Source organism: Sceloporus occidentalis, unplaced genomic scaffold (assembly GCF_023333645.1).
Source record: "Sceloporus occidentalis isolate IW3139 unplaced genomic scaffold, rSceOcc1.0.p SCAF_1, whole genome shotgun sequence".
NCBI lineage: Eukaryota > Metazoa > Chordata > Lepidosauria > Squamata > Phrynosomatidae > Sceloporus > Sceloporus occidentalis.
Genome location: NW_028316981.1, coordinates 282,150,562 through 282,400,361, shown reverse-complemented (window position 1 = coordinate 282,400,361; position 249,800 = coordinate 282,150,562). Strand labels below are relative to the sequence as shown.

At 40.5% G+C, this 249,800-nt stretch overlaps 7 protein-coding genes and 1 pseudogene across 13 annotated transcripts; 4 read left to right on the top strand and 4 right to left on the bottom strand.

Moving 5' to 3' along the window:
* Positions 1-11,488: 11,488 nt before the first annotated feature.
* On the bottom strand, positions 11,489-18,509 carry LOC149323991 (uncharacterized; annotated as a pseudogene).
* A 14,416-nt stretch (positions 18,510-32,925) lies between these two features.
* On the bottom strand, positions 32,926-66,512 carry CENPK (centromere protein K). Its single transcript, XM_089495147.1, has 10 exons — positions 66,343-66,512; positions 61,692-61,829; positions 60,275-60,331; positions 55,119-55,191; positions 49,508-49,554; positions 44,186-44,268; positions 43,981-44,079; positions 43,414-43,546; positions 37,352-37,405; positions 32,926-33,195 (listed from the first exon to the last, which is right to left on the bottom strand). Exons 1-10 carry the CDS (start codon positions 66,343-66,345, stop codon positions 33,037-33,039), a joined length of 846 nt encoding a protein of 281 aa, XP_089351273.1. The 5' UTR covers positions 66,346-66,512; the 3' UTR covers positions 32,926-33,036.
* On the top strand, positions 66,501-81,706 carry LOC149323989 (peptidylprolyl isomerase domain and WD repeat-containing protein 1). Of its 2 annotated transcripts, none has more exons than XM_089495135.1 (11): positions 66,501-66,592; positions 69,648-69,750; positions 70,449-70,549; positions 70,726-70,846; positions 71,350-71,797; positions 73,331-73,521; positions 75,012-75,201; positions 76,247-76,428; positions 78,443-78,524; positions 80,178-80,360; positions 81,408-81,706. In XM_089495135.1, exons 1-11 carry the CDS (start codon positions 66,517-66,519, stop codon positions 81,549-81,551), a joined length of 1,821 nt encoding a protein of 606 aa, XP_089351261.1. In that variant the 5' UTR covers positions 66,501-66,516; the 3' UTR covers positions 81,552-81,706. The 2 variants fall into 2 exon arrangements, with proteins under 2 accessions (XP_089351261.1, XP_089351256.1); XM_089495130.1 differs by having other exon boundaries at positions 66,508-66,772.
* Positions 81,707-82,922: 1,216 nt separating this feature from the next.
* TRIM23 (tripartite motif containing 23) lies at positions 82,923-121,933 on the bottom strand. Its single transcript, XM_089495119.1, has 11 exons — positions 121,698-121,933; positions 118,798-118,960; positions 110,445-110,566; positions 106,607-106,885; positions 105,196-105,378; positions 98,923-99,138; positions 97,802-97,936; positions 94,491-94,620; positions 94,291-94,401; positions 93,089-93,213; positions 82,923-91,798 (listed from the first exon to the last, which is right to left on the bottom strand). Exons 1-11 carry the CDS (start codon positions 121,791-121,793, stop codon positions 91,619-91,621), a joined length of 1,740 nt encoding a protein of 579 aa, XP_089351245.1. The 5' UTR covers positions 121,794-121,933; the 3' UTR covers positions 82,923-91,618.
* Positions 121,934-122,432: 499 nt separating this feature from the next.
* SHLD3 (shieldin complex subunit 3) lies at positions 122,433-129,268 on the top strand. The gene is made up of 2 exons (XM_089495109.1): positions 122,433-122,519; positions 127,923-129,268. The coding sequence occupies exon 2, from the start codon at positions 128,047-128,049 to the stop codon at positions 128,797-128,799; it is 753 nt and encodes a 250-aa protein (XP_089351235.1). The 5' UTR covers positions 122,433-122,519; positions 127,923-128,046; the 3' UTR covers positions 128,800-129,268.
* Positions 122,434-157,650, top strand: LOC149323986 (trafficking protein particle complex subunit 13). Of its 4 annotated transcripts, none has more exons than XM_089495074.1 (13): positions 122,434-122,519; positions 137,696-137,764; positions 138,732-138,831; positions 140,376-140,460; positions 141,420-141,547; positions 141,713-141,785; positions 145,075-145,119; positions 146,651-146,668; positions 150,406-150,539; positions 152,234-152,432; positions 154,485-154,585; positions 155,877-156,024; positions 156,177-157,650. In XM_089495074.1, the coding sequence occupies exons 1-13, from the start codon at positions 122,474-122,476 to the stop codon at positions 156,279-156,281; spliced, it is 1,251 nt and encodes a 416-aa protein (XP_089351200.1). In that variant the 5' UTR covers positions 122,434-122,473; the 3' UTR covers positions 156,282-157,650. The 4 variants fall into 4 exon arrangements, with proteins under 4 accessions (XP_089351200.1, XP_089351192.1, XP_089351216.1 ...); XM_089495066.1 differs by having other exon boundaries at positions 155,874-156,024; XM_089495090.1 differs by lacking the exon at positions 146,651-146,668.
* On the bottom strand, positions 157,618-187,578 carry SGTB (small glutamine rich tetratricopeptide repeat co-chaperone beta). Its single transcript, XM_089495099.1, has 11 exons — positions 187,380-187,578; positions 180,723-180,844; positions 176,378-176,481; positions 175,042-175,111; positions 170,185-170,284; positions 169,756-169,860; positions 164,115-164,253; positions 163,965-164,027; positions 163,212-163,249; positions 162,388-162,471; positions 157,618-160,057 (listed from the first exon to the last, which is right to left on the bottom strand). The coding sequence occupies exons 2-11, from the start codon at positions 180,820-180,822 to the stop codon at positions 159,946-159,948; spliced, it is 915 nt and encodes a 304-aa protein (XP_089351225.1). The 5' UTR covers positions 180,823-180,844; positions 187,380-187,578; the 3' UTR covers positions 157,618-159,945.
* A 179-nt stretch (positions 187,579-187,757) lies between these two features.
* NLN (neurolysin) lies at positions 187,758-234,755 on the top strand. Of its 3 annotated transcripts, none has more exons than XR_016277755.1 (13): positions 187,758-187,847; positions 198,713-198,969; positions 205,237-205,385; positions 210,108-210,215; positions 214,240-214,342; positions 215,823-215,983; positions 222,337-222,472; positions 224,311-224,677; positions 227,015-227,216; positions 228,232-228,418; positions 229,547-229,675; positions 229,850-229,928; positions 231,045-231,132. XR_016277755.1 is itself a non-coding variant. In XM_089495046.1 (13 exons), exons 1-13 carry the CDS (start codon positions 187,807-187,809, stop codon positions 234,444-234,446), a joined length of 2,109 nt encoding a protein of 702 aa, XP_089351172.1. In that variant the 5' UTR covers positions 187,758-187,806; the 3' UTR covers positions 234,447-234,755. The 3 variants fall into 3 exon arrangements, 1 of the variants encoding a protein (XP_089351172.1); XR_016277756.1 differs by having other exon boundaries at positions 229,850-229,924; positions 231,045-231,130; XM_089495046.1 differs by lacking the exon at positions 229,850-229,928 and adding an exon at positions 234,315-234,755 and having other exon boundaries at positions 231,045-231,181.
* Positions 234,756-249,800: the final 15,045 nt, after the last annotated feature.

Genomic DNA, 249,800 nt, shown 5'->3' with positions numbered 1-249,800 from the left:
CTGGGAATTGAATCTTGGTCTCCAGAGTTGTAGTCCAACACTCAAATCACTTGCTACACTGGTGCTCATAATAGCTGTATTTTATTATGTACTGAACCGTATAGATGATGAACATATCTTTAATACAATGCCTTGTTGGCTTGCAATATCCTTCTAGAACTCTGAGCAAGACAAATGCTTTACTAGCAACAAACTCTGCACTGAAATTACAGTTAGATTATTTCTTTCATTTGTCCATCATGCTGAACAGAAGGGCAAAACACCTTCCAACGTTTGCACTGTGTCCTCAAGCACCCCATTGTTCTAGACTCTGGAGCAGCAGAAAACAAGCTAGCTCCATCTTCACTTTGACATCCCTTCAAATATTTAAACATGACATCCCTTCAAATGTTTAAACCCCTCTTAACCTTCTTTTCATCAGGCTAAACATCCCTAAGCTGCTCCTCATAGGGCATGGATTCCAGAGCTTTCACTATTTTGGCAACCCTCCTTTGGACACACTCCAGCTTTTTGAACGGTGGTGTCCAGAACTGGACACAGTATTCCAGGTGAGGTCTGACCAAAGCAGAGTAAACTGGCACTGTTATTTCCTTCATATGGTTTATTTGCAGCCATATCACATATAGCTGTATTTTATTGTGAACTTTATTGTAAAAAAAGTAACTTTTACACCTTGTGGAGGTGATTTGGCAGTACATGTTGCTATATTTGTGGTGATGTAAAAATAAAAAATGCAAGAATGGGAGAGCATCCATTTGAATCCTGATATGAAAGCGAGACCTTTCAAAATGTTACGAGGTGATATTTATTCTTTTTCAAAAAAACCTTTCTAAATAGTGGTCTTTTTAAATCACCATCATCAACATCCTCTCATCAGGTCTTTAAATATATTTATTTCATACCTGTTGTTTGTTGTTGTTGTTGTTGTTGTTGTGTGCCTTCAAATCATTTCCAGCTTATGGTAACCCTAAGGCAGACCTGCACAACCTGAAAGTAGATAGGGGCCAAAATTAAAATAGGCTAAACTTCTTCGAGCTGCAGATAGGTTTTAATTAAATATTAATTAATTATTAATTAATAATTATTAATAACAAATATTATTAATATTAATTCCATCATGTCTTCTTCTGCCTGGTTCTCTCCTCAGGAGAAAGCCAAGTGGGGAGGAGCCTTGCCCATCCTTCTCCTCCACCACCCAGACTTCTCCTTGGGAGAAAGCCAAGTGACAGAGGAGGCTTGAGGGCCAAGTGTTTGATCTTCCTCCTCCATCATCCAGACTTCTCAGGAGAAAGCCAGGCAGAGGACGAACCTTGCAGGGCAAGCAAATAATAATAATAATAATTATTATTATTATTATTATTATTATTATTATTATTTATATGCCACCCAATCACTGGGAATCCAGGTGGCTTACAACAGAGGGGATAATAGACGGTTCCCTGCCCTCAGGCTTACAATCTAAAAAGAAATGACACAAAAGGAGAAGGGAATGGTAGTGGGAAAGGGGATCAGGTCCAGCATTCTTCTCTCCCTCTGAGGCCTGGACCAAGGCAGATGGACTGGAGGGAGGGCTCTTCTTCTTAATCGAGGCCGGGCCTGATGGCGTTGGGCCTGTCCTTTCACTCCCTCCCAGGCCAGAAGATGACAGTTGGAAGGAGGGAGGGGAGGGCTCTTCCTCTTCAGGCCCAAAGGCATTTGCCTGTCCTCCTTCTCCACCTGTCCTTCTCAAAAGAAAGCTGAGCAGCAGAAAAGATTTGCAGGGCAAGCATTTAACCTTCCTACTAATTCTCCACATGGCCCTCTCCAAAGGAGAAAAGCCAAGCAGTGAAGGAGCCTTGAAGTTGTTCTACATCTTCGTGGGCCACAGAAAATGCTTAGGCCACATATTGTGCAGGCCTGCCCTAAGGGAAGGAAAATAATGTTGTGTCAGCTTAATAAGTGATAAATATATTATGGCATAAAACATTCCTGAGAGCCAGCATGGTGTAGTGGTTTGAGTGTTGGACTACACTTTTGAAGACCAGGGTTCAATTCCCCACTCAGCCATGGAGACCCATTGGGTGATTTTGAACAAGTCACAGATTCTTAGCTCCCCAAAAAAACCAGGCCATAAGGAGGAAATGAAAGCACACAACAACAAAACAATCCTAGATTAGAATCCACTTGGCTTAAGTTTATAGTTCAAACAACTTCTCACACACGTTCAAAAACTATGGGTGGGATGCTCCTGGAGCCAGCTGCCTTCTCAGTGTGTGAATGGTGGAGGTGGAAGGCTACATCACCACACCATTCAGATATTGAGAATGGGCCCTATGCACTGATGTACACACCTAGAGCTACCACCACACTGGGAAGTCCTGGAACAAGAAGATTTCCTCCCTCAGTCAAAGATAATGTACACCGGCTTTTAAGGCTGATACCCTGATATGTTCTTGTGAATGAACCAGGCTTCTGTGATCACACTTGCTTCCAAACATGTCTTTGTCTCATATTCACATGTTCAATTGTGACTTTTGGAAAAGGTAATATGTGAAGTAAGCCAGTGATTCAATGTCTGTCTATTTTTGGCAGTGCCATTATCTGCCTGCCCAGGATGTCTGCATGACGAGATCTTGTCTCAGACGCACTGAGAATAAATAGCAGTTGATGGCTCGGCCCGCTCTTTCTGCGCACTCAAATTAATCCCAAACACTCCGGGTCAAATACATTATTTTCAAATGGAGATGAGAAAGGCTGTATTTAATTGGGAGCTGCTTTTGTTGGTTCACACAGTAACATCCAAAAGCCATAAAACAGTGATACCTTTATTGTCTCAATAAAGATAGCATTGTTTTGTGGGATTTTTAAAAGATGTTATTGTACAGTAGACACTTGGAATATGCTCAAGTCCCATCAAATATAATGACATAGGCCGTTATCATATGTGGGATATGTGCCCCCATCCCGAAGAAAATGCCAAACAGGACCAATTCAAAAATAAGCCAAGTTACGTGATTAATTATCACAAGTGAAGACCGAAATTGTGGTCATTCCCAAGGCAAAGCAGAGTGAGCGCAAAATAAATTATCACAACAGCACATACCATGCGGATTCTCCAATTCGAACTGGGATCCTTGCGCATACCCAGTGGGGCTCTGAACACATCATGAACTTTAACACTTCCAGGGTGAAGAAGGGAGCCGCTTCCCCTGTTTCCTGTGTCCTGTTTTGCGTGAACGCAGGCTCCACGTGAAATATAGATGTGGGCATATATATATATATATATATATATATGGGCGCAAGCAATTGGTCTACGCACATTATTAGTGCACTTTATACATGTATATCTGCACATATAGATGGATGCACCTATGCATATGCAGTGCACCCGCATCATATGCTGAAAGCCGCGCAGGGACAAGGGGCGGAGTGGCCCATAGGGAACAATGGAGCATGTGCCCATGGCGCACACGCTGCCACGCCACCACATACACAAGCCCCATTCATTTAAATGGGGCTCAAGCATAGGCGGAATTTGCTATATGCGGGAGAGTCCAAAATGGATCCCCCGCATAAAGAAAGGACGCACTGTATATATATTTATATACATATATAGGTGTATCCATCTATATGCACAGATGTGTCACCAGGAAAAGCATCAGCAGGTATGCCACTATATGCTCCAAGCACATGTAGTTGTAAATAGAATGTGTGTGCTTAAGCAACTCACGGCGCATATATGTGTACAACAATGTATATACAGTACATATGCACACTTATATAAATATATACATATATACACATTACTTCCCCCATGGGCGTGCCATGGGCATGGGCATGCATATGTGTATATATCCGTGTACATATATCTATCTATCTCTCTCTATATATACACACACATATATAAATGTATATATGTGTATGTATATACATATATATGTATGCGTACATATACATATTTATATCTGTATATGCATGTATATGTACAAGTATGTATATGCATATGTACACAGATATATATATGTGCGTGTGTGCGCACATGCATATATCACTCCTTCATATATATATCACAAACATGACATGTGTTGGCAAAATAAGACACCTCCCTTCCCATCACATTGGCTGGGCAACACACCCGGGGAGATCAGAATATGACTACCCAAAGGAAACCCCGATTTGCACACATATACACACATATATGCGCCGGAAGAAAGGACGCATATATATGTATATGACAGTTACTAAGTTTATATATATATATATTGTGTGTGTGTGTGTGTATATATATATGTATAATTTTAATATATATATATAAAATTTAAGACAGATGACCTCACACACACACACACAACAGTTACTAAGTTTATATTGATAGATAGATAGAATTTAAGACAAATGACCTCTCTCTCTCTCTCTCACACACACACACACAGATATGTTTGTGTGTGCCTATATATATATCTCCACATACATACATACACACACACACCCCTCTCAGATATGGATATTAGCAGCCTTCCTATGAGGGAGAGAGTTTTAGAAGGCGGGAAATCTGCCCCTTGAAATTTCACCTCACAGCATTGCCATGGTCAATGTGTCAAAAGAAAGGGGAGTAAGGGGAGCCTCTTTGATGGCACATAGTAGGCTCAAGTCTACAAAAGCTCTGGCTACCAACTTCTCTCTCTCAGGGAGTCTTCAAGGTGCTACAAAATTCCCTTTGCATAGCCTTTTTCCCCCAAAGGAACAAACCACAGTCTTATTGACGTCTTTGGACTCAACTGGGTCAGAAAAGCGGAGTTGGTGACCTCTGTCTTCCTCCAGAGTCCACATCTTGGTAGCACATTAAAAAAATAAATCCAGCAAACATGCCAAACAATGATACTTTTCTCTTTGTGGTGCATAAAGCATAAGGCCCAATCTGTTTGGAAGCCTCTGAAATGGCCCGCAAGGATAAGAAGAGGCAAGGAGGATCTCTTATTTACAATATAACAACAACAACAATAATAAAGTGTTCCCAAAGGGAAGTGGAGGGATTCTGGAAGAGGGAAAAAAATTTGCATCCCAACCCTAGCTGGAATTGCCTGTTCCACAGGCGCCATCCTGTGGTAAAATGGGAATCGGAGGGATTGGAGAAGGTTGCCTCTTCTGTCTGTGGAGCTTGTTGCTCTTTTTAAACTTGTCTCTCCCTAAAATGGAGATGGTTCTTCTGGCCAAGTTCCCTATGCCTCATGCTTTTTTCTTTAGGTTGTAGATATAGGTATATGTTGTTGTGTGACTTCAAATCTTTCCTGACTTATGGCGACCATAAAGGGAACCTATATCAGAGTGTTATCTTGGCCTGATTCTTCGGGGGGGGGGAGGGGTTGCCACTGACATCCTCTGAGGCTGAGAGTGTGACTTGGCCAAAGTCACCCAGTGGGTTTACATGATTGAGCTGGGATTTGAAACCAGGTCCAGGAGAATATAATTAAAGGTGTCTGTGTGTGTGTGTGTGTGTGTGTGTGTGTGTGTGTGTGTGTGTGTTTTGTGCCTTCAAGTCATTCCTGACTGAAGGTGACCTAATCATGGGGTTTTCTTGGCAACTTTCTTCAGAGGGGGTTTGCCATGGCCATCTCTGAGGCTGAGAGAGTGTGACTTGGCCGAGGTCACCCAGTGGGTTTCATGGCAGAGCAGTAATTTGAACCCTGGTCTTCAGAGACCCAGTCCAATCTTCAAAAATCTATAGAATTGGTTGCTGCAGGAATGATGCGGCTCCCAAAAGGAGCTCCATTTCGGAGCTCCTTCCTGTGCCGCACCCAGGCCACCATAAGCATTTGGATGTGGCGTGTGCGTATTGTAATGATGGCAGCCCCCGTGTAGATGGGAGGCCGCCATGATGACGCCGCCGCCACATATTAGATGCTCCGCCCCCAGACAATCCTAGTATGTGGGCAGGCCGGCACAAAGCGCCGGTCTGGATCAGTCTCATATTTCCTTGCAACAGAAACAGGACATCGGGATGGCGAAAACAGGATGGGGTTTATGTCATGTTCTGTTATTTGTGGTAAAGTAAATAAAAAGTAATAAAACAAAAAGTTTTATTACATTAACGTACTAAGCTAATAATTCTTCTTCAGTGATAGAACTCATACAAAAATTGAGGTAGATGTGGGGGAGGGAGATGGTATTTAACAATGCTGGTACCATGAATATTTCTCTGATGAAATAATCTTACATAGCAGAGTCATAGGACTTTATCAAAGGGGGGAAATCAGTGAGAAAATCAGGGGTTTAAACTGTCATTATCCCATGAAAGTCACGCAATCTCACTGAAGATTTTCACACGACATCGCAATTCAAGAGGATTTATCCTGGAAATAACTAGGTAATAACCAGCAACAAATTATTCACAGGGAAATCCCATGAATGAAGTAGACGATAAGTTGAACATGAGTCAACAGTGCGATGCGGCAGCTAAAAAGGCCAATGCAATTTTAGGCTGCATCAATAAAAGTATAGTGTCTAGATCAAGAGAAGTAATTGTGCCATTGTATTCTGCTCTGGTCAGGCCCCACCTGGAATATTGTGTCCAGTTCTGGGCACCACAATTCAAAAAGGACATTGAGAAACTGGAGCGTGTCCAAAGGAGGGTGACTAAAATGGTGAAAGGTCTGGAAACCTTGCCGTATGAGGAACGACTCAGGGAGCTGGGGATGTTTAGCCTGGAGAAGAGAAGGTTAAGAGGTGATATGATAGCCCTGTTTAAATATGTGAAAGGATGTCATATTGAGGAGGGAGCAAACTTGTTTTCTGCTGTTCCAGAGAACAGGACCCGGAACAATGGATGAAAGCTCCAGGAAAAGAAATTCCACCTCAACATTAGGAAGAACTTCGTGACAGTAAGGGCTGTTCGACAGTGGAACAAACTCCCTCGAAGTGTAGTGGATTCTCCTTCCTTGGAGGTCTTTAAACAGAGGCTGGATGGCCATCTGTTGGGGATGCTTTGATTTGGATTTCCTGCATGGCAGGGGGTTGGACTGGATGGCCCTTGCTGTCTCTTCCAACTCTACGATTCTATGATTCTATGATTCTATGAATGATCTTTTGCTGGTTATCACCTGGTTATTCCCAAGATAAATCCTCTTTAATCGCGATGTCTGTGAAAATCTTCCTGCGATCATGCAACTTTCCCCGGGATAATGACAGTTTAAACCCCCAATTTCCCACAACCCGATTTCCCCTCCCCCCATGTGACAAAGTCCTTTGCCCAATGGTCAAACCACTACACCATGCTGTCTTAGAGGCAAATAGGGATCACACTGATAGAATTCAAGATATAGCCATATTAGTCTGTAGAATCAGTATACACTATAGAGAGATCTTGTCCAAATGCATCTGAGGAAGTAGCCTTTAGTCTTTGAAAGCTTATCCTGCCAACTTCTTTCTTTTGTTAGTCTCAAAGGTGCTACAAGATTTTTCTACACAAGGATCACACTGTGACATATGATGGATAATGGTGCGCATCAAGGAATTCCAAAAAAAGTCTGCATCTGCTTCACAGCAAAGTTTTTGCACAGACCATGAAAAGCTATGGAATGCTCTCAAAGAAATGAGAGTGTCAATACATCTGATTGTCCTGTTGTGTAATCTCTACCCCTATGCAAAATGCAGAAGCAGGAGGAGGGAAGATAGGAGGAAGGGATCTCAGTAATCCAAGATATGCAGACAACACAATACTGCTAGCAGAAATCAGCAAAGACCTGGAAGAATTACCAAAGATGGTCAAGGAGGAAAGTGCCAAGGTAGGCTTAACACCCAACATTAACAATACAAAAACGATGACCATGAAAGATCTAGAAGAATTCATCAGAGATAATGAGAAAATTGAAATAGTCAATGCTGCGCCACAGTGATGCTGCCCGCCATCTGGTCAGGTGGGTGGTGTGACATTGCTTTGGGGGTGGAGTCAAAGTGTGTGGCATGCAGTTGCCATGTCCCCACTCCACCCCAACGCTGGCCCTTTTGGCCAGTCTATACAGCCTGTCAATTGAGACGGTCATACTTTGACCACATCATGAGAAGGCATGGAGTACTAGAAAAGACAATGATGCTAGGAAAGTTAGAGAGAAGTAGAAAGAGAGGGACACCACATGCCAGATGGAAGGACTCAGTCAGAGAGGCCATGGGCCTGAACCTGCAGGACCTGGGCAGAGCAGTGGAGGACAGGAGACTTGGAGAAGTCTCATCCACAGGGTTGCCATGAGTCAAGATCCACTCAAGAGCAGTTAACAACAATATAAATATGTACACACACACAATCTCTGCAAGAGAGCAGCAATATAAATATGTACACACACACAATCTCTGCAAGATTGTAGGTCAGTGACTGTATTTCCAACCCTTTCCAACCAATTTTTGCTCTGGGTTTCTGCAAAACTTTTGAAAAGTTCCTTTTTTTACTACAACTCCCAGAATTCTTCAGGCAGTGTGACAACTGGCCTCCCCACTGGGGGATTCTGGGAGCTGTTGTCAGAAAGTATCTTTTTTGGTGTTTATATGGATAGCTTACACATGCTGTAATGGAGAATAAACAAACTTGGTGAAGGGTTACTATTTTCATTTTGTGTCCTGCTTCCTACTCATGATAGACATATTGCAGCTTTCAACAAAGATGTTGTTTATGCACATCTCCCCCCATTCGGAGTCATTTTTGAAAAAAACCAAAGAAACAACACTTGTATGCTGAAACAAATAAATGGGTCCTAGAACAAATCAAGCCTGAACATCAAGTCTCAAGCCTAGAAGCCAAGCTGACTAAAATGAGATTGTTGAACTTTGGACATGCCATGAGAAGGCATGACACATTAGAGAAGACAATGATGCTTGGCAAAGTAGAAGGTAGTAGGAAAAGAGAAAGACCACATTATAGGTGGATAGATTCAAACAAGCCAGGGCTCCGAATCTGCAAGACCTGAGCAGGGCTGTTCATAACAGTGTGACTTGGAAGTCTCTCATTCATAAGACTGCCTTAAATTGAAGTTGAGTTGAAAGCAGTTAACAACAAATGTTGAGCTATGAGGCACAAATCCCTTTTGTTTTGGATTAATCAATCTGTGGTCTATATTACTAACTAGTGCTATGTTCAATATCAGAGTGGACTCCTCATCCCAGAAATGTGAATGCATCAAGAGAGCAGTAGTTGCACAGTCAGCCACCCCCTTATATCAAGTTGGACCACTGGTACTTTGACTTTGACAGCTCTTTCAGCCTTACTAGGTCTATGGAAAGTCACCATGCATATGTTTAACATTGTTATAAGATGCCTTTTTAGAGAATGGAATACATTCCATTAAAATGCAAGACAATACAAGTTTTTAAATATTTTTTTTAAATCATCAAAATATTACAAAAAGCAGCAACATACAATCTCTAGCAATGTGATATAAATGCTAACTGTGGCCTAAGTGTGGGAGTGATAAAGAATCTGCAGTAAGGACATAGATAATTAAGTATTAAAGCACATACTTTATGTATATCCAGGTCTAAACCCTGGCGTTGTGAGATAAAACTACAGTGGGACCTTGCCATCCATGGGCTTGCCATCAATGGATTTGAGCATCCATGGACGGCAAGCCCCGTTGTCCCAAATGGCGGTATGTATATGCATGTGGCCATGCTAGCAGCCATGCGCACATCGTGCTGCCATTAGGGAAAATAGGACTTGAGATCCTGCATTTTTTCGTATCCATGTGGCATGATCCACTCACCCTCTAAGCCACCATGCTGGGAGTAGTAGCCTAAAACAGTAATTTTCCCAACCACAATACAGGGCTGGATGGACCAATGATCAGATTTACTGTAAGAGAACTTCCTGTATGTCAACTTATACATATTTTTTTTATCCACAAAGGGGGAAGAGTCTTTTTAAAAATAACCTGGATGTCTCAAGGAGAATAAACCTTTGTCAACAGTGGACAGAACCAAGGCAAGCTTATATGTACCTTCAGCAGATGAGATCCAATACAACCCTACCCTGAATAATTCCCAAAATATGAGGAATGGGATATTCAAAGGGGTGAAAAACCTCAAACTGTCCAGTGAGAACTCAACATGCTCAGTAGGTAGAGAATGCAGACAGACTTCATTTGAGCTTACCATATTTCCAAGTCAGTCTGCATAGGAAGGATCACACCTTTATAAAGATAAATGGATAAAACTTTTTAACATTCTGGTACTGTGGGATATAAACTGGATTCAGCTGCTGCTGCTGCTGCTTCTGCTATCGCCATTAAGTGATTAAATATGTCAATAGACAAGTAAGTGAAGAAGGAAAAAAAGATCAAATTCAACCATATCTTTTTTCAGCTTTATGAAAAGTTAATGTTGTGGTTCCAACTGACTTGCACAGGTATCTGCTAGCAGCTCAGTATTTTAATATAAAATAGCTGGAAGACAGCTTGAAAGATTGTTTTTCAAGGTGCCAGATGACTGGTTGGGGTGCAGAAGGGAAAATGCACTCAATTTTCTATGTAGCCATGCTTTATAGCGTAAGAAATTCTGGGCTGACTACAGCTACAAACACTTTCCTTGCTGGGGAAAAATGCTCTTCTCTCATGAACGAAACATCCTTCTTTCTAAAAGATTAATACTGCACATTGCGGCAGAAACTATGCTAGCCATAAACATGATTGTGTTGTTTCAAGACTGTACTTAACATTTCTTTGGTGATTATGAAAAGGCATGTGGAAAGAGGGAAGGTATGATTAGCATTGTAGAGACTACTAGAGTTTGTCCATTCATCTGCACTCCTCACATAAATAATGCAACTGTATCACTTTCTGGGTTCTATGGGGCTAACTACAATTGAATATTGCAAATACAATCATAGTTTAAGTCATGATATATTTTTGGCATCAGTACAACAAATTATATATTAAATTTAACACATATATACTGCCCCAAGAAGTGTCAGTGAAGGGTTTGATTGCAGGACTCTTCCATCTGTGATGCTCAGTAGTTTAGATACAACCTTAAAGCCTAGATAAAAAGTACAAAATGGATGAAAATGCAATATACTGTAGAAGTTTTCTTATAAAAAATTTACCCCTTTTTGTTCCCTTCTAAATACATAACTGAAACTACCTCTACCTTATTAAAACCACCAAACCCTCCACTTCTTAGCCCTGGCAGTCAGTGGAGTCACTAGGGTTGGTGCCACCTCAGTGTGATAACTCATGCTGCCATCCCGAGGCCTGGAGTCACCAGGCCAATGGTCCCTCAGGAATAGATTGAGCTGCTATGAAACAGAAAGGCTTCAGTCTATTTGCCACTCATGAACTGGGCATCCAAATGGACTGTTCATATCCTGAGTTATTCTGGTTTATTATTATTATTATTATTATTACTAATAATTGCATTTCTATGCCATTGTTCTCCCAGAAAGGGACCCAGGGCAGGTAACAGATAAAAACTCACCTTGTTTGTAAGTCCCAAAAGGGTCCCATTTAGTGATGGGAAGGCCTCCAGGAGTTCACCATGGCATGTCAATAGCATCCCAGTTGGCCTCCTTGCCACATGCAGGTAGGTGGACTGGGTCCTTCCCACGACCATCAGTCTCTGAAGAGGCACAGTGGGACACTCCACATTGAAAGGCAGACACCTCTCCCTCTGAGGTGTCACCCAGTGAAGTCCACACACCCTGCACCCCTCTACTAACACTTTTGCCAGCAACTGTACTTCATCTCCAAATCCAGCTCTTCCTCCCTTTCTGAACTCAAGTAATAAATATAGTCCCTTCCATAGGGTTTCCTTTAGCTATTGGGGCAAATCAATAATTCATATGGTTATATGATGTATAAAAACATGTTATAGTGGAAGCCCGGTAGGTTTTGTGTATTATATATCTTCATGCCAAATGGAGTAAAAATGTAATTCAAGTATGCATGTTTATTTTTGTGCACACATAACATCACATTTGCTGTCATAAACCTAATCTCCATCACATCTCAGGCTTTGCAACAGTTTAACTAAAGGGGGAAATTAACCCAAAGGACACACTTGCTGTGAAAGGAGAGGCTGTGAGGTTTCTAAGAGAATATTACTGCAAGGCCTGTACATGCTGTAGTGGACTGGATTTCCATTCCACAAAGTGGTAACATGGACTGTAGATTACATATGTCCCCCTAGTTTTTGCAAACCTCACCAATGCCCCCCTTTGAAAAATGTAAAAATGTCATGCTGTTAGTAGTCTAACCCCCCTCCCAAAAAGGCCTAGTTTCTTTCATATTTAATCTTCTGGAACACGAGTGGGAAGTGTGTCCTGTGGGCAACATACAGTACTCAATTCTTTTTGCTGCCCCAAGGAACCCAACCCAGAGACCCACAAAGCCCCAGATCTTTTTTTTAAAATTGCAATGCCCAAAGATAGAAGCAGGATTGTAACTGTAATTGCCAGATCCTACCACACAACCTTGTGGCTAGGCAGTAGGTATCCCGTAGTCAGTCCATGCTTCTGCTGCTGCTTTTAATGAATGGGAAAATCCTGTGAATAGTTGTCAGTAATGCAGTTAACCCCTTATTGAAGTATGTGCCATGGGTCATTCCAAGGTACTTCAGAGAACAAAGGTGTTTGGTTGCTTGGCCATTGTAAACAAAGGCTTTGCATTGTCTTGTTGAGGCAAAGTGGTCTGACAACAATGGGGGGAGAAGGTAGATGAGTTAAGTTAATCACTGGCTCATCCTAAAATAAAGATTTTACTCTTGGAGTTGATGGTTTTCCCTTTAGCAACTCCCAAACCTCTCTGTGGGGAATTTCCAAAGTATTGCTTCTCAGGGGTCTTGTGAGGCTGACTCATCTGCCTACCTGACCCACAGCTTTTAGGATTATGGCTGCTGGCCTGCCAGGTCACTTTGAGGTCATGAAGGAACTCCACACACACACTCCAAAATTTATTAAAATCCATATGTGGTAACACACTGCACACACACACCCTTCCCAATAAAAGCAAGACTTTTTACTGTTGAGGAGGCAATCATTTCATCTTGGGCAGGAGAAAGGGAATTTAAATTGATTTCACTACAATGAAGGATAGACTACTTACTTAATCTCGGATAGCTGATGAGTATACAGAACAGTAGTGCAATAAGATGCACTGGTAGCCTCTTATCAATTCACAATTGTTTTGTAATGTGAAAAGAATAGTTGCAAACTGAGGGGTACAAAATGGGGTGTGTGCCACCATTCAAGCCATTTTCGTGGTGTGTGTGTGTTCAGAACAGATCCCCTAGAAAAATTGAGGGGGGGAGGCTTCATGGGATAATCTCTTTAATATTCCCAGCAGAGAAATAAACTCCCCCAAGTGACCAAAAACAAAGGAAAATCCAATTTGGGTGTGATTTCTGGTAACTTCCAGGTCACCCATAACACTAACCTACACTTTGCTCATCTTTGATCTATTGGAAAATGAAGGGATCTGTAACTCTCAGGGTGTTTAGCTCCCATTTGCCCTGGAGAGCATGGCCAATTGTTAGGAAAGATAACATTGCCTTTCACAGTTCTCTGTTCCCCAGTTCCTTCCTCAGATAGATATGTGGGCTATAATGTGCAGTTTTGCCTCCCACAAATAGCAAGCCATAAAATGTCTGGATTTTTTCAGCTTGATATTAAAAGTAGGAACTTTTTTTTCCAGCCATTTGGACTACTGTCTGGTGTGTCCTCATTCTTACCAAACATCTACTACTGTACCTTTTTGGGGAACACCCATCCTAGGCCTTATTTTATATGGAGATGATAAATCATGACATGAGTTTATCCCTGCATTAAATGTGCACTCTCATTTCCCTGTTTTTGTTTTTAAATCAGCATTATGACAGAGAAGCAAACTTTGTTTCTTCATCTTTCTGACAACCAAATACCTAAGCAGACACCTGAAACCTCTGTGGGCATTTAAAAAAAGGAAGTTGTGGACTCAACTGAAGAATGATTACACCCCCTTAAGGCAGTATTTAAGATATTTGATATGGGGGGCTGGTAATCCTCCCCACAAAGGAACTGGTGGCATATTTGTGTCCATCGGTTACACTTGTTTCTTTTATTCCTTGGTTTTACGGAGACTAATAGCAGATGGCTCAGGGACAGGCACTAGTCTACAGACCAACATTTTGAGCGCCTTAGTGTCTCTAGGGTCTAATCTGCACTGCAAAAATAAAGACACGACTTCAGTTGCCATGTCTCAATGATATGGAATCCAGGGATTTGTAATTTGTTGTGGGATCAGAACTCTCTGACAGAGAAGACTAAATATCTCCCAAAACTACAAATCCCAGAATTCCTTAAAATTGAGCCATGGCAGTTAAAGCAGTATCAAGCAGCATTATGTCAGCAGTACAGATTAGACCAAAGCCATAGTTTTGAGCCTCTTGCATGTCTAACAAATAGACCATCTTGAAAGTACAATCCTGACATACAAAGATTTTCGACTATCAATCCTCTCTCCATCTACTATGTTAATATAACTGTAAAGGGTCATATTTGACAAAGATTGTTCACATTTTCATAGAAGCATGAAATCTGGCTGAAATGCATCGTTTTTCAAGCTGATCAAAACAGGATATCAGGCCAACTTACATTTGACCTTATTTGGGCAATGGCTAGAATTCAAATAATTTCTTATGGATATTGCCAAAAGTGGAAGTGAGAAATAAAATGAGTAATACTTGTGTAACATCATCTTGTCCTCTTCTTGAGTAACACAACGTCTACATTCTTGTGCTAATCACATTTCTTTTCCATAATGTCTGAATGGTTCACATTATATCTGATTATAACTGAATATCAGTTGACATTTCAGGAATTGTAAAGAGATGGCAACTAGTAACTGCACAATATTTACATGTTTTGGTAATGACTGGTCTATTATTGGAGCATATCAGCATGTGATACCAACACAGATCATGCTGCCTATATAGCACAAAGAATGAAGACTACCCAAACATCTTCTGTTTCAAAACAAATTTTAAAATAAATGGGCCATGCTTCCCTTTTAGTACAATAGCATTCAAAAGAACTTGATCTTGTGCAAATTCTCTGTCATAACTACAGAAAACATTTATGCTGATAATTTCTAACGTACATCATAATTGTTAAGTATTTTTTTATTTAGAAGCACATTCCACTGAAAATGGTGGGTTGAAATGAAATTTAGTCATGCTTGGCATATATCTATTGAAGTCAATGGGTTTAGTCCTACATAGTTTACATCATAGGTAGGAAATTGTAGCCACTGGCTACAAGCAAACCCAGTCTTATTTTCAGGGATGGCCTAGTGACACACACACCCAGCTCTCAAACTCCACAAAACTGTTCAACATAAAAACATGATGGTTTGGGTAGATGTCCCCTTCCCCCTTAGTCATTTTTCAATCCAAATCAGAAGTGACATCACATCATTTCTGGGGCAGTTGAGACATGTGCCTGCAGTCCATTGGAGAAATGGAGGACCAAAAACTGGCCCTTGCCCCGGAGCAGGTGCATTCAGCCTGTTTTCTTGCTTGGCTCCTCCTGCTAAAAGAAGCCTCCAGATGAGCCACAAACAGACAACTCAGCATGGCATCTGAGCTGGGAGTTCTGCCTTGCCTCTCTCAGACAAATGATGGCTCCCTAACCAGGGTTTAAGTGGATGGATATTAACTAGTGGGAAGAGGCAAGTAGGAGTGAATGAGGTCCATAAAACAGCACATAGCTCACAGGATAAACCAGAACCAAACCATTGCCTAACAATACCTTTCATGTTGTTATTGCTTTATTAGAAGAGACCCAGTTTAGGTGTGTGTCTGTGTTATGCATCTTCAAGTCGTTTCCAGTTTATGGCAACTCTAAGGTGAACCTATCGTGGGGTTTTCTTGACAAATTTCTTCAAAGGGGATTTTCCATGGCCATCCCCTAAAGCAGAGAGACTGTGGCTTGCCCAAGGTCACCCAGAAGTTTCATGCTGAGAATTGAACCTGGTCTCCAGAGTCATAGTCGAACACTCAAAGCACTATACCATGCTGGCTTGTGCCAATTTAGGTATGAAGCACTAATGTGTAAAATGATGGTCCATGCCATCATATTTCCAATTTCCATGTATGGTTGTGAAAGCTGGGCAGTGAAGAAAGCTGATAGGAAGAAAATCAACTCATTTGCAACATGGTGTGGTAGAATTATGTTTTGATCCCATGTCAGAATAAAGGTGGGATATATATATAAATCCCGCTCTTTTCCCAGGACTGGGACTCAGAGCGGCTTCACAGCAATTAAAAAACAAACAAACAAAAAGTACAATTAAAACATTTTAAAAATAAATAGATAAATGACATGCATTAAACAGAATGATTAAACTAGTCCAACATTCCTGTCTGTTCTTGTAGTGATTCCTTAAATGCCTGTTTGAACAGGTAGGTCTTCACCTGCCGTCAGAAAGCCATCAAGGAGGGAGCCGTTCTTATCTCCCTGGGCAGGGAGTTCCAGAGTCTAGGGGCAGCCGCTGAGAAGGCCCTCTCTCGTGTCCCCACCAAACATGTTTGTGAAGGTGTTGGGATGGAGAGAAGGGCTTCTCCAGAGGATCTCAGAGTCCAGGCAGGTTCATACCAGGAGAAATGGTCTGCCAAATAATGTGGACCTGAGCCATGTAGGGCTTTGTAGGATATAACCAGTACCTTGAATTGTACCCAGGAATGAACTGGCAGCCAATGAAGCTGTTTCAACAGGGGAGTTGTATGGGCTCTGTAATCGGCGCCTGTTAACAGCCTGGCAGCAGCTCTTTGAACCAGTTGAATTTTCCAAACACTTTTCAAAGGCAGTCCTATGTAGAGCTCATTACAGTAGTCCAAACGGGATGTAACCAAGGCATGTAGCACCGTGGCCAGATCTGGCTTCTCAAGGAACGGGTGCAGTTGGCGCACAGGTTTTAAATGTGCGAAAGCAGTTCTGGTCACAGCAGAGACCTGGGCCTCCAAGTTTAAAGCTGAGTCCAAGATTACCCCCAAACTGCGAACCTGTGTCTTCAGGGGGAGTGTGACCCCATCTAACACAGGCTGGATCCCTATTCCCTGATCTGCCTTCCGACTGACCAGGAGCACCTCTGTCTTGTCTGGATTAAGTTTCAACTTGTTTGCCCTCATCCAGTCCATTACTGAAGACAGGCACTGGTTTAGAACCAGGACTGCCTCCTTGGATTGAGGTGGGAAGGAGTAGTAGAGTTGAGTGTCATCTGCATATTGATGACATGGCACCCCAAAACTCCGGACAACCTCTCCCAGCGGTTTCATGTATATGTTAAACATCATAGGGGACAACACAGAACCTTGAGGGACCCACAGGTCAATGGCCAGGGGGTCAAACAGGAGTCCCCCAGTACCACCTTCTGAGTTCACCCCTCCAGGAAGGAACGGAGCCACTGTAGAACAGTACCTCCAAGCCCCATCCCAGAGAGGCGGTCTAGAAGGATACCATGATCGATGGTATCAAAAGCTGCTGTGAGGTCCAGAAGAACCAACAGGGACACACTCCCTCTGTCCAGTTCCCTGCGTAGGTCATCCACCAAGGCGATCAAGGCTGTCTCTGTTCCATAGCCAGGTCTGAAACCCGATTGAAATGCATCTAGATAATCCGTTTCATCCAGAAACCCCTGGAGTTGGGAAGCCACCACATGTTCCAGAACCTTGCCCAGAAATGGTAGGTTAGACACTGGCTGATAGTTATTCATTATTGTGGGATCCAATTATGACTTTTTTAACAGAGGCCTCACAACAGCCTCCTTTAGGCAGGATGGAATTCTGCCTTGTTGTAGGGAGGCACTGATTACTTCATATACCCACTCAGTCAGTCCCCCTCTGGCCTGTTTAATAAGCCAAGAAGGACAAGGGTCCAAAACACATGTGGTGGCTCTTATCTTTCCAAGGATTCTGTCCACATCATCAGGCTGCACAAGTTGAAAAGTATCCATTAACACTGGACTGGTAGGAGCCAAGGTAACATCCACTGACATTGTATTAATTGTAGCATCCAATTTGGACCGAATCTGAGTGATTTTATCTGCAAAATGCTGAGCAAATTCTTCACAGCGAGCCTTTGAGTGGTCTGCATTTTCTACTTGAGGGTGAGTGTGTAAAAGACCCTTGACCACTCGGAACAGCTCTGCTGACCGGCTCCTTGCAGATGCAATGCTGGTAGCAAAAAATAATTTCTTTGCTGCCCGCATTGCCAAAGAGTAGGCTTTCAAATAGGATCTAGCCCGTATTCGATCAGATTCACTCCGAGTCTTTCGCCTACGTCGCTCTAGTCTCCTTCTCATTCACTTCATCAACATCAAATCCCTAGAGAACCAGGGGACTGGTTTGGCTCCACTTCGTGAGAGGGGATGCTCAGGAGCAATTGTGTCCACCGTTCTGGCCATTTCCCCATTCCAAAGGCTGGCTAGGGCTTCAACAGAATCGCCTGCCAAGGTGACAGGAAACTCCCCAAGAGCCCTCAGGAATCCATCTGGATCCATCAGCCTCCTGGGGCGGACCATCCTAATCGGTCCCCTACCCCTGCAGAGGTTCTGAGTCCCAGTAAGTCTAAACCTGAACAGATAATGATCTGTCCATGATAATGGAATTGTGGAGAGTTGTAAAATATTACAACTGAAGTCCTATTAATCTTCCATTTATACTTTACAATTTCAAAACTACCTTTCCTTGAAGAGGAAGGATCCAGCAGTTAGGATACACAGGTAGACGTTATTCACCCCCCACTTTGGCGCTGCCCATACGTACAACCTACTTCTTAAGGCTATATACCATTTACTGTATTGCATGTGAATTCCCAAGCATACAATTTGTCATAAACCACTAACTTCCAGCCCATTGCCAAGAAAAGTCTTCCTTTTCTAGCAGACAAGGCTTCAATTAAATTGGCAGTTCTACAATTCCTGCAGAACAGAACTATCCTGGGACAGTTTGGCCTGGGAGAATAAGGCAATTTCTCAGGTTACAGATGTGCAGATGGCTGAGGACAGGTCATCATCTAACAGGATGGAATGGAATCTCCTGTTCCCCTGTAAAAAGAAGAAAATATATATATATATATATATATATATATATATATATATATATATAGCAGCTGCTGCTTATTTGAAAAGCTAGCATTCATGACAGGTATGAAACTGTCTCAGGACTGCAGAATCCAGTTAATGAGAATAAGGTAGCTCACGGGAAGGAAAAATAATCCCCACAATGTAATTGAATTTCATTTTTTCTTTAATTGTCCAATAATAATACTTGGCCATTGTCAATACCACCTTGGATATTATAGGTATTTTCAAGCATTATCTTACTTTAAAGAATCCTTTGTTAATCTGCCCCCCCCCCCCCCCCCCGGTATGCTGGATTAAAACTACCATAAACTCAATTACCATACTGGCTGGGGAAGATAAGAACTGTAGTTCAGCACATGCTTCAGGCAGCAAAATATTTCAGTCCAGCCCTGCTTGGGACAGTAGGGTGGCGTGGCTCTCTGGCAGTGCTTAGAAATGTTAAGTTTGTGCATTTTGGTGGGAGGGAGGGGACAAGACCCAAATTCCTCAGCCAATATGGCCTTTGGGAATCGTAGCCCAAAATAGTATTGCTGGGACTTGGAGTCCATATGGGAACTGCCTTCCTAAAGTAATTTTTCTAAGCTCTTCAAGCAGCAGGCAAGGGGTAATGTGCTGGCACCTGGGAGAAATTCCACACTTAAACTTGGTGATAGGATCAGATTGCTTATCCAGAGGTGTAGTGAACCATATTTCAGTGTGAAGTGGAATGGCATCACTCAGGTTAAGAGGTAAAATTTTAGCCTCATTTATTCAGGGTGTGAGTGTTTCTCCTGATGCCAGAATAATAATAATAATAATAATAATAATAATAATAATAATAATAGTTTAATAATTCCACAGTTTCAATTCCTATGCTCAGACTTGTTACAAAAGCACAAGTGGAGAGGTATTATGGTTTCCTTCCAGGGTGATTGCAGCCAAGAAATAAGAAGACTAAGAATGAGAAGGGCAGCAATGAAAGGAGTAGATAAGATCCTAAAGAGTACAATCAAACAACTGAGCACCAAGCCATAGTATTCCTCATCACCACGTACTGATGTAAGAACTGGATAGTAAAAAAGGTGGATCTATATATTCTCAGTCCTGCCTTCTATGAGTTATTAAAGATTATCTGACCCACCTGGCTCCCTCTCATGTTCCTGAATTCTGTGCTGGATGTGGAATGAATCTGTTGACTCTAGATACCATTTGACTGATTTGGATATTGCTGAACTCTATTCCTGGGCCTAAAGCTTGTGAATGAACTTTGTTTGGGACTTAACACTTGTGTTTACTAAGTAAAGTAAGGGCTGAATTGTAAGCTGCTCTGTTACTGCTTGCTTATTAGCTGCTGGCATCTGCTATCAGCTGTGTAGTAATCATCTGTGTTAGTGACAATTTTTGACTTATGGTGACTCTAAGACAAACCTATCATTGGGGTTTTCTTGGCAAGATTTGTTCTGATGGGGATTGCCTTGCCATTCTCTGAGGTTGAGAAAGTGTGACTTGCCCAAGGGCACCCTGTGGGTTTGTATGACTGAGCAGGGATTCAGACCCCGGTCTCCACAGATGTAGTATTATATTTCTTCAAAATATTTATGAGAACAATTATATTTCTTCAAAATATTTATGAGAACAAGATAACTGTTTCTTAAAAAATAACATGATAAAAAGTATAAAGTATGTAAGATTTTTATTTTTATGGTGCAGCTGATGTGGTGAGGTGATTCAGATAAGGTTTATCATAGTTTACAGATAAGGTTTTCTTCTTCCTTTTCCATGTAAGGTTTGTATCCTCTCCATGTGTATTCGTTTTGTTTTTGAATCATGGTCTCCAAAGTCATAACCGAACACACAACCCACTAAATGCAGGTGTAAGCTGTTTGTTGCTGGGCTTAAAAATGACCATGTTGTGTGGGAGATTCTGGGAGTTTTAACCCCCCCCCCCCAAAAAAAAAAGAAAAACAAGAAAAGAAAAGCAACTTTATGAAGACTAGGTCTATTCCCAGTTTTATATATCTTTCCTCTCCTACCATGGGTAGAGTGAAATATAAGTAATAGCAGTTCATTGTGAAACATTTAGACCTGGGACTACCTCACTGCATATTTTGTTTATGCATCAAGAAGAAAAATGTGCATGACTAATTTGAAATAAAAAAGATGACAATATTAAAATACAAAAGTATAGTTTTGTTTTGTTTTACAATACCAATGCCTCCTTTAATTTTATTTGACAACAAAAAAATAAGTCTGAAGAGAGCTGCAGACTTTTCCAAAAAAGATGAAAAAGCCATTATTTGATGTATGAACACTGGAAGAAGATATTTTACCTCAAAGGACTGCTAAGAATTGTTATGGGTTTATATTTAGCCAAAAATATTTCAAAACTCCAACCTCTTAAATGCCTCTTGAGTTATTTTGGTTTAAGATTAATGCGAAAATATGCATCTCTTTCAAAAGCAGTCATTCAGAGGATCATTAGGGTACCTGACCAAAACCCTCTATATTTACACAAGATTCTATAATAAACTAAGAATTATGATGTTGCATAATGTTCAAATGCAGCCATCTAGAACTTGTAATACACTAGTTTCAAGGGTAGATGCCATACGGATTGTATTTTTCTAGATGCATTATGTGGACACTTAAATATTCTCTTAGAGGCTGAACAGGCCACCCCTTTCAGCACCGGATGAGGGCCACGGCAACTACATGCCACATCCAGAATCTGGCCTTTCTATGGCACAAAAAGGAGTTTCAAAAAGCAGCTCCTTTTTGGGTCGCAGAAAAGGTGTTCCTTTGGCACTGCGTCATCTGGACATAGTGCCAGAGGAGCGCCATGATGCTGCCCACCATGTGGTAGGGTGTGCAGCAACATGCGGGCATGGGGGCAGACTTGGGGCATGCATCATGCAGACGCCATGCTCCCACTTTGGCTTGATGCTGGTCTGTTGAGGCTCTTAGTCAAGAGAGAAGGACCAAAAAATGAAGTGTAACTAAAGTAAAAGCTATTAAACAGTGGAACACAGTCCTTCGGACTGTGGTGGTATCTCCTTTGGAGTTTTTTAAACAGAGGCTGGATGACCATCAGTCAGGAGTGCCCTAGGAGGCTAGGACAGTCTCCACTATCAGCAGCAATCTATCTTTAATTAGTTTGGGTAACACTCTGCTTGAGTATGTGAGAGGGTGGGCAACAGGATTTGCAGGATCCAGCACCAGCTATATTGGTAATAACTGATAGAGACCCCAGGCACGTGAACTTTTATCCAAACAACCAACACACAGGTCTGACTAAATAGGGGAGTGAAATGAAATAATTAAACTCCTGTTTTGAAGAGGGGTCCAATTACTGATCCTGAAGGAAGAATCCATGAAAAGCCAGACAGCAGAAAAACTCAAGCCATGAGCTTGAGTGAGCAGCTTTGGGAGATGGGTGGAACACACAAAAGAACTCAGACCGAAGCCTGAGGACAACAGTCACTGTGTAAGCAGGAGCAAGTTGACTGCAGCAACTGTTGCAAAAAAGTTTTGTTTTGGGTGATATTTATGCTCTTAATCTATAAGAGCTCCGTGGGAAACCAAAAGTTTCATCATCTCTGACAGAACCTGAGAGTGGCGGATTACAGACCGCCCATTTGGGGTGGGCTGTACCCGCCCCTTTCCCCGGAGTATCGGGGCCTCAGCAGCCAGAGCTGATTTTGGTTTTGTTTGATCTGGCAGAACTCATCCTTGGACTGTCGGTTTCTGTAAGCTTCCTCCTCCGCACATCTTTCCACGTGACTGCAGTTTGTGCCATTCATACATCCTGTGTCCAGCACATATGTGTGTCATTGTGTACCATATCCTTTCATGCTGGTGATTTAATATTGTATCAAACTGTATCTGGATTGATATGTGTATTGGGCTATTTGGAGCAATATGGGGAGGGGTGTGTGAATTGAATAGCCTTTGTTGTCTGTTCCAGTTTTATTCTTCCATAAAGTGCAGAAACATTGGCCTGTTACAGACTGCCAAAATAAAGCTGCTTCGGGTCTCTTTGGAGGTATGCTATTTAAATGATGCATGGGCCCTAAGAGTCCGGAGGTCGCGCCAAAGCCACACTCCATTCCTAAGCACAGGAGTGCAGCTTTGGTGCAGCTTTCGGATTCTTAGGACCCATGCATCATTTAAACAGCATACCTCCAAAGAGACCCGAAGCAGCTTTATTTTGGCAGTCTGTAACAGGCCATTGTCAACCAAACTATAGTTTAGTTTTAGGTGTCTTTCAGTCAATAGAGGATCCACTCAGCATGAATATGGCACATATTTGACTATAGGTACCTGAGCAGAGCATAGAAAATTTATTTTTGGACAACAACTGCTGGCTGGGGTATTCAGGAAGCTATAATCCAAAGAAAGTAATTTTACCAAGTTATCTGAGACCTTGCTTTCTGGCCTGGTGATAGAAACTGTATTATGGCTGGCACTATGATCACAGACTTTGCAATGGTGCCATCCACGTTGGGAACACTTTTCCCAATGAAGGACAAATGGTTTCTCTTCTGCAGGTTTTTAAGAGAAACCTGGGATACATGTATGTATGTTTATAGTCCCTCCACATTTGTGGCTTTGACTTTTGTGCATTTGATTATTCACAGATTTTATTAATATGTTCTCTTTAGGAATATCTAGGTCCTGCAGGGAAACTCTATGGTCAACTTTAATCAAATGTTGCACCGAAGATGTTGACCACAGAGTTGCACTGGAGGACCTAGAGATTCTTAGAGAGGTGTTCTCTCAGGTAAAAACAGTTTTTTTGGTGGTTTTTCCACATTAACGGGGTTCCTGTGCCCCTAACCCCAGCAAATGTGGAGGGACAAGTGTATATACCTTGTCTCTTGTATGCATTTGATTTGTACTTTGTATGTAAAAATGGCTGCTAGTGGTTTCTTGGTTTGCTTTTTATGTTCAGTTTTATCAGTGTGCAGTATTTGTTAATTTACACTTATGACAACTGACATTTCAAATCTTTGCTGAAAAATCAAGTGATGGGATAGTAATTAATTAATTAAATGAACAGTATTGTATGTAGTGACCTAGGCAGTCTGAGGATTTAAATTTGGCATCTTTGTGCTTGGGTACATTGGTATTTTGGTGCACTGCCAAAATATTTTGTGTTCCACTATGCCCAAGGTCACCCAGGTTCTAATTCCCCTTCCGCTATGGAAATCACACACAAGTTACACTCTGGGGTGAAACAGATGGGCAGGAAGATCCACAGATGGATCCAATTGTGTCCCCTGGTGCATTTTGCCCTGCACACCCCCTTCCCCCCCCCCCCCCCCCCCGGTGACACCACTGCACTTACTAAGGAAAAAGTCCACACTGAATACCACACAGTAGACAACACAGGACATAATTCAGTTTGCTCTATACACATTGAATTCCAAGTAAATATGTACATTGGATCATGCTGTTACTCATAAATGTACAGACTTGATGAAAGTAACCTCTTCTTTGCTCATACATTGATATTACTGCCCTCTAGATATAGTTGCATATAGAAACGACATTTTTGTGCTCTTGTCCCTTGCTATACTTGGCCTGAGTACAGGCTGAGATACAAACAGGGATCAGGCAGTTGTGGACATGGGTCTTGAATGACAAGTGTGGTCCCCAAAAGTTCCCATTTAGTTTTATAAGGTTAAATTGTGGAAACCACAACGATTTCTGTGAATGAGGACAACTTGCCTTTTGCCTGTTTGTCAATGGCTCTCTCCCAGGGCTGGACTGGCCATCATATTTATTATGTGGTTTTGTCAATGCAAATATTTTAAGCAAATATATCTGGCATAAACTCATGGTGGGGGAGTGCCTAATACACACTAACTAGGCTGTTTAGTTCTTTGCTCCAGGCATGATCAGAATACCATCCACACACACAGTGGCTAACATCCAGCTGGTTACTCCTAACTACAGTAGACCCATTAAATCAACTGTTGAATAGTGAGCCAAAACATAGGTAAAGCACGCTTATTCAGTGGGAGTACTCTAGTAAGGACTAAGAATGTATCCACACTGCAGAAAGAAAACAGTGTGACACCATTTTAACCACCATGACTGTATCCTACAGAATCTAGAGATTTGTAGTTTTATAAGGCATCAGAGCTTGCTGATAGACCAGGCTGAATACCTTACCAAACTATAAATCCCAGGATTCCACAGGATTGAGCCGTGCCTGTAAAAGTGGTGTCACACTGCTTTATTTCTGCAGTGTGGAAGATTTCCAAGTACAGGATTTAGCCCAGAATTGGCAATAGTTAGAAAAATCCACTGCTAAAGGGAGCTTTTCCCCACTAGAAATAGCAGATACATGTGTTGAGATGGGAACAGTGTTTGGTTAAGTTACTTTTCTGGAGTCTCAAATTGGCCATATTGGCTGGGGAATTCTGGTTGCTGCAGTCCAAACAAGTAATTTTCAAAGCTTTAAGTGGAACAATGGAATGCATACTAGCACAGGCAGAACCAGTGGTCTGATGGTGCATGTATAAGGCATTTTCATATGTGAAAGAAACTACCAAAATAAAATCATGCCCTAGTTTCAAATTGGAGCTAAGTTGCTGGCACATTAGTCTCAAAGAGCTGGTGTTTTGTTTTTCTTCTTGGACAGGCTCAACCGACAAGTTTTCCTTTCACAGTCAGAGCATCAGATTACATACACACAAGAGTAATATGATATGTTAATAATACTTATAGTTTAGCTGTGTTATGATATATAGACACACAGAATTTATAAATTTTGCAAAAGCCATACACACACAAAGTAGCTAGTAGAGAAGAAGTAAGGCATAGGTAAAATAAGTGTCCTGGTAGGTATCAATTCCATTTTAATAATGGGGTTGTTTTTCTGAACTTGAATTTCTTGTGGCTTATTTAGAATTTTGGCAATGATGCTGCTGGACGATCATTTCACCAAATGGCGAACAGCTTACCTCCTTGCCAACCAACCAGAATTCCCCTGTGTTTCTTTAGCAAAAGACTGGAGAAACATGAGAAACTGATTGAAGAGGAAACGATTTATTATAAATAGTAAAGGTCTCAAGTTGCCACTCATATTTATCAAGGATCCTGAAACAGCCATCTAGATTAATTTGCATTGAAAGTATGTCTGCAAGGAACAGCTTCCAGCAAGTCATTTAAATGAGTTCTAAATTACAATAGAAATACCACCAAAATTACATTTTTCTTGGCTTACTATAATCCTAAAGCTCATTTGGAAGCACCTGCAAAGAGTACTGGTTGCCAAAAAGAGAAGGCAGGATTCAGTTTCATTTGACATAATAAATTTTGTAAAATCCAGAATTTTAAAACTTTTACAGAACAAAGAACTTTTTGTAACTATGCTGATTATAATTACGGGGAGTTCTGCACTGCTGAGGTGCCTTGGAATGTTCATTGTTTAACCTGGAAACAATTTGAAATAAGGCAGAATGTTGAAGTTGCTTGAGATTATAGAAAGGAGGAGGAGGAAAGATGCAGTGACTTAAAACAGTGACTTTCTATACTGAAAATAAGCACCCAAATCACAAAACAAAGCCTGTAATGATCAGCTACGGAAATAGACAGTTAGGGTCACATAAAAAATGAATGTAGTCCCAATAGACTTGTACTGACCCAAAGGTTCAGTATATAACTTTCTCTTGAAATCATGTTTAGCTGTTACATTAATCCATTCTCTGCTCCTATTGTTAAAGAATGAAGAACTTTTCCCTCTTGAGAAAGGCTAGCAAAGATGTTTTATTTCATGCTCAGTTCTGAATTCAGCTCTGCTGTTTCCACTCACACAAATCAACCCAGACTGTGCTTCCTGCACATGAATGCCCACAGCATGTCTCTGCTACATTCCCAGCCTGCTTTCCATCTGATGGGCTCAGAGCCATGATTCAGCGCCATGAAAGCCCACTGGGGTAGGTTAGCTTCACTGACAGTGAACTGGTCAAAGCTGCCTGGTGAACTTCATAGGAAAGACAAGAGCAATAAGTCAGGATTCAAATTTGCTATCCAAATTGGTTTGTTCCTAAATAGATTGAGACTGAGAATTTAATACATTTAGGAAAAAGAAAGGACTAAAACATCTTGTTTAAATAACCAGATTCTGGTAAAAATTCACTTTTCCCCTTGACAGCTTGGGCTTCCTCAACGTATAGCCAGGTGTTTACAGCAGTCTGCAAGAAAGAAAAAGGACTTTGTATTGGTGGAAGGAGCTGTTCCTTAAGAACCAGCTGTGTTAGAGTGTATATTTTTAATATTTTTCACTGCGAGACTTTTATCACGTACGTGTGATGCAGGAAAGCACAGCTTCAACATAAGACATAATGGGGGGAAAATGAAAAATACACAAAAAGTGTTTGGTGAACTCAATCACATTTTCTATGCTGAAGTTAAACTACTGACTTCTTTAAGATTAAACAGGTTCAGGTTTTGATCCTACATTACAGCTAAAATGAGTGTATGTTTACTTGCATTTGGATAAGCTAATAATTTTACTTTGCATCCAAATGCAGAAAACTGTAGTTTGTTCCCAGCTTAGTAAGCCCAGATCCAACTGTGGTTGAAATCATGTTTAACAGATACTCTGTGGTTTGAGCAAACTATCGTTTGTTGGATTGCACACAATCAGTAGATTTAGATTCAGAATTATATTTGGTTATGTGGAATTTGGAGGGGAGGGAAATCTTATCAGCTTCATGCAATGTCAAAACTATGCCATATAATCAAGGAGCTGCTTTGAACTGTAGTACAAAAACAGTGCTTCTATACAGCTTGAGACAGCTGTTTAGCAACTAACCAACCTGCCTGAGGAGGTGGCAGGTTCACCTTTGGGTAGATATTCAAGCAGAGGTTAGACGGTCTACCAGGGATGCTGTACTGCAAAGCCTGCATAGAGCAGAAAGCTGGACCAGATTAACTCCAACATTCCATTTAACCTTATGTTGCTCAAATGGTATCTTCATTTTTAAAATCTGGTCTACTAATAATTTTCTCTTATGCACAGAGGAAAATGGATCTTCTCCATGCTAGTACTGACAAACCATGGTTAGCTGTTACATTTGAAATGAATCAATACATGTCTTGTGCTTTATAAGACTCCACTTTAGTGTGCAAAGTGAAGTCCCATTCAAGATATTGATAAAATGTTAATATATTGCCACTTTCACATCCTTTGAACAGCATGTCTTTTGTTATTATTGACCTGTTTCTTTTATTAAGCTTCCCTGAGCAGAAACTGAGGAATCTTGAGCTCTTCCCATAGTTAAGTAGAACTAACCATTTGTAAGCCAATTGTCTAAAACTTATGTCTACATGAACTTTTGTCTACAACTTAAATCTAGGAAAGTTCATGCTGCTAACTTTGGTCTTTCAGTTAGTCTCAAAAGTGCTACAAGGTCTCTCTACATACTGATTCTACAGATTAACCTGGCTATATCTTTGATAAAAAATTAAATTAGATTACTATAAGTTATTATGAGCCAACATAACATAGTGGTTTGTGTTGAACTATGACTCTGGAGACCAGGGTTTGATTCCCAGCTCAGCCATGATACCCACTGGGTGACTTTGGGCAGGTCACAGGCTCTCAGCCCTCAGGGGAAGGCAATGGCAAACCTCTTCTGAACTAATCTTGTCAAGAAAACAACTTGAAGGCACACAACAACAAGTAGTATTATATAAATCTTAGAACAAGTTAAAGAGTTAGATAACATAGGGTAAAAGAACCATAGTCAGGTGTGATGGAAGCCATTATTTCCGTTTTTGTTCTTTTTGGTTTTGGCAGGTGGTGGTCCCCCCCCCCCCCAGTCCTTTTGGGTTCTTCCTATGTTTTTAGATATAGGGGAAATGTTTATCTGAATGTCTGCCCTATTATGTTACATTGGTTTTTTTAAAAAAATAAAAATTTATAACCCAATCTGCAATCCAGTTTTTCAAATTCTAATTTGATTCAAATTCAAATGTTCTGATTGCACCAATATGAATTAGTAATTTGGATTCTTGTGCTTTCCAAGAGTATATACAGTGGGCCTTTGTTTTATGTGGGGGATCTATTCCAGACTCCCCCGCGTAAAGCAAAAAGCGCGTATGTTCGAGCCCCATTGGATATAATGGGGCTTGTGCTCGCCACACGGCCGTGCACACACACCGTGGGTGCACACACCATTCTCCCATTTCCTTGGCGGCTTCAGCATAAGCTGAAAGCCGCCTATAACGAGCCTGCATATGGCATGGGCTCACTGTAGTCACTATATAGTCCTGTTGACTGAGATTGGGGGAAATTATTCTTTCCAAAAATTATGAAGTCACTTCTTGTTATAAAAGAAACAATTTTCCTGGGCACAAAATGGCCTGGGGACTGAAAATATTGCCTGCATAGTCTCTTGTAAGCAAGGAGAGGCATCCGGGGCCAAAATTGTTTTGTAAAAAAATTGTTGTTTTTGTTTGTTTGTTTTTTGAGGCAATGGTAGACCTCCATGTTCCCCTTGGGATCAATGAGCTTTCAAATCCTGACAGTTGTCCACTCTTTCCGCAAGATTTTTGACAAGGTTTCCAAGATTCCCCCAGACAAATCGATGATACTGTTAGATGGATTTGCAATTGACTTACAGGTTGAACCCAAATATTGTTCATCAATCATTACCTGTAAATCAGGACAGATGTGATAACTGAGTGTCACAAAGTTATGTCCTATGTCAAATTTTGTTCAACATCTTTATAAGTGACTTGGATGATGGAACAGAAGGTATGCTCATCAAATGACAATAAATGTGGAGGACTAGCTAGTACTTCAGAAGATAGGAACATGATTCAAGACAACGCGATTTGGAGAGCTGGACTAGAATAAACAAAATTAACAGGAATGAATGTAAGGTAATATATTTAGACAGAAAAATCAGATGCACAATAACTGGCTTGACAGTGGTAAGATGAACAATAACTGGCTTGACAGTGGTACGTGTAAAAAGGGGCAATGTGTCCTGGTACACCACAAGCTAAACATGAGTCAACAGTGTGATGCAGCTGGAAAAAAACACCAATGCAATTCTAGGCTAAAGAGAATAGTGTCCAGATCAAAGAAGATAATGTTTTTGTTAACTGCCCTCAAGGTGACCCCAATTCACTGTGACCCTGTGGATGAGACAGCTCCAAGATGCCGTTCTTCACTGCTCTGCTTAGGTCCTGAAAACTCAGACCCATGACCTCTCTGAGTCTATCCATCTAGCATGAGGTCTTCCTTGTTTCTACTGCCCTCTGTCTTTCCTAGCATTGTCTTTTCTAATGTGGTATCATAATGTGGCCAGCCTGTTTTGACACCTTGGCTTCCAGGGAGATTTTAGACTTCATCCATTCATGAAGTCATTTGTCTTTTTGGCTGTTTGCGGTATCCTCAGCACTCTTCTCCAACAGTACAATGCAAATGAATTGATTTTCTTATCTACTTTCTTTACTGTCCAGCTTTCAAATCCATACATAGTGATGGGGAATACAATGGCTTAAAGCTCCTGATTTTAGTGCTCAGTTGTATGCTTTTTCTCTTTTGTATCTTGTCTAGTTCTTTCATCATTGCCCTTCTCATACTTAGTCGTCTTTGGATTTCTTGACAGCAGTCTCCATTCTGAACAATGTTTGTTCCAAGGTACAGGAACTCTTTAACTATTACGATTTCCTCATTGTCTAGACTGAATGTATGTAGATTTTCCATGGTCATTTTTGTTTTTGAAGTAATAGTACCACTCTAGTCTGCTGTGGTTGTATCTCACCTGGAATACTGTTTCTAGTTGCGGGTGCCACAGGTTAAGGACTGACAAGCTGGAATATGTTCAAAGGAGGGAAACAAGATGATAGAAGATCTAGAAACCTAATTTTGTGGGGAATGGTTGAGAGACATGCGTATGTTTAGCCTTGAAAGAAGAAGATTCAAAAGTGATTAAGCTACTAATCTTTAAATACCTGAAGGGCCGTCATGCAGAAAATGGAGTGACCTTGTCTTCATCTGTCTGAGAGGGTAGATCCCAAACAATAGATTCAAATTACAAGGACATGCCAACTAAACATTAGGAAGAACTTCCTGACAGTAAGAACTGTTCAACAGTGGAACAGACTATCTTGGAAAGTGGGAAATTCTGTTAGAAGCTTTTAAACAGACATTAGATTGCATTTCTGCAAGGTCTTTTTTTTACTAGTGGATTCCTCTAGTTGCGATGGGCTGGGATGGATAGTCGTTTCCAACACTATTATTCTATGTACCATTCGTCAGTTATATTGTACTGTAAACACCATCATCCCCCAACCAATATGGCCAACAGTGGTATGATGCAAGTAATTTCTGTTGGGGACAAGAAAAAGTAGCCATTTAGCAGTAACAGCTATTCCTTCAGTTTTATTGTGTCACGGAACATTTTTTACTCTGAACCAAAAAAGGAATATTATGGTTCTAAGAAGAAAGCCAAGCTATGTGTAAGCATTTTTAGTTCTGACAAACACACATTTTTGATAGTGTGTATAATATGACTCTCCATACTCAGTGTCTAAAGTCTGAACTTGGTGGGAGAAAGGCAGGATATAAATTGAATTAATAAATAAATGTGCCATATATTATAGAGTACTGTAAATCTATAATACTAGGAAATTTATCCAGTGTTACCTAGGTAGATATTGATGATTTTGGACATGATTTGAATGAAAAAGTAGTTTGACTGGTGGCACCCACAATTCTTAAAATTTGTTTCACACCATGTTCTATGCAAAAGTCCAAGTTTGCTAGCTGTCTCAACCTTGCATGAAAATGCTGAATTGGAAAAGGTCCAATATCACATTTGATCAAAACTGGCCTATATGTATGCATTTTAAAACAGTGTTTGTTTGGGTGGTAACATCACGACTAGGTCCAAAACCTTATTATGGTCTTTGTTTTAGTCTCATTATATAACACACCAAGCCTAGTGACTCTGTAATCAAATATATGGATGTGTACAGCATATCAGGAAGTCAAACATTTTAAATCATAGGTATGATGAAAAGGGAACTACAGTGTTATTCATCGAAGAATCTGGAATTGGATTGATCTGGAAGCAGTCCAGAAGTTCTCTGATTTTCAAAAATACAGTGTGCCCGCTCCATATGCTGGCACGCCATATATGGCTTCCACAGAAGCCGCACTGTAATGTTGTCTATGGTGCGTGTGGCCGCTGCACGCGCACACTACACCACTGCATGCACGAGCCCCATTCATTCTAATGGGGCTTGAGCATAAGCAGAATTCGCCTACGCGGGGGTGTGGGTCCCAAACGGATCCCCCACGTAAGGCGAGGTTCCACTCTTTTCTATATAGGTGATTTAAGAGGCATACCTATAATAATTGTGTTCCTAACATTTTCAAAGGGGCCCATTTCCAATGATATGGCAATAACAATGCTTACCAGTCAGTAGGTTTAGGAAGGGAAAGGGTCAGAAAGAGGGTAAATGTCCACAACCTTAAATATCTCCCATTTCTCTTGTCTCCGCTTCCCACAAATGTGGGAAGGAGAGACTTTGAAGCAAATCAGTCAATCAATCAATCAATCAATCAATCTGTTATGTTCTCAGCATGCAATCCCAGGAAGAAATACTGTTTGCTTTTATGCTCATGCCATAAAACATCAGACAGTTCAAACATTTGGAAAACAAAAGCCAAATAAATCACAGGTCTAAAATAGTCCTTTAATCTGAGCTGATCTTTTAACAGTCTCAACAGATTTCAGAATAGTTATTAAAAGCAACATTAGAAGCAGTTTTCAAATCTCACGCTAAAATGAGTTCTGCAGTTTTACTTTACAGAAACAATGTCAAGAACCTGCATGAAAGATATAAAACATCAGTAATTAATATTTTCTGAGGAACAAGAAAATGTTTATACCCCTTCTTGTTATTTTATTTTACTGACCAGGTGATGGCTTGGTCTTAATACATCTTGCTAATCATAAAAATTTTCTAGGCGTATTCGGTTAGGATCTTCTGGATGTCTTAATGCAATCCCATATCGCAGAAGTAGTTCAATGTAAGGTGACCAAAATGAAGCATTGATTGTTATATATGGATCATGAGGTACGTTTACATGTTTATTTATAAGATTCTGGAAATGAGAACAAATTCAGATTAGATTTCTCAGCCTGAAATTCTGGTAAATATAATAAAGATTTATCAAAAATTATTAATACAAATAAGAGAAAGTTGGCTTAAAAGAAAGAAAATACAAAAGAACTCATTCTACTTCCCTGTTTTAAAGACAAGAACAACATACACTGGTGCCTCGGGATACGAAATGATCGGGTTACGAAATTTCCGGGTTACAAAAAACTTGGATTGGAAAAAACTGTTTCGGGTTACGAAATATTTTTCGGGTTACGAAATTCATTTCGGCGCGAAATTCAAATGTTGCAAAGTGCAGCTATAGGCTTTCCAGGGCTAACGGAAAGCTAAGGGGGCTGGGTTAGGGGTTAGCTTTGGCGCGAATTTTGAATTTCGTTAGCAGCAGTGATTGGCTTGAGAAATCAAGCTGATCATCTGGATTGGCTAACGAAATTGGGGGGGTGGCCTGGCTTCAGAAACAAAAGCCGGCTTCCATTGATCTGCTCCTTTGTCTGGCCTTGTGGACTGGAGAGGAAGAGTTGCTTCTGCACTCTAACTCTTTATTCCAGTACTGTAGAGGTTTGGACTTTTCCTGGCTTTCTGCCTTTGGACTTGTTCTGGCTTTCTGCCGTTGGACTGTACTGTACACTTCGGATCAAGACCTGCCATCAGGAATTTCTCTACAGGTAGGTGGATGGATTTTTACCTTCTTCTTGTGGGGTGAGACCATGCTTTTTCTGTGGGGTGGTGGTTTGGTTTGCTCATGGCTGTGATGTTTTCAAAGTGTGGTGTGTGAGTTTTAAAAGTTTGGCCATGATTTGATGTGGGCCAGACAGTGTGACCTAGGGGTTGCATTTTCAGATTTTGGGGTTCTGGCCTTTGGGTTAGTGTTCTTGGGTGCTTTGCTCATGGCTGTGATGATTTCAAAGTGTGGTGTGTGAGTTTTGCAAGTTTGGCCATGATTTGATGTGGGCCAGACAGTGTGACCTAGGGGTTGCATTTTCAGATTTTGGGGTTCTGGCCTTTGGGTTAGTGTTCTTGGGTGCTTTGCTCATGGCTGTGATGATTTCAAAGTGTGGTGTGTGAGTTTTGCAAGTTTGGCCATGATTTGATGTGGGCCAGACAGTGTGACCTTGGGGTTGCATTTTCAGATTTTGGGGTTCTGGCCTTTGGGTTAGTGTTCTTGGGTGCTTTGGTCATGGCTGTGATGATTTGAGAGTGTGGGATGTGAGTTTTGCATGTTTGGCCTTGGTCCCATGTGGGCCAGAGAGTGTGACTTTGGGGTTGCATTTTTAGATTTGGGGTTTCTGGCCTTTGAGTTTGGGTTCTTGGGTGCTTTGGTCATGGCTGTGATGATTTGAGAGTGTGGGATGTGAGTTTTGCATGTTTGGCCTTGGTCCCATGTGGGCCAGAGAGTGTGACTTTGGGGTTGCATTTTTAGATTTGGGGTTTCTGGCCTTTGAGTTTGGGTTCTTGGGTGCTTTGGTCATGGCTGTGATGATTTGAGAGTGTGGGATGTGAGTTTTGCATGTTTGGCCTTGGTCCCATGTGGGCCAGAGAGTGTGACTTTGGGGTTGCATTTTTAGATTTGGGGTTTCTGGCCTTTGAGTTTGGGTTCTTGGGTGCTTTGGTCATGGCTGTGATGATTTGAGAGTGTGGGGTGTGAGTTTTGCAAGTTTGGGCCAGAGAGTGTGACCATGGGGGTGGGGGTGGTTTCCAATTGTGGCTTTTGCTCAGTGCCTGTGCCATTTGTCCTTTTTAGGCTTGAGCTATGGCTCCCAAGAAAGCCACAGATAAAAGCGGCGGTGACAAAAAGAAGAGGGCTCCCTTGTCCTTGGAGGACAAGAAGGAAATCATCGCCAAGCATGAGAGGGGCGTGCGCTTGGTGGACATTGCCAAGGAGTATGGAAGAAACCCTTCGACAATTGGCACTGTCCTCAAGCAGAAGGAGGCCATCAGAGCTGTTGTGGCTCCTGCGAAAGGCGTGACTACGATTGCCAAGCAGAGGACACCAAAGCACGAGGAGATGGAGCGCCTGCTGCTCCTCTGGATTAAAGAAAAGGAGCGAGTCGGGGACACTGTGACCACCTCGGTCATCTGTGAGAAGGCCACCACCATTTTTGAAGACCTGGCCAGCAAGGAGGCAGGCGAAGGAACTTCTTCCCAGGAGGAGCCAGCCACCCCGGAATTCAAAGCATCACGTGGCTGGTTTGAAAGGTTCAAAAGGAGGACCGGGATCCACTCTGTCGTCCGTCACGGCGAGGCGTCCAGCGCAGACCACCAGGCCGCCGAAGCATTTGTCATCGAGTTCAAGGCCATGGTGGAGGAGGAAGGCTACGTCCCGCAGCAAGTGTTCAATTGCGACGAGACGGGCCTCTTCTGGAAGAAGATGCCTCGCCGCACCTACATCACCCAGGAGGAGAGGAGATTGCCAGGCCACAAGCCTATGAAGGACCGCTTCACACTTGCGTTGTGTGCGAATGCCAGCGGGGACTGTAAGATCAAGCCCCTGTTGGTGTACCACTCGGAAAATCCAAGGGCCTTCAAGGCACACAACATTCAAAAGGACAGGTTGCCAGTGATGTGGCGTTCCAATGGCCGCGCATGGGTCACACGCCTCCTTTTCGTGGAGTGGATCAACAGTGTCTTCGCCCCGACTGTGAAGCGGTACCTGGAGGAAGAGGATTTGCCCTTGAAGTGCCTCCTCCTCTTGGACAATGCTCCTGCGCACCCGCATGGCCTGGAAAAGGAAATCCTTGATGAGTTCTCCTTCATCAAGGTCCAGTTTCTGCCGCCCAACACGACCTCCCTCTTGCAACCCATGGACCAGCAGGTGATTGCCAACTTCAAGAAGATCTACACCAAGCACCTGTTCAAGCGGTGTTTTGATGTAACGGAGAGCACACAGCTGACCCTGCGAGAGTTCTGGAAGCAGCATTTTGATATCGTCGTGTGCTTGAAGATGGTGGACTTGGCCTGGCAGGAGATCACCAGGCGCAACCTGATTGCTGCGTGGAGGAAGCTGTGGCCTGATGCTTCTTCCTTGGAAGGGTCACAGACCGAGGGTGCTGAGCCAGGTGAAGAAGAAGAGGTGACTGAGATTGTCTCCATCGCAAGGTCCCTGGGACTTGACGTGGACAACGAGGACGTGGAGGAACTCATCGAGGAGCACAGCGAGGACCTGACAACAGAGGACCTGAAGGCCTTGGCGGCCATGCAACACTCGGCCGTGGATGAGGACGTGCTCCATTTTGACAGGGGCCAGGAGGAGGAGGCTGCGGGGGCATTTTTGCCAACGGCAGAAATTAAAGACATTTTGCGGCAATTCCACAATGTGTCTTCTTATGTTGAGAAGCATCATCCTGAGAAGGTGCTCACCAGCCATGCCATTGCCCATTTTGATAATGTCTGCCTTAGCCATTTTAGGAACCTGCTTAAGGCCCGGCAAAAGCAGACATCCTTGGACCAGTTCTTCACAAGAGAGGGAGAACCGTCATCCAAGAAGGGCAAAGGTGCTCAGGACCCTTAAAAAAAACACCAAATTTAAAAAAAAAATGTTGTTAAAATGGTTAACTTTGTTAAAATGGTTAACTTTGTTAATTTGGTTGAATTGGTTAAATTGGTTGAATTGGTTAAATTGGTTGAATTGGTTGAATTGGTTAAATTGGTTAAATTGGTTTGAATTTGGTTTTTTGGCTGCCCCTCTCCTCCTCCTCCTCCTCCTGCCTCACTCTGAGATGCCAGGACCAGCAAAGATAAGTCAAAACCTTTTTTTTCTTTATCCTTTAGAAACTTTAGAATGGACCTGCATGTCATTCTTAAGCTCTTTAGTGCCTCAGGCAACTTTGTATTACATTGTATTGTAGGGTACTTAGCTTAATAGGCCCCTATTGTACCTTTGTTTTCACTTGCAGGTTCAGTCTGAGGTCATAGAACGCATTAGTTATTTTCAATGGAAAATGTGTTTCGGGTTACGAAATTTTCGGGTTGCGAAAGGAATAGCGGAACGAATTAATTTTGTAACCCGAGGTACCAGTGTAATTGTGTTGAGATTTGGGGCAGACCATTCCAAACTACTAATTCTTGGCATATTTGTTTTGTTCCCTATCAATGTCAGCATTGAACTGTAGCAAACACAAACAAATAAAAATTCTCTTTACCTCTAAAATTTCATGTAATGTTATTAGCTGTGCCTGTGGTTCGTCAGATGAATGCTACAGGAAGCAAAAAGACAAGAACATTTAATTTAATACTTAAGACATGCATATTTGCAATGAAAAACAATTTTTAGAGACAGTTGAAAATTCATTCACATTTAGAATTGGGCTTGGAAAAGGTATTTATGTGTGAGTCCTGTAGATATGCAAGAATATGGCTGAGAACACACACTTGTCATATCCACATCATTTAAAGCCATACAACAAGGATAGATGATATTCTTAATCATTACACTCATGGTTCTTGAGTCCTCAAGTCCTAAAGATGGAGACCTCTGCATATATGCCAAGGCTTTCATGGTTTGAGATATTACAAGGGAATATTAGAAAACAAATATACCCCAATCTAGTGTATATGATCTATGCAGATTTTAGCATATAAGCCAGTTTAGGTGCATTCTCAAACACTGGTATTTCATGTGCCATTTCTAAATAGTAAGTTTTTAACAAGAATGGACATGAAAGATAATTTGAAAATGTAAGGCTGCACTGACCTGAGTAAACAGTCAAGTGGACAAACATTCAATGCATTGTTAGGCTCTTTAAAATACATTTGCTCATTTTAAATTGTACTTGCACTTAGCATTCTAAGTTTATGCACAGCTTATGAGCCCATTAGAATATTAAGAACATTCAGAGAGGCCCTTCTCTGTTCCACCAACTACTTAGGTTAGTTTCATTCATCTCCCCGAATACGATTAGATTGCAATCAGTGTTTCTCTGTCCACCCAAATTTCCCCAATTTTGAGCCTATTGTATTTTATTGATTTTAAATTGTGATTATTTAATATTGTAGTTGAGAAGATCTCGGCCTCAGAGGGAGCCATCAGGCAGACCCAGCAACATCTTGGACTGCCTGAAGGAAGAGGCCCCTCCCTCCTCAACTGTCATCTTGGCCTCAGAGGGAGCCATCAGGCAGACCCAGCAACATCTTGGACTGCCTGAAGGAAGAGGCCCCTCCCTCCTCAACTGTCATCTTGGCCTCAGAGGGAGCCATCAGGCAGACCCAGCAACATCTTGGACTGCCTGAAGGAAGAGGCCCCTCCCTCCTCAACTGTCATCTCGGCCTCAGAGGGAGCCATCAGGCAGACCCAGCAACATCTTGGACTGCCTGAAGGAAGAGGCCCCTCCCTCCTCAACTGTCATCTCGGCCTCAGAGGGAGCCATCAGGCAGACCCAGCAACATCTTGGACTGCCTGAAGGAAGAGGCCCCTCCCTCCTCAACTGTCATCTCGGCCTCAGAGGGAGCCTTCAGGCAGACCAGCAACATCAGGGACTGCCTGAAGGAAGAGGCCCCTCCCTCCTCAACTGTCATCTCGGCCTCAGAGGGAGCCATCAGGCAGACCCAGCAACATCTTGGACTGCCTGAAGGAAGAGGCCCCTCCCTCCTCAACTGTCATCTCGGCCTCAGAGGGAGCCATCAGGCAGACCCAGCAACATCAGGGACTGCCTGAAGGAAGAGGCCCCTCCCTCCTCAACTGTCATCTCGGCCTCAGAGGGAGCCATCAGGCAGACCCAGCAACATCAGGGACTGCCTGAAGGAAGAGGCCCCTCCCTCCTCAACTATCATCTCGGCCTCAGAGGGAGCCATCAGGCAGACCCAGCAACATCAGGGACTGCCTGAAGGAAGAGGCCCCTCCCTCCTCAACTGTCATCTCGGCCTCAGAGGGAGCCATCAGGCAGACCCAGCAACATCTTGGACTGCCTGAAGGAAGAGGCCCCTCCCTCCTCAACTGTCATCTCGGCCTCAGAGGGAGCCATCAGGCAGACCCAGCAACATCTTGGACTGCCTGAAGGAAGAGGCCCCTCCCTCCTCAACTGTCATCTCGGCCTCAGAGGGGGCCATCAGGCAGACCCAGCAACATCAGGGACTGCCTGAAGGAAGAGGCCCCTCCCTCCTCAACTGTCATCTCAGCCTCAGAGGGAGCCATCAGGCAGACCCAGCAACATCAGGGACTGCCTGAAGGAAGAGGCCCCTCCCTCCTCAACTGTCATCTCGGCCTCAGAGGGAGCCATCAGGCAGACCCAGCAACATCAGGGACTGCCTGAAGGAAGAGGCCCCTCCCTCCTCAACTGCCATAGGGAGTCACGTGGACGGCAGGGATGGTCTCCGTCTGGCGAGGCTCAGGTCTCGTCTCTCTGGGAATCATAGCATTGCCTGCTGCAGGGCGTCCTGGTAAGCTCTGGGCGTTGCTGGCTTTTCAGATGCTTTTCTGTGTCTGCTGAATAGCCAAGCAATTGCTGTGGCATAGAGACACGCCAAAAAAAAGTACCACAGTGTCACAGAGTCTTCATATAAGGGACAGACACATGTACTCCCTTCTGTCGCATTTGATATCATGAGTACAGCATTTCCGGATTCCATGTTGGAAAGTCTGGTATCCCATCTCACCAAGGTGCTCTTGAGGTGGTAGTAATCTGCCCTACAACATCTTGGACTGCCTGAAGGAAGAGGCCCCTCCCTCCTCAACTGTCATCTCGGCCTCAGAGGGAGCCATCAGGCAGACCAGCAACATCAGGGACTGCCTGAAGGAAGAGGCCCCTCCCTCCTCAACTGTCATCTTGGCCTCAGAGGGAGCCATCAGGCAGACCCAGCAACATCAGGGACTGCCTGAAGGAAGAGGCCCCTCCCTCCTCAACTGTCATCTCGGCCTCAGAGGGAGCCATCAGGCAGACCAGCAACATCAGGGACTGCCTGAAGGAAGAGGCCCCTCCCTCCTCAACTGTCATCTCGGCCTCAGAGGGAGCCATCAGGCAGACCCAGCAACATCTTGGACTGCCTGAAGGAAGAGGCCCCTCCCTCCTCAACTGTCATCTCGGCCTCAGAGGGAGCCATCAGGCAGACCCAGCAACATCAGGGACTGCCTGAAGGAAGAGGCCCCTCCCTCCTCAACTGTCATCTCGGCCTCAGAGGGAGCCATCAGGCAGACCCAGCAACATCAGGGACTGCCTGAAGGAAGAGGCCCCTCCCTCCTCAACTGTCATCTCGGCCTCAGAGGGAGCCATCAGGCAGACCCAGCAACATCTTGGACTGCCTGAAGGAAGAGGCCCCTCCCTCCTCAACTGTCATCTCAGCCTCAGAGGGGGCCATCAGGCAGACCCAGCAACATCAGGGACTGCCTGAAGGAAGAGGCCCCTCCCTCCTCAACTGTCATCTCAGCCTCAGAGGGAGCCATCAGGCAGACCCAGCAACATCAGGGACTGCCTGAAGGAAGAGGCCCCTCCCTCCTCAACTGTCATCTTGGCCTCAGAGGGAGCCATCAGGCAGACCCAGCAACATCAGGGACTGCCTGAAGGAAGAGGCCCCTCCCTCCTCAACTGCCATAGGGAGTCACGTGGACGGCAGGGATGGTCTCCGTCTGGCGAGGCTCAGGTCTCGTCTCTCTGGGAATCATAGCATTGCCTGCTGCAGGGCGTCCTGGTAAGCTCTGGGCGTTGCTGGCTTTTCAGATGCTTTTCTGTGTCTGCTGAATAGCCAAGCAATTGCTGTGGCATAGAGACACGCCAAAAAAAAGTACCACAGTGTCACAGAGTCTTCATATAAGGGACAGACACATGTACTCCCTTCTGTCGCATTTGATATCATGAGTACAGCATTTCCGGATTCCATGTTGGAAAGTCTGGTATCCCATCTCACCAAGGTGCTCTTGAGGTGGTAGTAATCTGCCCTACAACATCTTGGACTGCCTGAAGGAAGAGGCCCCTCCCTCCTCAACTGTCATCTCGGCCTCAGAGGGAGCCATCAGGCAGACCAGCAACATCAGGGACTGCCTGAAGGAAGAGGCCCCTCCCTCCTCAACTGTCATCTTGGCCTCAGAGGGAGCCATCAGGCAGACCCAGCAACATCAGGGACTGCCTGAAGGAAGAGGCCCCTCCCTCCTCAACTGTCATCTCGGCCTCAGAGGGAGCCATCAGGCAGACCAGCAACATCAGGGACTGCCTGAAGGAAGAGGCCCCTCCCTCCTCAACTGTCATCTCGGCCTCAGAGGGAGCCATCAGGCAGACCCAGCAACATCTTGGACTGCCTGAAGGAAGAGGCCCCTCCCTCCTCAACTGTCATCTTGGCCTCAGAGGGAGCCATCAGGCAGACCCAGCAACATCTTGGACTGCCTGAAGGAAGAGGCCCCTCCCTCCTCAACTGTCATCTTGGCCTCAGAGGGAGCCATCAGGCAGACCCAGCAACATCTTGGACTGCCTGAAGGAAGAGGCCCCTCCCTCCTCAACTGTCATCTCGGCCTCAGAGGGAGCCATCAGGCAGACCCAGCAACATCAGGGACTGCCTGAAGGAAGAGGCCCCTCCCTCCTCAACTGTCATCTCGGCCTCAGAGGGAGCCATCAGGCAGACCCAGCAACATCTTGGACTGCCTGAAGGAAGAGGCCCCTCCCTCCTCAACTGTCATCTCGGCCTCAGAGGGAGCCATCAGGCAGACCCAGCAACATCAGGGACTGCCTGAAGGAAGAGGCCCCTCCCTCCTCAACTGTCATCTCGGCCTCAGAGGGAGCCATCAGGCAGACCAGCAACATCTTGGACTGCCTGAAGGAAGAGGCCCCTCCCTCCTCAACTGTCATCTCGGCCTCAGAGGGAGCCATCAGGCAGACCCAGCAACATCAGGGACTGCCTGAAGGAAGAGGCCCCTCCCTCCTCAACTGTCATCTCGGCCTCAGAGGGAGCCATCAGGCAGACCAGCAACATCTTGGACTGCCTGAAAGATGAGACTTCTCCCTCCTTTAACTGTATTTTTATTGTATTAACGATTTTACTGTACACCGCTATGATCATCGCGGAATAGCGGTCTATAAATAAAACATATTATTATTATTATTATTAATTTTTAATTTTACTGTATTTCTAATGTATTTTTACTGTTGTAACTTGCCCAGATTCCTCGTGATTGGGTGGGCTATAAATAAAACAATTATTATTATTATTATTATTATTACTATTACTACTACAAGGGAGAGGGGTTTCTTGGTGGCTGCCCTTGGACTCTGGAACTCTCCCTTATGGGGTCAGGATGGCCCTATCCCTGCTGTCCTTTCAATGGCAGGTAAATACATTTTTGTGTCATCAGGCTTTTTCAAACTACTGAGGGATGGGTCTTTTAATGCTTTGGGATTCAGATGTTAACATTTTTATACAGTTTAATACATTTTATATTTTTAATGTGTAATGTTTTTAACTTGATACATTTTTAAATTGTTTTTTAAACTTCATTTTAATGCTTTTGCATTGTTTTCAATTTGTACTGTTTTAAATTTGTTGTTAGCCACCTTATGTCTCTATATTGGAAGAAAGGGGAGATGATGATGATGATATGATTTTCAAAAGAAAGTATAAATGTACATAGATATTTATATCACCCTCACACAAACTATGGTTTTCTAAGGAAGACTGAACTGCTTAAATGGGCAAAGGTCCAAACAGCAACAATTATTTTCATTGTCAATAGGCATAAAAACAGAAATTGCAAAAAGCTTATCCCAGGCATTTGAAGTTGCAGTTTAACTGTCAACATAGCCTTTATGAATGAGAGAGGAATGTCTCTAGTAATTTTATTAACTATGACCACCAGGAGGCATAGTAGATACTCTATTATCAACTATATCTGAAAACCAAACAGAACTTTAGGGTTACAGGTGCTGCATGAAATGGCTTCCTGTAACAACTGCAAGAAGGCTGAGCATGGGCACCAGTGCTTATAGCCTGTAAAATCTGAGGAAGAGAAATACTGGTAGCACAAAAGATAGAGAAACTGAAAATAAGGAAGTCCAGGACAGGTGGAGAGCTAAACGTTATATGAGACTGAAGCTGGTTTTGGAAATGATGTGTGTGTACAGCAGGACCTCAGACAAGGTGAGTACCTGCTGGGTGCATTCCAGATTAATGAGGGCCAAACCATTTGAACTGCAGTTTCAGTGTGTTTAGAGCATTTTTGCCTGTGCATTTAATTATCATCCAAAGAAAAAGAGTTCTTCATTTAATATGAAAATACAAATGACCATACTCTCTTCTTTTTTGTAGTTCCACCATTCTCAGGGAGAGGGAAGTGTTCTTCAAGGAATTCTCCCAGGGCCTTCAGGATCTCTTCCTTAAAGGCTTTTATTTTCAACATTTTCGTTTTTAGTTCTTGAAATGCTCTAAGATATAAAACAATAAAATATAACTGAGGTGACTTTTCAATTTATTAGCAGCCAAACAATATAGTGATAATGTAATACATTAATGTTAAATTATCTTGCAACTAGTACTGCCAGACCAAGTAGCAAACAAAAGTTAAATTTAATAGTGCAACATTCTTTGTCACATAATTCCCATTGCTCTAGTTTTTCCTTAAGAAAGATGAAAAACAGGATCTAACACTGTCATATCACTGATGGAACTGCTTTTATCAACGGAACTGAAGGAGGACAATTCCTCCCCCCCCCCCCCCCCAGCAACCATGAACCCTTGAAAACTGCTGAGGAAGCCTGGGAAACTCTCTGGAGCAGATTTTTGGGCAGCAGAGGCGAAGAATGTGTTACTAGATGTCTACTACTTCAGTACAGTATTTAGGTCACAATTGTATGAATACCTTTTCTCAGAAAAGTGTACAACTTGATTGCTGACTTCTTCCTTAGTTTGATTGAGACAGGCTATCAGCTGCTGCTGTTCTTCCAACCACTGTTGTTCCCTTTTAGCACATATATGAGGGGGAAAAGAAAAAAACAGCTAATTCCTATTTGTACAGAAATAACTGAATAGTTCCAAGATAATACTGGGTCCAGTATAATATATACCTCAGCAACTCTTGCTTCAGTTTTTTATTCTTTGCCTGGACTGTTGAGAGCACCATTTCAAGATCATAGTCTAATTTCTGCAACTAAAAAGGGGGAAAGTGTTTTATAAGATGCAATTCTTGTGATTATGCTATCAGATTCAATACATTACAGTGCTCAATGTATCTGTTTATTTAAATTTATATTTATGCAACAGTATTGGAGGGTTTAAATATGAGCAAAGGAAAGTAGGTAGCAATCAATGTTTATTTTCCAACAATCAGCAAACCAACAATTTTACTCCTCCAAAGGAAGTAATCCTTTGGTTTAAAGTCAAGTACGTACCAGGTAATGTGTATTCCTACAGTCATGATGAGTGGGCAGTACCTGTGATGTTATTGACTTTTCCTGGGGAAATGTTTCTTTTATTAGAAATGTTAAGGTAACATGGTTAGGTATGTACACTATATCAGTTGTAATAAGGTATGGATCTGTTAGGAGTAGTGAGAGAATGACATATCAGGAACGAATGGTGATTGTCAGAACGTTTCAGGGGATTTTGAAAAGCCTGGCTGTAGTAAAGTTGGTGAGGGGTGATGGGAGAAAAGGAGAGTAGGGTCTAGACTAGGGGATTAGTGCATGGGTTTAGGAGTTGTGTGATGAGGACAGTTAAGGTCTGAGTTAGCTAGAGTTGAATGTGAGAGATGTGAATTAGCTGTATTAATTAATTAATCTGTATATGATGTTCATTTCTGTTTAATAAATTGTTATTTTTGTATTATAGAACTAATTGACTGTGGAAGTTTTAAAGGGTTTTAATTATTTTTGTAATTTGATGGTTATAACCTGTATTTGGTTGTCATGAATAAACTGTTCTTACATTATAACTTTTGCCTCTGTGTATGCTAAATACAAGTGGAGTCTCCCTTATCCAGAATGCTTTGGACCAGACAGTTTGGATTTCTTTCTTTCTTTCCTATTTTTTTTGGGGGGTGGGGGTGGGGGTAGAATACCTGTATTTCCATATACATACATAATGCAATATTTTGAACATGGAACCCAAGTGTAAACACATAATTCATTTATGTTTCATATGCATCTTATATGCATAGCCTGAAAGTAATTTTATACAATATTTGTAATAATTTTCTTCATGAAACAAAGTTTGTGTACACTGAACTATCAGAAAGCAAAGGTATCGCTATCTCAGCCACCCATGAGAAAAATTTTGGCTTTTGGAGTATATCAGATTTTTAAAATTCCGGATAAGGGAGACCCAACTTATATTGGGAAGCTTGAATTAAAACACAATTTCTGTGGCAGAAGCAGTTCTTAAAGAGTTGTGATGTCCAATGGGGATAGAGGGCACCCAGGAGGTCCCCACAATTGGAAGCCGCCAGTGCTGGGACAGGAGGAGGTCCTCACATTGGTGGCAGAGGTTGGAATAAGCAGCGTCAGTAGCTTCATTTATATACCACTTCATACTGCACTAAACAATCTCTAAGCAGCTTACAACTGTAAGCTGCTTGCCCCAGACAAGCTGGGTGCTCATTTCAGCCATTTTGGAAGGATGCCAGGCTGAGTCGATCCTGAGCTTCTGGCTGGGATTGAACTCACAACCTTGTGGTTTGTGAGTGAGTGTTGCAGTACTCATTTCAAACTAGCCTCAGGGCAGGATATGGAGTTGAGACTGCCATGGCTTCCTAAGTCGATGATCTCTGTCTGCACATCGACAGGGGAAGTGTGACCCTGCTGGTGCTCTTGGACATCTCAGCGGCCTTTGATACCATTGACCACGGTATCCTTCTGGAATGCCTGAGGGAGTTAGGTATCGGAGGCACTGTCTTGCAGTGGTTCAGGTACTACCTCTCGGGCAGAGTCCAGATGGTGTCGCTTGGGGACAGTTATTCATCCAAGAGGGAGCTCATATCCCTCAAGGTGCGATACTGTCACCAATGCTATTCAACATTTACATGAAGCCGCTGGGAGAGACCATCTGGAGTCAGGGATCAGTAATGGGCTGGATGAGGGAAAACAAACTCAGGCTGAATCCAGAGAAAACGGAGATACTCGCGATAGGTACCTTAAGTCCAGGGATGGAGATTTGTTAGCCAGTCCTGGACGGGCCACACTTCCCCTAAAGGAGGAAGTTTGCAGTTTGGAAGTACTCCTTGATCTGTCCCTGCAGTTGTCATCTCATATAGATGCGACGGCCAGAAGTACTTGGTATCAGCTTGGTCCCTACCTGGACCGAAAGGACCTTGAAGCAGTGGTACTTGCACTGGTAATCTCTCGTTTAAACTTCTGTAATACGCTCTACTTGGGGCTACCCTTGTACCAAGTCTGGAAGCTACAATTGCTTCAAAATGCAGCAGCCAGATTGGTCAACAGCACATCTAGGTCTGACCATATAACACCAAGATTGAATTCACTTCACTGGCTGCCAATACAAGGTGTTGGTTATCACCTTTAAAGCCCTACATGGCTCGGGCCCGAGTTACTTGAGGGAATACCTCTCCCTACACAATCCGCCCCGCACTCTCAGAAAATCAGGGAAGTATTTACTGGAACACCACAATACTAGGTTAATGACAACTTCCCACAGGGCGTTTGCAGCAGTGATTCCAAAATTATGGAATAGCCTACCGGAAGAGATCCGTTGTATCACTACCTTAGAGGTTTTTAAGAAGGCACTCAAAACAGATCTCTTCCGGCGGGCTTATCCATCAGACTTTATATAAAAAACCTATGACAATATTGCACTCTTGACTATGATCACTGACTACTGATAAATTGATTTTAGAGAACTAATAGGAATTGAAAAATTGAGTATTCATGTTTTATTGCTTGTATTAGTATTTTGTATTATTTGTATTATCTTGTATTATTTTATTGTTGTAATCCTGCCTCGATCTTTGGAGAGGCGGAAAATAGAAATAAACTTTATTATTATTATTGCTGGCATTTAACCACTGCACCACCAGAGCTACCTCACATTTGGTTGCAGTAGAGGTACAGTGCGCCCGTGTAATATGCGGACGCACTATATGCAGCTTTCAGCATATGGTGAAAGCCGCGCAGGAGCATGCGGGGCGGTGTGTCCCATTTAGATTAATAGGGCGCACCACTGCCACATGCACTAGCCCCATTACTTTCAATAGGACTCGAGCATACACACTTTTTTTACGTGCGGGGGTGGTGGTGGTCCAGAACGGATCCCCCACGTAAAAAAAGGGTGCACTGTATAACCAGAACCTCACATTTGATGCTGACAGTACCTAACAGTATGGGTTCTTTAGCTGATATTAGCAGAACACCATATCTGAGACTTTTCATAAATATAACCATCTGTATGATTTTTGTACACAGTGCGTCCTCGCCTTACGCGGGGGATCCGTTCCGGATCCCTCTGCGTAAGGTGAATTCCGCCTATGCTCGAGCCCCATTGGAAACAATGGGGCTCGTGCGCGGTGGTGCGGGGCGCAACGGGCGCGTGCGCCCATTCAATTGAATGGGACGCGCCGCCCCTTCCGCCCCACGCACACGCCGCGGCTTGAGCGCGTATGCTCAAGGCCGCATATGGTGTGCCCGCGTATGGCGCGGGCGCACTGTAATTTATAATTCCAGATTTATGTTTACCTGAAGAACAAAAGCAATGTGTGTATATGCACACATATATTATAAATATTTGAGATTTTCTGCTAAGCTGTCTAGAAAGCAGATATGTCAAACCCAATACGATATCAAATGCATGACAGTTCCTCAAAGCAAGGAACACAGGCTATTATTTTGTTGCAACAAAATATTACCGCAGTAGGCCTGCTCCAATAATCTTTCTAATAGGAAGTGAAAGAAAACTGTTGGAATGTACCAACATCCAGAGAAAACAGAAAGAAGGTATTGTTTTTAATGTAAACCTTTCTAATGTAAATGTGATTTTCTTTATTAGCTATACTATAATTACCACAGGAATCTTCTCAGGTAATGTTGCATAGCATTTCTTTGACCACTACGTTGAAATCCTACCACTAACACATTCTAGGTTTGCTTATTAAGCCCAGATTTGGAAGCATTCAGGAGTAATATATGCAAATGCTATTTTTATAAATTGTTGGAGTTTTCTTATAAACTGCCATCTGATTTATAATACATTCAAGGAAATTATACATGCCTAAACTCCATCAAGCAGAAGGCAATCTGCCAATTAAATATGTACCTACCATGGGGGTTTGATAAAACTCTAGTTTTGCTGCCTACAGCAGCAAAGAGAATTGTCATGCCAATGAACAAAGTTCATAGGTACCGGTCTGACTGCAGATGAATCCAATTTCTTCTGATCCTGTATCAAAAGCGCTTTTACTTCCATAGCCTAACACTTTTACCTAACATCATTTGAGTCCAAAGATTTTTGTTGTAGTCTCATTTTTACTCTAGCACAATGGTAAACAAAGTGCAGCTTGTCCAACCATATTTGGATCCCCTCAGATGTCCACAGTCCCCCTCCCCCAGGTTAGGGGTCAAAATGTTTTTGCCAAAAAATTACCAATAGTGCCCAAAGCCTCTGGGTAGCATTACTGTCCGTTGCTTTACATGGAAGGGGGGACACCTTTTTTTTTTAGGGTGGTATATGCAACCATTTCCAAAAAGGAAGCGCCTATCTGGTGTTTGTTTTTTTTTTTGGCCACATGCTTTGTAGGATGCTACTGGCCATTTGGGGGCAAAAATGTTTTGGAGCCCGAGTTTTTGGGAGGGATGGGGAAGAAAAGAGGAGGCATCACTATTTGGGTCCCATGGGAGACATGTAGTCCCCCTAACCAAACAGCTAGCCATCCCTGCTCTAGCAAGTAGTGTAAACAATGCTTTCCAAAGCATTACACTGCTTCAAATCCTGTGCTTGCTTTGACACTCTATACAGCAGCCATCCACAATTTAGTGTCCTAAATTAGATGTGCTGGACTGCAATTGCCATGACTCCCAGCCAACACATCTGGAGGACATCAGGTTAAGGAAAGGTGATAAGATCAATGCATCAACATTCCTGTTGTTATACTCTAATTGTTTTGTGGACTACAACCAATGTGTCACTAGTTACAGTGAAAGAAGCAGCACTGATCAATTGGTTCCTAGGACAAGGATGCTGAGCTTCCATATGTTGTTGCTGCAGCTCCCATCACTGCTCACAACTGCTTATGCAGGTCTGATCTGCTGAGAGCTGCAGTCCAACATCATCTGCAGAGCTGCACATTTCCCATCCATAGGGAGGCTAGTTGTATATATACATATTTATTCACAAGGCCATCACTTTAAAGTGATTACAACCAGCTCATCATTTAAAAGACATACCTGCTCTCTTCCTAAGGCTACCAGAATTGTTGGATTTGTAGTAATTACTGAAAAACAAAAATGCCAATATATTTTAAAACTAAAAGCAAGTTTCCTTACAACATATGCCAAACATTGGCTGAAGCAATTGCATTTCCTTCTAGTACAGATCATTACAACAGATCTCACTTACCTGTATCTTTATTTTTTCATACCTATGGGTATAAGTTGAGGCTGTCTCATCCAAAATGCTCCAAAATCCAAAATGTTTGGAGTTACAACAGAAATAGTGTGCCATGTACATTTGCAAGACTGGATGAGAGGCTGGAAGGCTCCCTGGAGATCTTCTGTACAGTAATCAGGCCCCTTGTATAAAATAAAATGGTGTAGCATTTGCAGCGTGCAGAGAGAGAAACATCAAGTTTCAGAACCCGTCTTAAAAAAAGCATGAAAAACACAGTGAACTTTTCAATGACTGGGGCAGCAGTGGGAGGAAGGAAGTAGCACCAGAAGCTGAACAGCGACAGGACACAGGTAGCACAGACTTGGCAGCAGCAGTGGTACCCTCTGCTGTGATGGACAACCAGAAATCAAAGTTCCTTTCCACAACTGTCTCTTTCTGCAGCCCACAAATACTCCTCCCATCTCCGGCCCAGTCATTGAAAGGTTCACTGTATTTTTCATGCATTTTTTTTAAAAGCAGGTTTTTGAAATCTTCCTATGTATTTCTCTCTGCAGGCCATAAAAACTGTACAATTTTATTTTATATAAGGAGTAAAAGAGATCTCCGAGGAGCCTTCAAGGCAGAAGCAGGTGACTGGCAAATATTCCAAAGATATCTAAAATACTTCCAACCATTGCAGATAAGGGAGATGCAACCTGTAAATTATTTGAACATACAGTTTGGGTGGGTTTATAAGGCTCTGGCACCTTTTGTCTCTTGAGTGACAAGGAATTCATACTATGTAGTTGCTTTCTGTAACAAGTATGAAAAGCTGCTATGTAAAACACATGACCCTCCTGATCCTAAGGAAATGCAATGTATTTCTTTCCCCCTTGCATAGGGTTGTAGGAAAGGATGGCCAAGAGGGATATCTTCTCCTTCCTCTTGCAATGCAACTTTTGGAAGAAGTACAACACGCTTCAGTCTTGACAATTTCTTCTTGGCATGCATAGTAAAGAAAGCCTCTAGTAATCTAAACCTGGTGATTATCTGCATGGAGATATCTCCTGCTCCTTGGGAATCTGGCAATTGTATTTGTGCTGAATGGGTCTTTGCTGTAGTGGACATCTCTGTGTTTAACTTATTCCTTGCATATTATTCTTCATTTCTAAATGAAGCTAATAATTTTCTGTCATCCAGAGATCTCTCATTATTCTTTCCATTAAAAACTATTTTATTGTAATACTGTTATAAAAATAATGTGGTTTCTGCAGTTTTCCTTGTGTTGTTTGTTAACAGGAATTTTCTTTGTGAGTGTGCCTTACATCTACACGATCGAGATTAGCAAATTCAGGGGCAAAGCAGACTGCTCCCAAGGAGTGGCTTCTTGCCGCCCCTTTGAGTGGTGGATCGGGGCCATGGCAACCGCACTCCACGGTCCTGATCTGGCGTTTTTCTAGCTCAAAAAGAAGCAGCAAAATGCCGCTCCTTTTTGGGATGGAAAAAAATGTCCCTTTCGCCACACCTGCGGCTTCCACATTTCTGCTGTGCCGCAGGAACATTCCAACGCTGACCGCCATCTGGTTGCCAGCTTGGGGGTGGAGTCGGGACATGCGGATTCCACGCCTCCACACCACCCTGAAGCCAGGTTTTTTTTGCCAGTCTGTACTGGCAGTCACACTCCTTTTGGGGGGAAATGTCATGTTGCACAAAGCAATAATCCATCATCATTAATCTTTTGACTTTCCCTTCCTTGAGTTACATTTAGTGGGCATGTGTATTTAGAACACAGAGGAGTTAATTGCTGAACTGCCATTCAACAGTTTGATTGTATTGTATTATATAAATAAAAATGTTTCAATAAAGTGAACTAATACATCTTAAAAGTATATTTGAGCAGTAGACAAACCATGAACAGAATAAACAAGAAAAATAGCATAAAGAATTAACATCATGGGGACAGAACAAGAATTAATACTTCACATCTTGCAAAGAACAACATTCACCAATGGGTGAGATATTAATAAAGATGAGGCATATGAACATATTTGGTGTCTAGGCAGGCAAGATCCTATGGAAAGAGGTGGCCCTTGAAATCATGAGACAAAAGCACTAAGCACTTGTGGAGAGTGTGTATGATTACTTTGTGGAGAAATGGGCTATTTCAAACTTGATTATGAGCATTTTTTGTAAATAATAAAACCAAAGCTTGGGAATTGTAAAGTGAATGCTTTTGAATAGAACTAAGCAAAAACTTCCATACAATTAAACATGATACGGAGTCTTTACTGAGTACATCTACTGTATATATTCATGTGTAAGTCTAGAAATTTAGGTCAAAAAAGTGACCCAAAAACCCTGAGTCGACTTATCCATGGGTCAATGTAAGTATTGTATCTTAACTCTTATTTAAAAGAAGAAACTATGCCCTGAAAGGCAAGAGAATAATCTGTCCTGGAAGCACTGATCCATCCAGCCTTAAGTGTAAGCACAAAGAGCTACTGTATGTCAGCTGGAATTTTGTAAGTTCTTTGACATTGTTTTGCTTTGCTTCATCCTTTGCTATGTGCCCCTAAATTTTACCCTCGACTTATCCACGCGTCTTAGCAAAATCCATTATTTTGGCCCCAAAACTTGCCTTTGACTTATATATGAGGTCGACTTATAGTTGAGTATATACGGTATGTATAAAAACAATTCAGTTCTAAATAATTTAGCAGGCCAATAAATCTACACCAAGAAAGAAAAAGAAGTCTAAAACAACACTGTTTCAGAAAATTAATTAGCAGTAGATGTAATGCCAGTGAAATAGGCAATAAAAAAAAATCAGTCAAAAGCAGAATCTCTAGGCACAGCAAGGATTTTTCAGTGCCTTTATAAAGAAAATCAAGTGTATGCATACTTTATTTTTATGTTATAATTTTTTGTAAGAATATAGCAGTACAAATCATTTGCAAGTAAAGGTTCTCATTTGTTTGACTATATCTAGATCACTCAGCTTTACTGAAATCCCCCCCCCCCCACACACATATATATTTCAATTTCTGAATCTTGGGGAAAATGTTTTATAGATTGAATATCCCTTATCTGAAATGCTTGGGACTAGAAGTGTTTTGGATTTTGTAATATTTGCATATACATAATGGGATTTTTAGGGAGATAGAGTCCATGTTTAAACAGAAAATTCATTTATGTTTCACATGCACCTTATACACATAGCCTAAAGGTAATTTTATTCAGTATTTTAAAATAATTTTGAGCATGAAACAAAGTATATGTACACTGATGCATCAGAAAACAAAGGTGTCACTATCTCAGCCACTTATGAGAAATGTTTTGGATTTTGTAGCATTTTGGACTTTCAGATAAGGGATGCTCAACCTGTGTTCATATACTGTGCAATATTAATATGTATAAGTCGGACATTTTTGTTAGCATATCATTTTGACATACATTTATGGTAGTTAAGTTAAATTCACAGTTAATTTAGAACATAATGTCTTCAAGCTAATTTTCCCAGCAAAAAGTAGGACTCAGGAACTAGGCCTATATTCAAGGTGGATTATATATTGAAAGTTAAGAGAGCCACTATTGGTGACAGGCAAGGGGCTTTGGATATTGTGACGGATTTGAGGGGATATGTATTAATATTTTTTTTTTACCAAAGAACTGAAAACTATTGTTCAACAGGACAATCTAGCTTGCAATTAAAGTGATACAGTTAATGATTACTGTATAACCTGCCACAGAATACGTAGAAGTCCTTATAAAAAAGAGCCTTTCAAATACCATATCACAAATAACTTCTGTTGCCTTTTAGCAAGATGCCCTACAGCTGTTGTCTATTTTTTTTTTTTTTTTTGCTTAAAGGTGTTCAAACACACACAAAAAATAATGAAAAACTGAGAGCAGAAAAAGCAATGTACATAGATTAAAGAAGATACATTAGAGGCTTATCAGAGATAATTACACAGGAAAGCCCAATGCCAAAACCAATATATCCTTTCAGTGAAAACTCCAAAGCCAAAAATAGGCTCACTTGAAAGCAATGATGGAAAAGTGATTACATTTGAGCCTGAATGAAATCACAGATGGAGTCAGCATTCTAACAGAATTAAGGCTATAAGTAGAATATTTTAATATATCAAGAAATCGACACTGGCTCAATCCATGTTAATAGAATATACTAAAATATTCTCTTGAGGGAAAAGCATACAAGTTTCCTCACAGCTTCGCTACAGCATGGACACTTTTGCCAATTCTTCGTGGCCTTTAGTTCAGACAATATTCTAGAGGCAACTGATGTAAAACAATACTTGAACTCTGAAGCAGATTTAGATATAGCCAATATATACATGAGAACATCTGGAAAGCCCATATAGGGTTGCCATAATTGTCCACTAAAACCTGGGACAAAAATGTAGGACAAAATCTAGACCAAACTGTAGGACAACTGCAGGACAAAACTCAGCCCAAAATGTAGGACATTTAAGAAAAACAGAGGACCTTAAATGTCCTACATTTTGGGCTGAGTTTTGTCCTGCAGTTGTCCTACAGTTTGGTCTAGAAGATTTTGTCCTACATTTTGTCCCAGGTTTTAGTGGATAATTATGGCAACCCTACTATGTATCACTCTATGTCCCATGCTCACTGTGTTTCCTTACAGTAGCAGATAATCAACCTGCATGCAATTAAATAGGCATAGGGAGCACTGTCCAAAGACAGTTGCCACACAGAGCTTGGAAAAGTTACTTTTAAGACTACAGATTCCAGAATCCCCTGGCCAACATAGTCATTTGCCATATTATTGGAGATTTCTGGTAACTGTACTTGAAAAAGTTAATATTTCAAAGCTTTATGCATGCATTGTGTGTGTGCCTGAAGTTGCGTGTTGACTGACCTTAAATTTCATATGGTTTTCTTAGGCAAAGAATACTCAGATGTGGTTTTGTATTCATTGGCAGTATCCCATCCAAGTACTAACCAGGACTGACTCTGCTTAGCTTCCAAGATCAGACAAGATCTAGTGCCTTTAGGTATGTAACCAACTGTTACTTGTGGAATCATATTACAACTGAAGTGATAGAGAATGAATATATAAACATGTAACACAAGACTGAAGGAAAGGAAAAAAAGATTTTGTGTCCCATAAAAACCAAGTTTATCACTTCTGAAAGACTTTTCTCTGTAGTAATCTTATTACTTTGGTGTCAAGGAAACCTGGAGCATTTAGAATGAAATTTCAATAGCAAATATACAGAAATAAATTTAGATGACAGAAATTGCTCAAGAAACACAGGAAAGTAGGCCTAGAAATACAGCAAAGTTGAAAGAAGTAAAAGTTGAATGTAATTAATCTACAATGATTATACATTCCACACAAAACCCAAACTTTTCAAATACCTAAGATTTCATAGCATTTTAGTTTAAAGTTTCATTTTAAAAAAATATTCAAATAAAACACCGTACCTTCTGGTTTTCTCTTTTGCCACTGGTTAAACTCTGCTGTTAGAGTCTTCAAACGTTTCATTAACAATGAAAGCTGTCAAACATTCAAAGCATTTAAAAGTTCAATTAAAATGTATTTTGTTACACAGAATATATATGTGTATATTTTAAACTAAACCTGTAAAGAACAGGAATGGAAAGTTTCACAAACATTCCCATCTCTTAATCTTATAAGTTTGTTATATGAACGTGCCTAGACTAATTCAAGGTCTATGTAAACTATCCTTCTAAGGACCATGTATTTATTTGTGTTATCTTTTACTAGACTAAATTTTAGAGTAAAACTGCAACTGGTTCTCCTGTTAATTTCCTGATAAACCATGGCATAATAATAAATAAGGGAAATATAGATGTTGACACAACTAATGGATAGGACTGGATTCTGGAACCTTGGGAGCTGAGATGACTAACATGTCAAATCTTAGAAAATCCAAACAGATTCAGACCAACAGATATAAGACAAAGGACAGGTTGCTTACCTGTAACTGTAGTTCTTCGAGTGGTCATCTGCGAATCCACATAAATGAGTTATTCTGCGCCTGCGCAGCAATTTTGGATCCTTCTGGAATCGCTGAGGGAAACTTTTTGGCGGTAGCTCCACCCACCCTCTATATAGGCTCGGTATCTTCCTGCCCTTCTTCAGTTCAAACAGTCAACCGAAAGAGCAGACCTAGGAAGAAAGTGCAGGACATGACAGAGGGGAGGATGGGCAGGATTTGTGTGGATTCGCAGATGACCACTTGAAGAAGTACAGTTACAGGTAAGCAACCTGTCCTTCTTCTTCGTGGTCTCTGCGAAGCACACAAATGGGTTAGACTGACAAACTGATCCAGACCAGGAGGAGGAAGTGTCCTGGCAATAAAAAACTTTTAACCAGAAAGACAGGGTGAGTGTCAATTATTAACGGCGTCAACTAACCTCGGTGAATGCCGGAGAGGAGAACAGCTCTGCTGAAGGCTGCTTCACGACGGTGTCTGGTGTCAAGCCTGTAATGCTTGATGAAGGTCAGAGGTTGTGACCAAACAGCAGCCTTGCAAATGAGATTCCAGACAGGAAGGCAGAGGATGTAGCTACCGCCCTGGTGCAATGGGCTCAAATTGGAGCAGGGGGAGTCTTCCCAAACAGTTCATAAGGAAGATGGATAGTGGAGGTCACCCATTTAGAGAAACGTTGTGGTATGACTGGGAGTCCCAGTTTGGGATTTGAATTGCAGACAAACAGTCTGGGAGAACGCTGAGAGGACAAAGTCCTGTCGAGGTAGTAGGCCAGAGCCCACCTGACATCGAGGGAATGGAGTTGGCGCTCCGTGTCAGTGGTCGGGTTTGAGGCCAGCATCAGGAGAACAATGTCTTGATTGAGATGAAAGATAAAAACTATCTTAGGCAGAAAAGAAATGTCTGGTCGAAGAATGACCTTGTCTTTGAAGAATTTCAAATAAGGAGAGTCGGCACAGAAAGCACAGATCTCACTGGCTCAGCGTGCTGAGGTCAGGGCGACCAAAAATGCTGTATTCCAGATGAGGAGCCTGAGGTCATAGTAAGCAAGAGGCTCAAACGGAGAGGCAGACAGGACTGCCAAGACAAGTTGGAGATCCCAAGCCGGGGCTGGAGCCACGGAAGGCGGTCTCAAATTTGTGAGGCCTTTGAAAAACTTTTTTACCAGAGAGTCGACAAAGAAGGACGGACAACCTGAAAACTGATAGTGGGCACAGATGGCGGCGAGGTAGCATCTCAGGGAGGAGATGGTGAGGCCAGAGTCTGACAAAGAATTGAGGAAGTCCAAAACAATAGGAATAGTGACTTCTTTGGAAGATAGTTCTTTCTTGGTTAAGAAAGTCAAAAATTTAGCCCACTTGAGAGCATAAGAATGCTGAGTGGACGGCTTGTGAGAATCCAAAATGACCTTCCGGACCAGGACAGAGAGGTCGGTCAGGGCAGAATCCTCCATGCCATGAGCTGGAGCGTGCTGACGTTGGGTGCCGAACTCAACCATTGTGGAGGGTCAGAGGTCAGAACCAGTTGTTGAAGAGGTGAAGAGGAGGAGTGAGCTATGGTTGCCTTGATCAACAAGGGGTGATGAGGATGGCATCCGAGTGGTCCGTCAGGAGTCTGGCTATCACCCTGGCGATCAGCGGAAAGGGAGGAAAGGCATAGAACCTTTTGCCGGACCAGAGGAAGAGGAAGACGTCACCTCAGGACCAAGCGAACAGGATCCTGGAGCAGAACTGGCTGCATTGGAAGCTGAGATGGGAGGCAAAAAGGTCGATGTCCAGTGTTCCCCACAGGGAAAAAAGGTGGTGGACAACATGAGGGCTGAGCTGCCATTCGTGACAAGAGTCCGGAACTCTGTTCAGCTTGACTGCAAGTTTGTTCTCTTCCCCAGAAAGATGGATGGCTTGCAAAGTGATGTTTTTGGGAAAACACCAGTTTCAGATTTTCAGCGTGAGGTCGAGAAGCATGGTAGATCTGTTGCCACTCTGTTTGATGATTTAATACATCACTGTTGTGTTGGTGGTGAGGAGGACCATCTGGTTTCGAAGTGCAGGTTCAAATGAGATCAATGCCTTCCATACTGCCAGCATTTCCAACACATTGATGTGGAGTTGGTGCTCTTTGGGTGACCACCTTCCATGAACGGAGAGGTCGTTGCAGTAGGCTCCCCAGCCGGTGTTGGAAGCGTCCGTGGTGAGCATCACTTGGGGCTGTAACGATACAAAAGGCACGCCTTTGCCAACATTGTGAGGGTCCAGCTACCATCGGAGGGAGTGGGCAACCGGTGTTGGGATGGTGATCCACTTTTGAGGGTGGTTGAAGGCCGAGTTGAAAACGGACAGAAGCCAAGACTGGAAGGGCCGCATGTGAAGTTGGGCTCAGGGGGTGGCATAGGTCGTGGATGCCATGTGGCCGAGAGTGACCTGAGCTGTCCTTGCTCTGATGCATCTGGAGGCGAGGCAACACTGGACGGAAGATCTGAGATTGACGAACCTGCCGTGAGGAAGATAGGCCATCAAGGTTGTGGAATTCAACATGGCGCCTATGAAGCGCACGTGTTGAGCTGAGCAAAGTGTGGATTTGTCCATATTGGCCATCAATCCTAAAGCATAGAGGAGCTTGAAGGCGAATCTGATGTTGGCTAGGAGCATATCTTTGGTTGGGGACACAAATAACCATTCGTCGAGGTACGAGAAGACGATGATTTTTTGTTGGAGGAGGTATGTTGCTCGGAGTCCGGATTCGGATGAGATTTCTTCTCCGAACATGAAGCCTCCTCGTCCTTCTCCTTAGAGGACTTGTGTTTTTTCTTGTCTGATTTGGAAGAGTCCAAGTATTTCTTCCGTTTCAGAGATGACGGCTGGTCTCCTTCCGTTTTTCTGGGGTTGGTGACCTGGGGCCAGGAGCCAAGGGTTTGCCCTCAGCAGCATTAGCTTTGGCAGGGACCCCGGAGGCAGAAGAAGAGGGCTTGCCCTTGGCAGCAGGAGCCTTGGCAGGAACCCCAGATTCAGTGGGAAGGTTAAAGATCTGTGCATATAGCATAGAATGCAGCCGCACCTCCCTATTCTTCCTGGCTTATGGGGTGAAAGCCATGCAATAAGGGCAAATCGTGGTGGTGTGGCCTGCACTCAGGCAAACGAGGCACAAAGAGCGTCTTTCGTGGCTGGGAATTTTCCCTCCACATTCCGTGCACTTTTTAAAAGTGTGCGAAAACATCATAGAGATTTGAAGGAGTAGATGAGAGAATGGTCAAACAAGCCGAGTGTTACCGGTAATCAGAACCCAAAACAAGCCGAATCACTATCCAAGAGATAAGTCAGAGCCAAAAACATGGTCAAAATCGAAAGTGAATGGAAGGAGCGAATTCCAAGCGAGGTTCCTATGCTGCTCATGCGGCGGACAAAAGGAACTGAAGAAGGGTGGGAAGACACCAAGCTTATATAGAGGGTGTGTGGAGCTACCGCCAAAAAGTCTTCCCTAGCGATTCCAGAAGGATTCAAAATTGCTGCACAGGCGGAGAATAACCCATTTGTGTGCTTTGCAGAGACCACAAAGAACTTTAAATGTTCCATAAACTGTAGGGGTTGTTTGGGTACTTGGATGTCCACGTGTCACCATCGTGTGGACAGGGTCGTGGTGAGATGGCGCACAGGCGCCAAAAGTATGGCTGGGCGCATATGGACACCCAGCCCTATGGAGCCCTAAAATCGGCCCCAGGCTGGCGCAAAGTGCCAGTCTATACCAGCCCTTAGTGTGGCAGAAAGATTTTAAAGGTAGGGTGGTAGGCAGGAAGAGATATAATAACATGTGCCATTTAGATCATATTGCACCATGTGTATGGCTATATTGCTAGAAGATACTTCCAAATTTTCATTCAGTAGGTACAGAAGAGTTTCTTACACCAGAAGCTTGGTGAAATTGGTGTCAGGATAGGGAGTGTTAGAAAGAAAAAGAGAAACAGAGCTGAATAGTACCAGCACACATTCAGCTGCTGTGGATCAAGCAAAACAATATGTCACAATGGGTACCATTAAGAATAGATTTGTGTCATTAACATGGATAAAACAGCACAAACCCCACATTATCATCTCAAGCATTTATTAAGTGTAATGGCTACAAGGAGCCCCCCCCCCCCCATGTTCAGAGGAGAATCAATTTCTCTAAGTATCAGGAGATAAGACACTACCTTTCTTGCCTGGATTTTCCAGAAGTATTTGGTAAACCACAGTGGGAAAAAGCATGGTAAAGTAGATTATTTTATTTGATCAAGCAGGACTCTTCTTTTGTTATGTCTACGTATTTTGGAAACATTATACTTATTGAGGTTTTTTTGTTTTTGAAATTTTTGCTTGTCTGCAATGCAGTTCAAAATATGTAGACTTTAAGCCATATGTCGCCAACCTGATTCCCTCCAGACTTGTTAATGTATACCTTATCTAAATACCAGGCAGCATAGTTAGGAAAAGCTGCTTAATGTCCATGTTACACCTTTGGGATTAGGTTTGCTGGACACTGAATACTTAAATGAATGCATATCAAACAGGATTGGAAACCTATTTATCCTGACACCCATTGCACATAAAACATTTTTCACGGATGGTTCTCAGAACAAAATTCTAACCATACCTTGGGATCTGAACCAGGAAGAGCTTCCGATTCTTGAAGTGCTAATTTGTTCTGACACTTAATTAAAAAGAAAAAAAAGACTGATAAAATATACAGACATCCACATTATTCTTATTCTCTCCTTCCTAAGCCCAATCAAGTGATCATTTATTATTCCTTCAGAATTAGAGCATTAAAGGCACATTTAAGTCATAATTAAACTGAAGCTTCTCCTCCACTGAAGAAATAATGCACTTTGATATCATTTAACTGTCATCACTCAAATTCCATAGAACTGAGCCATCAAAGTTAAAGTGGTGTCAAACTGCTTTATTTCTGCAATTTATTTCTGGAACAATCTGAGATTTTCATTTTAATTGAAGAAGTAAATTCTGAATTTTCTTCCATAGAAATAAATACACCCCATGATCACTTAACTTTGGCAGAACTGTTCCATAGTTTTCCTGTTCTTGAAAATATCCCTAACTTTGAGGTATTTGATAACATCTCTAAGTATACATTTAAATCCCTCTTTGTACCCATGCCTAACAACATTCTCTGATATTTTTTCCAATAGCAAATGGGTATGAGTGCGTGTAAACCCACTTAGGCAAGTCATATGTTCTCAGCCACAGGGAAAGGCAATGGCAATTTGGCAAACCACCTCTGAACAAATCTTGCTAAGAAAACCCCCATTATAGAGTTGCCAAAAATCAGAAACGTATAGAGGTGGCGCGGTTGTGATGTCCTCATGGCGGCAGCCGTGTGGAACGGCCGCCGCCATTTTGTGTGTGCAGAGCGCGCACTAGGGTTAGGGGGGTGCGGAAGCACCGCCCCTTTCCAGCCCTAGTGCACGCTCCGCACGCACAAAATGGGCCTTGCTGTTTTAAACCATTAAATCATCTTAAGAGAATCCAAAATTTACTCTGGAGTTTCCAATTTGGCCTGATCCAGTTGTTCAGACAGCAAACAAGGTGCCATCTCCCTGCTCAGCACAAGGAAGGTGATTGTTCCTCTTTGGAGTCACTATTGTTGCTATCTCACTGGCCTTCGACAGGCTGTTGCTTCTGCTGAGGTCAGAAAGAGGTAGAGTAATCCCCTCCTTGTTGATCATATGATGGGCACTCCCTTCTGACCTTTGCAGAAGCGACAGTGACAGCCAGACTCTCTCAGGGAGCTGCTTGTCCAATGAAGCTGCAGTGGTAGCACCAAAGGAGACAGCTGATGTATCTGTCCATCGCCTTGTGTGCACAATGACATGGCATCACACTGGATTCAGCCCATAGACTTCAGTTTATTTTGTTCTCTCAGTTAGTTATTACTAAAGGTGCTACAAAAGTCCTTTTGCATACTGAAATACCTTATGTTAATCTCTGCAGCCAGCTCACTAATCACATCAGTGTACATCAATATTCAACTCTAAAAAGCTGATTTTTACCTCTTCCATTTGTTTCCATATTTCTTCACATTCTTCTAAGAGTTGTTCTTTGGCATCATTGGAACTTAGTAAGGGGCTGGTGATTGTTGGAGACATATCTTGTTCGTACAGAGACATATTCTTTGAAAATATTTCAGCCTGCAAATAAGATTTCTAGTCATTACACTTTTGTAATCCAGCTAGAAATCATCGATAACAAGAGAAAAAGTTGTTTTAAATCAGTGATTCTCAACCTTTGGTCCTCTAGATGTTTTAGATTTCAACCCCAAAGGTCCCAGCCAGGTTGGCTAAAGCTCAGGAATTCTGGGAGTTGAGAACCCAAATATATAGAGGACCACAGGTTGAGAACAAGTGTTTTAAACAAATGAGCCTCAGTTATAGATTGTCACGGGAAACACCCCCAAAAGAATCAAACATACCCTAATCTGGGAACACCAAAGTGTTGCATGCGTAGAAATTATCAGGTATTATCTTTCTTGACAAACATAGAGAGGTCTAAAAATTTATGTTTAAGTTAAAATGTTCAGAAAAAAATTAGAGCCATGGAAAAAACCCAGAAATTATAGTTGGTACCCAGAAAAGATGGTGCATGAACACAAAGATTTTCCAGATGTGCATACAGACAGGCTCTACTTTATTCCTTTGTGTCATGTTTGCCATTTCATTGCATACATCCATTTATTAGCAAATAAAAGCAATGGCATACTATTATACTGTGAAACAATTGTGACAGCTGTGAAAAATAAGCAACCTGTCCTCCTCCTTTGTGGCCTGTAGCTCACACATACTGGTCAATCAAAAGGTTAGTTTGCCAAGGTATGGACATCAGAATCATCAAGAATACAGCCCAGCTCCAGATTACATTCAACGTTCCCATGGTATCTATTCCTCTGTGCCACAAATACAGAAAGCTGACCATGCTGTCATCCAAAACAAATGTAGAGGATGGTACTCCTCAAGTAGTACAGCTATATAGTCCCATAGCCATGAAAAGGTAATTGATGTTGCCACCTATTTGATAAACCATTCTGCAGAATAATAATAATAATAATAATAATAATAATAATAATGTTTATTTATATACCGCTTTTCCAAAGTAGATCAAAGCGGTGTGCAACAGGAAGTACAATACAAAGTAAAAACAAACAAACAAACAAACATAACAGGCCTCTCTCCCCCTCAAGATGGTGGCTGAAGGGAGGGCTTTTCTTCTTCAGGCAGGCAGTTGGAGCTTGCCTGCCTCTCTCCCCTCAAGAACCTGATGACCTTTTGTGGCCTAAGTAGCTTGGAGACCTTCAGAGGAAAAAAATGGTTCAATTGATATAGAAAGCAAGGAATTTTCAGATGTCACAAGACTGAGAATGTCAACTACAGCAGAGAGATTCTACATGAATATTGGTAGAACTATGTCTTCTGTGAGATGAAACTGACGGACATCCTTAGACACGAAGGCAATGTTTGACCTGAGGCCTATTAAGTCCCTATGGAAGACAAGGTGTTGCTGACCATTCTGTAATATACAGAGATCCGTTGCTCAGGTAGCAGATATAATTACTAAAACAATTCATTGTACGGAAACCTTCATAGTATGGAGGTGCAAGTCACATATGGACCCCATCTCAACTACTTGTAATTTAGTTTAGTAACTACCATGAATAAACCCTCCTTTTTCTCCTTCCTTCTCTCTTCTGTCTCCACTGGGATTTCAGATTTATAGACATCTCTTAAGATGAAAGAAAGATATTAAGTTTGGTGGAGTTTTATGCTGAAGCTAACTTCTGAAATTTCTCTTTAAATCAGTGAAGCATTTTCAGATACTTGGGAGACAAGAATTTGGGTTTTTCTCTTTCATTCACATTTTTCTCATGTCATTGTACGAATTCTTATTTCCTAATTCTATCTTTGTGGCTGAATTTCATCAAGAGATACTACTCTTTAGGACAGATAGATATATACAGTAAATTGATTTTTTGATTTATTTGAGTTAATTTTTCCCCTTCCAACTATATGTGCTTGCCTTTTGGATAAGGCTGTGCAGAACTGACCCCAAAATAACTGGGGTATTTGGGATCCAACCAGACTAGGCAATTTCTGAAAGGGCTGCTTTGTCAATTGCTTTTGCTTATTTCTAGAAATTGTTCCTGTGTGTGTGTGTGTGTGTGTGTGGTTTTTTACTTTGGCTGATCCATAAGACATTTGGTTAAGATTGTGCCTGGACAAATTTCCATTTAATCTTTGACAATTTAATAAGTGTTATACCTTAGGCTTTGACTACTGAAGTAGAAAGGCTGGAGGGAGTATCAATCTTATGGTTATTTTGCATTTGTTTCATTGTAATTTCCTTAATACCTGTGCTGCCATAGTTTTAGCATCTGTGCCTAAGACAATACTTTGTATTCTTTTCTTAGATCCAAAACACACTGCAGAAATAATCCAGTCTGAGACCACTTTAGCTGCCCTGGCTCAATGCTAGGGAGTCCTGGGAACTGTAGTTTTGTGAGACACTTGGCCTTCTCTGTTAAAGAGCTCTGGTGCCACAATAAAGTACAGTTCCCAAGATTCCCTAGCACTGAGCCAGGGCAGTTAAAGCGGTCTCAAACTGAATTATTTCTGCAGTGTGTTTTGGGCTATAGTCCAACATTCAAACCACTACGCCATGCTGGCTCCCTTGAGGGTTGCTAGGAACTTAAGTATTTCACAGCTATGACCTTGGGCCAGTCACACTCTCTCAGCCTCACAGGATGGCAATGGCAAACCCCTTCTGAAAAGTCTTACCAAGAAAACCCCATGAAAGAATTGCCATAAATCGGAAACGATTTCAAGAAGGCACTCAACAGTAACAACAATGTTTTAGTAAAGAGGCCATTGCTGTTGTTATCCTGGCGATCATCATTTTTTAAAAAAATACTACTACTTTGCACACTTTGTGCAGAACCAGTACTTTCCTATACTTTCCTATTCCTGATGGGACTGAATGCTGGTGGCAAGAAAACACCACTATTACATAGTCCTAGGTCCAGTCTGCACTGCAGAACTGATGCAGTTTGACACCGTTTTAACCACCACAGCTCAATGCTATGGAATTCTGGGATTTTGTAGTTTCGTGGGGATGTTTAGCCTTCTCCGTCAGAGAGCCCTGGTGCCCCAACACCAAACTACAAATCCCAGGATCCCATAGCATTTAACCGTGGCAGTTAAAGCAGTGCCAAACCGGATTATTTCGGCAGTGGGTCGTAAATGGCTTAGGGAGTGAAGTCGAAGGCAGAAGACGTTATAAACCGCCCTGGGCATAAAATGCTGTTTGTAAACACTGGCAGTTTTTAATCATGAATTTTAAATATGATTTTATATTTAATTATCATTCTACGTATTGCAATATAAATATTGCATAGATCTCTTAATATGTGTATTTTATGCAGCTTAATATCTGTATTTTAAGTAATGATTGTGTTTTAACTCTGTTATAACCTGCCTGGCGCCGTGAGGAGGCGGGTAATAAATAAAATTATTATTAATTATTATTATTATTAACTCTCAGGTCAGAATGCACAAGGAAACCATCGAAATCCACAAACACCTTGAAAACATCAGCAGAAAAGAAGAAACCCTTAAAGTAAGCAGAGTTTGGCTACCAGTCCTGCAAAACACCAAAATCAAGACCTAGCAAAATGCAAATGGGAACCAAACAGGGAGAAGGGGTTTCTTAGAAGATTATGATCACTAATTAAACAGACACTCATCCTCTTTGCATATCCTCCCACCCTGAGGCCTTGCCATTCAACAACAGAGCAATACAGAGTAATGTGGGAATCACTCCTCCCAACACAGTATATATATTAAATATATAATGCTGATCTATCAATCTATCTATTGTGTGCAGTCCCTCCATATTCGCTAGGGTTAGGGGAACAAGCGTGTGTGTGTGTGTGTGTGTGTGTGTGTGTGTATACATATATAGAGGATGCTGTCAAATATATATATATATATATATTTATAGAGTGTATATCTATATCTATCTATATATATATATATATAGAATGCTTATATATATAGAGAGAGTGTGTGTAGTATATATATATAATGTTGGCATATATATATATAGAGAGAGAGAATGCTTATATATATATATGTAGAGAGAGAGTGCGTGCGTATATATATATATATATATATTATAGAATGCTGGCATATATAGAGACACAGAGAAAGAGAAAGTGTGTGTGTGTATATATATATATATATATAGAGAGAGAGAGAGAATGCTGATATATATATATATATATAGAGAGAGAGAGAGAGAGCGTGCATATATATATATATTATAGAATGCTGGCATATATAGAGACAGAGAGAGAGAAAGTGTGTGTGTGTGTGTGTATATATATATATATATAGAGAGAGAGAGAGAGAATGCTGATATATATTTATATACATATATATATATATGTGTGTGTATAGAAAGTGTGTGTGTGTGCATCTATATATATACATACATATATATATATATATATATATATTTGTATGTATTGGCAGATGACCACTCGAAGAAATACTGTTACAGGTAAGCAACCTGTCCATATATATACACAGAGAGAGAGAGAGAGATTAACAATACCAACATACATCTCTATCTATACCTCTTACTCAGTCTTACCATGGTGCCTCTTCTTGCCCCACAAAATGGCCGCCTCCTCCTCCCGCTGCCTTTCAAAGCGGCGGCCTCCGCGTTCTCATTGGCTGCTGGCGAAGAGGGGGCGGGGCAAGCGTAACCCTGACGTCAGCGCCCGCTCAGGCTTCAGAGTGGCGGCCGTCGCGGGGCACGTGACGTATGGAACAAGATGGCGGGCGCGGAATTGGCGCTGTGGCTTCAGAGTGGCCGCCGTCGCGGGGATGTGACGCAAAAGGCAAGATGGCGGGGGTGGAATCGCAGAGGAAGCGGAGGCACCGCGAGGAAGAAGAAGGAGAGGCGAAGGAAGATGGAGCGAAGTCTGAGGGAGAAGGAAGGGAGGAGGAGGAGGAGGAGGAGGAAGAGCGCTGGGTGGGGCCTCTGCCCGGGGAAGCGGTGCGAGTGAAGAGGAGGAAAGGTAAACGGCAGGGAGATGTCAGAGCAAAGAGGGTCTGGTCAGAGTAGGCTATACAGCTGGAGAGAGTCCGCTTCCTCAGATGCATTTGCAGATGATGATGATGATGATGATGATGCAGAGAGACCTTGCGGCCCCTTTGAGGCTGACTGAAAGGAGGAAGTGGGCAGCAGGAGCTTCCTCAGATGCCTTTGGATAGACAGTCACAGTATATGTAGTTATGCAGTGATTGCAATGGGAGGACGCCACGGAAGAAAAGCTACAGACACTCCTGTAAAGTCATTCCATATACTCTGTTTGCAGGCATATTGCTGTATTTTAACGCTCAAAGCACTACGCCACACATAGACACATACACACTGTATAGCAGCGGTTCCCAAAACTGAGCCCTTTAAGAGATTGTGGGCTTCAGCTCCCAGAAGCCTCAGCCATGTTGGCCATTAGTCTGGGATTCTGGGAGCTGAAGTCCAAAGTCCCTTAGAGCACAGTTTGGGGATCACTGCTGTGTGTTTGTGTCCCTATTTGATTTGAGGCTACTTCCTCAGATGCATGGGATAGATGCATGACTGTGCCCCATGCATCTGAGAAAGTAAGTTCAAGTCTACGAAAGCTCATGCTGTCAACTTCTCTCTCTCTCTGTTAGTCTCAAAATGGCTGCAAGATACTTTTGTATACTGATTTTCCAGACTAACACAGCTCTGTATTTGAATTATACTGTCTTTACACTCTGTATTTTATTAGGTATTTGGTTGTATTTTTCTGATGAACTTACTTTCATTAAAATGCCTTGTTGGCTTGCAGTATACTTAAGGAACTCTGAGCAAGACAAATGCTTAAAATTGGACTTTACTAGCAACAGACCCTTGACTGAACCTACATCTAAAGTATTCCTTCCATTTGTCCATTGTGCTAAAACTGAGGGAAAAACCCTTTCAGCATTTGCGTTGTGACCTCAAGCAGCCCATTGCCTGACACATTTGCAGCCCTTTTCCCCTCCAAGAAACAAACACAGACTGAGCTCTGGGGGCAAGTCTTGTCTGCTGCTTGGGGAAAAAGAGCTTTAGAAAGATCCAACCCATCCCGCTATTTGCAGCAAGGACAGGCTGCTAAGTAGACACGTCTCTCAAAGGGGAGCAGCAAATGTGTTACTCCACATGTTTCTTACTCATGTTTAAAATGGAAGACGTTTTGGAATTGCTCCTGGACAGAAGATTGAAATGTAGGACATGTCCTGGAAAATGAGGACGTCTGGTCACCCTGTCCAGGATGTGCAGTTGTCCTTGGGAGACCTACTTTGCTGATTGGGGCTTATTCCCAAGTAAATGGCATTGTTAGTGTGCCATGGATTTAATCCACATTCATTGTGAGTGTCGGGGGGCTATCTGTGTTGCCCAGTTATTTAATTTCATTTCATTTCTATGCCATCTTTCTCCCAGTGAGGGACCCAAGGTGACTCACAGCTACAATTGTGTAAAAACTTTACAATAAGCACACAGCCTGTATAAAAGCCTCCCAGACATGATTATATCTGATGCTTGCTGTGGACATCTCAGTGGTGTCTTAGGACTCCTCTCCCCTTGGTTCCTCCTGCTGGCATGAGGTGGGCTGCTGGCACTACAGAATTAAATCTCTTACGGAATGCTGGGTCTATGGAATTCTGGGGTTTGTAGTTTGTTGTGGCTCCCAAGCTCTCTGTGGCTGCATCTCCACTGCAGAATTCATGCATTTTGAAACTGCTTTAGATGCTATGAATGCTATGGAATTTTCTGAGTATTTAGTCTTCTCTGTCAGAGAGCTCTGGTGCCAAAATAAACAACAAACGCCAGGGGTCCACTGGATGGACCCATGACAGTTAAAGCTGGTGTTAAACTGTATTAATTCTTCAGTCTGGCAGCAACCTGAGAGAGAAAAAGCTAAATATCTCAGAAAGCTACAAATCCAGTGTTCCATAGGATAGAGTAATGGCAGTTAAAAACATGTCAGACTGCCTTAATTCTGCAGTGTAGATGCAGCCATGGTCTATATCAAACTATGGGCCCGAACAGATAGGCCAAAATAAAGCTGCTTTAGGTCTCTTTGGAGGTATGCTCTTTAAATCATGCATGCGTCCTAAAAGATCAGAAGCCATGCTCCAGGCCTAAGGACTAGCGCGCAGCTTTGGTGCAACTTCTTGCCTCTTAAGATGTGTGTGTTGTTTAAACAGCATACCTCCAAAGTGACCCAAAACAGCTTTATTTTGGTCTGTCTGTTCGGGCCTTATATTTCACAATAGTGATAAGAAAATTAACTTATGCCCATGTACACTTATTTAGAAGCAAATCCCATTCAGATCAGTAGAGTTTAATTGTTTGAGTTAGCATGTCAGTTAAATGTGGCAAAACTTTCTGATAAAAACACTGCTAATCTGACATAACTAGGAGCTCATTTCTTGATCTGCCATCTATCTTTGCTGGTGTTCTGGGACAACCTAGCATTCATGATTTGTAACTGTTACACACTAAAACATTCACTAGAATGATGGTCATGTCAAAATTTGATTTATGCCTTCAGCTGTGTATTCCTGGTTTAAACCCAGATTTTCCCCCTTCTGTATTCTTAATGTCCTGTGTAGTTTTATTTGCTTCATTGTTCATACTACACTTTTTGAGATTTGTAAATCTTTGTACTGCAGATTATTACATTTAAATCCCACATTCAGAACTCCAGTTTTGTTTGAAAACAGAAATATGAAGTATGTAGGAATGTTTAAATTGCTGTAAGTGTGTACCAGTATCCTAGGCACTAGTTTGGACAAATATGGTAAACGTTGGTCTGAACTGCTGCCCCTCAAACTTTAGCTTGGTGATTTATATTGTTCTTCTTCTTAATATATTCATAGTTCTTGAATTCGAACATGTCTATCTGGATAATCTTCCCAGTGCTTCAATGTATGAGCGCAGTTATATGCACAGAGATGTCATCACACACGTAGTGTGTACTAAGTAAGTTGTTTGTTTGTTTCTTGTGATAATACATGGAGAGTGCCTCTGAAAAATATATTGCTGTTGTAGGGTGGATTTTTCTTCTTGGCTAAGGCTGTAGCTTATCAGAGTTGTGTTCTACTTCTGAGAGTTGTTCAGAAGTGCCATATAACTGTGTGGACCATTGCACAAAACTCTACAGAGCGCCATGCTCATTAGAGGGATGGGGATAGTTCATGTTATGATACTCTTTGAAGGTATTCCAAGTGAACTTAAAAGTACAGTCAACCCTTGGTATCTATGGAAGATCTGTTCCGGAAATAACAAAATACATGGATGTTCAAGTTCCATTGTCCCCAGTAGCAGCGTGTGCTTCCATCCTTTTTAGAGAGGAGCCATGACCATCAAAATTGTAGATTATTTTCCTTTGGTGTTCCCATAAGACTCTTGGAGGATGCTACGTCCCATAAACATCTGTTATAAGAAGCAGCTAATCACCTCATATTCCCAGTGGTGCCACTACTTCTACTCTGTTTTTTCATTTGTTTGTTTCTCTTACTTCCTAGATCTTGCTTAGAAATCCAAGTAAGCTTCCTCATTATATTCATCCCTGAACTTTGTGCTAAACAGTTATGCTACCTGGAAACTAGTATAACCGATTTAAACTACCATCTTGAAATCTTTACCCATGCTGTTGTTTTTATTTGCTTGTGCTATAGGACTGATTTTGTAATTACAGCCAGCCATGATGGACATGTCAAATTCTGGAAGAAAGTGGAAGAAGGAATTGAATTTGTTAAACATTTTCGTAGTCATTTGAGTAAGTTACTGTGTTTCTACCCTAAACATCTGTATCTCCAGCTTTAATATGTGAGGTAGACCCACCTTAAAGATTTCATGCTCAAATAGCAGTTAATATTTTGTTCAATAATTTTCATGAAGAAATAGAATTTATTTTCTTGAAATAGATCATTTCCTTTGATTTAATCACAACAGGTGTTATTGAGAGCATTGCAGCAAGTGCAGAAGGAGCATTGTGCTGCTCTGTAGGGGATGATAAAGCAATGAAGGTTTTTGATGTGGTGAATTTTGATATGATCAATATGCTCAAACTTGGGTAAGTCACTTTCACTCTTCCTGGGATTTCCAGTTGCTTTAAGATGTTTTTGCATAAGCATTGTTTAGGGAAAAAAATAGAAATGAAATATATTGAATATTGAAATATGATGAAAAAAATCTTATGAAAATAGTGCAACACAACTGCTCCTTACTTTAAAATTGCAATTAACTATTGAAGTTGAATTCCTTGAGAAAAGGCATATTACAGAAGCCACTCTTAACGCTTTAGGGATGAAGAATATATTGCCTTCCAAATATTGTTGGAATCTTAATTCACAACAGCCCCAATCTGCATGGCCAGTCAGGATTAGTGAGAACTATAGGAAATCAGTATCTAGGCAGGCACTAATCTACTAAAGTAACCAACAGATATCAGCTGTGTTTCTATAATCTTTTTCTGTATTTTTCAATTACTACTGGTCTTTTTAATTTATTTAAATGAAGGTTTTGATTTGTAATTCTAAATCATGCTAATCTGATCGTTTTTAAATTAAATTCTAGCTATCACCCAGGCCAGTGTGAGTGGGTATATTGCCCAGGAGATGCTATATCTTCAGTAGCTGCATCTGAAAAAAGTACTGGGAGAATATTTATATACGATGGACGAGGAAACAATCAACCACTCCATGTTTTTGATAAACTCCATACATCTCCTCTTACACAAATACGACTGAACTCTGTCTATAAAGTCATAGTATCATCTGACAAGTCTGGAATGATTGAATACTGGACTGGACCTCCTCATGAATACAAATTTCCTAAAAATGTGAACTGGGAATATAAAACGGATACTGATCTGTATGAATTTGCTAAATGTAAAGCATACCCGACCAGTATGTGTTTCTCTCCTGATGGCAGAAAAATGGCTACTATTGGCTCTGACCGAAAAGTCAGAATTTTCAGATTCTTGACAGGGAAGCTTATGAGGGTCTTCGATGAATCTTTGAGTGTAAGTTTTATTCTGTTTCGCTATTCATTTATTTGCCAGAACTTATCAAACTTTAAAATTGTTTCAGATATGAAATTTTCTGCATACATATATTCAGAAACATTTAAAGTTTTTTTTTTAAAAAAATTACGTGCCTTAAAACAGTGTGCCAGTGATCCTCAATAAAGACTCCGATAAAAAATTTAGATTGTAAGCCTGAGGGCAGGGAACTGTCTAATTAATCATTTGTAAGCTGCTCTGAGAGCCTTTGTGGCTGAAGAGCGGGGTATAAATACTCCAAATAAATAAATAAATAAATAAAATGCCACTGTTAGACTTAACATTCGGGGAAACTTAGGTCCCATCCACACTGCAGAAATAATCCAGTTTGAGACCACCTTAACTGCCTTGGCTCAATGCTAGGGAATTGTGGGAACTGTAGTTTTGTGAGACATTTAGCTTTCGTGAGCCAGGGCAGTTAAAGTGGTATCAAATTGGATTATTTCTGTAGTGTGGATTGGACCTTAGTCTCTAGTCCCAGCAGTTCTTAAACTGTGGTCCGGAGACCCCTGGGAGGCAGCAGTGTCTTCAAGAGGGATCTGAAGGGCGTCAGGGGCTTGCTTGCCTTCCATTGCCACTTTCTCCCACAGTTTGGGCATATATGGAGGCATCAGATACAGTGGAGGGAAGGAGCCCAGGTGGGTGGCCTGGGCAAATGACCAGGAGCAGAGCCCTTTCCCTCCTTCCCTTTGTTGGGCTCACTTGCCCTCCCTGCTTCTTTCTCCTGCGGCTATAGTGCACATGGAGCAAAAGGCACCCCCAGCTGTCCTAAGTCAATGTGCATAGGAAGAACAGTATTAGATGCACTTTAGGCAGACATTTACTCCAGTCAGCCAGGACTAGGTTGGCAACTGTCAGCCATGACTTTTTCTTCAGCAGACCATGGAATGATTTGCCAAAAGAGATCCGACAGCTGAATACACTGTCTGAATTTAAAAGAGTTTTAAAGACCAGTCTCTTCTGGCTGGCTTATCCAGATGATTTTTAAATTGTGAATTTTAAATAATAAATTTAAAACGTGGATTGTTCTAATATGTGTATATCTTATTTGTCCTTTTGTTGTGTATTTTAACTGTTAAATATCTTGTGTTCATTTAACTGTTAAATATCTTGTGTAGCAACAAATAATATTTCAAGGGGGTCCTTGGAAAAGGAAAGGTTAAGAATCATTACTTTGATCTGGGAGTTCAAGTAGACCACAAGTTGAATATGAGTCAACAGTGTGATGCAGCAGCTAACAAGGCCAATGCAATTTTAGGATGCATCAGTAGAAATATAGTGTCTAGATCAAGGGACGTAATAGTGCCGCTCTATTCTGCTCTGGTCAGTCCCCACCTGGAATATTGTGTCCAGTTCTTATCAGAGATGCATCTGAGGAAGTCGACTGAAGTCTACAAAAGCTCATGCTGCCATCATATACTGTGTATTTGATGGCTGATACAAAATCCAATTCAACTTATATACATATTATGGGAAGGTGTCTTGTTTCTGTAGATGTTTACTGAGCTGCAGCAGATGAGACAACAACTTCCAGACATGGAGTTTGGACGCCGTATGGCTGTGGAACGGGAGTTGGAAAAAGTTGATGCTGTACGGTTAATTAACATCATTTTTGATGAAACTGGACACTTTGTACTTTATGGAACAATGCTGGGAATTAAGGTCATCAACGTGGAAACAAACCGGTAAGTATTTTTTACACAGGGCTAGATCCGTTAGTATAGGAACACACATTCACTTGTACAGTGAAAATTAGCCCTCTCCTTCCCTCTGTACCCTTTGAAGCTGTTTTGGGGTGCACATGAGAGCCCGCTGAGAGGAGGCAGTATTTCATATACCCTTAAATTTGAGTATTGTATTATTTATTAAAATATTTCTTACCTACCCTATACCAGAGGATCTCTGGGTGGACTACAGATAAAATTAATTTTAAACAATTTAAATTAAAAATAATGAGACTAAAATAATTGAGTAAAACATATCAACACTTTAATAGTTAAAGCATAAACAGTTTAAAACTTCCAGAGAATTGTGCAAAATCCTTAGACCCCACATTTTAAATTGGGTCAAGAAAAAAGCCAGCAGCAGCACCTAACAGGCCTCCACATGAGGGCTGTCCCACAATTGCTTCACTGTAAAATAGAAGACCCTTTTACAAGTTCTCACAAAGTGTTCAGCTCTCACTGGGGAGACAGAGAGGACAGCACCTCCAGCAGACCTCAATAAGGCAGTTATGAGGAGAGGCACTCCTTCAGCTGCTCATCCATGATAAACTACTGTCACTTCAGCTCAGCCATGGAGTTGATTTGAGATGAACAATTTAGGGCATTAAGATTTTGTTAAACTTGATTTGTACCTTGCTAAGCGATTTAGATCTTTAAAAGTTAAAACCATCACCTGCAATTCAGATCAAAAGCACATTGGCAACCAATGCATTTAAAATCAGAGCCATATGGCTAATTTACATCTTCATTTTGCACTAGATGAAGCTTGTATGTCATCTTCAAGGGCAGCCCCATCTAGAGAAGACTGCAGTCATCTGGTCAGGAAGCTTCCACCGCATGAATTATTATGGCTAACTTTATTCATCATATGCATTTAGCTGGCTGAAGGACCTGGTTGTTAACAGGCCAATATGTTTAAGATGACATGAAATGATTCTCATTTGTTAACTTGATTAGTGACATTTAATCTACTGACAGCATGTATGTCATTATTCTTACTAGTTGAAATAAATATAATTATTTGGCTTTTAAAAATTGTGTCAGTAATTGTTCGACAAAAACATAAGTCTGCTGAAATATTTCAGAGCAGCATACCTCTACATCTGCTGTATTCTTATTACTTACATTATAAATTTTCACCAAATACAGCTGAAGAAGTAGACTTAAATCTATGAAAGCTCATGCTACCAACTTCTTTCTTTCAGTTATTCTCAAAGGTGGTACAAGATCTCTCTACATCCTTGCAAATCTGCTATAAAATTTACCAAGAACACAAATGGAAAGAAAAAAACCCCCGTCTTCATTTAGCCATGTATTTGGGAAGCTCAGCCATGTTATGTGGGGAGCAGCAACCTAACAGAACTACGTGTTTTTGATTCAAGAGTAGCAGATTACACAATGACTTTGAAACTGAATAATGGTAAATGTGCATTTTTGTTTCCTGTGTGCAGATGTGTTAGAATCCTAGGCAAACAGGAGAATATCAGAATTATGCAGCTGGCTCTGTTCCAGGGTGTAGCAAAGAAACATCGTGCTGCAGTTACTGTAGAGATGAAAGCATCTGATAATCCGGTTCTCCAGAATATCCAAGCAGATCCAACTATAATTTGCACTGCATTTAAAAAAAACAGATTTTATATGGTAAGTTTATTCTTTCCAGTTGAATTAGCCATTTTTCCTCCCTAAACAGTTAATATTGGGTCATGGGGTATCCCATCATGTCCCAAGGTCTTTAGAGGTAAAATTAGATCACCATTTCACTTTTCCTTTTGGCTTTTTCTCCAGGTTAAAGTTCCATGACATTTTAAGCCTTTCTTCACAAGAAACTCTGTTCTGGTCATTTTATCTTATCTCCAATTTAACCTAGCATTTTTGAAATGAGGGAACCAGTGTTTTGAATGTGGTTGCCACAAACCCATTTATAGTACCATGATAATTTACTCTTCTATTTTTAGTCTTCCTCCTTATAATTCTTAACATTAAATTTCATTTAAAAACTTGCTGCCATAGCACATTGAAGCATTTTATTATGTTCTCTTTCATAACCTTTTGTTCTGTTAGGATCTTGCCCACAAATGGACACAACCAGTTCATTGTCCAAAAGGGAATATCTTTTTCTAGACTATGGGCAGGACTAAGAACAGTGTACCAGTACTTCTTTGGTTAAAGCAGTTGCAGTTACAAAAGCTGCAAATGCAGAGGAAAACTGCAAAGATAACTCAGGGTTGGTGGGCGAGGGAAATCCTTTAAAAACAAACTCCTGAAAAATTATCCACTTCCAGGGCCATTTGGGGGTTGCACCTGCCCTTCCCTGTAAACACTGAGTAGTTTAAAGAGGTACATTCAGCCCACAGTCCACTTGTTCCACACCCCTAAACAAAAGATATTATATAGATTCAGTCAAGGAAAGCATGTAACTTTCCTTTCGGGAGAGAGAGTTTTGAGAGGCAATATGTAGACTGCCTTCCAATATTTAAAAAGATACTAGAAGGACAGTTGGACAATAGTTAATTGAGAGTTACAAGAATGCAGAAATTTGATTAATTCAGCAACAGAATAAACTGGCTGGGGAGTTTAGCTATGGGACAACACTTCTTGGGATATTTTAGGGTATGATTGCTAGATATGTCTAGTATGGTAAGTTTATTAATAAAAGAAACAAGGGTGCTACTGTCTCCTCCTCCAGTTTACCAAGCGTGAACCAGAAGACACCAAGAGTGCAGATTCTGATAGAGATGTGTTTAATGAGAAGCCATCTAAAGAAGAGGTCATGGCAGCCACCCAAGCAGAAGGGCCCAAAAGGGTATCTGATAGTGCCATTATTCACACAAGCATGGGAGATATTCATGTCAAACTCTTTCCTGTTGAGTATGTATAAGAATTGTTTTCTACTTACTTTAGTTTTGGTAAAGAACTTTCTGTGATTGCTTATTATCTAAAAATAGTTAAATTCAACATAGTTAATGGCTCTATACCTGTTGCATTACTTTATCTCTGCTGTCCTCATATTTGCTCTCTGGTGTAGCCTATACATTGATAGATGGATACATATTGAAGATCAGGGAAGATAATACATCATTGAGGCACACATTTTCCCAGTATGAGATTATCAAAACCTAACTTCAGGTATTTGGGCTGATACCCTGTTCAGTGTTGCAAGCCAGACTTGTGACATTTTAAAATTTTAAATTCATGTTGTCCCCAAAAAACCACCTTAGATGCCAGGCTGCACCACCAATATAGGGATTTCTGAATTGCTGAGGAGCAGGACAGGGAGGGAAAAAACAAAGCATGTTGCAAAACAGCTGTTACAGGGGTCCCTGTGGCATTTCACTCACTACCCCACTCTTCAGTGTCACAGAAATCCTATGTTGGTGGATTCTGAGGTGAGTTTTGGTGGGTCACATCAGGAAATATAGCTACAACTATGGAATTTTAGGAAATATAGCTACAACTATGGGATTTTTATAATTGTAATTGTATTTTTGATCCTGGAGCTTGCCCTAGATTTTTAGAGATCAGTTGGCATCTGCTCCTTCTGCCTCAGAAATTAACAGCATTAATGGGTACTACAGTCAGCCCTCTTCATAGGCGGGCTTGCCTTCCGTGGCTTTGACCTTCCACAGAAGGCAAACCCCATTAGAAGTGCATCCTGTGAGCCATTGTGAGCATGCGCCTCATTATTTCCTATGGGGCTTGAGCATATGCTCATTTTTCCATGTGCGGGGGATCCGTTTGGGAGTCCGGAACGGATCCCTCACATATAGGCAGGGCAGATTGTATACATAGTTGAAGCATGGAATTCATTACTGCAAGCAGTAGTGATGGATCCCAGCTTAGATGGGATTTAAAAGGGGAATGGACAAACTGTTGAATGGACAAAATAAGGTTTTCTTTGGCTGTTAATCATGAGAGCAATATTTTAGCTTCAGCACCAGAGACAGCATGCAGCATGAATACATGATGCTGTCATACTCATGTTTTCCAGTAACTATTGGTAGTATGCCTTTCACCATCAATGGGAAATACAACTGGAAGTTGCTTTCATGCTCATGTCCTGCTTAGTTGTTTTCAATAGACATCTGGTTGATCACTGTGAGAATACTATGCTGGACTACATAGGCCTTGGGTTTAATCCAGAAGAGGAGAAAGGCCAGCCCCCAAGCACTACATACCAGTTTTTCAGTTTCCTGGTTCCTTCCGACTCTAAAACTAAAACAAACAAACAAACAAAAAAATTTCTGGCTTTTTTTGGGTGGGGGGATTGTATAGTGGACCAAAAATGGAAGGGAAAAAAAAAACTACCTGCAAGAGCAGCAGTTTAACTCCACTAAGCCTGCAACACTACCTCTGTGGTGAATTAGGCCTCTGCCAGTGGACATACGGGTTTTGAAGCCCCTGTTCATGGCCAAAAATACACATCTGTCCAGTGGCATGAAAGAGTAAATTTGTAATAGGGACCTTCTAAGATATTTTTATATTAGTTTGGCAATATGAGGCTGGAAAAAAATTCTAAAAATGAGAACAGGCTGGAGGAATGAATTTTCCTTAATTATTAACCTGCTTCTACCTTATACATGCTTTGAGAGTCATTCTTCCATTAGCATTGTCGAGTGGGGTGCATCCCGGACCAGGGACCCTATATATTGGTGATACACCACCATTACTTTCATGTAGCCAAGGCTGGCCCAAAACTGTGACTGGAAATGATGCTATTTCTCTTCCTGTGTGCCAGGAAGATCCAGTGGATGCAAAAAGGGCTGACACCCCCATGCCTATGCCTACCTCTGGTCTAATCTTTCAGATCTTTCATTTTGTTTTTATGCCTTATTCCAAACATGAATGTAATACATTATACTAACATTGAAGGTCTCCATTACAGGTGTCCTAAAACAGTGGAAAATTTCTGTGTACATAGCAGGAACAGTTACTACAATAGTCACACCTTTCACCGCATCATAAAGGTAAATGATGTCTGATAATCTTTTATAGCATTTTAACACTATCTTTTTGCTCAATTTATTTTAGATTATTTTGTCTACATAAATATTGTTGCAATAGCTTTGATTTGTCTGTCTCAGAATGGTTTAGGGCATGATACATAGAGCTGTTTATTCCTATGGAATTTGTGTTTGAGGAAATGTATGCAGTTTTCTCAATGTACTCAGCATATAGAGATGAAACAGTTGCCACCAACAATGTCATCTTAATATCTTATAAGGTCACTGGCTCTTCTGTTTCATTGTCTCCTGTGGCGGGCTGTGTGTTTTATGAGGTGGGCATCTTGGATCTTGAAATTGTTGAGTAGTAGTTTTCAGCACTACAGTGTCTAGGAAAATAGGGACTTCCTGTAACCAAGAGACTCCCACCACCCAGCTCTTAAAGCGGTACGGCCAACTGTGGAAGGATAGGGGGATGCAATACTCCTCCAGGAAACCTTATCCTACCATGGCACCTGATCCTGCAAAAAAAAACAATCCCCCCATGCCATTTAAGGGACAAGGGACATTTTCATTATGTTTTTGAGTCTTTCTAGGCTATAGGCCACACTTTGCTCACACCTTTATTAGAGGATAAGAAAAAGCTTACCAATTCACAGGTAACTTTTCACTTACTTGAAATTAGCTTACCTTTAATGGTAATATATATATAGTTTATACTTTCCTGGACAGGACTTTCTTGCTTTCATCTGAAAATTCAAATGTGTCTGTTTCTATGATGAGAGGTTGTTCTCCTTCTCATTTCAAAGAGGGAGGCTTATTTCACCATCTCTGGGAATCAATGACTCCTGTATCCTAAGCCAGTATCTTTTGGATCAGGGCAACCTCATCTTCGCTAACAAGCAGTTCTTTAATTGTTTTTAGTAGGTATTCAGTAGGTATTCAACACCCTCAATTCAGTTGTGTGAGTTGAGAAAGTGGCTTATCATTCTCTCATAACAAAATCTTTAACATTAACAGAATTCTGCACTAGACTAAAATTATTCATGGCATGGGGAAAGAGGGACTTTTCTCCCATCTTATAATTATAGAATTTGGCATCACAATGACACTGGTGCCAAATTCAGGAGAAACAAAAGAAAGCATTTGTTCATATATTAATGTACAATATTTGCTGCCACAAGAGGTAATAGCTTCAGCTGAGATGGGATGAGGTTCCGTGGTGTGCCTTCAAGTTGTTTCTGACTTGTGACAACCCCAAGGCAAACCTATCATGGGTTTTTCTTGGCAAGATTCTTCAGTAGGGGTTTGCCATTGCCATCCTCTGAGGATAAGACACTGTGACTCGCCCAAGGTTATCCCGTACATTTACTTGGTTGAGCTATAGGAGGAGGTAGTTATACTTAATGGAAGATAAAATTGCCTGTCACTGCATGCTATCATAGCTACATTCTACCTTCAGGTTCAAAGGAGGCATTGCTTCAAAGTGGATATTGCCCAGGAACATTGGGACAAAGGTATTGTCTTCAAAGCCTGCATTTGGGTTTTGTAGGTTGATTTAGTTTCTGTGATAGGCAGGTTGTTGAATTAAATGGACACTTGGTCCAAAGCAGTAGGGCTTTTTTGTTTGTCCTTAAATTGTCTAAAATGTGGAGGTACAATTTCTTTTCAACGCAGGGCTTCATGATTCAGACTGGTGATCCGACTGGTACTGGAATGGGGGGTGAAAGTATTTGGGGAGGAGAATTTGAGGATGAGTTCCACTCAACATTACGACATGACAGGCCCTACACACTCAGTATGGCTAATGCAGGACCAAACACCAATGGCTCACAGTTCTTCATAACAGTCGTACCAACTGTAAGTAACATATCTGTTATGTCAATAGCCATAACTGAAAAGGAATAATCTCTTTATGAACAGCATGGGCAACTCATGGTGTGCGGAGGAGGGTCCTCATCCTGCCTCTTTGAGATGGATTCTCCCTGCCGTACACTGAGCCCAGAGGCTGATGGTGATAAGCAGCAAGGTGTTTTGAAGGAATTGATTGTGAAAACTGGAACCAGAAGTGAATTGGTAACTTGTAAGCTTTCTGGATATTCTTGAATTATAATTCATATCATCCTCACCATCAGCTAAATTCACTAGAAATGATGGTACTGGCTATCCAACAACATATGGAAAACCACAGTGAGAAACGCAAGCATTTCGACATGCTTCTGAAACCTAAGGCAAGATTAGAGGAAAGTTTCACCCATTTTCATTTTGTGCATTTTCCAGGCTGAGACATGCTTGCTGTTGGTGTTCTCTAGTGACAGAGCCCAAGATACTGTGTAAAGCCAGTAGAACAAATAGCTTTGCCAGTGGTTTACAAGATTGCGTATAGTAAGGCAATGGCTAGCCTGGTGGTGGGTCCCTGAAGATCTCTCCTGCTTCTTGTTCATAATATAGACATCAAGTCCTAACTCCTTGGAAACACTTCAGTCAGGAAGCTGCCAGGCTGCAAAGATAGTGTGGGGGAGCATGCATCATCAGATATAAACACAATGATGATGTAGGATCATGTCCATTCTGCATAGTAAGCGTTCTGTCCAAGAGAAATTTCAGTTTAAACCCAAAGCTGGTTTTTCCTAGAAGGCCAAGAACCTTTCCATATACCACCAGTGTTTTGTAGTTGCCTTATTTTTGTATGTTTTTCCCCATTTGGGTTGAAATGCCTCTACTAAGGCTTAGATGGTACAGTATGAAGTTTAAGCTGAAATACACTGGTATTTTTGGTCTTCCCCTCCCTGTCAGAATTTGTGTACATTCCATAGCTTACAATTACATTGCCATTTTTCCAGTACTATACTGTAGAATTTTAATCATGCTTTTATCTTTCTTTTTCGTTTTAACAAAACTGTATAGCCTTGGCTAGACAACAAGCACAGTGTGTTTGGAAGAGTAACTAAAGGGATGGAAGTTGTTCAGAGAATATCAAATGTGAAAGTAAATCCAAAAACTGACAAACCTTATGAAGATGTCAGTATTATTAATATCACAGTGAAATGAAACATGATTTTTAAGAAACACCATGGACTTCAACTACAATCAGTATCTCAGTATTTCTGCTGTAGAAGGTTTCAGAACAACTTTTCTAATCATGATTTGTTTGGACTGTATTTCTAATGTTTTGTATAAAAAATAAAAATTCCCCTCTTTAAAGAGTTTATTTTGTATTTTCCTAAATATGTATATATTTCACATCTATGAAAACTGTTTTAGTAGCATTCCCCTCACAAAAATATCTAGATGTCTTCCAGTAACAGCAGCATATCCAAAACTGAATAGTGAATTATTTCAGTGCGTAATACAGTCCGCCCTTCACTTACGCAAGGGATCTGTTCTGGACCCCTCTGCGTAAGAGAAAATACGCAGATGCTCAAGCCCCATTCAAACAAATGGGGCTTGTGCCCGCAGTGGTGCAGCAGCTTGTGGTGTGCATGCCACAGGAGAGCGCCCCATTCATGTGAATGGGACGCATCGCCCCTTGCGCAGCTTTGAGCATATGCTCAAAGCTGCATATAACGTGGGTGCACTGTATAGAACAGTGTCTTTCTCAAACCAGCTGTTGCGATCACCATGTCCCTTTCTACTTTTCTGTATTGAGTGGTCCAGACACTGCCACCTCCTACTTGACTCTAGAATTGTGTGCCAGAGCCTAAGTACTTTGACACAAGATCCTACCTGATCTTGGAAACTACACAGAGTTAGGCCTGTACTTGGAAGGGACACTACCAGGAGTTGTGAGCAACTATTAAAGGAGAGCAGTGGCAACCCTCTTAATAAATCTTGCCCTTTAATAGAGTTGTCAAGGGCAAAAGCATGTAAGATTTTTGAAAACATGTATTAGAAATTTCATCTCTCCAATCATTGTAACTAATTTCAAAATAGGAATAAATAATTTCAGTTTTAGTTAAATGAGATGCAGACAAATTTAGGGTAGGAGTACAATGATATTTCTTTAGATATGACATCAAAATGTATTTTCTTGACTCTGTATTCTTGTTATGGACTACATATTGTATGGAAAATAGTTGAGAAGGTCACTGGCAGGATCCCAACTTCTACTACCAAATATCGGGGAGAGGGTGGGTCCATTTGACGATAAATGGATGTCACAGGAAAATCTGATGCATTCAAATTATGTTATGCATTCACATTCATCGTGCAAAAAGTAGCGAATATTGTACACTAGAGGGAATATTATGGCATATGTCTGTGATCAGTTTTTAAAATGCTTACATTTTGGCATTAATTTTATACTTTTCATAATAAAGTAATTGTTTAATTCTGTGCATCATAGTTTTATAACACTGACAAGAATGCAATTCAGAAGATATTAATGGGAGCTACTAAAAAGCAAACCCTAATAGGCAATTTGGAAAGAAAAATGTAAGATTAAAGTTGCTAGTTTTACACATTTGATAGATCAATGTAGAACAATTAAATTACACAAATCTATACCATATACAGCCAAGTCAGGAAATTGTATTTACCTTACGTTATTATTTTTTGAAAAACAGATTAGTTTAGTACAAGAAGGGCATTTTCTTCAACAATGAATTTAAATGCCAAGTTCCAGAAGAATGTTAAAAATGACAATAACTTCATCAGAAAAAAGACACACAGAGACTTTGTTAGAGAACTTTTACTGTTAGGAGTCCAAGGCCCTCTTGAATCCACTCTAGCACAACTGTTATATTACATGCTGTTTCTTTTTGTGAACTATTTTACACATAGTGTCTCTCCAGAGCATGCCATCATGGGGCAATAACTACCCTTTCATTCCCAACCCAGAATCATAAAGGAACTCATTACACACTGTTAAAAGCTAGAGTATATTAAGAAATAAAGCTCTACGTATTGTCACATTTAAAGCAATATGTTAATATACCTTTATAGTCACAATTTGCATTTTAAGTTTCACAGTTAAAACTTGACTATGATCCAATTGTTTACAAACAAGTATTTAGTCAAATACAGTCTGCTCTTAAAAACAGTTTATACTAGCTTTTAGAAAATGGAATTTAAACACACTTTTAAAATTGCAACACATCAGTACACTAACATGAATTTAAAGCTCAATGACATATGAAACAAGCTTAAGTTTATAACAGAAATTATTACATACCTGTACAGTACAAACCAGCTGCTAAATAAATCTGGTAAAACCTGGAACCAAAGAGCTGCAATACCTGTTTTCAGAGTCACTTGAATGTAATTAATACTTATGCAGGCAAACCACACTTGTAAAGGACCTTGACTTTTGTCAGTGTTAAGGAATTAACATGTTTTCCAAACAATTTTTCCTAAAATCAACATTTTAAGTGTTTTATAAAGAGCAAAAGGTCCACAGCTGCAAAGCTAGAATAATCAAAGCCACCGAAGAAGTAAAAATTCACATTTGGCTTTCTGAACTGCTGTGTATCAGGTGAGATCATTTAGCGTAACAGCATTAAAAATAAAATGCCAATGTGTAAGTGGCTTCAGTGAGCATAACAGAATGCCTTCAAATTATTTACACACATAACAGTCTTTCCATTTGAAAGCAGAAAATTTTGCAGGGGTAAAAGACCTCTATTTTTCTTAGGAAACTTATGGCCAGACATTGTAACACGATTTCAATTAAGAGACAAAGAATGCAGAAATCTCTTCATCTAGAAGAGATAGAAGAGACCCTGTACAAGCCTTATATCGGATGGGCAGCATTATTTTTGTGCTTACATTTAGCCTTGAAATTTGTCATAGGCGGCTGTATACTGTATTTGTTCTTCATCCCAGAATGCATGTAAGAAAATCAGTATGCAAAGGAACCTTCTAGCATTTTTGAGAACCTACTTCAACCAAAAAGAGCTAGGCTAACTTCTGTCACTCAAAGGGCCTTCTCTACTGCTGCGCCGAAGTTGTGGAACGACCTGCCGGAAGAGATAAGCCATATCTCCACTCTTACAGACTTCAAAAAGGCTCTTAAGACAGATCTCTTCCGCAGGCCTTCCCAACCTAATAAAATCTAGCTTCTTCCCTTTGTGTATGTTTACGAATATGATCTCAGTTTTGTGATGTATGTCTCTTTGCCTGCCAAATTGTTTTTAATTTTAACTTAATGCTCTATAGCATTTTATTGTTTTAAAACGTTGATTGTTTAATTATAGTTTTAATAATGGGGAGGGGTTGGGAAGGGATCAATTAGTATTTTATTGTATTTCTAATGCATTTTTACTTTTGTAACCTGCCTGGATTCCTAGTGATTGGGCGGGCTATAAATAAATCATCATCATCATCATTATTATTACAGAGAGCATTGGTAGCATGAGCTTTTGTACACTTTGGTCTACTTTCTCAGATTCATGTGGCAGTCATGCATCTACTCCATGTATCTGAGGAAGTAGGCTCAAGTCTATGAAAGTTCATGCTACCAACTTCTCTCCGTTAGTTTCAAAGGTGCAAGATCTCTTTTCATACTGATTTTCCAGACTAACTCAGCCATATTTTTGAATTCTACCTGCATGCAAATGGGAAAATAAAATTGGTAATTTTTTTGTATATCGGCTTAGATGGAACATTTCACTAGCTAGACTGGAGAAGTAGATAGTACTATAATCAGATGCAAAATTGCCAGAAAGAAAGCCTCCTTAAATGTGAAGAGTTTAGCTCCAACTAACCATGTATAGGTTTCACTGCATACCTCCAATGTGTGAGACTGTTTACTCAATTCAGCAGTAAGATATGGTACAGGTGTCTTTTTAGAATAAATATTTTATATCTTCAGCACAAATGCATTGTAGGGAAGGGGTAGGAACCAGGAATAGGTTATAAATGGCTACAACCTACAGACTGCAATTTAGTTTGGTGTGTCACAAGGCTAGCATCTAGTAATTAAGCAGCCCGACTGCAACCCAGTCCATATGTTGAGCACCACAGTAAGTAGAAGGGGTTTTGAGGCCCCTCATTTAACCTGAATGTGGGGCAGACATGCCAGCTCCAAAGATGCACTCCAATTTACATGCTATAGTATTGGATCTGTTTGGCTCAATCATCAGGAGAGATGGACCAAAAGTTCACAGCAAATCTAGCAATACATCTTCAGATGAAAGATCTTGTTACAGAAAGTACTGATTGAAACCAAAGACAAGAAATAGGCTATGGCAGTTGTTCAAAAAAGAAGCAAGAAGCAATTCAGATTGCCTTTTCCCTCCCTTCAAAAAGGAAGTGGGTTTATTCAACATCCTTTGCAGTCTCTAAGCACAATGGGGTACCACCCAGTTTTAGATCTCAAGTGCCTAAATGGTTTTGTAAAGTACAACAATTCAAATAAACACTGCAAAGGCAATTTGCAGCAGGATAATTACCTAGCTCCAATAGCTGAGAGGGAAGCTTGTTGCATGTGCCTAAAGTTGCAAACTGGAGAAGATTCTTTTGCACTGCATTTAGGAAAGCACTACCAATTCAAGACACTTTCCTATGGTTTGTATCAGCTTCATGGGTATTTGAAGAACTATTATGGCAAATCTGACATAGAGCTGAGCAATTTCTTTACCTTTAAAATATATTGTTAACATGCAGACCAGATGGAAAGTGGAAAAATGACAGTACACTGTCATTTTGAATACAACTCCTTTGGAATTTCAAGATTAATTTAATTCTCTTGAAGTGGTTAATGCATTTAGGAGCTAACACAGATCTAGAAGAACCTTGGCTGTTTTTTTCTACAGAGGTGAAAGAGAAAATGCTTAATCCTTGACAGCAGGAGCATCTGCAGATGTTACGCATGTAGCTCAGGTTCAACTGATTTCAACAGTACAGTTCTGTGAGTATGTTTTCACATGTGGCTTCAACTGTTTCTGCAACTACACTCTTTAACAATACAGAGCAACCATCTTTAAGATGTACAGTTGGCAAAGGACTTGATGAAATCTTTCCACTGGTGGATCCACAAAGCAAATTTAATGGCAGGAATATCTTTCCTCAAGTCAGATGGGGCAAGTGTTATTCTGACTGATTGGAGGGCTAGTTGTCAATCAACTACAACTAAAGTCAAATGGAGTTCACCAGAAGGAGAGCACCGTATAATTTTTTTAGAACTGAAGTCAGTTCACCTGGCACTCCTATAATTTATCCAACTGATCAGAGGCAAGCACTTTTAAATAAAGATGGACAATACAACTGTCTGTACTTATGTAACCAAGCAAGGGGTTCAGAGATCTCCTGGCTAATCAAAGAAGCATCCAAGCTCTAAAAGTGGTCAAAGAGAAAAATTAATTCCATTTCAATTACTTATCCGATGGGTAAAAACACAAGCCAATTGTTTGGGAGGGAATATGGTGCTCCCAGGAACAAGGAGCCTCGATCAAGATATTCATACAACTTCATGAGGGATTATGTCCTTTTGCAGCAGCCATTTCTGCAACTTGCAAAATCCACAAATTGTCCTGATTTTATTTCGTTAAGAGCACAACTGATTTGCACTGCACATTACAATGTGTAATGTGCTTTGATGACTTCTTTGTCACTGGGTGCCTATATCTTTTCCCATGACTGTCATTATTATCAAGTATTCTGAACAAGGTTATTCTGGTAGAACTGCCAAGAGGGTGTGGTTTTCACAGTTTCTACAATTAGGAACATTGTACGCCATAGGCAGGCTTTCTCTTATATATTTATTGTCTACAGCACTATATAAATAAAGAATAATAATAATAATACCCTCCACTTTGGCTTCCGTTATGAGTAGATCTGCTACATCAAGAGTAACTGTACAGCCAGATCCATTTTGGCAGAGACTTGGTCCCTTGGAAATTGAATTGCTTGATTTGCAGCTAGTGGGCTACTCTTAATAAAATCAGAGATACTCTATTATTGTCAACTCAGAAATTCTATAATTTGATGTGACAAGCCTTTAGGCAATGGTGACAGCTGAATGGGATATAGCTGAGAAGGTGATTATAAATAATTTTGTTCAAGCCAGTTTTCCATCAAGCCTAATACATTTTAGCAGTTGCTCTGCTATGGTGTTACAAGCAGCTGGCCAAACACTATTCACACATCTGCACATTAAAAGATTTCTGAAGAGGGCAACAATGAAGTGTCCACCAACCATGCACAGGTTTCCATCCTGGGATTTGAAATAATTAAATGTGTGATAATTCAGCCTTTTGAACCTTTAAATGAAGCTTCAGTAAAGCCTTTAACATTAAATGCAGTCTTCTTAGTAGTAAAAACACCAGAGAGAAGAATGTCTGAGCTGTCACCTTTGTCCATCAGCAAGAATTCATAGAAAATATTGTTTAGGTTAGACTCTACATTACTTTTCTGTCAACTGTATTAAAGCCATACTTTCAAAAGCCATACATCTTCTGTCCCAGACAAAAATGGCACATGTTCAGTGTGTAATGTGCAGTAAATATATATTTGGAATGCACAAAACCACTTAGGCACGAGTCTTTCGGTCCTAGAACACTGAGTCACTTGACTTCTTATCAGATGTTGTCTTGTTGGATAAAGGCTTGTATTTACATTACAACTGCACACATAAACCTAAACTGCATCAAGTGTGATTTCATTCAACAAGATCACTGGAAACATTAAAGGCTTATGCATATGGGTTCATTAAACAAGGTCAATGGTGATATCAAAGGTTTACGCACTGTGAGTGCTTCTCTGGAAGACATTTGTAGAGCAGTAGCCAGGAGTAACCCAACAATGTTTATCAAGAAAAACAAATACCTATCAACAAAGCCAACATTTGGCAGAAGAATGCTGCAAACCGCTCTCTAAATAATTAAGCTGGCAGTCATGCCCATCTAGAGTTATATGGACTGAGGTATCTCCCACATGATTGTGAATTGCTTCTCTGCGCTGCCCAGAGAATGACGTACTGATAATTATGAAATAGTCCACCCCCCGCAGGACTAGTGGCTGCAGGAAATACAATCTGTTGTGAATTGCTCTGATGCTTGGGTTATTGCCCTTCTATTAGACTGTATTTTATCAACTGGCTAGGCAAGGCTATATAATGAAACTGAAGGAGGAAAAAGGACTTGAGGGTTAAATAATTGAAGATTACATGACTGAGAGGAGCTTTGAGAGAACACTATATTACTAAGAAAGGGAATTTGCTTTCACACACAACTGCAGTCCCTTAAGATAACACTAGTAATAAAGTCTCCCTACTTCATCCCAGTCATTAATCACTGCTGCCTTAAGTACGGACGTATTAACAACACCACAGTAAAATCGGGATTTGGACTCGGGGCTTTTACTCAACCAGATATGCCCTCTTTCTGAAATGAAATATAGAGAAACCCTTCAAAATGCACACAGCCTTAAATACTTCTGCATAATCTCTACATTAGCAGACTCACAGAAAATTATATCACAGTACAACACAGAACTTTCATATCCGCTATCCTAAAATCACTGCAGGTTCAAACATAAATACAAGTGCTAACTAGTGTCTTAAAGGTTAAAAGGAGAAGAGTTTTACCATATGAAAAGAAACCAGAGTATGTTAATTAGGTTAAATATTATCTTGACCTGCAAAAATACAAGGTATTTGAATAGTTAAGACAACACAAAACCACAAAGTTAACAAGAGGAACTGTTACAATCAAGGTACAAAGCTTTCTCCATTAACACACTATCTAACATTAGGAAAAATAAGCAGAATTGTCTGTAGCCTAAAAGAGATACATGCAGTTTGAATCAAAGCTCTTTCAGTATTCAAGCAGGAATAAAAGCAAGCCATGATGACAAGAGAAACTGTGCTTCTGTTACGAGTCTGTGCAAGAAAAATAGTCCAGATTCCCAAGATTTTTACATTATTTTCCATCACAAAGTACTCAAGATAAAGCATGATTAATTTGTTTCGTAAGAGGAAGTGAAAGGCAATGTGCCATCAGATGAGTAGTTGACTGCAAGGCACAGTGTAGGGCATTCAGGCCACTTGATGAGGTGTCAGCCAGGGAAGGGAAAGGCTTCAGAAAATGCATACAATGCACCTTTATCAAAATCATAAAAATTGTAAGTTTAAGAGAATTTCTATTTTTAATTGCAACCACTGTAATTGGTGGAGACTTCCATTAAGACACATTTAAGGTGACTTGGGAAGTTTACTCTTTCAACCATCCACTCTAAACTGGTGGGGATCAGATTGGCTACCATAAAAGCCTGTTACTTACAACACCAGGAGAAACTTAGAATTTAATTTCACTGCCAGTTTTTTTCCTGCAAAGTGTGGGTTTTCTTCTCTTAAGAACATCCAAATGGGAGGTGAAGAACTGGAAAAATTGAAAGTGAATCTTTAGAGGGGTGTGAGTTGATTTTAGCAGTTTCAATGGGAGGATGGGGATTTATGGAATGCCAGGAAAAGCCATTGGAACAGTAGTAGTAAATAGCCTTCAAGAGCTAAAAGGGGAACTCAGTTTCCAAACAGAATTGTTGGGACAAGTGAAAGAAAAGGCAATAAGGCAACAAAGGGCAGAAGCAGCTTGGGATCTCAAATTCATACCCAATAAAGGGAAGAAAACCAATGAGCCAACCTGAGGTGAGCAACAACTTGTATGTCTCCAACATTCAGAAATCATCTTCACTGATCTGCCTTGCTCTTCTGCTTTTTTCTTGACCAAATGCCACCTGCTTCCTGTCACAATGCAACTGTGTTTAATTTAATTTGCTTTCTTTGGTTTAATTTTGTACAAGACCCCTGCTGTCGTACTGCTATCTTCTTGAAAGGTGGAACATGAGGTATGATTTCCACCCCTCTCAACCATAGCCATTGAACCCCTATTATTTCTCTCTACTGCTGCTCCAGCTCCCACAAAAAGGCCTGTGTTCATCATACCACAAATAATACTTGTACAGGAAATGCACTATTTTGTTTTGTTAAGAATTTTTATCATACAGGGTTTCACTGTTAGGCTCAACAAATACTGCTTCTGATAATTATAACATCTTAAGAAGTCCAACAACAAAGGGGGGGGGGATTTTAAGCAACTAAAAATCCAGCACACCAATTATGGTATCATGCTTATAAAAGGTACACAATGTATTTGTTCAGGCATTACAACTGATGATATACCATAACTCCTTTCATAAAGCAGATCAGCCAAAACAAATAATTCACAGCAGCTTCTCTAACTAACACAAAAAGTGTGCATTTTGTTGACACAATATTTAAAAGTAATATCATTCACAGATACTATGCAATTGACATGGTGCAAAAGAATAAGTGAGTCTCTGATAAGTGCAACCATTTTTTCAATATGTAAAACCTAAGAAATCTTTGTAAAAAACATGTAATTAAGTGAAAGCATAAGAGAGCCTCTCAGAAAAGAAATAAAGAGATCATTCCCCAAACCAAAACAAGTGCTGTGATCTGCTCAAGATACATACTTGAGTTTTGTACTTAAAAGAAGCAAAGCTGTAAAACCAGAAGAGAGGCTAGACAGTTCAGTCCTTGCTGTACTTGCTCATCTTTTGACACATGTTGGCAACTGAACAGTAGAAAAGTTTCTCAAACCCGAGAAACACAGTGGAACCCAATATCTGGCTTCCATGTGCAGCAGGGTTCTATTCATGGAAGGCGTTTCCACCCAATTTTCAGGCATCTCCCCTGACCCCCAGCTTCTAGCATTCACATAATCCTCTAATCCACTGTGAAGCATTTTCAGGAAAGGGGCTGCCACAGGAAGGAGGAGAGAGGAAAGAATGCTTTCACAAGTCTACTCCCATGTACCTCAATCTAAATCCACTCTAAAGTGAATGCAACAAATGCAACTCTGAAAAAAGTAGGTCAAATAAATGCCAACTCCTGAAAGCCCTAGTCTTAACAATGGATTAATCTGTTAACTGGGGAACCTTTTATATTTCATTTTTTAGAACAATCAAGGCACCTTTCCTGCAAATCCACTATGTTACCATAATTTATAGGAGTTACACACTCACTTTACTACACTTTAATAACCATTCCAGCAAAACTGTTAGTGTTTTCTGTAGGAAAAACAGATAAGTTCATCTTAGATACTCAGTCACACAAATAAATTAACAGATCTTCAAGTTTAATGCCTCTCAGTAGGGCCTTAAGCCACATCCAGTACACCTGCAGCTACCAGATGTCTTGACAACCAGTCCAGTCCCTCATACAGTCCCATGCCACTTCGGGCATCGCAACCTTGAATGTACCAGCTACGACCACAGCAGAGTTTGTGAAGACTTAGCAGTTCTGTGATTTCTTCTACAGAAAGTGCCCCTGCTACATCCTGTAAAGAAAAGTGATATATTCATTAAATATGAAGACATGCAGTAATTTGAGTGTGAATGTATTATATTTGAAGAGTTTAGGTCCAAATGTAGGAGTGGTGCTGGCTAAGAGAAGGAAAGGAACAGAAGACAGTGAACTAGAGACAGACCACAGTTTTATTCAATACAACTTAGAACAGAAAGCAACATTACAGAGGCAAGGATCCTGTTTCCGCCAACAAACATCCTTATCAGACGTGTTCAGACCAATTTAGTTGCTGTTGGAAGGTGGAAAGCAATAGAATCTAACAGCTAGAGCTGTTTCCACAACTGCTCTCAAGTACCCATGGGCATGGCAGCACTATCAGAACTTGAGTTGGGCAAACAATGAATAGGCTATATGCTCACTCCTATCTCACTATGGGCTATCAGCTCACTCCCATCACCTAAGGATCCTGGCTGATGTCCTAGTGGCAAATGCAGGAACAGTTGCCTAAGAAACAAAATCCTGCATGGGAAATTAGCATACAGAGGGACTACTTTGGGAAGGCAAAAACTCATGCATCGGGGAAGCCAAGAGTAGTCCTTTACAGTGCTGTCAGCCAGTAGCTAAAACTGGGCTCATAGCAATGTACAATGCAGCTTAAACATAGCTTGACACCATCAGTAAAGTAAGTTATAAACCTCCAAGTGTTGTTGAACTGTAATTCACATCATTCTTCCTAACTGGTTATGCTAGTGTTGTTGAACTGTAATTCACATCATTCTCCTTACTGGTTATGCTGGCCAGGACTGATAGGTTCTGCAGTCAGATAACATCTGGAAAGCCAAAGGTTGCCCACCCTTATCCAACACAGTTAGGAGGAGGCAGCTGGGAAGCTCAGAAACACAATAAGTGGATTTCTGGAGACATGCCTTATTGTCAGTAAATGGATCAAAGGGGAGAAGTTCTCCTTCTGGTCTGCCTAAACATTTCTTCTCCCTCAGGCTACTTTGTGATTGAACTTAAGCTGATCTAAATAAAAAATCAGCTGCACTAAAGAGTGACAAAACTGTGACTTGCATGTGACATTGTGTCTACCCCTACAGTACATAAGAAGGCTCTCTCAATGGAAATGGGATTCAATCTTTACTGAAATGTGATGGCCAAACCATCAGGGGTAAATAATGTGTACTCTTACTTTTATCAATTGTGAATTAAAAAAAAAATCTGTTCTAAACACAGATTTTGTTTCTCCCCTATTTCACAATAGCAAAATAAAGCAAAACAGGAAGGGGAAAGGGAGAAGAGCAAGAAGGGACCACAATACCTGCTTATTGGCAAAGATCAGCAACAGTGCATCTCGCAACTCTTTCTCTGTTAATAGTTTGGCAAGTTCACTGTGTGCCTCGCTGACTCTGTCTCTGTGGCTGCTATCAATAACAAACACCACGGCTATAGAAAAAGAACACATACAGATATATATTTTGTTCACATTTTCATGTATGTTGAGATAAATTAAAGCATTCTGTTTCATAAGGTGGGGGGGAGAGGGCAGGGAAAAAATGCCTACCCGCTGTTGTCTTAATCAAACGATAACTGGTATTAAATAGCTGAGACCTGCTCAGAATTTACTTACCTTTTATGCACTGGTTATTAATAGTGATTTTATTGTTACTGACTATAGTTACTAGTATTAACTTGTTAGAACTAGTGTGGTATAGTGGTTTGAATGTTAATAAGGACTCTGGGAGACCAGGGTCTGAATCGTGATCAGCCAGTTTGACCAGTTTGCCATGACTTATCCTACGGAATTCTGGGTAATCTTGGGCAAGTCACACTCTCTCAGCCTTAGAGGAGGGAAATGGCAAACTTCCTATGACAGGCCACTGTAATTTGGAGTTAGATGTAAAAACACACCATAACAACTTTTTTTTACAAAATAATAATTGAATCACTTTCTTTGTAAAGGTAAGGATGCATCCACACTGCAGAAATAATGCAATTTGATACCATTTTAACTGCCACAACTGTATCCTACAGAATACTGGGATTTGTAGTCTGATGAGACACCAGTGCTCCCTGACATTCCAGGCTGAATACTTCAAAAACTATGAATCCCAGGATTCCATAGGATAAGTCATAGCAGGCTTTCTCTTCACAGAATAGCAACTCGGGATTCACACCAATGTTTGAAGTGCTATTTAAAATGAAACTTGACTAATCTTAGGATCATAGAATCATAGCTGGAAGAGACCACAGGGGCAAACTGTATAGCTCAGTACAAACTCAAAGAAAAAATCAAACAAACAAAAATAACTTCTCAGCAAGAAAGCGTTAGAAACTTTCCCCTTGAAATTCAATACCCAAGGATTTCCACGGAAAAGATTTAGATGCATATGATACGCTTATGACTGCAAGTTGAACCATAAACCTAGCAAACATTACCAATTTTTACCATAATTTAGCCATAATTAAATGTATATTGTGTTTTTATCAAATTCATTAACTGAAAAAATGTTGTACTCTTACCTTGTGTATTGAGGTAATAATGTTTCCATAAAGGCCTTAGCTTGTGTTTACCACCAACATCCCAAATAGTGAACTTCAGGTTTTTATATTCAACAGTTTCAACATTAAAACCTAAGAAAGGAGCAGGTATTTAATCATACATTTCCAACAAAAAGTTTCTTTACCTGAAATTCACAGTTTCTGCAATTACTGTTACTTGCCTATTGTTGGAATAGGTTGCATAAATTCATCTTGCTTTAGCTTAAACAAAATAGTTGTTTTGCCTGCTCCATCTAATCCAAGAGTTACAACCCGGATCTCCATTTTTGGCCCAATGTGTACCCTGTTATCCTGCAGAAGAGAGGAAAGTTTTTTGTTTTTGTTTTTTAAAGAGAGCCTTGACATTGCATTTGTCTTTCTCCAAAAACATTCTTCAGGTCCAGGTGCTGTAGCAAAGAAAAATATTACTGTGAAGCATTGTGTGTGCGTTTCTTATTTTAAGCTTCATGAACTGGTAAAATAATAAAATGATACATGAAAGAAAGTTGTGCACCACTCTGGATTTGTGTGACTTCAGACTTCAGCTTCCAGAACTGTCAGATGTTAAGGCAGTTTCTACAGTAGTTTCCACTGTATTATATTATGCTATGGTAAGAAGAGTATGTCCTGATGCAGACAGGTATAGCGCTGCCCTGGGGCAGATTTAAGGATTTGGGAGAGCAGAGCATCCCCATGCTCCCGAGCCCTACTGCATTCTCCCAGTGCCATTTTGGTTTGCATACACTGATGACGTGCATTGTGTGCCATGTCCAAATGTCACGGCACACAACGGATGTTACTGCGCCGCTCTAGGGCACTAATGGCACCTTGGCAGCGGCAGAAAAAGGAGCACTGTTTCGCAGCTCCTTTTTCTGAGTGTGTTATTGCTGTGAAGTATAGTCACCATGGCAGTCTCTGTCCACCCCTTTCTCCCTGTCTGTCCAGCCCCTATGTCTGGCAGTCCCTTTTTCATACATAGAAATGTTTGGGCTTTTCAAATTTCTTACACTGCATCTTAATTCTGTGTCCCCTTCATTGTTCTGGATATTTACCAAGATCAAGAATTCCTCAGGTGAAGAAAAACATACACGCACCCCACTTCATCTGGTGGAAAAGTTGCACTGCACTCTTCAATAACCTTAATGGATTAGAAATCTGGGCCGAAACCAATAAAATTAATTTCAACAGGGAGAAACATAGGATACTACAGTTGGGCAGTAAAAAATTAAATGCACAGATATAGGATGGAGGACACCTGGCTTGACAACAGTACATGTGAAAGGAATCTAGGAGTCCTAGTAGACCACAAGTTGAACTTGAGTCAATAGTGTGGTGCAGCAGCTAAAAAAGCCAATGTGATTTTAACAAACACACAGCTTCATTTATATACCGCAGTCTCTAAGCAGTTTACAACTGTATGCTAATTGCCCCCAACAAGCTGGGTACTCATTTTAGCAACCTCAGAAGAATGCAAGCCTGAGTCAAGCTTGAACCCTTTCGCTGGTACTGAACTTTATGGTTTTGAGTGAGTGGCTGCAGTACAGGCATTTAACTACTGTGCCACCAGGGATTTTAGGTTGCATCAATGCAAGTATAGTGTCTAGATCAGGGGAAGTAATAGTGCCACTCTATTCTGCTTTGGTCAGGCCTCACCTGGAATACTGTGAACAGTTCTGGGCAGCACAATTCAAGAAGGATGTGGACAAGCTGGAGCGTGCCCAAATGAAGGGTGACCAAAATGGTGAAAAGTCTGAAAATCATGCCCTATGAGGAGAGACTTAGAGAGCTGGGTTTGATTAACCTGAAGAAGAGATGGTTAAAAGGTGGTATGCTAGCGCTGTTTAAATATTTGAAGGGATGTCATATTGAGGATGGATCAAACTGGTGTTCTGCAGCTCCAGAGAATAGGACCCAGAGCAATGGATTCAAACTACAGGACAAAAATATGCCATGTCAGCATTAGGAAGAACCTCCTGATAGTAAGAGCTGTTTAACAGTGTGATACGGTGCCTTGGAGAGTGATAGAGTTTCCTTCTTTGGAGGTTTTTAAACAGAGGCTGGATGGCAATCTGTCAGGGGTACTTTTAGTATTCCTGTATGTCAGGGGGTTGGACTTGATGGCCCTGTGGTCTCTTTCAACTCTATGATTCTATGACTAGGACACCTTATGCGGGCAGATAGAGCCACTCCATTTGTAGAAGGAAGATCTGGAGTCAATCATCAAACTATTACTGAAGCAACAAATATGTCAACTGTCAAAGCTATGCCTTTCAAATACTGCACGGTATTTCATTAGCAGTTTAACCAAAGATACTTTGGAAACTGTTTTGAATCATGGAGGGTAACAGCCACCATATCTTGTGTTCTATATGGGGACAATTTAGAACAAGCATGGGGAAAGATTCTGGGGTAGACATTTTAGTTTTTCATAGCAAGTCCTCTGTCAGCTACATCGTATCGGAAGGAATGACCATGCCTGCTCACACTGTCAGTCCAGAGAAGTCATTCTTGCCAACTATATGTCCTTTGCAACAGGGCAAGGTGCAGGGTGGGTAAAAGCAGACTCCATGGGGCTGACAGTGTGAAGGTGCATGGTCATAGCTCTAAATTCAGGTGTGGTGTTCACTATGTTTGGTGAAACCGAGTTCCTGGCACAGGTACTGGTTCCAAAGCAGTTGGCACCCAGATTCAGGATAGCACATGCTGTGAAGCTGGTTGCCAATGCAGGTGCCAGATGCAGGCTCATTTCTGTAACCCATTGCAAACCCATTTCCTGCACGCTGTAGGCTTTCCCAAACTGGCAGAATGAGAGCCACTGGTGAGGGTGGAGAGCAAACACCCAAAGAGTGATCAGAAACAAAAGCAGATCTTTCCACACATCTCTAATTTGTGAGCTCAATACCAGCCAGTGGCTCCAGGTGAACTCAGCCTGGCATCCTTCCAAGGTCACTAAAATGAGTACCCAACTTGTTGGGGGCAATTAGCTTACACTTTATAAACCACTTAGTACATGGGTAAGCAGAACAGAAATGTATTTGCTATTGCTATGTTAGGTGGCATGTAGAGGAATCCTTGAACACTGTGGAGCATGCAGCTTGGTCACACATTTGGCAGTTGGCACTCCGGGGACAATTTAAGCACAAGGGCTGAAGGTTCCCCTCTATTACTTTGGAAGGAACAGTAGAAGGAAGAGCTTCTCCCAGCCACATAAATAATGAAACCTAACCTTTTAAAGATGTTAAACCCAATAAATGAATCAGTCTAAAAATCATGTTTGGAAGTTTCAGGTTGCACGTTTTGGCACAGTGAAACCCTTTCAAGTATCATGTCCTATCATGTTGCAAATTGCTTTTGAAACGCCTCAAATTTAAAAACCAGCCTCAAAACAGTGTGCATTATCCAGGGCACAGAGATAGAAAATACATAAAGGTCTTTCCTAACTGGATTTAGGAATTCAAAGTTACAAAGCATTCTAAACATTACAGGACTGTACCTTTGTAAAAGTAACTGGAATACTAGCATCAAGTTGTATGTGGTCTGCAAGCTCTGTAAATTGTTGCTGCTGCTTCTGTAGAGTTTCTAGAAGTCTTGTAATTTCTTGTTTAGCCAATACAACTCTACAGTCATCCTAAAAAAAATATAATTAATGTCACTACACAATATCACTTAGTGTTTTCCTTCTAAAAATCCATCAGAATAGCCGTTTACATTCAGAGACATCTACAACAACGGTTGTAAAATTAAAATGGAGATTTAGCTCAAGCAGAGTTAAAAGACTACAAACAAATTTGACTGTTTAAGAAGACATTAACAGTACAGAAATGCAAGACAAGAATGTATACTGCTAACAACAGCTAAGATAAATCATTACTATACAGTAATTAAGACAGGAAAGCTACTCATTTGTTCTATTCATCTCAAAAAACATATGTGAATTTCTTCTCATTATTTAAAATTGAATTTCACCAATTCACAGTAGCTTCAATAAATAAATTAAGATTAAATAGTAGTTATGATTGCACAATCAATTTTGTTGTTTAGTCTCCCCTCCTCCCAACACAACACTTTTCAGACACGTGGCTTCTAAGCATTTTACTAAAAGAAGAAGCATAGTCTGACAACATTTAGTTCAGACCCAGCTTTTAACTCAGATATCTTGTTACTTCAATGTTTGTTCCTGCCTCAAGTGTCAAGCCTGTCCACTTTTATAATCCACTAAGGGCACAAAACCAATATTGCAAAATCAATAGTACAGAATAACTAGATTACATGGAAACTACAGACTGAATAAGACTGAAATTTCCACAGCTAATCATCATGGTGTAGTGGTTGGAGTGTTGGACTAAGACTCTGAAGACCACAGTTGGAATTCATGGTTGGCCATGGAAATTCAGTGGTTGACCTTGGGCTAATCATATTCTCTCAGCCTCAGAGTAAGGCAAAGGCAAACCACCTCTGAACAAATCTTGCCAAGAAAATCCTGTGATAGGTTCACCTTAGGATTGCTGTAAAACAGAAACAGAAAGGCACACAACAACAGCAACTTAATATTAGCAACATGAAAGCAATAGCCCAAGAAGCATATGAATCTCAACAACATTAAGATTTTCGTACCTGTTGCAAAGTTTTTTCACAGTGAAGACAAGCTGTTGAAACTTGTGACAACAGAATAGTCATATCTTCCTGTTGCTGCCTAAGCCAGATCAATTTTTCTCGTACATGGGCATCAACCACACTAAGTGCCATTTCTTCTTGGCGGCAGAGGGTCTCATGAAGGTCAGAAAAATAGGCTCGGACACATGAACGAGCATTTTCTGCAGTACCTGGGACCTGGATAGTTCGGAAACAAGAAGACAAGCCATTAAGCTGCTACACACCTTTCATCTTCCATGCACTAGACTAGATTCTCACTTTAAGTTCTACTTGGTGGGCAAATATATTTTCTATAGGCTGGGTCAAATATATCAAAAGATAAGTTTTCATTTTTAAAATGCTACCAGCTTGCTTTGTTGAAGAGACATTTGAACGAAAAAGCAGTACATTTTGAACATTGAAACAGAACAAAAATAACCTATTTTCAAATTTCATGGTTTATGTCTCATATGTTGTGCTAACTCCTGATTCTGAATCAATTTAGGACATGCCACACTATATATTGTAGATTCACTTGGACTGCTGGAATAAATCTTAATACTGTGATGTTTCCCTTTAGTATTGATTCTTTTAATAAATGTCTGGCAACTGTTGCACACTTAGGATGTATTCTTCTTTTTCCTGTCTCAAATTACAGAATGAAAAGCAAAGGCTATGCTTATTCTTTAAACATAGCCAACTAATTAACAAATAAAATGCACATATCAATTGGGTTTCTGGTACTTTAGATGCCTCTATGGAAAATCTGTGCCATGCTTGTACAAAACACAAACTGTGCCATGCTTGTACAAAACAAATGCTGATCTCCTTTTCAAACCAGCCAGAAATACCATCTAGAGAAACAGATTTTAAACTGCAAAGTTCTAAAGATTAGCCCTGAGATTTGTTGATGGTGATTGCAAACGCCAATTGAATTGGGAATTGCAATCTCTTAAATCAGCGGTTCCAAACCTGGGGGTCACGACCCCTTCTCGGGGGTCGCCAGGCTGGGAATCCCCCGCCTCCCTCCTCCCCTTGGGTGCCGGTGCAGGCGCACGCATCAGTGGGGAAAAGGGGAAGGGGGCAGGGCTCCCTCCTTTCCCTTTTTTCCTGTGTGTGCCCGCGCTGGCGCGGGCACACACAAGAAAGAAGTCGCAGGGGGTTGCCTCCTCCTCTCTCTTCCTTCCCGCGGGTGCAGCCACCCGCAAGGAGGAAGGGACGGGCGGGCCGCCTCCTCCTCTTCTCCCCGGGGCTGCCAGGCAACCGCGGGGAGAAGGGGACGGAACTGCAAGCCCCAGCGGGCTTTGCAACCGGAAGTCCCGCCCCTTTTCACTCTGCAGCCTCCCTAATTGGTTGGGAGGCCGGGAAGGGGCGGGACTGCCGGCTGCAAAGCCCACTGGGGCTTGTAGGCAGCCGAAAGTCCCGCCCCTTCCCAGCCTCCCAACCAATCAGAGAGGCCACAGGCGGGACTTTCGTCTCCAATGGAGGGTCGCGGCCCAACAAAGGTTGGGAACCGCTGTCTTAAATTGAAATGGCATATCCGTTGGAATCATAGGAATACGAGGAATGAGGACATCTTCACCTTTGAAAGGTCTTGTCAAGATTGTTGCTTCAATGATGTTGCTAATTAATTTTTTTTACTGCAAGTTGCATGCCGTTGCAAAGCTTTGGCTGGTTGATATTGCGCAACATGATAATTGGAATGCTAATTTTCAATTGCAGTACGTGTGGTGGCATCCCTGGCAGATTGAATTCAAAAATTCTGTTGGATAATTAACCGCTTTATCTGCTTCCACAACAGTATCGACGGACATGTATGTGACTGCTTCCCTTCGAATGTTAGACAGAATAATATTGTTTTAATATTTTTACCTGTCACAGGTGTGACATCTATATAATAGTAGGTATATAAAAACATAGTTGGTATATAAAAACATGAGTGTATTCAAATGGAATGTTGTGTCAAAATTTCAAAGCAATCGGTGAAGAACTTTTGAAGATTAAAGATTTTGAACAAACAAACATTTACATTTTTATTTATATAGAAAAACAGGTAGCCATGCCACATTACACTATTTAAGGAGAGAAAATAGAAATCTCATTAAGGCCTTGGGCTTCATGGCTAACGCAACTCTCCATATCACACATGCCTTTTAAACTATCATCTTTCCACTTTCTCCAAACTTAATTCTCTGCTCTTCTTACATCAAATATATCAAAATATAAGTTTTCATTTTTAAAATGTTACCAGCTTGCTTTGTTGTAGAGACACTTGAAAGAAAAAGCAGTACATTTTGAACACTGAAACAGAACAATGTTCTGTTCTGCTCTTCCTACATGTCATCAATGTCTTCTTCCACCGAACAGCTTTGCAAGATGCCCTTTATCACCAAAGAGTTAACAGCAGAGACTTTGACTTTATTCTTTCTTTGCAGAACATCCTGTGCCATTCCAGATATCTATTTACTTATAAGAGGTGGCCTCAAAAAAGCTTTCAATAATTAAGTTAATACTTGACAACGTGGCACATCTGTTGTTGGTATTAGTTGTCAAGCTGGCCTCTTATGGCAGCCTCATGAAGAGCTTAGGTCATCAACTCTGACTTGCAAACTCAGTAATGGGGTCTTTCTTTACTGTCTTCAACTTCAGTCAGCATTATTGTCGTTTCCACTGAGTTATCACCTCACAATAAATCCAAAATATCATAGCTGCTGTACAGTAATCTTGGCTTCTAGAGAGTGCTCAGATTTGATTTGCTCCGGGGCCCATTCACAATGTCTTTTCAACAGTCCATAGTATTTGCAGAACTCTCCTCCAGCACCACATTACAAATGAGTTGATTCTTTCCCTGCCAGCTTTCTTCACTGTCCAACTCTCGCAATCATACTAGAAAAAAGGAACTTTTACGTCATGGACAATTCTGATTTTGGTATTTAACCTTTACACTTGAGAATTTTGTCTAATTCTTTCATAGTGGCCCTTCCAAATTTTAATCTTGTTCTGAATTCTTCATTGCGGTCTCCATTTTGATTTATGACTGAGGTGAAGTACAGAAAATATGTACAGTGGAATCTCGCCTTACACGGGGGATCTGTTCCAGACCCCCCCCCCATGTAAGGCGAATCCTGCCTATGCTCGAGCCCCATTATACTGAATGGGGCTTGTGCATGTGGCGGCTGCCCACGCCATTCAAATGATTATAGCATGGCTTCCGTGTAAACCGGAAGCCACGTATGCCGTGTCCACGTAAGGAGCAGGCATGCTGTACCTATTTTGATGTTGTCATCATGCACACTAAAGTTACATAAATCTTCTGTGTTCATTATTTTTGTTTTCATAATATTCATTGTAGCTCTGCTTTAGTACTTTCTTCTTTAACTTTCATCATTAATACTGTAATTCCAAGTCTTTACTATTTTTTGCAAGTAATAAGATGTCATCTGTACATCTCAAGTTATCCCACCTCCTTCTTCTAATTCTAATCCCACTTTTTTGTATTATAGGTTCTGCATATAAAATAAAGAGACAGGGTGATAAAATACAGCCTTGTCTGACCCCCTTGCCAACAGAAAACCATTCTGATTCTCTATTAGTGATTCCCAAACTTTGGTCCTCCAGGTGATATGATAGCCCTGTTTAAATACTTGAAGGGATGTCATATTGAGGAGGGAGCTAGCTTGTTTTTTGCTGCTCCAGAGAACAGGACCCGGAGCAATGGATGCCAGCTACAGCAAAAGAGATTCCACCTCAACATTAGGAGGAACTTCCTGACAGTAAAGGCTGTTTGAAAGTGAAACACAGTCCCTCAATGGAGTGTGGTGGAGTTTCCTTCCCTGGAGGTCTTTAAACAGAAGCTGGATGGCCATCCGTTAGGTATGCTTTGATTGAGATTTCCTACATGGCAGGAGGCTGGACTGGATGGCCCTTGCGGTCTCTTCCAACTCTATGGTTCTATGTGTTTTGGACTTCCACTCACAAGAGCCTTAGGCACCTTGGCCAATAGTCAGGAATTCTGGGAGCTGAAGTACAAAATACCTGGAAGACCGAAGTTTGGGAACTGCTGCTCTATACTGTGTCCTGACAATGGCCTCTTGTCCAGAGTATACGAGGTTATACATCAGAACAATCAAATGTTGTGGAACACCCACTTATTTTAAAGTGATCCACAGTTTTTCTTTTGAAACTTTTTGTTGAGCTGCATTAGGCAACATATGTTTGCAATATGACCTAACAGCAGCCTCTCATCCTGAGTGTATGTTATTTGTTTGGTATGTTAAATGTTGCAGCAAAACCATTTCTTTTACAGCAAACTACATCTCATGATCTACACAATTAGCTTGTGTCTAATTGGTTCGTTGGACACATTACTTGTATTTGTTCTCTACTCTTTCCCAGTAGGTGTTTGAGTGTTTTATTTCCAAGCCAGAGGTTCATCTTCCAGCAATATGTCTTTCTACATTGTGGACTATTTTATCATCACAAAATTTTTGAGGTAAAAGAAGTGGTTTACCATTGCCACTTTCTTTGAAGTATTAAAAAAAGTTATCTGAAGTGCCACTGCAACTGTCTCAGGCCCCATTCTCACTGGCTTATAACGCAGACCAAGAATTGAATTATGGGTGCATCGTTCCCATTTGAGCGTGCATTCGATCCTCATTGCACCGATTTCGTTCCCACTAGAATTCGGATCTGATCCCCATGTATTCGATTTTTTCCTTGGAAAACTCGAATCAGTGGTGGATAAACCAGTTTTAAAAGGGTCCACATTTTTAGAGGTTTTTCCTGCGCCTCCTGAGTCCAATTAGGGGCAAATGAATGGGAACGGCAAGGGTGTCTGATTCGGGAACTTGGGGATGGGAGGAGCAGTGCTCAAGGGGCTGGCCTGGGGGTGTCACCCGCTTATTCTCTTTCCTGCATTACCAGCACCATTTTCTCCCGTTCACATAGCCTATCCCCCGGTGGGAAGCAGGGTAAGGCGATCGCATGTGTAGACAATTTTTTTTTAAATTAAGCTTTCGATCACTTAGGCGCTCTGTTGGGTGTCCAAAGATAGCAAATTGCTACATTGACCTCCAAATACAGTAAACACATTATGCCCCACCCCGCAACCTCCACATGCATAGATCGACTTGTGAGGAGACCCATTGAACACCATTTTTAACTATTACAGTGGACCCTTGTTATACGCTGGGGTTTGGTTCCAAGATCCCCCGTGTATAACAAAATCTGTGTATACTCAAGCCCCATTAAATATAATGACATAGCAAAATGGTGTCCCTTATAAAAAATGGAAAACCAAGGTAAATTTATACTTTTTTGGAACATTTTCAAACTGTGTATGCTTGAATCCGTGTATAAAAAATCAGTGTATAAGAAGGGCCGACTGTATTTTTTCTTTTTTTTTACATCACTGCTCGATCGCCCTCTCAAACAGCCCAGGGAGCAATGGGGGAGGCAAAGGAACTTGGGGGGGATGGAGGCTCCCTTTTCTCTTTGCCAGAGGGAGTCTGGGAAAACACAGGAGAGCCGAGGAGGCAAAGGAACTTGGGGGGATGGAGGCTCCCTTTTCCCTTTCCCAGAGGAAGTCTGGGAAGACACAGGAGAGCTGGGGAGGCAAAGGAACTTGGGGGGATAGAGGCTCCCTTTTCCTTTTCCCAGAGGGGAAAAGAGCCTAAGCGATTGATTGGCTGTGACATCAAGCGCTTAGGCGCTTGATTGACAGCTGCTTGGGGGGAAAAAGGTTCCAGAAGGGCAATGGGAATGGGGAGCAAAAAAGTCCGCTTCAAATTACAATGGAGAAAATTTCAATGGAAATGAGAAGATGGGTCATAAAAAACTGAGTCCATTTGCCCCCTTTCATAATGGGAACGAGGGAGCACATTCGAATACAACTCGGGGAAAAAATCCGAGTCAGAATAGCAGCAATATAAGCTGCTTTTTTTGCCCAGTGGGAATGGGGTCTCAGAGATCCTGCACCAGTGTTACCTGATCATATTCACACACATACCGCCTGCTGCCCAGTAGCTCTTTGCATCAGTTCATTTGATTCCTCAGCAAAATCCTCCCTAACTTGGGATACACTCAGTGGCAATACTAATGTTAAGTATAGCCCTTTACCTCACAGGAGCATGCAATCTCACCACAATAGAAAGGTTGTACCAAGGTAGTGCCATAATACTGCTTTAAATGGTGAAAAATGTACTGCAATTACAATAAAGAGTATTTACAGAATGAGAAAAATACAAGATTGCTTACATGTTCAGTATGGGCCATTCCAACACCATCTTCAATTATCTGTTCTCCTCCTTCTATTTGTTGAACTATTCCAACTAATTTCCGGGAGTAATCTGAGATTTCTTCTGTGAAAGTTCTTATACAATGAGCCATGTCTAAAATGGAAGCACGGATCTGGTTTGCCTCTGGTTCCAAAACACTGTGCTAAAAGAAAAGCATTTAAAAATTTGTGTGAAATCCTTTCCTGTAGTTCTTGTCATTTGTACCTCTCTGCCTGGACACATTTATGAGACAGAAAAGAGTTACATTTTGGTACAAAGAGTTACCCTCTAGACTGAATATAGTGCTCCTGCTGCACCAGAAAAAGCCCTCGCGCACCCTGGAAGAAGTAATGGGGCGCGCGCCCTGCGGTACAATCTCCATTACTTCCAATGGGGCTCCAGCATAAACAATATTTCCCTTATGCGGGGTGTGTGTGTGTCTGGAATGGATCCTCGCATAAGGGAAAGGCCCACTGTGCTTAGTGTGGAAGGGCAGGATATAAATATAAGTAATGAATCTACTTTTTTAAATATTTACTATGAGAAATTACACAGGCTCACTGATTTTTTACAGATATTTGAAAAAAAATAATTCAGACATATTTATTGAATGGTTTCTTCTGAAACGTTAGATTTTTTTAAAAAAGAAAAAGAACGTTTGTATACTATTACAAACCAAACTCCAAATTCAGGAGTAGCAGTCCTATCATGAGATTGTAAGAAAATGGCAATGCCCTGGTAGGTCATACAGCTAAAGGCTTAAACCCAGTCATTAATCCCAACTAAAGTAAACTCACTGAATCAGTGGAAACTTGGTAGATCAACAATCATATAAATTCCATTGATTCAACAAGTTTATTCTAGATGGGGTCAACAACTGCATTTAGTCCAAGAGTGAGAATCCTGCATTCCTCCAGAAGGTACTGAACTGCAGCTCACAACAGCCCTAGTCAGCATACTGAACGGTGAGGATCTTTTAGAGTCTACATCTGGAAGGTCATATACTTTCCAACACTGATTTTAGCCAGTAATATTATTAAAGTAGTAATCTAAAGCACTGCTACTCAAAATGGTGGTCTGTGGATTGATGCTGATCTGTAAGCTGTTGGCTGACAGTCTCTAGCAGGTTTCCATGAAATAATGAAAAAGCTGTAGACAATGGGCACAAATATGATACTGTTTTTTGGCACATTGGGAAAACACCTTGTCACCATTCAGCACCATGCAGCTTAAGAAGCCTGATAATGAAGAGCAGGAAAAATAACAAAATATGTACAGTCAAGTAAATACTAAAATTAGTACAGAAGAAAGATATTCATTCCCTTTCAGATAGCTGTGAATTAGCACTGAGCACGAATGAAAAAAAAAAAAAAAGAACATAGAAAACCTACTTTATGACCCTGGTGCTTTCCATATTCTTTGCAGACACAACACATAAGGGGACTGGCTTGACAACCTTCTTCCAAGCACACAAATTCAATGGCATGCACCTGGTGCTGAGGGCACATTGTTTTCTCGTGAGGTTTATCAGCCAGTGGCACACGTCTGTGTTTTGCTAGTGTCTTTGTAGAATGCGTAAGCTGGGAACACTCTGCACATAGGTGAGTGGCACAAACAGTGCAGTATACAGAAGCAAGATGAGTGTCATCTTCATCACAGCGGATGATACACTAAAAGAAAAGGAAAACAAGTGCAGTTTTTAATCCAATAAATTTATAGCCTGCTCTTCAATTACATATCCTCACAATACAAATGATAAAATGTATGGACCACAAGACTATATAAATATTTAAATGCAACGCTGCTGAGTTGCTTTCCTCATAAGACGCCATTCTGAACAAAAACGTTTTAAAGTATCTTCCCTGAATACGTAAGGGGAAAAGATACAGGAAGAAAGTTCTGTCAATGAAGGGCCACAAGAATGTCTTTCCACTTGTACTGTCTAATCTAACTGTTCTAATCTAAATGAATATGACCTAAGATTTAGGTCTCAGGTGTACTGGTAGAATCCTACAGATAATGGTGGGACTGTAAGAAACCTGATTCTGGGTCATTTAAGGCAGTAAAGGTAATAACCAGCATTTCCCAGCAGAGAAGGAGCCGAGCATCCTAACACTGGGTTATTTTTGGGTCAACCTGGAAGAAGGAGCAAGATTGTTTTCTGTTGCTCCACAGACTAGACATGGAGCAAAGGATTCAAAGTACAGGAAAAGAGATTCCCCCTTAACACTAGGAAGAACTTCCTGACAGTAAGAACTGTTCGTCAGTGGAATATGCTGCATATGAGTATGGTAGAGTCTCTTTCTTTGGAGGTTTTTAAGCAGAGGCTGGATGGCTGTTTGTTGGAAATGCTTTGATGGTGTGATCCTGTATGGAAGAATGGGGTTGGAGGTTGGACTGGATGGGCCTTGTGGTATTATTATTATTATTATTATTATTATTATTATTATTATTATCTTCCAACTCCATGATTCTATAAATTAGTGATCAAATTAAATGGTTGAAAAGAAGTGTCACATTTTGAACTGCCATCCCTCATCACCTTTGGACACATCCATCAATGAACTTCTGAGCTCCTCTTTGAGGAAGCCCAACATAATTGTTATTACTGTTAACCAGTTAAGAGGGAGCAGTTATTCTAGCTAAATACATTAGTTTCGCATAGGGCTGAACCTTGTATATCTCTTTAGCCGATAAAAGGCATTCTTTGATGTTGCCATCACCATTCACTCTTCATTTTCTATTTAACCAGTGCACTATTTTTAGATCACCCTTCATTATATCAGACAATGCTCTGTTGGTGCAGGGTTTAAGTGTGCCGTGCCAAAGGAGTACCTAAAAGCCACTGCTGCCATGGCTAGGGTACTCTTTCCACTTCTTTTTGCGCTGCAGAAAGGCCAGATCGGGACCGCAGTATGCGGTTGTTGCGGCCCTGATACGGAGCTTCCAGTGTTTTATTTTCCTCCTGCTGAACTCCTGAACGGGTTCTCTGTATTTTCTATTCATCTTTCCCTCCATCTTTGTAAATCAACATACCTCCTGAAAGTGTGTGTTCATGTACAAATTGCATCATTAAAGAAAGCCTCTGGTTCTGCTTGTCTTATTGCTTCTGAGTACTGGTTATATGTTGAGTCTCCCTTTTCTGTAATTCCAAAATCCAAAATTGTCCATATGAGCAGCTGAGATAGTGGCCTGTTACAGACTGCCAAAATAAAGCTGATTCGGGTCTCTTTAGAGGTATGCTATTTAAATGATGCATGCACCCTAAGAATCCGGAAGGTGCACCAAAGCTGCACTCCAGTGCTTAGGAATGGAGTGTGGCTTTGGCTCGACCTCGGGACTCTTAGGACCCATGCATCATTTAAATAGCATACCTCCAAAGAGACCCGAAGCAGCTTTATTTTGGCAGTCTGTAACAGGCCAGTGACACCTTTGCTTTCTGGTGGTTTAATGCACACAGATGTTATTCCATGCACGAACATATTAAAAATACTGTTTATGAAATTGCCTTCAAGCTATGTGTGTAAGGTGTATATGAACCATAAACGAATGTTATGTTTACACTTGGGTCTCAAATCCAAGGTATCTCATTATGTATATTCAAATATTCCAAACTCCAAAATCCAAACCACTTCTAGTCCCAAGTAATTTGGATAAGGTAGACTCAACCTGTATTAGTTTATGGCTTGGGATTCTAAGAAGCCTCCTGGTTCAGATCAAATTGAAGGAGTGGTAACAGTCTACCTTATACGACTATTGTTTAATCCACTCTTTCAGCTATACTGCAAGGCGATGGCCCTTGACAAAAACAAAAGCTTCCAAAATGTCTCAAATATTGACTCTCATACAAACCATGCCAACAATCAAATCAAAAGGGTATCAGAACATTGGTCCTCATGGCCAGACTCTCTGGCCTAGAAATGGCCACAGGTAGAAAACCAGCTAGAATATTAAAAAGCATATCAAGTGTCAAAGAGGCCATTTAGGATTCTAGTGACAGAGATGGAATACTAATTCATTTTGATAATAAAGTAGAATTCCTATATATTACAAACAAGATAAATTATCAATATAAACACACAATATAACACCACATTTGAAATTCCACTGTATAGACTTGAAAATCATCAGAGAATACTTTAAACCAAACTTCACTAAGCATTCAATCCTTCACTAAACATTAACTGATTTTAGCAATGGTTGTGAAATATTACTTTTTCTATAGATCAAGATCTCAATGCTATCCCAACTTATGAAATATAAATGCTGCAGGTACCAGCTCTAAAACACTAGCACACATATCCTATTAGACTGTTCTTAATTTAACATCAAACTTTATGTCCAGAAATACGAAGGAAAACTCCGCTTTCTGAACTATTTCCACTTCACACTGAAGGCAGAAGATCATATGTCTGATAGCTTCCTTATACTGTAAGTTCCCTAGCCATGCAAAGTGAGTATATCATAAGGGTCAGTTCTAATATAATCTTCCTAATGTTCAATTCTATTTTAAGTGTACAACAAATACCTGAATGCTCTCATTGTCCTATTCCCCACCACCACTCCCTTCTCCTTTTGTGTCGTGTCTTCTTAGATTGTAAGCCTGAGGGCAGGGAACCGTCTGACTAAAAAATTTATGTACAGCGCTGTGTAAATTTACAGCGCTTTATAAATAAAGGTTAATAATAATAATAATAATTGTTGTGATGTTCCTACAATCTGGAGTCCTGAAAACTCTGTATTACTTGGTATTTCTGAACTTGTTTTCTGCTGCAATAGATTATGCTGATCCATTAACACCGCAAAAACTGCGTTAACGGTGACATACTTGAATTAAATCAAACATTTATATAAGGCTGGGAACAGGTGGGCCAAAAGAAGCGGCTTCTGGCCCTTCTGGAGGCGTGGTGTTCAAATACTGCATGTCTCCAACATGGCCTGAAGCTGCAATCTGGACCTTTGGACTGGAGTAAAAAGGAGCTGGGATAATCCGGAGCCTGGTGGAGCAGTTTGGGGCCTGTGGCAACGGCCCACTTTCAGAGTGGACCATATGTTTGCCGTGGTCCCAATCCGCCTGCAGCAGGAGCAGCCTTAGGCTCGCCCAACTCTCTCAGGCCAAAGGTAACTGAGAAAGTCAATCATATTAAAATACAAACAAAAAGCAAAGCCCAAAGCAAGCCAAAAAACATCAAAACATTTACAACAAAATATTAAGTTAGCTATCACTACCTCTCCAGAGAGGCCGATAGCTTCTTCAGTTGTTCCACACTGACCACCAAGCCCATTTTGCAGTCGCTCTAGAAGTTCCAATAGAGCAAAGTTTTTTTTCAAACCCCACACTCCAGAGTCTCCTGTTTTGGGGAGAAAAGAATGAAGTAACCAATCTTGTCATTTAAAGAAGGGAATTCCAGGCAGTTCCAGATTCATTCGTAATTATTATTTCCCTGAATTTTATAATCATCTGCTACACTATAGCATTTTTTCCTCCTAACCTTGAAGCCTATTAATTATTACTTGCACACTATTTTATTTAAATAATACATTGATACACAATACATTCAGCCCATTCTTGATTTCCATAAATACAATTACTTTGTTCTTTAATTATATCGAAAAATAGTTACATTGATTACAGGCATGGAAATATAGAACAGTGTCTTACACCACTTTAAAAAGTTTCCTTGTATGGACAGTGTGTAAATGTCCGAAGATCTAAATTTTTAAGAACTTTTGCACAACAAAATATACAATCATTGCAGATTTATGTATAAACACAACTATTCTGGAGAGTTTAGTAAAAATCTCATCAGTCAAGGAAGCAAAAGGAGAAAAGGAAAAGGTGCAAAACTATCAAATGATAATTTTAAAATAACAATATAACAGAATAAAACACTTAAATTGCAATAATAATCGCAGTCCACCTGCCCCAACCATGGGCTTGCCGTCCATAGATTTGAGCATCCACAAATGGCAAGCCCCACTGATTTCAATAATAATAATAATAATAATAATAATAAAACTTTATTTATATACTGCTTTTCCAATGATCAATAGCTGCGCACACAGGCCTCCATTGAATACCATGGGCCTTGAGGTTTTGCCATGGGGGGGACAAAATGGAACCCCTACAGATAAGGGCCCACTGTACTACATTAAAAAATTAGGATAAAAAGAATAATAAAGGTAATTCCTGAAACAGAAGCAACAGAATTGACTCTGTATTTTTTAAAAGAATTCCTTCCTTTCACATTACTGTATATGGCAAATTGCTGAAATCAACGGATGTTTTCAAATCAGTTACTTAAGGGCATGGTGTTGACTATTCAGAAGCCATATCCAGAAAGTAGTATACTTATGCATGGAAGCCTGCTTCATCATATACAGGTAGACTTCAGTAAACTAAGTAGATGTGTTCTTGGGCATTACTTCATTTCAGCTGGACTAAGAATGAGGAGGAAAGGGTGTGCTAGAAGACATTTTTTTTTTTTTTGTAAACTGGAGCATCTTTGTCAGAAGCTTTGTTAACTGAGGTATACCTACAGGTTGCCCTTAGGTAGTGTGGCAAATGAGGGTTATTTTTTTTTTTAAAATTTAAATAAATAAATAATGAATGTAAGCATAACTGAAGCTAAGTGACTGGACAAAAGATCCATGAAAGTCCCATTTATGCCTCTCCTCCTATAACTATTACAAGATACCAACAGCACATAACAAAATTATAACATCATGTGTGCAAACATTAAAGACCACTTTTGTCTTAATTCTCTTCAACCATAAAATACTGCTCTCCAGTCTCCCACTCTGTGTGAGAGTCTCTTTGCATGGGCAAAACATGTCCATATCCCGCCCCGCCCCCCGACTCACATTGGCCTGTCTGGACTTTGATCCAGCGGTCTCAGACCAGTCCTGAACCAAAGGGGCTTTAATCAATCCAAAAAGACCAGCAGTTTGCCGTAGAGTTTCTAGGAAACTCTGGTGACAGCTGGCAGACTGGATGGCCTGTGCCAACCTGGGGACTGATCCAAGTCAGAATCAGGGGCAGGAGAGTCTGACCATGAGGACCAAGCCCATGGTATCCTGCCCATTTGTTCAGGCTCTATGTAATATCTGCAACTTTGGGTCAAGCCTTATTCTAAGTCAGCCATGAAAATACTGGCATACTGGGAGACCATATGAGTATCTGTTCTGGTATCACTATTCTGAATCTTCCCCCAATGAAGAATCATTTGTGGGTAAGCACAGAACAGCAGACAGTCTAATTGTATTTTAAACTGGCTGCAATGCTTTGCTCACTCTCCAGGGAGTAAACATCAGAGAATTCAATTAGACTTACTTCCCAGTGGACATATATACGTCTGTATTATATAAATGTATGGTTTCAATATATGTTATTTTTATCCATGGCAAATTACCATATACTTGTCTTTCATTTCACTCTGCTATTCAAAAGTATTCTGCCTGAATTGATAAATAGATTTAAAATAAAATAAACCAAGAAGAGAGCCCAAATGAGCTGTTAAAGCAGTTCCGGTTCCACTGCCTCAAACCTTCCACATTCATTAGCAGAAAACAATCAAGAATATTCTTTATTGAAACAGAAGTTGACAAATATTACAACAGTTGTGTAACACAATAGTTTGTCAAGCTATATTTTAATTATCCAACAAAATCCTGTTTAAGAAAAATAGAAAAGATAATTGTTTTTGATTACATATCTATTAAATATGAACACTGAAACATAGATATTATCCGGTTTTTGTCTTGGGTTATGTTTCTGGTTTTTGTGATGGAAATACAAAGTACAGGTCCTGATTTGTACATCATACTAACCAAGCATGCATGGAAGGACCATGTTTTGTTGTTTCTTTTCATTGCAGTATTAGGGAAAACATTTTTAAAAACATGTTTTTTTATTTAGTTTAAACCAGTTTTTTTGTTTTGGTTTTTGCATTAATGTGTAGGACTATACCAAAATAGAACTAAATAAAGAAAATTAAGAAGCAAAATGCAGTTCAGGTGTTATGGCCACTGGCTTAAATAAAAATTGTCTTTTAAAAAGTTCTTTAAACCATGTTGTTTGGGTTGAACTTTAGTTAATTGAAAGATTAACATTTCTAATTAAAAAGAAGCAATTGATAGTAGTGTAAGAATGAACAACTGCCAATAAACTGTTACACTTAAATGTTTAAATTAAAACAGCTATTGTTGTTCCAGTATAGTAATAATAGCCAGAACTTTAAAAAATAATAATAATCAATTTTAAAAACCAGGAGTGGGTTGAGTTTTTTAAAAGTCATTTGGTTTTGACTTAAACTAACCTAGTTTAAACCAGCCAAACCTGCTTCAGTGCAGGAGGAGCAAAGCTGGAGCACCAATAAAATTTGCTCATTATCTTACTTATTATAATGTGCAAATAATCCCAGTAAGTAATAAGGCCACAGTTTATGTCTAATAAGGTCTTTAGTTCAGTTACAGTAATTGTTTCCAATTACAGCAAGAGTAATCAGATGTCATGAACAAATATGCTGCTCACAAACAACACTATTATATATAAACCAGACCACTATAGCACACTGTGAGACAGCACTATAAAGAGCCTTCTCATAATTTTAGTGCATTTTCTCTTTTTGCCCAAAGTTTCTTAGATCTGAGCCTTTCAAAGTTCAGACCTCTTAGGAGCCATTCATCTCAATCAGACATTATGAAGATATCAGTGAGGCAAAAGATGCTGTCTTTTGGCTGATGTTAGCCATTTTTAACCAGCCATTAAATATATCGCGTTCGCTCCATACGCGGCTTCCTGTTTATGCAGAAGCCGCATTGCCATTAAGTGAATGGTGTGCGCGCCACCGCAAACACAAGCCACGCCGCAGCGAGCATGAGCCCCATTATACTGAATGGAGCTCGAGCTCATGTGGGATTTGCCTTATGCGGGGGGTGGTGGTGTCCAGAACAGATCCCCTGCGTAAGGCAAGGCTCCAGCGTATGTTGCTTCTGTCTAATTTGTATTGCACAATAGATACTGCAAATAAGGGTTATTCTGGCTTCACAATCTGCTTTATTTATTTATTTTCATGTCTATGCCACCTTTCTCCCAAAAAGGGATGCAAGGTGGCTCAAAACCATTTTAAAATTTTACAATAAAATTTTAAAAAAACAATTAAAATAATCTCGCTAAAATAGTTTAAAATTGTGTAAAACACACAAAGGTGTTTTTTTTTAAAAAAAAACAAACTACTAGAACACCCCCCCTGTACAAAAGTCTCCCTGGATACAATTATATATTGTATATATTCAACTATAAGTCCACCTCATGTTTAAGTCAAGGGCAGGTTTTGGGGCCAAAATTCTGGACTATGATATGTCCCATGGATAAGTCTAGGGTAAAACATAGGGGCATGTAACAAAGGATCTAAAGGATGAAGCAAAGGAAAACAATACCAAAGAAATTACAAAATTCCATGAGGTTTAACTATTTATACAACTCAGCACAAAAGTTAGAATCATACAAGCCACTGTATTTCCTATTACCATGATGGATGTGAAATCAGGACAGTTAAGAAAGAAGACAGAAAAAAAATCAACTCATTCAAGATACTGGAGAGGAATGCTGAGGATTCCATGGGCAGCCAAAAAGACAAAGAAATGGGTCCTAGAACAGATCAAGCCAGAAATCTCCTTGAAAGCCAAAATGACAAAACCTAGGCTGGTGTACTTTGGACACATCATGAGAAGACATGAAACACTGGAAAAAGCAATAATGCTAGGAAAAGTGGAGGAAAGTAGAAAGGAAGGAAGGTTGCATGCCAGATGGATGGACTTTATTAAAAGAGGTCATGAGTATGAGTTTACAGGAGCTGTGCATAATAGTGGAGGACAGATGGTCTTGGTGAGGTCTCATCAGCAGGATCACCATGGGTCAAGACCAACATGAAGGCAGTTAAGAACAAAAATAACTGTTTGTGCTCACCCCCTTGATGAGGAGGGAACTACGGCAAATGGTGGCTGTGCAACATGTGAAGGAGGCGACCAGGCAAAGGCAGGGTTAAGGCAATGCTCACATTAGGTTTAGAGAATGATGGGGAGGTGGGGGTGGCAGTGCTTCTAGGACAGATTATGCTCTGGCCTTTCACCAAGGGATGGCTCCTTTTTAAATAAGAGTTAAAGTACAGTACTTACATAGACCTGTGGCTAAGCTGACTCAAGTTTTTGGGGTCAATTTTTTGACCAACATTTCTAGACTTACACAGTATCAAAAGCCTGTTTAATTAAAAATGTCTTTGCCTGATGGCAAAAGGAAAGCAGGGAGGGGGCCAGCATACCCTCCCATGGAAGGGAGCCACTGTGAAGGCTCTCTTTTGTGTCCTCACCAAGTGAGCCTGTGATGGTGGCGGGACCGAGAAAAAGCCTTCCCCTGTAGATTTTAGGACCCTTACAGATTCATATACGGAGATTCAGTCTTTCATATGTTCAACATATGCATATATTTCACAGACCTGGATAAATACTTCAGGGACAGTTAACTTTTCCACATTTTCATATTCTGATGTCTCCAGTATCATATTTCAAAACAAATGTCAATATTGATGAGGCTTCTATGAATTTATTTCAGCAAATGCAGTAGCTGTTTGATATTTATTGTCAGACTACTCACATCAATACATACTTTTATCACAAAGGCCACATCTACAAGAATAGAGGATTTCACAAATATGCCTGTTTCATTAAACTAATGATACTTCCTAAATTTCAAAACATACTGTTTGGCAGCCTCCCTTCAGAAAAGGCATTAAGCATTAATAGTGGCAACTGTGCAGATCAGAAACAAGACAGCATTATACAGTCAACACTAGACTGAATACTAAAGCTATTGATTTCAGCACACCAGGCAGTGATTAAACAAATGTTCCTCTTTGATTCCTTGGTGACTGAGGACATCAGAGCCAGAGCCAGAACAAATGCTTTACTTTCACAGCAGGAAAAAAAAATCAAGTACAGTCCTGCTGGTGAAGAATAAGGACCCAAACTACAAACGTATGGAGGGGGCAATACTGAATGGAGGGTGAAAATTGCAAGCAAATAATATCCATCATCCATCTTGTATCCATCATCCATCTTGTATTCATCTCTGGAACAGCATAGCATTTTGATCCCACTTTCTAAACTTTGTCCCCATGATTTTATGCATCTCTAGTTCGGGGATAAATTAGTAACCCATTTCTGCACACATACCTACACACATTTTTCATCAAAGCCAAATGACCAAGAATCAACAAACATAAAGATTCCCTGCATAATCTCTTGGAGGAGATTCATACATGTTATCCAAGTGTCAATTTTTCAGCCTTGCATGTCTCTTTACAGCTCTGTATGTACATCAGTTTAGGATGCAAAGTAATACATTCTGTGGAGTTAGCCTGCGAAACCAAAACCATTAAAAAAATCATAGTGATGTTTGATACAAAACAAACACTGCAAAACAAACACTGGCCTGGTGTGAATGATCACATAAGCCAAGACATGCAAAATATTTTACCAGCCCCAGTGCCAAGGGATCTGGAAAACCTAGAAAATGTTCTCGTAATTCTTTTTTTCTGCTGAGCTTGCTTATTTATTTATTTATTTATTTATTTATTTATTTATTTATTTATTTCTGATGGGACCTCTGTGATGAGCCCTCCAGGCAGGGATATTCAGAGAGAGACATTCCTTCAAGTATCAAAGTCCCAAACTGTGTAGGGCTTTAAATGTCTATAGCAGCAGCTGAAACCAGAAGCATAATGGTAGCCAGTGAAATACTTTTAAAAACTGATTCTGGTCATCTGCCTAAGCTGTAGCATTTTTCATTGGCAACAGTGAACAATAATGATAGTGAAAGTGGATTTGCCCCAGCAATATTAACTGAAAAGAGTTAATCTCTTGTAGAAGTAGTGCATTCACTGGGTGTGCTAAAATTGGTCTGTCAACAGTTCTCAATGTCTTTCCCTTAAAATGTGAACAAATTATGTAAAGGAAATACATATAAAAATGTCAAGACAATTATACTAATGAAAATAATTCCCACATAAAGCTTTACATCGGTTTTAACATAATATATGAACAACATTATGTGCACTCAATTTCTTCCATCATCAAATAGAAACATACATGAGTTGTTGGGACATAAACATTTTTGTTTATTATTTATCTATTTGGAAAATCAACATCCAATATGCGATCAAAGTTTTATTTAAGGCATTGGAAAAATTTCCCAATTACCAGTGCTCCAGGAAAACACACACATTCCTAGTACACCCAGCATCTTCATGATCAAACCAGAATATCTAATTAAGCATTTTTGTTTTGTTCAAATTAAGACCCTTGATTTTTGTGCACCATGAAGAGAGAAGTGAAGAGGCTGTGCCTGAAGGCACTTGTGCACACTGTAGCTTTAAAAGCTAATATATGACTTTTGAATCTAGGTACTGGGGAAAAAAAGAGGACTCTATACAGAAAATACCTAGTGCATTCATACTGATGATGAAGATCTCTCAAAGATGTTGACAGAAAGGAGTAATAAACAACAAAAGTAGCCAAAGCCTGGTTCAAAACCATGCACTTGGCAGGGCAATACATAAAAGACCACTGAGAAAGTACAGAATGATTACTAAGAATTTCCTCATAAGCACCTACTTTATTTACAAACCTTTTAACTTTTCACTGAAACAAAAGTAATATTTATGCTTTTTTATTGCCTAAAATTTGCTTCATTTATCCAGTATTCAAATTAAGACTGTGAATTTGTGACAATAGGGGCATGTCTTTTTTGTCTTTGTTATTCTCTATAGTTCCAAATACATGACTAGAATTACAGAAAATGTGTTAAAAATCCCCTTCCATCCCATACAACCTCATTTGTTTCACATTTTCTCTTGAAAATATGACTCTGCCACCAGGAATACTGCATTATGATGAACAACAGGCTACATGTTCACCACAGATGTTTTACAAGGCTAGAAACGTATTTTGAAATAGTTTAACATAAACAGTGAACTATGTATGACACACAATCAAAGAGACAAAGCTTTACTGCCTAGTTATGAAGACCAAGGAGAAGAATCCTGTGCTGAACTCAATGCCTTTTAGATCCTCGTTTTACCTTTAATGTCTATCTACCTATACGTTCCAAAATGTTCTTCCAGCCCAAACTTAAACATAATTCACTTGAGGATATTTTCCAATTAATTCAGTGCCACAGAGATCAAATAACCTGCAGTTTTGCAAATGAGGTCTTCCTTCACTAAACCATAAAAATTTCCACAACCTTTGTCACTTTTTAGGACTGCTATTTCTGAATGGCACAATCAGAACGTGTGGGCTACTTGGCAAACAATGTGAGTTTGTTTCCAAAGATTAGTTTGCATCAGTATCATTACCTTGACTTCAATATTCTAATATCATTTGAATAAGTGTATAGATACAATATTTAACGAACTCTAACAGAAATATACAATTATGCCTGCATCTACTAAATTTCAGAATCTTAGTGTCACATTGTTATTGTTACTTCAATGTCAATGTTATTACCATTTCAGTTTTTTACCTAATTCAGTAACCTGCCGATCAAAAGGGCATCGAACTGCTCTACCATGGAGAGGAAGTCGAGTGAGACAGTCATGGCAGACAGTATGGCCACAGAGAAGCAGTCTAGGAACTTTATCTCCTTGCAATGAGAATACATCTTCACAGACTCCACATTCCAGAACCTAAAAGTTACAAAGCAGTATGTTCAGTTTCAACTGAAAAAAAGTCTTCATAATATGTGGCCAAGAAATGCTACTACAAGTAGACTGAGGGTCAAATGAAACCTTTCTTAGGCCAACACTTTTGCTCTAGTCTAACCCTAATCAATGTAACATGTCAAATGCAGACCTAAATCCAATTGCTAGTTCCAGATATATTAGACCCACTGAATCAACTGCTAGATGGTAAATCAATGCTTATGTAAATACCATTCATTCTACTGGATTAACAATTTGAAGCACATCAGACAAAATGTCTCTTTATGGGTTGGTCTAACTTGAGTGTTTTCCAAATAACTATATGATACCATCCTATATGCATGTGTCCAGTAGCATGTTTAATAGGTATGTGGAGAGATCTTGTAGTACCTTTGAGACTAAATGAAACAAAGAAGTGGGCAGCATGAGCTTTTGTAGACTTCAGATCACTTCCTACTTCCAAATGCATCTGAGGAAGTAGACTGGAGCCTAGGAAAGCTTGTGCTGCCAACTTCTTTCTTTCAGTTAGTCTCAAAGGTGCTATAAGACCTCTCTACATACTGATTCTACAGACTAACATGGCTATATGTTTGAATTCTATATTTAATAGGGTTTACTCCCAGGAAACTAGATATATAATTGAAGATTGGGGTGAAAACTCTGAGCAGGTGAAAAAATGCCTTTAGATAAATGACCTGATGACAAGATTTTAAATAAAGAAAAAGAGTGATGCCCTTTGGGGGTATTTAAGATGAACCTTGTTATGTTTTAAACAGACTCAAACTGCACAAGAAAAACATTATCCGGACAGTACTTTGACTGTCTCTGTCCAGGCGTTTTGTGATTCCACTTACTTGTGCCCAGAGCTGCATTGCTACCACATTGTTCTGGAAGCTGTATGACAAGCAGAACTGATGCATCGTTATCCCCGAAAAAGGTCCCCTTAGGTCCAAAACACACTGCAGGAATAATCTCAGTTTGAGACCACTTTAACCTCCCAGGCTCAGTGCTAGTGAATTCTGGGAACTGTAGTTTTGTGAGAAGTATGATTTTATTTTCTTATATCCCCCCTTTCTCCCAATATAAGGGACTCAGGGTGGCGAACGGCAGATTTAAAACAATACAATTTAAAAACAGTGCAAAAATAAAATGTATAAACATAGAATTTAAAAAAAACAATTAAACCATTTAAAAAATTAAAATAGTTATGAATTAAAACAGCCTTCTCTGTCACAGATCTCTGGTGCCACAATAAACTACAATTCCCAGGATCCCCTAGCACTGAGCCAGGGCAGTCAAAGCAGTCTCAAACTGGATTATTTCTGCAGTGTGTTTTGGGCTTTACTTAATTTCTGTGTCACACGGCGGTAAAAGGACAAGACTTTTGCCAAAACCCCAAAAGGCATCTCACTGCCCCCTTCTCCTCCCAGCGACCCATCTGGCCACAACCAGTAGGAAAGAATCCCAAAACTAGCCTCAGGTAATAACATATTAAGCACTAAGAAAGGAGGATATAACAACAGTAGATGAAAAATATATCCAGGATCAGCCGCTTTGGCCACATAACAAAGAACAATATCCAAAACCCACAAAACAATGGCCTGTTACAGACTGCCAAAATAAAGCTGCTTCGGGTCTCTTTGGAGGTATGCTGTTTAAATGATGCATGCATCTGAAGAATCTGGAAGCTGCACCAAAGCTGCACTCCAGTGCTTAAGAATGGAGTGTGGCTTTGGCGCGACCTCTGGACTGTTAGGACCCATGCATCATTTAAATAGTATACCTCCAAAGAGACCCGAAGCAGCTTTATTTTGGCAGTCTGTAACAGGCCAATGGTACCTTTATTGGGCCAACACAAATGCATTAAATACACGTTGCACACTTTAAAAGCTCCACCGGCTTCTTCATCAGGCAAAGGCGTTAAGAACAACATGCCGTTGTTGTGTGCCTTCAAGTTGTTTCCAACTTACAGCGACCTTAAGGTGGCCCTATTGTGGGGTTTCCTTGGCAAGGTTCTTCAGAGGGGTTTTTCCATTGCCTTCCCTTGAGGCTGAGAGAGTGTTTCCGTAACCGAGCAGAAACACGAACCCTAGTCTGCAGAGTCTCAGTCCAGCACTCAAAACACTGCACTACGCATTGGAGGGGGGGGGTTACTCATGTGTAAAGGGCTGAGGCTGTGCAATTCTGGGAAGCATCTATCTTTATATGTACTTGTATAAATGTATGTATTGTATATATACACATACGCACGCATGCATATTGTATTTGTGTGTCTATGTTATATTATATGTATATATTATGTGTATGCACATACATTATATATTGTATGTACATGTGTGTGTGTGTGTATATACATATATATATAGTGTATATATCTTTATCTATACCTCCTGCATAAGCTCTGCCACTACTGTCTCCTGAGGATGCCGGCGGAGCTTCGCAACCTTGCCTCGTGTCTTTTCCTAATGCTTCTGGCTTTGCTGTTTCGAGGGTTTCGGGGGCTGCACAAGGCCGTGGCCCATGGCTGTGGCATCCTGGGAACTGCAGTTCCTCGTGGCACCGGAGCTTCGCAGTGAAGCCCACAGATCCCTGCAGGATTCCAGGCTGCCACAGCCTTAAAGCCCCGCCAGGTGAGCGGTGTCAAAACTCCGCCTACAGAGAAGGCTGGCAGCGGAGAGGAAAGGCTTGGAAAGACCCGAGGGACCGCGCTCAGCGGCCTCACCTTCACCGCGGGGCCTCCGGGGCTCCTGCTCTGCCTGCTCCCGGCCTCGACGGCGCCAGATCCGGACCCGACCTTGTTTACACTCAGCGCCGCCATCTTGGAAAGGGAAGGATAATAAAACCTCCAGCAGCAGCAGCAGCAGCAGCAGCCTCCGCCTCCTCCGGGGTCCGTCCCCCTGGAGATGGCGCGGGGGCGGGGCTACGTTCTGACGTCTGGCCAATGAGGGGTTACGTCAGAAACGTCAAAAAATAAAAAGAGAGAGGTCTTTGCTTCCTACGCTATGATTTCTTCGAGCACACCCCACTGCGCATGTCTGTTTCCTCGGCGCGGGGGGCGTGGCTACGCTCTGACGCCTAACCAATGAGAGCTCCCGTCTGGGGTTATTTTTGAGCAGACCCAGTGCGCATGTCTGTTTCCGCGTCGCCATGATGGCGACGCCTAAGTCTTCTCGAAAGACTACAACGACCATCATGCATTGCTACGACAGGTCGCTCAATCCCCGGAGTATCTTTAAAAAACGGGGGTGAGGGGAATGAGGAGGGACACTGTCGTTCCTTTGGAGGACAGGATGTCGTCAAGAAGCGGAAGCCCGCCGTGAAAAAAGGGACGGCGTCCCGAAGGGCATTGTGGGGGGTGTAGTTTTTCCTCCGGAAGAGACGGTGATGGTGACTGCTGGCCTGGAGGGCGGCTTCTAGAGAGCCAAAGGCTGGAGAAGCGGGAAGGTTTGGGCCTTGTGTGAAGGAAGGAGGCCCCGCTGGGGGGGCGAGGCTGAGGCGATGGATGTCACCCAGCCCAAACAGGAGCACCTCCTGGCCTTGAAAGGTAGGGCTTCACAGGCAGATGGGAAACAGAGGTCCGAAACACACTGCAGAAACAACCCACTTTGAGTCCGCTTTAACTGCCCTGGCTCAGTGCTAGGGAACCCTGGGAACTGTAGTGCATTGTGGCACCAGCGCACTCTCTGACAGAGGAGGCTCCATGCCTCACAAAACTACAGTTCCCAGAATGCCCTAGCACTGAGCCAGGGCAGTTAAAGCGGACTCAAAGTGGGTTGTTTCTGCAGTGTGGCTCTCTGACAGAGGAGGCTCAATGAGCTGCAGTTCCCAGACTTCCACAGCACTGAGCCATTGCAATTCAAGGGGCGTTGGAACCGGGTTATTTCTGCAGTGTGGACGCAGCCAGAGACAGGGGAGGCTGGCCTTGAAGTCTGGGCTCCTCAGGGCAGCCAGATGGCCCTTGCCTCCAAGGAGGAGGACTCTCAAGAAATGTGTGGAGGCGCAATAAAAACACCGATATGAATAGCAGATCCCTTCATAGAGCCATAGGAGTTTCATCACACGGGGGACGATCGGAAGCATAAACGGTGGTTAACCCAGGATAATCCCTCAATTGCACTAATGGTTTCCACACGACGTTGTCTTCAAAGCGCTATTATCCTGTGAATAGCCCTTTATTATTGCGCAATTACGCTAATGGTTTCCACACGACATCGAGGCGAAACGTGACTAAAGTGCCATTAACCCATGAATAATAACCAGGAAAGACACAGCAGCAAACCATTCACGGGATTTTCCCCTGAATGACTTTGTCCTGTTTATTCCCTGGTTATTCACAGGATAAAGGCTCTTGTGTTAACCTCATTTTGATCATGTTTTAATGTCACTTGTGTGATTTTCCCAGGCTAGTAAATGTTTAAAGTCCCAATTTCCCCTTGTGATGGGCTCCATAGAGTTGGAAGAGACCACAGAGGGCAGGGAGACTGATGTCATAACTGACAAGGAGGACGAGGCACCGCAGAATGTAGGGCACTCAAGCAAAATGGAGGACATGGCCAGTATCAATATCAGTATCAATTCCTTTTGTAGAATCAGAACCATAGAGTTGGCAGAACCCACAAGGGGCAGGGCGGCCATAGGTCCTCAACGCCAAGAAGGGCAAGGTGCCACAGAATGTAGGACATTCAAGAAAAATATAGGACATGATCCAAATAAATGCTGGACACACTTACATAAATATCAGAATGCATCTGTGGAAGTAGACTGAAGTCAACCAAAGCTCATGCCACCAATTAATTTCTTTCAGTTAGTCTCAAAGATGCTACAAGATCTCTTGATATAACTATCAGGACATGACCAAATAAAACCCAAACAACGCTTACATAAATATCAATTCACACTCATAAATATCACTTGCTTTCATAGATGTAGCATAAACTTTCGTAACATCGGGGAAGCAGATCATATGAAAGCTTATGCTTCAATTTCTTCATTACAGTTGGTCTCAAAGGTGCTACAAGATCCCTTTGCATCCTGTTACTCTGGATATGTTGGCCTGAATGTAATTTAAAGCATGTTGCATTAGACCAAGGCATTGGTTTGAATTATGTTAGGAGCTGTTTTAGGAGGTTGTTTCCTGGTGGCGAATTTGTATAATTGGGATAGCTGATTTTGTGGAGCAGTCGGTGGGCAAAGTTAGTTTCTTATTGGACTTTGGTTTGCATTTTCTGTGTTAAATAAGGAATTGAGAAGTGGAACCAGCTTCATTGTCATTTGTGCAAGTCTTTTTGAGGAGCTTTGGTTAACAAATGTATGTGTTATTTTTTGTTGGACAGTTTCGCCTTATGTTTCTGTATCTCTCTGAAACTGAAGAACTCATTCAAAAGCATAACTAAAAAAGAAGAAATTGCTTTTATGCTGTAAAATCTTATTTCAAATATAAAATTGGTCAGCTGTTCTTGTATTTGCCCAGGTGTGAGCTGAAATAGATAGTTTTCAGATACTTTCTGATGTTTGTAACCAGCAAATGCCTCAGGACTATGTTTATTGTGTACAGTACAGTGCCTCCTGAACACTTTGAAATAAGGAATCCCTGACTTCGTTTCCACTGCAATGTCCTGAAAAAAGGTCATTCTGTTGTAGTAAACTCCTCTTGAAGCTTGAATGTCATTACTTGCTAAAGAGGGATTTCCTTAATCTGTACAATGCAATCTATATTCTTTCTTAATGACCCCACTACCAGATATTGCTGGGAAAAGAGCTCCTCTCCACAAATTCAGTGCAGCTACTTTCTTCCTGGTAGGTGAGCCAGTGTGGGATAGTGGCTTGAAAGTTGGGACTATGACTCTGAAGACCAGGGCTTGAATCCCTGCTCTGCCATGGAAATCCCTTGGTGACCTTGTGCAAAACCTCTCTGAACAAATCTGGGCAAGAAAACCCTGTGATAGGTTCCCTTTAGGGTCACCATAATTTGGAAACAACTTGAAAGTACTCAACAAACACAAAAACAAAGGGCCTGAATACCCTAAAAGCACCAGTTCCCATCTGATCTTGGAAGCTAAGCTAAGCAGGGTCAGCCCCAGTTAGTATCCGGATGGGAAACTGCCGGCTGATGAAACCACCTCTGAGTATTTCTTGCTTTAGAAAATCCTATGAAATTATTGGGGTTGCCATAGGTCGACAGGTGACTTAAATGCACAAAGAATTTCCTCCCCCACACATACCTTTCTCAAAGCATCTGTTCTGTGTTTTCCTGTACCACAGATAGGGTTGCCATAAGTCAGGACCTTCAAACCGGGACAAATGTAGGACAAGATTTTCAAATGTAGGACACATGTTAAAAATGGAGGACACACAAAAATTTGATGATTTTTAAAAAATGTAAATCCATCTTTATTAGGCATGATGAAAATGGAGGACATTTTGGCATTATTCCTAGGCAGATGGCAGAAATGTACTTCCCTTTCTGGCCAACCCCCCCTCTCCCCATTCCAAACAGCACATTTGGGCATTTAACATGGCTTTACTTAACATGGCCTCTTGCATATTTAAGAGGCTTATTCCATAACCAAACCTCTTGGGTTTAACACTTAGCATGGTTTAACATGGCTATGCATATTGAACATATCAAGGTGGTTTCACAAGAAGTGGATTTGCCGTTTCAGGTTTCTTCCACCAACTGTACTTCTCAGAAGTGTCTACATGGTCAAGGGAAAGCACAAAAAATACACCAAAAACACACCTTGGAAGGTGACACTGTCTCGCCTTCAGAAAGAGTGAGCGCATGCCTCAGAAGCTGATTGATATCAATATCACCATCATCATCATCACTATCACTGTCCAAGCAAGCCAGGCTTGTTAGCATTCAAAGCACCCAAATGCATTTTGGATAGTCACACCATCTCGGCTTCAGAAAGAGTGAGTGCATGCCTCAGAAGCTGATTGAAATCAATATCACCATCAGTATCAATATCACCACCAGAAGGCTGGGTTGTATATATTTAATAACAAAAATAAAATAAAATAAAATAAAATAAAAAACCAAGGCTGGGTTGTATATTTTTAATAATATAAATATGGATTGAGACTATTAGCCGCTCTGATAGCCTTTTTGGCTGAAGGGTGGGGTATAAATACCATAAATAAATAAAAATAATAATTTTTTTTTAAAAAAAAAACCAAGACAGACCTGAACTGGCCACTCACCTCCCCGCCTCCTTCTCCTCCTTGTCATCAATGGTTGAATTTCGCCCCAGGAAATGGCGCTTTTCCCTCCCCCTGGCCCAGAGGCCTATCCTCCTCCTCCTCCAAGGCTCCTGACACTGACCAATGGCAGATTGGGGCTAGGAACAGGCCAGCCCCTGCTCTTCTGCCATTGGCTAGAAGGCTTAGGGGACGAGCGCTGCCCTTTAAGCCCCGTGTGCAGGTGCGCAAGAGGGGCAAGTGCTTGCTGCTGCCGGCCGCGGCCCAGGCAAGTGCCATGGGTGGCGCAGCAGCTGCGCTGGGGGAGGTGGAGGAGGAGGAGGGCGGTGCAGCTGAGGAGGAGGAGGTGAGTGGCCGGCCAGCCACGTTAGTGGCCGCGTGAGCGCACCTGGCCCAGAGGCCGGGACCAAAGCCGGGATTTGAGGCGAACCGGGCCGGGCCGGGCCCGGTTCCCCCAAAAGCGGGATTGTCCTGGGGGCCGCCAGGTTATGGCATCCCTAACCACGGACATAGTGTTTCTTTTGTTGCCAGCCCTATTTAGATGGAAACTGTACTCCACTGAAAGGAATTGGGTTGTTAAAAAATGTATATAGTGTAGAATTTGAGAAGAATGTATGGAAATGAGTGATAGAGTTGTTAAGCAAATGCATTGACTGCTAATCAGGACTGGAACCGCCATTATTTCTTCTTTCTCACTAACTTTTTATTATCAGCGAAGTAGTTAGAAAACATATTTGAGGTTGTTTCTCTGAGGGGAAAGAAGAACATATGAACATGGTGCATCATCATTTTCTGCAGACAGAATTAAGCTATAGTAATGTGCATTTGTCCATTGGCAGCAGAAGCACATTTCTATCTATTCTGTAAGCATAGCATATTATTTTGTAATTAACACTGGCAGATTTGAAGAAGACAGTTTACTGACCTGGACGAAAATCACATTGAGCTGAGTGGAGCTTCCTCTTGAAAAAGCATACATACGATTGGAACGAGTAATTGTTATTAAACTAAAGTGTAAAGATAGCAGGATTGATAAATGTATTTTCTCTGCTAGGTACAATTTTTTGTTTTTCACAAAATGTTTTTATTGACTGCTGGAGGGTCCAGGAGGCCTCCGCACACCCAGTAGCCATGTGGAGGCCTTCTGTAGCCAAAAGGGAAAAGAAATGACACCTGGGGCCACAATATGGCCTTCAGGGCCATATGGAGACTGCACTGTGCCCACCCTTTTAAAACAAAAATACCAAGCCAAGTTGTAACTATGTTCCCAGAATAATAAAGGGATTTGCAATATGTAATGGGAGCTAATATTGTGTTTTTTCCCCAATTTTTCCAAAAATGTCAATATTTTCTGGAAATTTTACATCTTTCATCCCAATTCTACCCTCTGCAGCTACTATTTGTATTGCGGCAAAGATAATTCAATAAATGGACAGTGTTTAAAATAACATGTAGTTCAGCTGTCATAGAAGTGTTTGCACACTCTGCTGCTTTCCAATAGGAGAACCTCGCATGTTTACATTTATACTTTGGTTTGTGTTAGACCTAGTAGCAAAGCCAGATACCTGTTAAAACAACAAAGCAGCAACATTGACAGCACAAACTGGTCTGGGATATTTTTCTAATGGCATATATTTTGGGAACACTTCTTATATTTGTCCTTATTTAGCAAAAGCTGGGTCTGTAATGGTAAATCTGATGCTAAAGCTGCTAGTATGTCTTATTACTTGCACTGCTTCTGCTCTAGGTCCTGTTTTCTTCTGATCTAACCAGCACACAGCATAAGATTCCTTTAAGTGATAACGTCGTATTAGTGGTCAAGCTCCAAGAACCATTTACAGTTGGAACATGTGGATTCTTACTACACAAGCATGGATGTGGTTATGCACTATCGGACATGGCAAAAGGATTCTGCACTACTGCAAAAAATTGCAGAAGAGGCACTGAAAGAATTCCCTCTTCGGCAGCTGCCAAGCTTCATACCCTGGTTTCCGCATGATCTGTGCAAACTCCCTCTCAAGCCTAAAAGAGAACCCCCAGCTATCTCCATTGAAGAGGCAGAACAACTGAAAAAACAACTGAAACAACAACATGCAACCCTAGAAACTTCCTGTGGCTCCCCATGTTATGATTGTACAGAAGGGCTTAAGGAGTTTCATCCTGGTATAAAAGCTGGACAGTGTTTACAAGCTGAACATGGAAAAATTGAATTGAGCAATTTGGGAACGCAATTGACAACTGGCAAACAGAACTTCAGGAGATCTTGGAGTGCGTCTGCTACAAACTCTAATCTTAAAGACCAGATTCTTCCTTTATCTAGAGAGCTGCAAAACACTCTAGAAAAATTAAAGCTTCATGTATTCTACAGAGCACAGTGGATAATTGAACCGTCCATTTTAAGTAACCAGACACTGGAAGACATTTGGACAAAGCTTAACAGGATGATCAAACACAATGAACTGCCATCTTGTAATTCTACATTCCGGAGATCTAAGGGGCAGATTTTGATTTTCTGTGACATACTCTACTGTGAATACATTGCCAATAACCTTAGAGAAAAATTAAATCTTAGAGGAAAAATGAATTTGTTTGTTCACAATTATGGAATCATACATAGCTTGTAAATACACACAACAATATGTTTTCTGTGAAATACTGTTTTAAGTACATATTTATGAAAAGCTAGTTCTTAAAATAATTAATGAACTACACTTAATTAATTAGCTGTAAACATTTCTCATTCTGTGTTACCATTGGCTGCATCTGAACTGCAGAAATAATCTAGTTTGACACCGCTTTAATTGCCATGGCTCAGTGCTGTGGAATTCTGTAAACTCTAGCTTGTGGCAGCAGAGCTCTCTGACAGAGAAGGCTAAATGTCCCACAAAATTACAATTCCCAGAATTCCATTGCACTCAGCTATAGCAGTTAAAGTTGTATCAAACTGGATTATGCCTGCAATGCAGATGTAACCAATGTTATTTTATTGCCATTAGGAATCCCTCTTGAAAGATTCTTTGTTCACATGAAGATAATTGTCTGTTATCTGGCAGTTCCTATGAGCTAGGCCTAATGAGAAGACTTTGTAAAATGTGTGAATTCAGTGAAAATTTGAGGCATTCTCTCAATTAAATGTTTCTCTACAAGACTGATTTGTGCTTTATTGGCTGCTTAAGAAAATGTTCTTTCTAAGAATAATACTATAATATAATAAAATATTTCTGGGGTAGCTGGTTGGCCTTACATAGGGTTGCCATCCCTGAGGACCTCCAAACCAGGAAAAATGTAGGATAAGGTTTAAAAATGTAGGATTTTTTTTTAATTTCCTGGCCAAGAAATTAAAAAAAAAGTCCTACATTTTTAAACCTTATCCAAGGCCTGGCTGGGGCCTGGGAGACGGCGTTTCCCAAGCCCCAGCCAGGCCTTGGAGGACTCTGCAATCGTGGAGCCGCTTCCGGGGCCTGGCTGGGGACTGGGAGACAGCGTCTCCCAAGCCCCGGCCGGGCCTTGGAGGACTCTGCAATTGCGGAGCCGCTTCCAGGGCCTGGCTGGGGCCTGGGAGACAGCGTCTCCCAAGCCCCGACCAGGCCTTGGAAGACTCTGCGATCGCGGAGCCGCTTCCAGGGCCTGGCCGGGGCCTGGGAGACAGCATCTCCCAAGCCCCGGCCGGGCCTTGGAGGACTCTGCGATCGCGGAGCCGCTTCCAGGACCTGGCTGGGGTCTGAAGCCGAAAACGTCCCCCTCCCCGGCCCAGAGGCCTCCCTTTGGTCCTCTGCTCTGGCGCTTTTGCTGCTGCTGTGGCTGTCGCTTTTGCTGCTGCTGTGGCTGCTTCGGCAGGGGCTGCCCGCTGCCCTCCTCTGCCCGCCGCCTCAGTCCCTCGCCGGCCCACGTGGTGGGCAGGAAGTAAACAGAGGAGAGCTCCTCCTCTTTAACCTGGCTGGACAATGGGGTCAGAGAGCTGGAACAGCCCCACCCCCTGCCAGTAGTCACAGACTCCTGAAGCAGGGGGCGGGCTGTTCCGCTATTGGCAAGCCTGCCAGCCAATAGGAGGTGCTCCAGCCTCCAATAGAGCCCTACGCGCGCCCGCGCAGAACTGTGACTGTGGGCGCACGGGGCACAGGGCCCGGCCTACGGAGCCGAACCGCGGCGGCGGCTAAGGCCACGTCGGTGGCGGCGGCGGCCAGAGGAGCAGCCACAGCAGGCCACACAGCAACAGCTGCATTGGTGGTGGCAGCGGTGGCGGCTGCAAGAGTGGCCAAAGGCGCTGCCACAGTGGTGCAATAACAAAGCCCGGGGGCGGGGGCAAACCCGGGACAAGCCCCAAACCGTAGCGTGACCGTGCAGACGGTCCAAAAGCAGGAAATTCCCATCCCCCGCCAGGTTATGGCAACTCTAGCCTTACATCAAAATATAACAATATCCGAAATCCACAAAACAGTAGTATCTTTATTGGGCCAATGAAAAATGCACAAAATATGTCATGCAAGTTTTTGAAGCTCCACTGGCTTCTTGATTAGGCAAAGGTGTTACAAACCATACAAGAAAGGAAAAAAGTGAAGATGTTTGAAGTCACAGGCCTCCATTTTGTCAAGTTGTTTTTGTTGTTGTTATTATTATTATTATTATTAATAATAATAATAATAATAATAATAAAATTTATTTTTATACCGCTTTTCCAGAAGATCAAAGCAGTGTATACAAAATGTAAAACCAGTTACAAACACATCATAAAATAGATAAAACCAATAACACAATACAATATACAATCTAAAACAATCATTCAAAAGGGTGAGCCAGGAAGTTGATGGGATCAAAGTACACTAGTTCATTTTCCAGAGGGGAAGGCTTGACAGAAGAGGAAAGTTTTTAGCCTCTTTTTGAATGTTTCTAGGGGGGTGATCAGGCGGAGTTCCTCGGGAAGACTGTTCCAGATTTGTAGGGCCGCTACTGAGAAGGGCCTCTGGGATGTAGTAGCATATTTAGATGATGGAATTTCTAGCAAGTTCTTCCCGGTTGTTCTGAGTGTCCGGCGCAGATTTTATGGGGAGATGCGGTCCCTCAAGTAACTCGGGCCCAAGCCATGTAGGGCTAATTGTCAGTTAAGATGGTCTGGGGGGACATCCATGTAGACAGGGCCATTCCTTTCTTTGGCCATGAGGTTTCTGAGAAACAAAAAATCATAAAATCCAGGTAATACAATTTAAACTATATTAGCAACAGAAAAAGTAGCTTCCCTTGAGATCCAGGGAAAAGGCTATCTGCCCTTTACTTAGAGAAGAGAGCACTGAATTTCTCAAGAAGCCTCTGTACTGTTGCATTTGGAAATACCTTTAGCTGCTGTATAGGTTAAATCTGCCAAATGCAATCCCAAATTTAAAAAAAAGGTTTGCCTTTGCTGCAGGTAGAAACCACAAGGAGCTAAGTCTCTGTTCCATGGCTCCTGCTTCTTTAGGATCCCCTTGTTGCAGCTAAAATGTGGTATCCTAAAATATTTAAGAAAAAATGACATTTTACTTCTCAAGCATTCTCATTTACATTTGCAATTTTCTAAAATTACTGAATTATAAGGCAAGACTATGTGTGCTAGAAAAGTAGTTTCTCAACTCTGGTTACATGAGGTCCAACATGCCAATACTTTTTCATTTCCCATTTGGTTATTTGCTGTACATTTGATCCTTGCTGTAGTTTGTAACTTGAGTCAGGGCTTGGCAGAACAAGATTATCATGGATGGAGTTTTCTGACGATACCCCAACTAGTACAGTCACTAAAGAGTTTAAATTTCTTCAGAACAGGAGTGGGTAAAGACTGACCTGTCAGTTATTGATAGTCAGAATTCCCTCTAGTTCTAACAAAAATAGCCAATTGGGAGGAACTCAGGGAATTTTAGTCAAATTATATCTAGAGGGACACACTTTTCCCAGCGAATGGTTCAGAAGATATGCATAATTTGAACATGGCTATTTAGAACCAAATTCTGTTGCAGGCAGTGGAATAGATTGTTTTTTGTTAACTGCTGTCAAATCAACTTCGACTTATGGCAACTTTGTGAACGAGAGACCTCCAAGTCAATTTGTCATTAGCTGCCCTGCAGACTCCTGGGCCATGGCTTCTTTGACTGAGTCCGTCAATTCTGGATGTGGCTATATCTCTTTTCCTTCTGCCTTCTGCTTTGCTAAGCATTGTCTTTATCCAGGACATTAAGATTTAAGATCAGGCTGGTAAAGTGTAAGATTTACATTGGTGCCAATACCATTATGACATGTTTAGAGTTGTGTCTATAATGCAGTGGCTTAGTGGTTAAGACACCAGTTCTGATGATCGGAAGATCAGAAGGTTCAAGGCCTGGGTGATGCATGATGGGGTGAGCTCCTGTCACTAGTCCCAGCTTCTGCCAACCTAGCAGTTGGAAAGCATGCAAATGCAAGTAAATAAATAGGTATCACTTCTCAGTGGGAAGGTAACAGCATTCGGTACAGTCACGCTGGCCACATGATCACCGGAGCAGTCCTTGGACAACGCTGGCTCTTCAGCTTAGAACCGGAGATGAGCACTGCCCCCTACAGTTGGATACAACTAGACATTCATGTCAAGGGATTACCTTTACCTGTAATAAAACGCTTTCACACAAAAATTACTTCTCCTTGAAAATTTCAAACTTGGGAAAAGCTAGAAGAATGGCACCTGTATCTCATAAGGTCTTCCTATAGAAATTTAGATAGAATTTGAATTTTTTTGGTACACAAGCCTGAGTATTTAGCTGTATCAGTCCTCTTCAGTGGAATTAAATTGCTTTTATGATTGTTTATATAAAGAGGGTTTAAACCATCCCAACAAATTACACTTCCACTATTTGGTCTAGCACAGCCAAAGTGTAGTATAGTGATTATAAGAGCCAGCATGGTTTCAGTGTTGGACTATGATTCTGGAGACCAGGGTTCGAATCACTGCTTAGCCTTGGAAACCTACTAGGTGACCTTGAGGAAGTCACATTTTCTCAGCCTCAGAGGAAGGCAACGCCAAATATCTATCTTAGTGAATTTAGGGTCAACATAAATCAGAAACAATTTGAAGGCACAACAGCAACAAACCACAGTTTAACAGGCTTTGTCCACTTTCTTGATCATTTGGCATTTGGGAGATGTTGTTAGGGAATATTTGGGCAGGAAAATAATTGAAGTTTTGGCAGGTCCACCAGTGTTTGCTGTCCAGCCTCAGAGTATGCATATTTGAATGAAATGAGTACTGAAGTAGACAGTAATAATCAGTAGGGCTCAAGTGCATATAGATGCTCTCAAAAATATGACAGGACTGGAACCACAGTGGTTATAAATGTTACCCACTCAATCCAACATTAATCCTACTTAAAATAGACCCATCAATATTAATGGATTTCATTAATTACATCTAAAATCTCACTTATTTCAACGGGCTTACTCTAGGTATAATTAATGTTGGATTAACATTAGCCCCATATTTATTAGAATTCTGAATAACCACCCCAAAACTTTAAGCTTCAACATTACAGTGTTGGTTTCAGAAAGTGTGTAATTTGTCTTTGAACATGAATAAACATGTGCTATGTTTCTTACTGATTGAATATTCATCACAATTTCTTCTCTATTTTGTTATGCTCAGTTCAAGTAAGTACAAACACTTCAGTATAAGCAGAATCCAATGAAATGACTGCTTTTTATATTTTGATCTGACAGTTGATTGTTGTAGTTACCAATTTTTGAATTGTAGCTGTAGTTACCAAGCTTTTGCAATAATCGTTATTATTAAAAGAAATGTTTAAATATACTCTGGCACTTTACATTGTGAAAGTCAGAACTTTAAAAAAAATCAAATTCTTCTCATAGTATCAGCTGTTCAAGGATGATCAGATTGTGAACGCTTAGTGCTGAGTTCACTGATAAGCAGTATAGAAAATGTAAATGGTATTGCTATTGTTATCCCAACAATGACAATATTTGTATTGTCATTCATGATTCCTGTCAGTAAAAACCTGGCACCACCCCTTTCCCAAACCTAGTTCAGCTATGGAATCAGAGGAATGTTGCCGTTTCAACTTACTGTACACACGTCTCATCTTCATCACCATTATTTGATAATAAAAAACATGTAATGTACTCCCTAGAAGCCAAGATGACAAAAGTCAGGTTGTCGTATTTTGGACACATCATGAGAAGGCATGAATCATTGGAAAAAACAGTAATGCTAGAAAAGGTAGAGGGAAGTAGAAAGAGAGGAAGGCCGCATGCAAGATGGATGGACTCTATTAAAAAGATCACAAATATGAGTTTGCAGGAGTTGAGCAGAGCAGTGGAGGACAGGAAGTATTGGAGATGTCTCATCAGCAGGGTTGCCATGGGTCGAGATCGACTCGAGGTCAGTTAACGACAACAAAATGTACCACTATGTATACCATATATACTTGACTGTAAGTCAAGAAATTTAAGTCTAAAAACTAGCCTTTAAAGCCTGGGTCAACTTATCTATGGGTCAGAGCTGGAATAGGAGTCAAGGCTGGCCCCTCCACCTTTGGGGAGAAGAGGAAGCTGAGGCTGCCGAAAATGCCTTAGAGCCCACCTCTGTGTTCCCCAAGCTAGCAGAAGTTTCTGGGTTGCTTTTCAACAATCTGCTCATTTAAAACTCTTCCCTTACATCACTGGCTTCGTGGAGGTCTCTGAGAAACCATCCAGTGTAATTGCCCCATATTGGGCCACCAGGGAGGGGAGTTGAGGTTGCTGATCATCCAAAAGTAACTCCTCAAAGTCTCTTGGTTTGAGGTGTGCCCTGCCCATGGAAAATGGAGCTACCTCACTTTGCCAGGTTTTTTCTCTCACCCCACCTCTCAGACACCACCAGTTTCCTACACTCTTCTTCCCCGCCTCTTCTAGCTAACATGCCTACCTGCTCTCTCCTCATTTTGGAAAAAGTAAACTTGGTAAACATATTGTTAGGGAAACATTCCCAACATGTTCATTTGAAAGGAGAGTCCTTAAGTGATGACACGAGAAACCGAAATGTCCATAGGGAAAACGCAGTTTATTTGGCCAAGACGACAGCACACCAGCAGATGGTGATAAAATTGCTGTTGCGCCCAATAGCCATTTCCAAAAGTTTTTATAGCAAAACACAGTTCATTGTTTACATAGCATTCGCTTAATTGGCTATTTAGTACACACATGATTATACAACAGGCACTTAATTGGCTATTGTCTAAACAACAAATAATTGGTTGCATTTACTGTCCACACAATGGTCACGCATTTTCTTATTGGCTCTACATTTGCTAGGAGTCTGGAATGCAAAGAGATACTAGCTAATGCAAAGAGATACTTAGCTAGGCTGATCCTGTTCTCTTCAAGGCCACTGCAGAGCGAGAGCATTGTATTTCTTCAGAGCTCTGGCGAAGGGGGGGTGAGTGCGTGCGGTGTGAGTGTGTACGGTGGACACACACAGGAACAAAAGGTGGAGGCCATCATAGCCCATGCACTTTTACTCTCTAGCTCATTCTATGAGTCTACTGTAAATCACTGCTCTTTGCATCTCAGAGCACACTCACTCTGGGTTTCCTGTTCCCTTATTTGGTCAGTTAACCTCTAGACCTTAAAGCAAGCAGGTTATAGAAGCAGAAAGTATAAGTTCAGCCATATTTATGTCCCTCTCAATATGAGCTCTCTCTCTACACACACACACACACACACACACACACACACACATTCAATAATATATCCCCACAAAGGCGCCCGCCCTTTGCTGTTTGCAGGGAAACCAGACTTTGCTGAAGGAAAAGGCAAACTAAGAACACCAAGCTTTTCCAACTACTGTATATACTCATGTATATGTCTAGAGATTTAGGTTAAAAAATTGACCCCCAAAACCTTGAGTTAACTTATTTACAGGTCAATGTAAGAACTGTACTTTTAATCACACACACACACAGAGCCATCCCATGGTGAAAGGCAAGAGTTTAATCTGCCCTGGAAACTCTGCCCTCCCCCCCCCCCCCCACTCTCTCATCCATCCAGCCTTTAGTACGAGCACAAATAGTTATCCTTGCTGGAATTTTGTGTGTTCTTTGGCATTGCTTTTCTTTGCTTCATCCTTTACAACCTTCATTACGTGACCCTAAGTTTTACCCTCAACTTATCCATGGGTCACATCAAAATCCATACTTCTGGCCCCAAAACCTGCCCTCATCTTATACATGAGGTCGACATAGTATCTGTCCGTTAACACACCACTCCCCCCCCCCCCATTCCTACAGTCTCCCAGCACACAAACTTTTCTATTTCTCTTTTACTGTTTGGCTCCTTGTGAGTTGCAATTTATGTGTGATAATTTCCCTTTGTGATAAGTGCTGTAAAATTATCAAATTAAAATGTAAAGGTTGTACAGTGGACCCTTGTTATATGCTGGGGTTTGGTTCCAAGATCCCCCATGTATAACAAAATCTGTGTATGCTCAAGTCCCATTAAATATAATGACAGCAAAATGGTGTCCCTTATTAAAATGGAAAATCAAGGTTTGAAATTTGAAATTTATACTTTTTTCGAACATTTTCAAACCGTGGATGCTTGAATCCGTGTATAAAAAACCAGTGTATAAGAAGGGCCGACTGTAATTTGCTTGGTCCTTTGCATCTGTCGACTTATCTGCAGGTCATAGCAGATTCCATAATTTGACCCCATCACCTGCCCTTGACTTATACATGAGGTCAGTTTATGAGTATATATGGTATGTATGGGATCATGCTAATCTCTCTGAAATATAAGGTCTTTATCAGAAAACCTGCTCTGTGTTCCTCTTTCTTAAGACATTAGGTGGCTAATAATTGGAGATAAAGCAAATCCTTTTGTTGTAGAATGTTCCTAGTGCTGGTAGTCATGTTGTAGAATGGACACTTTAGATACTGAGAAGGATAACTCTATTTCCAAGTTCATAAAGAATTTGTAACGGGGCAAAATGTTTAAAATATGCTTAGACTAGAAGAGATGGCCAGCATAAAATGTTTCACAGGTGTCCTGATTTGTGTATATTCTGCTTGAATCTTGTTTGTAATTTCTCTCTGTCTTTGTATCTAACTGTGGGAACCAGAGTTTAGAATAGTTATCTTTTGGACCTCAGTTTCTAGAGTTGCTCAACCAGCAACTTTACTGTAGGTAAAGCCCAAGGGACACAGATGATAACCTCCACTCTGATCTGTATTTAAGGATTCTTGTAGTCCATTAACATGACTTTTCCTATATCTGGTCAGGATTACCGTGTAGTCTTATAGAGATCTTGAGTTCAGGTAAATGCAAGAGATCCCATTTTTATTTGTTATGTAATTTTTCTCCTCTGTGACAGGAAAAGAATAGTGTTTGTGCATCAGAGGTGTCTTCCCTATTTTGTCTTGGGTAGAATTCCAGAGGCAAAGTAGTGTTTGAACAGGCCTTGTGATTTATGAAATCGAATGTGTTGAACTCCTTATGATGCCCTGATGATGTTTAATGTGCTTTTTAAATTCACAGTAATGAGGTTGACCAAGCCTACTTTGTTCACCAATATCCCTGTGACCTGTGAAGAGAGAGATTTGCCAGGTAAATTATGTTTTGATGTTAGTACTTAGACGCTGTGATCCTGTTGCAGTCTAGAGACATGTAGTTTTTTTAAAAAAAAACAAGTCAGTTTTTGAAAATGAGTCCTGACCTTGAACAGAGGTATAGAGAATGTTACTGAAGAACACAAGAAATTATAACTAGTAGTTTATCAGATTCTTTTTAGATCATAACTGGAAAACTATTTTATAAAGCAGATTACTCTCCAGCCAGAGAATTTCACAGAGGGGCTTGCACAAATTAATAGAGTGTTTGCTCTTGAGCTTGCAGTGTAAAAAGACACAGCATGGACAAATGGATGGAAGGATTTTTTTAATGCCATCTTGTTCTAATAGTGGCAAGTTGTGCTAGAAATGGGGTGCTCATTTTTCAGAAACATCCCTTTTCAGGCCTCCAAGAAATAGCCTATTGCCTCACCTTCCTGAAAAGCAGCAGAGGTTGTTAGTATTTCAGAGTGGGTTTTTGTTGGAATCTCCAAGCATCTCACTCTTATTACTGTTGGTAAAGTTCAGATTATACGATCAGCACCCAGAGCTGATAGTCCTGCTACTCTTCTCCTGGGGCATTTCATTCTAATGGCCTCTGTGGTTTGAGAGAAAGGGCCAGCTTAGTTTGTAAAAGCACCAGTAAGCAGATGGTCTTTGTTCACCTGCATTCTGTAGGCTTTGGTATCTTAAATACATGTTAGATGTATTTACAATTGTAGCAGCAAATCTGGTTTTCATAGACACTGAGAAAATTGTGAACCAAATTTTTCTATTTTAATTAAGCAACATTTAATATTTCATTTTTAAAAGCACTTTTTGCTAAAGAAGACCATGTGCACATGCAAATACTGCTACAACCCAAAACTTTGTTAAGTACCTAATCTAGCTGGTACCTAATTGCTTTAAAATATTAAATCAAATAAACTATATTTGACTTGACAAACAATTTTCTGTTACTACAGGAGACCTGTTTAACCAGTTAATGAAAGATGATCCTTCCACAGTAAAAGGAGCAGAAACATTAATGCTTGGAGAAATGTTGACTTTGCCTCAGAATTTTGGGTAAGAATTTTATACCGATGTGTAGCTCTATGGAGAAAATGGTTCTATGATCTTTAGTTTTAATGTGTCTTGTTTTGTTTGTGATAAACTTAGGTTTTTTTCTCTTGATTTGTATCAGTTTTTGTTTTTGTTTGATTTGGCTTTTCCTGTCAATCCCAAATAATTTCCAGGGTACTCTCATATACTATTTTGCAGGTGTTAAATCTGGGATTGGAAGTCATACATCATGGTTTTTCAATTCAGATTAAATATTAATAGACTGAAAGGTCCTTAGATGTTTTGTCAATTAGCACTCAGGAGAAATTTGTTTTACAAAGGATCAGAACCAAAATACATTAATTTCCAGGCACTGCATTGAGTCTTGGGATGTATTTCGGTGGCTGAACTAAACATAAAGAGCTCTGCTGAGTCATACAAAAGCTCATCTTTTCCCATAGTGACAAACCAGATGTCTCTGGGTAGCCCAGAGTTGGGAAATGAGGATGATCCCTGCAACTGGTAGTCAAGAGACATACTGTCTCAAAACCTGTAGCATCACTCTAGCCATTGTTGGCCTTATCTATGCATTTATATAATCCCCCTTTTAAAAACATGCGCAGTACTGGCACATACATAAAGATATCCTGAGCTTCTCTGTTTTTGTTAATTCGGTAGTTTATTTTCTTTTGGTATATGCTTGTTCAGCCCTCTACTATGGCTAGAAGCTGTGTTTATTACTGAGACCACAAGTTAATTCTCAGTTCCAGTTTTCAAACAGTACCGAGATACTGCCTGCAATATCATTTACTGTATATACTCAAGTATAAGTCTAGAAATTTTAGTCAAAAAAGTGACCTAAAAAAATCTGAGTCAGCTTATGCATGGGTCAATGTAAGTACCGTACTTGAACTCTTATTTCAAAAAGAACCATTACCTGACGAAAAACAAGAGTATAATGTATCATGGAAGCACTAGCCCCCCTCTACTCTCTCATCCATCCACCCTTTAGTGCAGTGGTTCCCAGACTTTGATCCTCCAGTTGTTTTGATTTCAACTCCCAGAAGCCCTAGCCAACTTGGAATTCTGGGAACCTAAGTCCAAAACATCTGGAGACCAAAGTCTGGGAACCACTGCTTTAGAGTGAGCACAAACAGTCATGCCTGTCAGAATTTTGTAGGTTCTTTGGCTTTGATTTCCTTTGCTTCACCCTTTAGAACCTTTGTTATTGCCTCTAAGTTGTATCCTTGACATATCCATGGGTCATATCAAAATCCATAATTTTGACCCCCAAACCTACTTTTGACTTATACATGAGGTCGACTTATAGTTGAGTATATATGGTATGTTAGGAAACTGCCCTGTGTTTAATCTTGGGCGTCCCCTTGACTCCAAAAACAGCTGGCTATACATTAAATCAAATAAATAAATAAATGGCATATTTCAGGGCACTGTTGCAGAAATGTTTGCTATCGTTTTAAATGGACAATAGAAAATTTCAGATATATATGTATTATTAAAATCAGTAATTTTAATACACTGTCTCTCTCTTGCAACCTGTTCAACAGAAATATATTTTTAGGAGAGACATTTTCCAGCTACATTAGTGTGCACAATGACAGCCACCAAGTGGTAAAAGACATTTTGGTAAAGGTATGTTTGATTTATGTAGCAGGTTAAAGTGTATTTAAGATTACTTGTCATTTTTTCTGTCTACAAATATTTTTCAGCTAACCAACTCCAATGCAGCTTTAAATGATAAAACTAATACTTGGGATACTTTATCTGTTTGCTGGACAAAAGCTGAAAGCAGCTTCATTTTGCACTTCACTTACTTTCTAAAAGCATAGTCCATTTGGGAAGTTCTAGTGTAGGTGCATAATTGTACAAGAGAACTAAATGTTTCAGCAATGCTTGCCCAGCAGATCTTCTCACTAGACTGTGCCAAAATTTTTAATGGATACATTAGAAAAGATGTTACACAACATCAGAAAAGAACAATATTAATAATTAAATTCAGTTCCCAACCTGGATTTTGTAGTAGTAATTGCAACTGGCATCTATTTTGGATATGCCTGTTGAATCTACTACAGGTAATTCTGAATGTCTGGTTTCTGCAGTTGAGTGAATGTTAACTTAATTTCATAAGAGCTTGATTTTATAAGAATTGTAGTGGGGAGATACTGTGCCCCAACCAGTGAAATACTGGATGAGGAAAACACAAGTTTTATATAATAAGTGAGATATGTTACTAGACAATGGCCTTGATCTAGTCATTCTCTTTATGTTTTATCTGTACATTGTGATGATGGAATCCACCTTAAAATTTATCTATAAATCTTAGTGACTGCAGCTTGTGTTTATGACTTAACTATGTTGGTTTCATAGTGGGTTTTGACTGTGATTTTTATAGGTTTTTATGCCAAGCTCTTGTTATTGAATGCATCCTGCCCTAAGTCCCATGGATAAAGGGTAGGTTAAAATATTTTAATACGATTTCTTAAATTTTTTATCAGGCATGGCTGCAACACCAGTTCTTTCAAAAGGTATTTTTTAAATACAACCCCTCGTTTATTGACTTAATTTGTTCTGTTTCTGTTCTTAATTCCAAGGCTGATCTACAGACGAGTTCACAACGTTTAAATCTTTCGGCCTCTAGTGCTGCAGTGGCAGAACTCAAACAGGACTGTTGCATCGATGATGTAATTCACCATGAAGTAAAGGAAATAGGCACACATATGTGAGACACTTAATATTTTCTTCCAATCCACTTAATACTTCATTTTAGTCAACCCACTTTGTGGACATTTTACCAAATGTATTCAGAATTGCCCTCCCTATCACCTGAGAACTAATGCAAGACTGAAACATAGGTAAAACCCATTTAATAATTTCTGTCTTTCAGCTTAGTGTGTGCAGTAAGTTATACCACTCAAGCTCGTGAGAAGATGTACTTCAGAAAGTTCTTCAAATTCCAGGTATTGAAATGACAAGACTGACAACATGGGCAGTATTTGAAATATCTCCCCCCCTCCCCCCCGTCTGTCTAATGCTTGTAACTCTGCCCACAGCAAAATGGAGTAGTCTGCAAAAATCCCCATCCTCAACTTCCACCAGCTGGACCCTCTGCTATGTCTTAATCTCTGCCTTTAAATGAATAAATGAATAAATGTAGATGACCCTAACGTAAAAACCACCTTAAACACTTCAGTTTGACTCATTTTTGAGTGATCTTTCTTGTTAGGTTTTCCTGCTTTGGTCACTTCAAAGTAGTGGTGAGATGAAATACAAGAAATAATATATAACAGATTTTAGGCATTTATCCAGGTTGGCAGGTTTCTAACTAACAGCAATTCCAGCTTTATGAACTTGTTTGTCATGATCCAAAACTGCTTCTCAGTGTTCTTTTGACAGTTTTACCACCTTTCTGGAAATAGAATTCAAAATGAAAGGTAAACCTGGGTGTCTGTTAATGACAGTTTAGCCCACTGTCTGTCTGACCTCACCCAGTAGTTCACACTAAAGACCAATGACTGAAGTAGAGCAGAAATCCCTTCTCACTACCACGCCTCCAGAAAGGACTGAAGCCATCTCTAGATTCCACCACACTGAGTCATCTACAACAGGCTTCTGCAACTTTCTGCCTTTTGAACGAACATCATCATTTGTTACTATTTGTCATACTGTCTAGGGCTGATGGTAGTTTAAATCCAACATTTCTGATGAGCACTGTGTTGGGAATGCATGGCACAGAAAGATACTATGGCTGATGATTCCAGAAATTGCTTCAAGGTTTGAGAGAAAACCTTAAAATCTGTGTAGTTCAATTTAGGATTCTACATCTTGTCAGACCTTGGTGGCTTTCAAAAGGAATGACAGACCAGGATCTGGAGGGCAAACTGGAGACTTTAAACCTCTTTGCTGCAGTTTTATTCTGTTTGAACCATGTTTAAAGTATGAAACTGAAAAGCAGGGTATAGTACAATAGAAGTGGGGAAAGCTATAGAGGCCAGGGCTGTTAGTTTCACATAGAATTTGACTTAGTAAAAAAATCAGAAGAGTTTAAAGCTTTTGATGTCATATACACTAAAATGCTACTTTCAGGGTAGAAATTAAAGAATAGTGATTCCAAAGCCATGAGAGGGGCATGAGAAAGTAATGAGGTATCATTAAGGTCATTGAGAAACCCTTCTCTTTTTGATAATAATAATAATAATAATAATAATAATAATAATTTGTTTTATTTATATACCGCTATTCCAAAGATCATAGCGGTGAACAGCAAGTAAGCTAATTAGCAAGTAAGCTAATTTGCCCCCAACCGTCTGGGTACTCATTTTAGCGACCTCGGAAGGATGCAAGCCTGAGTCGAGCTTGGGCCCTTTTGCTGGTCTTGAACTCGCAACCTTGTGGTTTTGAGTGAATGGCTGCAGTACAGGCATTTAACCACTGCGCCACCAGGGCTAATGTTTTTGTGCCTTCATTAGCTATATAAGGGACACAAAATAAACATTGCAAATTTGATTTTGAGTTCCTGCATGGCTGGGGCTTGGACTGGATGGCCCTTGTGGTCTCTTTCAACTCTATGATTCTCCGATTCTGTAAGACAAACTGAAAGAAAGAAGTTGGTAGCATAAGCTGTTGTAGACTCAGGGCATGTCTATATAGGTCAAATGACCCAGTTTCCTCTTGCCCTTGCATCACTTTGTCTACATAATGCAATGCAGAAGGCCTGATTCGACTGTGGACTTTCTTCATGATGGAAGGACAGTTCCACAGTGAATTCAGGCTTATTTTTATTTTTTGCTTATTTTTTGCTCCAGATCTTCCCAGAAAAGACACTGGGTGGTTGTTCTGTCATTGCAAGTTGTTCTCTCTGAGGTTAGAGGGAACAACTGGGTGCCTTATCGATCTCAGAGAAAGCGATTTGCACCAGCAAAGCTGGAAGAGAGACACACAGTGGGATGCGCCTGTGAACAGCTACTCAGTGTTGTTGTGGAGCAGCCATATAACAAGGGGAGTTCAGGGGAATTCCAGGACCACAATACTCCGAGCTGCTCCCAGAGAATTCTGGACTGTGTAGACCTGCCCTGACTCAACTTCCTCAGATGCATAAAGTGCAAAGAAGCAGATTTTTATAAGCAGGCTGTCTGTATAAATAGCAAGAGAAATGCAAAACTTGTGCGTATGGTGACGTGGTTACAAGTTGGGGAATGAAGGCAGGAGAAAGAATGTTGCTTAAATCCAAAGTGAACGGTGAGGGGATATTATTGATATTTCCCAGGCATGAACTGCAGTGATGCAGTAAGCTGAGTTTCTGCCTGTAGTGTACCTGTTAAAGGTATAGGAACCTAGCCAGAAACATAGAACCATATTGGGGTACTCCAGTTTGACAAAGGCAATTTTAACCAGCATTACTGTTAGTGGTCACTATGTAAAATTATTCGCAGCTGGGATAATGTCAATGAAAATAATGACAATTCCTCTAAAGTTCAAATGCCATTCTAAACACCCTACTCACCAGATCCTCAAGGCACTGCACCATCTCACTGAGTTTAAGCATAGACCTACAAGGAGAATAAACTCTTAATTGCAACTTTCTTGTCCTCAAGATTCTTGTGCAAATGAAAATATATTATTCTAATTTGTTTCTTGGGTGTAATATTTGATACTTGACATGTTTGGGCTCTGTTTAATAACCTTCTGTGAAGACTTTGGGGCTACATTCTTTTAATTAGAAAGCTGCTAGTATAATTGTTTACAGCTGATCTGACACTGGCTGACTTGCTTCTAATACCAGAAGCCAGAAAAAGCAGCTTTGTCTTAGTTTTGTGAGAGGCATATGTTTACATTTCTTGATAAGAATTGATAGAAGTGAAAACTGTTTGCTCAGAGATGCAAAATTGTTTTAAGAAGACTGATGAAATGGGTGCTCTAAATACTGCCTCTTGTGTAAGAAAATATGTCTTGTGGGAAAGGCATTTGGATTCTTCCTCGTAAAATATTTTTGTGTGTAAACATAATACTGAAGTCTCACTAGCCAAAGAAGGGAAAAAGTGAATTGAGGAGGATTTAGATTTTCAATAAATTCTGATCTTCGTATATTTGAACACAAATTGCATTAGTTTCGTTCGAAGTAGTACAAACTGATTTTTTAAAGAGACTTATCAGCTAAGAGAGACAAAAGAAATTAGTACTTAGTACTGATGGAAGGGTTTGATCAATTTTGTTTCATTATTTATCCTCTTTTTTTAAAAAAAAAAATAGGTCCTCAAACCACTAGATGTAAAAACTAAATTCTACAATGCAGAGGTAAGTGCAGAACATGTAATTTTTTTGTTTAAGGTATAATATGTATTAAAGTTATTAAGAATCACTATTTTATTCCTAAGGCAAAGCATTTTTAAATTTCTCCTTTTTACATTTATTAGATTTTGTTTTTCTATTAAAATTTCTTGCCAGTTGTTGGCAGTTTGAACACTGAATTTTTTATAGGCAGACATGGAGAGCTAAGGAGAGGCACTACTTGAAAGCTTGAAAAGTTGTTGTAAAATTAGATGAAACAGGCAATATATTTAAATATATTTTCAAAGCAAGTTAACATGACTTAATGCACTGTGTTACAAGTGAGAAAGATCTTATAAAATGCTGACAAGGGAATGTTGATTCTGGCTTTAAATTTCTGTATGCCAGTATATAAGGCATTGCAAACTGAGGTGGGGTGGGGGTTCTTGACCTTTTTTCTGGTTGAGTATGAGGGAAATAGGTAAGTAAAATATGTGTATTTTGCTCCCTTGTTAATTTGAATCTCTTCATTTGTCATTACCATCATCATTTGGGAACGGTGTGGCTATATATACTGTATATAGGTACAGGTTTTTTTAAGTGTTGCTGCATTATCTGTTGAATCAAGTCATCCAATGTATCTGTTCAGCATTTACTCTAAAAGGCTGAGATGTTTTCAGCAGTGAAATAAGGATTACTTCTAAATCAGTCTGTTTAAATAGGCAAAATGGGTCTAGAGCAGGATTTCTGTTTGTTCCAATCAGCTAAGTAACTGCTATGCAGCAGGTATAGGCTTTTCATTGCTGTATCTAGATTCTGGGAAAGCTGCACCTTTTGAATCATAGCCAAAAAACCACTGTCAACAAACAAAAAGTGCAATACAATACTTGGGGCACTCCACTATTGAGGAATAAATTTTAAAAGCTGGCTGGACTATATTTAATGGCACTGTGCTGAATAAATACAAGCAGCCCTACATACATAGACTGTTGAGATAATGAAGGTAGCAAATTAGGTTTTATTGAACATCCTGGTAGGAAGGTTTATTTGGTAAAAGTCCATTTCCAGTGGTGCTTAGCACATTCTTTCCATTTGTGGTTGCAGACTGGTATTAAAGGAATGGACAAGGACTATCCCCCATAGTTTAGATTTTCTACAATAAGAAAGTTACATGAAAGACTGAATTCTAAAATGTGGGATTCTTAATTTATTACCTGTATGGAGCTCCTTAGCCTAATAGTACAGTAATTGTTCTGTGAGCATGTACAGATTTACCAATGTTTTCACTGTCTAGTATCTGTGTTTCTGTTCAACATAATTGCTTTCCTCATTTATATCATTTGCTGACACAAGTCTTATTTAGAAATAAGATTTCTTATTATTGGTCCTTTTTATTTTTATTGCCAGTCCACATTCTTCTCTTACTAATGCTGTCTTGTTTAGAATATGCAAAAAAATGCAAAAAGATGCATTTTATTTGAAACTTAGTTGTCCTCCTTTTTTCTTTAACATTTAACCCTAATTTCTCTAATGTTTTTCTTTTTTATTTTCCCATTAGAGTGACCTCAGTTCTGTGGTAATTTTATTTATTATTTATAAATATATATGTATGCTTGTCTTCTGTTTGTCTTTCTGCCTGTTACTAACTTTATTTTGAAAACATAATGGAAAAGCAATGTTTATTGTTATCTACACAAATATATTTGATTCTGCTCCTTCTCTTCCTCCTCAGATTAAGATAATAACAACCAAACCTTGGCAGGGGAACAAACTATTCTTGAACTGTATTAGCTCTCTCCTTGCTATCCACTGTTTAACAATATTTAGTACTTCAGCCACCAGTGCTGAACAAATATTTCATAAGAGTACTGTGACAACTATAGCAATTCCTTTTCTCTGAATATCACAGAGTACCACGCGATGTTTCCCATGGATAGGCTTCTTCATGTTGCCATTCTGTGGGAGTATATGACTCACTTTCCTGAGAATTTCTGCTTCCGTTATAAAAAGGCAAAACAAAAATAGGTTTTAGACCTTACAGTGGTGTACAAATGTGTGGATAATGCCTACAGAAATCTCAGGAGTCAGTCATGGTCTGGGTAACATTTTGAGTACTTGACAGTAGGGTTCCATGATCCTGCATATATCCTGGTCCTATTGCACAATTAAACAAGGTGAATGAATTATGCATTTCTAAAAATGGGAGAAGAAATCATGAAATTGGAAGTGGTCTATTGGATGAGGCAGTGTCGTTCCACATATGGAAAATACCTTTTACTCATAAAAGGCTATCTTGTTGTACCCCAAAATATTATAACATCTATTGCACCTTTAGAAGCTTGAATATATCTGTATTTATTTTTTGTCAGATAGAATATACTGCCAAAAGATAGAAGTCAAGATCTTGCACATCATTTTACATTATGTCTGCTAGCTTCTACTTACAATTCTTTGTATCTAGCCCAGAATGCAAAATTCCTTAATTTACATAACTTACACCCTTCGCAATATTTTGATTGTGTGAATATGGGAATCTTTTTTTGTTAGATGGGTGGAGTTGGTAGCATGAAATACACCCCAGTTTGCATGTAGATTTGTTTCATGTTGTCATGGCTTGATTTCTGTTACCTGTTTGTATCATGAAGACACTGGATGGTAGGAGAGAGCCAAATACTTCCTGCATTTTCTTGTGCATGCTCATTAAAACTCTGCTTCTGAACTCTTGAATGCATGTGACAGTGATTCTAATGGTGAAATTCCAGTGTGATTTTAACTCAAACTGTGTGTGGCACAATAATCTAGCAAATCTGCCATGAAGCACTCCAACCTAATCCTGTTATCATCGTAAACTACCTTGCTTTTTCATTATGCTGTTTGTTTTTATTTTATTTTCTGACCTTAGCTATTGCTATTTTTTCCTAATGGTGGCAGTTTAAAAATGTAATGATGGGAGATTTGGAAAACATAGATATAAGCAATGGATTTACAGGATATTCTTCCATAACACTACAAAATTTTCAATCCCTGGTGTTGGAAAACATAACAGCAATTTAGGATTCTTTGATGTTTATAGCAAGATATCCAAATGTCACTGAACTTCCACTTCTGTTTAGAATAACCACAGTTTATCATATCATACTAACTCCAGTTAATCTTAATTATAGTTAGTGGAAACAAGCCACAAACAGTGGTTTGAGGTTGGCTTGTTTCCAGTAGCAATGATCAAGAGTAATTTAATTCTTTATGCATGGCGACAACATGACATGCTGTGGTTTATCTAAAATAGAAGTAGAAACCTTTGAAGCTTCCTTGCAATTGTAGAAGGTAAGAAAGAGGATTGTGTGAGCCAAAGTCTCATTGTACATTGTTCTCATAACAATGAACTGTGGCTTAATATTGATGTCAGAACCAGTCCTGCATCTTCTTTTCTAAATATAAAATCTGAGAGGCTGAAATTTATTTTAGTTTATTACTGCTATTCAACAAGCAGTTCCAAATTAACGTTTTTTTAGTTTTCTTCTGAGAAAGGTAGACAGAGGAGCTATCATTTTCTCAGCAGTAAGCATCCTGTTTGCGGGCGGACCTTTCCTTTCCATAGGAACTCTTCATGCTTCTTACAAGATGTGATGTGAGAGTTTTCCCCTTTATTCCTACCATGCTGGCATCTCTTTGATCATCAGCAGGTTTTGATTCCAGCTTTGAATTGCTGGATGCTTTTGCTGGCAAAAACATTAGAATAATGCATCTCTGCTACAAAAATCACATGGTGATATCCCTAATTAAGGGACATCATGCAGTTTACACTGCTGTTGTTCAAATCATGAGATAATGTGATTTTTAAAAGTACTGATGACCATCACTTGGTGATTTATAGCCATCGAAAGGCTCAAGCAAGAGTCATTTTCATCACTTCTTTTTAGTTAAAGCATGCTAATCATTAATATTTCTGCCCATTCTCCTTAACATTGTATTTTGTTCTTGGTACAATTTTAATTCCCCAGAGTATGAAATTAAGGGGGGAAACAGATGGTCCTGAAGAGGCAGCTTGAAGCTACCCCTTCCGAAGACGGATTGGCAAACACGCCACAGTCCCAATCCACTTTGAAGCCAGCCAAAGAAAAAGGAGCGGCAAATATCTACTCCTTTTTCAGCTGGCAAAAAGCTGTTTTTTCCTGCCCCACCATGGATTGAACCTGGTTATAACTCACTCTGGTGGCGTGTGGCATATAAATGCCATGCTGCCGGGGCGTCTTGAAGCCGCTCGTGTGTGGGTGGCTGCCTGGCTCCAAGGCGGCTTCAGGGCATCATCAGAGCATGCGGCGTGTAAACACCGCACTCTGATGACACCCTGACGGCACCTTTTATGGGCCATCTGTTCCAGCACAAAGAAATACAGGGGGAAAAAATAAGCATATTGCCAAGAAACTTCTGTATTCTCTCAGTGAAGGGGATGACTATTTTTGGGCTGCAATCCTGTGCGCTCAGTGAGATTTGCTTTTGAGTAGACATATGAAGGATTACTTTGTGCATCGTGGCCAGAGGCCCAGGCTATTGTTCAATCTTTTTTCTAACAATTGGAATTTCCATCATTCACTCTTTAAGATATAGAACCAACTTTCTGAAAGGTTAGGCCATTCCTAATTTAGAGCCTACTTGCAATGAATTCTTTAACTCATTCCTGAATGTTCATTGCTAGATGTCTTGTTGAGGACATGGAAGAATTAAGCTCCATGCATAATACCTTTTGGAGGAGAAAATAGATAAATTATTTTGAAAAAAACAAACACCGATGTAGCATGTAGGTGGTCCTGACCAGTGTTCATAGCATGCATCTGAGCCCCTGTGACAGTTGACATGTGTGGTGTTTTAAAAACAAAACCCCTCCCTGTTAATGACCATTTGTCTTCTTTGTATGTAGCCTGATGCATCATTCATCTAGCATGGCATGTCTATATTGTGTCTTGCACATTTCTGAAACATTATTTACTTTTCATATCAAAATCTGAGTTGATATGTACCCTTGGAGTTCAATTTGCAAGTCCTATTAGGCCACAGAGACTTTACCTTAAAATAGGAAAGCGTTCCAAAATTATCCCACATCCATTGTTCAGCACTTCCAGTTGACTAATATATTTGCTTCTATTGCTCTCTGTTGGGATCAAGATTTTCTCACATTTAATGACTGTTATTTTGATTTTTCAGGCATGAAACTAACTACATTTGTGGTTTTAATGTTTTTCAAACATTTAAAATGTTGTGAGCACCCATCATTTCAGACTACTTTTTACTTAGGCATTTTCTCTGCTTTTCCAGACTGATGAAGTCTTTTTGGAAGCTCAAATTCAAAATATCACAACCTCTCCAATGTTTATGGAGAAGGTGTCTTTGGAACCTTCTATTATGTATAATGTACTTGAATTAAACACAGTGAGCCAAAGTGGGGACAGGTAAGACTCTTTATTTGTATGTCCAAACTATTCTGTCTACAATCTACCAGCGTGGTGCTGTTGTATCTACATATATACAAAATGGATGGTACTGTTCTTGCATGTAGTTTCTCTGGATGATGGGCCCTGAATGTAGTTCTTTGTCAAATCACCCATCCTGGCATCTGGATTAGATTGCTCACAGTGACTGAATTTCTGTTGGCACTGTAACATATAGAACTGGTTGCATACAACAACATGATGCCTTTTGTGTGTGTGCATAGGGTAGTGATTTAATTACATGCACTAAATGCTTGCATCTGTGTAGCATTGGCAGGGGCCCAATATATTGACCAACGTAGAAAGAGTGCTTCTGTGTAAATAAGCTTCCTTCTTGTGTCAATGCAAACAGCAGCTTGAGACACATCCCTCTACAAGAGGGGCGGGAGTTATGGAGCCATCCAGATGCTGCTAGAGTACAGCTCCTAGCATTCCTCATCAGTTGTTGTGGTAGAGTTCCTTGAACTTGCATCTCAACAACATCTACATGACCACATGATTTCCATCCCTGCTGCATGAGAATGTACTTTTCTCTCTAATTGACACTCACTGCAGAGAGTAAAAACCCAGAAATGGCTTGATGACAGTGTATGTTCTTTGGTTCAGTTTGTGTCTTCAGTGTGGTGTTAACTTTAATATCCATACTCTTCTTTGGTTTTCCTAATCTAGAAATGATTTGTTCTTTGGAGTTTTGTCCTGTGTTAGGACAAGCATGAGCAACCCATGGGCCTTCTGTGACCTTCAGAGGCCATGATGCAGATTAGCACTGGTACCTTGGTTCATTTAATTGCTCCTGTAACCAATGGTACAGAATACGAGTCATTCCTCAGCATGCAGTTTTTCAGGAGAACCGAGTATCTGTCAGTTTACCAAAGTGCTGTTTGGTGGGCAGATGTTTTCCTACTGAGAAACAGGGTTTGTTGAGATGTTGATCCTTCCCATGTCCTGTTTTCCAGCAGAACATAGGGGATGGGACAACACTCCCACTTTTTTTCCTGCCACGAGTAGCAATGGAGAAGAAGTTGTTTCAGTGGCTGTTACAAGGAGAAAGGAGGCTTTCACTTCAAGCCCCTCTGTAGTGCCACTAGATTTCAGTAGGCAGGGAAGGTTTAAATCTACCCACCCCTGAGCACTTAGATGAAGGGGGAAGGACAGCTGTTTCTGTGTCTCTGTGTGTTGGTAAAAGCTTAGACCCTACGTGCAGCCCAATATGGGATGCATCCCGTGGTGCTATACATGATGTCCACCTATCTTAGAATCTGAGGAAATCCTCTTTGTAGTTACATTTTCAAGCTATATATTTATACCATAGCAGTTTCTTTTAAAGAGCTTCTTCAGTGCTGATATTTATCAAAGAGCTTCTCTAGAAAGTAATCTAGGGTATTATAACAGAAATAAAATTTATAATAAATATAAATATACATTTAGAAAAACAGGCTTTCAAAGACCATATTTAATACTTGCTATCTAGTGAAAATTTGCTAACAAAATTTTTAGATAATTCCTTTCTGCTGGTTCTCACCCTGTTTAGATCTTATTCACTTTTGACATGGAAACAGAATGTATCACAGCAAAATAAATCTGAAGTGCACTGGCTTTTGTAGCCCCAAACTCCAAATTTGAAAAATAATCTAAGTGAAGCATTTTTTTCCTAGTGTCTCAACATTTGGCACAAGAACATATTTACAACCCATGGACACACGGCAGTATTTATATTGTCTCAAACCTAAGCAGGAGTTTGCAGAGAAAGCTGGAGTTATTAAAGGAGTAACTGTTATTGGGAAGCTTGACATAGTATGGAAGACAAATTTGGGAGAAAAGGGAAGGTTACAGACAAGTCAACTGCAAAGAATGGTAAGTCTGTTTTAGAATATTCTCTTTAAAGAAAATAACTTAAAATGAACTGAAATACTATTAACACAAGTATAGTTTCTCCATCCCTATATCTTGTAGAAGGTTGAAGGTTGTTTACTTTATATCTGTTGATCTGAATCTGTTTAGATTATCTAGGAGTTGCCATGTTAATCACCCAAGCTCCCAAGGTTGCAAAACCTAGTTCTACCCAATAGTCAGAACAACATTGGTATTCCTCTTAAGTATTCTTAAGCTTTGATCTATCAGGAAATTAACAGGAGAATAAGTTGCATTTTAGTAACACAGCCCAGATAAATACACTGTCCTCAAGGCATAGTTTACATAGACCTTAAATCAACCTAGGCACAAGTTTACACCTCAATTAGAATTTAATAGCAAAGTGTTACACCCACTCTCCTAGTGTGTTTATTTAACCTCATCTGTACACCAGCATTTGGTTGAGTATTAAATAACAGGCTTCATCAAGATAGGAATATCTTACCACATGTAGAAACAATAGAATAATATTAGAATCACAGAGTTGGAAGATAAAGGTGCCATCTGTTTTAGTCCCCTGCAGAACAGTAATACACAACTAAAGCAATCCTGAAAGATGTGTGTCCAATCACTACTTAAAGACCTCCAAAGAAGTAGAGTCCATCACCCATGAGACAGTTTATTCCACTGCAGAACAGCTCTTACAGTCAAGAAGTTCTTCCTAAGTTTTAGATGGAATAGGAGTTTGGGTTATCAGCAACTGCTTGGCAGCTGCAGCCAGAAACACACCAGTTTACCAGACGCAAAATCTGGTGCTTTTCTGCTCAAAGGGCTTCTGTTTTATACCCCCTTCAGTCACCTTTTAGTCAGCTGGAAAATCTACCCTCCTCCCATGCTCTCTCATCCATTTAAAAGTGGGATCTGATGTAAGGTAGGCATCATTACTATTCTGCCCATTCCATCAAGGATACATGCTGAGGTTTCTTTCTGTTCCCAAACTGTTAGTGTCTCCTTTTCTTGTGTATAGATGTGAAGGTGTTTTGCTGGCCAGTAACCTTATGCTGTTATAATTGTTATTATTATAAGCTGGTTATTACCTTCATCTTATCTTTGTTTATACTTATGCTGGTGCCTACACAGATCAAGCATGTGTTTGTTTTCATCATACTTATTATTGCTAACTTTGACTTATAGCAACCCTATGAATGAGAGACCTCCAGGTTGCCCTATTATCAACAGCCCTGCTCAGGTCTTGCTGACTCAGGGATGTAGCTTTCTTAATTGAGTCTATCCATCTGTGGTCTTCTTCCTTTCCTACTGCCTTCTACGTTACCAAGCATTATTGTCTTTTTTAGTGAGGCATGTCTTCTCACGATATGGCCAAAGTACAACAGCTTCAGTTTAGTCATCTTGGTTTCTAGGAGGAGTTCAGGACCCATTTATTTGTCTTTTTAGCAGATCATGGTATCTGCAGAATTCTTCTCCAGCACATTTCAAATGAGTTGATTTTCTTCCTACTATACAGCTCTACAGCTCCAAAAGCTAACATGAGACAAACAGAAATTTTAAAAGGAGCCTAGCCCATTAGCCTATGAACAGAAGAAAATGAGTGTTTCCCTGCTGACATAATATACTCTGAATCTGGCACACATTTGCTACATATCATTTTGAAAGCTTGTAAGAAATGTGGATTTATGTAGTTGTCTTAAAAGCGTAATCCATGAGCAGCATGTGATTCTATTGAAATAATCAGGAGTTGTGCAAGTGAACAGTAAAGAGCAGGGTTTTTTTTAACAAAAATAAACTATGCACATACAACAAGGCTAATGACTGAAGAGCCCTATAATGACCATCTAGAATTGTGTTCCCTCTTTCTGAATCATTAAAACAATATATTTATAGTTGCCCCATTTGTAAAAACCAAATGAGGACTCCAAGTATTTCAAAATAAATATGAAGTTCATGCTTGTTACATTTGATTTGAGAATTTCACCTGACAATCCTACCATGTTACCAAGTATTATAATTTATGGTAAACTTCTAATATCTTCTCAGGCTCCCGGTTATGGTGATGTGAGGCTTTCATTGGAGACCATACCAGATACAGTAAACCTGGAAGAACCTTTTGATATTACATGTAAAATAACAAACTGCAGGTAATGAAATTACTCTTTCCCCTCTTTTTGGCTTTTACAGTGGGATTGTATCTGACTTATTATTTCAGGTTAAGGTGCAAGAATTTTGTAGAGATTACATACCCCAAAGGTTTCACTCAATAAACTTCTTGGATGCATAGCAATAGCAAGTACATTTCTATACCGCTTATCAGTGCACTTAAAAACTCCCTAAGTGGTTTACAATATGTAAGCTAATTGCCCCCAACAAGCTGGGAACTCATTTTAGCGACCTATGGAAGGATGCAAGCCTGTGCCCCTGGTTGGTATTGCACTCACAACCTTATGGTTTGTGAGTGAGTGGCTGCAGTACAGGCATTTAACTACTGCGCCACCAGGGCTCCTGCATTAAAATATTGTACAGATCCACATTTTTATTACAGTATTACCATGCACTGCAGAGGGAAATATCTAGCATTTTTAAAAGTGCTTTATTTGTTCAGCTGTATTGTAGAAATGTTCAAAAGAATAATTTGTGAATACACATAGCCTCTTAATGCATATTTTGCACTGGTTAAAAACAATGGCTGATATCCCACATGGGAAATTAAAATTCATATTAAAACCCAGGCAACTGCACCTACTGCAGTACAAGCAAGCAGGATGCTGAAGGATGACACATCCGGTCTCCTGCTGCTGCTCGGCTGCAGTGGTGAGCAAGTCACTGAACTTCTTTGGCCAGTATGCCTGTATGGCTTTCAAGGTGGCTTTTAAGGGGCATTCATAATTGTAGTAATGGTTCCACAATAGTAAATGTGAGTACAAAAATTTAAGAGATTGTACATGTAGTCTACATCATAAATACTGCAAAGGATGTCAACCAATGTCTTGATACAAGAAAAATTAAATCGTTAAAAAAAACGTTCTGCCGAGTTGCACTAATTATTCAGAAAGGCACAGAGTTGTAAGGATTAAAATGCTTTTTTTGATGATCACTGTCCAGAGTTACTTGAAAAATAGATGGCATAGGCCCAAAATACACTGCAGAAATAATCCAGTTTGAGACTGCTTTAACTGCCCTGGATCAATGCGAGGGAATTCTGGGAACTGTAGTTTTGTGGGGCATTTAGCCTTCTCTGTCACAGAGCTCTGGTGCACAGTAAACTACAATTGTCAGGATCTCCTGGCACTGAGCCAGGGTATTTAAAATGATCTCAGACTGGATTATTTCTGCAGTGTGTTTTGGATGATAGAGAAGTAGAGAATCTGGTGTGAACCAGGCTTAACAAAAATAGAGATCTATGTTAATTATTTGTTGTTTTTCATCCAGCAGTGAAAGGACCATGGACCTGGTTTTGGAAATGTGCAACACTAGTTCCATTCACTGGTGTGGTGTGTCTGGCAGGCAGCTGGGCAAACTGCACCCCACATCATCCCTCCACTTGACACTTACACTGCTGTCCTCAGTACAGGGACTACAGGTAAAATCCCCCTCCTTAATATGTACATAATATACATAATTAAATATGTGGCTTTTATTTTAATATGTGGTTTTTATTTTAATTTGGATGCATACTCTGTCTCAGGCTAGCTTCAAATCTGTGTTGATCCTTTTCTTCTTTTTCCATTTCAGAGTGTCTCTGGTTTGAGATTGACAGACACCTTTTTGAAGAGAACATATGAGTACGATGATATTGCACAAGTCTGTGTGGTTTCTTCAAAAATAAAAGAAAACTGAGAAAAACTCTTTAATATTTCCTGCCAGGATTTTTGGACCAACTGTTTGATAACAGTGTAATGAATATGCCCAGTTGCCTCCATCTATCAGGGAGGGGGAAGGGATGCTTCTTTATTTAACTGAAGCTCTTGAATTCAATCTGTCATCTTTCAGAATGTTCTAAAACAATTACAAAGAGTCTAACACATGTATTTTAATCTATTTGGAAATAAAGTCTTTAGTCCAATTAGACAGCTGTTTAAAGTATACTGTGTTTCTATGCTGCTCATGTTATGATATTGGCAATATGACTTGTGCTTTGATAAAATCTGAAATCTGTTCTATACAGTAGAAATGTGCAAATCAGTTCATATAACCTGATGTTGGTTGGAAAAGCAGTACGTAATTTGACACCCATTAAATACCCACTCCTATGCCCTCTATTTTAAAACTAGATTCTATACACATAGGAATACAAAGATCTGAATTTATTAGTCAACCCTCACCGGAAGAGACCTATTGAATGAATGGTGAGTCAGCATGTGGGGTAACTCTCACGGATTCAGTGCGTCTGATCTATTTGGGATTAATCAAAGGATTCAGGCCAAAGTCTGTATTGTATATATTAACTTTGTGGTTAGTAAATTGGGGATCTAATATGTGCATATGTGCATAAGGTGAGAACCAGCATGATGTAGTGGTTTGAGTGTTGGATTAGGACACTGGGAGACCATAGTTCAAATTCTTGTTCGGCCATAGAAACCCACTGGGTGATTTTGACGAAGTAACATTTTCTCAGCCTCAGATGAAGACAAAGGCTACCCACTTCTGAATGAATTCTGCCATGAAAACCTCATGATAAGTTTGTCATGAGTCAGAAATAATTGAAAGGCACACAACAAACAAAATCAGAGAGACAGGTGACTCTGGAGGAGCTGGCAAGTGGCACCATTCAACATGTAATCTAGCAAAAGACCTGTCTAGTCCAGCATCCTGTTCCCTGCAGTAATCAGGTATCTAAGCCATGATGGTGTACTGGCATCTGAAAATGGAGTGGAGCAGGAAATTAAAATAATTTTTTGAAATTCATTTTTTTGACCAGTCATACTGAAATCAGCAATGTATGATTACGCAAAGATTCTACTGCAAGTCTGTTTGTTACACAGCATTTTGGACAAAGATTATTTCTGTCATCACAAAGATATCAACCTATAGTGCAAATGTTTTTCTGTTAGATGTTAGCTTCCAATATTCCCCTGGCCTTAGAGTGACTCAGTAGTTTAGTCACTATCTTTGTGAAATAAAGAATGAGAGGAAAACACTACAGACAAATTTTTGGAAAACGGTAAAATATGTGTTGTGTTTTTTAAAATTCCTTTTATTAAAGTTATTCCAAACACCACAATATTGATCCATTAATTATCTATGAAATACTGAGAATGAAAGAATGGAGAATGAATAGTTACTACCTAAAGTGTTGCTTTCTGAAACGTACATTGGTTGGGAAACACTCTGTCTGACCTTACAGAGTAAAAGTGCTAGTGCTTTGTCATAATTCTGCCCAATTTTTTAAATTTTAAAGACATTTTACCTGGGTGCTTAAACAGGGCTTCTGAATAGATACTCAGTAACCTGATTGTAGGCAGTAGCCATGAAAGAGATAGCATCTCCGTTCCTAGTATCCAAGCAGCTGCAGTGACCCAGTGGCAGTATTTAAATGAGCCAGCTATTTCTATCTTATCACCATAGGAACTAGTGTAAACTACTGCCATTTATAATGCATTTAAAAGTCTATTATCTGGGTTCTGTTAGTGATCTGAATAGTTTGCATTTTGACATCTAGGCTGCACATGTATTCTGAACTTAATTATTCTCATTCCATTTTCTCAGAAGCTCCTGCTTCTGCATTACAGGCTTGATATACTGGATAACATAGGCCCCAATGGTACTTACAGTCATGGGACATGAAAGTTTATTGGAGACAGGGGGAGTACATTTTGGAAAGGACACATAAGTGGGAACAAATATACTTAGAGTAAGTATCTATCCAACTGTGAGGTATTTTTTTAGCAAGTAGTTGGCTTAAATTTAACAGCATTGCAGCAGGCATTTGGGTCCCCCCCCCCCCAGTTTCCCCAACATTCTACAATATCCTTCTATGAACTAGTGTCTCAATAGACCCTCAAAACACTTTCTGAATTAAACTGTCACACTGAATGGATGACCACATGCTGAAATATATAAGCAAATTCTATTCATATAATACTTGGGGGGGAAAAAACAGAACGAGGTGTATACAGCAAAGAAGGAATGACATAAACACAATAGAAGGGATCCAGAACAGAAACGCTGTTCAAAAGCAGTAACAAAATACTGACATCATCCAAGATACATTATAGAATTTCTTCAGCATCATCATAAACATACCAAATTTCATCTGTCTCAAATATTCTTAAAACAGTTTCTAATATGCAATTGTTATGGATAGTGTAAGCAGGCAGATAACTATTAATATAATAATTCAATGAGTTTAAAACTCCTGTCTTAATATAAAACACGGTGCCATTACAAAGTAAATATCTTAAGAGCTGTGCCTGTCCCATTCTGTAGTCTACACAGTTTTCCTGTCTGAACTCTTGTACAACTCTAGCCCTTCAAAATTCATCCTGCCCCCTATCCATTTGGTAAACTAATCTGAGGTTCCATTGTTCAATCAACAAGTCTTAAAATATGGCTTTCATAACTTCTTTTCCACATCCCCTCTCAATACATTCATCACAACACAGACGCATTGCTGTACCAGTCCATTTGTAAAATAACAATAAAAATTGAGGTTATGCATCCTCCTTGCCAGCTGGACCAAGCAGCCTTTATATGAGTGTGTCTGAAGGTTGAATAGCATCTTTTAAAACAACATGTACCATACTTATCAACCAACAAAACAACTCGGCAATGTCTGCCTAGTTCATATACCCATAAACCCTGCGCTGATTTCATGTTCCTGCTCCTAAGGCCAGACCCTTTCCTTTCTCTCTGAACCTGCTTGCTCACTTATCTTTTTTGTCTTCTGCCACATGACCTCAGCCTGAAACAGCTCCACTAATCAGATCCATTATTCTATTCCTTCCTTTCAACAATTCCAGTAAAGTAGCTTTGGATCTTTAGTCGATAGATTTATTGCCAATTAGACATGCAAAACAGTTTGCACCTCCCACAGTCTTGTATGGGAGGAGCCCAACTTCCAGCTTGAGAGAGAGAGTCTGCCTTACAGAATATATGTTGTATACAATTTTTATATAGGATTGCATGGTCTATCAAGTGTTATTTCACCACTCCACTGCCACCATACTGGGTCATATAAGTGCAGTGTGTTGGTGCAAAAACTCAATTCTCAAAGAGAATGAAAAATTGCACACTGTTGGCTCATTGATATGAAAATGGTCCTGTTTACACAGAGATTTTAATAAGTCAACAGTTCTCTATAGTCCAATTACAAAGGCATCAATATACATACATGATATGTTCAGATCTGTGTGCAATGAATCTGTTTTCAACAGACAAGAAGGACTACACACAAAAGATTTCCCGCCTCATGTCTGAGAAGAATTACAATGGTGATATTTGCTACTAGCTACAGTATGCCTTTTGGAATTTGCAAACAGCACTCTGATGCATGCCTCTCTAATCAGGAATGCTCTTCAGTGCTGCCACTGAAAGATCTGCTTCGGACATGGTTCCGCAGTTGCTCTATGAGCTCTGGATTTTGCTGCTGGATCTGCTGTGCAAACTGCTGTCCCCTGTGAGGAACATTAAAAAAATCAGTAAGTGGGGCAAAGACTTTGTGGAAGATTACAAACACAGGAAGACAAAGCTGATTGTTCACTGTACAACTGGGGAAAATGAGAATACCACTCAAACACTGGTGATGACAGTAAAGCTTGGCAAAATTACGTTTTTGGACTACAACTAAAATCTCCCAGCCAAGTTGGCTTGGGGATTCTGGGAATTATAATTCAAAAAGTTAATCTGTCAAGCACTGGATGTTAGATGTTACATTTCCCCTAAGAAAAACAACAATTAGAAAGCTCTTTTTCACTGTCCAGGAAAGCTGAAACACTGAGAAGACACTGAAGCTGAATACCTGTATAAGGCCAGAATTAGCAATCAGTTAAAAAAAAAAATAGAACAGCTGCATGATTTATCTTTATCCCCCAAGTAATTTGGAAAATATCTCTGTCTGTCAAAGGAAATTATTCTTCTAATAATGGGGCAAAGGGCAATGAATGCTCCATTTTCTACCACACCCTTGGATCTCCACAGGTAGCACCTGGCCATTTAAAAAACAAACAAACAAACAAAAACAAACAGGGGCAATGGCTTCCTGGCTCACTACACACATTTCAACACTCTCTGACCCCATCCTCATGGGGGAATCCTACACTCATCCATCCTCCCCACCTACAGGCTAGTTTCCAAGACCAAACTGGTTTTGCCACCTCATTTTCATGCAAAATGGCTATGTCTTTGTCCACAAACGGCCATAGTTAAAACTGGACTTGCTATTTCATTTCCATACACAAAGGATTTTGAATTGGAATTGACATTCTCACATACCAATGGCATATAGAGTGCGCACAAATACACAGGCGCACTATACACGGCTTTCAGCTTATGCTGAAGCTGCATGGCAATACAAAGCACAGCACACGTGCACCGCTGGGCCGAGCCCCATTATATTGAAGAGTTGAAGCATACACATTTTTCGACTTACGCAGGGAGGTCCAGAACAGATCCCCTATGTAAGATAAGTCTCCACTGTACATTTCTGTCCCTGGCTTCCACTCTACCAAAAGCATCTGAGGAAGTAGACTGAAGTCTATGAAAGCTCACACTGCCAACTTCTTTTTTTCAGTTTTTCTCAAAGGTGCTACAAGATCTCTCTACATACTCTATAGACTAACACAGCTATATCTTTGAAGTCTACCATAATTGGTCTTATCATTTCATTTTCATGAATGCTACGTATTCCTCAATTTCATGGTTATTATTATTTGCTTATAGCCCGCCTTTCTCCCAATATTTTATTGTTTTAAATCTGCTGTTCTCTGCCTTGAATCCCTATTCAAAGCAGAGAACAGCAGATTTTAAACAATAAAATTTAAAAACAATACAACATTAAAATGTATAAATAAAAAAATTAAAACAACAATTAAACCATTTAAAAAGATAAAACAGTTTAAATAGAATACATTAAAAATACAAACCTTAAAATTTCATTAGGACAACATTATCCGTTTGCAAAGGCCTGCTAGCACAAGAATGTCTTTATCTGTTGTCAGAAGGACAGCAGGAATGGAGCCATGATGGCCTCCCTAGGAAGGGAGTTCCAAAACCTGGAGCAGCCACTGAGAAGGCACTCTCTCTTGTTCCCACCAAACACACCTGAGAAGGTGATGGGACAGACAGAAGGGCCTCTCTGGATGATTTCAATACTCTGGGGGGCTCGTACAGGGAGATATAGTCCTTCAAATAGCCTGGACCCAAGCCATATATGGTTTTATAGATCAAAACAGCACTTTGAATTGTCCCCGGAAACGAACTGGCAGCCAATGGAGCTGTTGCAACAATGGAGTTGTATGCTCCCTGTAGCCAGCTCCAGTTAACAGTCTGGCTGCATCTCTTTAAGCCAGTTGGGAGTCTCTGAGCACTTTTCAAAGGCAGCCCCACATAGAGCACATTACAGTAATACAGACAAGATGTAACCAAGGATGTACCACTGTGGCCAGATCTGACCTCTCCAGGAATGGGCATAGTTGGTGCATGAGTTTTAGGTGTGCAAAAACACTCCTGGTTACCTGGCGCAGCGCTGAATCCAGAAGTACCCCCACACCCCGAACCTGAGTTTTCAGGGGGACTTTGACCCTATCTAACACAGGCTGAATTCCTGTTCCCAGATCTGTCTTTCGACTGACCAGGAGCACCTCTGGATTAAGCTTCAATTTGTTTGCTCTCATCCAGTCCATTATACTGGCCACTGGTTTAAGACAGAAACAGCTTCCTTTGAATTATGTGGAAAGGAATGATAGAGCTGGGTATCATCAGTGTACAGGTTATGCACATCACTTACGCATGTATGAGGCTTGACAGATCAGTGAGCCCACCAACACCTGCAGCTGGCCCCCCTATAGCATTTGTCATCATTCCTGACATCCTATAAGAAACAAATATTGCACTGGTGTAGTGAAATATAAGTATGTTTAAAAGTTATTATTAATCGTTCTGCTACATTATACAAAGAATTGCAATCAAAGCCACATGAAAACAAAAGTTGCCATAACTTGGGGAGATTGTCAGTTCATAGAATCATAGAGTTGGAAAAGACCACAAGGGCCATCCAGTCCAACCCCCTGCCATGCAGGAAATCACAATCAAAGCATTCCTGACAGATGGCCATCAATTAGCACAATCCATTGTCAAATTCTTCTTACACAAGTCCAATTAACTAGCTGGTAGTTTTACAAGGCATATATATGTTTTCTTGTATAACTCTGAGCTGTTGCAATGGGATTTGCACTTCAGAAATCTTTAATGAGTCCTGCATTAATACAATGTTTTGCTGTATTTTTTTTGTTACTGTCCTTGACATCCCAACATTAACTTTGATCCTAGGGTCCAAAACCAGAACCTTAGTCTCTTCTCCATCTATCTTCAGAGCACAAAATGTTCAAGAGATTTCACTCCAGATAATCTTTTGACTGCTACTCATTAACTAGAGAGAAAGTGCTGAATGACATTCCAGCTCTAGGGTGTTTTCACTAAAAATAATGAAGCTGCATGCCTAAGAAGTGAAAACTAGAAGTTCAAGAGTTCCCTGGAACAGCCTAATTATCTCTACTACACTAAGGGCTTTGTTACCCATATCTGATGCAGACGCTTCATCTTAATACTTACAGTTGTTGAACTTGAGGATTCTGCATTAAACTCGCTGCCTGAAATAGATGAAATACTTAAAGTTGAAATGTAGCCAATGTTTAGCTGAACTAGCTTGAAATGGCCCTCAGCATTGTGAATAAAGGTCAAGGCTGGAATTCCACAGCTTTGTGACTAAAGGCCAAAATTCTGACCAAATTTCAGGGGTTACATCTTGCAACTATGGTATCTTAGTACTAAGAGTCTTGCGGAAAGCTGTATTTTATCAGAATTCATAATATAGGCCCATTTTAAAGGATCCAATGATCCTCTTCAAAACTATTTTCTACAGAAATCAATTCCAAAGACATGAAAATACAATTCTTAAATTAATAGTATTAGTGGCAATTTACCAGGGGCTTTTACAACAGTGAAAGAATAGGACATTGCACCAAATAGACTGCTCATTTCCAGCCCAATACAGAAACAAGAAGCTTGGAAGACTATCTTTTAAGAAAAGAAAATATACAACATAAAACGGAAGTACAGTTGGCCCTTCTTATACACGGATTTTTTATACACGGATTTAAGCATACACGGTTTGAAAATGTTCCAAAAAAGTATAAATTTACCTTGATGTTCCATTTTTTATTAGGGACACCATTTTGCTATGTCATTATACTTAATGGGACTTGAGCATACACGGATTTTGTTATACACGGGGGATCTTGGAACCAAACCCCAGCGTATAACAAGGATCCACTGTAACAGAAGTGAAATTTTACATGCCCTTACCATACTAATGAAAGCAGGATTGTTTATCAAGCTTGCCATATCAAAACTCAGTCCAGTTCCAGTCTGCAAATAAAATATGCACATCAACCATGTGTAAAGCAGCAGTCTAATGAGAAACATTTGTTTAAAAACTCTTGGAAGCTAACTTACAGGACTAGACATGTCTCTCAATTTCTGCTCAGCTATTTTCAGATTTGACTTATAGGAATCATTTTCTGGATCAAGATCCAGAGCTTTCCGATAACTATTAATTGCTTCTTGATATTTATTCAATGAAGTCAGAGCCAATCTAAAATGAACAAAGGGAAGCCAAAGTTAACACACAGTGCATTTGTATTTTTGGATCTAATTCACATGCATTTTAAAAGAAAAGTACTGTAAATAAGGAAGTTGTCCATACTGACTGGGAATGGCTTCCCTACCTTTCCTAAAAATGCAAAGGTAAGCCTGAGGGCAGGGAACCGTCCAATTAAAAAGATTGTATGTACAGCGCTGTGTAAATTTACAGCGCTTTATAAATAAAAGTTAATAATAATAAATAATAATAATCTTTTGAATTGAAAAGCAAGTACGCTGCTACTGAATTACAGCCCCTCCTTGGTAAGACACATCCATGCCAAAATGCTTACTATGATGTGCTATAATCACATAGTAAAATGTAGCATCCCACCAGCTATAAGGAAAATGTTGTTGTTGCTGTGTGCTTTTAAATCATTTCTGATTTATGGTGACCCTAAGGCCTATAATTAGCAAGGTTTTTTCGGAGGGAGTTTGCCACTGCCATTCTCTGACTTGCCCAATGTCATCCAGTGGGTTTCCATGGCCGAGACGGGATTTAAACACTGGTCTCCAGAATCCCAGTCCAATAACAACAACAACAACAACAACAATTTATTTCTAGCCCACCCTATCACAGAGAATCCAGGTGGGTTACAACAGTAAAGTACATCAAAGTTTCAATAAAATCCAAGAAGAAAACAATCCCTATACCCACCCCCCATTCCCAATGCTAAAAGAGGATTAAACAGTCATAGTATAAAAGCATTAAAAACTATAAAAACATTAAAACATTCAACTAGAATTTGGAAGGAAATAAGCAGACGAGGAGGCATTTTTCATAATCGTGATCATGTTCATGTCAGGTTCATATGCAGATCTATATCTATATCGCTATATCTGGGGAGGGGTAACTAAGTTGGAAAAGCCTTCTGGAAGAGATCCGCCTTGACTGCTTTCTTAAAAGCTGTCAGAGTGGAAATGTGGCAGATCTCCTCTGACAGGTTGTTCCATAATTTTGGAGCAGTAGTAGAGAAGCCCTCTGGGAAACTGATGTGAACCTAGATTTTTTAGGCTGTAATAAATTCTTCCCAGAGGACCTTAATGTGCAGGACAGACAATACAGAAGAAGGCGTTCCCTCAAGTATTGTGGACCCAAGCCATGCAGGGCTTTAAAGGTAATCACCCACACCTTGTACCTTGCCTGAAAACTAATTGGCAGCCAGTGAAAGGACTTCAAGATTGGTGTTATATGATAATTTCTAGCATCAGTCTGGCTGCCATGTTTTGTACCAACTGAAGTTTCCGAACTTAGCACAAGGGTAGCCCCATGTAGAGTGCATTACAGAAGTCCAATCGAGAGGTTACCAGTGTGTGTACTACTATTTCAAAGTCCCTTGGCTCCAGGAAGGGGCACAGTTGGCATATCAGCCAAAGGTGATTACAGGTGCTCTTGATTGTCGCATCCACCTGAGCTGTCAGCTGGAGCAACAAGTCAAGGAGCATCCCCAAACTGTGGACAAAGTCCTTCAGGGGAAGTGTGACCCCATCCAGAACTGGCTGACATAACTCCATTCCTCGGTTCAGGGTTCTTCTAGCAAGTACCTCTGTCTTACCTGGATTCAGCTTGAGTCATTTTTCCCTCATCCAGTCCATTACCTCCCCAAGACAGGCATTCAGAGGAGAGATGCCATCCTTAGTCACTGCATCAGTCCGAGACATAGAGAAATATACTTGGGTGTCATCAGCATGTTGATAACACCCCACCCCATGTCTCCGGATTATCTCACCCAGCGGCTTCATGTAAATGTTAAATAGCATTGGGGACAGAATCTCGCCTTGAGGGACACCCAATTTGAGCTCCCTCTTGGCCAAACAACTGTCCCCAAGTGACACCATCTGGAATCTACCCAAGAGGTAGGACCGGAACCACTGCAATGCAGTGCCACCGATACTCAACTCTCCCAGGCGTTCCAGAAGGATACCGTGATCAATGATATCAAAGGCCACTGAGAGGCCCAAGAGCACCAACAAGATCACACTTATCCTGTCAGTGCCCAGATGGGACTCATCAACTAAGGCGACCATGGCTGTCTCCACTCTGTATCCTGCCCTGAATCCGGTTTGAAATGGATCCAGAAAATCAGTTTTTTACAAGCTGTCTAGGAAGACAGATCCAAGACTAGATCCATTTCAGTGCTCAAACCACTACACTCCTGGCATTTTATTGCACATCTGCAAAACTTCAGAAGCATGTAGCCATACGATTATAGTACTGCAGAACATAACATATGAGGAAAGTTGAAGGAGCTGGATGTGTTCAGCTTGATGAAGAGAAGACATAATTGCATTCTTTAAATACTGTGAGTGTTGTCACAGAGAGGGAGGTACAGGCTTGTTTTCTGCTGCCCCAGAGACAGGTCTAATGATTTTAAGTTACAGAAGGATAGATTTTGAACACTAGAAGGAACTTCTTGACAGTAAGAGCTGTTTGACAGTGGAACCAGTTACATAGAGATGTGGTGTGGTCTCTCTTTCTGGGCATCTTCAGACTGAGGATGGACAATTACATGTTGGCATGTTTTAGCAGGAGAATGCTTTAGCTGGAGTCCAGGATAGGACTCAATGTCTCATGAGACCCCTTCCAACTCTATGATTCTATATAATTATATACATACCATGTTAGGTGTCAATTAGTAAATGGTAATTTATGTTTATCAAAGAACTCTGGTTCTTCCAATCCACTGGGAAGGAATCTTGCTTCTTTAATATGGAAGGGGTAGCATATTCTAGAATTACAAAGATCCTTTTCCAAGGCTGGCACCAAAGCTTTTCTTTACAAATATATATTATTTCATTCAGTTTAATCTCTGACAATAAAAAAGAACTGGGCTGTCACAGGAAGCATATGAAACTGATATTTTGCTGGGGTGTTTTTTGGGCATCTGATTTGGCATTTAGGGTTCAGATGCCCTCTGCCTTTCACTCAGTTTTTGTTGGCCAAAGTACTTGTCACATCAGTTTTCTTTCTATAAAATGGATAAATGGAAAACTATGGGTTTTCAAGGGAGGTTTTACAGTATGCTTTGGTGCTCAGACCACACATACCTGCAGTATACCATGATCTTCAAGCAAGTTACTTTTCTTATAACTTGCTTTGAATCCCATTTTGGGAGAAAGGCAGGAGATACTGTAAATCCCATAACTAACTAAATAAATCCAAGGTTGGGAAAAATGTGATCAACAGACAGCATGTGGCCCACCAGCTTCTTCTGAAACTCTCATTGCCCCACCAAACCTCCACATGTCCCCAAAATTTCAATTTGGCGAAAATAACTGGTAAATTTCTCCCAAGTAGACTTGGAGCTACACCATAAAACATCCCAACTTCCAAACTTTGAACATAAACCAGCCCCCCAAAAACAGAAAGTGAGAATTAGAAGTGACTTCAGAACTTCATTGTTATGATGCTTTCCTCACTCAGTTTCTGGAATAGGACAAAACTCTTGCCAAAGCCTTCAATGGTAATTGACCATAGAGTGCCCATATATCAGATAGCTTCCCTAGGTTGCCTTTGGTAAATGGACAATTCATCATGCTCTCCATGGCAGACATTTTTTGAGAATATCCACAGAATTTTTTGAAAATTCTAAATGTCCTGATTGGCATGAAAAGGTTGGAGAATATTTAATGTCTTATACACTTTCATTTTTGGACCCTGAACTGAGACTGTAGGGCCTCTGTATAATGAATGCTCTGTCCAAGCTTGCTATTAAGCAGAGCTTGGAAAAAATACTTTAATACAGTTCCCCAAATACCACATGCTGGCTAGGACTTATCGTCCAAAAAAGGATTTCTACATTCTACTAAGGAGTATAATACAACTATAATATAGGACAGACTATAGAGTATAATACACTGCAGATAAGTTTTAAAATGTAGTAAAGAAACCAACTTTTTATCAGAGTATTGTTTCCTCACATAAGTAGGTTTAGCAACACTAAGCTGCTCATGTTAGGTCTGAGTGTCCTGTTTTCTACTGATCTTCTAAATTAGGCCAAAAAAAGGTGCTTAGAGGATGAAAAATGCCACAGGCCTTTGGAAATCCATTATATGTTAAAGCCACAGTGACTTCTGCAAACAAAAACTCTGTCTCTCTTGCCCAGAGGTGCTTTCTCTCTTGCTTGTTCTCCACTTACAAAAGAGAAAGAAAATTGAAGTCAGAATTAAATAACATGCTTTAATTCTTGTGTATGAAACACTCTGGGATAAAACCAATTTCATAAATGCAAAAGAGAAAAAATAGCAAAATCAATTGCTTTATTTTAGCATTGTGCTAAATTTATGAATTTCATTCTGAAAATAGGGAAGAGCCTTACAAACCTTTTATTATATGAATACTAATTTTGACTGTGGTAAAGTTCAGAACATTTGAATGTGTTTAGCTTTTAACTGAGAGCCACAGTGGTGTACTGGTTTGAGAGTTGGGTTTAAATCTCAGCTCAGCCATGGAAAACCCAGTGGGTGACCCTAGGCAAATAACACTCTTTCAGCCTCAGAGGATGGCCATGGTAAATGCCCTCTGAAGAAACTTGCCAAGAAAACTCCATGATAGGTCCCCATTAGGGTCGCCATAAGTAGGAAACGACCTGAAGGCATACAACAACAACAAACTTTAAACTATTTCTGTATTTTTTCTTTTTTATTCAGTCAATTAGATTATACTTCTCAAGTACATACCTTAAATTTTTTCATTACATCTTTAAAAAACAAACCAGAAAGTCTTTTAATTATTTGGTGATTCAATGAAAAGATAATTGTGTCACCCTCTCTATGCCTCCATTTCAATAGGATTCACATGGCTAGCAATAATATACAGTGGCATCACTAGGTTTGGTGTCACCTGGTGTGGGTGTCTGAAAAGTGCTGAGGGGGGAGGGTGACAGACTGCCCTCCTCCCTCCACCTTGCTCTCCTTCCTCCCAGCTGACCACTCTCCCACCACCTGGCCAGAGCATAAAAGGGCTGCTGGAGAGTGGGGTGGCCAGTAAGCAGGACATGTGAGGTAGTAGGAGGGAATGCAAGTGAGGGTTGGGCTTCTCATTCACATTTCTCTACTGCTTTAGCTCCCTTGGCTGAGAAAGCCATGGCAATTAAGCAGCTGGAATGGGCGTGCACACACCCCTTCTTCTGCAGCCTCCCAGCAGCCTCTTCCAGGTCTGGCATGGCTGTTCGCCCAGCAACCCCAGACCTCAGGCAAGACCACTGTTTCCTTTTCCCAGGATCTGATTAGATAGGAGGGGATTTATTTGGCCTCACATGTCTCCGTTCCACTGACCACTAGTTTTGATCCCATCCACCACAAGTACACTGTCCCCAAAAGATTTATTAGATTATGAGAGATGGCACACTTCGACACAATTTTCCCACCCCTGTTGGAAAAGTTGATATGCGATGTCTCAGTGTTTCAGGACAATGTACTTTAATTTAGTATTCAAGCAAATTAGCTTACTTACCCCATTCTTCCATAAGCTTTGCTGTATTTTGGATCTATTTTTATTGCTCTTTCACAGTCTGTTATTGCTTCACTGTGGTTATTCAGCTTACTTTGAGCAGCAGCTCTGAAAAAAATATGGTAGAAAAATATGTGTATCAACAACCAGAAGATTCTCCACCGAGTTATCAACCTAATCCAGTTAAACTAATTTAGATTGATTTGCAGCACAGTCAATCAAGTCCTATTAATCACTACAACACTTAAATTCTAGCAACTAAGTTTGGAAAATACTTAGGAAAGGATATCAAGCACGAGTAGCAAGATTCAAGAAAACAGGTGACCAAAACAATAACAAGAGTCAGGAGTGGTGTTTTAGAAAACTGTATGACATGCTGAGAAAGGAGGACACAGTCAAAAGTAATCCCCAAGAGGTTTAATGTTTATTTACCTGTTGCAATAATAGACTGCATTATTTGGATCCAATTCTATAGCCTGAGTGTAACAATCCACAGCAGCACCATAATTTTCTTCCTTCATGTGATTATTACCTAAAATTAATTGCAATCATAGAATGTTTATGGATAATTAAAAAGATGGAATGTTTGTATGTTAACAGAATACTATAAACTACTTCCCATAAAGTGGTTTTATGATGCTGTTATGCTCTGCAATTATCTTTTCAGAAACGAGGTGCTTTCAACAGTATAGCACATGCAAACTGGCATTAGACATCTTTTTCCATGGAATTTTGTTTGATGTAACATGATATGTTTTTGCTTACAGACATTCAAGACATCTGTTTTGCCATTTTAGTCATGAAACTATTTGCATGGAATTAGTGAAACAAGACACCTAGATTATCTTGACTCTATCTGAAAGATGTCATGTTTTAAAAGCTTCAGAATTTGCAAAATCAAAATAGTTTTATGGCTTCTTTCATTGCACTACAGCATGGAGAAATGAGATAGCAATCAGGACATTACTGAAGTAGTGAGAAGATATCTGTGACTGCATCTACACTGCAGATGTAATCCAGGTTGACATCACTTGAACAGCCAGGGCTGAACCCTATGGAAATCTGGGATTTATAATTTGTTGTATCACCAGGGCTTTCTGACAGAGAGGGCCAAATGTCTTAGAAAACTACAATTTCCAGAATTCTATAGCACTGAGCCATGGCAGTGAAAGTGATGCCAACCTGGATTATTTCTGCAGTGTGGATGCAACCATACGAGCAAATTCATTTGCATAGACATCACAGTGGATGTAGCCCTTGGGAGCAAGAGAGCAACATAGAACAAGAAGAAAAAACGGCATGGAAATGAAGAGAAATGAATGAAACTGACTCTGCAAGCCAGTGAAACAGGAAAAAACAGTGAAACAGAGGGGAAAATCAGGAAGCCAGAATAATCAAGGATGTGTTAAAAGTACAAGGCCGTAGAAAAAGACAAAGACCATATTATAGATGAATAGATTCTATCAAGGAATCCAAGGCCCTGAGATTGCAAATCCAAGCAAGGCTGATGATGACTGGAGCTCATGAAAGTGTCTCATTCATAGAGTTGCCATAAACTGAAGCCAACTTCACAAGAAACAGTAACAAATGGAACAAACCAAATAGAGAGAAACATTGTGTAAAAAAAAAACAAAGAATCTGAAGTTCTTCATGGGCATGATTTCAAATGGTAAATATAAGAAAGATTCTGTCCCACAGTATCTGGTCTTGTAAACACAAGTGAAATGGGAAACTGCAATCCAACACAAACTTCTACTGGAGGTAAATCTCACTAATTCCAATAGGGATTACTGTACTTCCAAATAGGGTTCCAAACCAATTAAAGAACTTTTAATACATTAATGATATGGATATTAGACTGGCAATGGGAAAATCCCTGACTGCAGGCAGCATATGACTCAGAGGGGACCCCATCTGGCAGCAACCTTATCTTCAATCAGGGATACTGGATTGGAGATAAGGAGCTCCTTAACCCCGGGAAAGGTATTGATGAACACAAACTCTGGTTTACAGCCTAGAATTGTTTGCATAGAATGGTGTGCTGTTTTGGAAACTAGACAGGTTTTGCATAGAACAAGTGCTTTACTTTGTAGCTCAGAAACCTGTACAAGCACTTCAAAACGTGGTTTGCATCTTGGGAAGTGGTTCTGATAGGACTTCCTCCTGAAAAAACATGCACAGAATTGCACTGTGCTTTCCATGTCTGCCTGCATTGCCTTGACTGTACCCTGTGCTCTTAGCCTTGCCCACTGCAGGAACGAAATCTCTTGTAACTATTCTTAAAATAGAATTTGATCCACAGGTTTTGACAGTTAATCAATTAAATTTACACACATTTGTAAATTTGCATATAGATAAGAGCATTAATTCTGATGCAAAACAAATATTTTCATTTGTTTGATGATGCCAATTTATATTTGCAGACATCATTTTAGAACAGGTATATATCTGGTGTATGAGAAAAGAGAGATTTGTTTCCTTCAAGACAGTGTGGCCATAATGAAATTAAATACAATGGCATAGTGAAATGGTGTCTCTTATATAAAATGGTACAACATTTACATGAAACCGCTGGGAGAGATCATCTGGAGACACAGGGCACGGTGTTATCAGTATGCTGATGACACTCAAATATGTTTCTCTGTGTCTCCGACTGATGCAGTGACCAGGGATGGCATCTCTCCTCTAGATGCCTGTCTGGACTCGGTAATGGGCTGGATGAGGGAAAACAGACTCAGTTTGAATCCAGAGAAAACGGAAGTGCTTGTGATAGGCTCCCCCGGCCCGGGATTGGATGTTTGTCCACCTGTCCTGAATGGGGTCATGCTCCCCTTGAAGGACACCGTTCGCAATTTGGGGGTGCTTCTGGACTCGTCACTCCACCTTACATCTCAGGTGGATGCGACGGTCAGGAGCACCTGTTATCAACTTTGGTTGATACGCCAGCTGCGACCCTTCCTGGGCCGGGGGGACCTTGAAACAGTGGTACATGCTCTGGTAACCTCTCGTTTGGATTTCTGTAATGCGCTCTACATGGGGCAACCCTTGTACCAAACTCGGAAGCTGCAACTGGTCCAGAATATGGCAGCTAGACTGGTCACTGGAGCTTCCAGGGCCAGCCATATAACACCGGTACTTAAAGATCTACACTGGCTGCCTATTTGCTTCCGGGCGCAATACAAGGTGTTGGTTATTACCTATAAAGCCATAAATGGCTTGGGCCCAGGGTACTTGGAGGACCGTCTCTCTCCATATAATCCGCCCCGCGCTCTCAGATCGACCGGGAAGCAACTCTTGAGAGTTCCAGACTCAAAATATGCCACGACCACACAGAGGGCCTTCTCTATCTCGGTCCCAAAGCTCTGGAATTCGCTTCCCGGTGAGCTCCGCTCGGACACCTCTCTTGACCAGTTCAAGAAGGAGTTAAAAACTTACCTGTTTCAACAGGCTTTTCCCTAGCTCTCCCCAATGTAGCCCTCCCCTCTCTTACTGTTTTTGTTGTAGTATTTCGAGCTAGCTAGATTTTGTAATTTGTAATTGCTACTGCAATTTTTATTATTATTACTTTTTGTAGGCTTTTCTCACAATACACATTTTGACACAACATATATACATACACAGACATCAACAAAAACATGTACAGATACAAATCAACAAGCACATATAATTACATATAAATGAACAAACAGTTACTGCATACTGTATTTTCATTTAACTTCATTACACCATAAACTATCCCATTATAGATAATCTTCCATACCTTGTCCTATCTTGTTTCTTCAATAACATATACTGTCTCTCTTGACATTTCTATAAAACACGATTAACATAAAAAGAGCACTTCCTACTATTTGCATTTTTCTTTAAGTCCAGATACTTCTCTATTGTAATATCTTATCCTATCTATCAAAGTTTCCCTCACCTTAACGAGTTAACTTTCCCCCCTCCTTTTAATTTGTGGTTAATTCTATATTTCCAATTGCTTATTACTTTAACTTTAAATATATTGAATATTCATAGCTACTGCAATTTTTAATGTAAAGTTTTTGCTGTTTTTATTGTGTCTTATATTGTATTGGTATGCTGTACTGGCATGTGTATGTAATCCGCCTTGATCATTGGAAAGGCGGGCTAGAAATAAATATGTTATTTTATTATTATTATTAATGAAGGTTTCTTTTTTGGAATGTATACATTTTAAAAATATTTTCAAATCATATATGCTTGAATCTGTGGATAAAAAAACCCCATGGATATAGAGGGCTGACTGTATGTACGTAACTTATGTACACCTAACACACACAAACAAATATATATTACATAACATGTTTAGGTATATTCCACATACACTAACATATACATTGGACCCTTGTTATACGCTGGGGTTTGGTTCCAAGATCCCTGCGTATAACAAAATCCATCTATGCTCAAGTCCCATTAAATATAATGACATAGTGAAATGGTGTCTCTTATAAAAAATGGAAAATCAAGGTTTGATATTTGAAATTTATACTTTTTTTGAACATTTTCAAACTGTGTATGCTTGAATCCATGTATAAAAAATCTGTGTATAAGAAGGGCCAACTGTATATGTTGTTGTTGTGTGCCTTCAAATCATTTCCAACTTATGGTGACCCTATCATAGGTTGTTGATTTTTGGGGGGGGGGGGGGGCAAGATTTGTTCAGAAGAGGTTTGTCATTGCCTTTCCCTGAGGCTGAGAGCATGTGACTTGTCCAAGTGGGTTTCCATGTCTGAGCAGGGAATCGAACCCTGGTCTCCAAAGTCGCAGTCTAACACTCAAACCACTCTGTCATGCTGGCACTATACATATAACTATATATGTAGCATTTTGAATTATATGTATTTTGTGACGTTTTTACTTGTTGTAATCCCGCTTTGATCCGAAAGGAGAAGCGGGAAATATAAATAAAATTTTATTATATTTATTATTACAAATTGCTGTTGAAATGCAGTTATGACTTTAAGTAGCTGAAAAGGTTTCAGTCTATTTGCACTAAATAGAACAAATACTGCATCTTCATTCACAAGATACATTTGAGAGTAGGATTATGTAGTATTTAGTTTTCCCGAGCCACTCATTTCCTCCAATCAGCCAACATGCTAATATCTTCTAACATTCAGCATCAAGCACACCCTCCAACAGTTCTCCCACTACAGTACGTTGTCTAGCAGTCTAAATAGTTATGCATCATTCATAGACCATCTCTCAGCATGGCCAGTCAAGAACTATGGAAGAATAACAGTGCTTCCCCCTCCAGTTACATACCTTCATCCTTCAACTGGTCAGCTTTCTCAAGATCCTCTGGCAAAGAATCTGAGAGAGGCAGTATCTCACTCTATATGAATGTTTAAAGAAAAGGTAAAACTCACTTTCCAGTAATCTTACTATTTAGTCATCTCTATCACCAACGTAAAAGGAGCCACAGTGGACTTGTCAATGAACAAGGATATGAAGGAAGGAGAAATCAGTGAGTATAAATAAAACAAATCTCCTTTATTTTAAAGGTATGTCTAAACTCAGATACCAATTGAAGCAATATTGTAAATTCAAGTATTCAAGCCAGCGCTTCCATACCTAAATTATATATAATGCATTCAAAATTTAAAATAAAATATTTTTAAAGCAAAACATCTAACTCTTGGGCATGCAAATGGAGCAAACCTTGAAAAGGACTGGATTACTTGTCAGTCACCTTTGATCTAATTTATTGCCTATTTAAGTCTATTAATGGACAAAGTTTCCTTTCCCTCCCAAACAAGAGAGGAGAATTGTCAAACCATCTGTTTTGCATGCACAGATTCCAGGATGCTTTTCAAGGTTGGGAAAGAAAATCTGTACATTGGAGCTACTCTAAAAATTAACCTGATAGGTTCAGTCATCTTACTTATATGCTAAGAATGTTTGCACCCCCATATGAAACATTTACTAAAATAAAATTAAGCATTATTTCCCATTAGGATACTTGATTATAGTGTCAATTCATTTTTAGCTAATAGATTTATTTATTATACATTTAAATATAATCAAAACCTCTGGGGCTTTTTTGAGAAATGGGCTGTATTGAGACAGTCAAATCTTGTCCACAATGAAACGTTTGCTCACTCATGGATCCTCTTTCCTCTCCACTCCCTGACATACTCTCCAATGAAGAAGCCTCCAAACACAGTAGTTTCCCATTTTCTATGAACCATCATATCATGATTACCAGCTTCAGAAAAGGCAGGATCTGAAACCAGCTTCAAGCTATAGTTTCAAATCCTGCCTTATTCCAAAGCCAGTAGGGTTTTCTAGTTTTGACAAAATGGAAAACATGGTAACTGGAGATATTGGCACTGCACTCAGGCATGCCAAGAAAAGAGACTGGAAGGACCTCCATGAATGGGCAAAAGGATTGACATTTCTGCTCACTAAATTGAGAGAGAACAGTTACAACCAGGTCATTGAAAGTAGTATGATAAATTACAGTTCAATAAACAAAATCTATCGCATGCATTATAAAGAGGTTAGTCCTCATCCTTCTTGAACTAAACTTAAATGGTAGAAAAATCAATTAATGATGCCCTGTACAAAATTATACCATCTGCACACACATATGTTTTACCTTATGACATGAGCCTTCAAATATTTCCGTCAAGCATTTTGGTACTGCAAGATGAGAATCTTCCAGATTAATTTTAAAGACTGTCTCCAAACACTGAATTGCCACTGTAGAGAGAAAAGTATTTTTGTATGAATAAAATAAACATCTTCATGGCATTATAGGTAAAAAAGTAAAGGTAAAGGTATTTCCCATTGGCAAAGTTGTCAAGTCGTGTCTGACCATTGGGGGCGGTGCTAATCTCCGTTACTAAAGCAAAGAGCCAACGTTGTCAGAGACTACGCTGTGATCATGTGGCCAGCATGACACTGTTTACCTCCCCACCAAAGTGGTATCTATTTATCTACAATGGACCCTTGCTTTAAGCGGGGGAACCGTTCTGGACTCCCCCCCCCCGCATAAAGCAAAATGCACATATGCTCAAGCCCCATTATGTCCAATGGGGCTCATGCTCACCCTGCTGTTGTGCACGCCATTCCCACGCCCCAATGTATATGATGGGGCTTGTGCTCGCTGCGTGGCCGTGCACACGCACCGCTCATTCTCCCCTTTCTCAGGCAGCTTCAGCATAAGCTGAAAGCCACCTATAACGAGCCCACGTATGGCACAGGCTCACTGTACTTGCATTTGCATGCTTTCGAACTGGTAGGTTGGCAGAAGCTGGGACTAGTGACAGGAGCTCACCCCATCATGCGGCACCCGGGTCACGAACTACCAACTTGCTCATCTTGCAATCAACAGAGTCAGCATCTTAACCACTTGAGCCACTGCATCCCCCATGATTAGTATGTGATATAAAATTAGTTCACAAAACAGACTTTTAAAAAAAAAAAAAAATCTAGATCCTCCTGAGTGAGTCTTTTGCTTTTTTAAAAACACATTAAATTTATCTCAGAAAAAGAATCAGAACAAGTGAGCAACAAAACCCTACAACCAACTCTGGTGGACAGGCCTGAATATGAGTAAGAAGTTATAAGAAACCAAGGGTAGATGTCAATGAACAAATCTCTACAACGAGTCACCAAGACACAGCCTGTAATTAGTAAAGAACTGCCTTCTCTCTGTTAACTACACCCCCCACAGACACACACCTCAACTGCTGAATCTAGTCAGAGGCCTGATCTATCAGTAAATATTTATGAATTTAACCAGTCAATATTCTCTGCCTCCAGCTAAATATAAATTTGAGTTGCTATTTCACTGAAAGTACTTTATGATGGCAAATAAGAATATGGCTGTTCCTTCTTCACAGCAGCTTATGGTAATTCATCTCTAAATTAATTTACAACCTTCAAATTTTCTATATGAAATACAGTGGGCCCTTGGTATTCACTGTGGTTTAGTTCCAGGACTCACCTACCCCTGTAGATACCAAAATCTGTGATTGTTCAAGTCCCATTAAACACAATGGAAAGTAAAATGATGATCCTTATATAAAATAACACAATCAAGATTTGTTTCTTGGAATTTATATATTTTTTGAATATTTTCAAGATGTGGATGCTTGAATCCATGGATATGGAAGGCTGACTTTAACAAATACTTTCCAGTGTAACATGCATTCATACTAATTTTAATATTATTGTATAAAGCCTCTTTTTAATGTAAAAGCAAAAAAGTGATAGCTATTACAATGAGGGTTTATATGATAAGCCATAAAAGCTAAAATCAGAAAGGTAAGGCTGTCAGTTCCATAGGAGGCATTTAGTACAATCTTTTGAGACAAGATATTTATCTGAATCCTCTTTATCTACTAAGCTGTAGTGAAGTACTGTAGTTTTGCCTCTTTGCAAGCCTGGTTGGGAAAAATATTTCATCCCATTACATCCCAAAATCTACAGACTTTCAGAGCTTCCTTGTTATATCAACTGACAGTAACACTCAATGTCATTTCTTAAGAACATGTTAATACTAGTTTCGATTTACTAGATGCATTAATGAACTAATTAGTTCAGACAGATGCCTATTCCACCTCAATCAGATGGTCAAGAAACAGGGCCAGTCCTGTCATTAGGCAGAGTAAGATTGATGTCTGAAGTAACAGATTGGTGGGCTTGGGGGCTGGAAGCAGCAGAGAGGTATTGAAGGACAAGGCTGTTGGACATATGGCTTACCGTAAATTAATCTGCTGCCCCCAGATGCTATGGGTATATGTAACGATTTCAAAATCTGAAATCCAAAGCACTTCTGGTCCCAAGCATTTTTGATAAGGGAGACTCAATCTCTCTCTCTCTCTCTCTCTCTCTCTCTCTCTCTCTGTATGTCAGATCTGGATTACTGTTGGCCTAACACCAGCTCTGTATTGCACCATGACTATGCCACCACCCCCTCTCAGTTCTAAATCCCAAGTGAGAAACACCACAGTATAATAACTAATTGCAATTAGTAGGAGCAACACCCAGCAAAAATCCCCTTATCACCAAAAGGCAAATCTAGTCCCTCTTTCTTATGCTTTTATTATAATTTGTAAATTCATTAACAACAAACAAACATAATAAAATTAAACAATCAAACAACATAACAAATGGGGTGCGATCACATGTAAAAGTTTATCAATAAAAGGTTGAACAAAGAATAACATTTCTTGCATTTCATACTCTGGCATTAAATAGAGTGCAAGTCCTTCTAAAAGGCCAGTTGAAGAGGAGGTGGGTGTACAAAAGAGGCTCTACTGTTGTTGACACAGTCTATGAAGGGAAACCAGTCTTGAATAAAATTTTAGCTGCTCTTACATTATATTACCGTATATACTCGACTATAAGTCAACCTCATGTATATGTCGAGGGCATGTTTTGGGGGCAAAATTATGGATTTTGATATGACCCTTGGATAAGTCGAGGGTAAAACTTAGGTTCGTGCAACAAAGGACCTAAATGATGAAGCAAAGGAAAACAAAGAACCTACAAAATTATGGCAGGCATAACGATTTTGGCTCACACTGGATGGAAGAGAGAATAGAGGGAGGTCAGTGCTTCCAGGACAGATTGCACTCTTGCCTTTAATCAGGGGATGGTTCCCTTTTTAATAAGAGTTAAAGAATAGTATTTACATTGACCCATGGGTAAGCTGACCTAGGTTTTTGGGGTCAACTTTTTGACTAAAATTTCTAGACTTATACATGAGTATATACAGTATGTGACAATTTCTCCATGAGGGGTGAATCCCAGATTTTTGCCCACCCATCAACCATGGATAAATTAGCTTCTGTCCAATTTTTAGCTGTTATCTTATGGGAGCCAAGCAGAGTGTGATGACATCTTTGTTTATTATTGTTGATAAACAAAGAGTAATAAAAGATCCCTGCAACAGTTCACTTTTTGCTTTGTGATGGCTGTGTTTTGATCCAGTATTTCAGACCAGAAGTTCTGAATGGTTGGACATGCTTGCCATATATGCAAATAGCTGCCTAATGAACCGCAACTTTGCTAACATGTTGGCACATTTTTAACCACTCTGGCTAACCTAGGAGGACTGAGATCCATTTATTGTTAATTTTCCGGATCTTTTCCCTAGTAAGAGCAGATCTAGATCTAAAAGGGGGATAAGGGGAAAACCAGATGCAAAATCACTATCTAAAATTTTAATCCTGAAATCTGCTTCCTATCTCCACCAAGACCATTCCCATATACTGTGCATGTCAACTAACTATAAGTTTTCACCACATGTCCTTTAAACGAGTTACAGATTTCTGCACATAGTGTTTCAAAGAGCATCAGAGAACCAAGTACATCATCCTTGCATATAGGGTTTTTAGGGAAAGTAGTAAGTTGTTCCATCAGAAGCCAATCCCTTCAAGGTGCCTAGTGAAATCATATCTACTCCTAGGCCTGCCTCTTGAGAACATTTTTATTCTAAATATACCTCTTCCTTGAGTACCTCTTTCTTTTTCATCCTTGAGCCTTTAGTATAATCATGGAGAATGAAAAAGAATTGGCACTGTAGACTAAGAAGCAAGAAAGTGGGCCTTCCCACTGGTAAGGAAGACTTATTGGTTACTAAGCACACCTAAGCTTTGTGGAACTGCCTATTGGGGCTCTCTATTGATCTACATGAACTAAACATATATGGGGGGTGGGGGAGAAACGACCCAGAACTTCCTGGAAGTACATACTGCAGGAAGAAACTGGTAGTGTTGGACAAGCTGCCATTATGTATGTTGTTGCTGATTTTCTAATACAAAGTCTCCATTAAGTATCTAAGGAACTCCAGGGTTCCTCAGAACAACAGCTGGAAAACTGCCATCACTGAAGAAAAACAAACACAGATAGCATTAACACTTCCCTCTTGATTTTCACACATTTAACACCAACACTTCCATCAGCTATCATGCTTTGCAGTCAACACAAACCTTCCAAGCTTTCTTGTTCATCTGAAGTAAATGTATCCATCTGACTCTGTTCTCGCAAGAAATGGATGACAGCATATACAAGGTGTTTGACAGAAGACATTTTCAAGATTTGTTAACCTCCCCTGAATCAGAAAAGGAAAAGCAATCCAATTAGTGCCTAGAAAATGCAAAGAACCCCAACTTTGCTCTTAAAATTCATTCCTCCCCAAAGGCTTTTTGTGACTGTTAAAACTCATAATGCACAATTCTTCAGAAAGGATTTCAACAGAAACGTTTCTCCATGCTATTTAAAGTTAGAAGATTTAATTATGAATACCGCAGAGACTAGTAAGGACTGTTGACCTTCTGGGTTCTGTGACCCCAATATTTAAAAAACAATGTGATCAAAGAATATTGCATCCATTTTTGCTACTGACTTTCCTCTTTCAGAATTCAACAGTAAAGGTGAAAACAGGGAATTTATAGTGCCAAATCTTCTTTCTTCCTTGGTGTTTTGTTTAAGGCTCAGACTTCTAGAAGTTTCAGTCAATTGCCTTGATGCCTTTATTTATATTCAACATATATTTCAGCCACCTTTTAGAACTGTAATCTTCCCAAAGGCAGTTTAAAATATAAAACAGTAAAGTTTAATTTGTCAACAAATTATTAAACTTAAATGTAAATAACTTTAAAATACACCAGTTAGAACATAATAAAATACAGTGAAAGTACAATACCATTCAAAGCTGTGATAGCAACAAAAATCAATACACTAAAATCTTTTCATTTAAAAGCCAGAGACAAGTGGTTTGTTTCTAAACCCTCTTAAAATCAATAACAGAAGAAGCCAAACATGTACTTCATAGCTGGGAATTCCAGAAGGTAGGAGCCACCACTAAGTACTCTCTCTCTCTCTTTCTCTGTACTTCATGACTGCTAACTCCACTGATATTAAACTCAAGTTAGAGAGCAGTGCCTCTAAAAATGAACTGGAGGTCTGGATAGTTTCCTACAGGTGTTTTCAAAAAACCCATTCAAATAATTTGAACCCAAACTGCTCAGTGCTGTCAACACCAGTACTTTGAACACTGAAATGCATTGGCAACCAATGCAGCTTTTCCACAATTGATCTATTATTATCTATTTATCACTAACAAAGACAAAAGCAACCATATTTCTGTAAAAGTTTCTAAATCATCTTCAAAGGCAACCCCACACATAATGTATTGCAGTTATCTAATTCGGTTGTAATTAATGCATATATAACTGAGGTGCACATCCTTCATTTAAAATTGGTTGATTTACCCAAGTTGGTAAAAGACACTCTTGATTACTGCTTCTACTGATCCGCCACCCAGAAAGATAGAATGATTTCCAAATTAAAGGCTTGCTCCTCATCTCTTCATCCATACCAGCCCATTTCTCTACCCAAAGTACTTCTGTCTTGTCTGGATTAAGATTCAGTTTGTTTTCCTTGATCCACTCTTAAAACACCTCTAAGTACCTATCCAGGATTCCTACAGCCTCCCTTGGATTAGTATTAGTAGACGAAACCAGAAGTAGCGTAGTGTGCCATCTGCAACCTGTACTACCAGCAATTTAATTGCTAAATAACATAATGGATGGACAAGATGGAATCCTGAAGTATCCAAGAAACCATGAGGCAGAACAAAAGCACAACCATATAAGGCTGGCCAGTAAGGAGATAACAGACCCACCTAAACTTGATCCAGTCAAATAATCCAGAACAATACAATGGATGATGTATCAAATACTGGAAGGAGATCCAGAACAATTAACAGTGTTATATTTTTCCTGTCCACTGCCAGGCACAATAATTCCTTCTGGATGGTCATCCACCAATCCAACCAAGTCTGTTTCTGTCCTGAAAACTGGCCTGAATCAAGACTGGAAGTTGGCCCTGTGCCTTCCCATTATTACTGTCTCTAGCCTAGGAGAACACCTGAGCTGCTAGAACCTGCCTCTCAGTGCAAGAACATAGTGCAACTGTCACATTTAAAAGAAAAAGCATGAGCATCTTCATACAGGCCATGCCAGTTAGCTCTTGGATACTTTGCATGTGGAAAGAAGATTATGAGAATAACTACTTTGATGTTGCTTTTTGGATCCTCTCAGTTTTATTCTTTAGTTTCTGGATTTTCTGGATTTCTGCTTCCATTCCATGTCTTATCTTCTGTTTTCCACACTGCCAGGACCCTGCTGATATTGTTGGCACTGGTACCACCTCCTGCCTATCTGAATTTGTGAGTATTCACCATTACATAACTAAGCATGGAAGCACAAAACTTGGAAACGTTACTTTTACAGATGACAGCTCCCAGAATTCTTCAACCAGGGACTGATTCTGGTCCAGAAACAAATTTCCCAAGCTTTGTGGACTTTGCTCGGTTGTAATCTATAACCAGAGCAGTAGGGACAGCAGGTCTATCCTTCCCTGTCTTTTGCATATTTCCTGTCTGCAGTATAGAGAAGCTGTTTATGATTATGTGTCAAGTCAGAATTTTATGCTGGAGCTATGTTACACAATAGAGGAAAAGGTTCTGATATGAAGCCCTCCTGAGGTTCTGGCATGAAGTGCTCTGGAGGGAGTAAGGTGGGATCAAACTGGGCTGTTAATACCTTTCAAATTTGCCTAAAACCAGGTTTTCAGGCAGGGAGGAGGGGAAATAATGGGCAAACTACATATGCTAAATGCCCCCCTCATTTTAATTTAATGCTGAAAAAAATCTCAGGGCTGAGAAGTGAATGTAGCTGAAAAGGTAATTCTAACTTGAAACTTTTGGTTAATACTGTAATTGTGATCAGCCTTTTCACAAAAGAAAACAAACCAGCCAGAGAGTCTCACACAAGTGTGGACAACTTGAGGCCTCCACATGTTAATGAATTCAAACTTCCATCTTCTACCACTATGACTGATTGCACTAGGGCTGCATCCAAATTACAGAAATAATCTGTTTTGACACCATTTTAACTACCATGGCTCAGCGCTATGGAATGTTGGGAACTGTAGTTTGTTGTAAACCAGAGCTCCTAGTAAAGTCCACAAAGCTCTGCTCTGGTGCCACAACAAACTACAGTTCCCAGAATTCCATAGCATTGAGCCACGGCAGTTAAAGTGGAGTCAAACAAGGTCGTTTCTACCGTGCCCAGGAGCTGGTGGGAACTGCAACCCAAAAACATCTGGAAGGACAGAAGTTGTCCAACTCTGGTGTAAAATTAGGCTGTATTTTGGATTATGTTAACATTTATATTTATTTCATTTAATTAAAATATGTCTATGCTGTTGTTGTGTGCCTTCAAGTCATTTCTGACTTATGGCAACCTTAAGGCAAATCATGGGGTTTTCTTGGCAAGATTTGTTCATAGGACATTTGCCACTGCCTTCCCTGAGGCTGAGAGCATGTAACTTGCCAAGGTCAACCAGTGGGTTTCATGGCCAAGTGGGGAATCGAACACTTAAACCACTAGGCGACGTTGTCTTTACAAAGTCTGTATCTTATTTTAATTAAAATATCTACTGACCTTCCTAACACCTTGTTTTAAAAAACAGGAATCATCAATTAGACAATTTATAAAAGTAAAAGGCAGCACTAAAAACAATCACAACAGAAATAAGAAACACATGAGAGGTTAAGAGCCTGGAAAATTAAAAAGCCCTTTGCTTTAGCTCTTGCTTTGGCTCTTTGCTTTAGCTCTTGAATGATATTAAGATCTGCTTCAAACAAGACATAGGAGACCAAAACCAGAGAGGACCGTTTCCTAGCTGTCATAAAACTGAAAGAACTGGAAAAGTGTGTCTGAGAAAGAAAGCTGTATACAGTAGGAGCAGAACACATGTGTTTCCTAGGTTGTTGGACTTCAAGTCTCAGCAGTGGTAACCAGCACAGCAAATGATGAGGAAGGCTTAGTGTTCAAGTCCTCTTCTCTACAGGCAGAATGATATTCTCTGAAGTATCCAGGCTCCACATGACTTTGAATAAAACACTTTGAACTGTGTTTACAAGACAACCAAAAGCTAATAGATGAGGGTCAGATTGTCCTGAATATAGCTTTCAGGTAAAGCTTATTTAGTTGTTGCTCTTGTGTGCCTTCAAGTCGTTTCCAACTTATGGTGACCCTAAGGCAAACAAACCTATTATAGGTTTTCTCTGTATGTTTCTTCAGAGGGGGTTCACCACTGCCATCCTGAGACTGGGAGAGTATGACTTGTCCAAGGTCCCCCAGTCGGTTTACATGGTCAAACTGAGATTCAAACCCTGGTCTCCAGAGTCGTAGTCCAACACTCAAACCAATATACCATCTCAAAGCTTATAACTAAGAACCAAAGCTTTCCACAAAGTACATGTACTTATCCAACTCATTTTGTCAACATTAGATTTGGTATTGTAAGGACTACCACAATATTTCTTTACCTTACAAGGGATCTGTGATTTGCAATCTGTGCCAAAGAAGCATTGTGAGAATAGTTAGCTTTTGTATTTCAGAAGTGGGTTCTTCACTCACTTCTGTGGCCTAGTAGACGTCACCGTTTAATTTGAGATGAGTACATCATCCCATAACTTGCAGATGGTGTGCAGATGGTGCAATAAGAGTGAAAGATTGGCTACTGGTCTTTGGTTAGGATAAAATTGGTACGTACTGAAGTATCCCATGGCATACATTCTACCACCTTTTGGATTTTAATGTAATTGTGAGCGGAAAGCCCATTCTTCATTTCTTGTCTTTGCTATTTTGGGAATTCAGAAAAAAGCAAATGATTTGTCCTAGTCCAAAATACACTGAGTTCCTTTCTCTGTATCTTCCTCTAACCCAAAAATCAAGCTTTTTGCTACCCTACATCAGTACACACATATACTCCACACAGGCATCATGCTGATGAGGATTATTTGTGATCATACACATTAAATAAATTGTACTCAATGGAGACACATACCAGCAAACAGCAACCACACCACTTCCAACATTCACCAGCTGCCACTGTATGGATCATGTTTAAAATAAGCTATACATGTTAAAATAACTCGGCATGTTAAAAAACACTATGACACTGCTAATTTGAAAACCCGCTTTTTCATTAAAATGAACAACCCCAAATTAAAAAAAAATACATAGCCTTCTCCTAACACAGAACAAAAATCATAACATGGTGACCTCAATGCAAACTTGTCATTAGTGACACACTACTGACTCAGAGCTTCATTTCGCATTCAGCATCTTCCCTGTTAGAAATTATATAACTTTAAAGAAAAAAAAAGAGTAATGTACAGTATTTCAGTCCTGCTTCATAGGCTGGCAGCTCCTCCTGACAAACCTTTCCCACTTTTGTTCTGGAAAAAAGCACTCCTGTGAATATCCCAACAGCGATGCTGAAAAGACAAAAAGTGGTTTTGTTTAGAGTGCCAAATGCGATGGTGACGAACATCTCGCTGACGGAGAAACACAAGTGTTGTCACAGAATAAAGTGTGAATTTTGTTTTCAGTGTGGCCCGGCCCACTTGGACGCCGACGCTGATGGACAAAGAAAGATGCACAATGTCTGTACTGGCATACATTTTATCTATATTCCCCATACACTTGATGCAGTTATGTAACCAGCCAACCCAATATCTGAAGTGTCACTCCTGGGGAGTGTGCTTTTGAAAACCTCATCGACTCCACAGTAGAAGGCGCCAGGAACAGATGCACTCTCCAAAGCCCTTTGGCAGGTTGACAGCTTTAGGGATCAAGGCGCAGGGAAGGCAAGGGGGGGGAGTGTCGTGTTACACGTCGACAACACACACAAATAGACACACATGCACACATATATATACCCAGGAGAAATGGCACACGCCAAGGCAACCTGGCTTCACTCACCCAGCTCCATATTCTCCACTGGGATGTGTCTATTATTATTATTATTATTATTATTATATTTTCTTATATCCCGCCTTTCTCCCAACACAGGGATTCAATGCGGCCAAAGTGTCTACCTCAGGTCCTGCAGCCTTTTTTTATCTGTCCAAGGAATTGATTGTTTATTACAGTATATCTTTATTCTACAAGGGATGGGGGAAGGATGCAACACCATCACAACCCACCTGGTTGCGTTCATCCCCCTCAACACATAAGCACACACTTTCTAGAGACACAAAGGTGCCTGACCTGGGGGAGCTGCATCGGCACTGCAGGACTAATCTGGTTTGAGACCACTAGCATTTCATATATCATAAAGGGATGTAATGATAACAGAAGAAATGAAGGATGGTTCAAGGCATCTTGAGGTTGCATCTGCACCACAGGACTAACCCGGTTTGAGACCGCTTTAACTGTCCTGACGACCTGCTATGAAATTCTGGAAATGGTAGCTTATTGTGGCACCAAGCTACCATTCCCAGAATTCCATAGCTGGGCGCCAGTTGAAGCAGTCTCAGACCGGGTGAATAGTCCTGCAGTGCGGATGCGACCTCAGACAGTCAGGGATGCCTTGAACCATGCTACATCCTCCCTTCCAAGAACTGAGAAGGGCACCTCTTCGGCTTCCCCTCTCACCCACCCAAGCCACCCCTCTGCCTCATCCTCCCTGCAGAGGAACGAACCCGCTTTAACAGCCAGCAAGAGCAGCAGCAGCAGCAGCAGCACCCTGCCCAAGAAGGGAGGGCAACCAGAGGCAAGCCTTACCTCCCAGGCGCGCAGAGGCAAATGGGGGCAGTCAGGAAGGATGCTGTGGCTGGAGAAGGGGGCCTCCTTTCCCCTCCGGAGCCTCCTCTTCCTCCGGGGAGCGTGCGAACTGGGTCCAGCCCTGGCCTGAGGAGAGGCGAGCCTCCTGCCTTCCCTTCCCTTGCAGCCCTTGTTTGTGGCTGGCAGCAGCGGGGGCGAGCCTGAGCCTGAGCCAGAGCGCGCGCAGAAGAGGGAGGGAGGGAGGGAGGGAGGCTGCCAGAACAGGGCAGAGTGCGCGCGCGCGGGGCGCTTGCTTCTTCCTCCTGCTCTGCTCCTCCTCCTCCTCCTCCTCCCCCCCCCCCGAGAGACCAAAGACCCGGAAGGCTCTGAAGAGGTTGCAACAAGCTTGCTCCCTCCTCCGTTGTCTCTCTCTGCCCTTGGCCCCTCCATGCTCTCCTTGGGCGTCTCTGTGGGCTGGAGCTTGCTCAGGTAACTGGCTTGCAGGGAAGAGATGGGGCGGGGGCTTGGCTTGGCTTGGCTTGCAATGGGGAGAAGGGGCTTGGGCGGGCCTTTGAGTGTGGGGCCATTGGGGGGCTGCAGGGAGGGGTCCTCCTCACTGCCTCTTCCACTGCCTTTTGTTTGCAGCTGCAGCCCCAAGGCCTTTCCCCTTTCCTTGCTTGGTACAGTATGTATATATATATATATATATATATATATATATATATATATATCTCAATAGCAGTTTCATTTATATACCGCCTAAGCGGTTTACAACTGTAAGCTAATTACCCCCAACCTTGGAAGGATGGAAGCCTGAGTTGCCCCTGAGCCCCTGTCTGGCATTGAACTCACAACCTTGTGGTTTGTGAGTGAGTGGCTGTAGTACAGGCATTTAACCACTGCGCCCCCAGGGCTCCTGGTGGATGAGCTGCCCTCCAGGCAACCCCTTTGGGCAAGACCCCCCTCCAAGGCCTCCTTGTCCTGCATTGCTCTGCCTAGTCATCTATCCGGCTCTGGCCAACTCTGTGGGTGAGACATCGCCAAGACCCCTGGAGCCCAGGTGGCTTAGTGGGTGAATTTTCCTTGAATAATATACCCCATTTCCCCAAAAAGAAGACATACCCATAAAATAAGCCATTGCAGGATTTCTAAGCATTAGCGCAATATAAGCCATACCTCAAAAATAAGACATAGTGATAGGCCTGGTGCAGAACGGAAGGGAGCAGGAAGGGAGAAGAAAAATTGGGACCAATGGTTCTAAAGGAAATGGAGTCGCAAGAAATCAGGATGGAAATCCGAGTTTGGAGAGTTATGACGATATTCCAGAAGAAGACTTAATCATATTTGAATAAATGTAGATTGTTGTATCATACTTAAAATAAGACTTCCCCTGAAAATAACCCATAGTGTGTATTCTTAAGGAAAAATAAATATAAAACAGTGTCTTATTTTCAGGGAAACACGGTATGGTGTGCTGGTTTACCACTGTTTTCATGGTTGTTACTGTTTTAACTATGGAGTTTATCACCTGTGAATAAAAAGGAATTAAATCCAGGAATATACTGCAAAATCAGGATTGCTTCCCCCAAACGTCACTCCAGTTTCTCAACATCCTTTTTGAATTGTGGTGTCCAGAACTGGACTCAGTATTCCAGGTGGGGCCTGGCCAAAGCAGAATAAAGTGGCACTATTACTTCCCTTGATTTAGACACTATACTTCTATTGATGCAGCCTAAAATTGCATTGGCCTTGTTAGCAGCCGCATTGCACTGTTGACTCATGTTCAACTTGTGGTCTACTTGGACTCCTAGATCCCTTTCACATGTAGTCTCTTTAAGCGAGGTGTCTCTCATCCTATATCTCTGCATTTCATTTTTCTGCCCTAAGCGCAGTACCTTACATTTCTTCATATTGAATTTCATTTTGTTAGCTTTGGCCCAGCTTTCTAATCTGCAAGGGGTTGGACTGGATGGCCCTTGTGGTCTCTTCCAACTCGATGATTCTATGATTATCCTGGACTTAAACCCGCAATTAAAGTGGCCAAAATGTGCCTCTTCGGGATTTCCCCTCAAGTCAAAAGTAGCCCAAAGGGGACAAAACACGGATTTTAATTCAGGGGTAAGGTCCAGGATAATGGCGACGTTGGGGGATGTGGTCTGAAAATCCTACTTTTGCAGAATCTTCCCGGATTTACGCCCCATTTATCCAAGGGATTTGGGCACTTCCCTCCCGTATGATAAATGCCATTGTTGTTTTTAACCTATGTTTTAAGCTTGGTATTATTTATTTTTTTTAAAAAAACTTTATAATCAGTGTTTTAGCTTTGTCTTTTACGAATATTGCAACATGCATCAAATCCCATTATGGAGAAAGGCAGGATATAATCCTGGGAATAAAAATAAATTATTATTATTATTATTATTATTATTATTATTATTAACCTTTATTTATGAAGCGCTGTAAATTTACACAGCGCTGTACATGCAATCTTTTTAGTTAGACGGTTCCCTGCCCTTGGGCTTACAATCTAAAAAGACATGACACAGAAGGAGAAGGGAGTGGTGGCGGGAAAGGGTAAGAGGTCCAGCAGTTCCTCTCTACCTCCGAGGCCTGGACCAAGGCAGATGGACTGGAGGGAGGGCTTGGCTTCAAAATGGAAGGTTAATCTTCATCCAGGGAAAATACATACTCTCAAGTAGGATAATACATATACAATACATAGCAATACAGGAAATGGTTCGATAAACAGGCACCAAAAGAACCTCAAATAGTAAGCGACAATTATGCAATCCCTGGGAAGGCTTCTTTGAACAGGATGGTTTTCAACTCCATTTTGAAGCTGGTTAAAGAAATGATGGCTCTTGCTTGTGGGGGAAGAAGGTTCCAGGAGTGAGGGGCAGCAAGTGAAAAGGGACGAATCCGGGATGGGGCAGAGGAAATCCTGGGCTGAGACAGCAGACCTTGACTACCAGAACGGAGGACCCTGGTGGGAAGGTGAGGAGAAAGAAGGTCTGATAAGTAAGGAGGGGCCAGACCATGGAGGGCTTTAAATGTTGACAGCAGGAACTTATACTGAATGCGGAAAGGGAGAGGGAGCCAGTGAAGGGATGCCAAGACAGGAGAGATATGGTCAGAGCTCTGGGCAGTAGTGATAATGCATGCAGCTGAATGCTGGACAGAGATTAAAGGACGGAGGTGAGAAAGAGGAAGCTCAGCCAGGAGGATGTTACAGTATCAAGTCGTGAGGTCACTAGGGCATGGACCAGGATCTTGGCAGTAGAGGCGGAGAGATATGGTCGGATTTTGGCAATATTGTACAAAAAGAATCTACAAGCCTTGGCTGTGGTCTGGATCTGAGGGATACACGACAGAGAGGAATCAAAGATAAAACCAAGACTGCGGGCTTGCAGGACTGGTTGAATAGAAGTGTTGTACACAGAGACAGAAAAGGAGCGTTGAAGGGTGGGCTTAGGAGGAAAGACAAGAAGCTCCGTCTTGGACATGTTGAGCTTCAAACACCGATGGCGCATCCACTGCGAGACAGCTGTGAGGCAAGACGAAACTTGCTGTTCAAGCCTTGGAGAAAGGTCAGGGGTGGAAAGATACAGCTGGGTGTCATCGGCATACAGATGGTAGGAAAAACCAAAAAAGCTAATGAGTTTTCCTAAGGACAGTGTGTAGAGAGAGAACAGAAGGGGACCCAGAACAGAGCCCTGGGGAACTCCAACAGATAAGGGAACAGGAGAAGAAGTCTGACCACCTGCAACCACTGCAAAAGATCTGCCAGACAAATAAGATCTAAACCAGTCGAGAACAGAGTCTGAGAACCCAAGGTCAGAGAGTATGTCAACTAGGAGACAGTGATCAACGGTGTCAAAGGCTGCAGACAAATCAAGACGGATGAGAACAGAGTAAAAGCCATTAGCCTTGGCCTGTAAAAGGTCATTGGAGATCTTAGTGAAAGCTGTCTCTGTGGAATGCCTTGGGCGGAAACCAGACTGAAAGGGATCAAGAATGGAGTTGGCTTCAAGAAACTCAAGACAGCGAGAATAAACAACCCATTCCAAAACTTTAGAAAGAAAGGGAAGAAGAGAAATCGGATGATAGCTAGACAAAGAGGAGGGGTCAAGAGAAGGTTTCTTCAGAAATGGGGAAATGAGAGCATGTTAGAAGTCTGACGGGAAGGAGCCTGGAGAGAGAGAGAGATTGAAATAAATAAAAAACCTGTAGTGCAGCCACTCACTCACAAACCACAAGGTTGTCAGTTCAATCTCAGCCAGGGGCTCAGGGTTGACTCAGCCTGGCATCCTCCTGTAGGTCACTGAATGAGTATCCCAGTTTATTGGGGGGTAATTAGCTTACAATTGTAAACCACTTAGAGGCTGCTTAGGTGGTATGAAACAGTATAGAAATGAAGCTGCTATTGCTATTGCTCCAACGCTCTGTTGAGGTCTTGCAAATTCAGACCTCTGACCTCCCTAACAGGGTCTTTCCACCTGGCAGATGTTCTTTCTCTTTTTCTCCTACCCTCCACCTTTTCTAGCATGATTGTCTTTTCTAATGATCCATGCCTTCTCATGATGTGGCCAAAGTGCAAGAGCCTCAGCTTCCTCATCTTGGCTTCAGGGAGAGTTCAGGCTTGATCTGTTCTAGGACCCATTTGTTTGTCTTTTTGGCTGTCCGCCATATCATCAGCACTCTTCTCCAGCTTTTGTGTGACCCAGAGGATAAGACATCTCCAGACCCACCCACCCTGCCCAATCCTCCATTGCTCTGCTTAGGTCCTATAGATTCAGGTCCCATGGCCTCCCTGATTGAGTCCAGCCATATGGCATGTGGCCTTTATCTCTTTCTACCTTCTACCTCTCCTAACATTATTGTCTTTTCTAATGAATCATGCCTTCTCATGATGTGGCCGAAGTACGGCAGCCTCAATTCAAAAGGGGCATGTCGCCTCACAAAGGATGGAGACATGCTGGATTCCAAAGGAAGTATCTTTTTTGTGTTGCAAACAGATGTTAAATTTCTTGGACTTTGAGAATCTCCCAGTTGCCACATGGCCAGAAGGAGGAGGTGCCAGCCTGCAAGATTTGCGCCTCCATACCATCTTAACTAAGAAGAGAAACATCACAATGCATGCCTATGAATAACATCTTAAAAATTTTTTCTCACCTCTATGGTTTTTAACACCTTGCCTGATGAAGAAGCTAGTGAAGCTTTGAAAGCTTGCAACATGTATATTGTGCATTTTGGTTGGCCCAATACAGGTATCTCTGTTTGATGGATTTTTGTTATTACTGGAGCCTCAATTCAGTCAATTTGGCTTCCAGGGAGATTTCTGGCTTGATCTATTCTAGGATCTGTTTGCTTGCCTTTTTGGACGTCAATGCTACCTTTAGCACTCTTCTCAAGTTTTTGTTTGTTTTGTTGTTAACTGTCCTCAAATTAGCCCAACACACAGCAGCCCTGTGGGTGAGACCCCCCTCCAAGACCCCCCATCCTCCATTGCTCTGTCTAAGTCCTGGAGGCTCAGATCCATGGCCTCCCTGATTGAGTCTAGCCATCAGGCAAGCGGTGTTTGTCTTTTTTTGCTACCCTCCACCTTTCTTAGTATGTCTTTTCTAATGAGTCATGCTTTCGCATGATGTGGCCAAAGTGTGACAGTCTCAGCTTCTTCATCTTGGCTTCCAAGGAGATTTCAGGCTTGATCTTTTCAAGGACCCATTTGTTTGTCTTTTTCACTGTCCGCCCTATACTTAGCACTCTTCTCTAGCTTTTGTTGCTTTCAGACTCATGACAACCCTGTGGATGAGACATCTAGTCTCCCTATCCTCCACTGTCATATTGAGGATGGATCGAGCTTGTTTTCTGTAGCTCCAGAGACTAGTACTCAGAGCAGTGGATGTAAATTGTAGGAAAAGAGACATTAGGAGGAACTTCCTGACAGTAAGATTTGTTTGGTAGTGGAACACAATTCCTCAGAGTGTGGTGGAGTCTCCTTCTTTGGAGGTCTTTAAACAGAGGCTGAATGGCCATCTGTTGGGGTGTTTTGATTGAGAGTTCCTGCATGGCAGGGAGTTGGGCTGGATGGCTCTTGTGGTCTCTTCCAACTCTATAATTCTGTGATCACTTTCTCCCAACCATTCATCAGATTGCAAATGTAAGGGAATGAGGAAGACTGTACAGCATGAGGCCCACTTTTTTTATTTACTAATACAGTTCCAGTTTCCCCTTTGGGGCTGAGTTTAATTGCTGATTTTGCAACGTCTGGCCAGATGCTTACACTTGGCTTCTTTTCCCACCCACTAATGTATGTGGGACCTAGCCATGGAAAGTTCTGGAGAACTCAAAAACTTGCATGCTTTTGTGGCATTTTATTTGATGAACCTAATAAAGCCATTCCTGACTGGATTGTGTTTTTCATTTTACCATAGACCAATATGGCTATTTTTGTTTTTTTGGGAAAAAATAGACATAGAAATAGAGCAGGAAAATCATTGACTAGGTGATATGTATTTGGAAGTGAATTTCTTGAAATGTACTTGGCTGTGCTATCATTAGATATCCTGACATATTTAGAGTGCACTGGGGAGACCTGAAAGCAATTATTCTTTTAACAGTTAAAGTGGTCTCTCTTAGTATAAGTATTGTAAAGTGGTGAAGGCATTGTCAAAAGGTTTGTCTTGATTTACGTGTCCATAATTCATTTCTTCAACACATTAATTTTTCTCTAAGTCTTTAGACACTACTTACATAAACCTCTCTCTAATCTGAGAGCATACTTTATTCAAACAAGCAGTTCCTATGCTGATTTAGACTTGCTAAAACCCATTATTTGGATTGGGTTTAGATGCACCTCAGCCTGTATAGTGCTGCATAGAACGTGGCAGTAAATTGTTGCATGATATACATCTGAGACATGAATGACTGAAACAGACATCCTACAGGAGAATTTATAGATATTTAGAGAGTCCCTCGAGTTTGACAATTAATTAAATTTTCATTTCTACAAGAGGCATAAATAATGCAAGTTGCTTGTTGTCCGGAAGCTGCTGAAAGTGTCTTCAGCAGTGCCTGTGTTACCAATCCATATTGGAAATGTAGTTGTTCAAGACACTAGTAACTAGCTGGCTTCTAATGTCACATGATGTGGATAAATTCTTAGGTCATTAAGGTCAGCAGGATGATAGCAGCAGAATAGCAATTCTTTTTACTAGTTAACTGCATGGATAATTATTGGTTATCTCCGTAGTTTATTGTTTACTTGCACAACGAAAAGTGCTGCATCTGCAGAAAGTACAATATTTCTAAGGCTGCAGTCATACTCAACTGAGAATAAGGCCCATTAAACATAATGGGACATACTTCTGGGTGGACATGTATTGGACTGCATTTGTAGAGGGATTATGTGCAACTTTACTCAAAATTTTCTGTAAGATTTCTCTAGGCTTTATTTTAACTGAAAATATAAAGCTATGATTGTGTCCCTGATTTATGTTAAGGTACACACTCCTAAATCCTCCTTTGAAGGTGGAGTCCAAACCAAATCAGGAGAATTTGGACTCTGTCTACAGCTTATGTCAAGAGGACCTTGGTCTCCTATGTTCTTTTGAAATTCAACAGTAGGGAAGGATGTTTCATTGTTATCCATCTTCGCTGTCTGCAGTGTAGGGACTGTACAAAAGGTTGTCAATCCAGTGTGTTTCTGATGCTGTCAGAACTCACTTTATTATGGCTGAGGTTTTTAAAATTAAAAACTGTGGCTATGAGTCGTCTGTGTGTTGTGCATGTATTCTCCTGATGGTTAGTGCATAAGAAGTCTTCTCTTCTTACTCCTCCCCACACTATTTCATGTTATGTTCAGGGTCTTGAAATTAGAGAGGTGGTGGTTTTATAGTCACTTACTTATGAGTGCTAAGGAGTCAGGCTAAATGTGTCAAGCAAGCACTGGGCAGCAGCAGCAGTGTGTGTGTTGTTGGGGGATAACACTGGCAGAGGATTTCTCTGACAATGTCAGTGACACCATAGCTAACATTTTTTAGTATTGCACAGAAACAGGCATGGTAAACCTTGACTCGAGTGTAGTTAGCAACAAGAACAACAACAAAACTCGTTTTGAATGTTCTTTTACCATAAAAACTGTATTAGGAGACATTCCAAAATGAAAAAAGAAATGGTGCCAGAAGATGACACACCCCAGGTTGGAAGGCACTTAAGAAGCTACTGAACTGAGACAGCCATATTTTGGACATATCATTAGAAGACATAACTCACTAGAAAAGACAATAATGCTTAGAAAGCTGAAAGGCAGTAGGAAAAGAGGAAGACCACATTCCATATGAATAGACTATCAAGGAAGCCACATCCCTTATTCTGCAGCAATAATAAAAATAATAATAATAATATATTTATTTATTTATTTGTATCCCACCTCTCCCGTTTGAGGATCGAGGCAGGTAGCAGCAAGGAAAATTTCAAATACAAAGTCACAGAAAAAAATAAGGAAACAGTCCCCCCAAAACCCCACCCTTCTACTCTCCCTCCCATCAATACAAAATAATAACAATAAAAATATTTAACTGGAATAACATCAGTTAAAACAGCTCGGCAAGAAGTGTCAGCAATATGACAGTAATTCGCAATGCAAGACCTGAGCAGGGCTGTTGATGATAGGGACACTCATTCATAGGGTTGCCATTAAGATAAAGTTGACTTGACAGCATTTAACAAAGTTAGGGTTGAAGTGTGTGTTGTGTTTATAGTTCTGATAAGGTGGTGATAACAGGGATATCCTAACAGCTTAGTTATGACACTTGCTCCAGTTACTGTTGATCCACAAAAAGTGATATCTAATTTACTGTTAAAGTACAATAACATCCAAAATCCACAAAACAGCGATACTTTTATTTGGCCATCCAAAATGCAAAAATAAAAAATAAAAAAAATGCATAATGCAAGCTTTCAAAGCATAATGTATTTTGTGCATTTTGGTTGGCTGAATAAAAGTACCACTGTTTTGTGGATTTTGGATGTTACTGCACTTTGCTACATGGCCAACACAACTGTCCCTGAATAATTTATTATTAGTTACTATTGACGTGATTATAATCTAGTAATGTTATAGCTATGTTGTGATAAGACTTATTAATGAGGTATTCTTACGTGGAATTCCCTTCCCTTAGAGGCCCTGCAGACAACATCAATATTGTTAGTCCAACACTATATAAAAACATGGCTCTTTACTAAAGCTTTTGGGGTATAATTGATTTCATCCAAATTTGCTTGTGTGAGTGATTTTAGTTGTTTTAAACTGTTCTGTCTTGTTCTAAGTGTTAAATGGCTTACCATACTTTAAATCTTTAAAAATTATTCTTAATGTTTTAATTTGATTTAAACTCTTCAGAATTATATTATTATATACCGATCACCCTGAGATCCTTGGATACAGGAAGGGCTATAAATTGGCTCTTGCTGAGGAGTACAGTCAGCCCTTCTTATACACGGATTTTTTATACACAGATTCAAGCATCCACGGTTTGAAAATGTTCCAAAAAAGTATAAATTTCAAATATCAAACCATGATTTTCCATTTTTTATCAGGACACCATTTTGCTATGTCATTATATTTAATGGGACTTGAGCATACACGGATTTTGTTTATACACAGGGGATCTTGGAACCAAACCCAAGCGTATAACAAGGGGCCACTGTACATTTATTTTTAGCCAAGGCTGCATCCACACTGCAGAAATAATTCAATTTGACACCATTTTAACTACCAAGGCTCAATGCGATGGAATTTTGGGATTCGTTATTTTGTGAGATGCGTAGAGAGCTCTGGTGCTACAGCAAACTATAAAGCCCAGGCTTCCATAGCACTGAGCCATGACAGTAAATGAATTGTCAGATGGGATTATTTTTGCAGTGCAGATGTAGCCCACATGGCTCTCTTACTGTCTTCCCACTGACACCAGGAGGCACCAGGTGAATATATCAATAAGCATATTGGTACAACTGCAGAGCCCTATTATTTTCACTTGAAGGGGGCCATGCCTGTAAGTCCTGCTTGCAGGCCACTTTGGGCCATGGAACGGTCTGGCTATTGTGACGGGACTAACACTATCTCTGAGGACAGATTTTTCTGCAGATTGTTTGTCATTGCATAATTTAGTCCCTTGTCCTAAGGAGAATCATGGTATTTGTGGCTGCAAAGCTCAGTTTCTACTCTCCATTTTGGGTTTGGGGGGAAGGAGGTAGAAGCTAGATTCTGTATTGTCTCATGTTGTACTTGCTGTCACCATGATAAGTGTGTTCTCTCCATGGGTGCTGATGAAATTTCTGTGGATATACTAGGGGTGAATGTTGATGTTCCTACATTAGTCTTCATTTCTTTTAGCTGTTACTGTTTTGATTTTTTTTGTCTTGCTACATTACAGCAACATTATTTTTCCACAAAAGGACTGTTGGATTCACCTTCTAATTATTTCACATGCTTCCAAAATTATTGTCACTTCTTGTATTGTAAGGTAACTGCTCTATCAAAACAGACAAGTGGTTTATTTGTCTTGACTTTTTTATTCAGCATTATTTGTTCTCTTCCTCACAGTCAGTGGTTGAATTATTAGGTTCTTGAGGTCAAATTCGAGCCTCATTTTGCATCTTTAGGATTTTAACAGCGATTTAAATCCTGTAAATTGTTGCCTTAAGAAAGTCTGGATGGAACTATTCTTTTTCCAATTTCACACATTAGCAGAATCTTCTGAAGCATCCAGTGTAGAATTATGTGGTTTCATAAGAAACTCAATGCTTATTTAATTCCTCTTTACTTACAGGAAAAATTAGAAAAATGTAAGGACTGTGTCTCCTGTAGGGAATACAAGCACTTTGGGGAAAGGAGAGAAATGGGGGGGAAATAGCAGAGAGCAAGGAAGGGCTATAGCCTAAAAGCATGCTTAAGAAAGAATTTTTGTACTCAAGGGCTACTTCCCTCACTGGATCTTCTTCACTTTTAGTTATCCTAATTGGATAACTAAATTTTATCCAGTGCAGTTGTTGCCACATAGATAGAACCACTCTGCCTTAGGAAAAAAATTCCTAAGAGGGAAATTCATAGTTTTCCTCTAAGCATAATTTCTTGATCTGTGCCATCCCCCCCCCCCCCCGAATCTCATTCTTTATCGATTTTTTCCAGATGTACAAAAGTCTATAATCTTTCATCTGCAACAGTAAAGCAGGGTACATGTCATTTCCATTGTTATGTTTAGGCTTTTGGCTGTGTTTCTTCTTATACTTAAGTTGGGTGTTGTTGTTTGCTTTTTTGCAATTTTTTTTTGGCTTATTATTTTTAATTACAGAGCTGTTGGCCCAAGGATTTTATTCAGAATGACACTGGGAACAGAGATCACTACATTTATCAAGGCCGCTTCCTATAGTGCAGCAGATCGAAATTTTCTGAAATGGGATTTGCCACCAGAACAGATTAGAACAAGGACTGAGGAACTCATCAGAAAAACAAAGCAAGTCTACAACAGTGTTGGGATGCTTGATATGGATAAGGTCACATATGAAAACACTGTACAGGCCTTGGCAGATATAGAAGTTGAATACTCAGGTAAGTATGACATTCTGATATCCCTCTAGGGTGCACCAGAAGGGAAGAATTAAATTCTGAATCAGAAGAGGACAAATGTATAGAACAAAAAATTAAAGTCAGCTGTTTGTAGCTAAATACAGAAGCATTAATATTTATATGTCTTATAGTATGGAATTAATTTTTAGCTACATGATTTTGTAATTATTTCAATTTGTGTAGGTCACATTGAAAATTGGCAACTCATGTGTGCATATGGAAAATTATGGACTTCTGTAGGTTATAAAAAACCACAGTGTTTGTTCATTAGAATCATAGAGTTGGAAGAGACTACAAGGCCATCCCATGCAATCTCCTGTTATGCTTTGATGTGAAGCTTGTTATCCTAAAGAATCTCTCTCTTTCACTCTCTCTCTGTGCATATTTATGTATGTATTAAAATATTGGCATTAACTAGATAGAGTTTCAGAAGGTAGATAAGAGAAATCCATAGTTATTATCTTATATTTAATACACGCGCGCACACATACACACAGGTTTTGTATCTTTTTATCATTCATTTTTTTAAATAAACTTTTTAATTTTTAAAAGAAAGACAAACAAAAAACCAAAACATACAATACAATACAATATATATACAGTATACAATAACATTACTTACAAAACATTAGACATTACATACCCTCATACTTAACTAAGACAACAAATTTAAAAGTTGCGACTTCCAAAGAACATAAGTGTTGTCTAATTACTATATCCTATACTCCTTATATAACCAATTTATAATTTTTATCATTCATAACCTACATCTTGGGAATAAATTTTATGAGATATATTTATAGTCACATGGAACTACCTTTCTGCAGTGATGGAATTGTGTGGTCCTGTGAGGCAAGAGACTGTGCTGGCGGCAGCAGTGCTGCTAGTAGGGTCTCCCAGGTCAAACAGGCTTTTGCTGAGGAGCCAGATTATATGTGTGAAACACCCACCAGGCAGGAGCACTAGTGAAGGGTAACCCTAACAGAGGATCTGTCAGAGACAATGGAAGTGGCAGCGTAGCTAATACTTGTAAGTATTGCACAGAAGGAGGTATGTAAAAACCCCTTTGAATGTCTTTTACCATTAAAACCATATGATGAGACGATCCAAAATGAAACAAGAAATGGTGCCTGAAGAAGTGACTGCCAGCTTGGAAAGCATTCAACAATTTAGGAAGAGCAGGGGATAAGTACAAGTAGCACTGCGGCTAATGACACAAATGGACTGGAGTTGAAAGGATGTTCAGATAGCTGTTGACATGCTCACAGATGCAAGGAATGTCTGTAGCTCCACAACACATATTATAGGAACATAGAACATGAGAAGCTTGAATTAGGGGAAGGTAGACATAGTAAAACAAGAAATAGAATGTAGAAACATTGCAATATTTGGGGTGAGCAAGCTATATGTGACAGGAATGGGACATTTTGAGTCAAATGATTATAGTGGTTTCCTCAGGAAATGAAAATCTAAGAAGAAATGGGGTAGCATTAATAGCGAGGAGAGATATAGCAAAAGAAATCAAATGATGTAATGCAAAGTCTGGGAAAACCCATAAAGATAACCATAATCCAAATTTATGTTTCATTACAGAAGAAATAGAAATATTCTATGCTGGAGTCTAGAACAAAATTGATCTTACACCAGAACAAGAGTTGTTGTTAATCAAAGGAGTTTATCATACGAAGAAGATTGGGAGTTTATACTATGATTATCCCAGAAAAATCGCGTAATCGCGCAATTACACTATGTCGCACAAAACCCGTCATTAAAGCATTCATAAAGAAGCATTCATGCACATCTTTTTGACTTTCGGGATTTCAGCGACAATGCATTTCTTGATATCACTTTATTTGTGCAATTGTGTGTAATAATCATTCATGCAGTTACTCACCATTTCCACTTCATTTGCAGGATACTTTAAATGTGCTTTAATCTCTCTTTAATGCTGAAATTAGCCCCAGTGTGATATGCTCTGTAGGCAATTGGAATGCAAAAGTAAGAAACAGAGCAAAATAATAAACTGTAGGAGAATTTGACATAGGAACAAGAAACGAAGTAGCAGAGCCACTCATTGAATTTTGTAACGCTGACAGTTCGTTCATCACAGACATATTCTTCAAACAGCCCATGAGGTGACTGTATACATGGACATCATTGAATGGCCAATATAGATATCAGGTTACATAATTAGAAGCAGAAGATGGAGTAGCTCCATTCTCTCTGCAAAAACAAGCCCAGGAGCAGATTGTGTCACAGATCATGAACTATGAATATAAAAAATAGAGTAAAGCTAACCTGAAGAACATACCTATAGAATTTTATAATACAGTGAGCCTGTGCCATACGCGGGCTCCTTATAGGCGGCTTTCAGCATATGCTGAAGCCGCCTGGGAAATGCACGCGTGCCCCACACACAGAAATTGCTGCGCGGCGAGCACACGTCCCATTATATCCAATGGGGCTTGCGAATGGTGCGCGTGGCTGCGGGGCGAGCATGAGCCCCATTGGATATAATGGGGCTCAAGCTTACATGTTATTTGCTTTATGCGGGGGGGGGGGTGGGGGTCTGGAACAGATCCCCCGCATAAAGCAAGGGCCCACTGTAATGTAAAAGATAGATTTGCACTATTTTGCCTAAGTGATCAGAAGCCAGAATAATTCTAGACTGAAGCCAGGAAAATTGTCAGGGGAAAATGCAAGCAGATACTATTTGCAGCCAAGAAGAAGGAGACGCCTCAATGGAAGGCAGATGAAATTCTTCAAACAGTTAAGGACAGATTAAAAGTAAAAGTAGAGGATAACAGAAATAAGGTCAGAACCCTGGATGCAACAGTTCAACAACTTGTGTTCTGGGACAAAGAAAGCTAATATAGTAATAAAGACATAGAAATAAAAGATCACAACAAAAAAGGAAGAACAAGAGACTTCTTCAATGAGAACGAAGAAATCACAAGGAAATTTAAGCCAAGAGTGGGGATGCTTCATGACCAGCTGCAGAACCTCTATAATCTAATTTTTTTCTGCTTTATATTGAACAATCTCTGTTGTACCTTCATTCCTTGCATTCCCTAACTTTCAAAATTTCTCTTCTTTCTCTAATGTAAATTTCATTCTGTCTCACATTCCAAGCAGGTAACCCTATTTGTTTGTTTTTTAAAAAGGGGGGTGTAATTTAACTTGGAGGGAGTTGATTTTAAATATATTTTAACTTGCCTTCTTTTATACTGTACCATTTTACCTGTGCTGGTCTATGACCAGAATAAAGAAATTAATTAATTCACTCATTCATTTAAAAGTGTAACTAATCTGAAAGCACAGAATCCCACCTGATTTTAGAAGCTAAGTGGGGTCAGGTCTGGTAGTACTTAGATGGGGGAAGGCCAAGAAATACTGGGTGCTATAGGTTATATTTCAGAGGAGAACAATAGTGAGCCACCGCTGAATATTCCTTGTTTAAGAAAAACTTAAGAAACTTAAGAAACTAATGGGTTTACCATATATTTCATGGCGACTTGAATGCACATACACATACCATCCTGTTATACCAATTGAAAAAATGTCCTGTTGTCCCTAGCCACAGAATAAGTTAGGGTGAGAATCCTGCTGGAACACTATGTTAGTGTAAACAAAAATGTATGTGGTTCTTAAAGATTGCTTAAGTGTAATTCTTTATTGCAAGTAATTATTCTGAATGCAAGCACACAAAGCCCTCTCCCCCACACACTTTTGGTTTGGAGGCTTGGGATCTAATCAGTAGAGCTCAAGGCATTTGTAATACAAGTAGTTGCACAGTTGTTTGGGGGCTTGGCCCAGGTGTTGCTCCACTATCTTGCTTTTCTGGATTTCTAAGAGGCTGCAGGAAAATTAGAAACCTGGTCAGAGGTGTCTACACAAGACTCTGGAGGGGTGTACTCTAGACCATTACGCCACTTCCTGATCTAATGTCACAAAATTATTAAAATACTGTATAAAATGATCTTTAAGCTATGTGTATAAGGTATACATATGAAACATAAATGAATTTAGCCATGGGTTCTATCTCCAAGATATCTCATTATATAAGTATATGCAAATACGGGTATTCCAAAATTAAAACAAAATCCAAAACATTTCTGGTCCCAAGCATTTTGGATAAAGGAGACTCAACCTGTATAGTGTCCAAATTTTCCAACACAAGAACTCTTGGAATTCACCATGGGGCTCATGGATTGCACTTTCTGTACCCTGGCCAACATATATGGGAAGTCAAGTAATGGCAGTAGAGAGAGGTAGTTGGTCAAAAAGGATCATCAGTAACAGATGAAATTCTTGAGCAGTTGGAGAAAATGTTGCAAATGGATACTACAACTCAAAAAGTCATGAATCTACTACAGTACTAGATTATATCTTCCTAGGAGTTACATATTAACATGCAAAATCCATATAATAAGATTTGACAGAACTTTTTCGCATCTCTAATCAACCATGAAATTCACTTAGCCCTAGATCAGAGCTATAGTCCCCCTCAAAACTGACAACAAAATGCAACATGAAAACAATCAGTCTCTAGGGAATGTAGCTGTCTATTTCAATATTATTTCAGCCCCTACAGGCCTTTTTTTTTTTTTTTTTTTAGAATAAGGCCTTTTGAAAAAAACACCTAGAAGCAACCCAGGAGGAATGGGGTGCAGGTATGGTCCACTTAAGGCCCCATTATGGTAAAAATAACTCAAAGACTTGGCAGAGCTTCCCACCCTTTTCCTTAGATCACCATGACTTCTCAATCCATCCTGTTTTACGAGGTTGTTATGACACAAACAGGAAAAGGTATATCCATGCATGTTGACATGTGTTATTGATGGGATGACAGGATACAAATAAAGACAGAAATATATAGATGCTCAAGGGATTTCAAGGTGGTGTTCTATCACAACACTGGCCAGATCTGTAACTGCTGTGAAGTGTCCCTGCATTGGAGGTTTTTTAAATTATTGTTAAACAGCTATCTTATTTCATCCATAGAATTTCGCAGGGGGTCCAGATGTCATGAATCTAAATACCACAAGCTGTAGACTATATTTCAGGGGAAGGAACTGGCAAAAACATATCTGAGTATTCCTTGCCTAAGAAAACTCAACATATGGGGTTGCCATATTTTGTCAGGCAACTTGAAGACACACAGAGACAATGAAAGGCAGTTATTTTTGTTTTGTTTTTTACTCAACTTGCAACTAGAGGGATTGGGACAGGATAGCAGGCTGCCATTGACACCATCCCAAGGTGACAACAGAGCCACTTACACTCTCTGAATATATACTACTCTCTATATATTATATATGTATACACACACAGATATACCATACTACTATAAACAAGGTAAAGATAATAGAGCCTGTCTGATCTTGGAAGCTAAGCAGGTTCAGCCCTGTTTAGTACTTGGTTGAGAGACTGCCAATGTATAACAGGCAAAACCAGCTCTGAATATCCCTTGCCTAAGAAAACTATTTGAAATTCATGGGGTTGTCATAATTCAATGTTATATTTTATATTTATGCTGGTCTTTGACTGTAATAAAGAATTTCATATCATATCTCATAATTCGATAAGCATCTTGAAAGCACATACAGTGCACCCTTCCCTTATGCAGGGGATCTGTTCTGGACCACCACCACTCCCATGTAAGGGAAATACCTTGTATGCTGGAGCCCCATTGAAAACTGGTTCCATTAGAAATCTTCCATTTGGAAATGCCCTTAGGTTCATCAAAGCTACTGTAGCTCAGCAGCAATTTGGGGAGGGGCGGGAGGTTAAACAACCTAGTCTTCCATTTTAGAAGAATATATGTCATCATCCAAGTTCTGTTGTCATATTTCAAAGGCACTTTCAAGACAAAGGTTTAAGAATTGTTTACTGTTTTTGAAAGATTTATTATGAGGCCATTAATATAAGAATAAATGACATGTATTTCTTTTCATACTGAGATCATGTTTTATAAAATATTATCAGCTTCTTTCAGCACTGCGATTCCATTTTGTTTCCTAGAAAAATTACTGCACTGCCTACCTGCCTTAGTTTATTATAACATGTAATCAACTTGTCATCATGACAGCTTGGCAAAAGATTTAGTAATTTTCACAGTCGTTCTAGCACTATGCAGTCTAGTCACATTTTTTAAAAAAACTAAATAATTTGTTCACAATGGAAGGTCTTAAGATGTTTGGGTTTCTACTATTGTCCAATATATTTTCTTTGTTTGTCCTCTAATAGTGGAAAGAAGCATGTTGGACTTCCCGCAGCATGTCTCACCTGATAAAGATGTGCGAGCAGCAAGCACAGAAGCTGATAAAAGGCTTTCTCATTTTGATGTTGAGATGAGCATGAGAGATGATGTGTTCCAGAGAGTTGTCCATTTACAGGTAAACAGTAGGGAAACTAATTTATTTGACTCTTTTTTTTTAAGCAGGTTGGATGGCCACCTGTTGGCAGTGATTTGTGTGGTATGGTAAGAGGTTCAACTGGATAGCCCTTTTGGTCTCTTCCAATGCTATGATTCTGTGATTTTTATAGATCATTAGAGTTGCCAGGCTTTGCAAACAGGTTTGTATGTTTAGGGCTTTACAGAAGTGGTATCCCCATCCCTGTTGTCACCTGGTGCAGCGGAGGGTTTCTGGGGTCGCTGCCAGGTGGACTGCCAGGGAGGTGAGGGGGCTGCAAAGGGGCAGCCAAAAAGGTGCGCTCAGCCTGTCCTGCTGCAGCTCCAGCCTCCTTGTGAGGAGACCACCGCTGCCACAGCGAACTCAGGAGGGGACCAGTTGGTGGGCCCTCTCTTTTGCTGCAGCAGCACCGGCTTTCTCATGAGGAGACCAGTGCTGCTGCAGAGAAGGCAAGAGGAGGGCCCGACTGTGTCACCCCAATTCTGGGGTGTCATCCAGTGCTAACTGCATCCCCCACCATCTAGTGATGCCACTGCACTTCAGCAACTCTGTTAGTTTTTTTAACTTGCTTTTTTGGAGTCTTGGTGGCACAGTGGTTAAATGCCTGTACTGCAGCCACTCACTCACAAACCACAAGGTTGTGGATTCAATCCCAGCCAGGGGCTCAGGATCAACTCGGCCTTGCATCCTTTCAAAGTCACTAAAATGAGTACCCACCAACTTGTTGGGGGCAGTTAGTTTGTTTACACATTGTAAACCGCTTAAGTGCACTGATCTGTGATATAGAAATATACTTGCCATTTGTTTTCCCTTAACCTTGTATCCAAGGTAGCTTACAGTTAAAAAAACAAATGCAAGTATTCTCTGTACTTTAGCTATTCTCTACTTCAATTGAGGATTTAGAGAGCTAGTTTTTCATATTCTATATGTCCTGCACTTCATTTATATAAATTTACTAATCTTACCAGTACTACTAGGGATATGTTATTGTTTTGTTAGTGTATATTCTATTGTTTTAGGGGATTAAGAAGTTAGGTTTTTATAGATACAAATAAAGGGGGAAACAACTATAAGTGGCAAAGAGAAGATATTGGAAGAAACCAAAGCAGATACATAGAAGAAAAACTTTCAACAACAAAAGGGGAAAAAAAGAAAAGGAATTAACAACAAATAAAATATAAAGAAGATATGGACTAACAGGAATGGATTTACAAGAACAATATTTAATAAGAAGGAATTATAAACAGAAAGGACCATATGAGCTAAGTTGAGACTATGTATTAGAAAAGTTTATTATTTTGGGAAAATGTAAGAAATGCATATCTTTGATTTTATCAAACACAGATTAATAAAAACTGTATAAAAAACAAATGCAAGTAAAAACACATGTAAATTAAAAACGTATGAAAATTACATTTAAAATGATATGAAACTGTCCATAGAATTAAAACATCTCACTTTCAAAGTAAAGGATAGAAAGTAGTACAACATGTGCAGGAAAGCACTTTTATTGCAGAACTGTTCATTCTCAAAAGGCTGTTGGATTAAATAGGGCTTCACCTTTCAAGGAAAGGACAGTGGGGAGGCACCAAGTCTCACCTCACCAGGAAGGAAGCTACTGAAAAGGCCCTCATTTGCATTCCCATCAAAGGTGGCTGCGAGTGATGGGTCCGAGAGAAGTGCCTCCCTTGAAGATCTTAGGATTCAGACAGGTTGCTATGGGAAGACACTTTTTAAAAGTTATTGGGATTATGAGATGTCAGAAAGCCACTTGTGATGAGTAAAGACCATCATGATTAGAGGACTTCAATTCCAAGTGAGAGGATTAAAAATTAAATAAAACAAGTTACATATTGGAAAGATACTCTTGTCAATTTCAGTCACCATTGAGGTGGGATTCCCGGGGTTGGACAGATCGGCTAAGCAAAGGATGAATTATAAAAATTCTAAAATTGTTCACTAAAAAGCCCTGACTTGCGAGGCTCTGGCTAAAATGAAGCTGAAACTGTGGTCATGATTGCTGTGATAATAACTCGGGGTAGGGTTATAATTAATGCTGAGCTGTTATCCTTGGGAACTGTAAAAGGATTAAAGGAATATGTCCTTACCTCTGGTTTGCATATTTACTTCCCTGTGCCTTATGATTATAGAGCTTTCCCATAATAAACACACTGTCAATATAAGTAACAACTGTTAGATCTGAAATGAATTAGATGTTCGCAGCTGTATATTTTTGTATATACCAAAAATGAGGTTCACCTTCATTTTAGTGAGAGCCTCACAAGTCAGAGCTAGTTCTGTGAGAAGAAAAAGTGGCAAAGAAAAGGAGTTATAGGGATACACAAAACATCTAGACCTGGAACCTACATTGCATTAAAGAATCTACAAAAAAATCCTCTGTTTTCTGCCTATAAAAGAACTATGTGTATATGCAAGTCAAACTTTTCATGACTAACCACACAATTACAAAGTGGGGGGAAATAATCTGCAAGGATATACCTACCTGGATTTTGGGAACTGGATTTTGGGGCTGAGGGAAGCCGGACAAAGCACGAGGGAAGGTGGGAGGAGTGTGTATACATGGGGGAGAGGGAGGAGTGCACATGTGCCCCCCCATATTCTCGGGTTTTCCATTTTTACAGGAGTCTTGTGCCCATACTCTCTGCAAAGTGGAGGGCAGACTGTAATTTCAAAACAATTACAATTCATATAGTAAACACTTCACAATAATAAATATACACCCAAATTAAACAACCTACTAACAATTCATCCTAAATTCTAATTTAAAAATTGCTGAAAGTCCTGATAATGGTGAGTATAAACTGAAAAGAGAAAAGGTCTACAATGAACAACCAGAATCAACATGCAAGAGTATAAATATATATGGACTGAATGAAAATGGAATAATAAATATTTTCATCCTATCTGAGTGATGCATTTTGGCCTTTCTGGGGCAGTAAAAGCCTATGCCAAAAACATGTTAAGTTTTTTAAACTTTTTGCTTTAGTTCAGTCTATCATTTCCTTATTTCCTACACAATAAATAGTCATTAAGTGAGTTGTCCTTCAGCTGTTCAGAATGAAACTTCAGTTAATATGTGTTGTCAGGGTTTAATATAGGCCACTTGGTAGGCCAGATTATTGGAGAGAGATCATCCAATTGGGCCCCCATGATTAAACCTGGCAGGGAAATGAAGAGAGAATTTGAGAGGAATTATGGGCATTCTTGAGGCCACTCCATTAAAATTAGTTGAGGGATTGTGAGCATTAAGTGAACACTAATAAGTTTTTATAGCTGATTGTTCAGTTTCTGATTAATAGAACCAAGCAAACTATATTTGGAAAGGAACAGCAAATTTTCTTCAACAAACCTTACCTCTGCAGTGTCCAAGGAATTCTTGTGGTTTATGTGTCAGTCTTGGACACCATCCAGCTACTCTGTTGGTGATTTATCTGTATTCTTTTCGTGCTGTGAAATGTCCTGTTCAACAAAGGTGCTGATAACTTCAGTATGTTGTTGTTTCTAGCCCTATATATATTGAGAGATGTAGAAAAGGAAAGATAATATTTTGTTTGCAAACTCTAATTGTAATTGGAGGCAAGTATTTCTAAGGGGTTTTGAAAATTTAAAACATCTCTTTGCTTATCAGCCATTTAACAGCCTGATTAAAAGTGCTTGGAGGTTATTCCTCATCACCTCTTTATTAATACTTATTTACAAATTAATATGCATGGATAGTAACCTAATTTGCTTAGATCTGTGTTCTTCAGAAATGCTTGTTTCACTAAGTAAATATGAAATGGCCCAACTGTGATAATTAATCTTTGTTATTTGCCCTTAATGTTTGCTCTACTGGAAAAGACCAGTGTAGCTTGACAGCTAGCAGGTCTCATTTTATTCCTTGAATAAAACCAATATTTACCCATTAGTCTTGCATTAGTCAAAATTTTGTTCTCACTTTCCATCACTTCTCTGCATATTTGTGAAATGGAGGAGCAGAAGCTATCTCACTGAAACTAATAGGCAGTGACTCAATGGATTAAATGGTTTGAAGGTCTCCATCACATCCTGTGAATTCAACAGGGGGCATCTGGGCATGTGAGTGTAGCCAGGCACCCTGTTTCTGCCCTTACAGGCAATTGAGGAAGCTTTCAGAGAGGATGCAAAGCAGTAGCAGGTAAGGAGTATTGGCAGCAGCCTTACCTGTCTTATAGTTTTGATCCCTACATCATTAGGGTACTGTAAACAACTATATTTTTATGAGAGAAAAAAAGTCCAATACACTTCTGAAGCTAATGCTGTCTACCATAGGGCTACATACAGCATTACATAAATTGTCATGTGCTCAGACTGTGACACTGTTCCTTCCCTTTCCCTGGTGTGCATGTGGGCTGCTGATCTGCTCCAGAGGATCCTCCAATACTCTAGAGCAGATGTGGGAGCTCCAGGGAGGGGGGGAAATTCATTGTATTTGTGGATATGCAACCATAATGTGCGAATAAGTTACTTTTGCTAATGTGAAAAATTCTTCCAATTTGAAACAAAAATCATTGTTTTCTTTAGAAAATTATTTAGTAGAACACCTTGAACTATAAAAAAAATCCATAGTACAGAAGAATAAGAAAAAAAACCCATCCTTGCTCTGCCTGAACTTCTAGTATATGTTTCACAATGGATAAATGTTTCTGTGTATTTTTATTTCAGCAAACATGTGACCTTAAGGCTTTACGGCCTGAAGCCAGAAGATACTTGGAAAAGTCAATAAAAATGGGGAAGAGGAATGGGCTTCACCTTCCTACTGAAGTACAGAATGTAAGTATAGCATAACCCAGGCATTTTAAACAGGAAGAAAATCATATATTTTTATAAACATATTGACGATTTAAGTTTTGACCATCTTCAGAAATGTACATGGTAATTCTATAGATATTGACTCATAAACAAGGCTTTCTGTTTTAAATTGTATTAATTCCCAGGTAGGTGTGTTTACACTGCAGGCTTAGTAGGAGCCTGTAATAAGTAAAATTGGTAAAAGCACATCAAATAATATGATGGCCAAATGATGCTTCAGAGTTATTTCTGCCTATTTATTTGGCTTCAGAACTAATGTTCTCTGGTTGTTTATTGAAAATTCTGCTTAACTTTGAAAATCAGATCTTTAAAAAACTCTGTGCACCTCAGATTCAAGAGCTCTGTAAAATCTATGTAGTGGCTAGACCATAACAGGCAAGAGGATTTGGCATTTAAGATCCGACTATGTGCATACCTGAGCAGTGTTGGGTATCATAGAGGAACCATTACCAGGTATTATATAATTCTAACTAATAAGTAACTCTTTATTGGGTGTTAAGAGTGATACAAGAACACAAAGAAGTTGTCATTTGCTTTGAATTTATGTACAGCTAGGAATAGAAAACATGTTATATTCCTGAAATTTAGTAAACAGTGTACATATTTCTTTACAATATTTTGCATATTTTGAGAAAATAACATCTCTTCTTCTCCTATCCCTTTCAGCACTAGTAAATATTAGTTGTTTATTAATTTATTACATTCATAGTTTGCCATAAGTTCAAGACTCTAAAAAAAGTAAGAATTTCTCCTTACAACAACCTGTGAAGTAGGTTTGAGAGACAGTAACTCACAAGATTACTCTGAGCTTCATGATTGACTATGGATTTGAACGTATGTCTCTATATTTTAGCAGTGTAACCACTGTGCTATACTTACATCATTAGCTAGTTCTCACCCTACATTTATAACAATCTTCAGCTTGTAATGTTCAGATTTTAAGAAATATGTTAATAAATAACCATAGGAGAGTTTATTTATGGCATTTGTTTCTTGCCTCTCATGCTACCAGAAATCCCGAGGCAGAGTATAATGAATAAAAATATTTACAACAGTAAATACCTCACTCAAAGTAATTATAAACAAACTTTAAATATATCGTATTTTCCTGCGTATAAGACGACTGGGAGCATAAGACGACCCCCAACTTTTCCAGTTAAAATATAGTGTTTGGGATATACTCACCGTATAAGACTACCCCTCTTCCAACGCACACCAAATAAAAATTTTAAAAACATCAGATTTGATTTCAATATGGTAATTTTAATTCAAATGACATGCAGGTACTTAGCAGGAAACCTTGTTGTATACAAAGCCTGCTTGGATTGGTCAGCTCTCCCTGCCTGCCCAGCCCTCCCTGTCTCCAGGACTATCAAAACAGTAGCTGCTTTCATACGATCGTCGCATATGGTGGGGATGCGGCCGCGGCTGTTTTTGAGCTCCCCCCATCATATGCGGCGACCGCAGAGTCTCCATTCCAGCTCAGAAGTTTCAGCACCTGCCCTATAAGATGGCACCCAGCGTATAAGACGACCCCCGACTTTTGAGAAGATTTTCCTGGGTTAAAAAGTAGTCTTATACGCCAGAAAATACAGTACTTCTGAAACCCACAGATTATTTTTTTAAAATGAAGTTAAAAACACCCAGAGCAGACACCCCTAATTTTAAGATCTAAAGGCCAAATGAAATAACAATATTCATTGCCTACTGGAATGGAACCAGCATGACCTCTTGGGAAGGATTTCCACATTTGTTGTGCTGCTATAGAGAAATCCCTGTCATATGTACCCATTAGCCCAGACCTCTTGGATGGTGGGCCATGTAACAGGGCCTCACCTGAGGATCTTAGATTTCAAGAAGCATCATATAGGCGGAGGTGCATTTTCAGTTATCCTGGCCTCAAGCCATTTGGAGAATGCTAGCAGGCAGCATCTTAATCATGGAAGCATACCTATTTATGCACTGTTTAAATTTGTCAGTTGAAGACACATTGATACAGTTAATCTGATACACAGGGTTTTTCTTGCAGCACAAAATATTAAAACAGTTATGGAGTTATTTTTATTTATACTGACATTTCTCCAGTGTTATCCATCTGACTTCCCAAATTACTGTGTGATGCTGCTTTATTCTCATTTTTATTAACTCAGTCAAGTCAACCACAGTCCAAAACACACTACAGAAACAATCCAGTTTTAGGCGGGATACAGACGGGCAAAAAGGGGTGTGTTCATGACGTCATGAAGGTATAGCCTTCAGACGGCCCTTACCTGAATGCCGCCATGAACACGCCGCCCGCACGGCCCAAGCGGGAAGAAGCGGCATTAAAAAGGTGCTGCTTTTCCCCGCTTCTTTTCTATATACTGCGCAGCTGCGCATCTCCGTCTATAAGCTGCTGCACCGGTACGCCAGAATTGTTACGCCGCTAATTTAAGTTGCCCATTTAAAAGCTCCGTGTCTGCTGCATCACATAATAAGTCGGGGTCCTGGAACATGCGCAGTTTGCACCGAGGCTCTAATCAGAGCATCACATGCCATGCAAATGTGGAAGCTGCAGCACAGCTGCATTCTATTTTAATGCTCGTAACCCTAACCCTAGAGCAACATGTACGCATGCGCTGCTAGAATTGGGGAAAGTTTGGAATTTAAAGTGAACCCCTACACACATTCCTGTGCCATTTTCACCTAACAATAAAAAACCCCTAAAACTTTAAATATTTACATATGTACAAGGGAGGTGATGGGGGATGGCAGGGGGACAGCGGTGGCAGCGGCGACAGCTGTGGCTGTGCATTGCAGATTCAGCAAGAGCGTGGGGACAAAAGGAGAGGAGGCATCCATGATGCTGGTGACATTGGCAACGTGCAAGCGGACAAGGATGCCAACACCAGCTGATCACCAGCTGGCAGGAGACCACCATTGTTCTTGGGCAGGGCGAGGGAAAAAGTTTAAAGGGGCCTGGGCACTTTAAATGTGCACATAGGCTTTCTGCCGCCGGTGCTGAGCGCCGCAGCTGCACAGCTGCGCATCCGCCAGCCGGCAAAAGAAAAAAAAAAGCCCTGTTTTTGGCCGCCCGTGCAGAAGCTGCCTCTCTCTTTGCAGCGTCCTGCGAGGCGGCGGTATGGAAACTGCGGGTCAGAAACGGCCCCAGGTGAGGCGTCTTCACTGCCCCCCATGTGGAAGCCCCATACACCTGAGCCACGCCCCCGGGGTGGGTGGTCTGGAGGCTCCGTATTCAGCAGAATACACCTCCAAGACGTCTTCCCCTGCCCGTCTGTACCCCGCCTTAGACTGCTTTAACTGCCCTGGTTCAATGTTAGGGAATTCTGGGAACTGTAGTTATGTGAGACATGCAGGCTTTTCTGTCAGAGAGCTCTGGTGCCACAATAAACTATTTTCCCCAGGATTCCATAGCATAGAGCCAAGGCAGTTAAAGTGGTCTCAAACTGAATTATTTCTGCAGTGTGTTTTGGACTATTGACTTATGGTGACCCTGTGAATAAGAGAGCTGCAAGTTCACCCTATCATTAACAGCTTTGCTTAGGTCTTGCAGATTCAGGGCTGTGACTTTCTTAATTGAGTCTAGTCATCTGTAATACATTTTTTCCTACTGCCTTGTCAAGCATTATTGTCATTTCTAGCAAGTCATGTCTTTTCATTATATGCCCAAAGGACAATATCTCAGTTTAGTCATCTTCGCTTCTAGGGAGAGTTCAGGCTTCATTTTCTGTAGGACTCATTTATTTGCCTTTTTATTTGCTATCGCACTCCAATATCTTGGCTTTTACGAAGAATAGAAATATTTTAATAAATACATAATGAATAAATAAACTGTGGCTTAATCACTTTCTTCACTCTGTTCTTTCCTCTTTACATTCTCATTTTAAAAGTTGTGTTATGAAGGACAAAACTGTAGGGATGAAATGTATAACATACAAACCTTTATTTAAGATATTAAGTTGCTTCTCTGCACATTGATATTAAGGAAATCAAGGCAATAAAGCAGAAACTGAGTGAATTATGCATAGACTTCAGCAAAAACCTGAATGAAGAAAACACTTTTCTGATATTTTCTCAAGATGAACTGCGTAAGTATATTTGTTTAAGAATTCCTGTTGAGGAGAGAAGCAAACATATGTATGTATAGATAATAACATCAACAGATTCGTGAACACTTGCCAGTAGCAGTTTTGCAGATGTATGTGACAATTTCTTCATATGCTAATTATTGTCATAACTTATCTCTCTGCCATTTTATTCAGATTTTCCCCTGATATGCATGGTCTAAATAAGAAAATTACTTAGTTTTTACACAATTGGTTTCCCCCTACATGTACTATTGACTTTGAACCATTTATCTTCCTTCTAGGACTGGTCCAAAAAACTGTTAACTAGATTGTTAACTGCAGTAGGTTACAGAGACTATACTACACACCTGTTGAAACAGCTACACTGGCTACCAATTTGTTTCTGAGCACAATTTATAGTGCTGTTTATGACCTATAAAGCCCTATATGGTTCAGGTCCAGGCTATTTGGCAGACCGTATCTCCCTGTATGAGCCAACCTGGACTCTCAGAACCTATCTCAGTTCACCACCATGGCAAGCACAGTTAGTGGGGACACAAGAGAGGGTCTTCTCTGTGGCTGCCCCAAAACTCTTTTTAATTATATTTTATTCCTTTTTTTTTTAAGTGTGACTGATTTTAATACTGCAAATAGTTTAATTCCATTTTAATGCTCTCCTTTTGTATGTTTTAATTGTATTGTTCTTTTACATTGTGAGCCACTTTAAGGTCCAATTTTGGGGGAAAGCAGGATATAAATAAATAAATAGGACACAGTTTTGTCCCTAATATTCATTTTGTTAAATAATATTTCTTACTCCTTGAAAATGTAACATGTTTTTAAAAATATTCTTCTTAATGTTAAATCTGTGTGTTTACATTTGGGCAAATGCATTTAATGGATTTCTATGCTTACTTCAGTTTGTGTTGTGAACATGTTCATTTATATCTACAGCAGTATAATAGAAAATAATGTGGAGTTATTTAAATGCCTTGTACATAACCAATAAACATATCTTGTACACTGGGCCCTCCACATTTGCTGAGGTTTGGGGCACTGGACCGCCGTGAAAGTGGAAAAACCACAAATAAAAAGCCACTGGGTTTTGTTTTGTTTTTACCTGAGATTATCTCTAGGTGCTCCAGCACAATTCTGTGATCAACACCAGCTGAAAATTGAGCATAGACTCATGCTGGAGAAGCTAGAAATGCCTAGAGAAGTGTTTTCCTTAGGAATCTGAAGATCCTCCAACATGACTCTATGGTCAGCTTCCAGCAGAGTCACACTGGAGACATAGAGATTCCTAGCAAAAACACATCAATTAAATCCATAAATAATCAAAGCTGCAAATGTGCAGTTATTTAAATGCCTCTTGTCTAGAGAAACAAGCTGCTTATTAAACAGTTGTAATTCTAGCCGTTCCAAATACTTTTTATATCATTAATGGGAATGCCTGAAGAATATTATTTTAATAAATCCTGTGATAAAATGTGTTTCTCAGGTGGCCTTCCTGATGATTTCATCAGTAGTTTAGAGAAGATTGAAACAAACAAATACAAAGTTACTTTAAAATATCCCCACTATTTTCCTGTTATGAAGAAATGCAGTGTTCCAGACACCAGACGAAAAATGGAAGCTTCTTTTAACACAAGATGCAAAGAGGTATGAGAGATTTGCCCTGTCTATAACAGAAAAATAGGGTGCTAACCAAGCAAGGTATGTGAAAAGCCATGGCTCGGTTGTAAATGTTTGCAGGTAGAGTGTCACAGGTTCAGTTCCTTGCACTTCCATTTCAAAGTGGAGCAGCTGACAATCAACTATATAAATCACAAATGGTCATTCAGAGATAGGAAGTCCAGAAAAGAATGTTCAAATAAAATAATAAATAGAATTACTACAATAAAAATAGTTTGGCCCTTGGGAATTTGGGCTTTGTGCATGTATGGTTGCCACTTTCTTTATTAATTTAATCATAGAGACAAAATGGTTTTCTTATCAGAGGTTCACATTTGGTCTTTCTACTCCCAGAAGCCCCTGCAAGCATTGCCAGTAGTGGGAATTCTGGAAGTCCAAAATATTTTAGAGACCAGAAGATGAGAATCACTGATCCTAAATTGATAGTATATTGTAGACTGATGGTTTGTGGACAGGGTGAGTTACAACATCTAATAGAGAAAATAGTTTTCACAAAGGGCACGTCCTGAAGTCTTATGAATTCTTATATCTTATGTATAGTGTTTGTGCTCCATACAAAATATTTTAATGAATTGTCTCTACCCAATCCAATTATATTTTCAAAAGTAAAATTTCATAAGTATCACTGCTTTCGGAATGTGATCATGTTTTCCGCTGAATACAGTAAAGATCCTTGCAAAAAATTGTTTACGATATGTGAAATATGTCAGGAAATGACATTGGTGTGGCCACTAGGGGGAGCTGTTGTGCAGATAATTTACAGTTCCAGTGGCAGCTAATGTGTCAGCATTCAAACAGGGCATCATCGGAATGTTGATGCAACAGTCAACTGTCAGTTCTCAACTGTCACTGAGGGAGTGAGAGACAGTTGGTGCCTCATGAGAGTGTGCTGTGTCTGTTACTGAGAGGCAGTGAGATGGTTGTGTGTTAATGTGGCTGCCTCAGAGGTTGTGTTATTGTTGGTTGGTGTAAATAGTGTGTATTAGAGACGGATGTCCAATACACTGTGTATATCCAGATATGTAAATACTGCAAAGGAAGATTAAAGCCCTCGTTTAGAGTGAAGACTTGTAAGAGTCATTATTAGTTGAAGACATCTTCACAGATTCCTTCTTCTTGGCGTCCTGTCGTGGTTGAACTCTGCAGGTGGTCGTGGTGGACACTGCGCATCATTTCCATAGGTCCCAACAAGGGTTATGGGAGCAGCACATGAGCCACAACAAAATAAGCATATTGCTACCCTGTTAAGACTGGTTATAATACCATTTCACATATTACAAATGGCAGGATCCTTAGCTGAGAGTGAGCATGTTCTCCTGGAGTTTGTTATATTATAGAAAAGGAAAGCTAAGCATAGTCAGACATGCATTCTGGAATAAGAAAGCTGGTTTCATCAAACTTAGGGAAATACTGGAGGCAATCTCATGGTCAGGAATACAAAAAGTGAAGGTAGTTCATGATGGATGAGAGTTTCTTAAAAATGAAATATTGGAGGCACAATGTCAAAAAGTTTCAGTGAGAAGAAAAAATGAGAAATATGTAAAGAAAGCAGGATGGATGTATAAAGAAATTTCATTTTAGTTAGGATTTAAAATGACATGCAGATGAAATGGAAAAAAAGAGGAAATCATCATAACGAATTATGAGCAGCCACCATATATAGGGAAAAAGAAAAGATAAAAGGCAGCTCGGGTTAAAAGCAATAAAAAGAGCTTTTTGTGTGTGTGTGCGCCCATAGCAAAAGGAAGAACAAGGAATAGTAGAGGCAATGTGTGGAGAAAATGGTGAAATGCTCACAGGGGACGTAGAAAAGGCAGAACTAGTCAACATCTTCCTTTCCTCACTCCTCTCTAAAAGTGAGAACAGTGCTCTCTAAAAGTGAGAACAGGGCAAAATGGCTTGAAAACAGTATATATGAAAGGGATCTAGGAGTCTTAGTCGACCACAAGCTAAACCCAACTTAGGCCCTCTTCAGATGGGCCTTTGCGGTGCCACCATCACATGCTAGGGGTTGGCCAAGGGTGCACCGCCCATATTGCATTCACCCCAGCACATGACGGGGACATCAAAATGGTGGCACCCTGTACACATGGGCGCCGCCATTTTGACACGACGGATGCTTAGCGTCCGCACATGCCAGTGTCATAAGGTCGTCACGAGTGCGCCCTCACGCAGCAAAACAAAGTGTGGGCAGACCGCCCTTTTTGGGCGGTCTGTATCCCACCTTAGTTGTGTAATGCAGTACCTAAAAAACCAATATGATCCTAGGCTGCATCAATAAGAGTGTAGTGTCTAGATTAAGGGAAGTAATAGTGCCACTCTATTCTGCCTTGGTCAGGCCTCACCTGGAATACTGTTTTCCAGTTCTGGTCATCTTGGGGCTTTCCAGAGGGGCGCTTTGCGCTGGCCTGGATACGTGCTAGGGTTGCCCGAGGGCGGCGCCACCGCACACCCCACAACCCTAGCACGTCGCGGCAGTGTGATAATGATGGCGCCCTGTATACACGGGCACCATCATTATGACGTGATGGCCATGCCGCAGCCAAACAGCGCAGGCGTGACATCCCCACGACACTTCAGGACGCTTGGGGCGCCATTTCAGCATCACGGGAAGGAGCTCCGTAACCGAGCTCCTTTTTGCTGCACACATCGCTGGTGCGGCCTTTACACAGCCGCACCAGCGATGCGGAAGAGAAAGGGGCCAAGCGGCCCCTTTCTCCCCTTCCCCGTAGCTGTCGGGGTGTCCTTGGGGCATGAAGCCCCAAGGACATCCCTTTCCAGGCTGCAGGGAAGCGGTGTTTTGCCGCTTCCCCAAGGCCTGGAGAAGTGGCAGATTGGGGCCTCTGGGGCTGCCGCTGTGGATGCCCAGGCCCCAATCCAGAGGGGAAAGAGGTGGGTGCAGGCCGCCTCAAAGGGGTGGTCTGTATCCCGCCCTTGATTCAAGAGCAATATTGACAAGCTGTAGCGTGTCCAGAGGAGGATGACCAGTATGGTGAAACCATGCCCTATGGAATGGCTTAAGGAGCTGTCTATGTTTAGCCTGGGAAAGAGAACATTAAGGGGTGACATGACAGCCATGATTAAATATTTGAAAGGATGTCATATTGAAGATGGAGCAGGCTTGTTTTGTGCTGCTGCAGATACTAGGACACAAAGCAGTGGATTCAAACTACAAGAAAAGAGATTCCACCTAAATATTAGAATTTGCAGATGACACCAAGTTAGGAGGAGTAAGTAGGTAATACCCCCGAGGACAGGATCAAACTTCAGAATGACCTTAATAGATTAGAAAGCTGGGCCAAAGCTAGCAAAATGAATTTCAACACAGAGAAATGTAAGGTACTACACTTAGGGTGGAAAAATGAAATGAACAGATATAGGATGGGTGACACCTGGCTGAATGAGACTATGTGTGAAAGGGATCTGGGAGTCCAAGTAAACTACAAATTGAACATGAGTCAACAGTGCGATGTGGCAGCTAACAAGGCCAATGCGATTTTAATAATAATAATAATAATAATATGTTTTATTTATATACCGCTATTCCGCAATGATCATAGCGGTGTACAGTAAAAATTGCAATACAATACAAGGTGACAGTTAAAGGAGGGAGAAGTCTCGTCCTTCAGGCAGCCCCTGATGTTGCTGGGTCTGCCTGATCGCTCCCTCTGAGGCCAAGATGACAGTTGAAAGAGGGAGGAGCCTCTTCCTTCAGGCTGTCCCTGATGGAGCTGGGTCTGCCTGATCGCTCCCTCTGAGGCCAAGATGACAGTTGAAAGAGGGAGGAGCCTCTTCCTTCAGGCTGTCCCTGATGGAGCTGGGTCTGCCTGATCGCTCCCTCTGAGGCCAAGATGACAGTTGAAAGAGGGAGGAGTATAGGCGCGTTACAGACGGGCGCAAGAGGCGCCGTCATCGCGCCGTGATTATGCGCGAGGGGCGGCGCTTCTGGACGCCCCTGGCCCCTCGCACGTAATCAATACGTCAAAATGGCGGTGCCCTATACAGATGGGCACCGCCATCTTGACGTAGTGGACGCTCTGCGTCCGTCCGCATGTCCCAACCCAGAAGAAACGTTGCGAGTGCGTGCTTTGGCACTTGCGATGTCTCTTCCGGGTTGCTGGAAGGAGCGCGATTTCCGCGCTCCTTTTTTGCAGCGCGGAGGAGTCACGCGGTTTGGCTGCTGCGGCTCCTCCGCACTGCAACCGGCAGCGGCCCAAGACCTCCCCTTTTGGGCGGTCTGTAATGGGCCATAGTGTCTAGATCAAGGGAAGTAATAGTGCCACTCTATTCTGCTCTGGCCACTTGGAATACTGTGTCCAGTTCTGGGCACCACAATTCAAAAAGGACATTGAGAAACTGGAGTGTGTCCAAAGGAGGGTGACCAAAATGGTGAAGGATCTGGAAACCATGCCGTATGAGGAAAGACTTAGGGAACTGGGGATGTTTAGCCTGGAGAAGAGAAGGTTAAGGGGTGATACAATAGCCCTGTTTAAATACTTGAAGGGATGTCATATTGAGGAGGGAACTAGCTTGTTTTCTGCTGCTCCAAAGACTAGGACACGGAGCAATGGATGTAAGCTCCAGGAAAAGAGATTCCACCTCAACATTAGGAGGAACTTCCTGACAGTAAGGGCTGTTCGACAGTGGAACAAACTCCCTCGGAGTGTAGTGGAGTCTCCTTCCTTGAAGGTTTTTAAACAGAGGCTGGATGGCCATCTGTCGGGGCTGATTTGATTGAGATTTCCTGCATAGCAGGGGGGTTGGACTGGATGGCTCTTCCGGTCTCTTCCAACTCTATGATTCTAGAACTTCTTGATGGTAAAAGCTGTTTAACAGTGGAATATTCTGGCTCAGAGTATGGTGAATTCTCCTTCTTTGGAGGTTTTTAAATATAGGCTGGATGGCCATCTGTTGGGAGTGCTTTGATTGTGTCTTTTTGCATGGCAGGGGGTTCAACTGGATGGCCCTTGTGGTCTCTTCCAACTCTATGATTCTATGAAACTGATTCCCATAGTATAAGTTAATGAGTGTAAGGGCTTGTAAAAGTACTTACAGATAAACAGAACTCCTATAATGCCTTGGTGATCTTTGTGATGAAATGAACAACATAAATTCATTGGATTAATTATTCATGGGTGAGGAATAAGTTAACAATAAATTGTTATGAAGTTGTTTATTTAATGAGCTGCTATTGAACAAATGATGTCATGAGATAATTAGGCCATGATTTGTCAGGTTGCATTTGTAAGATGATGAAGGTTGGCGTGTCTAACAATAATATGATTTGACTTGAGCCTGCTAGATTTCTCTCTTCTGAAAACTATTTAATCAAGCAATCCATTCTTAAGAACAAATACAACAACAGCCTCTGTGTTCTTTTTGTTGGTGAATCCTTTGGATTAGCAAGCAACTTTATGTCAGATTCACAATAATGATACATGTAAACCTGTAAATCTGCTTTATGTTGAGCGAGACCATTGGTCTATCCAGTTCTGCTCTGATTAGGCTCAATTATCGAACAAGCAAACTCCCCCAGCCACCTTCTACCTAAGAGCCTTTGAGTTTTAAAGGAAGACAGGGAGTAATTTTATATCTGTTAGCTTGAAAAACATGTGCCTCGCCATGGACCATGGCCATGGAGAGATATAAAATGCATATTTTACTATAAAATACAGACAAACCTTCAACCATTTAAAGATAATTTATAGTTATCAAGAGCATGTATTAAGGTATTGCTTACATTTGTATCCTGTGTTTCTTCCAGGAGCTCAAATTGCTTTATCTTGACTCCTCTCTCTGCTTTATCCTCATAACAACCTTGTGAAGAAGGTTAGGGTGTAAGAAAGTTAGTGGTCAAAGGCCTCTTAGGGGTGAAGCAGGTGGCCCACCAGGAGTGGCTGGAGGCTGCTCTGGCTGCAGTCGCACTGGGACCGTCACAGCTGCACAGCCCACTTCCAAAGTAGGCCACTGCTGCTGTCTGAAGCAGGGCACTGGCTTCTTTTTGATCTGGTCCAAGGGACTGGATCATGCATTGGAGCATCTTCTGGCTGCTTTGAGGGTGTGCATCATCTGAACACGACATCCCCAAAGTGGCTGGCGGCCACTTCTTTTGGCCCGTGCGTTTCGAGCCTTAGTCAGTTGTGTGGCCCATGAACCTGAATTTCTCAAATCCCTTCCAGTGCTACACCACACTAGCTCTCTTAAGCATAAATCATATTTTGTTCAAAGTGTTTGTAGTTGTTGTGACTGTTGACAGTGTATTTTAGTTTATTCTTTCCATTGTATGAAATGGCTGAAAATTTTGACTTTTATTACTCTAGGAAAATGCTAAAATTCTTCAGCAGCTGCTTCCTTTGAGGGCAAAACTAGCAGAGCTTCTGGGATACAACACACATGCCAACTTTGTTCTTGAGCTGAACACAGCAAAGATCACAGATAATGTTACAGCATTTTTAGGTCTGTTTTTATCTATATACATAAAAAATATGAGGCACAGTAGCCTAAGTCATGACAAAACATGTGTTATAAAAATCAGCTAGAGTGTTTAGAAATAAAATTGCTAAATTGTTTTAAATAGAATTATTAAATATAGTTGTTGTATGTATAAAGATAAAAGTAGAGGCCTAAATCCAGTACAGATTTAGGCTTGCTTGAGTCCCTGAATTGAAATGGATGTATGCATGCCCAGCTATAATGGATATAGGTCAGAAAGTATATTGTGGTATATGAGATTTAAGGAGACATTTAAAATCTATATAGGGATACCTCAGTTAACGAAGTTGATGTGCTTTTTGGCATTACTTCTTTAGCAGAAAATTTGGTACCAGAGACAAAAAATAACATGAAAAAAGAAGAGCTATTTAGTATGTTTCGGCAAATTTTTTATCCAAAGCTAACAATATGCTCATGTGAAGTGAAACAACCAGGTCATCTAAGCCTTGCATAAAAAAAAGACAAACACTCTTAATACTCAAAATATCACTTCTAATGTACATCCAGTATCTAATATACATCCAGCAATGACTTTCCCTTATTTAACCAGCCTCCACTTTTCTTATGCTTCCCAGTTTCTTGGCCAGATTTATAAATCTTTGCATTTTAACATGCTGCAGGTTAAGCTGGTGAGGCAGGCTTATCTGCTGTCCTCTTTTCTGTCTGGTTTGCTGTTTATGCATCCTCCACAAGGGATGCTGCTGTTTATCTTTCCTAATGTAGGCAGGTGCACACAGCTACAGTAGGATCATCTGTAATAGAATCCTATTCTTTCCCAGTATGAGCTTTTATTGCACTATTTACTGCAGATGTCCTGCTGGAATTTGACACCAAAAGTCTTTGTTTCTCCAGCCCTCCTTCACCATTCTTCTAATGCCCATACTGTTCAAAACCTTCCAGCTAGGCAGAGGACCAGAAGAAAATGATCCCACTGGGTAAGCATAAAAAGACTTTGTAAAAAGGAGCGTCTTTGTCAGAGGCTTTCTTAACTGAGGTATGCCTTTATTGTACTTTAGAGAGCACCTTGTTATATTCCTAAATCTAAAACATGAGTTAATTTAATGTGGAAAAAAAGTTTATTTCCTGTAATTCAGTTGAAAATGGGTAGGTGTTTTATTGGATGTAGAATTCAATGATATTGTCTTAAATTGGGAATTCAAAGGCAATAAAATCTGGCCAAGGCTCCACCATCTCTCAAGAGTGAAACCACTGAGAGTAGCAGGCTAGAGTGGAAAAATGCATTCAAGTTTTCCATAAAGCTATGTTTTTTTCTAAACACGTGTCATACTTGAAAGTGAAACTACAAATTTTGAAGGACTAGCATGGCAAAAAGTCCATTTTAGGTCTATGGTGTTCTAGAGGGTTTCCCAAATCCCTAGTATATTTGTGGCTGGAGAGCTAGGTGGCTCTGTGAACCCACTGACATGAGGTGGGCTTCCCAGATCTCAGATCCTGGCACCTCATCTCAGGGCAAGAATGCTGCATTGAAAGTGTGTGTGTGTGTGTGTATTCTTATTTGTTAGTCTCATTTTTTAAATTTGAATTTAACACTCTATACAGCTGTTATCCTGCTTAATAAATCAAAAGGGCCTTCCACCATGAAATCACAAGGTGTCATCCCTAGGTATGAGGTTTGGGCCCTCAAATCTCAGGCCTGGGACAGTTCTGACCTGTCAAATTTAACATGAAGGTAATAGCCACCCACTTCCACCAGTGTTGTATGTTTTGTGATACAAAAGTAACCAAGCTCTTATATATGTGTATATATATATACATATGTACTGTTCTTCCTTTTTTTGCAGATGATCTAGGTAATAAGCTCAAGCTCTTGGGTGAAGAAGAGAGAGTATTTATTCTAAGTCTGAAGAAAAAGGAGTGTGAAGAAAGAGGGTTTGAATATGATGAAAAGATTAATGCTTGGGATCTCCATTATTACATGAATCAGACAGAGGAACTCAAGTATTCTGTAGATCAAGAAAAGCTAAAGGAGTACTTTCCTATTGAAGCTGTCACAGAAGGATTACTGAATATTTACCAGCAGCTGTTAGGACTTGTATTTGAACAAGTGGATAATGCTCATGTTTGGCATGAGAGTGTTACTCTCTACACAGTAAGAGACAGTTCAACAGGAGAAGTTTTAGGGCAGTTCTACTTGGACCTATACCCAAGGTAACAATAGTTTCTAATTAAAACTACTCTTTCTAATTAAAAGTACCCAGTTGGAAAACAGGTTAGTGTTAACCTCCAAACCACAGATCCATTTCAAATTTTGGCGTGGAGACAAGGAATTAATCAGAATTTGCCAGTCTGGACATTATAGCAAATTGATTAATAAAACCTAGAAAATAAAAGAATAAACCTACAGGCAAAAAGGTGCTTTCCACTTTGAGGGCTGATAACTCCGATTGTGAGTTTTTCATCTTGATGTTTGGCTAACGTTTACATTCATTGGGTCTTGTGATTTTCTTTGTGATCAAGGAGTTGGTAAGATTTTGTGGGTTTTGCTTCCTCTTGAGCTCCAGGTAATTAGCTTTTTTAAAAAAATTATGGGATTTAGGCTTTGTTTGTAGAATGTAGGACTATCACTAGAACCCAAAATGATTAAACATGAGGCTGTCACACTTTGGTCATATCATGAGACAAAATGACTCATTGGAACAGATGATAGTGATAAGTAAAGTTGAAGGCAACAGGAGAAAAGAAATAAAGGAAGCCCTGACCCTGAGTTTGGAACAGAGCTGTTAATAATAAGGTATTTTGGAGGTCTTTCTTTAAGCCAAAACCAGCTTGACATAACATAACAATGGCTTGTTTGTACGAAGGACCAAATGTAGTCAGTTGTTTTAGAAAAGTCTCTTTAATTTTTAAACCTGCTCAATAAGCTAAACTGTTTACAACTCTTTTAAACAAGAGTCCTTTCTGATGTGGTGTGGTTCCTTTAATCGTAATTCTTCACCCGTAATCACTAAAGCCTTCTTAACCTAGAATTTCCAGGATCTCTAACTGTTAGTAGCCCTTGCAAATAGTTTCCCCTCCATAGTCTTATTCCTTTAGAGAGTGCTCCTGGTTCCTCTAAAGGCTATAACAATCAATTAATTAAAAGGCTCTTCCAGACTTCATTGTTTTCTGAAATTCTGCAGGTGACTGGCATAGTGGTTTAGTAGCCAGGTCACTTTCACATGTCCACTGAGTTTATTCCTTTCCTATAATTTTTTTTAAATAACAAAAAGTTCTACCAGGGTACAACTAGGATGCGGTTACATCCCTTTGAAAGCTATTTTGTAAAAGAAGTTTTGCTTATGGAGAGACTGGAACATGATGGCAGATAAGCTGGATAGTTATCCACTCTATAATCCCATTCCACAAAGTATAATGTGAAATAATACAATCAATTTCTATGAATTGCATTAGGTTTTGAGCCAAGGACTCTGTTCATTGGAACTGTAATTGTCAATAAATACTGTGAAATTGAGTGTTATCCATTACGATCTCTACCTTGCTTCAGTTTCCAAAGGCCACTATTACTGTTTATTCCTGAAATCTTTTTGAATGTTAGATGGAAAATGCTTTAGGGGATAGGATATGTCCTTAACTATAATTGCTATGACTAAGCAGAGCTTACAGTAAAATGACACACAGAAGCAGCCAGGATTTTTCCCTTAAGCAGTATCATGCTGAAATTTTTAAAAGAGAATACTTTAGCATTAGGACATTTTATGGATCTGTTTGGATCTTGGGTAAATTGCTGTTATAAAATTATAGGGAAATGAGTTCTTGTTCTTTGCTGTTCTAGAAAAAGAATAAGCCCTTTAAAAAAATAAATTGTGTATGCTCCACTAGAATAAGTTGGCCTCGTGTGTAAGCTGGGGGTCATTTGGGGGCCAAAATTATGGATTTTGATAGGACTCATGGATAAATCAAGGGTAAAACTTAGGAGTATGTAACAAAGGATGTAAAGGATGAAACAAAGGAAAACAATGCCATAGAACTTACAAAATTCCAGCAGGCATAACTGCTTGTGATCACCCTAAAGCCTGGATGGATGAGGAGGAAACTATGGGAAATGGTGTCTGTGTGATGAGTGGGGGAGGCAACCAGGCACAGGTGGGGCTAAGAAAGTACACATTTGCCAAAAAGGATGTAAAGACAAAAAAAAAAAAAAGAAGAAGAAGAAAATGTGCAACTGTGGTAGCAGTGGTTGTAGCCTTTTATTGTGATGACTTTGCCTGATTTTAACCCACAAGAGCTGAAAAACATGCACAAATATCTCATTCATCAAAGCCCAATTCCTCTTGGTGCTCCTTCAAGGGGAAGTTCCCATGAGCTGCCACTACCACCATTTTTCCACTCAGGCATGGCTCAGTCGAGCCAGGTTTTTTGGGTCAACTTTTTGACTAAAATTTCTAGTCTTAAACGTATATATAAGCAATGCCAAATGATTGATCTTATTTCTCTGAGGTTCTTCTCTAAAGGATGATTTTGTCCCTTTCTATCTTTTTAATTTAGAGAAGGGAAGTATGGCCATGCTGCATGCTTTGGTCTCCAACCTGGTTGCCTTCTTTCTAATGGCAGCAGAATGATGTCAGTAGCAGCTCTGGTAACTAACTTCACAAAACCAACACTGGATCGCCCATCATTACTGCGACATGGTGAGGTGAAAACATACTTCCATGAATTTGGGCATGTGATGCACCAGATATGTGCACAGGTTAGCATCTTCTTCCTGAAAAATAAATAGGTGGTCTTCTCATTGGGTTGTGTGAGTGTGACTTCCATGTTCCCCATTGAGGGAAAATTCCAAAATAACAGTAAATTTGAATTAATCATATTCGGAAATGTTTTCAGTTTGCAGAGCTTCTTTGTATATTTGCTTGCTCAAAAATATACTGTGAACAAGATTTGAAATACCACATATAAGATCTGTTCCCATTGAATTTAGTGATAGACTTGCTAAATCACTATTTGAACTGTGAATTAATAGATTAATTGATGATAAATGAATGATAAATTTTGTTGATGTAAAATTAAAAAAAATTTTTTTTAAAGAGACTTGCTAATTAACCTTTGGAGGCAATATATATATAGATGTTGGTTTGTTTTGAACGATGCCTAAAAAGTCTGATTTGTTTCTTTGTGTGAAGCTTGCATGCTACTCTCAATTCCATTTGCCCACACATTCAAAATCATTGCCCATGGGCTTCAGCCAAGGTCACCTTCCACTATCTGAATAATTATGTATGTAGGATTTTACACATACACGCTAGAATCCTTTTTGTGCTATTTGCTGGTGTAACTGTCCATTACACCAATGGTTTTTGGAGTGGTATGTTGCAGTAGGAGGACAATAGCAGAAAAGGCCATTTTTGTCAGCCGAGGTAAATGCCTTGCTAGCTTCCCAGTAGTCTGGGAGCTGGTACAGCAGCTTACTCTAGCAACAAAAATGGGTTTGTCTGCCATTTTCCCCCTGCCATTTTGTTACTGTGCCATTTTACCCCTGCCACCTATGCCTCCCCTGCCACTTATACTAGTATAGTTACATTGGGCAATAGGATTGTAGCCTAAGAATGTAATTTGAATGTGCAGCTTTTTCAGATACTGTCCAAACTGACCCAAGATGTTGTGAGAGTGGGACACCATGTTGGGGACTGACCCAGATATGAACCTTTGTATATATAAAAAATTCCCCTCATACATTTGTTTATATTTATTCTCATCTTCAATAGACCGATTTTGCCAGGTTTAGTGGAACTAATGTGGAAACAGATTTTGTAGAGGTACCTTCGCAAATGTTTGAGAACTGGGTATGGGAGAAGGAACCTTTGCAAGAAATGTCAAAACACTATGAAGATGGAAGCCATGTCCCAGATGATCTCCTTGAAAAGCTGGTTGCTTCTAGACTAGCCAATACAGGTAAAAAAAATTCTTACAAAATCTGTCAATGGTAGAAGATGAAGGTGAAAGGAGGTGAGGGGAATCTATGCCTTCCAAGAAAGCTGTCTTCTCTGTAGCAGTGAATGTTAGCATTATTTAAAAACGTCCACTTACAACTTTGTCTTGTTTTTCTTTGTCTTGTTATTTTTATAAATGTTCCTTCGGTTATTGTAGCATGCAGAATTATAGAGTATAATTACCCTGTGAAAGCCATTACCCTGTGAAGAAGCTAATGGCTTACATTTCTATATTGGCCACACAGGAGAGAAAACCTTCTCCTCAATTTGGGCATCTTTAACAAGGGAATGAACAAATTCATGGTGAATGGGTCCATCAGTGGTTACTAGTCAGAATGACAGTATTAGTCAGTACTAGTCAGAATGGCAGGGACTCAAGCCGCCTTGAGTCTCTATACTGGGAGGAAGGTGGGATATAAATAAACAGAATGATGATGATGGTGGTGATGATGATATATCTGGTGTACCTCTGGGTGTGGAGGGTGTGGTACTCATATTGTGCTGGTGAGGTTTACATGAATAACTGAATACTGTGTGAAAAGAATGTTGGACTACACGGGCTTTTGGTATGATCCAACATACTTCCTCTTATGTTCCTATCTTATGATCCATAGGTTGGTAGCCTCTTTGCAAGCTAGTGATAGTCAAGCAAATGTTGTTATATACCAATTTGACAGGGGACAAAATGGAACTGTCCCCTCCCAGTCTAATTCTATGATGCTGTGGAAGAATGGGCTTCCTTCCTCCACAGTTACCACAGAAACTAAGCAGTATAAGAGAGGGGAGTTATGAATGAGTGACCTTTTTCTGCTAGCCCACTCACTGACTATCTTTGAGGGAAATAGGCATTACAGTTTAGCAACATCTAAGGTCTACACATTTCCTACCTTGACCTCTGACTACTAGGCAAGTAGTTAAATATAGGTCAGTTGTAATACCATTTCCCCCTGTAATTTTGTTTCACTGTGAACCTTTAATAATCTCATTCATTTCTGCGCTCCTTTCTAAGGTAGGATTTTTTAGCACTCATCACATCTTACTGAATTTTCATTGCTGGTTTGTGAAAGTGGTGTTTTGATACATTAACTAGGTCTTCTGACACTTCGTCAAATTGTTTTGAGCAAGGTCGACCAGTCTGTTCATACTAAATCTTCAGCTGATCCTGCTGAGGAATATGCCAAGTACTGTGATGAAATTTTGGGGATCCCTGCAACCTCAGGTATGGAAATGTGAAGCTTCAGTTTTTCTTTTGTCACTTACTATAAACACCTTTTTTAAAAAGTCAAAAGATCCCTCTAAATAAAGTAAGGAATTGCGTTTGTAATAAAAGGTTATTTTTCACAGAGAAACTTTTGAAATGGATGTGTTATTTCTGTTAACATTATTTTTATAGTTCCCGCCCTCCCTTAGACAGAAGGTCTGGATATATTGATATGGATCCAATACTGAATGAACAGAGTCTTGCTCAGTGAGTGAGTGTTCTTTGATCTATGGAGAACTGTTTAATCCTGAAAACCTGCTCTGGAAGTCTGGAAAGTCTTTAGAATGAGATGGAGCTTCAGGGACTGGGTTCTGTAGACAAAACTAGCCCCTTCCCAAGGTTTGCCTAACTTCACTGAACTTAAAATAATTCTCCCCAGAACCCCAAAGGGATTATACTCCACTGTATCTTACATTCTGTCTATCTGTGTTCTGGCAGAAACAGTGAGAGGAAAGGGAGTGAGGTTGTCTGCTAGCCAGCTCTACACAAGTCTAACAAGCTCAGTACCCTCTTGATTCCCTAGCAATTGTGTGAATTGATGCCACTAGGCCTGACATCAGCATCTGCTATCCTAAAACAGCTGATAGAGGCTGGGTTCTCCCGTCCAGCTTACTAGCAATGACATGTGGTCCAATATTTGCCGTGTGTTAGGTGGCCATTTTAATTTCTTTCTCTATAGTGACACTAGATCAGCTAATCTTGGGCACTGAAGGAATTTGAAAGGGCAGCTTCTAGCTGCCACAACTGGCCAAAGGACCCATCAGAGCAGTTTGCCCATGCCCCCCTCCCCCAACCTTGGATCCATACCTGTTAGCAACAAATGGGAGTCAATCTCTTTCTGCATCTGATCTTCTTCATGATTTACACAGTGTGTTCTGTTCAACTCCGTTTTACTCACAAGACAGGTAGGCAGCAGAATGGGCTGGTTCCCACACGATCCAACAGGCTTTAAACAAAGTTTAATTTGTTCAAGATTCTATACCTTTTAGGGACATGATTTTTTCTTTTTATATATGTTGTTTCTTTTAAACAGCTTGTTGCCTCCAAATGTTGGTGGACTCCATCTCCCCAAATAAGCCCCAGCCAGCATAGCCAGTGATTGTGGAAACTTTAGTCTGTCAACATTTGGAGTGTCACAGGTTCTCTTCCTTTTTGTAAGAAGTTCAAAACCTTACGATTCACCCATACAAATTCTGTTTATGTCAAAAACTGCTTGGCTTCAGGTAGATCTGTATGAGTTGCTTTAAGATCCTTTTCTGGGATATTCTGCTTAACACAGACTATATTTTCAGTAAGACCCATGTTTGTTTTTCTGCTGCTTTTTAAGGTACAAATATGCCTGCTTCCTTTGGTCATTTGGCAAGTGGATATGATGCCCAGTACTATGGGTACCTATGGAGTGAAGTTTTCTCGATGGATATTTTTTACAACTGTTTTAAACAAGAAGGAATAATGAATCCAAAAGTAAGTAAATTTGCTATTGCAGGAGTCTTCTTTTTCAGATCTTTTTCCAGAGATATCATTTACTAGAAAGAGAGGAACTGAATTCAGAAGCTTTTTATTGTGTCAGATTAAGTTTAATTATTTAAACCAGCATAAACAGTTGAATAATAGTGGCAGGTGTAATTTTACTTGATAAAATGGCATTTTTATATTTTAATATGTTATATTTCTTTTAATTACTATGAGCCACTTTCATAACCTTTGAGCAGGAAATGTAATGCACATATAAAAAATTTTCTGAAAATTCAGAGGATACGTCTTTGCTTGGATGAACACTCATATAATATTTGATCTGTAGAACTGTTACTAGTTGAGTTTTGAACTAGTGTACACATACATAAATACTTCCTGATTCCCTCACCATAAAAATTAGGATTGAAGTACAATGATTTATGTTTTTGTATTCAATTCCACTGCTCTAAACAATATACAAAACTGGTTATATTATGCATAGGTTGACAGTTATGCACAATGTATGATTTCTCTTCTAAAACCAATCAGATTCCTAACACAATCATTAGGATCTCATCTACAAAAGGTTTTTAGATGATGGAGCAAAATCTTCCCTGTATTGCTGCATGTTTCAGCTTTGTCATAAAAAGATTTGTACATTCAACAAAAATTGCTATAGAAAGATCCATTTGGAACTATCTGTAATATAACCATTCTGGGCAATGCTGCAGGGAAAAGGTAGAAAGACTTACATAAAACACAAATGGCAATGAATACTAGTTCACCTTTGCAGTACACCATACTGAAAAGCATTTGGCCTTTATATCGTTTAACCAGGTTTAATCCCTTTTCTCATGAGCAGGAGTGACCTTCTTTCTCTCCCTTATTAATTAGTGAAACAACAAGTAAATTGCTAGTAACTAAAGAGCACTTTTGTATGCAGACAAGAGCCACAAAGAATGGCAAAGGAGGCAATTGTGGGTCAAGGACATGGTTGGCCTTTAAAAGTAGTCAATCAAAAATTAAAGTGAAAAGTATACTAAAGGACTTTAATCTGCTCTATCCACCTGGGAAACTATAATAATAGCAATAAATATTGTTTGTTAGTACCTTTTTAGAAGGTGCTGTACAATATAAAGGAACATAATTAAAAGGAATACAGAATAAATACAGCAGGGCCTGGCTTGCAAGAGACTTACAATCTTAAATGAACAGACCTCTGAGGAAGAGGAAATGGTACAGGAAAACAATGAGCAGGGGGCAAATTAAAATACTTCATTTAATTGGAAAAGACATGTGAAAATAGATAAGACTCAAGGCACTTCTTGAAGAGCAGAAGCAACTGGATCCTACTAATATCTAGGGGCAATGAATGAATTCCAGAGATAAGATGCTGCCAAAGAAAAGGAATGGCAGCACGAGATGTCAGATGTAATTTCTAGTGTAACTAAAAGTTTGGAACCAGGGGAACTCAGGGCTGAGGGAGTATGTAGAGATAAAACAGGAGTAACAGACTGCAAGTATTTTAAAAATAATATTTTCAAAATTAATATAATGGATGAAAAGTGAAAATATGGGGGAAAAGAGAAAGAAAAACATTACCATGTGCATGAAAAAGAAATGTACAATGAACTGTGAAGTGAATAATTGCTGTTGGGTGCCTTCAAGTTGGCTCCAGATTATGGCCACCCCTATCATATGATTTTGTTTGTTTGTTTGTTTGTTTTTTTACAAAATGTGTTTATAGGATATTTTTCATTGCCTTTCTGTGGCTGCATCTGCACTGCAGAAATAATCTGGTTTGACACCACTTTAACTGCCATGGCTCAATGCTATAGAATTCTGGGAATTGCGGATTGTTGTGGCACCAGAGCAGAGTGGGAACTACAGTTCCCAGATTTCCACAGTACTGAGCCATGGCAGTTAAAGTGGTGTCAAACCAAATTATTTCTGCAGTGTGGATGCAGCCTGTGAAGCTGAGAGTGTGTGACTTGTTCAACATCACTAAGTAGGTTACCATGGCCAAGGGAGGAATTTGAACCCTGGTCCTCATCCAACATTTAAATCACTGCAGCACACTGGACTAGAATATGTACTGTCTTTTATTTTTACATAAGATTTTAAAAGAGCATTATAATAATTTAACTACCTACTGCACACTTACTGTAAATGTACTGTCTTAATAGAGTTTGCAGTAGGAGTCTTCCCAGTTACATGGGAATGTATCCATGTCAGCAACTGACGTCTCCAAGGATATTCAGAAGAGAAAACTTTCAATGGAAATGGCTTAATCCCTATGGAAAGGAAGGCATAAATCCATAGGGGTTAGGAAATGGAAAAATAACAAATGTTCCGTTCATGCAGGAGATATGGTTTACTCCTAGCCATGGATGTCCATGTGTCAGTGTGATGGTTTACAGTTAGCTGTAGAAGTCTGCATGTGAGCATGTTGTTGTACACATGAGCCAGCAGCATGCCCAATGACAGGAACAAAATTAACAGTACCTAGGTTGGGAAGGTTGATTAAAAACATAGGAAAACACAATTGGAAAACATGAGAGAACTACAAAATGAAAGTGGTGTCATCTGAAGTTCTTAAAAACGTCTGTGAACAAGGATGGCGGCATTTAGTCAGATGAAAACATCTGATAGTACCTAACGTTTTAGTTCTATATGTGCTGAACTGGAGAAATACAGAGAAACATTAACTGACTATCAATGTGGTTTCTTTATAAACTGCTTGAAGGTATTGTTTATGCTTTCAGCTCTGCTAATGGTACATTAACATAGGCCTTCATCACAACATGATTTTTTTTTAAAAAAAATTTAATTGTAATGAAAAGTCGTACATGGTATCACTTACGGAGAGTCCAGAAAGCATTTTTTGGTGGCTTCTAAATTGGGTTTGCTGGTTCAGTGATAGCTAATGTAGTTTGAAGGTCCATGTCTGTCAGCACTGTGAAGTTATATTGAGGAGCTGGGGTAAGAGAACAGCTGCTGGTAAAACAAATATAATCATGTCAACTCCATTCCAAGACTACATGCTGTTTCCATACTGGGCAGGTTTCCTTTGGTTTTATTGTTGATTTAGAAAGTTCAAATAAACGTGAAATATTAACTTAACAATTTTATTTTATTTTAGGCTGGAATGAAGTACAGAAATCTTATCCTGAAGCCTGGAGGCTCATTAGATGGAATGGATATGCTCCAAAACTTTTTAGGTCGTAAGCCAAACCAAAAAGCTTTTTTATTGAGTAAAGGATTATATACTTAATAAAACTATGGGTTCTTTGTGATCAAATGTCATCTGGGGAATTAGTCTTGGAATGCCGGTTGAATTCCATGTCCTGAAAGGTAAAACACATTTTTCACCAGGAAAAATCTACTTTTTAAATCTTTTTATTACTGTTTTTCAAAATTCATAATTGTCAGTGTCACCTTGAAATCCGCACTAAATCACTGTACTGTAAGCCCTTACATTTTACTGGTAGTTATTTGTGGATTGTGGTAAAGTCATAAAAAAAAGTTGTAATTTTCAAAATTAAGTAGATGTATTGAATAAATTTAACATGGTATTGAACAATTTGTAGATTTTTAGTCTTGAATGACAGAATAATCCCATGTATTGAATACTTTGGACCTAACACATCTAAATCCTCTTGAGGCATATTTCAATCCCTGACACATTTGCTTTGCATGGAAACATAGCATTCACAGAACAATAAACAACAGAGCCAAATTCAGTTAGAAAATCTACACACATTCAATTTTCGGTTCTTGGGTCTTCATAAGTACAGAGTTTGTGAATAAAAACATCTTAGAGGGGACTCTTCTTTCCATTCTTGGAGCCAATACACTCCCAGTAGTTCCATTTTCCAAAGCTCAGATTGGATGTCTACCGCTTTTCCCATTGGTGTTACAGTTGAAATAAATTCCTCATACCTATGGTATGTTCCAATCTGGTACATAGAAAGTTGCCTTATAATGAGTTAAACTATTAGTCCATCTAGCCATGTATTGTCAATTCTTACTGGTAGTTGCTGTCCACAGTTTTAGGTATACTTTTCTTAGATCTACCTAAAAATCCCTGATACTTCCTGGTGGTCTCCCATCCAGATTATCACCAGAGCCAATGCTATTTATCTTGCAAAACAAAGTGAGATCAGGTATTTTCTGTGGTTCTGGCTATTGTAGTTTGAATGGCAAGTGAAGCCAGTAAGCTCACTTGCCAGTTTGCCAGGAACTGACTCTAGGCAATAATTTTTCTAGGTTTTCTAAGGGCCTAAGCAGACAAGCAGGCCCGTGGTATCCTGCCCCTGGTTCTGATTGGGGTCAGTCCCCAGACCAGCCTGGGCTATTGGCCTGCATCATCCATAATGGTCGATGTGAGGCAAAGGGGAGCCTGCGTGTACAATCCACTGTGTGTGTACCCTAAGCATTCATTTAAAGAGGAAGGGAGAAAAGAGATGACCAATTATCTTAAGAAGTTTTTGGTACCTTCAAAATGCAGATGAGGAGTTTGCTCCTCTTTTGCCTACAGAAAAAGGCAACAGCCTTCTTTCAAACTTATACTGTATACTCTGCTGTGCTTTTGATAGACAGGTGAGTTTGTTTGTTCTTTTACTTAGCATTTTTATATCTCTCTTCTTTCATTATGGAAATCAACTTGGTGTACATTTGGTTCCCAGATGATTTCCCATCCTGACTCTGACCAGACATTGGCCCACATAGTCTCAGTGGGGTGTCTGCATGATATGCTATCAGCCTATGCCTTGTCTGGGAATCTATTATCCAATTTATAGCCTCATATATATATTTCCTGCCTCTCCTAAGGATTGAGGCAGGATTACATCAATGAAATAATACAATAATACAAATATAATCAATAAAACACTAATACTGAATTTACCACATTCCTATTAGTTCTCTAAAAAACAGTACATCTGTAGCCAATAATCATAGTTGAGAATGGAACATCATCATAAGCTTTTATATGGAGTCTGATGGATAAGCCTGCTGGAAGAGATCCATTTTGAGTGTCTTCTTAAAGGCCTCTAAGGTATTGATGAGACAGATCTCTTCCGGTAGGCTATTCCAACTATAGCCTCCATTCTCATCTAAACGCTATGAGAGCTGTACTGTACTACCTGATATGTAGAGTGGTCTTCAGAACTTGTAAAGCAATAATATGTGTAGCATATCCACCAGAACAGTTCTTCTATGCATTCAGACTGAAATAATGGCCATGTGGTTTAACAGTTCTTTATTAAAATAAAATAAATTAAGGAGAAATGCAGAAAAGTATGAAAAGGAAACAGGCCAATGCAGGTGGTGGTGAGGAATGGTTACTACAATTGATGTAATTACTTTTGTAATGATATCTGGAACCAGTGAGAAGAATTGCTAAATTCAGCTGAGAAACGCAAGAGGAAAGATTTTACATTTAAGACATATATCTCCCCTGGTAAAGCTAACAGCAATTCAGATATATATTATGAGAAGAGAGGATCAAAGGCGGGATACAGACTGCCCCTTTGAGGCGGCCTCTACCCGCCCCTTTCCCCTCTGGATTGGAGCTTGGGCATCCGCAGCGGCAGCTCCAGAGGCCCCAATTCGCCACTTCCCCATGCCTTGGGGAAGCGGCAAAACGCCGCTTCCCAGCAGCCTGGAAAGGGGTGTCCTTGGGGCTTCATGCCCCATGGACACCCCGACAGCCACGGGGAAGGGGAGAAAGGGGACTCAGCCCCTTTCTCTTCTGCATTGCTGGCACGGCTGTGTAAAGGCCGCACCAGCGCTGCATGCGGCAAAAAGGAGCTCTGTTTTGGAGCTCCTTCCTGAGATGCTGAAAGGGCACCCCAAGCACCCTGTAGCATTGCAGGGACGTCACGGCCGCGCTGCGCCGTTTGGCTGTGGTGCGGCCATGACATCATAATGGTGGCGCCTGTGTATACAGGGCGTGGCCATTATCACACCACTGTGACGTGCTAGGGTTGTGGGGCGTGCGGTGGCGCCACCCTCGGGCAACCCTAGCACATATCCAGGCTGGCACAAAGTGCCAGTCTGGAAAGCCCCAAAGTAACCTGTCTTCCCCCTGTACATCTTTCCAACTTTTCTAAGCAGCCACATGGGGCTGTGAATTGGCAGTGGAGGAAAACAGGATGGGTTGAAGAGGAGTGACTCAGGAACATAAGCCAAAATCATATATGCTCCACTAGCTGCCTGTTTCTTCAGTGTCTGGTTTTGACAGGTCCTCAGAGCACTATGGTTGCATGACTTGAAAAAAACAAAAAACATCTTTCCCTCAGCAATTTCAAATGCCCCTCAAATCCAGACAGACATACAAGGAGGGTTTATACATTGGGGGGAGAGAGGCAGGCTGGCTCCAACTGCCTGCCTGAAGAAGACAAGCCCTCCCTTGTATTGTTTTTAAATTGTATGGGTGGGTTTTTGTATTGTTGGGCTATGTATTGGTTTTGATGGTGTTTTTGTAAACCGCTGTGATCTACAAGGAATAGCGGTCTAGAAATAAAATTTCATTCGTTCATTCATCTCCCTTCATGAGTGAAGAGACCATCAGACCACTTGCACTATGGTCCATTGTGTGAGCCATTTCCCACAATTTGTCATTAGGGCATGCCTTAGTCATCTAAATCTGAACTATTGCTGCATCTTCTTTCTGGAAAATATGCCTGGTAACAAGAGTAACTGAACAATGGTAGTCTCATATACCAGTACATAAATTAATTCTCTATGGGAGAGATCCACAACCTGGAACAGTATCTCAAGCCAGATCTTTGGCCCATCTGCAGTGTAACCAAGCCACTACCACCAAACTGGAGCACTGAATATGATCACTGGCATGGAAGCACTTGTCCTTTAAAGGACCCAGATCCGCCTTTCCCATCTTATCCCACAACCATATTGAACACAGCCCATCACTGGGATGGGTGTGAAGTTAAAGCCTCCCCCTCAACTGCTTTATATCTGTGTATGGCCAATACTATCTCAGGGACAGAAGAATTGTGTTTCCTTTCTTTGTGGAATGTGGAATTGCTGAAAACCAAGAGATCATTTTCTTTTTTAATTCTACTAGCAAGGAAGTTCCACAGGAGGGAGACCTTTCTCTAACTAGAAAGGCTTTAGTAGATATTGCTGCCTGGGAATGAGATCAACAGGGAGAAAGGCTTACATAAAATTGATGAGGCTGCTAATTGGAAGAAATTAACTTTTTTTTAAAAAAGGCTATGCAGAATTCTCTGAGAATGGAATGCTTGCAATGTTAGTACAACTGAAATAAGTAGCAAACTATCATAATATCCTTTAAGCAGTGATCTGAAGCCCATTCACACAGGCATTTGTTCCGTTAAAATCAATGTGACTTTGATTTTAAATACATTTACTTGGTACTGAGTATGCATATCCATTACTTAACAGGTTTATGCACTTTTCTATTCCCCAAATGGATTAATTTAAGTGTTATTGAATAGCCTTGTTGTAAATGAAATGCATTGGATAGGAACTACCATATTGAATCAACTGCATGGTTTATCTGCATCTTATCATATTCGATTATTATTTAACCCCATGGTTACAGAGAAACTGCTAGACCTTCTTTTCTCTTACTCTTTTTCCTTGAAAAGGCAACCTTAAAAGATCTGATTTTTTTTAAAAAGGTCCTCTCTTGCAGTTTCTCTCTCTTTCCAACTCAATTTGTTGTTTTTAACTGAAGATGTAACTTGAGGAAAAGTCTTAAGAAACTTAGAAGCTTACTTATTTTTGCAAACACTTTCTAGAGATTATCTATTATTACTGTCATTTTTCTATTCAGTGGTGAGCACATTCATTCATTTTAATTCTGTTCATATCCCACACATCATAGAAATCCTGGGTCAGGAAACAACTTTAAAAGAGTAATAGAAACAACAAGAACAGCGCTAACAATAACATAAAATAAAGATCTAGTAAGCCCAAGTGGTGAAAGTGATTGCAGTGGCAATTTACTGCCCATAAATGTCCAGTGAGCCAAAATGTAAGTAAAGGTGGTACCAAATATATCTCTTTGTAGAGTCCTGTCACAAAGATCAGAGTGCCATCTCTAGCTGGTAAGCATCCCAAAAATCAACAGAGGTTCTCTGTGTCTCTAAGGCCAGCAGAGGTCCTTTCACACTACACACTATAGTGCTATTTTCCACTGTCATGGCGACATGCTATGGAATCCTGGGATTTGCAGTTTAGGGAGGGTATTTAGATTCTTTGATCAAAGAGCTCTAGTGCTTCACTAAAGTACCAATCCCATAATTTTGTAGAATGTTGCCATGGTAGGTAAAGTGGATTCATAGTGCAATAATTGTATATAATGAAAACGTCCCTTTGGAGATAACGTGGGATCAAGTAGCATTCCCAGACTAGTTTCAACAATATCCCAAACAGGGAATGAAATTTTACATTGCTCTAACAGTGTGGCATAGTGGTTTTAGTGTTGGGCTACAACTCTGAAGACCAGGGTTCCAGTCTCCGCTCAGCCATGAAACCCACTTGAATGATCTTAGGAAAGTCCTGTGCTCTCTGCCTCAGGGTAAGGCAATGGCAAACCTCCTCTGGACGACTCTTGCCAAGAAAACTTCATGATAGGGTCATCTTAGGGTTACCATAAGTCAGAAACAACTTGAAAGCACATAACAGCAACAACAAATCATTCTATAGCTAACTCATTAGTATTACAAATGTTAATTTGGAACTTACTTGTATTACAAATGTTTGGAAATAATGTCCTGTGAAATCAAAGTAAGTAGTTTCAGTTCTAGACCTCCTTATACGGATACCATCCTGCCTGCAAGAAACACAGGACAGTATGTTATAAGTATCAAGGAACAGACATGGAATTTTGCATATTCAGATGAAGAAGCCTAGTGCAATGAAATGATAACTCCTGGGATTTTCCATCGTTCCTCTGTTAAGAAGACTCATAGTACTGAAATCTATTCATTGCGCAGTTAAGAAGAATTGTGGTGCTGAGACCTTTCTCATCCTATTAAGAAGACTTGTTATTTTGAAATCTATTTGGACTGGTTACTACCACAGCTACCCACAATTCATTGACATTTTAGCAGTTTTCCTAAGACTGTTTATGAATTCATAGATCTGATTCTTATTTAAATGTAAGGCATCTTTTGTGGAGGACTAACACAACAGATATTGGCTAATTTATGTTATATGATGTTGATATGATTTACAGCAACTTCTGCAGTATGTTATTCAGTGTTTGATAATGAATAGTAAAAATTACTATTCTTTCATCTGTTATACACCCATACCAATTACTTTTGTTCTCTTTATATGCATGCTCATCTCTAGTGTGGGTGGCTGCATTTTTTTTTTGTCTGCTTTACAGGGGAATACTTGGTAAATAGATTAACTGCATATTTTCCTACGTTTTCTCATGCTCAACAACAGGATGGAAAAAAATTGTGTTTGGTTCACGTTTTCCCACAGAAACACCCCTACTGCACATCTTAAGACTCAGAACAGAATGGAGTACATCTTGCCTTTGAAATCTACCAGTTCCCTGCATACATTTGAAAAATTGCGTACAGTGAAAAATTTATACATTTGAAAAATGTACACAAAATGCTTTTGTCAGTGGCAAAACACATAGAAAATACAGAAAACAGTTTTGTGTGCTTTTATCTCCTCCCTCCCCCTTTCTCTGTTTTACTGTTTATGCATGCTCAGTAAGGGATTCTGAAGGCAGCAGCTGTTTGCTGTGCCTTACATATAGCTAGAGGAGACTCCCATTCTTACCCAGACATGGTGCTATAACCTAACACTGAAAGCATATGTTTCTCTAGCCCTCCTTCGCCATCCTCCTAATATTTACGCTGCTTAGTCTTGGGGGACCTCAACATCCCTTTCGAGACCAGTCGTGATCCAACTGGTGCGGCTCGGGAGTTCATGGCTACCATGACAGCCATGGGCCTGTCCCAATTAGTCTCAGGACCTACGCATTCGGCTGGTAATACACTTGATGTTCTCTTCTGTACGGATATGGAGACACCTTGGGCAGAGGTTTCTAATGTCTCTCCCTTGTCATGGACGGACCATTTCCTGGTCGAGGCTAATATCAAGGCTTCTACCCGGATCCCTCCTGGAGGTGGCGGACCTATTCGGATGGTCCACCCTCGAAGGCTGATGGAACCCAAAAGGTTCCAAGAAGCCCTAGAGGGGCTTATGATTGGAACTGATGGTGATTCTGTTGATGCCCTAACTAACATCTGGGATATTGATCTCTCCAGGGCTATATACAGTATCGCCCCCAAGCGTCCTCTCAGACCTGCTTCCAAAAAACGGCCTTGGTATACGGAAGATCTTCGGACCAGGAAGCGGGTTTTGCGACGACTAGAGCGCAAATGGCGGAAACATCAGACCTTAGCCGACAAGACACTCCTGGACTCTCTTTTGAAGGACTACGGAGTGGCGATAATCGCAGCGAAGAACTCTTTCTTTTCTGCGCGTATCGCGTCCGCGGAGTCGCGTCCGGCAGAGCTGTTCAGGGTAGTGAGGGAGCTTACTCAACTCCCTCCTCCCCTGAACCCTATTTTGGAACCATCGAAAGCCTGCTGCGACGAGTTTAACAACTTCTTTGCGGATAAAATCTCTCGGACAAGGGTTGATCTTGACTCCATTATTAGTTCAGAATCTAGAGTAGAGGTGTCCAGAGCCTCCGTGGACTTGGTTAAACTGGATCACTTTGAGTCTGTCTGTACTGAGGATGTGGACAAGATTCTTCGAAGTGTTAGGAAGACGACTTGCTCTCTTGATCCCTGTCCTTCATGGCTCAAGGGGGAACGGTTGTGACTAATATGTTGCACCGTATTATCAATACATCCTTCAGGGATGGGCAGTTTCCATCAACTTTGAAGACGGCCATTGTTAAACCTTTGTTGAAAAAGCCCTCCCTTGACCCCCTAATTCGGGACAATTATCGGCCTGTCTCGCTGCTGCCATTTTTAGGGAAGGTGATCGAGAGGGCAGTTGCCTTTCAGCTTCAAGGGATCTTGGATGAGACGGATTATCTGGACCCATTTCAAACCGGCTTCCGGGCGGGCTATGGAGTTGAGACTGCTATGGTCGCCTTAGTTGATGATCTCCGTCTGGGTATGGACAGGGGGAGCGTGTCCCTGTTAGTGCTCTTGGACATTTCAGCAGCCTTCGATACCATCGACCATGGTATCCTTCTGGGTCGCCTGAGGGAGTTGGGTATCGGGGGCTCTGCTTTGCAGTGGTTCCGTTCCTACCTCTCGGGCAGATTCCAGATGGTGGAGCTGGGGGACTGTCGCTCCGATAGGAAGGCCCTGACATCTGGGGTCCCTCAGGGAGCGATTTTGTCCCCTATGCTTTTTAACATTTACATGAAGCCGCTGGGAGAGATCATCCGGAGACATGGGGCGCGGTGTTATCAGTACGCTGATGACACCCAAATAGTTTTCTCTATGTCTCCGTCTGATGCAGTAACTAAGGATGGCATCTCTCCTCTTAATGCTTGCTTGGAGTCGGTAATGGGCTGGATGAGGGAAAACAGACTCAGCCTGAATCCAGAGAAAACGGAAGTACTGGTGATTGGCTCTCCTGGTCTGGGTAAGGAAATTTTTCCACCTGTCCTAAATGGGGTCACGCTTCCTGTGAAGGACTCTGTTCACAGTTTGGGGGTGCTTCTGGACTCATCGCTTCACCTTACTGCTCAGGTGGATGCGGTGGTCAGGAGCACCTGTTATCAGCTTCGGCTGATACGCCAACTGCGACCCTTCCTTGGCCGGGGGGACCTTGAAACCGTTATACATGCTCTGGTAACCTCTCGATTAGATTTCTGTAATGCGCTTTACATGGGGCAACCCTTGTACCAAACCCGGAAGCTTCAATTAGTGCAGAATATGGCTGCTCGGCTGGTTACTGGATGTTCCAGGGCCAACCATATAACACCAGTCCTAAAAGATCTCCATTGGCTGCCTATTCGCTTCCGGGCCTAATACAAGGTGTTGGTTATCACCTATAAAGCCCTAAATGGCTTGGGCCCAGGGTACTTGGAGGACCGCCTCTCCCCATACAATCCGCCCCGCACTCTCAGGTCGGGTGAAAGACATCTTTTAAGAGTTCCAGATGCTCGATATGTATCAGCTCAGAGGGCTTTCTCTATTTCAGCCCCTCAGCTCTGGAACTCCCTCCCCAATGAGCTCCGTACTTCCACCTCCCTCGATACTTTCAAGAAGAACTTGAAGACTTTTTTGTTCCTCCAGGCTTTCCCCCCGTGAGCCTTGTGGTCATTCTTTTCCCCGTGGCAATGTCTTTGTGTATTCCATTCTACACAGCCACTTGTATAGGGTGTTGTTAGTTCTTTTTTTTTTTTTTTTTTACTGTTCTTAATTATTAACTTTGTATTATTTCATGCTAATGTTTCAATTGTCTTACTCTTTGATGTACACCGCTGTGATCGCTGGAATAGCGGTATAGAAATAAAATTTTATTATTATTATTATTATTATTAAACAAACAAACAAACCTCCAAATAGATGAGGAGGAAAAGTGGAGTCTGGGCAGGTGTAAAAAGACTTGGTAAAAAGGAGCTTCACTGTCTGAAGGTTTCATAACTGAGATACACCTGTAATCTTTTTTTCCCCCTGTTCAAAGTTGTTTCTCCCTGTGCTGGTGTGATAATCAGCTGCACCACAAGAGGTGACTTGTATTTTCATCAGACAGTCCTGGATAGATGTCAGTAAAGTGAGCAACAGTTACTTTAAATGTACCTTTCCATGCAGAGGAGCACTGAAGTCTTCTCAGAAAGGTGCTGGACAGTGAAAGGAGTCTGTTGACAGGCAGAATGAGGATGGAAGTAATTTCTGACGAGTGCCAGAAGAGCCTGCGGAGGGCATGGTGTCTCTCTAGCTTGGAGAGCTTGGGCCGGAAACAAAGCAAGCTAGAAATGATCCAGGTTCTTAGACTTTATGAGTTAGCTAATAATAAATCATTATTTATTTCTGTCTATGACAATTCCATCTTCTGGAACATTTTTAGGCAGCATAGAAGCAGGGTGGTTGGAGCAGTAGAGGAGGAAAAGGTCCTGTCAGTCTAGTGGACATCTGGTAGCTTTGTGTTCAGTTTAAGTTCTGCTTTGTTTCACATGCTCTCAGCCTCAGAGGATGACAACAGCAAACCTCTGAACAAATCTTGCTAAGAAAACCCCATGATAGGTCGTCTTAGGGTTGCCATTAGTTGGAAACAACTTGAAGGCACACAACAACAATTTGTATCATGTATCTTCATTTTAAATGACTCCTTGTTGGCACTTTTATAGAGATGTTGCCGCTGAATTATAGTGTTTTTTGAAGAAGGAGTGGGAATTGGTACTCAAAGCTTCAGTTCAATGATTAAATGACAAGTTTGAGAAAATTTACTCAGTCCTAATAATTCTGTATCCAGATTTATATGCTTAAGTTCTTGACCAAATGCATGTGTAGTGTAAAACTGACTTGTGGCTTCTTGGTTCACGTATCTTGAGCATATCCATACATTTGGATGTCAGTCTTCTGTTAATGATTCACTCACTGTATTTATTTGGATGTCTGTCAATGACTCACTCACTGCCCTTGGAACTAATTGTAGTGTCACCGGTGTACTATCTCTGTAAAATGGCTCAAATTTTATTGCCTGTCTTGTAAGACAGGAAAGGAAAAGAATTCAATTAACAAATGCATGTGTATGTACGTGGCTTTTATTTTTATTTATTTATTTCATGCCTTCAAGTCACCTGTCGACTTATGGTGACTCCATTAAACTCATAGGCTTTCCTTAAGTAAGGAGTACTCAGAGGTGGTTTTGACAGTCCCTACTTCTGAAATATAGCCTGCTGCGCCAGGCATTCATTGGCAGTCTCCCATTCAAGTACTAGCCAGGGCTGATCCTCCTTAGCTTCCAAGATCTGACAGGAACTAGTACCTTTATGATATTTAGTCCTATAAATGCGTTAGTTTTGGTAAATATAGTATGCGTTTTGTGACTTGATGTAGATGGGGATCATGCACTTGAGTTACATGTTATGCAGAGGTTGGAAAGAGGTTTTTTTGGGGGGAGGGTACAGCTCCAAAATCCTCCCACCCATATGGCCATGTTTTTCAAGCTCTAGCTTTAAGCGTCTGTCAAATCTATAGTTTGGATTATTATGGTAGTCTGATAGTGTGGGCAATGATCTCCTGTCATCTTTGGGACCTTCTTGATATTTTGCGAGTGTATCTATGCAACATGGTTGTGGTTTCATACCACTTTAGTGGCCTAGGTGCCTCCTTATAGAATTCTGGGCTTTGTAATTTGATAAGTTACTTAGAAGTTTCTGCTAGAAAGCGCTAGTGCATTCCCTTGAATTACAGCATTAGATCTCCTAGAACTCAAGCAGAATCCTCTAAGCAATAGCCACACTATAAAAATCCAGAATTTCATAGGACACAGCCATTACAGTTACATAAGTGACACCTGGTTGCTATTGTTGTGTAGTATAGACACATGAGGTGGAAGTGTGTGTGACACTAACACTACTCTCTTATGTATGAGAAATAGTAGAAATACCTAAACTCATAATACATCTGGTAATATAGTTATGTAACTGCAGGTTGTAGTTCTATGCTCTTTTCACTGGAAGTATGTCCTTTTAGTGTTGTAGAGTTTACTTCTAAGTACACATTTCTAAAATTGCATAATTTGTGTAAATTACTTTACAGGTTATACTTTTTCTCTTTATAACAATAGTGTGAAGTATATTAGCTAAGTTTGGAACATCAAATTTAATTCATTAATTTTATTGCCATGGAAAAATCTCATTTATTCTGCTTATTCAGTATTTTTGTCTTAATTCAATGCTTGCAAACAAATGTCAGCTACTTGTCAACCATCAACTGTATCCAGTGGTGTCCTTGTAACTGGTGTCACCCAGTGTGCCGGGGGGGGGGGGGGGGGCTTCCAAGGATGTGGCTTCTAGAAGTGGTGCATGCTCTCTCCCCCCATGTCACCCCATACTTTTCCTGATGAGGAAAAGGAATGGTGCACGCAGGGGGAGCCCACAGGGACAGGGAGCATGGGGGAGTGGACGGGAATGGCGCATGGGACAAAGAGGGTGCAGGGATGGTGTGCAGGGAGGAGGGCATGACTTGGTATCACCCTTCTTCTGGGGTGTCATACCACCGCACCCCCCTAGTGACACCACTGACTATCCAAAAAAGAATCAAGCAACTGGTATATCCTAGGCAATCAAAGAACTAAAAAGAAAAGGAAGGAGAAGCTTTCTAAAACCAGAGGAAGGCTTTTTGGCCACTGGGACATTATAAAAGCTTCTTTGTTGTCTAGTTACTTTTTGCAGATGGAAGAAAAATGAACAATAAGGCATTGTATCATGACAATTCCCATTGTCAAAGAGTGTTTTCATTTACCTTCCATTGATGTGGGTCAATTGCAGTATAATCACTTACTAGAACTATTTTTATATGAAATTGTTTTAGTGTTTTTATAGTCATTTACAGGAGCCAGCGTGATGTATTGGTCTGAGTGTTGGACCAGAACACTGGGAGACCAGGATTCAAAATCCAGCTCAGCCATGGAAATCTGCTGGGTGACCTTGGGCAAGTCACACTCTCTCAACCTCAGAAGGAGGCAACAGCAAACTGAACAAGTCTTCCAAGAAGACTGAACAAAAATTTCCAAGAAAACTCCATGATAAGGTCATCTGAGTGTTGCCATAAGTCAGAAACAACTTGGTACACAGCAACTCAAATAGTCATTCACACTGCTCTGCAGGGTCTGTAGCACATAGTTTCCTTTGGGAGACCCTCCTTCAAGGTCATCTTGAGTAAAGCATTTCTGTTTGCTCCTCTTTAAGGAGATCTAAATTGAAAGCCTACCGCATGCAAGTAGAGCAGTTTTCCAGACATGCCTGAATAACATTTACGAACAAATGCTACATGGTTTGGGGGAGTATCAGAATTATCTATTGCTTAGTGCTCTTATTGACGTCACTGATAGCAAAAACTCTCTCACCATATTTTTCCACTTTCCTTTTGTAACGCAAAATATCTTTCTAGTCAGCATATATACAGTAAATGAGATTCTGGCATGTCCAAATGCCACTTTGTAAAGAAATGCAAAACTAGTATGTGTAAATGGAAATTTGGGTTGGCATGTGTCCAATTATGAATAAAGTTTTTCTCAATAAATTACTGATTTAATTTATACTTCACCTTTTCCAGTGTGGGGAAAAGGCAGCTAACAACACAGATTAAAATAATATCCATCTTAAAAAAAACATGGTAACAAAGTTTAAAATACAATTAAATAAGTTCTCCTATTACAAACCTGTATTTAAAACAATTAAAAGGCATTGAAAATATAACAATGAGAATAAGAGTACACCCCCTCCCCATTTAAAAATGCTCCTTCAACAACTAGTTAATAGCCAAAAAAACTTGATTTTAAAGTGCTTGCATGACCATCAAAGAACAGCAGGCAAGAGGGTCAGCATGGCTTCTGGTGGGAGGATGTTCCCCAGCCTGGGAGCAGCTACTAAGAAAACCCACTCATGTGTTCTTACCAAACATGCCTGTGATCATGGTGAGGCCAAGGGAAATCCCTCCCTCAGGCATCTGAAAGTTTGGGCAGATACAATCTTTCAGATAGCTGGGACCCATACTATATATGGCTCTATAGGTCATACCCACACTTAGAAATGTTTCCAGAAACTAACCTGATGAAGCCTGTGAAGCTATTGCCACAAGGGAGGTTTTTGTTACTGGTAGCCAGACCCAATCATTAGTCCGGCTGCAAGCTTTTTGGGTCTGCTGAACTTTCCAAAGACAGCCCTACAAAAAGTACATTACAGTAATCCAAATGGCACATAATCAAAAGCATGTGCCACTATTGCCAGATCTTACATTGCCAGGAACAAGAGCAGTTGGCACACTACTTTTAACAGTGCAAATATGCTTCAGGCCACCACCAGAATTCAGGCATCCAAGTTCAGGACTGAATCCAAGAGCCTGGAGTGTACCCATTGGAAGCTGACACCAGTTTAACAATTGAACGGCTTCCCTGCAATCAGATGGAAAAGAGAAATAGAGTGGGTATCATTGGTATATCCAAAATGCCAAACAAACTCTCCAGGTGATTTCATATATATGTTAAACAGCATAAGGGTAGAACCGAGACTTACCACAAGCTCTAAGTCTTAAGATGCATTTCTCTGCACTGTATTTAGGGGAAAGCTGCCTTGAATCACAACTGCTTAGTTACAGCAATTTGGTACCCTTTTAACTGCCATGGCTTTATCTCGGAGAATCATGGCATTTGTAGTTTGTTGAAGGTTTTCTTCACTAGAGAGTTGAAGTGCCTGTCTACAGAGAATAAGGTAGTATTGAAATGTGATGATGATGTTGTTGTTAACAGCCCTCGAGGTGACCTCAGCTCATGGTAACCCTGTGAATGAGACACCTCCAACCCCACCATCCTTAACTGCCCTGCTCAGGTCTTGCAGTTCATGGCCATAGCCTCCTTGACTGAGTCTATTCATCTGGTGTGTGGTCTTCTTCTCTTCCTGCTGCCCTCCACCTTTCTTAGCATTATTGTCTTTTCTAGTGTCATCTCTTCTCATAATGTGGCCTAAATATGACAGCCTCAATTTAATCATCTTGGCTTCCAGGGAAATTTCAGGCTTGATCTGACCAAACGAAGACATTTGCTTGTCCTTTTGGCTGTTTACAGAATCCCTTAGCACTGTTTTCCAGCACCACATCTCAAATGAGTTGATTTTCTTTCTATCAACTTTCTTCACTGTCCAGCACCCGAATGGTGATGGGAAATACGATGGACACTCCTAACTTTGGTATTCTGTTTAATATCTTTGCACTTTAAGATCTTGTCTTGTTCTTTCATAGTTATTTTTCCCAGTCTTAGTCTTTTTCTGATTTCCTGACTGCAATCTGTGTTTTGATCAATGAATGTCCAAGAAATGGGAAATCTTTAACTATTTCAATTTTTCTCCCTCTGTACTGAATTCCTGCAGCTCTTCCATGGTCATTATTTTGTAATAAACAGTCTTAACCCCCTCCATCTTGGGGAAAAGGTACAGTATAAATAAAATGATTGAAATTCAGTCATGCACTTTCTAATGAAATTATTAGTGTTGGCTAAATTGGGCTCGGTAGACCATAAACGCTGGGCCTTTTCACATGCCCATTATGGGTGTGTGAAGAGGAACATTGTATTGTGACTCTTAAATTCAGTCTACCTTCAACATTGTTCGTTGTTTTTAAATTGTAAGCATTAGAGCAATTTTGTGCCTCCCACTCTGTCTCATATACACACTTATTTCCCTGCTGTCATGCAAAGTTTGAAGAACCAGGAATCTTACTCAGAGAAGCCTTCACTGGGGGCCATCTGTTTTGCTTGACATCACACTTTGGCATTTCCCTAGGAAAATTCATGTAGCAATGGAGCCTAGATCACGAAACAATATCAGAGTGTCTGTCTATGACTAAGTTTTGTATCTTCAAAATGTCAAACCATTTTTTAAAGAAAAAAAATTCTTACTCTTGCAATTTTA

Coding starts and splice junctions, on each gene's coding strand:
- CENPK (XM_089495147.1), bottom strand. Junction 49,555..55,118: donor GCAAAAGAGAAAACCAGAAG/GTACGGTGTTTT, acceptor TTTGTTTTTCAG/TAATTACTACAAATCCAACA. Junction 33,196..37,351: donor CATTACATGAAATTTTAGAG/GTAAAGAGAATT, acceptor TCTCATTTCCAG/AATCTTATAAATAAACATGT.
- LOC149323989 (XM_089495130.1), top strand. CDS start 66,517: ATGGAACAAGATGGCGGGCGCGGAATTGGCGCTGTGGCTTCAGAGTGG. Junction 70,550..70,725: donor ACATTTTCGTAGTCATTTGA/GTAAGTTACTGT, acceptor TAATCACAACAG/GTGTTATTGAGAGCATTGCA. Junction 78,525..80,177: donor CCTTTCACCGCATCATAAAG/GTAAATGATGTC, acceptor TTTTCAACGCAG/GGCTTCATGATTCAGACTGG.
- TRIM23 (XM_089495119.1), bottom strand. CDS start 121,793: ATGGCGGCGCTGAGTGTAAACAAGGTCGGGTCCGGATCTGGCGCCGTC. Junction 110,567..118,797: donor TCGGCAGGTTACTGAATTAG/GTAAAAAACTGA, acceptor TCCCCAAAACAG/GAGACTCTGGAGTGTGGGGT. Junction 97,937..98,922: donor GTGAAAAAACTTTGCAACAG/GTACGAAAATCT, acceptor TATTTTTTTTAG/GATGACTGTAGAGTTGTATT.
- LOC149323986 (XM_089495066.1), top strand. CDS start 122,474: ATGGATGTCACCCAGCCCAAACAGGAGCACCTCCTGGCCTTGAAAG. Junction 138,832..140,375: donor ACTTTGCCTCAGAATTTTGG/GTAAGAATTTTA, acceptor CCTGTTCAACAG/AAATATATTTTTAGGAGAGA. Junction 156,025..156,176: donor CCTCAGTACAGGGACTACAG/GTAAAATCCCCC, acceptor TTTCCATTTCAG/AGTGTCTCTGGTTTGAGATT.
- SHLD3 (XM_089495109.1), top strand. CDS start 128,047: ATGGATGTGGTTATGCACTATCGGACATGGCAAAAGGATTCTGCACTA.
- SGTB (XM_089495099.1), bottom strand. CDS start 180,822: ATGTCTTCTGTCAAACACCTTGTATATGCTGTCATCCATTTCTTGCGA. Junction 163,250..163,964: donor ATCCTGCTTTCATTAGTATG/GTAAGGGCATGT, acceptor CATCTATTTCAG/GCAGCGAGTTTAATGCAGAA. Junction 160,058..162,387: donor CTGTCAAGCCTCATACATGC/GTAAGTGATGTG, acceptor TGTTCCTCACAG/GGGACAGCAGTTTGCACAGC.
- NLN (XM_089495046.1), top strand. CDS start 187,807: ATGCTCTCCTTGGGCGTCTCTGTGGGCTGGAGCTTGCTCAG. Junction 198,970..205,236: donor TATAGAAGTTGAATACTCAG/GTAAGTATGACA, acceptor GTCCTCTAATAG/TGGAAAGAAGCATGTTGGAC. Junction 205,386..210,107: donor AGAGAGTTGTCCATTTACAG/GTAAACAGTAGG, acceptor TTTTTATTTCAG/CAAACATGTGACCTTAAGGC.